Raw genomic sequence first — 288358 nt, 5'->3', positions numbered from 1 at the left:
AACCAGTACATGAAAAAGAGATAGACACACAATAAATAAATAAATAAAACATTACTAAAGGGAAAATATTCTGAATGATCAAGATAAATTATGGATAACACAACGTTACAAAAAAAATAAATAAAAATTGGCGCCTGGAAATTTTTTACTGATTTTGAGTATATTTGGTTTGTTGGATTCAAATATGAAAACAGTTTTTCCCTATCAGCTCTAATTTTTGAGATTCAACGTAGCTGAATTATGAAATATTTTGACGTTGAGTAGTATAGTTGAGAAGAGCATTTAAATTACTTGCTTCTAGATTAAATGATAAAAATCTATTTAATAGTGGAAAGAAAATTGCATTCTATCTTACAAGGGAAAAGGATGTGTTATCTTCTCTCATCAAACGGACTTCTGATAAAAATGGGTCTTCCTGAATATTTTCAAAGGATTGGTGGCTGTTTACCGCCAGCTGTAAGCGAGGCTTGAAGTGTGTACTTTTACACGATGACAACAAATAAGTACAGTGCTCGCCCAACCGAAATGAAAGGGGAATACGATGCTATATCGCTTTAGTCACGGAGATTAGGTTTCACAAACATAAATGAGTAATTTGTGTAGACCTAAAATTGGATAAGAAAAGGGTGGCCTTATACGAGAGAGAACATGGCTGTTGGAGGAAGAAATGTCGTTCGTGAACCCTTAGCCAGACACAGAATCATCTTGCCTCCGCTGCATATAAAGCTAGGGTTAATGAAAGTTCTTGATCTTTATAGCCCTTGCTATATATAATGTACATAGGACTAAAAAATGCATGGAATAAGCACAGAAAAGCTAAAATGTGGAATTTTTGATGGTCCTCAAATCAGACAGCTCATGAATGATCCTCATTTAGTAGATTCCGTGATAGACACGGCGTGGATCTCATTTGTCCTTGTTGACAAGAAATTTCTTGGCAACCACAAAACTGAAAACTATGTTGAACTAGTTAACCGAATGCTCAACAACTTTAGAGACCTTGGTTGTAATTATGAACACGAAGGTTCATTACTTGCATATCCACTTAGATATGGAACCAATGGTCTGGCATAGTTGTTAGATCGGTTACTGCTGCTACAATGGCAGGTTATCGAGATTTTAGTGAGTTTTAACGTGGTGTTATAGTCGGCGCACGAGAGATGGGACATAGCCTCTAGGAGGTAGCGATGATATTTGGATTTTCACGTACGATCATTTCACGAGTGTACCGTGAATATCGGGAATCCGGTAAAAAATTAAATCTACGACATCGCTGCGGCCGGAAAAAGATCATGCAAGAACGGGACCAACGACGACTGACGAGAATCATTAAACGTGACAGACCTGCAACCCTTCCGCAAATTGCCGCAGATTTCAATGCTGGGCCATCAACAAGTGTCAGCGTGCGAACCATTCAACGAAACATCATCGATATGGGCTTTCGGAGCCGAAGGCCCACTCGTGTACCCTTGATGACTGCACGACACAAAGCTTTACGCCTCGCCTGGGCCCGACAACACCGACATTGGACTGTTGAGGACTGGAAACACGTTGCCTCGTCTGACGAGTCTCGGTTCCAATTGCTTCGAGCTTGTGGACGTGCACGAGTATGGAGACAACCTCATGAATCCATGGACCCTACATGTCAACAGGGGACTGTTCAAGCTGGTGGAGGCTCTGTGATGGTATGGGACGTGTGCAGTTGGCGTGATATGGGACCCCTGATACGTCTAGATACGACTCTGACAGGTGACAGGTACGTAAGCATCCTGTCTGATCACCTGCACCCATTCATGTCCATTGTGCATTCCGACGGACTTGGGCAATTTCAGCAGGACAATGCGACACCCTACACGTCCAGAATTGCTACAAAGTGGCTCCAGGAACACTCTTCTGATTTTGGACACTTCCGCTGGCCACCAAAATCTCCAGACATGAACATTATTGAACATATCTGGGATGCCTTGCAACGTGCTGTTCAGAAGAGATCTCCACCACCCCCTCTTACTCCTACGGATTTATGGACAGCCCTTCAGGATTCATGGTGTCAATTACCTCCACCTCCACCGCACTACTTCAGACGTTAGTCGAGTCCATGGCAAGTCGTGTTGCGGCACTTCTGCGTGCTCGCGGGGGCCCTACACGATTAGGCAGGTGTACCAGTTTTTTTGTCCCTTCAGTGCATATGATTCATTCTATCCATCCCATTGAAAATTTTAAGCACTTCTATCGTATCCCCCCCCCCCTCCCGCCGATATCTGCGTTCATCCTATATAAACATATTCAAGAAAGGAAGTATTTTTTTTCATAGTTCAAGCCTTGTGTGCAAAGTATAGTTTACGAAGAAGCCGTCTAGAGGATTTGATAGTACTTGGAAACATGATAAAATAATTAATAGTACTATGAGATGAAATTGCATGTTGCTGAATATTATTTCAATCACTACAGTCCTTTGAAATTCCAGTTGCAGAAAATTTGATTTCCTCAATTTTTACATATTTTTAAGACTATGATATAACTGATACTTGATGTGAAATGAACATCTAGAAAAGAAAATGAGAAATATTTGACTCAATTAAAGAAGAGAAAAGACCTATTTTCAGAGGCACATAAATGGCTTTTATTTATATTATGCTATTTAAATCAAATTCATTGTACTGTACACTTCTGGAATTGTTTTAATGTGTGGCTATTGGTTGCAAATTTAATCACAAAACAAACTTCTCCATCCCATACCTTTTAGCGATTACTTTTCTACAATGAGCAGTCAACACATACAATTTTTACTTTTTTTTCTTTCTACGTTGGGTTCACTAAACTTCATTTGAAATTCCTGGGGGAATCTACCGTAGAAAATCTCAATGCTGTTGATTTCTTTTTGCAAGAAATCGAGCTTGAACTACGAATATATATCTATACAGCAGAAGAGATAAAGAAGAGTGAAAAAAAATCGGAATCTTTAGGCGCAAGCGAATTTAAACTAATAAGGGAGGGGAAAAAACCCTTAATTTTGCTAGACAAATATTTGTCTTAGCGACAATGGGTTAAAACCAATTAGAGAGAGAAATTGAAAGGAAAGAGGATAAGCGATCGAACTGTACGTAGTGAATTCTAAATTTCCGTTGTAAAAATTGATCTCTTAAACACTTTTACTTCAACTCGATAAATTATAATTTGAAGAGATAAAAAAAAAGCAAAGAAATGGGATACGTTTTATGAAAAGTTCCATCAAGGTTTCTCTAAATACCCTTTTTTATTGTTTATTCAAACACATTTCAAACAAAAGTATGTAAAATTAAAATTTCGGACAAAAGTACAAAAAATGCAGTGAACGTCAAAATACAAAACATCAATGGAGACAAGGAACGAAAAAGAGAAAAAATAAATAAATGAACACGCACTATGTGACCTTTTGGATTTTGAAATCCTGATATCAGGTCTAGATAAGATGCATAATTTCAAGTCATTACAATGCAACAGCGTTGATTACTATGGTATTTTAGTTAGTTATTTAGTATTGCGCTCAGAGCACACATAGTCTTAATACTGCTCGTTAATCTCATCTGAGGCTGAATCTTATCTTCAGGCTGAATAGTGAGAGATCATATATATATATATATATAACTACAATACAACTTTATTGGCTTTCGTTACATTGATGATCTAATAATTTTCAACAACTGCAATTATAACAGCATCTTCCCCAACATTTACCCTGAAGAGATTCTTCTTTTGTGGTTTCCTACCACAAAATAAATTTCCTGGATACAAAAATATATTAAAACAACAATAAATGGGACCTCAGAAACAGAATCTAACGAATCGCACCCAATGTATCACAGCATTTTGAAATACTGGGTTCATCATTCATTCATTCTTTTTTTAACTTCATTTTTTCATTTAAAAAGTCGTTTGCTGTGCAAATAAGTTTTTCAAACATTCATTTGGAATCCTCTTAGTAATTCGAAAACAGTATGTCATGGTTGTAAAATTACCGATCTATACTTGTTTGTAGGGTGCGCAAAATATACAGTGATTATACCTGGAGATACTTTTTATTATGAAAACGTAGTGTGGGTAGCCCAAAAAATGCAGTATACATTAGCGTATCCCAAGTCTTTTCTTACATGGTCCCGCCCATCTGGGCCGTGTTTTTTTTTTTTTCGCGTGGCAACCCTGTCTTATCGAAGACCCCAGCCGACCTATATCATTAACCTGAAGAATCAAACGCACCCACATTCCCATCACCTGCGCAATTTCGAACCTTCCCAAAGCAGGGATGCAACCTGTTGGTATTTTTGCTGGCGAGCCGTTGATCTTAGAGACATAGTTTCGGTTAGAAAAAGTATCCAAATGACGTGTAGTATCCAGAAATGACATTCATATTGCAAGGGGTCGTATAGTTATTAAAATAAACATGCTAACTTTTTATACGGACAACTTATACTTAATAACCCAATTACAAAATTCGCCTGTCTCTTCTGATGCCAAAAAAAGAAATTTCACGTTTCCAAGTGAAATATTCACTGAGATATTTGAATTCGAAAAACAGAGAAAAATTAGGAAAAGACAGCATTATTAATGCGGCCAAACTGTTTATCCGTATTTAACGCTGGTTTTTTTTCCCAAAAGGCAACAACAAGTTTACGCGAGTGAAAATATCAACAGATACAGTTTACAGACAGATCAGAGAAGCTTGTATTTGATTCATAAAAGAGGTTAGGAAACCGCCTGTCACAAGGATGCACCAAAAGTGGACAAGAAAGACTATTCCACCAAGGTGGTAGGAGAAGAGAGACTGGAATGGGCACGAAATCATGTTTTACGGAGACATAGCGCGAATGCAAGCCGGTCTCCAGTTAAAAAAGTCTCTCCGCAGAGACCAAGCAGACCTACAGCACGATACTGACAGACAGAACAGGAAAATTCAAACATTTCCATGTTTACTTCAGAAAATGGAAGACAGATGGCAGCATGAACACGAAACAAGCGCAACTCCACAACATAAATACCTTAGGGCCACACATACACTCAGAACACTCATGTGTCAATTCGTTACAAATTCCGTAGAGGGAGATGTTTACGAGGTGCATGTACGGTTAAAGGATATCCTCGAGAACAATTTGCTACTGATGAGAGAAGTTCTGGGAAGGCAAACTTGCCATTTCAACTTTATTACGCGTCTATTTAAAGATATGCTGCCACAAAAAAATCTCTCTGATTGCGAAAACGTATCGGTTTCAGAATGGCCATCGATGAGTCCTGACTTGAATCATATTAGGAATGCATGGGGCATACTTGAGATAAATATGTTTGCAAATGAAATACAGTATTCGACTGTTGATGAGTGAATGAAGAGCTCTGTCACGGAAGCATTTTACAGTTTTGATGTAAAACAATGAATATATTAATTAGATCCATGGAGGATAGTGTGTTTTAGGTTAGAAAAAAACGAAAAGTGTATTCAGCTATTAAAAACCTGTAATTTTTGTACATATGAATTTTTGAGACATTCATTTTTTGCATTTTAGGTACTATAAATATTCTAAATATCTATTCGTAGAATTTTTCTCTCTAAATGTAGAAACGCTTCAGGTATTACCCGCTAAATTTTCTAATTTTACTCGCCGTATTTTTCTTGTTATTTTAGAAAAGCGCATTATCTAAACCTTTCAGACGGACTGTACGTCTCAGGTGCAAGTACCAACTCGAGTTGGTTAATTACAAAGTCACAACAAACACCTTTGGCCTTTCCTAAAAGAGAGACCCCATCTCTCCGTGTATATTCTCTGGTGGAACCGTTCTCCACGTTTCTTATCTCTGCAGCAAAAGGATGCAATTGTCACCTTCACTGGCGAAAGACAATTACTGTCGTACCAACCGACCAACGAAATAGCAAACTAACACAATTAGCGCCTCGACTAATCACTGTTAATGAGCTAATGTAATCTAATTTTGAATGTGATCAGAAGATATGGTAATGCGATCCTGGCGACAGCCTACTAATGACATTTTAGTCGTCGTTAATCGGCGACTGTTTCAGCCTAAGGCTGGAGTTGAGTCACAGACGCGCGAAAAGACACGCATTATCTCTTAAATTTAGTTACTAAGGAATCTTGATGATCCTCGGATGGAGGAGAAAGAATCGGAAAATAAAATAGAGGTAAATAAGTAGGTAAATCAGTTCCGTGACTTTTAAGTTAACTGTCTTGGAATTCGAAAGAAATTCTGAGTTTTAGTCGACAAATCAACTCGAAATGGCAAGTAGTAACTGCATGATAAAAACTAGAATCAACTGCATATAGATAAGCCGGTTCAATTAATTCATGCTAGTGTACTAAGCAAATAATTCTTTGATTCAATCGAATGGTAGAGAATCGCATGAACATAAGGGACTGAATTCAAAGCGAAAATAATTTAGATTCTAAGCTTGAATAATTTCGTTTTAAAGATAAAATAATAAGATATAAGAATTTTGAAAATACGATATTTTTCACGATTTCCCAATATTCACTAAATTTCAACTGTTTATTATACATATAATTTTCATATCTGAAAGATATACTTATACATGTTAAACAATTTGAAAATAAAAGTTTCAATATATATTTTAGTTTTACGTCATTATTTTAACGGTAATAAGTTATTATACTTCGAAATAATGTGTCCTGTAAGCATTTAATACTCGTAGTACGTTTATGTTACGGTAAATGTTATGAATTGGTTATTATGCATAAAATACCCAAGCATCGGTGGTAAATTTGATATATACTAAAACACTAACACACGAACATACGAAGGTTTTTAACAGCTGGCTGATGCGAAGATATATTTAAGAAAGAGAGAAAATGTGATATGTGCACAACGCCGGTAAAAATGATGTTTTGGGAAATTTATCGAATTTACCAAAATGGTCGGCATCTATGCATAATAACAAGATATTATGCATAACTTGGAGGGCTCAGAAGTCAATAACTATTAAAAACTGAGATAAAAGGATCTTCCGAACTATGTTTTTATTCAGTGGTCAGTATAATCGGCGCTATTGCTGTTCCAATATAAAGATAGCAATCTTTAATGCTTCGGCAAGTGAAAGCTCTAAACAATGAAGAGGCACTCGCAATACAAATGTCATTTTCAGAAAATGGACTTACGCTGTTTAGCTTGTGAGACCTCTATTTAATAAGTTATTCCTTAGGGATTAATTGTTGTTGTAAATGTCTATATAAATGTCATTTATTGGAATAAAATTGCAAACAGCCGATATTTAAAAAAATATAAGAGAGAGAGAGAGTTTTCTATAATAATAAAACTATACACGAATAATCCAGAAAAATAAGTATTCAAATATTCTGGAGGGGGAAAAAAACAATGATATGAGTGCTTATTTGAGAATAATGAACTTGTATTACACTAAGGTATCATTAACTTTGATTGATTCGTTTCTAGTTTTATTTGGGTGGGTTTTTGTTTCGCCGAAAGATTTCCCGAATTGATCGATGGCAAAGAACTCGCTGTTTTTAGTTCGACCCCTCGGTTCAGCTGGAGGGTAGCAGCTGTGGTTTGTCGAAAAGCAAAAGTCAGTTAAGTAAGACCACAACTGAGGCAAGGATTTAAACAACACCGGAGGCTCTCAAATCAATGCTATGCAGGCGAGTTTCTTACTACTTCCACCTACTTTTCTCTTCTTCTTGTTCTTTGTCAGAGACAGAGAGTTTATTTATTAGTTCCTTTGCTCCTCCCTTCCCATTCCCAAAAACTCTTACATCAACTTTATTCGAAGACCAGTCTTGAACACACATCGTTCCAGAACTATTCCTCCCCTGGATCTTTTAACAAAAGACGATAATCGATTATCTGTTAATGATATGTATTACTGATCTCTAAATTTACAGTTGCTGGAATTATTCTATCGAAGAAAAGCAGATTAGCACCATCCATGGATAAATTCGGAATTCGTTTGGAAGCTACACCAATATAAGTGAAATGTGCATATAAAAAATATAACTTGTGGAATAGGAAAGCTGAAAAAAATTATCGAAACTGTGAAAAATTTCAAAATTAGTCTGAACTACTGAAAACTTTTGTTTTCGTAAAGAAAAATTACACAAATATCATAAATTCGAAATTTAATCTCTTCGATTGATATTCCTAATGCAATTGATATTATTCATGAATGTATCAGAATGTTTCTTGAATCTTCCATACGTCATTAAATGTCAATTTTCTTTTAATTCATCGATTCCATTCCTATTACCACCAATTTCTTTCAGTTACGTATATAGTTACACTTCGGCTAATGAAGATACAGTAAAACCTATTTTTTACGGACACCGGTGGGACAAAAAATTTCTTCCGTAAAAGAGGGGTGAGCGTTACCCAAGGATTTGAAAAACATGCTTTTATTATACACGGAAAAATTATTATTTGGCCGTAAAAGAGGGGTGACCGCCTCTGAGGGGTATCCGTTAAGAGGGGTTTTCATGTAATTCGTTGGATTCACGTAAGCCGAAACTCGATTTTCCTATAGGCTTCTACGGGAAACCGTTTAATTCCTCCCAAGTACAGGTCAAAATTTAAAGAGATATGTTTTTTGAAACACTGAGAAGTGCTATAAAACTGACTGAAGGCTAAAACGAGTAGCTTCAAAATTGTAATTGGGTTTTGTAAAGACACTGAAGGACTTTTCATTTCACTCGATGCACACAACCAGCAGCAGCTTTAGCAGACTGAAGCTGGTGTTGACTCAACCAGTTGAATTTGTAGGTGCCCCACGTATATATTTTATTTTGGTTAGCTCATTTCTGTGTCTGATACATGCAGATGGAGGAAAAATAATCTCCCAGAATGGCCAGACTGTTCAGTTTTTGTGCAAGAGTCTTGCACTCAAAGAATGCTTTCTCTAAAAAAATTAAAAGCTGATTTTTCTCTTCAATACATTTTCTATTAGTTGAATTTTTCATTTTACACGAAATGATTTAAAACGTTCGGAAAGAGAAGTGGAAGTAAACCTGTAAAGAGACTCCAAGGTGGGCATAAGTTGATTCATCTCAAGGGACAGTTATTCTTAGGATTTACGGTGCGAAAATTCACCTCACAACGTCGCTGCATTAGGTTAGCATGTGTATCCATACCAACGAAAATTTTCGTTAGCCAAATCCGTATTCGTTAGCCGAGGCAGAAAAATCACGAAGTTAATCTTCGTTAGCCAAAAAAATTTTTAAATCGAGGCGTTCGTTAGCCGATGCCTCATCCCGATTGGGACCCGGGTTCGAGCCCCACCGTCGCCACAGTGGTGGTGGGCTGAACTTGGTTTTCTGTGGTTCCCAACTTCGAGGCGCAAATGCGAGTCGATCTCCCCGTTGAAAAGTCTCGCCACAGAGAGCAACAGGCCTACAAACAGTACAAATATACAGTCACTACACATCACTCACTTCACTTCTGAGATATAGATGGCAGCACTGAAAAATCACACACAACACTAGATACTCACTCAGACCGTTAGGTACACACACTTACAATTCCGGCACAACTCGCTAGGTAGTAAATTGCCTATGGCGATAGACCTGAGTTGTGCTCGGTAAAAAAAAAAAATAGCCGATGCCTCACTGTATGTGTATTTCTTATTTTTTCCCTCAATCATTTGTACTTACATATACTGTGTAAGATGATTTTTTTTCGAGACTCATAAGCCAGCTTAGTCCTAAAATATTTTGTGTATAAATGCGTTTATTTAAAATATTTCGTTAAATTATTTTAAAATGCTGACTTTTTGGACCTAATACGATTTTATTTGGAGGAATGGGAGCTATTACCATCTATTTGTAAAGATTCAACAACTATCTGTATATTGGAAAGCTTAGCTTTTCCTGCTACATTATAAAAATTGAAATGAGAAGAAAGTGATAATGAATAAAAAAATATATAATGATAATGATAATAATCTTTTCAGACCCTGGTGCCACAGATGTTTGGGTCGCTTTTTTCACTGTACAATTTTTTTTTTAACCTCAGGGAGTTAAGCCCTGACATAAATGATTGTGTAAGTTTTGAGTTAGAAATATGAAGACGAAGTCTTTGGGAGCTTTCACACATGAGAGGGCAGCACTTTGTTGTACTTACGAACCCCCTGAAAGTTGAACTTTCAGGAGGGTTGTAAGAGGTTACCATGAGAAAATCATTCCGCCTAAGCGGAGGGTCAAATCCCGTGAGGCCTACATAAAATTTAACAATAAAATTCTGGAAAAAATTGTATGTGGAATGAATATACCCAGTATTATCTTGAATGAAAAAAATTTAATTGAAGTGAATTATTTCATCACAAAAAAATTGAATATTTGAAAAAAAAAGACTTTGTGACATTAGTTTTTTCTAATCCATTTTTTGAGTATCAAAAATGCAAAAACATTTAAAAAATTCCGAAAATGAATGTTGGAAAGGGTTAATAAACAATTATAGTGTAAATTACTTTGTCGGTCATTTTATTTTTAATTATAGACTAAAAAAAGTGAAAAATATATTTTTTTAAGCAATAGGTCACTACATAACAAATTATCTAACCTGGCAGTACCGTCAGTCGATAAAGGGTTGAAAAAATCTCTAAAGATGTATAAAATTTCAAAATTAGTCATATTAAAAGATTTTATGCAATTAATTCATGAAGAAAAATTATGAATAATTAAAATGCAAACTTCTGTATCTCTCTCTCTCTCTCTCTCTCTCTTATATGACTTTATTTGAAGGACTGCTTATCTTTTCCCATGCCATTTGAAAAGATTCGACAACTATTTGTGTATGATTAAGCATGATCTTGACTCATCTCTTGCGAATTTTTTCACAGCTTTTGATTCACTAAATCTTTTTCTTATAATTCATCCGTATCGTAATGACAAATATATTACCTTAAATACATTTCTAAAACACCAATTTACAATAGAAAATAAAATATTTCACTCTTCACCTTTTCAAAGAAACAGAAAATAGTATTTAGATTTTATATAGTATAAATCAATATTTTTTTTTCTCTATTCAATTTATAAGACACCATTTTCTTTTTTTTTAATTCTGCCATGAATATAATCGGATATAAGAAAAAAATGTTTTCCTCTCTCGATTAATCCTGTTCAGTATTTATCTGCTCAAGCATGATTTTCACTGATGCAAAAGTGATGAATATATAAAATAATGCAAATAATGAATTTTTAGAGGAGGGAAAAAAGCAAGTAAATGAAAATTTTTCATACTGCCTTGAAAAAAATTAGAATTAAGCTCTTTATAAGCCTATTAAACATGACCGACTTATTGACCTGAGAAGATTTAAAAATATGAACTTAATCCTTATGGAATTTTTTTAATCCAGTATTACACAAACGCACGTGTGTTTCTGTTAATTATTACTTGTGAATTCAAAGTTTGAAGTTTCATTGACTGATGAAGGGTAATGTCGCTATTCTTGTAAACTTCGAAATCTCAATGGTGACATTATATCTTTTGCAGATGACGCAGTTTTATATGTTGATGATGCAGAAATAGATACCGTAATTTCACACAACTATGGTCCAAACGCCCGTGCTCACTAAAGCATTGATAGTCGGAATTCTAACCACATCTAGTTGACTATTTAATTACTAAAGCAAAGATCATAGATAGTGTAATAGGAAGATGTGGTTAGGACGCCCTCTCTTCGATACTTTCCCGCGAATCAGCTGTTAGTTGGGGGGTTCTATTTTTCACGTTATCTTGTCAGCTGCAAACTTTCTCAGCTAAAAGTTACTACAAGCTGTTCTGTGCTATTGATGCTCTGTATTACCGGTAATATAGTATTTACATATGTTTAATAAACATTTTTATTGTTGCGTGCGTATAAAAATAATTATAGGAAAAGTAATAGAAAATTGTACTTTGCTCTCAACTATGGTCCAACCATTTTTACGGACTACAAGCTGTTACTCGCAGCTTCGCTCGTTTAGTTGATTTGTTAATCTTAAAATTATTCGTCAAAGACTCACTCATGTAACATTTGACCCCTCAGGACCCCCATGGGCGATGAATTTGCAGAAATCCCGTCTTATTGGGTATCTACATTATAAAATATAAGATTGACCAAATTTCATATTTATAGCTTCAGCGGTGTCGGCTTGGCCAAATTATCACAGAAACATTTATGTATTCAATATTAACTTTATACTCCCACTTACACGCAGTTGTATACCATCTTCATTATTCATTATAATGAAGTTTTATTTTATGTTTGATCAAGTTTCCAAAACTTTTATTTCCATCACCCAATTTTCCAGAATTTTTTTTTCTCTCATCACCCCCCGACTCAAGCAAACCCATAGGATCTATGTTATGATCATAGTTTCCATCGTCCCCGTGGACTATTCCATCGCAAAACCAGGGGGCGATATTGCCCACTTTGGGAAACACTGTTTTAGATGGTATGAGTTCAATGTCTATCAATTAAATAAAAATTCATATTCGTTTGACTACGTTTTACGAGAAATACCTAAATAGCAGTAGGAAACCAACATTTATCATGGCCTTTTTCAAATAATATTGGATGCTAAATCAAAATTTTTTTTCACCTGATTATATGTATATATACTGCATCATTTTCTACCATTTGTAAAGAAAATTGTTTGCCTCAATGTAAAAATTTGTTTTTTTAATTTTTAGCTAATATTAATTCCCCTGAAATCTCAGTAATGTGTCCATCGAGAAGTATAAATGAGTAAAATCCGAAGTATAAATGATTAAAAATAATTAAAAAAAAATAAATTACAACATGTCTGGGAGTAATTTTCAAACCAACGCAAATAAATAGCAAGATCAAATATAAATTTTGAAATAGTGTCTTGCTTCTTTAGGGAAAAAAATAACGAAAGCCTTGGGAATTCTTAACAAATATTGACAGACTCATTGGGATTCAAGAGAGAAAATCATTCCCACGTGTATAAAGCAGTTTTATGAAAAAGTGTTTATAATTTTTTTAGGGATGCGTTGGAATAACTCGGAACTTGCCTTGAAGCAAAGAATGCAATCGAAATCAAAACACGGAAATATACAATTTCTGATTTCTGAGTTTTCTTGATGAGTGATGATTAGTGAAAAAATCTCTGATGCAGTGCATGTCGGCCGCATAATGTGATCACATTTGGACTCGGGGTTTCTGATAACAATATTCGATCTATAACTTTATCCGAAAGAAAACCAATTTAATTACCATACGTTCTGTTTATTTAAATAAGGGACGTATTTTTTTTTCCTTCTCCACATAACTGGTTGCCGAATTTTCGATTGTGAAGAACGTTTCACAAATTGTTCCAAAGTAGGATATTTATTTTTTTAACCTAAAACTTTGGTTTTTTATTGAATCGGTAAGAACAGTGCAAATCCAAAAACCGCGCTTTTTTTGTTTTTTAATGAACCAGTTCGATAAATTTAAAATCTATACATTGCGTGTAAAAGTAGCGTGTACACTAGCCTTCCTTCAGTTCCAGGCATGTTTTAAATTTGAATTAATAAACGAAAAGTACCAGCTTTTCGAAACTTAAAACTTGATTATCTCAAACTGAGAATTTTCGACTGGTACTGTTCTTCTTCTCACCGATTCAGTTATTATTCACCCATTGTGAGGGGTTAGAACTGATCATGTCTGATGCGTAGGACTATATATAAGCGATAATATTTCAAACGTACGGTGAGTTCCTTAGATCCCATGAGGAAGGAATTCACATAACATTTTACATAACATAATTTATTTGTCCCCAGTCAATTACGATAATACTATACAAATTAGAATTTACAATTAAATTACATATTTTAAAATATTTGAAGAACAAAAATGCAGAGAAAGAAAAAACTTTGAATGAACACGGTCGAACAGTTAATTCATAATGTGATGAAGAAAGCTGGGACATGGAAGAGAGCAGTAGCTAAAAGCCAGTAAAATGCTCTTGACCCTATGGCATCTCTGTTCTTGCGATACACATAAATCTTCTTATTTCTTTAGACCTGGAAGAAAGATAAAAAGAACGAAGTATATCGGCCCAATAGGTGTAAATATATTTATGAATTAAATTAGAGAGTGAATTATGGCAACCAAATGCTGATATAAGAGAATTTCATGCTACGGTTTCTTTTCTCACTTTAATTCAATGGCGAATTTTTAATAATATAGAAGGGAGAGGAAAAAGCTAGACAAAAATAAAAATTAAAATAAATAGAATATACAGTTGATGTTAACTATCCACACAACCAAATCGAATTATTGTTAACACTTAAATTTACCTGTCGAATTATTTATTATTTGATATAGAAAATTTGATATCAGGTTAAATTAAATTTTTTATTGCGTAATATTTGTTTAAATTTCATTTATTGTCTTCCCGTTCATTAATTTGTTAATGTGACATTGCTATTGCAGTACTTTACTAACCACAGGTAATGAAACAGAAGGAAAGTTGCTTTTGCCAACAAAGGAGTTAATCTGAGTTCCTGTGAAAAGTTCATAGTTGGTTGTATAGTTAGTTCAGAAGAACAAATAAGCGAAAAGAATAATTTTTTTTAGAAGGACCAAGCAAGTCACTTCACAAGGCTCGTTGATGTGGGGGAAGATAAAAATTCATGGATAAAGTAGGGGTACTGATAAAGACACGAATGGAAGACCCCCATGCCGATTAGAAAATCCGGTAATTGAACAGGTTGGTTATGGAGAACAGGTATTGGAGGGAAAAAAACCAGAATGTATATATAAAGGGAGAAACATTTACAAAGGTAGGATTTAAAGAAAATAGTTTTTGGAGAGAGGAGGGGGCTGAAGGAAAAGAAAACCTCTTATCAGTAATAACAAGTGCTTATACTTATGTACGGACGAGCACGCGCGCACTGTTCATTCCAAGGGATTTTCAACCAGAAGATGGTTAAATACCGTCATTTTGTTCAGGATTTATTTCGTACACTCAATGGCAGAGAATTCCAAATGTGAATATCCCGGAAGAAAACCGTATTTTTCTTGAAATTAGTTCTCGCCGTAGGAGTCGGGATACAGTTTCTAGAAGAGAATCTTGTCGACTAAATGTGAACCTGGTCAACTCTAAAAAACTGACCAAGAACTGGAGGGGGGGAACTTTTCAATATTATAGACTTGCCTCCATTGTAGAAAGACAATTCAAAAGCAGCTGCACACGCATATAGGTCGTAGTGACTACTACGGCTGGATTAGGACATTGTAAACTGATTACTGAAATAAAGAGAGGGGTGTACATTCTCACCTCCTATGTAGTGTTGCAGGTTGATAACGATAACTTTTTGGAGGGGTGGCGAATAGCCCTGATACAACCGTAGAGTTTTAAAATGCTCGAAAAAACTTCGGACAGTTAGTTCGAAATTCACGTCGTCATAGTGTTAAATTCACGATTGCACCTCAGTATAATTCGTGTGTGTGTGAGAACTCCCACTTACAACCTTAACTGTAACTTAACTATAACCCACGATGATATATACTGGGTATTATGTATAATCACCGGTAAAAGTGATGATATTTTTTATCATTTATCAAATTTACCAACGACGCTCTCTTGGGTATTTTGCATAACCACCGGTAAAAATGATAAATTTATCAAACTCACGATTATTTATAATATCCGGTTACTCTGCATAATACCCAATTTATCACATTTACTGTAACATAAAAATTTGCAAATAAAAACAATTTGAATTTTCTGTTGTTGTTTATTGAATTGCCGTCCTCAAAGAAAATACAAAGAATAAAACGCAAAAACACATCATTCTGAATAAAGAAACATTAATGGCGTGGCTTTGCTTACCACGAGATGTTTGCATGTATGGATATTTTACGAAGCACCTTTGTCTCCTAACGCAATGGAGGATAAAATCTCATAATGAGAAGAGGAGAATTTCTTTCCATGCAATTTATTTTAATAAACTATCTCATCGCCAGTAAACACTCAAATCCGCACTCATATATTTTTATGCATTTCTGGAATATTCTATATTTCTTAATGTGTTTTACATTTTTTCTTCCTTCAAAAAATTTAATTCAGTTTGTCATTCGAGTATTTTTTTTTATTTTAAAAATAATTCCCTGTAAATAGTGTTGTTTTTTTTTATTATTAGCACTGTTTTTAGGGTTGAAATATTTAATCACGGTATTTTTCTCATTTTTCCTACCGAATATTGAACATCTCGGAACTCATTTGAGTTTCGCAAAAGAAACGGGGGGTTTCATTTTTTACCCTTTACTATATGGCCAGAGGGTTTCGAAACAATTGCATTCGTAACCATATGTTTACTTTAATTTTTTTTATTTTTTTATTGCATCGATTTTTTACTACTTTTTCTGTCTCATAAAATTGGTGCAACAAGGATAAAAATAAATTGAATACTTGTTAATGATTGATTTTTCTTTATATGCCGTGTTCCAACGCATTGTCCATCGCACCGGGAAGCAGTGAGGGAGACAAACATGTCAGGTATACCCGTGGTTTTCTAAATTCGAGTCAGTTTCCGGAAAATTCTTATAAACAGGGTGTTCTGTTAATGGACCAACAGACTCAGAGGGTTAATAGACATCAAGAGGAACAAAAATTGCAATGGAACATGGTGTCGCATACTACGTTGAGAGGGTGAAAATAACGAAAAACGAATGCAGGTTTCGACGTCACGGTGGAACCACAAAAAGTACAATAATAACTACAAAGAGATTTATTTGATTAATTATTACAAGAGTTGTTGGAAGTGGCAGCCATTGACGTCATTGCACAGTCTATCAGTCATATCAGCGTGTTCCTCGTTCGTGTAGTCAGCTATCACGATACTTATTGAAACACACAACTGCTACACCTGCTTACTACCGTAATAGTGCTAATTTACGTCGTCCGCAGTGCGTGATCCTACCCCAGCGCATGCGTTTCGCGACGTTGCTTACGTCAGATATGATGAGCGAACCTATGAACGCATTCAGCAATCAACTCACATCCACCTTTCGTCTCCTCCGGGCTCTTATTTTTCGCGATTTTTACCCTCCCAACGTGATTTGCGACACCATGTTCTATCGCAATTTTTGTTCCCCTTGATGCCTACTAATAACACCCTGACATTGTCAATCCATTAACGGAACACCCTGTATATGGACTCTAAAAAGCAGTTGAATTGGCTGATTCATCAACATCGCCCGTTTGAGAATCTTTTCTGGTTTACAAACTATGTTGTAGTTAGTTCGAATTTAAAGGTTTGTGGTTCAGCTACCATACATGTTGGTTTGTTAAAAGATTCGGATAATAAGCATATTCGTTCTCGTAGATTAGATGAGCTAAATAGAAACATTAGTGGACTACGAAGTATTTTTGTAGTCTTTGATCATATCTGCTCAAGCTTTGAATAACCATAACGAAAGATTGAAAATATTTTTACCAAAAATACTGCAAACTTCCATAACAAAACCTGCCAAACATGGTATTGCAATTCTGTACTTAAGCGACGACATATTTTTTCTATATTTGAACATGCAAAAAAAAAACCGCAAAACACAGTATCTGTACTTCGTACTAGGCTCACGTAATTGAGTAAAAGCAATAAGTGAATGCTCAATTTTTATTATTGCTTTCAAATTCTCGGACAAAACACGTTTTCTAAAGTGAAAACTATTATTTTATTCCGATTCATGTATTTTTTTTTCAATATTTAATATAAAATGATATCGATCTTCTCAATGTACCATATGATTCTCACTGTAACTCGCTTTTTCTGGAAAGCCGTATAATGCGGGGAATACGGTATATATTCTTCACTGCATAACAAATTAATTTAAACTTGAAATATAAGGTGTAAAATTTTTCGTAAGATTTTCAAAAATTTATTATTGTAGAAGTGTCACAAAATAGACTGAGGGGATATAGTCTAATAGTTTGTGGAAGCATGTCCACATTATTGAGTCACACGCCATGTATCTTGAAATTACATTATACAAAATGAAAGAGATCTTGAGTGTAGAGTAGCATTTAATATTCAACATCGTTACACACATGTATAAAATGCATAAAAAACTCTAATCGGCATCTCATGAATTTTACAAGAGAATCCAAAGTTCTATATGGCATGATAAGTTGTTGCTGGAAAATTGCCATTTATTGTTTATAACTTTTCATTATAATGCAGCTCGTATCACAACGATTTGAACGTTCAAACATTCTCTGAATAATTTAATTCCAAAGACTTGAACAAACTGCTAAAAATGAGGAGGGGGAAACCACAAAATAAAAATAAATATTTGAAAATATGTTTTTTTTTTTTTTAGATTTATTTTTTATTTTATAATACAGTAAAAGTTCGTTATAACGAGTTCAAAAATGTTGAAAGAGTGGGTAGAAATATGTCGTATTTTAATGCTATGACAGATTGTTTTCATTTACTCCAGCATCAACTTCAGAAATGGTTTTCTTTAATAGAAAACTGTTTCCATTCAAGGCCACTCATTTTGAAACAGAAGAAACAATCCCAACGCGTGCACTGGTTTACTACAGAATTCATTCCTTTTCACTGCATTAGTCAAAAAACTTTCCCGCACCCCCACAATTCATAGGAGAGCAACAATCCTTCCCTGAAACCGATTAGACGAACGATTTATTACGGGATAATTTTTGGAACGTTCTGTACCGTTTTGTTGACTAACAAAAATTTGTTTTTGAATTCGTTATAATGTATAATCGATTTCGTAATAGTGGAAATCGGAAATCGCAATACATCGTTCCTATGCAGACTCATTTAAAGATTATAAAAGTTTCAGTTGCAACGAGATTTTTTCTAAAACGGTATTCGTTAAAACGGGATCCAACTGTATTCGGTTATGGCGTGTTGAAAATTTGGAAGCAATCGCTGTAACGTAGAAAAATTCCCAAAAATGTCAGTTTTTCCTCCTCTTTCTTTAAGAATTAAGCATGGTGACTCTTACCGTGGAACATTTTCCTTGTAAAAATATCTCTGATGTACTTCGCACAAACAATGAACACAGAAAAGTCAAATTGTTTCAACCCCTTCTTACTATTTTTGGGCTTACCCACTTTACATATGGGTTATATGATGATGTAATTCAACTTCTGTTCTTTCCAGTAACTAAGAGACCAGAAAACTAGACACGCCTCCACGTTAATATTCCCAAAGAACTGCTAACATATTGGATTCACGTAGTGGCTAAGAGACCGCGAGACCAGAACTTGCAGTTTAATGTGGTTTCTGAATGACTGAAAAAATCGTGCTAAAAACTTTCTGATTAGAAAGAAAACGTGAACGAATCCATACAGCAATGATCAGTGATATAATAATTGAGAATTTTAATTGTTCAGTTGGTCGACTAAATCGCTTTGATAATGCGAAATCCTATGTAAAAATATTACAGCGAATTAGTTGCTGTGAGACCAAAAATAAATTTCATGACCTTCATAGATAGATAGAACCATTCACAACCCCGGACTGATACAAAGCACCCTACTTCCGTTACCACAAGAGACAGAGTTGTGTTGGAAAAGTTAGCAGAGACTTATAGTGGTGGCTCCCCTTGCCCCCTGCTCACAAGTATCGAATCACTCATGTCATTCTCCCCATGAAGACAGCCATCAACTCGATGCAACGCACAAGCCATTTGGTAAAAATTTATAGCTGAACCCAATGATTAGGGAGAAAAATCGCACGTGCGCCCAGTGACACATAAGGGACGAAGACCGCAGCCTGGAATTTCGAAAGAAATGCGGAAGATACTTGTGGGCAAGAAAGAAGAAGTTTGCATATTGAAGTGGGAGAGATTTGAGAATGGTCTGAATACACAATTGTATACAAAAAATATATACAGCACAGCACCTCCACTGTGACGGGAAACGAAGAAACAAAGCGTCCACAGTGCTCTGAACAGTTTTGTTTCCCTTTCCTTAAACGGAATATGCAATATACACACACATAATCAAACAGAGCCTCCGTCAGGGTTGGGCATTCACATTTGGATTACTCACATACATAATTTAAATTACTAAAATTTCCCTTTTTTATACTATTGGGAATGTACTTAAACATTACTATGAAGGTAATACATATTAGAAACAAATATCACCATGAGCTCATAGAAATATTTAAGGTTACAAAATTATTATCGTTTTATGAAAGTTCGACGGGAACAATCAAGCACAGCCCCCGTTCACAGAGCTGGGCGGCAGCGATCACATTTGAATTACTCACATATATTTGTAAATATATTTATACAATATACGCTATTTACATAATATAAATTTCTCCTTTTATGTAATTGGTGATGCACATAAACATTACTATTTACAATACATATTGGGAATAAATGCCATTATGAGCTCATACAAATATTCATAGTTAGAAAAGTATTATCATAGTATGAAAGTGTATAGGCCTATACAAAAACATTCATAAATTACAGTGTGTATTACTTAAATATTATTATATAGGAGCCTTCATGACCTTCATATGAGTTCTGGTCATTCATTAATAGTAGAACGAAACAATTTAAAATACCATAACATAGCAATTCATTTATAACGGGAAGTCCGTTATTTTCTGCACGTATTTTCTGCACGTTTGTGAACTATAGTTATTACGGACTTTTACTGTATTTATATGAACTGTATCTTTATATGAACTGTATCTTTATATGAACTGTATCTTTATACGAACATTAAATGTGCAGCATACATCTTTATCATGGTTTACATATTTACAGCTAAAACATAACCTATATACGGTATGTATATATTTTTTTGAAATAAATATATCACATTCCGGGCAAACCCCTCGAATATCATTATTGTGTTACGGAAAATGTAAATCTGGTTATTCTGCGTAATAACCAACCATTTTAGTAAGTTTGATAAATTTTCTGAATTTATCGCATTTACCGATGATTATGTATAATCCCCAGCTCTTATAGCTGAATATGATAAATCGTCAATAAATTACTCAATTTTATCCGACAATTTGATCAAACTTCAGTGTAGTATGATGGATTCGATTGGTGATGTTGATTATCTATGTTTAAAAACATTTATAAATGTGAACAAAATTTGCATTACCTAAGATTCATAATAATTTAAAGCACTTATTTTCTTTTAATTTAGTTTTTGTGGCCAAATATGTGTAGTGGAGCCACGTACGAAAGAAACAGGTAAGTGGTTAGTTTAAGTGATATGTCCGCATGATTTCTTCCGAATTTATCAAACTTACCAACTTCATTCGGGAATTATGCATTATCACCGGTAAAAGTAATAAATGTAGGAAAAAAATTATCAAACACTTCAAAACAATTGGCGATTATGCAAAAACATCCGTTATTATGAATAGCACTGGTTTATCACATTTACCGTAACGTATCTGTGGATTTACTTATTTTTTTTAACTTCATCTAAGAACAAAACGTCTGTGGCTATTGAGAAAAGCTAGATATTTCCACTTCGTAAAAGCCTTTATATTCACTAGCATGCCTTTTTTTTTCCTCATTCTCTCTTTCCCAGATCAGTTTTCTTCTCTATACATCTGCCTTTTCATTCGGAAAAACCTTTTTCACTCGATTGCATTGGCCTCCGTTAAAATGTTTTTCGGCAACACCATATTCTTCCACTTCTAAAGGGAAAAAAAAAACATTTTGCGGCTATTTTCCATCAAAACACTTCATAGAGAGAGGGGAAAAAACAGGAGAAACAAAAGGGCCAAGAGAAAGAAAGAGTTCAATTTTATCATAGAAAGCTTTTCTTGAAACGCGAAACAATAGGAGAGAAACCGCTTTTCTTTTAAGCGTTTAGGTCAGTTGATCTGTAAAAGTTCTCCGATAGCAACTTCCGAGTTCGTGAGAGTCAGGAATGTACGATTGGGACCCATCGCCCTGTGAGAACACAATAGAAGGTGAAAACCTTTTCGGAACTGAAACGACAGCCACTACTATCTCGGCCACAGGAAATAACTTCTAGATATACAGCTAACTGTTTACCTGATAACTCGGAGCTTTTCTAATCAGTGAAATGGAAATACATCTAAATATGAATGGAATTCCGGTTGTATGTGTGCCAATGAACTCTATAATGAATAGATAGCAATTAGATATAGCTCACTCGAAAGGGTTATTAAAAATAAACATAATGAGGGATACATAGAAATTCAGTTTTCATAAAAGTGAATTCCATGCATCATAAATAAATACGGCTTTTCATAAGAATAAAATTAGATCCACATAGTATTAATTCATAAAGAAAGGTATAAATAAATTGCCGAAATTCCCCGTTTTCCATATTGGATATGTTTCATCAGGTGCTAAAGCTATTCAAATGTAGCTTTTTATTTGTCAAGTTATTAATTACTTTTTATAGTTATTAATTACTTTTTATAGTTATTAATTACTTTTTATAGTTATTAATTACTTTTTATAGTTATTAATTACTTTTTATAGTTATTAATTACTTTTTAGCTAATAGTTGCGTTTCATTTATGGTGTTAATAATTACTTTTCATTTGTAAAGTTAATAATTACTTATATTTTGTATGTATACTTAGCCCATGAAAAGTGTTTAAAATCAATAAAATGTTTATTAACACTTTTTTTTATTAAAAAAAAACTGCTTTTTTCTTTTTACTATGAGTGAACTGCATGTGAAGGTTTTTCACCAACTGGCTGATGCGAAGATATACTGTATATATCATCTTTGCATCAGCTAGTTGTTGAAAAACTTTCGTATGAATAGCAAAGAGTGGCACCATCCTTGGATAAATCTGGATGTGTCCATAGGAATATAGGTTGCGATATCTAAGAATGAAAATTACATTTCAAAATTTTGAACTTTCAAAAATTCAATATTATTTAATATTATTCAGATTCAAAAAAAAAACCGCATTATTCGCAAAGGTTTAGAGCATAACTTGAGCGTTTTACGAGCTGAAAATGTCTCCCCTACAGTAGTTTTTTTATATTTTTATATGATATTTTATACTTGTTTTTCGAATTCCCATTAGACCTCCCCAGAAAATACTATTATACTATTGAATAATGATTTAAAAGTTGCATGCTTTGAAATATCGAAAGAGACCAGCATGCCGTAAAATTCTTAAATATTATCTTTAGAATAAAAAAATTCATTGAATTGGCTAAATGCATACTTGTGTGTGATCTTGATGATTATTAAAGTTCACTTTTCAAGGCGTTCCGGGAATGGACCAGACCCAACATTCCAAAATCAGATCTAAAGGCCCGTTTACACGAGGCAAGTGCTTTAGTTGGTAACTTAATTTTAACTTACCGATTCTTCTTGAAAGTGTCCACACGATAAGTGGTAAGTAGACGCTCATGGATAATTTTTACGGAGGTGAGCGCAGTTAGCGCATGCGCGCTTCAGTCTACTCAAATCCACGGAGAGAGAGAGACGCACAACGCGCGGGAGAATAATAGTAATAATTTTTTATTTATCTGGCATTTAGAAAGGTGCCTTTTTTAAAGCTCATAGCTTTCGTAACGATGGATGACGATGATCAGGTAGAACTTATTCAGGTAGGAACTTACGAATACTGCGATCAGAGCCACATTATATGATATTTCTGTTAAAGAAGAATATAAATTTATTCACTTTCACTTATATACGAGGAGAAAAAAGAATACACAACATATTATAAACTTATGTAAGTCATCGAGAAGAAATATAATATTTCTCTATTTCTCCTCTAAGTTGTAAATATCGATTATATGATATTTTAATCGAAGTTAAAGAGGAGATAAATTGAGGATAACTTAAATAAAGAGGAGATTGAATTATGTAAGCCGAAAGTACGGGAGAAGATTCTTGGCATTCGTAGGAAATTCTAAGGGTCAAAAATTAAATAATAAAAATTCTTTAAACAAAAATTATTTCCAAATTTTCGAAATTATTATTATTATTTTATTTAATCTATAGAGATGATAGCTTTATGTTAAATATTTGATCATGCATTTTTACAACAGATGGCAGCAAATTCGTTCTGGACGAGAGAAATGTTCTAAAACTCCCTCCAGTTTTTAATATATAAATCCTCCACACCGAATATATATTTTTGAATCTTCAATTTTTTTCAACTCTTGACATCACGTCGACAGAATATTCCATAGCTTTTTCCAACATCGAATAATTTTTAGCTTGTTTGTTAAGGTAATTTTCATTTCTACAGTTCAATAAATATTCATGGCGAAGATATTTCAACAAACTTGAAGGTTGTGTCCGCTGGCCACCTCACCATCCAATATTTCCGCGGAATTCTAGTGAAACTTCAGGAGACGACGGAGTATGAACAGGTTCACGCTTGAGATCAAAATAAACCCCTCCGTGAGAGAGCAAAAAGACCCCTCCAGCACGGCAGGTCACGCCCACTGGCGCATGCGCATAGGTCTACTTAACCGGAAAAAATAGAACCGTTCTTATCTCAATTACCAACTAAATCACTCGTGCACTTGCCAACTAAACCCGTGTAAACGGCCCTTATCGTCTGCATACATTGTATCATACTTGGCAACTTAAAATTAAGTTGCCAACTAAAGCACTTGCCTCGTGTAAACGGGCCTGAACCTCAAGTTTGGTGGCAGATGCGATCCTACTGTCATCCTCCAACTCAAGCGAACCCACAGGATCCACTGTTATAGCACTTAGCTTCCCCTTATCGCCCCCTGGACTATTCCATCGCCCATCAGGGAGCGATACTGCCCACTTTGGAAAACACCAATGTACACAAAGCTATTGATCACTTTTCTGATGCATCTCACCCAAAAATAAAAGTTAATTCTATAGAAAAATTATGTTTTAAAAAATACCCATGAAAAATGTTATTTAAAAATATTATTGCTCAAAAGATCAGATATATAAGCTTTTTTTATTAATTAGTTATTATAATAAAGTAAATAATTGATTTCATTAATTATTTTTTATTTCATAAAATTTTATTACTTATTGACATGGCCAGTTGTGAATACATAGTTGGACATGTAAGGCACACTTCACACTTAAGTTGCTTGCTGTAAAAATTTTAATATTTAAACCAAAATTTTTGTGGGTAGACATTGCTACGATTAATTAAAACACTTTCTATGGTAATAAAAGGGGGGGAAGTCATTTGTAATAAAAAAATTTATAAACAAAATTTCTGAATTTATATTTAACTACATATTTTCATGTACAACAAACTATCCATCAAACATTATTGAAATAAATGTTAGGGTGAAAAAAATTTAGAAATTTCAAGAATAACAGTTCAAAAAATATTCTATAGGAATATTAACATTTCAGGTACGGAAATAATCCATCTTACTTTTATAGCAACATCAGTAGAGTGCAAAATAAAATGTTTTATAGAAGGAAAGAAGCCAAAAACAGCAGATGCCATCACTAAACCTAATACGTTTTTTTCCTTCCAAAAAATAAGACATAAAACAAAAGAATGGAAAAGAACATTTGATTTAGTTATTTCTCTTTTTTCCTTCTGTTTCCTTTATACTATCTCTTACTTTCTTGTTTCTTTTTTTTGATGCGTGTGTATTCGGAACTGAAGACATCTCACCAAAGAGATTGGTCACAATTGTATTTCGCCTCTTTTTCTACTTTTCCAATGTCTCTTTTCTTCTGTTCTTATCTGCTCGTGACCGCCTTCCGATTGGTAGAAACATTGAGGGATGGCAGAAAAAAAAAAGATTAGAAAATAAAAGACAGGTAAAGTAAACACTTCGCACGTAATCAAGAGAAAAGTGAAGAGTGAAAGAGAAGAGACTTTCGAATCAGGTGGTAAATGTGCGATTCCAAATTCACAGAAGAAAATATATAAGGCAGAAAAGAAAAAAAAAATCAAATCACCTAGAAATTCTCAACAAGAAATTGAGGTGGAGTGAGAAATCGTTCAACGAAAATTTCGTTACTTTTTTTTAGGGTGCTTTATATAAAATATATATATATACAAGACTTTCCTTGAAATAATGGAGGCTCCATTAGATGTATAAGTTGTGTCTATCGATTTTATTTTCGTACGGGGTAAAAAAGATTTGAGGTTTATTTTTTCTTTGACTGGATTATATTGAATGGAAAATTCTGAAATTCCGCTGTTGTCTTTTTATCACACATAAGAACGTGACTTTCCATATGGATTTTTGTCTTGAATAAAGATTTGTCTATTTACTGCCGTCGTAAACAAAATAGTATTTTGTATAGAATAATTTTTAAATTTCTCAACGTATAAATTATATTATGATTTATGCATGTCTTCGATGTTTATGATTTTTCGGTATTTTGTGATGAAAGAAAGTTCTAATTTTTACTAGTGGTTTTAAATGGGTGACCCGCAAACCCTTGAGTGAGAGATTGCTGAAAATCTGCGGTATAAAAAAGTAAAAATTAGAGTAAAATAATCTGCTAAATATATGCTATAACATGCATACTCGACCATGATCCACGTAACAAATGTGGGCCTCGAGGTGATCTGATGTGGCCCGCGACCTCAAATCTAATTTTGTGAAAATTAGCTAAGGGGGCTAATAAACAGATCTCCTAACCTTTTCAGAGTCTGGTGTCACAAATGTATGGGTTACTCTTTCCTTACTGCAGATTTTTTTCGTTTGCCCTGACTTAAGGGTTGTGTAAGTTTTCACTTAGTAGAAGATTGAATATGAATTATAAGGGCTTTCATAAGAGGGCAGTACTTAACTTTTTAACGACTAAAAGTTTAACCTTTAGTTTAACTTTTAAAGTTTAGCCTTTTTAAGTTGAACTTTCAGGATGTTTGTAAGATGTCTTCCATGTGCGAAAATGTTTCTGGGAAAAATACGCTGCATCATCCTGGCACAAAAATTTGAATGAAGTGAATTATTTCTTCAAAAAAAAGTTGCTAATTGAAGGGAAAAAAATAAAAACAAAAATTTGCTGACATTATGTTTCTTATGCATTTTTTTGGGGGGTATCTAAAATGCAAGAACATTTTGAAAACCCCAAAAATGATGCTCGGGTCTGAAAGGGGTAAGTGACCCACGCTCTCCTAATGGTTGAGCATAACTGGGTTCATGAGGTTCATCCGTCAAGGGGTCCTCAGAGGAGTACTAACTCACAAACACTTTTCTATAGAACACTATCTATTGGAAATTGATATGATTTTCACTAATTGTGTGAAAATTTTATTAGGTACTTTTTCAAGCGGGGAAACTCACTATGGCTGTGTGTTTCTTCTACAAAGATATGTATCATGGTACGTAATATTATTTCTTGGGTTCTCTATCGGATCAAAATATATAAATATTTTGAGTCAGCTTTTTCTTTCCTCTTCGATATTGATTTAAACTTTTTTATTGTTTTGATTTTTTGGGGAAACTTTCACTTTGAATTCTTTCCGCGCATACGGATACTGTCTTTCTGAACGATTTTTGTTATTTTTTAAGTTCATTCTGTATTAGATCCTCATGTTTATTTTTTGTACTTATTTTTTAAATTTTTATCACAGAGATCAATTTATTGCATCCAGTCTTTATTGTATGTTTGTTATTTATCTTTATTAAGTTATAATTACCAACATTGTTACTTATGTCTTAAATCTATTTCAAGGAATACTATAACTTGAGTATTATTAAGTGGATGTATTCCACTTTCCTGTATTTGCATTTACCTTTATAATAATTTAACATCTGATAAGAGTTTAAAGGCATTCAAAATATTGTGTTAATCGGTTTTTTCTGTCATTCTTAATTTACGCACAATAAGCAAAATATTAAAATGTTTCTTAGATGTAAATAAATTGAAAAATAAGAGACGTATCATTATTCCACCAAAAAAATTTAACAAATAAAATTTCTTCATAAACACGATGTTTCAATGTAGTTAATTTTTCGCAGATATATTTATTTTTCATTCCACATCATTTTTTAAACATAAAATGTTTGGTCTGCGCTAGGGTTTTTCCCAGCTTCTTTCGAGTCACAAGTACCATCTACCAGGGTTGAACAATAAGGGCTGTCCCATCACCAGTAGGAGTTAGTACCAGTGGACGTCATCGCCCGCCCTGACAGAACCGATTATGTAATTGGTTATCCTAGTATTTCTATTGAGGTAACTTACCGAACAATTTTATTTCACACCCCTTCTTACGTAAAATAAATAAAACTCTCTTGAAATGGCATTTGACTACCCGTAAAAAAATTGAAATTACCAATATTGTTTAAGATATAGTCTTAAAACTTTCTGGTTCTTAATAAAAGTATCATTAAACAGTTCCGATGCCATCAAAGCTCCATTGAATGAGAGGATTCAGAAACTGAAATCATTCCAGACTCTACATCGGATGAAATCACTTTCAGAATAACGTATATTACAAGCGTTAAACCAATGAAAACGCATAAGACGTGTTTCTAACCAAAGTTAGAATTTTCACCAAGACAATAACAATGAAAATCCACTGCATCTGGTTGTAGCATTGCTTTCAACACGCATCGTGTAATTCTAATACAACTTAAGATTTTGACCGAAATCCATACGTCCATGAACACATATACACATATTCCAGCACGAGTACTTCTGAGCAGATTTCAGAAACCACATTCATGTCCTCGAAAACCACCACTAAGTGATGAATTATTGAAGACAAGAACATTGCTTCCAGCTACTGAACAGCAATAGCAATTGGTTGTATGTATGTGTGTGCGCGCTGGCCTTAGGGAAGAACTGAATTCTTAATTCACCTTGTGATATCTTCTGTAATGGTTGAAGTATCTAGGGTGGAGGGTTGAGAGAAAAGAGAGAGAGAGAGAGATAGTAAACCAATACTGCGCGGTTTATAGAATATTGACAAACGAAGCAAATGAAGACACAAGATGTGTTTGAGAAATTCCTGGATTCGGAATGGACTCGGGAAATGAGCTTACATTTAAACTCGAAACTATCCAAGGCGTACTAGAAAATGTAAAGCGTTTCCTTTCAGGACACTCCCTCGTTCGACTATGAGAGAGGCTGACAAGAGATATCTAACTGTCCCGGAGCGGGCTGCAGAGGCATTGTCTGAAGAAGTTAGAGGAAGGAGATGATGGCGATACGAGAATGAACTTGAACGACCACGAAATGTTTGATAGTGTTGTTGAGAACAACACCACGAGTGGCTGTTCCACCCGAATCGTTTTAATGATATTTCCTTCCTAGGGTTATAAAGTATTTTCTACGGCAGACAGTGAACAGAGCCGAGAGTTTGTTTCGGGGTAGGTGCGCTGGGAGTCAATTTACCAACACCCATAGTTGTTTCAGAGCAAACATCATCGGAATTCTATAAACATTCGTGAGTGGTTATTCGTAAGTAGTGAAAATCAACACCGTTACGCATAAAATGATATTGAAAATACTTTCCTTTCATTTTCCCGGTTCTATGATTATGTAACATCGGATCAGAATTTTAAGGCATTTAAACCATCACGTTAATCGATTCTTTCTTTGTTGTGTTTAATTTACGAACAATAAGTAAAACATTAAGATACGTAAATAAGTGGGAAAATCAGAGACGTCATTATTCCACCAAAAATTTAAATAAATAAAATTTCTTCAGAAACACGATATTTCGATGCAATTAATTTTTCGCAGAAATAGTTTTTTGTTATTTCGTTGGTTCGCAAATTATTATTTTGTATAGTCATTTAAATTTTCACTAGTCCACGAAGTATTTTAATATTTATATTTCGCCGGTCGACAAGTTATTTTTAGTATCAATTTTTATTGATGCGTTGCTTGCCCGAAAAAATAATTTCTAATATATATTTTTTACTGGACCGCACAAATTATTACTATTATTTATTTCTTTACATGTCCGCAAATTTTTTCTCCTGGTCTGAATTTGTTGAAAATTGATTTCATTGCTGGTCCTTAAATTATTACTTCCATATGTTTATTTCTTCCCGATACGAAAAAAAATTTTAATTATTTGTACTGGTCCCCACAGTTGTAAAAATGTTGAAGAACAATGTTTTACAGCACACTCCGTGGTATTTTAAAAGCAACTTCACTGCACGCTATATTAAGATTTTTAGCTAAAGATAGAAATCATTGTAATCGTTACAGTGACTAATATTACCATATTTTTAATATATTAACATATTTATATTAATCTTAGAGAGACCATTAATATTTTATTATTTTCATTATTATGTTACGGTTTGCATCATTAAAATATTTCTGATAAGTAATCTTGATAAATGTATATGCACACAGTATATGATAAATCTGTACAAAAAAATATTAATGCGAAAATAAATCAGCAGCCGGGTTAAGTTATTGGTCTGATGTTATCGTCCAATGTGTTCGTGATGTTGATTATATAATACTCAAAAATAATGACTATCCGAATTTGAATAGTAGTGTTCCTTCCTTTTGGTTTCACAAATGTTTTTTATTCATTGCAAACAAATGGATTATCACCATGTTAGAAAATGCCGTGAATTCACGCACGACGTCGTTGTTTGGAGGGTAACTAACACCTTTCCCAAGGTTAAAAGCTCCATTCTGTTTTTATTCCATATCCGAGTTTTGTTTTCGTGCTCAAGGGTCATTGATTCACTTTCGTTTCAAGGCCACGCAGTTTCCATCAACATGGAATCGTCACAAATGGAACATTTCCGCTAACATTTTTTAATTGGTGAGCGATGTTTGTGTCCAACATTTCCTGGCATTTTGTTATTGCGTACGAGAAGATAAGTTTGTCTTGTCACTCACAGGAAATGCTGGTAAAGGCCCAGTAGTTCTTTTTAGGCCTCTTTTGGGTCACGAACAGTAATAAAAGAACCGGCACGATATTCTACTTTGAATGTGTCGTTGAGCAAATAGTATTTCATTTTCCTGCATTACCTAAAAAAAGAGAGAAACCACTTAGAAACGAACAGAAAAGCAATATTGTATTGTCATTCAGAATTTTCAATAAAGACAATACATTCTAACCTGAAAAAATTGATTGTGAATGGATATGTTACGGACAATGACCTAAAGTGTAGGATATTTGTGATGTGATTGGTCAGACTTGTTAGTTTGGCTGTGACAATTATATATAAATAGTTGTTGCGATGATTACTATTAATATAGTCCTTTGAAAAGAAAGCATTTTGAAAAAAATAATTAAAGTTCAAATCTAGCGTGGCAGACTCGCAATACTCTGCATTCATTTATCTGGCCAGCATTTTTACCTCCCCCTCCTAACTAGATCATGGCCCGCAGCTCTCTCTCAATGAAGAGATATGAGCAGGAGATCGAAGAAGTCCTGGACCATGTTGTGAAATTAATGGATAATTGAACAAATTCGATATGTCTAGAAAGGTACTAAGAAACAGAATTTTTCTGATACAACCCTGCCTCTTTTGAGGTAACGGAAGTAAGTTACTGTGCATCTGTCCATGGTTGTGAGCGGTTCTATCTGTCTATCTACACAAGAAATAAGGAAAGGGTTAATAACGTTTTACATGCAACTGGACAATTATCACAAATTTTCTTTTGATTAATTTATTTTTTTTATTTGTAGTATTTTTACTTATTTATTATATTAATACTTATTTTAATGTACTTAAAATAAGTCATTTATATTATGTGCTTTCTTTCACCTGTACGACGACTTCGATTACTCGACGCTCAGTTTTTGTTGGAAAGTCATGTTTTTGTTCGTTTATTTGTTTATTTTTCATATCACTGCAAAGAAAAACTTTTCCCATATGTAACTGTAGTGTCTCTGGTTAAACTATACAACGTTAAATTCTGTAATATTTTCAGAAATTGATTATTGTTACGTTAAAAGATTCATGTTATGAGTATTTACGCCATGCAACGCAAGTGGAAGTTCCTGTCAATTGAAGACCATTGGTTGAATAGCAAAACGCTCTTGGGTAAAGAATTTCTGGGCACGTTGTATATCTGCAAAACAAATAAAACCAAATGTAAATTGGAATGAATTCCGGCGGGTGAAACCCTATATTTTAGAAGAAAATAGCATCCCAATGAACAATACTCCACTGCAAATAATAAAACAGTTCCATATTTTAGTAGTACAGTGGAATCTCGTTTATACAACGTTCAAGAGGCCGAGTGCATGCGTCGTATAATGAATATGTAAATCGAATAATTGAGAATTATATTTAAAACTTTCACATCCCCCTCCCCAGACATACAAAATAATATAAAATTAAATATGTTTAATTGCATCTTCAATCCTGTTATAAAATAAAAATATCATTTCAATTATACTTGGGGGGAGGGAATAAATTGCATTTCAAATCACTTCAAGAAATAAAATTGCAGGACATTGCTTTTGAGGCATTGGGTAAAAATTTACAACAAAATCTTCTCGACTTGGGAAAATTTCTATCTTGGATTCTCATTTTTTGACAATACATGATTTGCAACCAGTAGCTCGTTTTTTGATTTTGCTTTTCTGCTTTATAATCGTTTTCAAAGTTGACACAGGGATATTCAATTGTTTTGCAGGATCAACTTTCGTCATTAATTTAAAAAAAATTCTAGTTGAATTCTTCTAAAATTTCCTTTTTTTTAGAGAAAGCGTTTTTCGTTTTCTCGACATTAAGAACGGCGTATTTGCGAAGTTCACAACGAAAGATAATGCTACAGAAAATGATCGAAAGAACTTACTGTGTATGTGTACCGTATATGACTCTTATAGATAGACCTCTCACCCTCTAAATGCTTGCAATAGACTTTCTTACCGTCTGGGGGATAACGCTGTAAATATTGAGAGAAAAAAGTCTGAAAGGACATATGACCGTCAAAACAATTGAAATAAGTTTCTTATTTCAATTGTTTTGTGTGTGTCTGCTTATTCCCAGAAACAAGAAAGAAAAAAATCACTTATGTGTCCACTTTAAATATCCATCAGCCAGCTCACTCTTTATTTTCGTATATGTCAGCAATTATTCTCAAATTTCTGACTTTTTGCGGTGACAATATGCAAGATGAGCTGTTGCAGAAACGCGTTTTCACTGCATACAAAAATTGTGCTCATTTGATGGATATAAATGACGTTTTTTCTAGAAAGACTCGGAGTTCAAGTCGAAGTGAAAACGTCGAATAATTTAGGTTTTACGTCAAATAAATGAATTATTTTAATAATAAAATGTATAGGAACAAATTGCGACCGAATAAAAACGTCGTATAAATATGAAAGTCGTATAACTGAGTAACGTATAAACGAAGCTCCACTGTACTTATATTCAACTCGCGCGTTTTCATGCCGTATTATTTTTATTTCCCAATAACAAACGACATCGATTTGACCATCGTTTTACCCCGCGTTAACTACAGCGTAAACCATACCAAGTCTTAAATAATCGATATTCTCGTCATTTCCTGTCAGACATCACTTCGTGTTTTTTGCAAAATCGAACTGAATAAAAAAGAAAATCCGATGTTCAGAAGCATTGGATGAAATGTATATACATATTTCAGACTTTAATATTCCTCTAGAAAAAAAATTTATCGTTACTAATTCAAATACAGGTATTATATATTTCATTTCCTTTCCACTACCATTTTCATTTGAATTTCAAATCTTTTAAAATAACGATAGAATTTCTTTTTTTTTCGCTTGGAAACTAAGCATTCGTGTGTAATTCAAATCAGCGGCTATGTCTCTGAAGGATATTCGGGTTAGACGCACACACATTGCCATTTCCCTTTTATATCCCCTTCTCTTTCATGTATAGCTGTTTAATTTTGCATATTTTATTTTTTTCCATGACTGACTAGAACACTTCGGTTTTTAATCTTGTTTTTCTCACATTTGCTCGAACACATGGGTTTTATCCTTCTCATGTATATTCAAGCGGCGTTTGTTCATTTTTATGCGTCTTCTCAAGTTTCAACCATATAAGGTATTTGTGGTGATTTCTCTTGCCGAAAAAAAAAAGAAGAAAAACTTCATTTTTCAGTTGCACTGCCCTTTTTTATTGATTCTGAAATTTTTATATTCTATCCTTTCCCCCCCCCCCCCAAGAGATTTAAAATTCATATATACCAGATTGTCGTTTTATTCGAAATGCTGTAAATGTAGCACTGTTTTGGTACTACCGTATTCCGTGCATTAACCGGCATGCCGAGAAACAGCGAAGGAGACAAGCATTGTGGAAACCCATTTTTTCCGACATGCCGGGAAATTCGAGTCATAGATTCTGAAAAATTCTTGAACGTATTTATTCTAAAAATCCATTAAATTGGCTAAATGCACATTGTGATCCCGAATAAACCTCGCTTTCCCCGGCATGCCAGGAACGGACTACACTTTAGCATTTATAAAGGTGGTGTCCCTAGAGTTTTTCGGCATGCCGGCAAATCGGAGGAATACGGTTGACATAACATCAATAGATGCATTTCTTTCGGGTCGACATTTAAGCCGCAGTTTTACCCGATGCGATGTTTCTTTTTGGATGTGAATACGTCTAGTATATCATCTGATGATACATAGAAGCATTTGCAAAAAGTAGAGTGATGAAATTGTTTAAATGCTCATATTTCAGGAAGTACGCAACGCAAGTCAAAAACAATGGTACCGTTAGATGCACATTGCAAAGGTGCATTCAGTGATATCACGCCGGTTTCAATATATCTTCCCGTCTGGGCACTAAGCCCTGATTCGTAACAAATTGTTTTACGCTATATCTCGAGCAGTTCACAACGAAAATAGACAGTATTGGTATCGTTTGTTAGCTATTGCAAAGATAAAGTCGATGATAACTATATTATGTTATTACATACTACGTTCAAGGCACAAAAAGCGTATTCACGTCAAAACTTGTGGCCGTGCGTATGATACAGCCTAACCCAATTTTTTTTAAAGATTAGAACCTGACAATAAATAGAATGTCGTAACTACGCTTCTAGTTCCGTCGTAACAGTTTATTTTCAATTATTATTATACAAAAATACCCACATATAATACAGACAAACGCTTTGTGACCTCAAGATACTGTGTAAAGTCCTTCCGGCAGGCCTAAAGGAAATAGTTATTCAATATATTCCAATAAACATATTACATTTATTAGATATGCTTTACTGTATTGTATTGAGTTTATACATTTTTGAATAAAAAAGTTAAGTATTAAATTACTTAATGTATGTTGATGTCAATAAAATATATATTGCGTACATTGTTTCTTTTTTTTATTATTATTATTGTACTCTGTGCAATATTGTTTTTATATCTGCTTGAAATAAATTCATAAAAATGGTTCCGTACTAAAACAGTCAAAAATTATAAAGTTCTTACTTATGTTCTTGAAACACTCAGCTACTGGCACTACTTACGTCTTTTGCGAGATTTTTATCTAGTATTCTTGGTAATAATGATTCATGCCAATATATTGCTCCTTGTGCAATCCGTGTGTTTTACTACGTATTTTTTTCATATATATATAAACAGTCTCGGTCCCTGTTTATCGGATAACGGATACGCCGCTTAAACGGATAAAGTCATGTGGCGTCAAAATTTCTCCCATATATATAGGGAATATTCCCCACTCGAATAATTATGCATCACAAGTCATCTGCTAATACACAACAAACATAATTTATTTATTCAATGAACCATTTGAAATTAATGGAAAATATGTTACAAAGTTAACATTTAAAACAAATTCATTTGAGTAGGTACTGTCGTCCAAGGCTTCAAGTTGTTTTTAATACGTAGATTTAATTATCTTATTTTAGTTATCTGTTGAGCCAAAAGAGGCCGCTAACTTTCCTAACGAAAAGTGGAAATCTCAGATAAAATGTTCATTGTAATAAAATATAATTCTCATATAATTTTTGATGTATGATTTATTCAAGAAGATTTATTAATATTGATCTTTCATTAATTTTCAATACATAAACTAGCGTTATAAAATGACAATTCAATTGCTCTCCACATAATCGGATATTATGTACAGCAGTGATTGATATCGATTAAGCGGAACCGACTGTATCTCATTACTTCCTATGGCGGAGGCCCGTTGGCCTATTTTTTATTTATATTCATCAGAATCACTGACTTATTTATATTATTTAAAATATTTATATGTATTTTCTCAAATTTACTGGTTTTTTTATTTCCCCTCGAACGGCCGCGGAGCCCCTGAGGAGTGCACATGGAGCCCCAAGGGCTCCACGGAGCACCGGTTGAGAATTGCTAAAGTAGACTATACCATTACCTCATTTTAGAATTATTCACTATACTTAAGAGAATTGAAAACATTATTCTTCTGAAAAATACAATGGTTGTCTTGTAAGTGTGCGTTATGTCGACAACACACACTAAAATATGGCTTTTATATTCTTTGAGAGATCCCATTATAGCTTTTTTATCCAGTTGAGAGTTTTCGGTATTTCCTCACGATTCCACAGATATTTTCGTTACGTTATCATTGAGGAAGTTCGCTTTTGAATAACATTAGAGAAAAGGTCGGTCCATGACATTTCCCACAATAACCATTTCTCTCTGTTTCCTTTTTTTCTCCCTTTCCGAAAAACCCCAACTTTTATCGCAGCAATTTTCTCTTCCTCTTTTATTACTATATTACATTTTTTTTCTCCATCTCTCTCTCTCTTTCTCTATCTTTTAGTATTTATAAAGAGCCCAACACTCCGCAAATAACGTATCTCGGTGTATTGTTTGAGTCACGGCGGCGTTGCATAGTGTTGGTTGATCGCATCTGACGGCGCCAACGGGCGTCGTGTCGCTTTTGTGGTGTGGCCGTCCGTCCGTCGTTCGGTTTATGCTTGCGTCGCACGCGTGAGGTCGCGAGCGTGACCTTCCGCGTGAAGTGTCCCATACGATGTGTCACGTTTCCCTCATACCTCATTTTATACGGACCTTTCACTGTATGAGATAGATTTCGAGATAGGGCATGAAGTTTATTTCTCTCCCCGTTTCTTTGAACGAAAATAAATAAAAAAAACTTGTCCATTTTTAGTCCTTTTTTTGTCCGAAAAAATCCACGTTTTTTTTTGGTAGGTAAACAATTCATTTTATTAATTCAGTCAAATATATTTCAACTTTTTTAAGGGGGGGCCTAGTACTTTTTAACAATGTGGAAGGTTATGCTTTAGTAGAAATATTATTATAATACATTATATCACATTTAAAACCATTGATTTATTTCAAAATTTTCACACATATTTGTGATGAATATGAGTGTTGCATTGCGTGTGTAATTATATAAATATGATTGTATATTGTGAGTATAAACTTTTAAATATCTCTAATACATAGTTTTTCGCAAATTTTTCAAAATAATGCATTAAAAACTGATCAATTAAAAGATTTTGAATAAATACTTAAAAGTGCGTTTTAACACTATTTCCAGCAGAATATTTCCTTATTGTCCTATCTTAATAATTCTATGTTCATCATTATCGTTCCATTATAATCCTTAAGTGTGCAATTTTTTCAAGTTTTAGTTATTGTTTAAATTTGAAAGTTACAAAAAAACTTAAAATGAAAATTCTTTTTTTTTAAATATTAAAGTGTGTAAATGATGTCATGCCTAGTTTGACCCAACTGTTTGGAAAACAATACGCATAAAATTATAAATCTATATGCCTAATATCAGCCATTTGAATTTTGAAAAATGCATTATTATATAATTTAATATGCATTGCAGAGGAAAAAAATCTATGTATTTAAGGGTTGGTTACACTATTTCTATCATGGTCCCGCCCCATCATTTCATCTTAACTATTCTATTTTCATCGCAATCTGTCCATGTAATTCCATCTTAATTATTCTATTTTCATCGCAATCTGTCCATATAATTCCATCTTAATTATTCTATTTTCATCGCAATCTGTCCATATAATTCCATCTTAATTATTCTATTTTCATCGCAATCTGTCCATATAATTCCATCTTAATTACCATATTCCCATCATAGTCTCTCCCTCTTTCATCATTTCATCTCAATTAAACTTTTTGCTACATACTTTTCTATCTTCCCATCTAAATGATTCTATTTTCACCATTTGCATCTTAATTACTCTATTCTCGTTATAGTCCCTCTTTCTCTTTCATTATTCCCCTTTAATTATTTAATTCTCATCATAGTCTTCTAACTACTTCATTTTTCACATTTTTCCATCTTTCAGCATGGTCTTTTTCATTTTGTTCCATCTTTATATACCATTTTCAAGATAGTCGTTTATTTTTCCTTAATAATTCTATTTTCATCGGTCTGATCATCACCCCATCCTAATTTTTCTATTTACAACAAATTGTCTTAATCATTTTCTCTCCATCTCTTTCCTTCTAAATCTTTCACCACTTCCCTCAGATCACTATTTAACGTCACGCTCTCCCCGCGCGTCACCACTATCTCTAGCTCTTCAATATTCTTTCTTCATAGCTCTCATCTCATCAATTTTTTCGTGATTCTCTCTACCTTTTAACCTTTTTATCTTCCTTCATTTTCTTTCGCTCAAAACATTTTCTCCCGTGTTTTGCCTTTGTGTATGTCTCACTCTATGATCTCTAATATATATAAAAAGGTGATTTTTTCCCCACCTTTCTGCTCAGTTGATTTCTAACTACAACTACTTATTTTTTCTTGAAAGTCGGTGTTCGTTTCTTATGTTTCACCTTATTTTTCGCATGTGCATCTCGTTTGAGGTCAATTTTTGGCATTAGAACTTCCACCGATAACTTAAATCATCATTGAACTAAATTCTTAGACATTAATTTTCTACAAAAAAAATATTTTAAAAACACGAAAACGGCATTTAGACAAATCATTTTCGTTATGTCAAGAAATATTTGATTAATTAAACTTCCATCTATAAAACTTCCATCTGTAAGTCGCATGTATTTTTTGAACACATCTACTACACATTGGTGCATGTGAATACTGAAATAAATTCGCGAATATGATTTTTTAGTCTTCATCCAAACGATAATGAAAACTTCCAACACATTACAAAATAGGAACATTAGAACGTTAAATTCTCTTAAATTCATGATTCTTTTTTCTCGAGCAAATACACTTTTTTCATAGTTATTGACACGTATATAAAGCCATAAAAATCATTAAAAAAATCTTTTTCAAATTGTAAAGCTTATATAGGGCCTTAAAGAGGACTTACAGGCATCAAAAAGTGCATATAAAATAAATGTATTGAGGTAATATTGCTTAATATTACTTTCCAAATATATAACTACCTTCTTTGTGTGGTTCAAACTTTTGTAAGGAAAAAAATTCGCGTTACAAACTTTAAGGTAAGAAAAAGAAATGAACACATTTTAACAGATTAGAGAAATCTCAGCTACACATGCTCTGCAACAAACAAAAAGTTTTTGGTATGAATTGGGACATCTACCAGTGAATTCAAAATATAAAATGCGAAGAATATGACCTCAGCTTATGTGCAAAGGTGATTCTGAATTTTTATCTTCAAACTCGCTGCAGTGATGAACATTTAAAGGACCCTTTGCACATATTTTGCACATATGTGAAGCTGTGCATCTAGGGTTAAAAATCGGTAAAATTAATTAGAAATATATTAATGCTTCTGTCTGTTGAAAAAAATTATGTAAATGCAAATACACAAAGGCCACAATAGGTAAATTGCCGAACGAGGTGACTGAATAATTATTTCCGTACAAAATACGGATGTAAAAACTGAATCATATCAAAAAAATTATTCTTTTTCTCTAAGAAAAAGAAGAGACTTTACTAAACCATTTGGATATATTTCCTACAACTATGAAGAACTTCCTCGACCATTTCAACTATTTCTCATACCGAAATCCTCCGTTACTAAGAGACACACGGATATGTTCCAGTAAATCTGTAAAGGCTCATTTCTCAGTTCTGATTACAACGTAGCTCACAATGCTCCGAAATTCAACAAACATTTACACGAGTGACGGAAAAACTCGAGATGGAGTGCTTGTCGTGCATCGCGAATATTCAAGCACATTCGTGATATTATACTCGAAACAGATACAATCCATCCCTCTCTATTGTTCAAGTGATGATTATCAATACGTTTCCGTAAATATTCAAATGATTTTTAGCAGTTTCTGAAATCATATCTTAGTACTGAGATATTCTGTATGAAAATATTTCGAGTAGAGCTTTACTGACACGCTGATAAAAATGAGAAACTTATCATTACTACTGTGTACTCATCCATGTTTATTTATATGTATGCAGCACCATCATCATGGAAAGGATCGATATATTTCCTTTTCTGATCAGAAGAGCACGACACTCAAAACATACGAAATTGTGAAACTTTTACCTTGGCTAATACCTGGAAACAAGAATAGTTCATCATTTCAAAATGAAATCTTCTCCTCCAACGTTCCATCCTAACTTACGTACGATGCTTTTCCAGCTCAGAAGATAGGAAATGTATAAGTGTTATCACATTTTATCGCATTGGCTTCATATTTCCTCATAATATCAAGTCACCCTGAAATTTCTGAGTGTTTTTCTTGTAAGGTTTTTTTTTAGTAGCTCGAAACTTTGCATCTTGTCTTTTCCACATTGAACCATTTCATGGGTATCTATCTCCACAATACCACCCACGTAGAACTTATTTAGAGGTAAAGCTTTCGTCTATGTGACTTAAGAACTTACTTTCTAATAGCGATTTCCTCCTTAGAAATTCTAGATGGGAACGAGAAGTAAACTGAAATGAGACGGTGGGATGTTTGGTCAGTATCGCGCATGTCAGGGTGATCTACCCCCGGCCCGCGAATAGTTTTCCGATACAAAAGTATCAGTATTAATTCCTTCATAAAATTACGGCAAACCGGGATCGATATGGGGCATCGTCAATTATCGCTACAAAACTGTCAAAGGTAGGTAATAAAGTTGCCAATTTAGACAAGAGAATTGCCAAAGGTAAGTAAAGTTCCCAATTATCACTGAAATTGCTGAAAAATTGCTAATGGTGGTAAACAGAGGGGCTACTGTAAGTCACAAAATGTAATTCAACAATAAATCATATGTTTAACAAATCATATGTTTAACAAATCATATGTTTAACAAATCATATGTTTAACAAATCATATGTTTATCAAATCATATGTTTAACAAATCATATGTTTGCGCAAATCATATGTTTAGCAAATCATATGTTTAACAAATATGCTTAACAAATATGTTTAACAAATAAGTTATGGAAATAATTTCAATCCTTGATCTGAGTGAAGAATAAAAATTCAAGCTTCGTTGAAAATGCGGGAAAAACGGGACCGTTTAAAAAAAAACCAAAGCATGACGTAAATTTTCCGTAAAATAGGGCTCGTATGACCACCTTATTTGCTACCCTAGTTCTTGGCCGGTGAACAGCAGAAATGCCACACATCTGGCCGCGAACTGAAAATGTTTTCAACCCCCTGGTATATGTGATGAAACCTGCCAACCTATATTCATTCATTTTATTTTGTTGCCCATACTAATTTTATTAGCATTTACCAGCATGGATCAATGGTTTTTCATGACTGCTAGGTAAATTTTGTTTTCTCTTCTTTTCGGATTTTTGTATTTACATATAGCAACAAAAAACAATTTATTTACTATTACAATTTATTGACTTATTACCGTTAATTTGTATCAATAATTCCAATTACTATATGCTAATTTTGCCCAGAAAGAAATTTGACCTCACAAATGAGTGTTTTTCGCTGCATTGAAGAAGCAATTTGCAGGCAGAATGTAGAAAAAAAATCGAGTCATACAAGTTTTCTCAAACAAGTTTCACGCATTTGATAAGTTTCTTATTTGAATCGTCCTTTTCGGGATATCTGAAATCTCCGATACGTTTATAGAGGTCAATTTCTAGTTTTCTCTGATTTTAGCCTTCATGCCATCGTCATCCTCTCAAATCCTTATCTTCTACATCCAAATTTTTGAATACAAAATTCGTGAAACCGTTAAACAGTTAATTAAAATTTTTTACTTTCTCTATAAGTTTCACGAACGTTCATATCGTTAAGAAACATCACCTACATTAAAAAGTTATAATAAAATAAAATGAAGTGCCTATAAAATTCAACCTTTGAGAAAAACCTAAACACCCTCACGATAAGAATCAGACTATACATTTTAACACACTTTAAAATTCCCCATGATTCCACAAAATTTTTATTTGAACATGATAAAATGACAGCAGCAGCTGACATAAGAATGTATATACAAAAAAACATTGAAAACATTATGAACAATTTAATAAAAACGCTTTATTTCATCCCTGACTTTCTGATATAGAAACTTTGAAGAAAAAAAAATGTCCCACTATAGTAAATTTATCATAGGTTTAGTGTAAATAAAAATCTCCATCACGTTATATTTCACTTCAAAAAAAATCTTTGTCTACTTTCTGATAAAATTTAAACAAAAGTTTCTCACACTTCCCGAGAGCTATACTTAATAGAATAAACAAGACATATTTCGATATAATAAAATCTCTGTTGATTGGGATACATGCCAAATACACAAGAAAATTTTATTTATTCGGCAGGAATCTCGTCGATACATTCACAAGTATGAAATCTCCTTTACTTCTTGTCTGAATCAGCAGGTTGTCGAATATCAATGCCATGAAAATAAAATATGTTTCCTTTCCCTTAAATCCGTATAAAACATTAATATCTTTAAGTTATCCTTGTCGTGAGGGGAAAAAAACCTAAGTAAAAGATGGTTGAATATCCAACTTTTTCCTTTGGAAAAAAAAAAAGGAATTGAAATGATAAAAACGATTTTAAAAGATTATTTCTATATTTTTCACTTTTTTTTATTGGTTAAGATATTTAAAAAAAGAAAAACAATATTTTCTTATTTTTTAACGATTTTTATCGTTTCTTTTTGCACTTATATATAAAAAATAAATATATATATATATAGTTATATTTTCTTTTTGTCATTTTTTCCCCCATCTTTTGCTTTTCTATACCCCATACCATGTAACATGGGAATCTCGGCACAACAGATAATCCCTTATGATGACAGCTGGCTGAATTCCCAGATTTCTGTACTATGGATAGAGAGCGGGAAAAATAGTTGTATCTCGATACCAATGGGGGAAAAAATAAAATGAAAATATCTAGAAATGGTCTCTATATGTATTTCTCTTCTCTCGCCCTCTTTCTCTACAACTTTCTTATTCTATATATATATATTTTTTTTCATGCTGTTACTTCGATTTGTGTATTTTATTTTATGTTTTCTTTCATTATTGTAGAACTTGTGGCAATAGAATGAAACGGTAACCAAGGTATTGTGTGCCAAAACAACATGGACCAATTTTGCTATGCACCGAAAGAAATAATTTTTAAAAGATACATTTCCCCTGAGTGTGCATATAGATATCTGTTTTTGATTTGTTAGACGTCGCAAAAAAATTATAATAAATTTATAATAATTGTGTCCAGATTTATTCTTTTCAGTAAATATTGATAAATGCTGATTTTTGTTAAAAATGAAGAAATTTTCTACAAGAATTTTCTATAAAGAATTTTTTTTTTGCAACAGAATTTTTACAAGGGCGTAAAAATTCTTCATTCGTCAGTTCATTCACCACGTTATTATTTTTCTTTGAAATGTATTTCCATTTAGTGAATTCTCTATGCAATTATTTATTTTATTGGAAGATGTTACTTCAGAAGAGGACTCCACTGCATGTATGGAAATATTTTTTTTTTTAATTTAAATACTGAAGAGAGTTTGTTTTAATAAATTAATAATAATTTTCAATTTTTGAAACTATTTTGAGATTATAGTGTAATCCAGAGTTTAACTTCGGGAATATTCCTGATATTTGATAGTTTCCACAAGCTTCTCAAGGGATATTTTCAGAATTTTGTGGCTATTGGTGAATAGATCTATCTTGCAATTATAACAATTTCACATAATGTTGCAGCGAATCTATCCCACGTACTCCCTTCTGACATTCAAAAGACTCAGGCAATCAGGGAATTTCAAAATGCATGTCTGCATTTTCCGACAAAACGTTATTTCACTAACACTGCATTTACACATGAGTATGTCTCGTCAATGATCTAGATCAGGGTCCTTCAACATATGGCCCGTGGGCCGAATGTGCCTTGGTGCTCTACGCCGTGTCTTCCTGACTATTTTTAGGAAATATCTGAAACTTATTGAATGACGATTAAATGAAAAAAAGCTTGATCGATGAAGCCCGCATCTTTAATTTCGGAATCAGAGAAAGAAAGAAATAATTTCGGAATCAGTGCAGAAAAAAAAATTTCAGAATCAACAACGGAAAAAGAAACAATCAGCGAGAGAAATATTTTCAATATCAGTAAGAGGAAATAATTTTTCAGTATCAGTGACAGAAATAATTTTGGAATTAAGTAACAAATATAATCAAAAATTTATTTTCAGAGTGAACAAATAAAAATTTTCAATTTTGGGGACGGGACATGATTATTCCTACAATTATAAATACCACAGTATGACAGTGTGTTGGCCCGCGGGGTTCATGGGCAGTTCAAATTCGACCCACAATGTGTAAAAACTTGAAGACCTCTGATCTAGATCAATGTTACTTATAATCTATGTACGGCTAATGGAAATTTTATTGTCTAAAATTTTATAATTTTTTACTTGATGCACATAAATTCGCATTCACAAAGAGTATAATAAAAAAGCAGGCATTTCAACTTTTTCTTATTCTTCAGATTTTGGTTCGATATGTCATGCGTTTTACAAATACGAAGGCAAAATAATCAATGAAGCGGCTGAGAAAAAAATTAAACATATAAATGCCAAATACTGTGTTTCTAAAATCACAGCGATTCAAAATTAAAGCAATTATCACGAAAATTGTGGAGAAAAATTATGATGTGCTTCCGAGAAAAAAAAAGTTATGATTGCCTTATACTGTAATCGTTGATAATTCCAGCTATTTATTCAATAAAATATCAAAATTAATAATTTTAAATTATCCGAAAATTTATTCACTAGTGATAAGTATATCCCCATGATTAAATAAATTAAAATTCTGATATTTGCCAATTTTTACGTCGCAATTTAAAACAATTGTATACAGTACATATTTATTTTCGCATTTCCCCAAAATGAATATTTTTTCTTTAATAAAAGCACACTAGATATCACTTATAGTTTCATATTATAAGTTTTTTCAGGAATACACTTTATTTATCTTAAATATCAATCAATCACACAAGTGATTTTAATATAAATTATATATAAAAATATAAATACTGTAATTTTATAGTCATTGAAAATGCATCAATCTATCCCAGCATAGCTATTTTGTAAGTTTGTATAAAATTAAAGAAAAATTTTTAATTAATTTTTAAATACTTGTCATTATACTTCTTTTCTGTGACAACGATTGATATCCACCCGGAAAAAAAAAGATTTCGAGTGGAAAATGAAAAAAAAAAGTTTGTATTTCTAGAGAAGTAGCCAAAATTGGACGCCAACGCCGCCAAGCAACTTCGAGTCCAGTTGGGATGGATAGGTTTCATTTGTAGTGCGAAGAAGCATCTGTGCGTTAACAAATCTCGACCCTCATCTACAACGGGACTGTGACACACCACGGACAACGTGCTCACATTATACAAAATATATATTGTTCAGGTGACTCTGGGACCGATGTTTTCTTTAGTGTAAATATTTTTTTCTCTCGTCCAGAGACTTATAGACAGACATTACAATTAGTTCTCTGAAGGAATATACTTTCAATATATACTGTCATGTGCCACTTGTTCTTGTTTCTTCTACTTTTAGTTAAAAGTAAGTCCATATTCATCTCTTTCCTCTTTTTTTTTTTTTAAGTTTACATCTTATACAACATTTTTTTCCTCAACATTAACTTCTTGAATAACCTTTTATGCCAGAAATTTTTGGATGCATTCCCTTTTTTCAAACACCTATTACTCTGATAAACATTTGAATCCTCAATTACTCATTAAGAAATAAGATTTTATCGTTTAGAAGTTTAGTTACACCAGCTGTAACGGAAATATTTTATTGTTATATAGACTATCCGGTCATAATACAGGGGAATCTCACTACAACGATATTTTTTTTCAAGTCTTGTTTGAAATCGACAATAGTCTAAATGTCAAACTCCTCTCGTTACAACAATATCCTTTACTGCGATAAACCCGTCTATAATGGTATATTTTGGGGAGATTTTGAAACCCCTACAACGTAATTTTTTTATATTCTTCTCGAAATATCCTGGAATATATTTTCACACTCGTCACATATTTTAGTTCTTACGAGGACTTCTAATAATATCAGTAGTTGGTAATACACCTGATCATCGAAAGTGTTGGTGAAATTTTCGGTATCGCTACTTTTAGTGTGATATACCAACCTATATTGCAATAAGCTGCTTTATAGGGACAATACGTATATTTGTTGATAATTTTGAATTATCGACTAATCAATTAAAAGATTTTGAATAAATACTTAAAAGTGCATTTCTTTTGATGGTACTAACTAGCTGATTTAAGATGATAACAGCAGCAAAAATTTGATGGCACGTGATGCTAATGTTGTCTTCGGTATCCGGTAATCCTCTACAACGATATCTTCTCTTGGCGTGCAGAATATCACTATATCGAGTTTTCACTTCATTTTCATTCACTAAAATACCATATCGCGTTTTGATGAAACTAAATAAGGTGACCATTGTTAACTTTACGCTATTATTGAAGAAATTTCAAAAACGGAAAGATGCGTTTTTCATCTGTATTTAAAGTGAAAATCCTATGTAATGATATCCTCTATAACGGTAATCGCATTTATAATGATATAATTCACTGGTCCGGATGCATTTTTCATAATGTTAATATATTCCACCTACACTGGTAACTCCTTAAAACGATACGTTTCTCCGGTTTCGTGAGTATCGTTATATAGGCGTATCACTGTAAGTATTTCTATGAGTAAATATATCAATAATTATTGTCAAGATCAGCAAATAATTTTTATCCTAATTCACCTTAAATGATATCGAAAGGATTAGAGTGTTTAAATTTAGAAATTTAACTGAATTTCTAAATTTAAAAAAAAAGTGAATATACAGTACAACCGGAAAAAGATAAAGATAGATAAATGGTAAATAATGCCCCCCCCCCCATTATGCTATTCGTCACGTAGTACGTAATATATGAGTAATTTTAATGTCACGCATATTTTTCCCCATTTAAATCAATTTAAGTTTTCATCCGAATTGATTAATATTATGAGTAATTCTTTTTCAACCGAATTTTCACGGAGCAAATAATAACACTCATAATGTGAATTGAATAAAATTGTTGGCATTTAAGATTTCTTGATTACATTTAAATTTATCAAAGAATGATTAAATTCACATTTTCATATCGATAGTAATCATATAAAAACCCCTACAATTCAAAAGAAAATTTTCATTCTTTAAATTAATGTAGGAATTTATGAAAATGCGTTATTTACGCATTTACGTGGAGAATTTTAATTTTCGAAACTTGAATCGAAACCGACAATTAACTAAAATATTTAAGGATTTCATAATTATGTCGTATGTATGAAAGCAATTTGCACAAGTAGAAATTAGATTTGCGTTGAAGTAGCTCTAAATCAGGTGCTGATTTCTAAACTGAAGTCAACTTCAGTTGGTTATGAATGGTTTTAATAAACGTCCATGCGACAGCTCAGGTTAGAAGACATTAACGGATGCCATTTCGTTCCACGCCGGTCACGGTATTATATGCTTATAACCTCTTTGAATAACCCCTTTCACGTATCTTTTCCTTCAAGACAGAAAATTAACTTCTGCCGTAGATAGATCCTTCTCATACATACAGTTTATAAACTACAGGGCGAGAACACAAAGGAACTGCCTACTGGAATTTCAGCTCGAGGCGCATAAACACTAGCTTCCAAGTTAGTAATGGTTATTATGACCACGAGAAGCCTCTAGGTTTGCCATCTCTCCTCTCTCGTTCTCCGGTAAAGGGCAGTTACTTCACATTTATGAAGGAGAAGAGATTTGAGATATCTTTCATTTCACGATACCTTTAGAGCAATAACTTCCTGAAAAATGTTCTCGACAGTATAACGATACCGTTCACTTTACTTTCGCAAAATTTTCAGATATCACTAGATGTTTTCTCTTACATCCCAAGAGAGTTCCGAGCTTTTCCAGATGCCTTCTGATATGCACTTGAAATATTCTACTCTCTTCACACTTTCTGTAAAAAAAAAGTTTTTCACGCACCATTACTGAGAAATAAATTTTTTATAAGATAAGGAATTTCACAAAAACTGGAGTTTTCGTCGAATAATGTTGGATATATGCTTCATTTTAAACATCAAATGGATATAACGGTTAACTTGAAAGCTCGCGGGAAAACACGGAATATTTAAAAATTCGCGATTTATGTTGATTATCATAAATTAAATATATTATTCATTACATATTATTCATTCTTAATTTAATGTTCTTAAAAATGTTTTAAATTTTCCATAAAATATTACACAGTCTGATTGTAAAATAATAAGCATTGAGATGAATTTTACAGTTTGTTTATCACCCAAAAATCACTTTCCTAATGTAATTTAATTCAAAAATATCAAGTGATATATTTTTTAAATGTTTGAATATATTTTAGATGAGATTTTGAATATTGTTACAAGATGGTTCACATTTTCGAAATTTCGAGTCTTCTTCAAAATTTTCTTGTTGTCATCGCCCACAACTCAAATCTTCCCATAGGATCCTATAATAAACCACAGCCTCTACCGCCCCTCTGGGCCACTCCATCATCCCCGGGGGCGATATTTCCCACTTCGCGAAACACTGATATGTACTTTATTATTTCATGTACAGTTATTATTTTAAAATTTTTATTCTATTCATTATATATAAAGACACCGTTTCATTGCTCTTTTATTCTCATAATCGAATACATGGATGCGTTATTCATTAGTATTGCAGGTCATTCGTTAGATAATAATTAGGGTCATCTTAACAAGTTCGGCATGTCGGGTGCTCAAACATTTTTTGACCAAAAACTTTTGGAAACAAAGAATATCGTACGTATTATTAGTCTTCTGCAAATTTCTTTTCCCTTGAATTCTCGTTAATGTCTCATTGATTGCAACTAGGTATTATACAGTAAAACGATACGACGATACTCGGCGTACTCGACATAAAGAGATAAATCCCCCTACAACGATTTTTTTTCAAATCTTGTTTGGAATCACCTATAGTCTAATGTTACACTCCTCTCGATACAACAATTTCCTTTACTACGATAAACTCCTCTCTATAACGATATTTTTAGGAGATTTTGAAACCACTCTCTCTCTGCAACGACATTTTTTTTTAATATTTCTCTCAAAATATCCTAGTATATATTTTTGCACTTATTACATATTTTAGTTCTTTCTAGAGGACGTCTAATGATATGATATCGGTATTTGGTACCACCTCGTCACTGATAGTTTTGATGGAGTTTTTGGTATAGTTACTTTTCCTGCGATAATCCATCTAAAACGATATTTTTTCTGGGTCCGAAGAATAACGTTATAGCAAGGGGTTTCACTGTAAATACTGGTATGCTTTCCTCACATTATAATATGCAATATTTAAGCAAACGTTATTTATATTTTTAGTATGTTTTCTCTACACTACATGTTAATAATTGATTAATCAACTTACTTTCAGTTCTTAAATAGATTGTCATTTATGATGGTATGTCTCGATGTTCTTTTTTCTTCTTCTTTTCTGTTTTTATTTGTCGTATGACATAAATAGGACTATTACCCCAACAAAATCCCGCTTTTATGCATTTGATTCTTATTATTTACAGATACGAATTTCTTATCACTGAACTGGATTAATACGTCAACATTTGCAAAACATTTTCCCGAGTTTTTTGTCTGAAAACACGAAACTTAATTATTTGAATAACCCAATTCTATCAAATTACAACAAACCACACGGGCTCGTGAAATCATACATAAACTAGTGGTTTTATTTTAAAACTGGAATTAATCCACTAATTTACATACTTCTCTGGAAAATGAAAGTGTTCAATTAAATGTTTAATCACATTTTACTATATTTAGAGGAAGAAGAAAAAAAAGAACATCCACAATTAAAATCCATGGTAAACATCTCTCGACTCAGAAATTTTAAAATGTTACATTATAAATAATTTTAAATTAGTAGAAATTGAATAATTCAGTTCTTCGTCATTCAAAAATTATTATTAATTAAATTTCTATTTTCTCAAAGTTTATCGTTAGTATTTATGATGAATACTAGAATCCATTTAATTATTTTTTTTAATCCCCCGTTGAGAATTCTCCAAACAAATTTTTCTAATTTAAAACCTGTTTTATTGAATTAATAATGAATGTTTTGAAAAATATCGAAATCCAACGTTAGTTTTGCACTTTTGGAGGATGAAGAAATGAGCACGTTTTGGAAAAATAGTTATTATTTAGTATTTCAAATAATCAATAACGTCCACGATTATTTCATTATAATTGATTACAGTATATTTTTGCCACTCTCCAGCATGGCCCTACTCATCTGAGTAGGTGAGTTAGTTAGTTTGCTGAGTAAATGGTTAAAATCCCTAGCGGGACAGGGCCAGGGCCCGGCCTGGTTCTTCTGTATTGAAAATACTGTTTGAACCTAGTGTTCTCTAACCGATGGGGCGTTGAGCACGGTGTCCGTCCGTGAGAATTTTTCGCTAGTCCACCGAACATTTCACCCAATTCATGTATATCCACTACAAATTTTTAACTTATAGAATAGAATAGTCTTGATATATACTGCTTTTGTATTGTGTGTTTGGTCAGTCCGTAAATTATTTCTCCTGTATGTGAATTTTTTGCCAGTCCTCGAATTGTTTACCCTTCTTATGTATATTTTTTTTACCGGGGTGTGGGGGGGGGCGGAAATTATTTTCCCTATTTATGTTAATTTTTTATTGTTATTTTTTTTGCTAGTCCTCAGATTCTTTCTCCTGTCTATGTATTCTGCTGTTCCGCAAACTATTTCTTGTGTGTTTATGTATTTTTTGCTAGTCATAAAAAAAAATATTTCTCCCGTTCATATATTTTTTGCAGCGGTCTTAAAATTATTTCTTCTGTTTATGAATATTTCTCGCAGGCGGGGGAAGGGGTCTGCAGATTAAATCCCCTTATTTATGCATTTTTTACCACACACACACAATCTGCACATTATTTTCTCCTATTTAGACATTTTTCTCGAAAGTCCTCAAATTATTTCTTCTGTTTATGTATTTTTTGCCAATTATTTGAAAATTATTTCTTCTATTTGTGTATATTTTTCAATGGAGGAGAGGGGTTTCTGCAAACTATTTTTCCATATTATTTTTGCCAGCTATCAAATTATTTATCCTGTTTATGTACATTTTTTTTTTGCCAGTCTTCAGATTATTTGTTCTGTTTATACATGATGTCGTTCTATAAACTATTTCTTGTGTTTATGTTCTTTTTGATAGTCCAAAAATTAGTTCTTCCGTTTATGTATTTTTTTTCTCAGTTCAAAAATTATTTCTCCCATTTTTATATTTTTTTCCGAGAGGTCTTAAAGTTATTTCTCCTGTTTATGTGCATTTTTTGCTGGAAGGATGTCCACAAATTTTTCCCCATTTATACATTTTTTACCGGTCCTCAAATTATTTCTTCTGTTTATGTATTTTTTGTCAGTTCGAAAATTGTTTCCTTCTTTTTTGTTTTTTTCCCTTTCCGAAAATTATTGTTCCTATTGTTATTATTTATTATTGTTATTATTTTTATATTTTTTGCCAGTACGTAGATGCAGAAAGGTTGAAGAACATTGTTTTAATCCGTAATGTACGAACGGAAACAGAATTTGACACATTTTATTGATTTATGTGCTCAATTGCATAGTATTATATAAGTACATTCATTTAAAGGAAAAATTCTATGATAAAAAGTTAGCGAAAAAAAGTGAAGCACACAAAGAGTGGCGAATAAAAGAGAAGACCTTACGCTTAAGTCACGAAAAAAAAAAAATAATAATGATTACTGTAATGTGGAACGTCCACCCTTAGTCACATCACTAACGATCTGAGAGAAGAAGCCTTAATTGCCTGGAATTGAGAGAATCATCTTTCTAGGAATTAATAGCGCGGTAAAAGTGACACAGCTCTTCACTGTGACGCCCATTAGCCATGAAACGAACGCCCTCACGAAAAGACAGCTTTCCGACCATAAGAAGTTGGAAAAGTTTCTTTCGTGGTTCAAAAATTCACGATAACAATTGATATTGGAAAAAAAGAATAGACTATATATAGGACATTGTGTAATCTCCGATTTTCTAATTCATGCGTTTAAAAATTTGTGAAACAAACTCTAACAATTGATGTATAGGTTACGCACGGTATACGTGATAAATTCCGGCTTTTGTACATGATAAACCGTTTACTATTTATAATCGCTGACCATTTCGGTGAGTTTGATAGGTTTTCCTGAATTTATTGCTTTTACCGGAAATTATGCATAACAACCAAGTGTCGTTGGTAAATTTGTAAAATGCTAAAGAAATTATCACTTTTACCGGCGATTATGCATAACACTAAAGTTGTTCGTAAACATCATAGATTGTACTAAATTCATTACTTTGCCGGTTATTAAGCATAGTTTTAGAAATAGAAAATGCACAGTAATAGAAAATGCACAATTATTATTTAATTCATTCGTTTCGAAATAACTCCTCTAATTTCCTCTTATTTGGCGAATTCTGAAAGTGGGCCACGATATAACGAACTCTTATTTAACGTATTTTACGACCACACCCCAATATAACGAACGAATGGGGGACCTACTCCACTCCTTCTTCTTCAGTAAGTGTTAAAAAATTATGTCTGTTTTCAAAATGTAATATTACACCGATTCAATGAATCAAATATTATTATTCGTTAAATAGATAAAAATCATACAATCGGTGTTGCGATCGACACAACTATTCGCGCAGAAAAAAGATTCGGGGAAAAAAAGTTAAATCATAAAATTCATTGAATAAATAAATGAGACTTCGTTATATCTGGGTCCGACTATTTTTACCAAACATGCTAGGTCCAATTGGGAATTTATATTTTTTCATATTTACCGAATTCACCATCACACTAGGGCTGGGGTTCCCAAATTGTGCTCCGCCAAAGATTTCTTGGTGCTCCGTGAAGAGATTCAAAAATAAATAAAAAATCCTTTTTTCCAAGTATTTCAAAATTTTACATTTATATTAGTTTAAATATGACAGCTATGTTATTTTTGAATCAACGAAACCAAATGTTTTTAAATATGGAGAAAATGTAGCAGAGCAAAGATCGGGGATTTCGTTTTCGAATTGAACTTGATTTATTCAACGAGCGTATGAAAAATATGTGGAATTTTTTTCTTCCCGGATTAAGCCCATCTGCATCATGTCATGATGAACTTTCACGATTCCAATCTGGCGTGCCGGATAATATTTTTAACAGGCTCCATCGCATTTTCAGCAGCGCAACAGCCCTATATAGCGTAGTTCAAAATAGGGCTAGTCACACTTCATGCTATTTGTTCCTAATTTCTGATGATCAATTCACTGTGTATTCAAGCCAATGGCTCCTAGAAATGCCCATTTAAGCGCATTACTTTGACTTAGAAAAATGTTCAGTGCGATGACTTGCTTTCAGCAAAGGTGCCCTATGAGTTACCGGCTCCTGAAGCCAGGGGCGTCGGGAGTGTTTAGAACCTGTGGATGCTTGTTTTATGTAGGAGATTTTGGTTTCTGAATTATAGATTCATGAACTCTGGGGATGCCCGGTTCGTTCCACAAATTACCACCTACAGCACCCACTCTGACGCCACTGCCTGATGCTCATACGATAGAGTGTATGTTGCATTATCCACATATACAAATTATCCCCACTATATTTCTCATTCAGGTGGGTGCTAATCTCTGTGTTTTCAATATCTGAATTCCATATGAACGGGGGGCTTAAATGCGATTAAGGCTATATCGCCATCATACCCACATCATCCAAGGGTAACTGTGCTGCTCTGTGGTTTTCCCACTCGTTCCACTTGCCACTGTCGCACCCGAAAAACCCAGGTCTATCATACTAATTAGTAACTAAAACGTTTGGACATCACATGCTGAACTCTCATCGTGAGTATCCAGGTTCGGACCCCATTTGCCGCACAATGCTATTCTTCTCATATCGGTTGATCCCGTTGGCTCTCGCTGATGAGAGTAGAGCTTCAGAGCAAGGTTTGTAGAATATATAGCGGAGGTTCTTGGGCTGAAGTTACGAAGTTCCTATTGTTTGGATGGGTTTGAAGATCATGAAGGCGTTTTCTTTCCGTATAATGGTTCCTATTCGGGAGGTGACACTTCGTTCTTCAATGAAACGAAATAGAACTTTAAGAATGTAGGTGAATAATTCAATGGACAACTCTGCAATATGTATGGAATCTCAGATGTATCTGCGGGAGGAACGACGAAAACAGTTGCAGAAACCCTCAGATATGAAATAACTCCTTCTGAAATTATCTATCATTTCTACGATAAAAAAAAATGGCGCAAGAAAAATGTCGCCTGTTCAGGAGGCGAGAAATTTGGCAAAATAAATTCAGACTTGCCGAGATGATTGAGATTATGTACATAATATAAACCTATATATATATATATATATACAGTCGAATCCCGTTTTAACGAATACCGTTATAGCGAAAGTCTCGTTTTTAACGAAAGCTTTTCTAATTCCCCAAATAAGTTTACATAGGAAAAATGCAAACACCTGGAAATCCTTTATAACGAATTTTCATTGTAACGAAGTGATTTCTCCGGTGTTTTCGAGTTCGTTACAACGGGATTCGACTGCATTTATGTAATTGATCTTACGGATTTATTTTTAGTCATAATAAGCCAAAATATTTGAATATTACTTCAAAGTTCGTATCTTCGTTCTGTAATGAATCAGAAATTCTTCTTGGTTTTATAGCTGAAATCTATGAATTCTGCAACGATATTAGTTTACGGAAGAAAAAGTTAATCTTTCATTTTCATAATGTGTTTTCTCATCGTCGAAAAACAAACGAAGCCAAAAATTCGTAATCTTGATATTTTTTTAGAAAGCTCTCTTTGAGAAATTGCTTTTAGCATGGAAAAATTGCGAGAGAATTATGTTTCAAATATGAATAGAGAGACGTTGGATTTACATCAGTTTCATTGATGGCAATAAATACCGTCCGATGGAGGGATCGTGCTGAATATTAGGCGAATCAACAATGATTTGAAACCATTCTTTCCGCTTGAAAAATACAATAAATTATTCATTACAATAATTTTAATTTCTCTCCGAAAAATTACTTTTACGGATGTAGTATCTACACTGTATTTATACAACTCCTCTACTCTGTCTGTGTTTGCGTATGGTCTAGATATAAATCTACAATTTTTTTCTAAACTACCCGAAATTCCGTATGCAAACCAAGTAGAATCCGATAAGAAGATATGGTATTTCAATCCCCATACGGCATTCTTTTTCTCATATTTAAAAATAAATAAAATTCCCAACATATATGATGAGATGTAAGAAAACCACGACTTGGCCAGAACATTAAAAATCCCGTTTCAAACACAGAACCCCCTTCCCAATAACAAGAAGAGCTCATTTCCCGGAAAGGGAATTTTGATGAGAATTATGGTTGGATTCCTCCTGACCCCTCATAACTGTTCCAGACTCTGCCACGAAGCTGAGCTGGAAGGGATCTCGGCAACGGGATAAGTCCAGTGGCAAAGTTCTGGCGTTAATTTATTCATTGCTCCCCATAAGAGCGAGTTTGAGAGAGAAAGAGGGAATAAGGTTCTATCTGGCCAGTTAAAGAGCCGGTTGAAGTCTAATGACCACTTCAAAGATCTGAACGGGAGAATTATAATGTTCAAGATTGGGCAGTATTTAAAAATATACTTTATAATAAATACTCCCTAGCTATTTTATTCTGTGAATTTATCCCTTTATCCCTGAGAGAACTTCGTATTTACGCTACTTTGCCACAATTTCTTATACATTACTACTACTACGAAACAACACATGCAACTCGTTCACATTCCTCTGCGGGAGTTCTAACGAATTGATGCATGTTGGAATGTGCGAGTACATGTTATGAACCTAACGTGAAGTTCCTTTTCGTGTAATGATTGTTATGTCTATTACTGCCATCTGCCAAAGTTGTTTAATCTAACCATGAGCGATGTGTTGATAATTTTGATAATTGTACACTTGTAGGCCTGTAGCTCTCTGTCTCTCATCTCTCATATATACACTACTGTAGTAATTCGTCGGAATTTCTAATCCTCGACGTCCATATTTTGGTCTAGTTAGCAGGAAATTCCGAGAAAATTAATTGGAATTGTAAAATACTTGAACGGGTGAGCATTTAAGAGAGTAATTTCAAAGCATTTTGACTTGTCCAAACAACTTCCGCAGAAGAAAGTGCTTCATTGTGCAGGCAAAGGGATGTGTATATATTTAAATAAAACTAAAAATCAACTCTTTATACAGACAGTCTGTCCTCAAAAACCCAATTGCTGCACAAAAAAATGCGCAAAATGTGTTCAAGGATCACCCTGTATCAGTTTCGAGAGTGAAAATACGGTGTCATAGAATGAAAAAAATCTAAAATTTTACGCGGTCTGCTGGTTCTCCGACTAGAACGTAGGATAAGAACATTTTTGCCCAGTCTCTTCTCAGGCCAACACAAAAATTTTCACGTTTCCAAGTGGAAAGTTCTCTCCTTAAGTGGAAAATATATGAGCTCATAATCGAATAAAAGTTGGGAAAGAACAGCATGAATAAATTAAAGGAGCGTTGATAGTCAGTTCACGTGATTCGTTCAATACTTTTTCCCCAATTTCGAATTAAATATCTCAGCAAACATTGCACTTAGAAAAGTGGTATTTTTTTGCCTCAGGAGAGACTTTCTAATTGGTAGTATCAAAAGTTTTTATTTTTAATTTTAATAAGTACACAACTCCCTTGCAATATGCACTATGACCTATGTGAGGACCTTTACCAAATTTGGATACTTTTTCCAATTGGAAGTATGCCTCTAGTATTGACGGTTCGCCAGTAATTCGCTGTGAGAGCAGTTAGCTATACACCTTGTATATCTACGTTGTTTTTCTTCTATTTATTCAAATATGCGTTGGAAATAGTAGAAACCTTAATTTATGAATGTACAGTAAAACACCCCTCTTAATGGACACCGCTCAGATGAGATCACCCCTCTTTTACGGTAAAATAATAATTTTTTTTCCATGTACAACAAAAGTATGCTTTTCTAACCTTTTATTAACGGTCACCCCTCTTTTACGGACGTATTTTTTATGTCCCACCAATGTCCGCAAAAGAGACAGTCCATTACTGACAATAGTGTAAATAATTAATGTTATTTATTTCATCTTGAAAACAAAATACTGATGCACACGCACACTCATTTGCTAAAATTGCGATCACGTTGAAAAAAAAATTTTTTTTTTTTAACGAAAGAAATTTTTTCCATTGGAAAAAATTTTCATAAATGTAAATTTTCCAAGCAAAAACAAAATCAATATCCAACGTGAAATCAATATCAAAACACCGAATAGAAATGCTGATATGAGTACGTTTCTACTTAATATTTAGTTTGTTTTTTTTCGCATATCCTTAGGAAAGAGTCTGACAATTTATAATTTCAACAAACTAATCATAGAAATGTGTCGTATTCCAACGGAATACTTTCTCCATTTTTTTTTTTTTCACCAACTCTCTTGAACTTGTTTCATTTTCATTCTTTTCGGAATCCCAAAATGCATGATGAGTCGCTTAAAGCCAGTACGTCCGTTTTTTTATTCCTTTTTTTTTTTCTCACAGTAAACAAAAAAAAAGCATTTCGTATCGATTTACAGAATCCAAAACTTTTTTCACAGAGAAGTTTCACTTTTTTTCTTTTTTATACCATTTCTCGGAAGCGAACAATCTTTTTTTCCACAAACAATTTTTTTTCGAACGTATTTCTTCTCCATTTTGTACAGAATTCAGGGTTAGGAAAATCTTCCTTATACTAAAGCTTTCTTGGTATAAAGTACTTTTTTTTACAAGGGAAAAAAGACGATAAATAAATAAAAATATATATTGCCACAAAAAAACGGTTTTTTCAGCTAAAAGTTACATTTGTATTGTCTTTTTTTGTCTTTTGTAGAGAAAAAACAGTGAGACAATGTCTTTTCCTAATTTATTGAACGAGAAATAATTACTGTAAAATAAAAAATACATTCGAAAGAAATTAATGAGAGTATTTTTTGTCCCCCGTGACTGTGTGTATTATTGTCAATGCTTCTGTAAAATAAACACTAATTTTTAAAAATACAGTGATAGGCTACTACCTCGGCTTACGAATTTTTCAGCTAACGAAGATATTTTTTTTCGTGATTTCTTTGCCTCGGCTAACGAATACGGGTTCGGCTAACAAATATTTTCGTTGATGCGAATGCACACGCAAACATAAAAGAGCCGCGTCGTGAGCTGAATGTTTGCACTCATCATCATCATCATCAGATTTACTGTCGCTAGAGCCCAGTCAACTTATGGCCTGCTCGGAATTTTTTTCCAGATGAACCTACAGTTCTCTTTATGAAACTCTTTGAACGATTTCACGTAAAATGAAAGATTCAGCTAATAGAAAAAGCATTTTAAAAAAAAGAAGAAGAAGCCTATGTTTTCTTTCAGTGCAAGATTCTTACCTTAAAAATGTACTGTCCGGATTCTAGATAATCTAGAATTTATTATCTTTTCCCATCTGCATGTATCAGACATAGGAATGAGTTGGCCAAATCACAAATGGATGGGGACACCTGCAAACTTGATTGGGCTGCGTCAATACCAGCCCCCTTTAGCAGACTGAAGCTCGTGTTGGTTGTGCACATGCTGGAAAAAATGAAAAGATCTTCAAGTATTTCTCATCTACTTCTAGATTCTCGTTTATCCAGTTTTGAAACTTTTAGCCTTTAATCAGTTTTTGTCTTTTTTATATCATTCCTTTGATGTTTCAAAAACCCATCTCTAAATTTTGGGCAGAAGCTTTAACGAATCGAACGATTTCTCATAGAAACCTATGGGAAATCACGTTTCTGCTGACGAACGTGATTTTAGAACTAATCATCTTCATTAGCCGAGGTATCATTTTATTTAAATTTGCTGTTATGTTTCACAACATTTGTCAATATTTTTTTTAATTCTCAATGTAATTATAATTTCGAAACATACATGGATTCTCACGTGGATTATTCAAAGAACATCCATTCGTAGGATATAATCCACACAGTTTTATACACAGTTTTTATCCGTTTGTTAGGTATATAAATATAATACGTAGGATTACAGTAAAAATTTCTTGAAACTGTAAATTGTATCATAAAGCAGAATAATGTTATTAAAAGGTAAAAAAAAACTAATTTGGATCATCCAGACAGCAGGGAATCAAATACATTTTCTCATACAAATTAATGAGATAGTTTTAATTATACTTTAATGTTTTAACGGCATCGTATTATTCGTAACTGCGTAGTATGGAGTCAAAATTGCTAGATATTTTAAAACAGTATTCTCAGATTATATAGAATGAGAATTAACAGCTTTACGCAATCAGTGATTACTTGCAAATTTCGATTGGAATATAGATTTGTCCTACATAAATTATAAATCTGGCTCACTGTGATTATTGCTTGTTCCCTCTCTTCGAAGAGCCCTTTTATTTATAATAGCTATTTACTATAACAGTTGTCAAAATATGGCAGCAGTAACAGGAATGTGATTTTTTTTTCAAGTATATAATATAAGAAAGTTTACCATACGATCAGTGGAATGGAATGTCTAAATCATAAAATGTCTAAATCTACATGAGCAAGCCATACTACAATTACAGTATAAGTCAGAGTTCACAACTAGGAAAAATTTTCGTTATTATGGACGTCTCCTTATAAGCGAATTTCATTTTTTTTTTCATTTTTTTTTTTTTTTTTTTTGCTATCCCTAAGGTAATAAATTATAAAATTTTGCCTTGTATCTGTAATATATAATCTGTAATACTGCAATCGTTCTTTATATCAATTTGATCTGATATTAGCGGATGTAAAGGACTCTAGTCACGAAATCTGTTTTTTTGAGTTCACGCAACATTTGATTTTATAGAACGTCTTTGCATGCAATTTCCTATTTAAAAAATCATTTAGCCAATTAAATTTCTCAATTCTTATCGTATTGCTAAATCCCACGGCTTTATGAACTCGTTAACATCTTTCTACTAATCTGAAGGTTTTTCTTGGCATGATTTGGCCGTAGGTTCGATAACAAATTTCAGCAGTATGCCCCGGTCAAATACTCATGCACTGGCAGCGAATTATCACCATAGCCACTGAAAGTGATAAAAGTCGAATGAAGTCATTACATGTCCCATATGTGTGTTGGGGCAGCCTAAGAATGGGGGGAGGGCATGTTACTTTTTTAAGTCCTCCTTTGTTAGAATAATGTTACGAGGATCGTGTACAATGGTAATTAGTGATAACAATACATCCTTAGTTTAATTTTTGAAGAGATGAAAAAAGATAGTGGCGTTTTCAAAAATGTGATTAACGCTATTGCGAATGTTTAATGGTAATTTTCTATTCACTATGAACAAATGTTTTTTTGTATATTTAACAATATGTAACAATATGCTCCATAACAATCACCTGCAAATCACTCGTTATCGCAAAATTTTCTTTATAGGTCGTACTCGTTGTATCAGATCTTTATTGAGTATCAGATTGTTTTTAAACACTCGCGAGTTATCGTTTAACACTCACGCTCAAAAGTTCTGCAACAAACTGATAACTCTCCATCGTAACGGTATGGTGATCTGAATAGAAATTAGTATTGGTACCCGCATCGGCGTTCATGTCTTCACCAGAGGTTCAAAGACAGTAGTGTACTATCGGAATGACACCCCCTTGCACCATATGTTCGCACCATTTCTCTCTGCCTCGGGAATTGATACCATTATGGATGATAATGCAAAAGTCAGCACATTTTGGTGATGTCGAGCATTACGTTCAGTCTGAAAGGCTGACTCGTAGGAAATAGCTATCCATTTCTTTTGACTTGAACCCAATATAGAGTATATTACACATCCATGGTAAACATTCAACTGCTCTCCACGACCCTTCCCAAAACCTTGTTGAGCTGCGAACAAGGTTTTCGCTACAAAATGGGCCTTGATGCCGTAAAACATCATTGATAATCTAATCAGTGGTATGACTAGACGTTGTTGATCCTATGTATCCAGCAGAGGTGGTTATATCCAATATTGACAAACCGTCTCCTTTGAAAATTTTGAGGCGCAATATATGGTTGTTCTTTTCTACGCCAGTTATTCGATTTTGGATTTTCTATTTTCCTTGCAATTTCATCAGAGAGTGCCCTTTGCTTCACCCTATGAGCTGCGCAAAATCCAACAAAAAACAATTAAAACCTTTTCTTTTTAGGCATTTTTGATTTTGTTGCTTAACTTTTGAGCTTTAGTGAATGATTGTCACGGGTTACGTTTTTCCTTTAGATTTTTTTGACGGCGTTGTTAAAATTGAGATAAGAAATTAAAATAAACATTGCAAACCAATCACCAACAGCAGCTGAATCCCAAGTATACAAATTGTGATTAAGTTGACAAACGTTAACCGCAACCTCCAAAGATCGCTCATTTTTAAGCAACTTTTACCAAAAACCTCATCCCAGCAATAATATCCTCTCTAAGGATTGCACTTCTTTCATTACCTCTCATGTAATGAGTAAGTTACCCATAGGTCAAACACAAGGTTATAAATACTACAACGGATATACTGGCATAAAAAAGTTCATTGAAACTGACAAACACAAATAACATATGTATATTGAGAAGAGGAAAAACCTCGGATATACTAGCACATATATTTCATCTGGACATGGTAGAAATGTACTTGGGATGGTTAAAATGATATATAGGGGTAAGTAAAGAAACAGCATGGTATACAGGATAATGTATTTTCATGTTCAATAAACCCAACGTAGAAGTAAGCAAAGAATATCGATAGATATTTTTTTCTTTGTATTTCAGTACCTCTCTCAATAGAACTGATGGAAAATTTAGTGTGATGGGATGAATAAGAAAAAAGGAGATAGATATTGTTCGGGAAATAATAACTGAAAGGATTTGTTGTGATCGTAGATAATGCTTTTCCTATTTAATAAATATCATTTGTACAACTACGAAAATGAAACTCGTCGGATTTCTTCTGTCATAGCAGATTAGAAATAAATAACGAAAGCTACTTATCATCACGAATGGAAAGAATCGTCTGAGAGATTTCCGAAGTATGTGAAATTAAATTCATGAAGAAAGTCACATTCGAGAATTACACATTTTACTCCATGACTAAGGAGATTTATTTTCCAAAAATGCATTGAAACTGGAAACCGTTCTTTTCTTGTTTAATATTGTGCATTAATGAACTCGACTAAACTCGATCAATCTGATAAACGAACTCAACTTGGCCTTCAAGGAAAAGAGAACGACTTTTAGCATTGGCAAATTTGAATTTTAGAATTTATCATTGAAAATGCATTCATTGCATGCAAATGGAAATGTGAATTCATTTTTGATCACACATGCTAGAATTGACAAGCCTAGATATTATACAATATCCATTTATTAATGGTATATTTTTTCCTACACCGCTTAGTTTGCACTTTGTCTGTTGCACTAGAAGTCTGAAGAAAACCTTCTTCATTAAAAATGATATGGCATTTTGAAGGAAGTTTATTGATTTTTGCTGTTTTGCTGTGCGGCCTTAAAAATTTTAATATTTTCAGGTTTAAAAAATTATTTTCATTCGAACGTCGTTGAATCAATTAAAGAACTATCACTAGACTCTACAATGTATGTGGTAACTCATTTTAATTCATTAGAGTTGATCTAGAGCTCTTTGAAATGCCAGACTGGCTCATCAGTAATTTTTGAGAAAAAGTGTGAAGTCAATGTTATCGCTGTACCCGATCGCTGTTTCCTATTGTGTTTTTTAACGATTTCCGAGGAGTCACTTAAAGTCGCAAACTAGCTCTTTGCTCAAAGAAGGACGACGAGTTCACTCTACTTTGTAGACGCCTTAAAATGATCCAATGAAAAAGTAACAGTAGTTCCTGACTGTAATATATGCGGACTATAAAGAAATTTGTAAGACCTTCTCAAAGTAGACGTTTGAAGTGTCAGAGTAACTAATAAGTTATCTCGTGGTCGAAGCTAACCATCGTAAAATCACACATTACCTTTCAAAACATTGTACTTACACTCAATATTCCAGAACGTTAGTTCTTCGCAGCAGGATGCAGGCATGTCTTCCAACGTGCCTGGCTTTTAGTGACTTCATGTTCAAGAAGCATTGCCCGTATTTCGTCGACAGAGACCAAACACCGCTGCTAATAGAGTTTTATGGCCATCGAAGAATTGCTTTGTCTGAATCTGTGTCAGTGAACTGGATTGTTTCTTAGCAAAGACCTCTCTCCATATGCGTGATGCAATGCTCATGTAATGTGCACCTAATATCGAGAGATAATATTTCGTGGTAAGGTCCACCTTATTCTGATTTCGAAAAATGTAGTGATACCTTATCTATAACGAAGGAAATTTGTTCCGGAATCGCATTCATTAGCCGTAACGTGATTTGTCATATGTTTCTATGGAAAATTATTTAATTTGTTCTTTTGGTACTGCCAAAAATTTAAAGATAGGATCTTAAAAAACACCAAGGAACCCTATAAAATAAGACAAAAACTGACCAAAGGCAAAAACGATAGCTTCATAACTGGATAAACGAAAGTTTACCGGAAGATGTGTTCTTTTGCATTTTACACTATGTGTGTGTGTATACAACCAACATTAGCTTTAGTCTACTAAAAATATTCCTGATACGTATTTGACAGTTTCAACGTTTTTTTTTCCTCAATTTTTCATTGGTTTTAGCTGCAATTAGGGATTTTGCCTGACAACGTTTTTGAAGACAATTGGTGACGTCTCGTATTTTACCGTATTTAAGGTATAGGTTCCCCAATAATTTTTCTCAGTGAAATATGGTCATGTGTTCGTTTGAATGTTTTATCATTAAATACATTTTTGATTACTGCAATTTGTTTTGCAGTCCGTTATTTTTTTACCCTTCACCCATTTTTGTAGTAATTAGTAAATTTAGCATAAATTACATCTTTTGGCTACAATCAGCGATATTTAGGATCTTAATTTTTCCGCATTTTCCTTATTATTATTAAGTTATCAAATCTACCTGAGAACCACCTATGCCTTGCCGCGAACCAGAGCTAGCCCACGGACCATAGGTTGAAAAACACTGCATTATATCAACGGAAATCTTCGTTAGCCAAATCCATATTCGTTAGCCGAAGAAGAATAATCACGGTAAAAAAAGTTCATTAGTTCACAAAAATGCATAAACGTTCTTTAGCTTATGTATCACTCACTTTACTGCACATTTCTTCTGCAGACACCGTCACTTTATCATAACTAGTACATATTGTTATCGGTATATACTCCGGGATCGTCGTACACCATAGCAATATTGATTAGCAAGCGTTCACGAGCTGACCGTTTTAACAATTACATTTGATAGATCTTGACTCAACACGAGATTATTATCATTTCCCACAATGGTACTGCTGATGGGGGGATTCCGATGAAAATCATTAAGATTTTAATGCATTCATATCAGAATAATACAATAATAACGCAAGCGATTCCAATATAAGCTCCTTCTTTCATAATATGCGCTATAAAACCCATGTCAATATGTCTTCTATTAGTTTCTTGGTTCATAGTATCTACATATAAGACAAATATAGAGTAAAGCACGATTCTGTGGAAATATACTTTCAGCACGCGAACGCATTTGGTATCGTCTCAGTGGTAATAACAATAAAAAGAAATGAAAACAATTAGCGAAAGGAAATGAACGGAGTTATTGAGGGCACGTCTCCTGACTTTGGAACGGTGTAAAAATCCAATAGCTGATGTATTTACGTATACAAAAGACACGGTGGTCGGAGAAAATTGTGATGACGAAGCAGCAGGTCATTGATACCCGAGGGTAATATTCACATCGTTGTGCGTAAGCCACAAACTGAGCTTCCTGAAACAGAAAGCTGGCTCACTTGGAAAACAGCAATTTGCGTCTTGTAAATTACATTCTTTTATGTCGCCCCATAACGCACTAAAATGAACTCCTCCTTCTCCCCACTTTAATGATGTATACCTGGTTTCGTGTTGCCGTCTCTTTCTCTCTCTCTCTCTGCTTGATTACGCATTATCAAAATAACTTCTCTCTGTTTCAACCCTCCCAACAACTCTGTATCCCTCTATTTATATCGATTACTACTCTGCTGTCATTCACAGACACGCTTCAGTCATCGATTTCGTATGTTGTGCAAATTACCATTTCTGACTCCCAATCTCTCTCTCTCTCTCTCTCTCTCCTACTCTCAAAGTTGGAGTTATACTTTGTGGCTGAAGAGAACTGACGAATTTCACTCTCTTTTGATGTTTTAATACAAGAACCAATAGCCACACATGTAATGGTTTACTACATGTATCAGAATGTGTAGCGATTTTCGTTTTCATTGAATATGCCTGAAAAATTGAAGTATACATAATTGGAATAAAATCGAAAAATTATTTGGGGTTTATAGAAAATATATTTTCGATAAACCCATGGAGCCCTTGCATGGAGCGAAAAATTCGAGAACACTTTTTTTTTTCTTTTAAATTCGTTTATAGTCAGTACAAAGAAGAATTTTACATAAAAAATCAGGATGAATTTCTGAAAATTAAATTTCGAAAAATCATTTGTTAACAAATTTAAAAAAACAAAAAAAAAACAAAGACGTTCCTTCGACATTCTAATTTCCAGACGTGACCGTTTCTAACAAAATTTGTTCGAAAATTGCTTGAAAGAAAATTAAACAAAGTGCTGCGCAAACGCAACTTCAAGAGTCGGTTTATAGAAAATATATTTTCGATAAACATTCACGCGATTCTGATATAAACATTCACTTTTTTTAAATATAATTATAGGCCAGTTCCAGATACGAACAGGGTCGAATAGTTAGCATCAACGGAAATGCGTTGAATGAATTGAGTTTCGCGTTTTGAAATTTTAGCGTTACTCAAAAATGGTTAAAATATAAAGTGATAGAATGCATACACTTTTTGATTTAAAAAACATTTACTCAATCTATTGCTTTTTTCAAGCATAAATTGTAGTATTTTAAAATAATTAATTTCATGAGATTATGAGAAACTTCTCATATTTATAACCAAATTTACATTAATGTTTTGTCAAGGTCCTTAGTTGATGAAAGAGTCGGATGGCTGCTCAGATTGCCCTCTATCAAGTCCAATTTACCAATCAAAGTGCAAAATGATATGCCTCGTGCTTTTTCAACTATTTTTCAGGGTTGAGATTAAAACCCATTTTTGACCGCTCTTTTAATTCATTATCATTATTGTCTACAACTTTCATATTTCTTGTTATTTGAATAATATACTTGAGAAACAAAAAAATGGACGTTTATTTATGCGTTCTATTTTTAATTGAAGTTAATTTTTGATTGAACAAATTTTAATTAACACAAGTTAATTAACTTTATTCTATTGAAATAGTCTGTAATTTTTATGACGGGAAACTTCTTGCATGGAGTGAAAAATTCGATAATACTTTTTTACTTATAAATTCGTTTATAGTCAGGACAAAGAAGAATTTTACATAAAAAATCAGGATAAATTTCTGAAAACTAAATTTTGAAAAATCATTTGGTACCAAATTTTAAAAAAATGCAAAGGCGCTCCTTCGACATTCTAATTTTTAGACGTGACAATTTCTAACAAAAATTCGTTTCAAAATTGCTTAAAAAAAATTTAAACAAAGTGTTGCGCAAACGCAACTTCATTCAGAGGTGAGTAATGCACCTAACTTTTTGACATTGTCATCCTACTACTAAACCAGACATGTACCTCGTCTATATTCCTCTGCGGAACCTCTAACGAATTGGTGTATGTTGGAATGTGTGTATAGTGAACCACTTCCTTGAAGTTTGTTTCTTTGCAATGCTTGTTATGTGTAGTGCTGCCATCTGCAATCAGTTTTTTAAACTATGAGTTTTTTCCCCAACTCGGAGCGTGAAGTGTAATGAATGAATAATAATAGCTGTAGGCCTGTTGCTCCCTGCGGCGAGACTTTTTAACGGGGAGATCCGCTCATATTTGCACCTCGAAGTTGGGAATCGCAGAAAACCAACTTCTGCCGATCACCACTGCGGTGAAGATCCATCACTGATGACCACTCGACCACCACAGCGGCGACATCGTCAACCTGAAGTACGGCGCCACCATCGCAAAAGAGTCCATTGAAAAAACTATCTATGAAACTATTGTCATCAGCGCTTCAAGCGGCATTGACGAGATATCTCGCCTACTTTAAAGCGTCTTATTTTAGCTTTGACAAGTCCAATTATTTTGTAAAGTTGATTTTTGGACGAAACGCTTTTCCCTATTCCCTTAGCTTGCACCTGCTGAAAAATCGGAAGAAAGCCTACTTCATTGAAAATGTACGGCATTTGGAAGAGGGTTTAGAGATTTCTGCTACGCTCAAAAACAGTTGTTTTTTCCTTCATATACAGTTTAGCCCAGAATGCTTTTCATGATTTGAAAAACTAATTAAAAATATCTGTCAAAGGGTTGTAATACAATATATATATATATATATATATATATATATAACAAATTAATTATGTGAACTGGAATGAGGAAGCAAAATATATGAACAATGCAAATTTGAAAAAGAAATTAATCGAAGAATTCAAAAATGAAAAATGTCATAGCCAATGTCTATGGCTGTCATCGGGGGGAACGCCCTGACATTGGCTTAACACAGAACGTTTTTCATATATAAAAAAATGGAACTTTAATTATACATAAATCATATAAGGACTTCGGGACCATCATGTTGCTAAGATGCTTCATTTTTCACATAGTATTGGTATCGCTTATGCAGCCTGACGGAAACAACCCCAGATTATAACACTTTACCTCTAGACTTTCATGGTGGCCCAATGACTAAAATACGAACAAATATTTAGAACATCATTTAAAAGAACGGTAGTGCTTCCTAAAAAATTTTTAAGCCACTGGTATCCTTGTATATTTTAACTATGTTTTAAATCGGCTCCGATTTCTTCACCCACGTCATTTTATCATGGTCTTGTATTCGGTCTAATATCACTGAAAGTTAGAGACATATTAAAGTTATTCAACAAAAACAAAATGTCACTCCCTCATTAATAGCTATAAGACCTAACACGAACAAAACACGTATTATTTTGATTCGAGCCTTATAACATATGTTTTCGTGCGAAGCATTAAAATTAAAGTGTCTAGTTGACCAAAAATTTCTAGACATGGAAATGAGCATTCGACTCACGTTTTGATATCAAGGAAATGGCACTTCTTTTTAGTTTCTCCCCGTCTTATTTCTCTTCGTTTTCGTTTTCGCTATAAAACTAATACCTGTAACTCGCACGTCCAACATCCATTATTTATTCTCGTCGCATATTCAACTTAACGAAGTCTAGCTGTACCTCTAGTGTCATTGAGTGCATGTTATAATCACAGAAAAGGCATGAGGACATGGAATGGAAAGAAATCGATTAGTTGTGCGCAGAAAATGATGTTTTACATGTATATGTGTGAAGAAGAATTTTTATAAGTTGTTTGTCAGCATGAGCAACAGTGTTCATATCTTTCGATTCCAGTAAATAATTGAAAAATGACTCCAAAGGCTGTACCGTCTATTTCTTTACTATCCCTTCCAGACCCTGGTGCCGCAAATGTGAGGATGGCTTTTTCTCACCACACAATTTTTTCTCTTTACCTCAGGGAGTTAAGTCTTAACTTGAAGGATTGTGTGTCTTGAGTTAGAGACTCATTAAGATGGCCCTTATAATGTATCAAATACTCAGCGTTACTGGTAAATATATAAAGTATTTCACAGTTCTGAATATTGCAAGTATACAGTACCTCTCAGTGGTTTGAACACTTTAGCGTCTTTTAATCTCAAGTACCTATTTTCTTAAAATAAAATCATCGGTGAGTCACGGCAAAATCCTCCGTGCGACCATGTTGCCCGTGGGCCATGTGTGTTGAGAAGACCCTTGCTTCAGAACAATATTCATGGAACCACAGGCATATAGTAAGCCTGAGCGCCGTGGTGGTAAGATTGAACTGAACAAACTGAGCACGATGAGGCACTGCCGCATTAGTGATGTAAGCTCAGTGTCCCGGAAAGCGCGGTCGTGCCAGAAAAAAACTCCATTCGATAGTCTTGCCGGATTAATCAAGGCAACTGGGAAAAGGTGCTCACCTTCCACCACGAAAGTTGCCGTCTTAGTCCGTGGTTTCAAACCTAGAGTAGAGCATGGATAATAAGCTCTTTTCCTAAACTAAGGTAACCACGTACAAATGGCGCCTTGATTTCCAACCCAACCTCATCAATAGTAAAATGCCGTGAGGCTATATATGACAGCAGCTGGTTTTGCGGTGAAGTAGTAGATATATATAGTTAGATATATAGAGAATTTATTTAATGACTCCATTGAGGTACAGCCGGGCCTGCTTTTCGGATGATTCTAGCACACAATATTATTATTCGGTGAACGATTCACTTGGCATTTTAAAACGTTAGTACAGTTTGTATATTGAAAACTATTGAAGGATCAACGTTAATAAAGCTTCTCGAATAAATCAGACATTAAAAATGAAATGAAAATTATATTAAATGATCAATAATTTTTAATTATTGAATTTAATTAATTTAGTCATTAATAATTACAATGATCTCAATACGTAAGATGTTTACTTTACAAAGTTAGCGCCCTCTATTGGCTCAACAGAGAACAAAAACGAAATAATTAAATATACGTATTGAAGACAACTTAATACTTGGAGTCCAGTACCTACCCTCCAAATGTATTCATCTTGACACACTTGGTAACATATCTTCCATTAATTCCAAATGTTTCATTCAATAAAAACATTCATGTGCATTAACAGTGGACGTGTGAAGCGTAATATTCGATAGAGCGGAGAACTTCAAAAATTGTCTCTCTGGGAGGAATTTCTGTGCCTGAAGATTGTATCCGTTAAAGCGGAGTATCTGTTTATCCGTCATCCGATTAAGAGGCTTATCTGTTGTCAGATTAAGCAAGGGCCGACTGTAGTTGAAAGTGTTAAATATTATCTATTTTATCTCTTGAATGTGTAAAAATAATATCTCATTATGTCCTTCGATATTCATTATGTGTTTCATTACATCTTTATTAAAAAATCCAAAGAAGGATTTCGAAATAAATTTTCGTATTATACCTTTAAATATATATTGAAAAACCTTGAGGGAGATATTTCTAATAAGACCGGTTTTCTCCCCCAAAAATAAATTCCATACTCAATTCTATACTAATAAGATCTTTTCATTTCTCTCAACAAGAAATATTTCTATTTCACGAGAAGCCAGTTTTGAAGAAACTCAAAAACAGGAAATTGAATTGAAAACAATCTCTAATTTTGTATTTAAAAAAAAACAACACAAAACTGTTATATTCAAATTCCGAATTCTCAGAAATGAAACCTTTTAAGTGAAATAAAACTGAATGGTTCTTCTTTCTCTTTTCTCTTACACATGTTTTGCAAAAAATGGCAATATGCTGTGAAAAATCAATTTTAAAGATACGAGAAAAAAAAGATTTTTCCCGCTATGAATATGTCAATAACATTCATACTGATGTTGTAACTATTGAATTGTCGAATGAGGTTCTGCAGGAATAATATGAAGTTAATTCGGAATACTCATCGAATATTAGACTCATCGAATTATAATTATACTCATCGAAATATACTCTATATCGGTTTAAATTTAGTGAGATAACAATGAAAGATTAAAATTATAAATAAGTGATAAGTATTTATATTGCATTTTTGTGTAAATCATAAAACTTTTATCGAATTCTTTGGAATATAAAATTAAATAGAGAAAACCGAACTTCTCTTTACAATAAATTGGCCATCGCCAATTTAACTTTCATATCTTCCGGGGTACTACTATACACTTCAAATATATTGATAATATATAAGTAGAATTAAAAGTATGAATATATCATGAAATATTTAATTTGCAGGGGGTTTGCAAGGCGGTGTGATTTTTTTATTGTTCCATTGAACTTCTACTTCATATCTAAATTCCATAGATTATATTCAGTGACGAGCAAGTACATAAATTTAACTATTTATGTTCCGGTACATGTTTGATCAAACCAAATTGCCAATATAAGATGGATAATGGAGGCAGCAAAAGAACATCAAAAGAAGTTATACTTTTGTTTCATTGATTATACAAAGGTCTCTGATTGTGTTGATCATGAGAAGCTTTGAAATATTCGTAGAATAATGGGAGTGTCTAATCACCTTGCCTGCTTGATCAGAAATCTATATATTAACCAAGAGGCTCGTGAAAGTGTAGGAACAAAGTATGGCCTAACTGAATGATTTGGAATTGAAAAGGAGTTCAGCAAAGATGCATTCTTTCCCCAAGCTTATTTACTCTCTATGGAAAATATTTAATGAGAGCATCTTAGATTTAGAGGAATTGGAAGCTGGTGTTAAAATTGGAGGTAGAGTGATCAACAACCTTAGGTATGCTGATGACACAACTCTGATGGCAGAATCTTAAGAGGACTTGAAGAACAAAAATCATGACTACGACAGATATTGCCAGTTTTCAACTAGATGACGAAAGTTTTGAGATTGCGGACAGATTTAATTTCCTAGGATTAAGAATTGTAAAAGAGGGAACATGCACAGACGAATTAAAAAGACGAGTAGTTCTGGGTAAAACACCCATGAGAAAACTTAATGCAATAATAAAAGACAAAGATACCTCAATAAAAAAAAATAGGATTGTAAATGCATTGATCTTTCCTGTCATAATGAATGGATGTGAGAGCTACACACTACGGAAAGCAGATAGAAAAATTATTAATTCCTTTGAACTGGAATGAAGCTAGCACAACTGAGACATGCTGTGAATGGCAGACCAGCTTGGAGAGCCGTGATCTATAGAGTCACCAAGAGTCGGAATTGACTCGATGGTTCCTAACAACAGCAACTACATGTTTGATTATATATGGAAAATATAAACTATTGTACAGTTTTGAATGTACATAGTGAAACCAATCTTACATCTCAAGGTTTTTAGTATTGTGAAAAGTGCATCTGTTATAGTGCTATTTCAGTGAAAATTACGGCTATGTAATTGCAGTGCTTTTTTTTATCTAGAAAGCATTGATTCGTTGTTGGTGTCATTGTTCCAGAGCTGATAAAATTTTATATGTTCAGAGGTTTTTAAAATTGCATCAAATTGAGAGGATTGCAAATAAAATTCAAGGTAACAACTGTACAACTTTCCTGAGCAAGATTCTATCTGTTCATAAAATAAGAGTAAAATAAAGGCAAACTGTATATTTTACTTTAATTTAGCCATTTTGACCCATTTTTGAAAAAAACAAATGTTCTCTAAATAATAATTTCAATTAAAAATATGCTAACATTTGTATTTGTGAAAAAATACTTTTTATGGGTGTGAAACTATATATTATTAACTTTATTGACAATAACCATATTTTCTGTCACTAGAACGTTTCTACGTAAGTGTTAAATAAGAATTTATTGAGATATTGAAACTAGAAAAGAAAAATACACAATATATTGAGAGCACAATTGAGAGCAATATATATTTTGAGAGCACTTATTAAAACATTGAAGTTGAACTCATAATCACTTCCCCAAACACATATATATCATACTGAATAAATGTGTAGAACCAAATGTGTGAATAAATTGAGGAGACGTAATATTTTTCAAGCAATATAAACGAACACATTCATGTATTTTATTTTGTTACTAAGTGCAGTTGCATGAGCCTTCCACTTCAAAATTTTGTTTATGGTGACTGCTAAATATTTATATTCCTCAGTTTCTGAGACAATCGGGCAGAAACATTTAACATCCCAACTCATAGCATCGAATTATAAGTGTTTCAATATTTCTAATACATAATTTGAAATTTATGTATTTAGTTTTGTTGAGATTCACGGTAAAACTTATTATGCCTCAACCAAAAGTGTTAATTTTTGTTAAATCTTCTTCAGTATCAGATTCCAACATGGTATATGTTTGTTCGGACAAAACAATAGCTGTATCATCGGCATAGCTAATCAAATGTTCTCGTAAGTGTTAAAAGTTCTGATAAGGAAAAAAAAATAAAAAAATTGTTTCAACCTTCTCTGAATTTATAAGTACTTTTCTAACAGAAATTCTCAATTTCAGCAGAGAATCTCATTTCTTCTTTCACATAGTTAATTCATCCATTAATTCAAGAATGCGACTACCTTTCTTGTCACTTTGGTATGAAATGAGTATATGCACTTTACTACCAATTTTTGGATAGAAATCATCGCAAAATTGCGAAAACAATAATAAATTCTGGTCTGCTTATCTCATTTTCTATGAAAATGTATTTTATTTCAAATTTTAAGCAGAATTCATGTAGTATTAGCAAAACTATTGCCAAAAATTCTATGAATGAAATGGTTCTTTTTACATAGTAAATTTAGCTAGAGATGATGCAAGTTTGGTACAAAATTTAAAAGAGTTGTATGACATGCTCATTGATTATACTAAAATCTGTTGATTTACGTGTGAATGTCTTGAACATTCATTCAACCTATCGTGTCTGAAACACTGTAATTAAACAAATATATGTGATAGACCTTATATTTTGGTAAATATACTTATATTGTCATAACAATATTTGGCAAAATATCACATTAAAGTTTTGTTTTCATACAGTGAATAGATTTTTAGAAATCATGTTACAAACTCAAGTATTAGAAGTACAGTAAAATGGTGAAAATAGCATTCTTCGTAAAATGCATTTAAAGTTTTCATTCCCAGATTAAATCTGTTGTCAGATGGCAAAATGTCGCAAGTCACTTTTCCCAAAAAATTGAGTTGTTCGCATTTTGTAGTCTCGTTCGTCAAAATTTTGAAAACTGACAAAATTTCGCCCGTCTCTTTCGGTCTATGGGGTACCAACGGAGGCAAATTGCAATAAGTCAAAAAATCCACAGTATCACATTTTTGCAAAATATTTATTACAAATTTGCCCTTGTGAAATTTTGAAAAAGTGACTTGTCACATTTTGCCATGTGAGCACAGAAATGATGTGAAAACGCAACACTAAAGTGATCGTTACTTCGATTCTAATCGTCGTATGAACAAAACAAGGCCTTATTCGGTAATCAGAAGAGATGGAAGTTCATAAAAAATAAAAATTGAAATTTTCCTTACAAAATGATCGATTTAAACACGGAGGTCAGTATCTAATTCTTCGTAATATCGACAACCAGGACCAGTGTTTACGAGAACAGAAATGCAGTGAAAATTCAACACTTTTTGTTATTTTTCATCTGGAACAAAAGAATGAAACAAATTTTATAGCAAGAAACAAACTTCGGAGTTTTTAAAGCTTATAAAAACGAAGGGAAACTCCGAAATAAAAAGCGACATGTCAACTCCCAATGGGGTTAAAACCTTCCACCAATAACATGATACGTACCTATAGTACATATATAGATATATATATATATATATATATGCGTACATGCCATGCTAGGGAAGCTTTGGAAACGTGATAAGAAAACTCAATGAATCTATGCTGCTTGGAACAATCTAAACTTTGTTTACTTCTATTTTTTTCACTTTTTTGTGCTTATACGAAAAAAAAAACTTGCAACATGAAAATACTACAACCTTATTGCATTTGTTCTTTTCAACGGTATATCTTTGCGCTTGAATATTGCTGGAGGGAAATCCTATTCGGACTAGCTTGTGTTATTCTTATTTTTTCCTTTCCCCTTGCTTTTAAGAGAAAAAAAAAATTCCAGTTGGTGATCCGTACGGAACCAGTATTTCAATATACTGAAACAAAAAAAGTAAACAAATAAATTTGGCAACTGTATTCTTATTGCATACCGTATTTTCACAGACCACTAAGGCTTCCTTCCTCTAGGCACAATAATAACTATACATGCGTTTATATAGTAACACAAACTATTGAAGCGAAGTGCATAGTTTTATTGTGAATAACATCTATTTTCTTTCAGATTTCTACTTTTATTTAATGGACAAATATGTTTAGGCATGAACTTATTTTAAAATAACACGTCCATGCACATTAAAGAAAATTTAATTATTGAAAATTAGCTGACACATATATCCCAATTTTCATTCGGATTTATATCATGAAATTGTTAGGTGTGCATTTGAATGATTACGATAAATATACAGTAGACGCCGCTTATTGGGATAACGTCACGGTTACTGTTATTGGGTCTGCAAAGTACGGAACGGGTCGATGCTATTGCGTTAGAAAAACGTTCATAGTTATGAAGATTTCGATTTATGTTTTGAATATCTTTTTCCATCCAAAATTGTTCTTGCGCATTTTGAAGTGAAGTTAACTCTTAAATGCCTTTTTTCGAGCTAATTATTTTTTTTCTTAGTTAATGACATATTGAAAGCAGAAAAATCATTTAAAAAAGCTATTTTGAATTGTACTGCTTATACAGGGCATTATTTAAGACGTGCAAAGCCTTAAAAATCACACATAAAATGAACGGATTGAAATAATATTACTTTACAAATATATAACTATTTTCTTTGTGATTCAAACTATAGTATAAAAAAAATGGAGTTGCAAACTTCAATATGAAAAAAAAAATGCAAACAAAACTTTTTAACAAATTAACGAGGTCACAGCCACACATGCTCTGCGACAAATAATGAGTTGTCGTCATTAATTCTATCTACCAGCAAATTCAAAATATAAAATGGAAAGAATATGAACTCGCTTTATCACTTCACGTTGCAAAGGTGATTATGAATTTTTATCTTCAAACTGACTGAGGTAATGAACGTTTGAAAAATATTCTAACACATTATGTAAATCTGCGCATTTAAGGGTTGATCCAGACTTATTTTTTCTCCCCCTCCCCATAAGTTATCGTTATCAACCTGCAACACTGCAAGACTATGTAGGAAGCCAAAAGATTCCCCTCTATTGTTCACCAAAATGCCTCTACTGAATGAATGAACGCCAGAACTTTGCCACTGGACTTATCCCGTTGCCGAGATCTCTTCCAGCCAGCTTCGTGGCAGAGTCTGGAACACTTTATTTTGTGTCAAAAAGAAAAAAAAACATACAAACTTTTTTTACAACATATTTTCAAAAAATGCCTCTACTGAATTCATAATGCCCTAATCCAGCCGTAGTAGCTGCCATGAGTCACGTACGTGCACATTGCTTTTGCAATGATCTTCCAATAGTGGAAACAAATATAAGGCAAAAAAAAAACCCCTTCCCTCAGTTCCTAGTTCGTTTCTTCCAATATTGACCACATCTAAAGTTACTCGGCCACAAGACTTTCCCAAGATTATCTATGTATGCATTTAATAAAAATTCTACAATACACATTAACTAGTTGCATTTCCACTCCTCACAATTGTTGAATAATAAAACAACGTTGGGATTTCAGGTTGAAGGAAAAATATCCCGGTTTTAACGCTTCAAGTGGCAATTAGAAACCCCTAACTTCCCCCCCTCAAAATGTCATATCTTCTTTAATGAATTAGGGTTTCTTCCGATTTTTACCGGGCACAAATTAAAGGGTGTAGGGAAACGTTGAGGAATCATTTTTTGCAAAATATCTGGGCCGGTCAATGCTAAAATAACAGGCTTTTATGGAGGCGAGATATCTCGTCATTGCCGTTTAAAGTGTTAAATAATATAAAAAGTGAAACGGGCAAGATTGAACTTTCTGCAACCAGTTTTGTGGAGGAAAGAAAAATGGAGTTTGCTCGTTTCCATGCGTCCTGTTCGACAAACTGTGGGAGCGCGGTAGCCCAAGTCGATAAGATACTTATCTAAAAGTACCGAAGTAAGTTTAGAGGTGTCACGCTTTCGATACCGGACTCATCCTTGTCCTGACGCGGGAGTACAATAGAAACGGTGACATGACCACAGAAAAAGATTGCTACTGCAGGGAGTCCCACATCGACGTATTAGCGCACCAACCTCTCGGTGAGTATAAAAAAAATCTGCCGTTCAGAATCGGCAATAAATTGTTGGTCCCGGTCTAACTATCCCTCGCGTACAGAAAATGACTGTAGCGCAACAAAGATGATCAAATGAAAATGGTTAAGTCATGTGTCTAACGTGTTGTTTTTTTTTGTTTTTTTTGAAGTAATATATGTATAACCGTGGCTCTCAATCGATATTGGGATATTTTAGAGGGGGGGGGGGTTGAAAATAAAAGGAACGGGAAGCCATGACAGTTTGTTAAAGGAGCACAGAGAGCTTTGAAAAATATATTTTGATGTGAAAAATCCCGTTGTAATTAGCCCCCCTGCGCAGAAAAAGATCGTGGTGCGGCAAAAATGCTCAAAAATCATCATGATGATCAAACTGCGTATAATCATCAAACTTGAGAACGGGATTTTCACATTAACTTATATTTATAGACAATTTTAATACATTTATGTGTAGGGTACGTACCTGGTAAATGCAAATGTCAAAATAATCAATTTTATTCCTAGAGAGGTAAACAAATTTATTTGAAATGAGGAATTCAAACTATATATATATATATATATATATGTGTTGGTGATTTTCCATTTATCGCTCTCAATGTTGTATCTCAATTCAAAATAAGTCAAATAAATGTGAAAAATATAACGAGCTCGTGGTTATGCTGTAAATCATATTATTTGAAATTCCTTTTGAAGAATTGTTTTACCGTATAATTCTAAACATTATCCACGCAAACCCGATTACACGTAATGTCATAAATAAATAATAGACATATCAAATATATGAGGAAGGTAGATAATATTTATGTATTGGTTGTATTCAGAAACAGGAGAACCTCGTTTTTAGTTCGAGCTCGGAAATGTACTTAATTTTTTTATGGTTTCATGTTCGTGTCATATATAAAAATAATTTTGAGAATTAAGATCATTGATCATTTTTGGAGCATCACATCATTTTCTGCTCACGAGGGCTAATTATACTGAGACCTACATTTTATTGTCGAATGCGAACGGCAACCTTGTTTTTTATACTCATCGAGAGGTTGGTGCGCTAACCCTTTGATGGGGGCTCCCTGCGATAGCAATCTTTTTCTGTGGTCATGTCACATTGAGAATTCAGATTCAACATTCAGTGGATGTGCTTGACATCAATGTTAAATAAAATTTCAGAGTTTCTACATTGTTAGACATGAAGGAAAAAAAATATGATGTAAGAGATATTATTGCGTAGTAAACAAAATAGGATAATGATCAGCTTCAAAATAAATTTATCATCTTCATATGTAAAATTTTTTACATAAATTTATTAGAATACTCATACATAAATTTATGAAAATAGTCGCATATAAATTTATTAAAACTTAAAAATAAATTGATCGGAATACACATCCATAAATTCACTAAAATACACATATATAATTTATCAAAATACTTAAAAATAAAAAACGTATAAAACTTAATATTTATTTAAGTATTTTATATTTGAGTTCTATAAGTATTCTGATATAATTTTGATATTTTGTATTTCGTTGTAATTTTGATAAGGTATTTTGCACTTCGCAATGCTTTTGATATTTGCGAAAACCCCTCTTAACGGACAACTCTCAGATACTGTCATTTATCTTTTAGGGTCAAATAACAATTTCTTGTTGTAATAAAAGTATGCATTTCAAACCCCTGATTAATGGTCACTTCTCTTTTACGGCCGAACATTATTGTCCTGCCGGTGCCGGCGAAAGTGATAAAAATGCACGCAAATTATTCTTTTCTAATGTAAATCCTTTAGAACAGCTATCATAAGCAATTTCAGGAACATTTTGGATACAATATGTCTTCTAAATCATATTTCAAAACTTTTTATATTCAGAGACGAAATTTTGACTTTTTTTTTCAAATTTCAAAGATATTTTCAAGTGAAAGTTTCATACCATATCTATGAACTTGGCAAAATTCCTTCTAACGTCAACTGAAAATAAGTTGATGTAATGCAAAGAAATCTTGCCTTCACGATACATATATAAGCCATGGATGACGAGAAAATATCCTTCAAAATCTATATTTCGTAACTATATACGACTGTTTTATTTACTCTATTTCTTATTCTCATATAACTCGAACAAATACTCGAAACATGCTCTATAATCATAAGTCCTAAGCAAGAAGAAGCGCTACATTCAAATTCTCGACGCTTCGTGAGACTTCAAAGAAAATATTTTGAAATACTGAATTTCCTCAACGATAATATTTCAAAATATATTTTGTGTGATTCTCCCCCCCCCCTCCCCAACTATTTAGAATACAGTTTTATTATAGAAACATCCACACGTTCAGAAATATTTAGGGGAAATGTCAAAATGCATATATGTATATAATATTCAAAACAGTTTTGCTGTTTCAGTGAAAAAAACATCTCAGACATGAAACTCGAAAACTCAATTCATCTAACCGTATCAAAATAACGTGTGTACTGAATTTTTCAAAGAAACCTTATCCATAAGTTTTCCGAAGACATGTACTAGACATTTTTGTTCTCTTGAAATGCTGTGGACTATGAATACGTGGGAAAAAATATGCCTTTTCATCTAGACTAGACCGTATAGTACTCAAGTATGAAAAAAAAGGAAATCCTCAGGTAAAACTTGTATGTTCAAGCAAATATAGTAATAATAAAAATATTTACTTGCATTGGTTACACAGCCCATAGCAAAAGTAGGAACACAAATCAGGCATCGATTAATGATACAGGAAACATTAGCTCTTTAATTGGCAAGCATTAAAATATCCAAAGGAGAAAAATTTTGAGGGGTTATATTGAGCGAATGAGGGGGGGGGGGTACCCCAAATGCTATTACATGACAAGAAAATATTTATTGTCAATATCTAAAAAAGATATGGGATGTTGCACTTCAGGGAACACACTGTATCTATATCATTTACGTAGATTTGCACAATATAAAAATGACATTTATTGTTCACCAATTTACTTTTTTATCATTATTGAAGTATATGCGGCAATATGTCTGCTCCGCGCATGGTATTTCATACCATAATTCGAGTCAAAAATCGTTCTTTGCTTTGCTTGTCAAGAAATAGGAGACATGTAACTTTTATTCCTTCTGCGGGTAATTATAGAAACTTCATGAACATCTCACAAGCGAAAAAATCGAATGTTTAGAAGTTGCTTAGAAACATCAATGTCGAAACAAGCTCAAAATATAAAATGCAAAATATCAAAATTTAAAAAATACAAGAAACTCATGTTGCTTGAGAACACTGCCAAATAAAATGCAAAAGGTACATAATTGTTAGAAATAAAATTCAGAATTATATAGGTGAATATTATACATAAATATGAGCGAGCATTTGGGGTTCAAAATGAAACAATTAATGATTGCAACAAGACATATAACATTCCGATACAAATATAAAGACTGAAAATCATGAAGGTGATGCAAAAAAAAACCCCATTTGTTCGTGATCCATCATAATTCAAAGATGTCTAAATTTTTTAATGTCAAATATAAACCAATCGATTTTAAAAATGTTAGTTTAACAATGTTGAAGAGATTCTGAAACATTGATTAATATGTCAAGTTTTTGTCAAGGTATTTCATTCTATAATATCTGTAAGCATTACAGTGAACGAAGATATACGAACAGGTTTCGAGAGAATTTTTATTACTAAATTTAGTTAGTGAGTGGGTTAAGAAGAAACACATCTTTCCATTCACATAAAGCTTTCTTTTCCAAGTCTTATTTAAGTGAAAACTTGAATAACGGAAATTCGAAATGCGGAATTTTCTCTCAACGATAATATTTCAAACTACTTTTACATCACACTAATTTCCCCTCAACTAAGAATACAGTTTTAATATAGAGAAACATCCACACAATTCAAAAATATTTAGGGAGAGCGTCAAAATGCATATATGTATACGATTTCAACAATTTTGCTGTTTCAATAAGAAAAAAATGCAAGAATTCCAGACATGAAACTCGAAAACTCAATTCATGAAACAGTATCAAAATAATGTCTTTTCTGAATTTTTCAAAGAAACCTTATCCATAAGTTTTCTGAAGACATCTGCTAGACCTGTTTTTCTGTTCTCTTAAAATACTGTATACTATAAACACGTGGGAAAAAATACGTCTCTTCATCTAGGCTAGACCATATAGTACTCAAGTATAAAAAAGTTCATGCTCACTGAAGAAAATGAAATCTTCAGGTAGAATTTGTGTGTTCAAGCAAATAGCTGTACACATAAAAGAAATTTTCGAATAAGCACAAAAAAGATGAGCGTATATCATATAGTTTTTTTTTTATTTTTCAACTCCGAACTATAATGCGTCTGGTTGTTTCTAACTAAAGAATCGCAAGATGCAGAGCGAAGCATTTCTTTGACAGTGGGAAAGAAAAGGAGGGAGGGAGGGGGGGGATTGTATATGGTGCTCTTCTCTAAAATATATGAGACCACATTTATGCCCTGTTAAAATATGCTGAGAAATGTGCGCCAGTAAATGCAAGTGCTATTCTGTGTCATATACCTCAGGCAGCGGCGGAAATAGAATAAAGCTGCCATGGGGATTGCTGTATAAACCCCCAATACGGCAATAAAAGCACGAACGGCAAAGTTGCGCACAATCCCGCCTTTTCCCTCTTTTACCCATTCAAAATAAATATATGTATACCTATACACATACAGACATATACAATATGTGTATGTAAAAAGAAAAAAAATTTAAGGAAAAGATTTTTCCCCCTCAAAAGATTATGTCGTATTTTTTCACGAAATTCTCGGATTTCTATGCGTATATTTTCCTTTATTGATAAATTTTTGCAATCAGTATCACATATACAGGTGTATATATACGTTTTTTTTATATTTATTTATTTACATACGGTGGTGCCAAATGTGTTTCTTAAATTGCTTATTCTTTTGGAGAATCCTAAAACAAAAGGTGCTTTTTCGAAAAAGGATGGTTCGGAGGGTGGATAATCACGTACTTTGCATATATTTGCAGAACATTAATTTTATGATGTTTACTGGAATTGGAGTTTCTTTTCGTGATTCTTTCAGTAGAGTTGAACATTTTTAAAAGCTCCGACGAACTCAAGGATATTCCAAGAAATAAAAGATGCAAATTAAGTACGTACTTAAGATTATTCTAGTATTTATTACTGATTGTGAGCATTTGAATTCTAAAATGCTGTGTCAGTGCTTGTAGAAATATTCTAAAATCTCGGGCAAAGATTATTTAAGTCAAGAATATATACAGTTTGATTGGGTCTCATAAAGGTTGAATAATAAGTCAATATAAGTGGCATAAAATTATTTTTCGGCGAAAATGAAAATTAAAAACACTGCTAAAATCCATATGAACAGGTCCGTTTTTCATATTTATCTTTAACTCAAACACTTAACTTGATGTCTAATATGTACCTCAATATAAAATTACATAGTATCTGTATGTCGGTGGTAAAAGACACCATATGCCAAAAGGAAAATTTTACTGTAGAGCGCTTTGAAGATTTGTTTTAGCTTAGCTTTCTATGGAGCTAGCTCGCTTGTGTTATAATGTGGGTATCTCTGTTATTTATTGAAATAAGATTTGGTGTCCTATATCTACGTGTAGTGTAACGAAAGTACAGGAAATTATCAGCGTTATCCCAACACTGACAAAAATGGAAATTTTTTTTTCCTTACCTCCGACGTACAGATATGTAGCTTTTACAATTCTCTTAGGAGAGACATATTCTAAAATAGGCTAACTGTTTTTATGACTAGGACCACAGTGCACGCCGCTTAATGTGAACACATCGCAGAAACCACACTGTTGGTTTCTGCTAATAATAACAAGATGATAACTACGTCCGAAAAGCCCCGTATTCAAGTGCTGTGACCATACGTCTGGTCAAATACATGGGTGTATGGTAAAATGGAACTACTCTATTTTTCTTTCCGAATTGGTTGTAATACATCATATCTTTTTCCATTCAATCGTTTTTCATTTTAAATTGCTGATAACGATAATTCTGCAGGGGAAAAGATAACTCTGTTTGAACCTTATCTTCAGAATGAGCAAAAAAAATTTGTGACTGAAAAAAAAATTTGATAACACTATCGGAAAGTCCAGACTACTTTCAATTAATTCGTTCCATGCTATGATATTGGTCCGCTCCATTCTTTGCAAAAGTGATAGCAATGCCCGAATTATAACATTATCCATGATTATAATAAGCGGGTGTCAACTGTATGTTGACACCCACCGCTGTGGTGGTCGAGTGGTTATAGTGCCGGACTCGTGATGCGAGGATCCGGGTTCGAACCCCACAGTGGTGGTCGGCTGAAGTTGGTTTTCTGTGGTTCCCAACTTCAAGGTGCAAATGCGAGCCGATCTCCCCGTTAAAAAGTCTCGCCACAGAGAGCAACAGTCCTACAACGGTAAATCATTCAACCATAACACTTCACTCATAGTTAGTAAAACTGGGGGCAGATGACAGCACTACAAATAACAAGCATTACACAGAAACAAACTTTACGTCAGGTTGCACTACACGTACACGCACATTCCCGTATGTACCGATTCGTTGGGGGGTTCCACGGGGGGGGGGTGCATGTGTGGTGTAGCAGTAGTAGGTAGGGGCTCGGGGATCCATGATGTTCTTAAGTCAGCCACCTCGTTGGGCAATTTGCCTGTTGTGGCGTTGTATTTGTATAAAAAATACATACAAATACAATTGTATTTGTATGTATTTTTTTTTTATTCATTTTCATCAGAATTAAATTGGCATCGACTCATACTATGAAATCCGTTGCATCGTAACTAGATGCAGCATTTCTTGCAATGGTACCTAACAATTAGAAATACTTCACTTTGCACTTACAGTTCCGATGCATAATTAATTTATATTACATTATATACATTATATATATTACTGCACTGCATAATTAATTTTAGAACACCTCGAAGAACAAATAAATTTCTCAGAAAGGGCATAGTATAAATTCCTTGTTATAAAAGTACGTTTTAAAAAAAGGATATTTTTTAACTTTTTCTATGCAAAATTTTTTGAAGGAAAATAAATCACAAATTTTCATGGTTTTCATCAACTATTTTAAATTATAATAATATTAATTATTATTATTATAAATATTATTTTCTTTCGGACACGTTATTAGGTTTTATGCATTAAATCTCTCTCTCTCTCACATTTAAAAAACAAGGACATTTATGATGTAACATCAATATACAGAGTGATTATAATTGAAGTTCACATATTCTGAGTAGTTTTTCCTCAAATACTGCTAATCCAAGTACAACCAAATTTTGAAGATATCTTAATGAGACCATGGGAGAGAGATTTATGAAATAAAAAAAATACCTAAATTTTTACCACCGGGTGAAAAAGTGGAGCTTTTTATTACATTTTACATTTTTTCATGGTCCATATAGCATATATGCCAAGTATCAATGAAATACGTCTACCGGAACGGTCGTTACATAGGTCTGATTAGTTTTAGTATATTGACACTGCTCAGTTCAATGTGGCATCCGTCAGTATACTGACACTAGTCCGGCCTATTTGGCGCCCGTTCTGGAGGACGTATTTCATTGGAACTTGGTATATACGCTATATGGTCCATGCGAAATGAAGAAAATTGAATAAAAAAGCGCCAGTTTTTTAACCTGGTGGTCAAAATTGAACTTTTTTTATTATTTCACAAATCTCTTGCCCATGGTCTCATTAAAATATCCTCAAATTTTGGGTGTATTCGGATGAGCAGTTTTTGAGGAAAATTTACTCAGAGTACGGGAACTTTAATTATTACCACCCTGTACATATAAAGGATTTCATAAACAAAGCTGAAATTGTCACAAGGAGCTAAATTATTCAAATTTAAAAGTCTCATTAGTAAAACAGAATGTTTTTACAGTTGATTTCAATAATCTCTTTTAAGGAATCGTTTATTTTACTGAAAATCCGATTCAAATGGATCTGCCATTTAATTTCGGATATAAACTCATACATTAAGTTCACTGATTGGAAAAAAAGAGGAATAATTTTCCCTGATATGAAATAATTTGTGATTGCACGATACTTCAATGTCGATGCAATGATATTCGTAAACTAGAAAAGTCATTTCACTCTCCCAATTAGTTCGATTGAAATCGCTATTAGATATATTTCAAGACGAATTAGATTTATTCGTTCTCTTCTCAGGTTTTTTTCTTTTTTTTGCTTAATTAGTTCTGGCAGAATATTTTTACCACATTTTATTTTAGAACTCAGTTTTAATACTATTCGCATTGCTTCTAAAAGCATGTGATGTTTTAAGTTCAGAAAATCGTTCGTATTAGAATAAACGGCGTGTGTCGACGAAGGTGCTGGACTTAGGAATTTTATCTTGATCGGAATCTTTCGGAAATTCTGAATCGATTTTTATATCCTTAACATATCGGATTATGAACTTTACCGTATTCACAGTAGAACCTCTCGATAACGGACACCCATGGGACCAAAAATTTTGGCCGCTAACGGAGCGTCCGCTAATAAAGAGGTACGATATACAGGGAAACCTCGTTTATACGACTTTTTCGGTCGCAATTGGTTCTTATAAATTTTAATTACTGTGAAAGTGGTACACCGGTGGTTATGCATAATCACCGATCCTCTCGATAAAGAAAGTTTGGTTGAATTTTACTACATTTATCACTTTTACCGCTGACTATGCGTAATTCCTAAATGAAGTTGGAAAGCGTGATAAATATTGAAAAAATTTATAACCTTTCTTCGCTTCATTAAACCAATCAAATATTTTTACCCGTACATGATACGATCACTTCGTATATTTCGCAATGAAAAATAAATAAAAAAATTTAATTATAAAATAACAATTAAATAAAAATGAGAAAAAATTTAATAAAACTTTGTTGACTGAACAGGAAAAAAATAGGCAATAATTATATAAACTACATACATAAATCATCACAGAGCCTTTCGGTTTATAGTCCAAAATGATATCAGCAATGCGGAGGGACTCATGCGGGCACACGATAGGGGGGAAGAAGCTGTTACAAAGTCAATATCACCTTTGTAGTGCATGTCCTGCAAGGAGTCATATGTCAAGGGATCGGTATGAATTGTGCACTGGAATCCAGACATATCGAGTTCACGTGTGTTCAAAATACGTTGCTCACGAGAGCTCGCAAGGTATCTGCCGGCATCCCACTAACTGGACCACCAGGCCTGGCTGCACGGGTTTTGTCCCCATTCGCTTTCTCTGGTTCCATCCTATACTTCTACTCACATGCAGAACCTCCCGGATTCCATAATTCTGCTGCATGGATGCTGCTCCCATCACGAAGGCATCTTAGTCTGTTTATTGGGCCGTTGGCCTATTTTCTGTTAGGTGGGCCTTGTGCTTCTTTTTATTCTCACCAAGAGTTCTGTAAGATCCATCGGGATATATATGCATGGCATTTATAATGAACTACCGTATCCATTGAAAACATTGAATACCAAGGCTTTTTTTTTTACTTTTTTAAATGCATTTGCTTTTAGCTTAATCAATCATTTCTCATTAAATGGCACTGAAATCTTTCTGATATATAAAGAAAGGTGTAGGCTATCTGGAAAGCGATTCCGAGGCGGAAATAGATCAATCTTGCTCTGTTAACAGTAACTCATTGGATTCATTTTCATTAGCATGGACATTTAGCTCACGATGCGACTGTTTCATGTTAGCGCATGCATCCATGTCAACTAAAATGTTCGCTAGCTGAATCAATACTCGTTAGCTGAGGCAGTAAAATGTCGAAAAATATTTGTTAACCGCTATTCCGAAATTTGTTAAGTTGAAACATTCGTAGGCCATTCGTCAGCCGAGGTATCAGTGTATCTGAGCTTGCCAATGCTAAAATAAGATTCCTTAAAAGAGAGGTATCTCGTCAACTCTCCGCTTAGAAGGGGAAGATCATAGACACCCATTATTTCTCCAGCTAGGATATGAGTCTTCTCAAAGGAAACGTTGCCCTGGGGGGGACAGGTGATTTTTTGGAAGTGTTTTCAAATGAGTGTAACACGTAGTGACGGGTTGGGCGTTCCAGTACTTCTCAGTTGAATTTTATGCGAATATCGGTTGTTTGCCTGAACACATGTGAGCATCCGTCCATCATCGTTCAAAAATACAGCAACCGTTATCGCAGAAAATTTGTTTTCTGGATGTCACGACTGCCATGTCTCACAGTGCGCCTAATGGTTAACGATAGACTGAAGTGAGAGAGATCAGAATAAAATTGTATTTCACTGTCTACACCGAGACTTTCAAGTGGACTTAACAAAACAGTTTGAGAGGAACCCATCAAAAATAAAGTGTTTAGTGATTTTAGTGATTTGTTACGGTGTAGTGGTATACACAGGGGTGATTCCATAATTCCGCTTGCAGCATTTTACTGGCGAACCGTTGATCCGAGAGCAATACATCCAATTAAAAAACGTATTCAAATAACGCGTAGAGCTCACATATACCATGTTGACATCCATGTTGCAAGGGGTTGTATAGATTTAAAATCATGAAAATAACTTTTTATACGGATACTCTGTCCTTGAGTTGTCGCCTTGTCTCTCCTGAGCACAATAAAAGGTAACACCACGTTTCTAAGTGCAATATTCACTGAGATACTCGAATTAAAAAATCGAGAAAAAATTGGAAATGACATAAACTAACGGACAACACTTATTTTGTAAACTAGAAAACCCCTCTGCAAAAAATAAAAAATAAACTGTGTGTGCAGTGGTATATAATCGTGACTAAGAAATTCCGATGTAATTTTAACGTATACACGATTCATACGCAGAAAAGTACGGTACCTTGATTCATATACACCGTTTAAGTTGTTGGCACGAAAATATCCAGTGATTTATTTAATTCGTCTTCTACCATAAATATTGTCCATTAACGAATATCATCGTCAAATTTAATCACAAAACAAAAAAAAGAGCTACGTTTAAAATTCTTGAAGGGGATACCTATCGAATTTGCCATCCGCAAAAAAAAAGGGCAGTAAGAGAAGAATAGCGATAAGACATCAACGACGACGACGACGACAACAACAACATCAACCAGCTTCAGCTTTCATTGTATGTAAGACTTTGGATCTTCAAAGATCTCTAGTCTTGTGCTCAAGGCTACACACTCAATCAATGGCTGCCCGCCCGGGGGGAAAAAAGCAGCTAATTCCGACGTAATGAACTTAACTCTTGGTGTAGCGAAGGAATGTGTGCTCGTGGCAGGTTGTTGTGAGAGGAGAATCGGGCGACACAAGCTTAAACCAGGAAAGGGTTTTCCCTCGGTCCCTTGTTTTTCTTTGCAAGCACAAACTTTGGGGCAACGTTATAACAAATTTCTCCTCCTTTTAGTTAGTTTTGGTATGATTTTCTAACTAGCGATGTTTACCAATCAATAATTACTTAAAGATTCTATTTTTAAACCGAAGGTAAAAATCTATGGAGGGGAGAAAATTTGTGGTTAATCTCTCCTCGCTTATACTCTCTCGTGAACCTGCGATCGCTGGAAACATGGCCGATATAATCAAGTGTGCTTTTGGATCATCAGAAGAGAAACACTTGATGGAAAATTGACTTTTCCTCTTTACTACGCTTCCCTTTGAGACTTCAATCAACTTTTTTGATTGTTTGGTTCCATACCGTGCATAATTATAGATTTCTCTTTAGCTTCTTTTTTTCACCCTCTCCCAGTATTCTTGATCAAAGAGCTTGATTGGTGAATTAGACACATACGTACTATATAGCGCGAAACTAACATCTAGGCACTGTTAGTCTATGATTTTTCCTTTTGAAGATGAAACAAGCGCCTGCCAAAGAGTTTCAGAAACGCCGATATTCAAATAAGATCGAATATTACTCCCGCTTCTAGTAGTATTTTCACATCGACTTTACTATTTTTCGTCATTAACAGAATCAAATTTTACCTTGCGTTTGAATGTTTTCGTTTGCATCACCATATTTACGTGTCGTCCCCTTCATGCTACAAGCACAAATGTGCAAATTTTCTATTAGATGGTTGTGTATTTTATTTTGCTATCTGTTTCGCCTGAAACGCGCAAGTGTATGCCTAGGCTCTGTTAAAAGCTCCAAAACATCCCTCCTAATCTGAGGGAATAAAGAGCTGAAATTTCGTTAGCATGGGAGCTAATACTGCTCCTCAACGGTCTCAGCAACATAGTAGTACAGTAGCAGCAACATAGTAGTCAGCAACTGAGTAGCAGGGTGTTCCTAATTTTGTTTTTGCCACTGGGCGTATCTGCTGCCAAAGACCGAAGTACTGCCGATTCACGATGTGGCCGAGAGTTTCTGCCGATGTCCGATATTTAGAAATGATTCGGGCCTTGGCCTGTGAATTCGCAAATTGCCACGAGAACCCTGGCCAAAGTTCGATGTGCTGATGTAAGACGGTCCGGTAGGCGTGAAGTCCATTTGTTTTTCATCGTCAACGTGTGAGACATGGCAATATATATCAGCTGTATTGGATTACCTTCATGTGAGGAAAGAAAAAACCAGAGAAATTTGAGAGAAACGCTGTGTGAAAAAAGAATAATATAGATATATAGTTTCCTTGTGAAATTTTCAAGGAAATAAAATTATTACCGCATCGCGACTACGATTTGATTGGCTACTGCAACCAAACGGAGAGATAATTATCACGAAAAAATACGCAAACTTGGCGATCAACCCGAAACACATATTTTGTTATCGGACTTTGCCCAGGGGATCTCCAGTGATTTCGCAAACCGGCTAGTCAAAGCCCGAAATTCGGACATCGGCTTTTTTTGGCCTTTACAGTAACATATAGATTTCAGTCGCAGTAATTTCCGATGATATTTAGGACAAAAAACTACGTATTAATAAAATCTAATCCTAACATAAAACTGATAATAATGAATAGGCATTAATCACAGTAATAATTAATTCTAACGAAACCCCGAATTTTCTCCAACTCTCAACCTCATCTCGTCTAAAATCACCACAAAATTTGTTAATCGCGACAGTACCCAATTGTCCGGGCAAAATATGTTGTAAAACCTTTGTATGGTTTTTTCTTTATTTTTTCGACACAAAATAAAGTGTTCCGGACTCTTTCACGAAACTGGGCTGCAAGACATCTCTGGCAACGGGATAAGTCCGGCGGCAAAGTTCTGGCGTTCGCTCATTAAGTAATAATTAATTACTTTATAAAATATAAATAACGTACGTATACTTATACTTCCAATTTTAAAAACAATCAATAGCATAAGATCTTCCTGGAGCTTAGTCAAAACAGAGTGTGGATCAGAGATATCCCCATAATTCATAAAACAATTAGGAAGGAAAGAAAAAACGCGAGGATATTTCCTCGCAAATTTATAAAACATACTGTGATTTCGTCAAACAAAAATGTTTCAGATGATAAAACATGAATACGCTCCACGTGATGCACAAACGAAACAATTTAGAGGAAAATCCTCTAGTGAATGCCTGCGATTTTCAAAGTATGGGAAACGCGCATATGGCTTTCATCTTTATTTGAGTAAACTAATTAAAATACGAGGAGCAGAGCTTTATAAAAGGAAAAGAGGAAAAAAATCATATAACCAGAGAACATGAAAGAAGAGGAGAGAGAGAGAGAGAAGGTGGAAAAAAGAAAAAAAAAACATGAGGAATTCATCTCGGGCCATAACTTTTCAAATGAACGTTAAAACCACGTAATTAGAATTAGCGAAATTGTGAGAAAAATGCTTGGATTTTTTTACTATTATTATTAATTTTTTTCTTTTTATTACATCTTAAGTTACGTTGCCTTGAGTTTTCTGCATGTTTGAAAATATGTACGTTGTTGTGAATAATATTCCTTTCCTTCTTAAGATGAGGATGAGAAAAGAAAATTATTTTCTGGAATAAAAACATATTTTTTTTCAACGTACAGTACAACGCAATATTAAACTTCGTGGAATATGTGGTACAAATCTTTCTCTATTTAGAGAAAAACTTTTTAAATACCGTTTATATATGTGCTAGCCTTTTTAAATAAGATATAAAACAAAATTGCTAAACAGGATAAACATTTTTCTAGAAATTATGTCATTCTAGCTTGTATTATATGAATATACTTTATGAAGAAGTATTTTTCCGTCTATTATATTGTAATAAGAAGTATATGCACTCTATACCATCAAACTTCATGACTATACTTTTGAGGGATTATTAATTCAGTGAAATTTCATCAACTATTTTTTATCCTGAGTTTTCTGATTTCCAATCACTTATAGTTATGAGTTTTTGTATTGAATACTGTGAACCGATATTGATGATTAGCAGTTCTGAGAAATTATTCTTTTGTATGAATTTCATTGTGCTTGTAGGAATTTTTAAATATGTAAATTAGAATATTTCATTCAAATTTAATACAAATTTTCCTTATTTTCTTGAATACAGAACTTTTTAATTCAAAACAATAAATGCTTTGCCAGAAACCTCTATTTGTAAAGCAATTTTGGTTAAAAAAATTGTAAAACACACACGCATAAAATAATGTAAAATAAAAATGCAGAGAGAGTAAGTCTATATAAAATACTTTGAAATAGAAACGTTAAATAAACCCAATTGATAAAAATTGTTAAATAAATGTAATTGACTAAAAATGTGTAAAACAAATTAAATTAAATAGAAATTCACAATAAATTAAATAGAAATTCACAATAAATTAAATAGAAATTTACAATAAATTAAATTTAATTAATAAAATAAAAATCGATTTAGCATAAGCATTTATTTCTTCTACCTAATTATATCGGCATCAAGACGGTATAGATAAAGGAAAAATATTCACAAAAGTAAATCAAATGAATGTACATTTCTGAAAAACTTAAAAACTTAAAGGGGGTTGATACCTTTAATATGGTGAAAAACTACGCTCTAATCGAGATATAATTAAAAATACTATTTAACCATTGATTTATTTCAAATGTTTCAACACATTTTTGATTTTATGTGCTATCCTATGCTGATATAAAGTTTTAAATATCTCGTATACCTAAGTTTTTTGTAAATTTAAGAAAAAAAAACATTAAAAACAGCTTCCGCGCATGATAAAATACCATCACATTAATGTAATTGAATAAAAATTTATTCAAAATAAAGGAAACTAAAATTACTAAACGTCTGTGCTCATAAATTAAGAAAAAGTTTGAGAGTTCGGACTCAATTTAATTTTAAAATTAAAAAAATTGATTTTTTAATATTTTTTAATAAACTTTGATTTTTTTAAATTTAAATAAGATTAAGTCAATAAAATTTCATCATTCCAGGAACTGATCAGTTTCCTTTATTTTGAATCAATTTTTATTCAATTACATTGATACCACGGTATTTTATCATGCGCGCAAGCTGTTTTTAATGTGTTTTTTTTAATTCACAAAAAATTAGGTACTTAGGATATGTAAAACTTTATATCACATCAGTATAGAATAGTTCATACAATCAAGAACATGTGTAAAAATTTTTAAATAAACCAATGGTTAAATAGCATTTGCAATGATATTTCTATCACAGCATATAGTTTTCTCCCCGTGTTAAAAGAATGAACTGCCTTTAATTAAAGAAAACAGCTAGTAATTAATTGATAATTTCTGTGCAAAAAATCGATTATTAAAAAATAGAAAATGATTTGAAACAGATTACTGATGAAATTGTCTTTGTGAATTATGTATTTCAGTCAAGGTTTATTCTGTAAAATATTACATAGTCATCTTATTAAGAATCTAATTTTTACTCTTTCGACACAAATTCATAGTCGTTTTTTTTCTACAATTTATTCTCTTTTTTTTTCATGAAAAACTGGTTTTTTTTTTTTTTTGTAAAACATAAAATATTGAACAAAGAAAGTTGTCAAAGTTGGAAAATTGAAAACTGAAAAACACAAAGAGTAAGCTGTAAAGCATAATCATAAGCTGATAAAATAATAATGAATCAAAATCAAAATCTCAATTAAAGAGTGAAATTTCAAAAATAGTATTAAGATGTTATAAAACATCTCATAAATTCGTAAATAGATTAAAAATCCATTCAAATTTAAGAAATTGGTATATTTGAACACGGTTTATACGAAAACGTTATTCGAAAGGGTTTTTTTTTTGGTACAGAAAAAAATTAGATAAATTCTTTGTCGGTAGAGGCACTGCATGAAAGCATAAATTCTGGTCTGGTATTTAAAATCATAAAGTATGGTATGCATATACATTGTATATGCATACCAAAGTCCTATAAAATGCAAAACGTACGATTGATAGCTCATTTCTGAATTTCCCTGTTAGTGGCGCGTACATAAGGTTTTCATTGTAATGTTGACATAGCTGTATAAAACACTATTGATGAAATGGTTCTACCTTAATTATGAATAGCCGGCTGAACCTTTTTGAACGTTTGGACACGAATGAGATTGAAAAAGGTTCTGGGAAGAAATTCTATGGTTTGGTTTCGTGCATCATCCAATATCGACTAAAATTTGAGCTAAATTTTTTCCCGTACTAAAAAAAAATCCACTTTCGTGAGAATAACTTTTTCACACACTTCATTCGAAAAAAAAAAAGAATTTCCTTTAATTTTTATGAATTTTTAAACAATTTACGAATTTGCGGGACACATTATGCAACATGTATTTTTTACGCATTAATGTATGTGATGAAAGAAGCACAAGCATCGATGCGATGAAATTACAACAAAAAGAAAATTAACAAACATTAAATAACTTTTTTTTATCTAATGAAAGCACCATTTAATAAAAAAATATGGACCAAAGAATTGCTTCAATCTTATACGTATCCACATCCTTATAACGATAATTCTTTTTGGAAAAAAATAAAGCCTCGAATCCTGTCGACTTTTATATTAATTGAAGAGTTTTAAGTGAAACGTTTGAGAGGACGTGGAACGGCAACAGAGACATACAATCGAGAAGAAAGAGATGAAATAAAAACGAGTGAAAAAAGTAAGAGGTATCCCGGAATTTCCGGATTACTTCACAGCTGCGTAATTCAGCCACACTCCCTAAACCGGATGTAACCAAGAATCGAGCTATTTAGCTAATTGAGCGCCGCTGTTAGCTTGATTGCGGACGATTGTAATGAACTTTATACGTATCTTTCTCCATATATGCGGATATAACTCATGACTGGAGAGAGTGAGCTCGCAGTCTCTGGTATCCACTCTCCCTAGTGATGTATGTATCATGTATACTAGTTTAACTACACTCACCATTTGGCTTATGCATTCGGTTATGTACGTACATGTGTATAGTATGTACGAGTATGCAGGGCGTTCCATAAATAGTTTAAAATTTCAAAAAACTTGAAGGAATTTGTATATTTGAATGCGTTTTTCGAAAATTATTATTATTGTGGTTTTTTTTTTGTTTTTTTTTTGTTACAGAAAAAGCGCCTTTTGAAATTTTGTGAAAGGACAAAATTTTGATTGATTATTTAGTCAAAATCTTCATTTCCTGGAAATAAGCAAGTCAGAGTCCTATAAAATGCAGGGTATGCAGTTATCGGCTCACTTCTGAACTTTCCTGTTACTGCCGCTGATAACGAACCCTATTATAACGGAAGTCGCTTTAACACACTGTAAAATTTTTTATTAATAATAATAAAAGATGCATATTTTTACTTGACTAGTTTTAATTTCCAAGCAAGTGATTAAACATCGATCGTTGTGTTATTTTGCGTTTACATAGATGCGCTGCATGACTCATTCAGCTCGCCAACACGAAAAATTAGGATTAATACAGTGTATACGTATACCTCTTTTTCAATTCAAACTATGTTAAAGGCTGCTTTTTTTTTTTATCTGATATACAATAAACACTTTTATAGCTAACTAACTGTTCTTTCATTAATGTACATCTTGTTGCTTTTCACCCCCTACAAGAATTATTTCTTATAACCGGACTTTCATTAAAATCTTTTGACCACTATTATCCTATTATAATAAGGTTCTGGATCATTTACAAATTTATGGAGCATCCGGTACATACGACCAAACTAGAAAATTTATTATATCATAATTAAAATGATAATTTTTTTTTAATGTCACCTGGTGCAGCTTGCTTTAAATTACAGAGGAATCTTGTAACTTAAACTCTGATTTCCTTTTTTTTTTAATTCTACGGAAATGTAAAAATTTCATGGTCCTAACTGAAAATTTTCACTTTTGAAATAGCGTAGACGTGTATTAAAAAGCAAAATATATATAATTGTTAATCTTATTTAAAAATCAGCATGTATCAGATACTCAAATACGTTTAGTCTAGATATCAAGAAATAAGTACACGGTGTGCAAAAGTCTACAAGATTTGAAAGAAAAAAAAATTGCATTGAGTTGGACTGAATAGATATTGCTGTTCCGGAGAATTTTTAATTATATTTATTTTTACCGGAAATGTAATTTTAAAAATATAATTATCAAGTTAAAATTAGAATAGAATACTTTTTTTCTGTTTGAGACTGAAGCCCGTGGGCAAACACATAAATACACAGTAAATAAACAAAATAAAGAAAAAAAAGAGGAATAATTGAGACATAATGCCCGTTAAAGTTACTGGTATACAGAGATCTAAATATAAAATAAGTATTTTGCCCGTACGCATTACAAATGCGTGTTTTTACATCATTAATGATATCGCAAACCCGATCTAATTGAAAAAAATGATTAAATATTAAAGAGAATGATGGGAAAAATGAAAAAGTAATAGCGTAGGGAAATCAGCATCGAACAGGTACAAAAACAATAAAAAAATCCGTGGTATCGTCCGTCACAGAGAGGGCGGTGGTGGTTAAAGCGATTGAAACCCAACACAAAGTTAGAGAGAGCCTGCAAAGGGGCTGATTATCAAGTTTAAATGAAATTAAAACTGTAATTTTTAGTGAATAGCGTTTTAGTAAATTGCTGAGTGGAGACATTGCAGCCTCCCTTCACTACAGCTATTTTCGCCCCCGGTGGCATTGTATATGAAGAGATGGTATTTTTTCTGCCCGAATTATACAAAGAAATTGAATTTTCTGGATGTTATGGGGAAATGAATATTTAGAAAGAAAATGATTTGTCTCCTTCGGGAATCGAACCCAGATCTCCTTGCATACCAGGCAAGTGCACTAACCAATACACCAGAAACACAAATAACAAAGGAGCAATTGGTTTTGGAAAAGCGTTGTTTTGAGAAATCAACTTTTTAAAATATTCGGTCTTGCCAGTGCTAAAATAAGGCTTACAAGGAGGCAAGATGTTTCGTCAATGCCGCTTAAACAGTTAAGAAACTGATCGAGAATTATTATTAGTTTAGAATGTTTTGTTTTTTTAGTTTCTGGCCCTATGAAACATCCTAGAATAAACTTCCTGGTTAAAGTATGTAATGTGCCAAATACATATGCACAATATTTTACCAGCAATGAGAAAACAATCTAGATTGTGAATAGAAATCTTATTCCCAAAATATTATCTTATTTTATGAATAAATATTTGCCATATCAGAATTTGAGTTTTCTTCTTAACCTTCACAAAATTTCACTTCTGCTTCTAAAACCTGAATATTGCAGTATTTATTCGGAAAAATATCTAGTGTGTCAAAATACTAGACTTTCCTAAATAAACTCCACAAATTATCTTAAATACACGAGTTAATTCCATACAGTTCCTGATGGATAGATACGATACGAAATTCAAAGGGATTATATTACACATTTCTCGAGAGATGATGCGCTTATACCGCCGAATAATTCTGCAAAAACTGTCTTTCCAGGAATTTCTGTAAAATGTACAAAAAAGAGAATTAATTTTCCGCTTTGGTGTCTTCTCTGAAATTTAAAGCGCCCCGCGTTCCATTTACGTGCGGTCTCGAAGTCTAATTTACTTCTATTTAGGTTTATTTACAACTCAAAATTATGAAGGAAAAAAAAAGCATCGTCTTTTCTCTTCGAGCTCTATTTTCTTAAGTATGATTCATGAGCTGAAAGTCAGCAGCTGAATTGAGATGAAGTATTTTCTTTTTCTAGCATTTCGCTACCATGTGCGCGAAAATAAACTGTTAATTGTTTTGTTTGCTTTCGCGGTGGAATAAAACAATCCAATGTTTATTTGCTTACGTAATATATCCATTATTTACTTTCGGGAAATATACCGTATGACGTTAAATTAAAGGAAATGTATCTAATGTATATTGCTGTTATTTCACTTTTGAATTAGGAAGCTTCTCCAACTTGTGTAAGTTACGTAAAGTCACTATTATCCCTTTCAGACTCTTTCATTAAACCACACATAAAGGTGCGGTTGCTTTTTCTCACTACAGCATTTTTTTTTAACCTTAGTGAGTTAAGCCCTGTGTTAAGGATTGTGCATGCTTCGAGTTAGTCATATGTTGATGTGTACTTTGGGTCTTTCATCAAAGGGCAGCACTTAAAGTTGAACTTTATGTTTTTTCAAGATGGCTTCAAGAAGGTGCCTCCGGGGTAAATGCAATGCGTTACATAAAATTCAGCAATACAATTCTGGAAAAAAATTGCTTGTGAATATAAATATACCCTGCATATTCTTGGCTGAAAAAGAATTGGAATAAGATGAATTATTACTTCATCTATGAAGCTCCAAAATTTAACAACAAAAAAATTTTTAATTTAAAAAATATATATTTGCTGATATTTATGTATCATATTTTTTTTTTGTGCATCAAGAATGCAAAACATCTTGAAATTCCAAAAATGTCTGAAACATTTAAATATTACCAGCTATAACAAACGGCACTGCCCGGGTTTTCCTCTATATACTGGGTGTATTAAAGAAGTGACAAGCCATTGGAAAGAAATAAACATGTCTGAAAGAGGTGTTGTCTGGCAACTACGGTAACCAAAGTAATTCAATTATAGCATTCCAAAAGCCATTGTTGAGGCTTAAAATTGATTTTCGCCCTACAATTTTTGTGCCCATTTCTGGCATTTGTGCCCATTTCTCTCCATCCCTAGCGCTGACGAACTTTTAAGATTGTCTATATCGTTCAAGTCTGGTCCTGTTTGGTACATATGCGAAATTCGGTGAAAATCGGTTTAAAATTGTAGATTTGCATATAGAATACACACACACACACGAAGAAGACAGAAAATTAATTTATATAGGCCTCCAGGACGTTTATAATTCTGGGCTAAGATGGCGTGCGCGTTTGTTTTTATTAATTTCTGATAGAAATTATTTTCTCTCAAGATACAACACTTTTTTACAACAGTGAAGAGTGAAAGTTTAGTATATTCCGATATAAAAAATCTCCAATTAACTTTTAAGAATTTTTAATATTTCATCAAAAACAAGTTGTATTGATAAAATTCTAATTTTAATTTTATATCAATCTCTTTCCATAATATTTAACGACAGAGATTTTGTAAAATATTTCTCATTTCAGAAACAGTTTGTTTCCTTTCGCTACTGTTTATAATTGTATCACCTGTGCCTGATAACTTCATCAATGGAATAATAACTCAGCGTAATGTCTATGATCCGAGATTTCACAACTGAAACAAATTTGGAAACAAGCTCGGATTAACTGTAATTTCGAAAACGGGGAATATATTACCCATATTATGTTACCGGGGAATACAAGTTAAACATAATGTATAGTTCTATCGCGTGGAAATGGTTTTAAATAATGTGTCGAACTATTTATAAAACTTGAGTAAAAGTATTTTTTAAGTAACAGAAACCTTTTTTGTTATAAATTGTTTAATAGCTTTTGGATTCGTTCAATTTCACCCATATCGTGATTAATCATATAAAACTGCTGTACTCCATCTAACTCATTTAAATTGATATAGTGAATAGTGATATTATGAATAGTTTCATAAGTCCGACCATGTTATGTGGCATTTCTCTCATTTGAACTTGTTTAATTACTTATTACTGTAATTCAAGACTAGTAGAGATTGAGATATGTATGGTAATTTACTGCTCTGTATCTCGGTGGGAGACAATTTGGTCGCATTTATGCTTCCAAGGAATTACTGCGGAGAGAAGTTGATCGCCTCAAATCTAAACATCCTAAACACAAATCTCAGAAGTGTTTGTAATATATCCTGTGTTGTAGGAATGTTGTGTCATATCATTAGAACTGCACAGCGCAAGAAACAGAATCAAATTTTGTAAATTCACTAACCAGAAGGCAAATGGTTTGGTGACTGTTGATATTCATCATCACAAACATTGTATTGGAGATTTATTTCTTGGCTAGAAGTGAAAGATAGAGAGAGAATGATTTGCTATTTTGTACACCTTATGCCTCCCCGGCCCCCGAGTACAACGTGTGAGGAAAATTCACCGACAACCATTCTCCACCAGCAGTTGACTTAAAATAAAATTCACCTCCACGTAATTAACCGACATGATAATTCATCGGTAAACATTTCATCGTCAAAGTGACATAATAGGTGAATGGATGAGCAGGTGAGCCAGTGAGCAAATGACCGAGTGATTGGTTAACTGACTCAGAGAGTCAATGATTAAGCAAATGTCTGAGTGATTAAGCAGATGAGCAAAATATCAAGTGCGTGAGTCATTCATATACTGTCACTCACCCATTCACTTTGTCACATTCATCGGCTCACTCATATTGTCACTAAATCACTCACTTGTCCACTCACGTGAACACTCATACGGTCACTAAGCTGATTACTCACCCATTAGCCCATAATATACAGTTACTCACTAACGGGATCATTCCACCAATTAATTGATCACTCATGCGGTCACTCACTCAATCACTCACGTTGTCACTCATTTCCCCAATCACTCGGTCACTCATACGATTACCCACTCATCCATTTACTTGGTTACTTATGCAGTTACTCACTCGGTGACTCACTCATTCACTCACGCACATATTCACTGACTTGTCCAGTCACACGGTCAATCACTTAATGGTGACGAACAGTTGAACATGAATAGTTGGTCGGTTTTTTTTTCACAGTGGTGAGTTTTCCTATGGGTAAATGCGTGGTGTTAAATTGTCAACAGGGAATTTTCGGGCGGTGAATAGTTGAAATTGAATATTCCGTGAGTCCTTGCAATGGAATTCCGTGAATCTTTGCAGTGGATTTCCTTCCCCATTCACTTCTTTCCCCGTATACCTCGTTTAACTTTTTTGCACATAATATAGTTCATTGAGAAAGTGGATTGCCGTTCTAAATATTTCTATTTCCTTTGAAAACGTTCATAAGTCCGATACATCGCCTCTTGGTAATTTACCTGAGTTGTGTCTAAATACTTACTGAAGATTCACTTCTAAACCAATAGCTGTCGTCAATTTATCAGATGATAACGAAAGAACATTGTGTCATCCATCAAATGGAACGAGATTGCTGTGGAGGGAATGATTTGTTAGAGTAGATCACGATAAGGTTAGCACTTTTACTACCCATGGGGGTCCATTGGATCCCACTTAAGTATTCAATCTCAATTTGCGAGTAAACTATGCGTTTCCGAGAGCCAAGCTTCACTGACTTTTTTTGTTCTTTTTTTAATGGGCATTCATCCTTTTTTTTTTAAAAATTCGATTAAGCCTAACTTATTCAAACTTGTAGCTTTCTTCATCATTGGAGTCCATTTGACGCCTATGTGGATTTTATGAAAAAATGGAAAGTCAGATTTTTCATCACAGTTAGAGCACAGTTTTACGTCTCCCTTTCCTTCAAAACCTCATTTTCACTCTTGAATAGCAAGAATGTAGGTGACGCCACCGAAGCAAGTCTGGTAAACAAGGCTACGTTTGGTGCTTGTTTTTCCCTACGTTTAGTGAACAAGGTTTTTTTTTACATAGTAGTGAGTAAGAATGGAACAGAACTCTGTTCTGTTTTGCAGGGCACGTGGCGGTCTCTCCAATGAAAAAATCCGAGAAATTTCAACAAGTACGTAACGATGGACGACCAGTTGGTTACGTTCACAAAGGTAGCTTTCCTTTCAGGCAGTGTATATTCAGTAAACCAAAAATATATGGTATAAAATTCGGGGTATACTTGCGATAGCACAACAAGCTATGTACGCAACATGCAGACACATATTCGAAAGAGATCACAACAAGGTGATGAAACCAATCAAGGTGAACGAATAGTTCTTGAACTGACAGAGCATACACATAGATGCTGGTAGAAACATTACCGACGAGAAATTCTTCACCAACCTATTTCTAGTTCGTGAATTGGAGCAACTCATGTCGGACCTATCCGAAAAAAATGAGAGAGAGATAGAGATCGGAGCTGTTCCTGTAAAAGCACATTAATGAGGGGTAATAAACAGCAGTCTTTACGGATTCCAGAAGGATTTAATGGAAGTATGTTACTGTCCTAGGAAAAGTAAATCGGTCACTTTTCTCAATACAATCTACCCCAGGTGGATGATTCAACGCCAGCGGAAAAGCCACATATCACCCTGTATTACAACAAAATAAGATAAACAAACGCGCAGATAACATCGAATGACTCGATGCTATAGTGCAAATAGAAAGACAAAAATATGAGCAATGCCACATTTTTTACAACATAGACGATGTGAGTGCTTTCAACGCATACATCGTTTGGCTTTCGTTTCAAAGGGTAAAGGAAGTAATGCCAGAAGCGAAGAGAAGTTATCTGATTTCACTTGGAAAACAAGTGATGTTTTTCAAAGATGATTCATCAAACAGCCACGATGATGATGAACCACCTAAGAAAAAAGCTCGATGTGGAAGGTGTCCATCAAAGACGGCCGCGTACATATAATACATATCTACCATCTTTGGTGTAATAAATTCAGGGAAATGCATGAATATTTAGTGTCGGCGCATTGGACCCCATTGGTACAGAAAAATATAGAAATTTGCAGTTTAAGTGTTCGTATTCCTCATTTATTTCAAGGTAAAATTAGTACTAAATCACTGAGTCATATTGAAACTAAAAATACTGTTTTAATACTTATGTTAACCGGGAATTGGGAAATTTACAAGTTCAGGAAGTCTTCTTGCGATACTCAATTGTCACCGTCATGTAATGAAATTCTTTGAAGTGTGCATGAAAATGCATCGTCGATTCTGATTTTAAAAGTAATTTTTAAGATAATCCCGTTTCAAAACCTATTGTTGTGGGTCTTTCTTGAAAATTGATATCGTCTGAAGAGGTTTCGTGGAAGTCTACCGTGTTTCAATCTTTGTTGAAAATCTATCGCGTCCCAATTTAGAATAAAATCCATTAGTCTCTGGTCTTTGTTGTAAGTTCGTTATCACGGACATTATTTGAAAATTCTTAGATTCCAATTCTTGTTTCGAAATTCGTCGTTAATTCTCGTTAGAATTCAAGAAAAATTGAGATGCACCCAATTATTGCAATTTTTTTTAAAATAAGGATTTTTCCTTTCTTTAACGTCTTCCTCTCCGTTCTAGGGTCATTGAGGCAATTTACCGATTTTAGTGTAGACCAATAGAAGAGTACTGTTCAGCACCAATTAGATTTATTTCCATTGGAATTTTGAAACACTTAGATTTCTCTACGTCTAAATACATCCGATCCTTTGCATTACCTTTGATGAGTCCGTTAATGGACTAATTACCACATTTGATCTTATTCCTCAAATAATCTGATGATTTCTATTAAATTCTTATGAGCTTAACTTCTTTATTAATATATATTAATGGATAAACTCGTAAATAATTCATATAGCTGCTTCTTTTGGATAGGAACATGAATCATGGATGAAATAATTCAGAAGGGAGTAAAAAAATTACTCATCCACTATCAGCATTTTAAGCTAATCGGCTTTGTCATTGGTATGGATGCCCAACTATGGTTTCCTTTACTTTTTTTATTGTCACTATCATTTTAATTTTTGTGATACGTGCGTTCCCTTATGTCTTATAGGATTTTGATTAATTTGTGGGAAATCATTGCCAAAAACGATCTTAATATTCTTGAAATTATCTTCAGTGAGTTCTCAGCCTTTCTTCTTTCTATCTGCTTATCAGTTTACTGAATATGAATTTATTAGGAAGGAAAAAATTATTTTAATTCTGATCATTGATTTGATCTGAATGCGTAAATATTCTGAATACATTTATGATTTTAAAATATGGTAAAATAAGAAACAATGAGAAAATCTAAAACTTTTATTGTTTAAAAATAAGTTAGTCATGCGAATAACTTTTAACTGTTGGACTGATATAACACCACTTTTCTCAATACCGTATTCCCGCACATAATCCGTCATTTCGGAAAAGTTGAGGCACAGCCGTTTTTTAATTTGTAATGGTTCATTTACAGCATTCCGAAATTTTGACATTATTCAATTCATTAAATTATATTTGCTGAATTCAATTCAGCTTTTTTCGCAGTGCACGATTTTGACTTCCCATGCTTTCCTATGGGAAAAATTTCTTTCCTTTAAGGAACATTTATTCTCTTAATCTCTTTTCTATTCTATTTATTCTATTCCTCTATCTAAAATTTTCTATTCGCTTTAGGCTTTTAATTTTTTTTTTCTCAGATGCTATGGATATTTTTATTTAACAAGAGCTTTTAGGATTTTAATTTTTGGTTATTTTTTATCGAATTTTAACTTCGCCAAAATTTAACAAAAATCGCCAAAATTCACCCCCATTTTGTGTCATATAACTTTTTTTTTAATAATTTTAATAAAAAAATTCTCGTGTTAAAGTATGTAACACCATAATGTTGAGAGACACACTAAGTTTCAAGATATATCAATGAGTAGTGTTCCAAATAATGTTCCTTATCTAAAAACAACTTGGTTTTGAGAAAAGAACATTTTAGTGGAAAACAACGCATATAAAATACCTACCGGAAGTTTATTTAAAATATTTTAAAAATATTTCTGGTATAGATCGAACAAAAACTTGAACGCAGATAGACGCAGAAAATTTCATAGTACATACTTGAAAATGGAAAAAATTAAAAATGTAGTTTTTTTTTGGAAAATTTTCGTAAGCCAAACCCCTTTAAAAAATATTCCCTGGCTTAAAAGGGAATAAAATTCTTTTATGGTAAAATAGTTGAATTTTTAGCGCCCGATTGGCGTGGTGGTAAGATGCTCGTCTAATATCGTGAATGTCGTTGCCACGGTCCTGGGTTCGAACCCGAGGGGGAATATAAACAAGAGATATTTTTTCCCTCGCGAACTTGAGGCGAACACCGATAGACAGCGTCTTCATTTCCAACCAATCTCATTAATGGCAGTATATTGCGATATGCCCAGAGTTTGGTGAAATAGTAGTAGCTTGATGTTTTTTTGCCAAAAATATATGCCACAGGGAATAATATTCCACCAATGTATAATAACATAAATGCAAGGTTCAATATTTTTATAACATATCTGACATAATAAACCTCTATAGCCAGAAAAATGTACGTAGTGATTCTTATTGCTTTATACAATTCACATATTCACTTGGCATACTAGAAAAAAAAATCAGAAAATATCTTTCCAACCACGTATTTCTTTTATGTATATATATATTTAGTTCTCCAAGAACTCCTTATAAACTTATTTAGCGAAATCTCATTACGCTTATAGTAGAAACGAAATCTTTCTTCTCTCTTTAGACTTCTTTTTTCATTATCATTCCTTTACGCTTTCTTTTCTTTTCTTTTTTTTCTTGTTGCCAAAACGTGTCAGACAAATGTCGTGCCAGCAGTTTTTCCAATTGGAAAAGCCAGGTGCCATTATTATATAGATTTTTTTTTTCTATACATCTTTTTCTGTTTCACCTCACTCAACCCTTCTTCTCTCGTACCAGCTCCAGCACTCTCATTCCAGAGCAGTATAAGTCTAGTTCGATGCCTGGCAATACCACTAGTCCATTTCCTTCTGTGAAATACCGACCCGTTGATTAATGGCTTCTTAATCTGGACCCGAATTTTCTTTTCCCCTTCTACCACCAATTCTTCGGCAAAGGGATTTTACGTGGCTTTTGTTAGATCTACGCTTTTGTAACCCTGAGTCCCGATTGGTTTTGTGATGGAGAGGAAAACCAAAGAAAAATAATAATAATTCCAAAAAAAAATTGATGCCATGGGATATCATATCAAGATGAGAAAAAAAAATTATATATATGTCTAAACCTAATATTTGCTTTCATATCAAACTCGGTTATATGTTTCTTTTACTCTCTTTCATTATTTTGTTACCCATATTGCTTTCTTGTAGTTTTGGATGTTTGGTTCATCAAAGGACGTTCGCTTGAGGACACGCGAACAATGGAATTTTTGTAACAGTCGTATAAGATGAGCATTGCATTTTCTGAAGTAAAATGTGATCACAAGAAAAATGTAACATCCCTTCAACATAAGCAAGCAATTGCTGAATTCACTATTGAAAAAATATTTCTTATATCAAAGTGGCTAAATAATTATCTTAACGCTTTCTTTCAAAAAAAAATGTAAAAAAACACAGAAAAACAATCCCACACAGTAATACAAAACAAAAAATACAAAAGAAATACAATGGAACCTCGATATAACAATATTCTGTGGAACAATTTACCAAATTATTACCACCTTGGTGCAAATGGGGATTTACCTAAGTTGATGAAAAGCAATGACCATTTCGATAATCCATAAAATAATAATTCGGTATGGCTTAGCGAAATAAAATGGCCTCTCCTATTACATATAAGGAATTTTAATCTGAGTGTATGTTCTCCAGCAAAAAATAAGAGAGTTCTTTTATGGCATAACATTTTTATAGCTTTCGAAATAAAGAGTACTGAACCAGTATTCTAGTAATAGTTGGAATGCTAGTTCGAAAATTACTTTGAAAAAAACCTAAATAGACTTTCATTCCCCCCCCCCCCCCTTTCTTTAACTGTTCTTGCGTTTTTGGACCATTCTATACTCAACCAAGCAAAGACTCCAGTGTAATGTTTTGGACTGCCGAAAAACAAAGAGGGTTTACTGGCACGGTGAAAATCTTTCTTTTTTTTTAAATACCAAAAAACAAACCGAGACCAATGGTAATAAAACCACTTTTGTGGAAACCAAAACAAGAGTCAAACTTGTTTGAAAAATCACCAGTACGGAATTCAATGAGTCTGTCTCTCTCTCGCCATCTACTTTCTGCAACCCCCTAATTTTTTCCGGGCATCTGGTCCGTCTTGAAAAGTTCAACAGTTCGCCGAGAAACAGTAATATAAGGAAGAATAGATTTTTTTTATATATATTTTTTTTTTCGGAAGGGTAAAAAACACAACTTTCTAACATCGGAAACAAAAGAAAAATACATAGCGGTGAAACTAAGGGCACTGGAAGTAATCACTGCGCTATTAGTCCAAGTTTGCAGAGAACAAACATTGGGAATTGAACGGGATGAAGTCCCTTTCGTTAAGAGTAAAAATTTTCTTTCTGCTGTTTGTGTTTATGTTGTTTCGAAAAAGCAGTGGGAAAAAAACGGAACATTTCATTCCGCCTTTTTGGTTGGAACAAACAATTCGTTGTTGGATTGTGAATTTAACGCAACTTTCTAAATTCCTCTTTTTTGACTTCTCAATTTTCAAAGAAAAAAAAAAGGTTTTATTCTGATTGAATTTTTTTTTTTACAAAAGAAATTTCTGTATTCTCAATTGGATCTGTGTCGGTTTATGTAATAAATCTGGTTGTCAAGCATAATACCCGACCATTTCCATAAATTTGATAAATTTTCCTGAGTTTATCACTTTTGCTGACGATTATGCATAATACCCAAGTTTCGTTGGTAAGCATGATAAAATCGTACTAAATTCATCACATTTGCTGGTTATGCATAATCGTCATTTCGTATTGGTAAAATATGATAAATCGGTCCCATTCCTGTGATACGATTTATTATTTAGATGACTGTACCTGTGAGCCAGAGTGAACCATGAATATGATGAACTCTGATTTAAAGAATGTTTCGATTATCCCCAAAATAACTTCTATTTGACGAGAGAATTATAAAATCGCTACCCAATATAATGATCTCTCATCTAACAAGTTCTACGACACAACGAAGTTCTAAAAGTTTTATGCGTATACAATTGGGCCCCAATATAAAAACTCCTACTTAACGAATTCTGCAATTAGACATTCATATAAGGAATTCTTATTTAACAAATTTTACGATTGCACCGCGGTATTATGAACTTTCACTTAACAAATTTCACAAACGTACCCCGACATTACGTATCATTCTATTAAAATTACCATTACGTATAGTTTTTTAGCATCCATCAAATTTACTAACTGCGCTTGAGAATTATGCATAATTACAGGTGAAAGTGATAAATTTATCAAACTTACCGAGACGATTGGCGATTATATATAATAACTGATTTATCAAATTTATCGTAAGAGGTCTATATAGTACTGTATTTACTGCTTAAACAATAGATTTCTTGAATCCTGGGAGAAAAATAAGAGAAAAAGAATAAAATGAAGAAGAAAGTGATACATTTATTCTTTTTACGAAGTATAACATAACAAACATTTACACATTTATGTATTTTAATATTCCAAAAAATAACATTATAAGTTTCTCTTTTAACCCTTAAATTGAAAGAATGATAAACATGAAATGGAAACGTGAACATTTAAAGGTCATAGACTCCAGAAATGTCTAAAACTCCCAATTGTTACAGTTTATAAAATTTTTGGTTTTTTTCTTTTCTTACTCGAAATGCAATCAATCACATTAAACCATAAGGGACGACAAAAAAAAATTAAATGCATTGGTCTTTTGATCACATAAAATACTTTTTAGAACTTCTATTTACATTAGGTGGACATATTAGTATTCTCTTGAGCCGTAATAGTTGAATACTGCATTATTTCAGCGGTTACTCATTCATACACATAGTAAATACTCATATTTTCTTTTTCAATGACGGATATACATAGAACTGACATACAGAAATTGTTATTACAGAATGAAATGTTGAAGAGATGTTTGTTTGATACGATGTTCTTCCATCAGTTCTCCTTTCCCTTTCAAAAAAATATAAAACAAATACAAATTCGTGTTCCAAGTCATGCGAGAAACAATTATCACATATATTTTCGTGAGCGTGCTGTCCGATACTTTAGAAAAATCTCTCGAAAGTGGGGTGGAGGAATAAAGGCCCATAACACTTTACCTGGCGTTAACACAATAGGCGACTGTACCAGGACGCGTTCCGTACAACAAAAAGAGGTGTTTCCCAAACAAATTTTCGCTCTGTGGAAAGTCCTTTTTGCTCTCATCCATCAAGGAGCCTTGACGTTTCTGGCAGTGTTAGGGAGATCATGAAAACGAGGGACATGAATGAAAGGTCTATTGTTTGACAAAAGGGTGTGGAGGATGTGCTAAGATCTAAACATGCAATTTTTGTGATTAAATCAGGGAATGTGTTTGCTCTATTCATATGTACATACATGCGAGTAGTAATGAATAATCTCATCCGCTACGATGACGAAAGGAAAAAAGCAATTAGTAAATGGATGCTACTTAAATCTCTTTCTCTACTTTTTTCTCTTCTCCTTGTTCCCTTTTTTTTCACGTGCTTCTAATTATCGAACGTGTTGAAGGAATGAAATATTTACATACGTAATCAAGCTGAAGCGAAACACGTTAGCTGCTTAATCACCGGAATGGCACGCATGTCATTGCATGTACTTCGAGAGAAATGTGAATAATTCATATACTTGTTTTCTGAATTTCTGATTACTCTCAAGTTTTATAGCAGTGTTGTCTTCTTTAAATAAGTGATACGAGGAAAGATTATAATTTACAGCTTAACTTTTCCTGAAGACTGAGGAATATTTTTCCTAATGTTCGCATGATAATAATATCTTTTATCACTGTTGATGTTCTTAGACTTCCTTCGGTGAAAATGAAAAGTGAGCATCTCGAATGCGAATGAAATCAAAACTGTCCTGGGAATTAACCGAGGATATACTCATCTAAATGTTTCATTTCACTTTTTTTTACCGAGTGATTATATTCAAATTACTTTTATCGCAAAAGCAAGTATTAGCATCGTTACAATAGCTAATATGTTCCACAATATTTTCAGTTGCAATGGTAAATGAATATGATATCCCAGATATATCCCAGAAAATGAATGAATAATAACTTTCGAAACGGGATTCGAATTCTTTTGAATATTCAATTTCTCCCGTAGGAGGAAATGCATTTATATAAAATCCGTTTCAATATCATATTTTGCTTCTTTCTCAAACCATCGAAAGCCTGATAAGAAAACACAGGAGGAAAAAATCATAGCAACTTATGCCCGGCACTATAGCGTGAATTTGTCATGCTGCCAATCCATTTATCCGTTTTGTTGTTGGTATGTATGGAGATGGGGGAAAAAAATGGTCATTCCTACATTTTTTTTAAGAGGAAAATATATATAAAAAAATGAAGGAAGAAAAGAAGAAATAGCGGAGGAAATATTGTCAGACATCACGCACCAATCGTTTGTATCGAAAGAGAGAGCTTATCTTCAAAAACGATAAAAACAGACTCTATGAATTGTATTGTGTTACTTCAGGCAAACTCTTACGTGAGCTACTATAAGCCCTCTTCAGACATGCGTACCTGTCTAATGCTTTTATGGTTATCTGTACATCAAGAAGCAATTCATCAAATGGGGGTTTTTTTTTCATTAAATCTGCTGAAAAGATGACTAACAGCTGTGGTATTTTTGTATAAACATTAATTTTACTGGTAGAATTAGATTCAAAAATAATATAATTTTTATGATCGATTCATATAGAAAAAATAGATTTAATTGTCATCGATATAATTATCACATCCTATATCGTATTATTCATATTATAGTAAACGTTCTATAATCGAGCCGTACGATAGGTCTGCCTATCCAGTTATTAGGCGTTTTTAGGCTTACATACAAGTGTAGAAGAAGAACACATGTCATAGATGTCTTTGCGCGGAAGTTTACATTGTGTAAATGGGCTTTTCAACTATGTTCCAGTAATCTGGGAATTTCGGTAATATGACCCACTCCTGGTTCGATATGTGACAGAGCAGTAAGGGATAATTATTATCATTTTATTGTTAATATGGTATATACCAGTGGATATCTATATCCCCAAATCCAAAGTCTAGTGGCTTCGCGAAGTGGCCAGCCACTGTTGAAAGCACAGAAAACGTTGTACTGTGATCAGTCAAAGCCCTACGTTATTTACTCGCACAACTAACTCGAGTTGCTCAAATCATCGTAAATTTATTTCGATAATGTGATTATTTTATCGATAATGTGAGGTCCATAAAAATGTAATGAGTAGAGCCCCGATTGTATTCACGAAAAAAGTGGCGGAATATGCTCTAAAAATATGCAAATATGCACTTAGAAATACCAAATATGCACTTAGAAATACTAAAATATGCACTTAGAAATACTAAAATATGCACTTAGAAATACTAAAATATGCACTTAGAAATACTAAAATATGCACTTAAAATGCCAAAATATGCACTTAAAATGCCAAAATATTAATTAAAAAAACCCAAAATATACACTAAAATATTCTGAAAAAGTTAAAAATTACCAAAAATGAGAACATAAGCATTTAAAAAATCACCATGCAATAAAAGCAGATATGCTTTTAAAATGGATATTTTCCACATCTTAGTGCATATTGCAATTTACCAAAAAATATTCCCATATATGCGTACACTGCATATGTAAAAATACTTCTACATATTTTTAATTTCTAGTTTGTTGTAGCTGCTCAGTAACGAAATCCCAGTAACAAAAAATTTTCGACGCTATTTTTAAAAAAATTAAACACTTTTGACGTATCTCTAGAAATAGTCTTAAAAAAAAGAATACTTGATATTTGAAAAATACGAACTATACTATTAATTCATTAAATTGCACCTGCGGCAGAAAAACCGATGTTATAAAAATACGGTAAAACCCTCTTAACGGACACCCCTCAGATGCGGTCCCCCCTTCTTTTATGGTGAAATAATATTTTCCCCTTGTATAATAGAAGTATGCATTTCAAACTCTTGGTCAACGGTCACCCTTCTTTTACGAGCGATATTTTTGTCCCGTCGGTGACCGCAAAAGAGAGGTATTATTATTAAAGAGAGGACTGCATATTATTAGCAATATTTATTTGAAAAATTATAAAAAAGGGATTATAGATATATATATACGCTTAAATAAACCTTAAAAAATACGCACTTATTCTGAAAATTATTTGATTTTATGCATTTATATGCATTAATGCTGAAAAAGGTCAAAACATGCAAATGCATATGCACATTTGCATTTGCATATAATCCGGGCTCTAGTAATGAGCTTTCTTCAACTACGGTATAACACGGGGGTTCTCAAACTGTGTGCCACGGAACCTTGGTCAACCGCCTCCAACTTTTGTCAAGGGCGCCATGCAGCGATGACTTCTGATAAAGGTTTTTTTCGAAAATATTCTTTGTTATATAGCTCTGGGAAACCAGCGGAGATCGCGGATAAGCATTGAATAGGAAAACGGGGCACCGGGGGAGGAAAAGGTTTGAGAACCCCTGGTATAATACATCGTGCGTTTAGCCGCTATTTATGAACTGCGTATTCAGAGTCTGTTATTCTCGTCTAGTAGCATGTACTACGCACACCAAAACCAAAATTTTCGAAAAATAGAAAATTGGAATTGTTCAAGTTAATACATTGTATACCTAAGGTATTCCGTGATCATAAATCAAAATGTTAAACACATTTTTAAGCTAGTTATTGTATATTTATGTATAATTTATTTTTATTACTCTGTAATTTTAATTTTTTTTTAATGGCGTATATGCATAACAGAGGGGTACATAGAAGTTGTGTTTTGCCATGGAGAAAGTTCTGTTTATTTGAAATAGCATGTGATAATAGATAGAATCAGCTATGCAAGTTAGATAATGGTATATTGAAGTGGATACGCGCTATGTGACCAATGTGGAGAAATGATGGGACAGGCATGGCGATATAAAAACTAAAATTTGTATACTGCCCTCTCCCATTCCAAAGCATGCTACATAATAAAATTTTTGCCTGTTTCTAATATGCCGAATGAAATTTACCGTTTGGACAAAAAATTGCCAAGTAATTGGGGATTGTTACTTTTGCTTCTGGTCTTTTTTTAATTTTAAATCAATAAAATCGCAATCGGAATGCTAAAATGTGGGAAAAGTGTCAAAATGAAGCTTTTAATCATCAGTGTCTTGGTGAATTGCTATACGATTGTTACGGGGTAAATTTCTTTCTATATAACAGAGATAGTAAAGTACATTTCTAAACCTCACGCATTTTGTTTTTAGATCGTAGGAATTAGGTTATTAAATGTATAATATTTTCCTGCGTTATTTCTATTGGAACCTCTTAAACCCCAACTGATATTTTACGCGCTGCTGCTTGTTGCGCCTGATCGGGTGTAGTCACTTTGCTACATCGTTATTGCACAGTTGCAGCTCCGTCTCTTCGGAAGTTATTTCTGATGGAAAGGAATTGGCTATTCACCCTGCATATACGTTTGCATATGTGTATATTCGCCTAAACAAAGGCTGGTAAGTAACATGTTTCTACTCTTCAATTAACTCAAAATTGACTTTTCAAAAATTCACACCATCTTATATTTTTCTATGCGCATTTGAGTATTTTCTCCCTTTTCTAATAATAAATTGTTCATGCTTCTTCCTAAATAGCCATATGCACTTTTCATTTCCACGTGAAAATATTTCGTTTCGCGTTCATTTTCTAAACGCCAGAAATTTTCCTCTCTAAAGAGAACACATTGCGCAGTGAAAATAAATAAATACATGTATGTTCCGGAGCTGACATTCCGACGGAAATACTTCGGAATCTAAATTGATACGCAGTACGCACTTCATCTCCTGTTGCTCTCGAGCCGTATATTGACGCAGAAGAAACATTTCGCAAACGTCAACGATGTAAGTGTAAGCACTTATCCCCTCCTACTCCCTTTTCTAACTGATGACCAGAACATATGACGGTCAATTGAACGAGAACTACGTACGCCAAGGAAAAAATAAATAAAATAAATATAAGACCAAAAATATCTTATTTGCTCAGTTCTAAGAACCAGAGCATACAAGCCTAAGAAAAGAAGGAGGGGAAAAAAATAGAAAGACAGTTATTAAGGTGGAAAAATGGCTCTGTAAGTAGGTTTTATTTATTTTGTTATTTTTCCGCTGTCAGAAACGATGTTCAGAACAAAATACCAAGCATTTCCTTCAAAGCTCAGTTAGGGGTGAAACTTCCAATCGAGCTCAGATCCAGTGGCCAATTTTGTTTATTCTCTCTCAGAGCTAAAAGATTTACAAAATGAGGATATAGAGTCGGCGAAATGGACGAGTAACAGAAAAAACCTTCGAGAGAAACGCTCATTCCTTAACCCTGAGTATACTTTTAGATACAGTCTTTCATTGGAGGAAGACTATGTATTTTTAATACTATCTAGCCTATTTTTTCTGTTTATTCGTGAAAAGTCCGGATATGAAATCCTGCTCGATATATTTTTGTAGCTTTACTGTCTATATATACTGTCATTATATATATTACTTACTATCAATATATATATATATATCATTTGTTTTTCCGTAATGACAAAACGGCAAATGTTGGTCATTGCGGAAAAAAATATAGGCTTCATATGAAATATTAAATTGACTGTTCAGTTCAATATCTGGTATATTTCGATAAGAACCTTTCAATTTTTGAAAACAATATATCACACTATTAAAGCAAATGTAGAACTCAAACTATTGAACTGGTTCAACCCTATTCAATGGCAAGAGAAGAATTTAAGCGATAATAATAGATTTTTTGACGACTATAAGAGTCTGGTAGCTGAGAGGGTTAATAGTGATCTAAACACCAAAACACTCGTATGCTTGCTCGTTTTCATTTCACCATTTGTCTGAAAGGGACGAAATCCTTCACCCGAAAGTACTGTATAAATCGAGAAAATAATATTGACAGTGAATTAGTTTTACTGTACATTTTAGTTTTTGGGAATACAGCAGGAAAGTACAACAATAACAGTGATTGCACTCATTACTCATACAAACGACATCTATACTACGGAGTACGTATAAATCACACAATAGAACAGAATTTTTAAATGGTAAAATCATAAAAACTCTACTTTGAATATGCAGTTTTGAGGGAAAATATTATTTAATTTTATTAAATTTAGATATTTAATAAAAAATGTAATTATAATAAAATTATATATACACGTCATTTAATCTGTTATTGATTAAACTGGTGGCTGAAATTACATTTATCCTACTCAGAGCCCTCCGGAAAGGAGTGGGAAAATGGGTGGAACAAACTTTGATTTGTATCTGATCAATTTAAGGATATGAAAAACGGTATTAGAATGTGAACATAGGGAGTTAGTATTTCCGATTCTGGAAACCCGCGTCGTCTCCGATTGGTTATAAACTCGAATTTCAAGTTTAAAAAAGTTGAAATTCGGCTTTTTAACCAATCGGAGACGGCGGGAGTTTCCAGAATCGGAAATGAGGACGCACTATGTTCACACCCTTAGAACAGAAAACGGTAACAGAATTCAGATAACGATGAACTAATAGTTCCAGCAATAATCGACAGGGGCAAAAAATGGTCCTACGGAAAAGATCACATACAAAATTGTATATGGAAAACGATTAAAAAGGTCCGTTTCGTTGTTTGCAAAAGTGATAGCAATACCTTAATGATAAAATTATCCGTGATTCTAATAATAAGTGTTGTCGACTGTACCTTGAAACCATCCGGTATATGCAGTGATTCAAATTCATTTTTCAACCTTCACCAAGAAATTAAAAAATATATTTTCTTCCGATTTGAGGTGAGTATAATCAAATGTAGAAAATTAAATATTGCAAGACAATACAGCTATTGTTCGCTTGTGCATGCTCTTTTGGAATGTTAATTTTTTCAAATACGCTGCTTTAGCAGAAGAGTACAAACGAACAGGCAGCAATATAGTTATTCTTTTTTTTATTCGTTATAGTATTATTCATGTTCTGAAGAAAATTGTGGAAATCTCTTAAAAAAACGATTTTTTTATTTGATTATTAAAAATCATAAGCGAAAAGCGAATGAACTTCTTAAAGAAATTCTTATTCCCTAGCTTAGATCCTCAGAGTGGTAATTTGGAAAATGTCGCAATTTCACCGACGAATTTTTCTTACTGAGACAGCGCCGTTGGCTTGGAAAGGTGAAAGAACTTCCCAACGTAGATTGAAACGCGTAAAAAATTAGCGAATGTTCAGCAACGTGGCAGGAAAAATTAGACGTCTCGATGCCGAGTATTAATTATGATAGCGCCTGCAAATTCGGTTCCTTGTCCATTAATTGTGAGCGAATCGGGTGTTTCGCCTGAAGAAAGGTTGAGAAAAAACGTTCATTTAAGACTTATTAGCACAGTTCTGAAATCCAGAGAGTGGGGGGAAAAAATTCGATAAAATTTAGGGGAAATCACCGTCTCACATTAATCATCTGCTCAGTCGTAACCTAGTTTTGATCGGATTACTCGAACAATCTACTACATTCACGCGGCCCAGTCATTATTTTATCACTATATGGTCATTTGAGAATGTGAAATTATACGATAACTATAAACGCTGATGCACCTCGCAAACATTCTTGAAAAATAGGCTGATAAAACCTATAAATAGACTGACCATATTTTTTCGAGAAAAATACGGTAAGTTACAGGAAGTTGCCAATCATTGTCAAACATGATGCCAAAGGTACACAAATGGAATTTCCAATAATATCACTGAAAAATCACCAATCATTGCCAAAAACCGATGTCAAATGTAAATAAAATTGTCCGTTATTGATGAAATTTCCAAATGCTCGAAATGAAACTAGGGAAGCGAGAATTTGGGGGAGGGGGATCCCTCTTCATTTTAATATACAAAATAATGCTCTAAAATATAAAAAATTAGCCTAAAATTCTGAAAATCATGAAAAATCCCCCCAGATCATGAAAAAATGCCTTAAATTACTAAAAACCACGAAAAACCCTTTTATTGCGTAAAAGCACCGAAATACCCAAAATGCATAAAGAATATGAAATACACAGAAATCTTAGCCCTAGTAATCACTGGTTTCTAGTCTGCAAGTTATCAAACCCATTTGCCACCAATAAGGTGTTAAGCGAGATGACTCGCTCCGATGGATATATATTTTTTTATTTCACAATAAGATTCTCATTTCTTTTTCTTTTTGTATACTGTGTATATAATATGGCAAGTGTAAGATAACAAATGAGATGGCATGGTGAGCCCCCTCCAATTGCTTTTAAAATATACCTCCATCCTAATATGTGTACATTCATCCGTCTTAACGAAACCCCGAAACTTTCTCCAACTCCCAATCCCATCTCGTCTGTAATCACCACAAAATTTGTTAATCGCGACAGTACCCAATTGTCCGGGGAAAATATGTTCTAAACAGTTTGTATGTTTTTTTTTTTGACACAAAATGAAGTTTTCCAGACTCTGCCACGAAGCTGGCGTGGAAGAGATCTCGGCAATGGGATAAGTCCAGTGGCAAAGTTCTGGCGTTCATTCATTCAGCCCTAGTAATCACCTATGTAATTATTTATCACAATCAAACTATACATTAACGTGCATTCTGACTTTTACACATGGCGGAGATGCGGGGAGGCGTAGCCCCCCAGCGTCAAAGGTGGGGTCGACTGAGCTAATGTATATATGTAAATATGAATTGTCATCATCATCATCATCTTGCCCCCCCCCCCCAGCAGTAATGACTGAACCCCCCGGACTTCCAAGTCTATCTCCGCCTATGCTTTTACAATCTTCTTCCAGCTTTTGTTCACGTTTTAGAGAAAAGTTTTTATTCCAATCGATTCCAAAAAGCGTCTACATTTACTATTATAACCAATAATCTAGGATATTATCTTACGGGAAAAATATTTTTCGTACAATTTTCAGCATGAAAAACAAAGAAACATTTTCTATTCATAATAAAAAAAACCATTTTACATAGAGTACCAAACTCTCGTTTCAGTATATTTTATCGATGTAATGGGGAAAGAAATTATATCGATGATTTCTCAGAAATTTAAATCCGAAACTAAACCTCTGTCATCAAGGATTATAATTCGTATTTGCATTTTTATTTCCAGATTCTAAGTAATTTCATAGCGAGACAAAATTTTTTTTACATTTGAGAGGAATAAATAATATATTATAAATCTCTCTCTCTCTCGTATAAATAAAGTAAATAATGAACGCAATGGAGCAAATACAACATCACCAAATAGGAGAAAATTCGAGTTTCTTCCGGCCCTGACTATATTTTTTTGCCAACTTTCGTTAAATATACAAGATACTCAACCCTCCCAAAAAAAAAAACTAAGACAAAATAAGAAATAGTAGAAATATAAAAAAAGAAGCAGTGCAACACACGCCAGTATATTTCTTTTCGTTTATTTGAGCAATGTACCAACGAAGATATAAAACAAAAGAGGAGGAACATAATGTTGACTAAGGCTAGAGTAATAGCTACGGGGCACGACTCCCTAGACGAAGAACAATATCTCTTCTTCCTACTCCTATTTACACTCCTACAAAAAAGAAATCACAAAAAAAAAGATAAGAGATGCGCTGCCCTAAAAGCTATGGCATAACACACACCAAAAAAAATAAAAAATGAAAATAAAAATCTGGAACCAAATACAAAAAAAACCAAGAAAACGGAACCAGAGTGAATAATGACGGCAACATATCTCGAGGATTGGCGACACCAGTTAACATTAAATTCCTTTAGGTCCTTTCTCCCATCCAATAGTGACGGGACATGTCATTGTGTCTTAGGATTGTGACAGCGGAAACAGTGAACTTGAATTTGGTAAAAAAGAGAAGGAGAGACGGTCGAAAACAAATGTCTGAGATAAAATCAAATTTTTATTGTTTTTTTATTTCTTTTATTTTAACCCTCGCCGCGGGGCATCGAAATGTAATAAAATCGGTTTTGGAAATGAATTTCCTAGAGAAACATACATTTTCGATGTTTCTTGTTCTCTCTTTTTTTCTGTTGAGAATATAGCGATGAGGAATTTATGTAGAAATAGGGGCTTTTATTTTAATAAAAATTGGAATTTGTGAAATTCATCACTGTCAAAAAATACCGGATTTTCATGTACCAATACATTGCAAGATTTCTAAATGATGTAAATAGACGATATTCAGATCGTGCCGCTTTTATTAGAATGACGAAGAATGTTATCATTCGGGGCTGTTTGAGCTTTTGCAACGTACTCACCAGACGTATTGACATGGGAAACGTTATGGTTTACATGATTTCGGTTGATGTTATCAATTCCTTTTCTAGTTCCAAGCAATAACAAGCATGTCCTCCTTTTATCAGTGTTTCCTCCTAGTTTTATAATCATTACCTTCTTGTTTTTAAGCATTACTTCTCGTTTCTGAGCACTACTTCCTAATCTGTCAGCATTATTTCCTAGTTTGCAAACATTACCTCCTAGTTTGTGATCATTATTTCCAAGTTTGTGGCTATTTCCCACTAGTTTCTAAGCACTACTTCCTGGATTTTAAGCATTGCATTCTTGTTTGTGAGCATTGCATTACATTCTTGTTTGTGAGCATTGCATTACATTCTTGTTTGTGAGCATTGCATTACATTCTTGTTTGTGAGCATTGCATTACATTCTTGTTTGTGAGCATTGCATTACATTCTTGTTTGTGAGCATTGCATTACATTCTTGTTTGTGAGCATTGCATTACATTCTTGTTTGTGAGCATTATCTTCAGTTTATAATCATTACTTCCTAGTTTATAATCATTACTTCCTAGTTTATAATCATTACTTCCTAGTTTATAATCATTACTTCCTAGTTTATAATCATTACTTCCTAGTTTATAATCATTACTTCCTAGTTTATAATCATTACTTCCTAGTTTATAATCATTACTTCCTAGTTTATAATCATTACTTCCTAGTTTATAATCATTACTTCCTAGTTTATAATCATTACTTCCTAGTTTATAATCATTACTTCCTAGTTTATAATCATTACTTCCTAGTTTTCAAACATTACCTCCTGAGTTACAATGAACTCACTCTCACAATTACTTCCTAGTTTTCAAACATTACCTCCTGAGTTACAATGAACTCACTCTCACAATTACTTCTTAATTTTTACGCATTATCTCCTAGCTTGTACGCATAACATCCAAGTTTGCGAGCATTACCTCCTGATTTTTAAAAATTATCCCCCTTAGTTTGTAAGCATTAAGTATTATCTCCTAGGTTTTATGTCAGGTTTTTCAGGCCATACTTACAGCGGGACATTGACTTGGTTGAGGGGGGGGGGGGGTGCAGATAAGAGCCACGCGTGCTCTTGCTCACACGGGGCTTAAACTATGAAGAGAAACTTGATCTCTTGAATATGCTTGCATAGGAGGAACGCAAGTGCCGGGGATATGATCGAAGTAAGTTTTTAAAATTTTCAACGGGATGGATGAAATTGACAATGAATAATTTATACACCATCAATTTATTGCTTCGACAAGGGAACATCAGTATCAGTATTGATTGGTAAGGGATAATTCTAGGTTGTGTTGTGGCGGGGAATTTTTCTCTGATAGGGACGTGAATAAATGGAATAGCTTTCCTCCGGAGGCCGTGAATTCTAACACAATTGACACGTTTCAAATTCCCTGGACGGATCATGCTAATCCCTTGGGAATACGTGAAGATCAAGTTATTAAAAAAATATATATATGATAATCATATTTGGATAAATCTTGAAGCTATCCATACTTAGATAAGACAACCATAATTTTTCATTGGCAGTATATTTATATTTTATCATAATTCTTGGTTTTTAATTGCTCTTGTTGGGTTGCTGTATTTTGATATAATTTAGATGGCTTCTATATTCGGTATTCATATTTTTTATGGACATTTTTTTTTCAGCCACCTCGTTGGACATTTTGTCTGTTGTGGCCTTTGTATTTGTAAGCGTTATCTTCTATTTTGTGAGCATTAAGTATTATCTCCGAGTTTGTACGCATTATCTCCTCTACCTACCTCTCTACATCTCTTCCTCCACATTAATTATTGAGGTAATCACAAAAGAGTGGCGTGTATTGTATTACGGACATAATATTGCATACTATGACCAACCTTCGCAGTACGCATGATGGTCGATAAAATTAAAAGTTGATGAAAACCACCTTATAATAAAATATATTTCTCACTCGGTGCTACTCCCAGATGTTTATTCGTCATAGCACTATGCAGATGTCGCAACGCTCTACTGTTCGCCTGAATGTTGTCAGTAGCTTCCTTTTTGGGGAGCTCAACTTTTCAAATTAAATCTCTCATGTTAAACAAAAACTGAAATTAAATTTCATTCAATAGAGAGATCTGATCTATCGCCTCTTATTCGTATCAAAACGAGAAAATGGCTTTTCATGGAAATTCTACAGCGAATATATTACTTCACTAAATTATTATTATTTCATGCATTTCGTTTATATATTTCTTGCCTAGAACTTGTATCCGCTACGTAGGAAACTCCTACAGATCAGCATGAGTTGCGTGTAGGTATACGTATCTGTATACATACACACACACATGCAGGAAGCAGAGAGAAAGAGTTGGTTTTTGAAGCGAGCTGCACATTAATCTTGTTCATTGCATGTCTTCATCTTCTGCAGCTGTGGCCTCTACCTATTTATTAGGTTCGGTTCGCTCTGGGCATTAACGCGATATATATATATATATCGCAAGCCGAACAATTTCCCCATGTTCGGAAAAGCTCGTACGAAATACCCATTCGATAATATGTTGTCCTCCGACGAATCAGTGGAATATATTATTATTATCCTCCATTCAGAGCCCGCGAAATATGTAGAAAAGGGGAGTTTTATATCTATAATAACCCCTCGAGAACATCAGCTTTTCGAAAGTCTGAATCGAAGTTTATAGTCCCATGCGCCCTATTGTTTGTTCTTTGCTCTCTACAATAAACTCATTCGACAGAAATTAACGACAGATCAAAGGCTTTCCATCTGTCAGGTCGTTTTCCACAGTTTATTCCGAATGCTCTAAACTATTTGTACTTCGTGTTAGTACCAAGTACGTAGACTTAATTCTCTTTTCGTCATCAACGATAGATATAGGTAGGTGCCTACTCGTCGTCTTTAATGTGTGTGTGCTCGAGTGCGTACAACACCTTCGACAACTTCCACCACCCGACGACGACGATTGAAATTTAACGTTATAAAGGTCTGGTATCCGGACGAACGTCATCCTGGGAGCATTGGAGAATCGGAAATGCTGCCCGAGAATAATAATTAATTTTTCAAAAGAGTTTGGGAAGGAAAAATTGAATTTCGAATCATATTTCCCGTACTGATATCTGAAATCTCCGAATTTTCGATGCATTGGAAATGAGATGTTTGGATACTGATTTGTATTTCGGGAAAAGGGGGTTCCGACGATGAAGTATTATTATTATTTTTTGTAGTGAGAGTTACCAATTCTCTATATAAACTATAACACATATGAACTTTTAATAAATTCTGTACAAACTTCATTATATCAACTTAAATCAGCTTGTGATTCCCCATATGTGTTATTTTAATTTTGTGTAATAAGGAAAAATATTTTCTGATCACTAAAATTCATTTATTACGTTTTCTTTGCTTGCAAGTGAGTTCTTACAAGTAGAAGATTAAATACTGGATCATTTTAATACGTCACATTAACAAAATGTTTCGATAAGATGGCTGCATTTCGTGTATTTACTATTATAGAATTTGAGATCTTTTGCTAATTCTTTGCTGAATGTCGACAAAACAGTGATCACTGAAGTGATTGCCGTGAGATATTTCAGGAATGCATTTTTTTTCTTGGCGTACTAATGTAACTGTGGTTCCCAATCAGATCAACAGTATAACTACCTTACAGGGAGTCTGCTGAAGTCCTCAAAATTATTGGGCAGTTTGATGTGAGAAAATCACTCTTGTATATTCGCATACCGAGAGGGATATCCCTGGGTAACCTGTCAAGTGCAGGAATCTGCCCCGGCTTGTACGATGAATTAGACAGTTATATAAATAAGTTCTTTGTCTTATTTTTACTTTCCTTAGTTTAAGATGTAATACAGTGTTAACGTGAAATAAGTTCCTGACTTCAAAGAGCTCTGGAGTACGTTTTACTGCTACAAATGAGGCTAAATCTTACTTTAGATAATTAAAATGATGCGCTTGTCATTCATTGAATGAAAAAAATAATACAAAAATCACTGTCGATAGGCGGTGTCGAATTACACATATAAATATTGCATATACTTGCATAAAAAAATGTTTAATATATAGCCCTAAAACTGTTCAATATATCCTCCTCTTTCATTTTGAGCATTGTGCTCTAATCGCAAAATCGCATTTTCCAAAGCTGAATGTAATGAGCTTCCCCAAATGTCCAGAACATGGCAATGAATACTGCCCTGTGTGATTAGAGCACATTATTCAGCATGGAGGGAAACACGTTAAGCAGTTTTAGGGCTACATTTTAAAATATTTTATTTTAATCGTTAAGCGGATAAGCCGTCAATGCTCAAAAACTGTGAACGTAAGTAATCTAGTAGTGAATGCTCATTGGATAACACGAGGCTAAGCCCACTGGCGCATGCTCATATAAATGGAAAAAAAACAGATTATATATCTTGAACTTTCAGTCGTATATCGGGGTGCAGTAGATAAGACTATAACAGCCATAACCCCTCCATCATCGTTCGGTCAGTTAAATTATGTAGTGCATTGAAGCCGTGGTTGGTATAAAAGAATAGGGATGAAGACAATTTAAGAGCCATCTTACACCATCTCTATGATAGCGAATTTTTTAGAAAGAAATGAAATGCGACTGGAAGTACATCTTTACCACGGGAGTCACCTCCACAGGAACTTGTGGATATCATATACTGATGATTGCTGCTAAAAACGAAAGTTATCTATCTCGAGAACTAGAGCCAATCTGACAAAATGATTTTAAATCAGCACCCCAAAATCATCCTAAAAGCACCGTGTTCTTCTTATTTATCCTTATATCTATGTTCTTCCCCAGGATTGAACTCACTGGCCTGACGGCAACCTTCATGGTTCAAGACGAGCATCTTACGACTGTATCGTTATATTATCGTTATATCTATTATTACCCTATATCGTTATGTCTCTTATACACTGCTGGCCACCCAAATTGCAACACCAAGAAAGACAAGAGATATCGCAACAATATTTATTTTGTAGATAACATGTTGACCAAGCATCAAATGATTAAATTTATAGACTTCTGTGAAGTGTGGTTCCTGCCAAAATCAGTAGCCAGAGTAGCCGCCATTGTTGGAGATCACCGCTGCCACACGCCTCGGCATTGATTCAAAGAGACTTTGGATGTGTTCTTGGGGTACAGCAGACCAAGCAGCTTCCACGCGTTGCCAAAGTTGATCTGGTGTGGCAGCTGGGGATGTAATCTGGGTCAATCGTTGAGCAACCATGGACCACATGTTTTCTATCGGCGAAAGATCCGGAGAGCGAGCTGGCCAGGGAAGCAATTCAATCTGGCGATTGACGAAGAACCTTTGGACAATGCGTGCCACGTGTGGTCGCACATTATCCTGTTGAAATATGGCTGTGGGCAAGCCCTGAAGGTAAGGAAGGACAACTGGCTCCAACACCTCGGAGATGCAGCGCTGGCTTTTTAAAGTACCGGCAATGCGTACTAGAGGAGTGCGAGAGTGATATCCAATACCGAACCCATACCATAATACCCGGTGCAGGACCAGTGTGGCGGTGCATAACGCAGCTGTTCAGCATCCTCTCTCCACGGTGTCTCCAGACTCGAATTCGACCATCGTGGTGTTGCAGACAGAAGCGTGACTCGTCAGTAAAGACAATTTCATTCCATTGTGCCGTCCACATCCTTCGTTCATCGCACCATTGGCGGCGGAGACGTCTGTGGTTCTGCGTCAAGGGTAGACGAAGCAATGGAAATCTTGCGGACAGACCACTCTGCTGTAAACGGCGTCGAATGGTACGCGCAGACACTGGATGATGCGGTACAGACTGAATGTGCTGTGCTATGGTTCGTGATGTGGCTGAGCGATCCGTCACTGCCATACGCACAATACGCCTGTCATCACGTGAAGTGGTGCACTGAGGTGGATGCGATCGAACACGTCGGTCCGTCGTACCCACCTGCATCCAACGATCACATATCCGCATTACAGTTGTTTGGTTTCGTCCAACACGACTACCGATTTCCCTGAAAGATAATCCACAATCTCGGTAGGCCACTATCCTTCCTCTGTCGAACTCGGATACTTGATCAAAAGATGATCGCTGTTTTCTACGAGGCCTAATTGATCGTATTTTGAAAAAACCACAAGAAAAACACAATTGCCGTACTTCAAATCGTCCAAATCTCCAAGCCTTAAATAGCGCTTTGAAGTGGCGCCACAGGCGCGCGTGATGTGCGTCTGCGCTGAAATTCTAATCATTTGCATATCTCACCTCCGCTAATGCATGTTGTAAATTTCATATTATTTGCATGCTTCCTTCAGGGTGTTGCATTTACGGTGGCCAGCAGTGTATAATAGAGCTAAGGATTTAACAATATGGTGATATTCTCATCCCTTATGGTGAAATATAAATAAACTCATTACAATGAATTTACAAAGACTTCATGAAAATTTGATGAACAGTGTGATTGGCCAACAAATAATACTTGTTAACAAGATGCAATATGAATAAATGGTGACAGTCACCATATGATGTGCTTTACAAACATGATTTTGTAAGATGTTTAATTCCATGCTACTCTTCTACTTGACAACTAAACTACTTGATTTTAAAGTGTTTGATGACTTGAAATTTAGCTGACTACCAAATTTCTTGACGCGTGTAAATGCGATTTATGAATGGCCATTAGCTAGCAATACCACCTACTGGTAATTTTTTGTGCTAAAAACGGGATAGGTTCATGCACAAAGGCAGTGGAACAAACCTTTACGTCAAATATGTTTTTCAGAATTACTTTTGAATACGAGCATTTTAGTAAGAGTTGATTGATAAAATAATAATAAGTCACGTGTGTTTCCCCCCCCCCCTATTTCATGATTTCAAGATACCCTGTGTCTAACACTCAAAAGGGTACCAAAAATTATTAACTTCAGTCACCGATATCTCGGCTAATTTTCAATATAACTGGATAAAACAACAGTAAAGAGAGATGAAAATTTTACCAATATTACTAATTTTACTATAATTGATATTTTTTATTGGAGACGATATGAAATTTTTAATTCATATATTTCCCTTAATTATTATTCTATCGCAGCTGAATAGCCTCGTGGCATACTCCGTGGAACACGAGGAGTTGTCTGTAGGACCCAAATAGAAAAAATCACAGCTGAATTTCCTTTAATTTACCGATCATTTTTCATATTTCCTTTTGATCTTAATCAACCGAGTCCGTATCTAACGAAGTTGGACGGGAACGTGAATAATATTCGCCATATCCGATATTCGTTATACCTGATACACCACAAATACTCGAGTTAAATGAGAAAAAAATCCAACCGTTCAATCCACTTAAATCATGGTTTTTCCACCTATGGTCCACGATGAACGTGTGGGCCTCGGACAGAGTTGAAGATTTAATTATAATTCAAATAAAAACTATTCACGCATGTCACAAATCTTGACAATATTGACACATGTTTCAGACTATACAGACTTACTGTAAGTGACAGTGGTTCTAAACGATTGAGTCGTGGATACTCGGGGCGTCACCAACCTTTCCCAGAGGCCAGCTGTCGATAGGTGACTGCTCAGTATTTTCAAGAGTTTTTTATTAGAACATTTTGGGGAGAGCTGAGGTGGCAAAAATTTAAGAAACACGGATGTAAGTGGTCCGTTGAACTTTTGCTGACATTTTTTTAATGGTCCTGGGGAACACTAACAACGTTAAAAACGAAATTTCGGTCATGCTGATCCCTCTTAATTCCAGTCGTTCTGGGAATGAAGAGAACCATCGCTACCTATAGCTACAAAATAGATTTGGCAGGACACACTCATAGCCTTTCTTGTAATGGTGCAGCAGCACATAATTGAGATTCAGACTTCAATCTTCAGAGAGAACTTCTAATGTTATTAAACTTGATCCAATAAAGAAAGTTCTACTATTGCCCAAAATGCCATTATATACGATAATCATAAGCATGGTAAATCGTTATAAGTGGTATTTCAAACATTATTTTGATATTGTAGATTCACTTGGATGGAAAAAAAACCGTTATAAGTGATACTTAGCCGTATCCGATTTCTTTATAAGCTGACTCGACTGTAAATGTAAAATTTATGATATAGATTGCACAATCATATATTTTTATCAGGAAAACCTCCCAGTTTTACTACCTATTGTGAAACATTAGCTCTCACACCGCTGACTGTTTTCTCTCCCTGAGAAATGTCAAAATGAATGATAGTTATGGAGTTCGCATGTTGCGTTATATACCCGAAAACTCTAAAAATAATATTACTACTCCATTTCGTTACACTTTACCTTATATTTTGTGTATATATATATATATTTGTGTATAAGTATATTTTTTTTCTTCTTCTCCTCTCCTGTGAATTTTTGAAATACGACTGCCGCAATTTCATCTTTCGAAAAGATGGCATTACGGATGAGACAAAACAAAATTAACAAAAAAATAAAATAGAAAAAATTGGAGAGAGCGGGAGCCCCATGAAGAGCTATTCGCTCTTATACTCTCCATCCAACCTCTTTACAAATTCTATTCTCCAAAGAAAAAGAAAAATAATAATCATAAATCCGGAGGTCGTAGATCAAGAAACTGACGCCAAGGCCTACAGCAGTTAGAAGACTTTTCTCCTTACCTTTTTTTTTTTCTTCTTATTTTGTGGAGAAGAAAGTGGAAAGCACATATAGAGTTAGAGAGTTGGAGAGTAGGAGAAAACTAGAGAATTGAAGAGCTGGAAAGAGAGAGGTACGAAAATAGGTGGAATCCAACTAAAGGGTGCGTGGTGATGGTAGTGGTGGTATTAAAGAAAAAAAAATTGTAGAAAATCGCTTTTGGGGGGAAAAAAAACCGTAAGAACCGAAGAATAAGAAGAAAAAAAAGTCATAACCTGAATGGGAAGACCGCAAATTTCAGGATCCTGGATCAAATGGGCTTTTCCAGTTTCCTGTTCTGGTATTTTCGGGCTAAAATCGGAGAAGTTCGTCTTTTGCCTGACCTTTTTCCTCCCCAGTACTACATGTTTCTCTTTTTTTCAGTTCGAAATGGTTTGAGATTAAATTATTTACTTTCTTTACACTGAAAATTGATCACGGAAAAGATTCAAAGTGGAGTGGAAATTGTTCTTTTTCGGGCAAAACCTCACGAAAAAAAATACATCATTTTATGCTATAAAGTTGTTGTTTTTTCATGTAATTTGTGTGCATAAAAAGACTATGGTATTCTCAAACAATCAACCACCTACTTGGTTTTAGCTTTGAATGGATTTTCAAAGCTATGGAAGCAAATTTACATGGAATGTCTCAGCAAATGTAAAAGGTGGTAGCATAGTGTGCAATTTACATTCTCTTTTTGCATCCGTGTCTTTATCTTTCGTAAAAACTATGCTTCTTATGCTGCTTCCAATAACTGATCCATACTCATTCGATACACTATCTGATGAGTGACTTTGTGGCTGTTTCCCCTGCTTTGCAATTTACCATTTGGGGACCACTTTCTACACAGCGTCAATATTGTGATATCACGGACAACTCTGCTCTTTCTACAGCATGGAAACATTTAGACGAAGGCCCGCAGCTTTTTCAAGATGACCGAGTACCAGTCCACACGGCAGTGCGCAGCTGGTTTATTCAATGGGTGTTCAGAAATCGGAATGGCCTGCTCAAAGGTCCCACCTGTATCTTAATGAGCAAGAACCTTTGGGAAGGACTAGAACACGGGTGCACAACCTCCGGCCCGCGGGCCAAATGTAGCCTGGCAAGGGGTTTGATCCGGAACGCGGAAGGTGTTCCGATATAAAAAAAGTACCATTAGTAAAAAAAAAGGCTGATCATGTTTCCTTCATGGGAAAATTCGGTAAATCGGAATCCACACAGGATATCACCAATTATCGTCAAAAAAAATATATCAAAGGTAAGTTGACTTACCAATAAAAGTTTAAAAAGTTTTAAAATTGTCAAAGGGAAGTAAAATTGCTAATTATATCCCAAATAAGGAGTAAATCTCACTGCATCCTAGAGCAGGGGGTGTACAACCTATGTGATGTACCCGCTAAGTTGTTCCATCCGGCCCGCTAAAACATTACCAGTAGAAAAGTATCACTTATAAAAAAGGCTGCCATGTTTCCTTCATAAGAGTACGAGAGATCACGATTATCGCCAAAAAACTGTCAAAGATAATTAAAGTCGTCAATTACTGCCAGAAAATTTGCTAAAGGTAATTAAAGTTTCCGCCTATCATTAAAATTGCTCAAATATCGCCAATCGCGGGAAATAGAGGTCTACTGGGACTCACAATTGATTGAAATGCAATTTACTAAAAAAACATATACTTTTGACAACTATGTGAAATGAATGTATTCATCTGACTATAATTAGTAGTAATGATTAGATAAACGGGTAATTTTATAAAAATAGTAGGGACAGTCAAAATCAGAGCGATTGTCCCATAAAATACGGATATTGTATGGTCACCTCAAATATTCTAGTTTTTCGCTCACGAGTGGCAGAAATGCCACATATCTGGACAGCGGACTGAAAAAGATGTTCAGTGTGCACCCCTGGACTAGAACGTCAACTGCGAGTCAGGACACAACGGCATAAATCAGTGCCGAAAATGGTCTCTGCGCATTTAATGATAGCGTACTATTCCGTTCCGAACATCCCAAAGGTTGATAGACCTTATTGAGACAATGACAGCTGGTATCGCAGTTGAAGATGAATCCATGTTATTAATTTTCGTTGTACGTGCGGAAATTTGAAACATCGAGATGTGCGTTTACTTATGATCGGATAGTGTATTATTCTAGATTTTACGGCTAAATCTCTTACTGCAGATTTAGGAGTAACTCATCGTATTTCCATCTCTTACAAGTCAAGTAAAATAGCTCTATTAATAATATTATTGGGTTATTGCCGTCATTATATATAAATAGCATTGTTTTCAAATACCTAAATTTACTTCATAACCTTCAAATCCTGTAATTAATTAGCCGTATCCAAACATGGCATGTTTAAATTGTTCGTTGTTTTGAATTAGGGTGTATATACACCGAGAAGCTCCAAAGCCCAGGCGTATGAGACTGAGAATGCGGAGTTGAAAATAGTATTGCTTAATGTTGCCATTCGCTGGGCATGAATTATTACCGTAAAGAGGGATTACTAGAGAGAGAGCAAAGAGATTATTAGTGAGAGAGAGAGAATCCGTTTCCCATCCTCTTTTACCTCCTCTTAAAAGTATTTCCCAGACAAAACTAATCCGTCACCGGGTGTTCAACGAGCAAATAGCAGAAACACAGCACATACAACCAACTAATGACTGCACCGAATGACTTGCGAAGGAGTGAGCGCGTGTCTTTGGCCCCTTCCATTTTACTTTGATGAAGACGAATGCTATTGCATGACGCTGACTGTGGACTGACTGGCAAGCTGAATGGCCGGATGCGCTGGTTAATGGTGATGGTGGATGGATGCATTCTGAAAAGGACGAAATAGCGGAAAATCTTACTAGAGGTCGAAGATAATGATCAAAGAGGAGAGGAAACTTATCGCATTGTAGCATTTGATCTACAGATGAGGTCCCGAAACCTATTGATCTTCTCATGATGTTGTTGGTGACTGTGTTCATTTGAGAAGTACGAATCTCTGTCTCTCTCTTGATTTGTCTGGTGCTATATCGCATCAAAAACCGCATGAGTGGTAAAGAAAAACGTCGTGATTTCGTCAATACATGTTGTATACATATGTATTATATTTTTATTTTTTTTCCAGGTTTAATTATAGTTAGTGAATTATCTAATTTTTTTCAGACCTCATTTTTTTTCCATTTGTTAACTATCTAGATCATACATAAATTATTGACACAAGTGTAGCCACCACCGCTGCACAAAGGGGGGGGGGCACAAAAAATGGCAGCATCACCAGCGATATCCGTTTACCAGTATCGGCTGCTAAATCTAGACTATGGGATGACCTGATGATGACCAGGCAAATAGTCTGGGATGATCCTGAGGCTTTGGGAAGGTCCACGCATAAGATCCTGGGTCGAGTTAAAATCACAAACCGCAAGTGGTGCAGAGAACTGATTATGTTTATTACTAAACGCGACTCGTTCTCTGCTAATCTCAGAAGGTTCAAGTCTATTACCAACGATCGGTGTAGCTATGGTGAAAGTAGAACAAAATTTCAATACGTCACATCTTGTCGACATACGGGAGAATTCCATTTAAGAGCTTTCTCGGAAGCCATAGAAGCAACATGGATGGCCAATTTATTAAAAAGACCGGAACCGACAAGAAAACTAGTTTACCGAACACCAACTCCGGTCATGTATTGCCACACCGCAATTTCCAACCTGTAGAGTTGGGTGGGAAATGAAGGCGCCATCTATAGGTAGTTACCCCAGGCTCCGTAGGTAAAGAACTTGTTTTCACGTCTATGCGCTTCTGCCGTTTGGCTAAAAGTTTCCGAATGGCTGTGGGGAACCATTCCGTTGGTACGTCGTTGCACCATCTACGAACAATAGGCGTACAATTCCCCGTCACATAGCAGTCGTTGATGATTGTACGTTGTAGAGCAACAGGTCTATTACGTCTAACGTATACACGCATACACACGTGAACACGTATACACAGGCCTACAACGTATCATTACACTTCACTCACGGTTAGCAAAATTGATGACACCTCTACACATAAGAAGCAGTGCACAGAAACACGCTTCACGTTAGCTTCGCAACACGTACACGCACATTCAGACGTGTACCAATTCGTTAGAAATTCCGTAGAGGAATGTGTACGAGGTGCATGTACGGTTAAGTAGTAGTAGTCGTTGACCTCACGTGGCTTCCTTCATTTTGTCAAACAAGGCATATTCCATGGGAACAAATGTTAGTCCGCTCATAAAAAGTCAAGTGCCTTTTCACCAAATCAAACTCGACACGACATCTACATTTGTTGATGAACGCGATGTTGAAGGTCGTCCTGTGCTGACGTCTTTGGCTGTAGTTTCTTGTTTACCTTGCCAAACCAGCGGAATACAGTTTGCCTTGATGGTGCTTTGTCTCAGCACACTCACACCATACAACGACGAATATTAAATCTCGAAAATCCCTCCTTCCACAAAAGCCATACTATTCATCACTAGCTGCGATAATCACCTTCCATCTTTTTTTTAATGCTTGCTTGACGAGAAGAATAACAGCTCTCCTTAATTGTTTGCCAGCTGGTGGCATAATCTGAGCATTCCGCATGGCTGACGACCCCTGGTGTTCATTTTTCGTTGTTTCGCTATCGTGCGGAGTTTGTTTACGATATAAAAGGGCTTATGCCGATCATTTCTGTACGACTAAACTATACACAGCACACACTTTTTGAATATTAATATGGAATAAGCTGTAATAGCATCCTCACTGTTAGTACCGGTGACTTTTTTCAAAAAACTATCGAGTTTTTGACACTTTAATTGCATTTTCTAAGCTGACGCTAACAGTTTCTGTCCTGAGAAATTGAATTTTCTGGATGTTAATGCCCGGTATGCAAGGGGACCCGGGTTCGATTCCCGGAGGAGGCAAATCACTTTTCTTTCCAAATATCAGTTTCGGCATTAACATCCAGAAAATTCAATTTCTCAGTATATTTCATGCCGAAAAAATACCATCTCTTCAGTTTCTGTCCTCATTGAAAAGGACGACATACGACTTTCATATAAGAATAAGTGAGATGAGTTGGACTAATTTATTGGAAAAACCTAACAGTGTGACAGAGCATAGCCCACTAAACAATTGAATGTCTAGTCGGCCGTGGACAGAGACACTAGCACGAAGAAATTAAACGAGGTGGGGGGGGGGGGCGTACTGAAAATTGCTGATCGTCCCGTATATATGGAACTCACGCACGTACACAGAAGAGGGAAGGTGCATTGCATAGTTTTTCAGAAATTATTAGAAGGGGGCGCAGCTCAGCTCCCTTAAACAATATTGGGGAGGGGTGCTCAAATGGCCTCAGCCCTTAGATTCTGGTACCTGTGTGTGTGTGTGTGTCAGAGAGAGAGTAGCATGTTCGTCTAGTTTTGTAGTATGTATCGAATAGGAACTACCATCTACCTTCCATGTTAACAGTTAGAAATGCATCACTGTCTGAATTTGTGATGCATATGTTTTTGCAAAACGTGCACCTGTCGTCGCTGTGGAGAGACACTTTTGAACGGCAGCCGGCCCACTGAGAATAACTTAAAATTTCTTAAAGCTTAAATTTTTGCATCGCATTAATATAGTTCTGATATGTTATGGATTCTACTGATTTATTGACTTTTTCTCATTCCCGTTATTCTACTGATTGCAAATTGCTCAATATTTGCTAACGAAGAAATTAAAGAAGGTGCATAGCTAACAGCGCGCACCGCATTTTATTGGTGAACCGTTGATCCTAGAGGCATTTAATTAAGAAACTATCCAAGTAGCATATGGAATTCAGATAAGTCATCCATTTTTCAAGGGGCCATTTTGTTATTAAAATAAAAATAGTAACTTTTTATGCGGTCACCTTGTCCTTAAAAACCCAATTAGAAAGTTGTTGATTTTCCTTTTATGAGGCCAAAAAAATTTCCCGTTTGTAAGTGGAGATTAGATTATTTAATTTCATGATTCGCTGAGATATTTGATTCCAAAAAGCGAAGGAAAACAAAAACTAACGGACAACACTTCTTTCTCCATATTTGTGAAGTTACAGTATTTCCCAACATTCTTCGTATTTAGAATTGCTTTTTGTATCTCTATGAATATTGCACTTAGGAACGTGGAAATTGTTGTTTCTTATCCTCAGGAAAGGCAGGGCAACAACTTTCTAATTGGGTTTTAGGGCACAGGGTGTCAATATAAAAAGTTATTTTTTATTTTAACAACTATATTTCCATTTGTGACGTGAATGACGTATCCAAGTTCTACACGTAATTTTCATACTACTTTTTAATAGGAAATAACCCTCTAGGAACACAATATTCGACAGTAAAATGCCGCGCATGCTGTTACCTATGCACCCTATATGATACTGAAAATACTAGAGACTTGTAACTTGTTCTACAATCTAATAAGTGAGGATGTATGCTCCATATTTCAGCGATAACTCATAAATGCATCGTAAAGCTGATAAGCTACAATCAATCAATGACCGATTTCTCAATTTGATTGACATCAGAGAGATTGATTTATTGATATTTTATTTTTTTTATTTATTTTTATTTTTATGTTTTTTGACACCAACACCAAAAATAGAATAAAAAATGTTCAAGAGACCAGTAAAAAAATTACCACCGATCTTTCGAGAGGTCGATATAACTTTAAAAAAAGTTTAATATTCTCAATTATAATACAACAATTATAATATATTTTTCATACTATTTTATCAGTAGTGATTTTGGAACTAAAAAGAGTTTTCCTTCGTTTGTTCCAGTGATTGGTAAGTAAAAATATTTGGTGGATAGAAAATAACACATTCGTAAAAACGATTTTGAGTTAAACTAAAGCATCATTCTCCGGTATTTTTTCTCCCCTTTACTTCCCGGACAAAACAATTTTTCCCCTTCTATTTATCTGGCGATTTCTTTTTCCTTTGTGTCCTTTTCTTTTTCAATATATAAATGGTGCAGATTTCGCTACCGCCCCTTCGAGTGAATTATCAACTGTTTTGTTGCCGTAATGGGCCGAAACGTTTACTCCAATCGAGTCCAAATTATATCACAATTTGATATATTTGACCCCCCGCTGTTCACTTCATTGCAGCACACGACATAGCAATATATTTCATTCTTTAGTTGAAGAAAATAAAAATAAAGCAATGACAAAAATAAACTGGGTGGAAGGCAATTCGTGATTGGGTCCGTAAGTGACGTTTACATCTGGAATTCCCCCTTTTTGGTTTTTTTTAATGGTGTTTTATCCCAACAAAAGAAACAATGTGTCTATTTTTTTTCGGAAGAGAAAGTTTTTAATGGCATACTAATGGTCGGTAGCATTAAAAATACTATCTGAAGTCATTTTTATTATCACGCATGTACGCCATCGACATCAAATAAAACTTTGAATAACATACGGTGGAATCAAAAATAGTCGTAGTTGATTTTATGATCTGTTGTTTTTTGTAAGAAATGATGTATGTTATCGAAATTTTTCTTACACCGCATCAAGGAAAATCATTGTGACGTTACGACCCCTCCATTCCGACGATCTCTCACCAGAACGAGGGAGAAGAAAAACGGAAACGGAGGAAAGAAAAGACCCAAGGGGGGTGAAGAAAGGAGACGCTTGATTGGGGGGAGGAGAAAAAGAAAGTCAGACGGAAGAGAGCGACTTTCGGGACCGAAGGAGAAGGTCATGGACTTGGACAGTCCGAGGAAACTTAATCATTTTATTAATCGTCTCAATTTGTATATAGCGTTATAATTGTACCATGTCTTAAGGAATATAATACATTATCTTTGTTCTGAAACTTCGTCTCACTCGCGTGGCTTTTTTTGATTCAATTACTACGAAACCAACGAACCAGTGGGGTCAGCTGGCCTCACAACAAAATGGCGCGTGTCGACAGGATAAAAATGTGACGGAGTGAAGTTGGTGATATGCTATACTTTCCAGTGGTGTAGTGCCGAACTTTGCAATTGAGAGCATCCCGAACATTCAGCACACATGGTAGTGAACATTCAGCGCACATGGTAGTGAACATTCAGCGCACATGGTAGTGAACATTCAGCGCACATGGTATTGGACATGCTGTGGTCATAAGTGATAATGACGTGGTGGAAGTATTACGGCGTGATGGCTATGACAACGATGGAACTGGGTGAGTACCGCATGGTTTTTCTCCTTTCGTGAGCGTTTACTCGTGTTAGTGTTTGCCGAGAGCCTTTATCTGTAACGTTTAGTTTTTAAGTTTAGTTTTGGGAGTTATCATTTTATTTTGTTCTGTTGTTTTGGTTCTATAATTCTGGGAAACTTGCATAATGGCGGGTAAGAGAGGTAGGCGTCGTAAGTCAAGTAGAGTCGACGAAGATATGCAAGGGAACGTGATTCGGAAGCCCGAATCCTGGAGCTAAAAATTCGGTTACAAAGAGAGCAAAATGTGGGTCGGGAGATGGAAGTAGAGCTGGAAAAGATCAGGATGGAGCGATTGGGTAAAGAATCGTCCATGGAAAATCCATCTGGCTCAAGCACTAACAACGTAGAGAGAAAAGTTGATATGATGGGCCAATTTGTCAGACTAATTAAGGAATCATCGGGAAGGTGTCCCAAAAGTCCGATTGAGGTGATAGGATTTTTTGAAACCTTGGAAAGAAATTTTTTGACATTTTCTGTGCCGGAAGAGTTAAAGAGCAAAGTGTTACTCTGTTTATTGGAAGCAGGATTAGCGAATCATGTTTACAGAAAATTGGATAGTGAGGAGATAATGAATTTTAACTTAGTTAAAAATACGATTTTCGAAGAACTAAGAGTTTCTCCAGATAACCTAAGACAGGAATTTAATTCCTTAAGGAAACTAAATCATGAATCTTTTTTCCAGTTTGCCACGAAAATAGAACGATATTTGCGTTATTATATACAGAGTAGGCATGTCGAAACATTGGAAGACCTTACACAGTTGTTAACTGCTGACAAGTTGAAGGATTGTCTACAACCAGAGGTTAGGTCACACATATTACAACAGGAGGGGCAGGATACACTAACAGCCCATGAAATAGCGCAAAAGGCCGATATTTTCACTAATTCGATTTCGTACACAAACATTCACAACACGATTCCTAAACAACCATTTTCCAGTAACAAAAATTTCAAATCTACATCCACCCTCAAAAATCTATTAAAAAAATGCTATATTTGTAATTCCACAGCACATATTGCAAGATTTTGTTCTAAGAGAAAAACAGATGCAAAGGGGGGTACGGCAGAGGAAGAAGGGCATTCTAGAGATGACTTGGTTGCAAGGGTCAGTGTTGACTTGAGAACAATGGAGCTGCCGCTCAAGGCGGAAGATATTCCTTTGACGCTGAAGAATGTCGTTGTGGCTAGTGCCGAAGGGGAGGCAGAATTCAGGTTGGACTCGGGTGCCGACATCACTTGTATTCGTCAAGGACTGATGGGGGAAGAAAAGGAACCAGTGAAGGGTTTTGTCCGCTTATACGGTGCCTTCGGGGACAGTATACGAGTACCTTTGAAAGTTCTAAAGTTGAGAATAGCTGAGAGAGGGCTACAGTCCGGAGACAATGGGATAGAGACCACCTGTGCTATTGCCCCAAAGCTAAGTAGAGAGGGTCTTCTTTCTCTGGGGGATTTCAATGCATTAGCTATACGACACAAAGAAATTTTTCCGTCGTCCGAGGGGAACGTGCACGTTGGTCAAGTAACAACGCGTTCGCAAAGAAAGAAAGAGGTGGCGGTGACCAATTTAGAGGAAGTCGTTTTACCACCCACCGAAAAACAACAGGAAGAAGAGATGTCAATGAGGGGATCCGATTGTGACAGGGGACAGAGACAAGAGGGTTTAGGAGACATAAATGAGCAGGCGATTTCCGCGAAATCGGAGGGAGAACGCTTGAAAGAAGAACAACGGGAAGACGATAGTTTGAAGGGACCATTCCAGATGGCTGACAGAGGGAAAGAAGGTTTTGTGATCATGGATGGTTATCTTTACCATCGTGAATACGTACAGGATACTGTAATCTGTCAACTGGTTTTGCCGACGAATCGAAGAAAAAGGGTTTTAGAAATAGCACATAAAGCTGTTTTTGCTGGTCATTATGGTTTCCGAAAAACGTTGGAAAGAATAAAACTTTCTTTTTTTTGGCCTGGGATGAAGGCAGAAGTGAGAGAGTATTGTGATCGCTGTCAGGAGTGTCAATTGAGAAGAAAAATCACTAGATACGACCGTATACCCATAACAAAGGTGGAAAGACCCGAAAAGGTTTGGTCGGTAATTAATGTTGATTGTATAGGTGAAATTTCTCCTCCATCGTCAAGGGGGCATAAATATGTTCTTACGATTATTGATCAACATTCACGATACGCAGAAGCAGTGTGTTTACGATCTTTGTCTGCAAAGGCTACTTGTGACGCACTTTTAACTATTTTTCAGAAATATGGTATCCCTGATGTTATTGCCTCCGACCAAGGAACAAATTTCACTGGTGCACTCACAGTTAAATTCGAAGAGGTATTAGGTATATCTCCCAGATTTAGTACTCCAGGTTATCCTCAGAGTTCAGGATTGGTTGAGAGATATAACCAGACTCTGAAAAATATGATACATTTTGAATTGAGGAAGAACCCAAGGGATTGGGATAAATGCATTCCATTTTGTGTCTGGGCTTATAATGAGGTACCCAATAGCACTATTGGATACGCACCGTTCGAAATGATGTTTGGGCGAAAACCCAGAGGAGTGTTAAATTTGTTGAAAAATGTTATGACCAATGCATTACCTTTACCAACGGGAACTACTAAAAGTGCAAGTGAATATTTAATAGAACTTAAATCGAGATTGGAAGAAATAGCCGAAAATGCACATATTAATGCTGAGGTAAATCAACAAAAATATGTTAATTACCATAACAGAGGGACTAGACTCAAACAATTCAAGGAAGGGGACCAAGTAATAGTTTTGGCTCCGGATTCTACCAATAAACTTTTCGCCAGATGGCAAGGTCCTGTAACAATTTTGGGAAGAGTCAAACAGAACAGTTATATTGTTGAAATGCCAAATGGGGGTCAGAGAACTTTTCATGCCAATAAACTGAGAGAATTCAAGGTAACGTGTGATGTGGTTGGAGTAATTTTTCAGGAGGATACTGATTTTGGTGAAATTAAAGAAGCCCCAAGGGAGCAAATATCAGCTGACGAGTATGGGAAGGGGGTCTTAGAAAATGATAATTTATCAAAAACCCAGGAAGAACAATTAAGGAAACTACTGGGAGAATTTCCGGATTTCTTTTCAGGAAAAATTGGGAAAAGCAAAATAGGACAACATGAAATTAAATTGAAACCAGGTAGTCAACTTAAAACGTTACATCGCTATAAGGTTCCAATTCCAATGCAAGATAAGGTAGAGGGACAAATAGAAGAATTATTGCAACTGGATTTGATCGAACCGTGCGATGCAGAATTCAGCCATCCTATTGTATGCGTAGTTAAGAAGGATGGTGGGATGAGGTTGTGTTGCGATTATAGAATGATCAATGCCCATACACTACCAAGTGAATATCCAATGCAACACATCCCAAACTTGTTAGCAAAGGTTGGAAGGGCAAATTTTATTTCAACAATCGATTGTCAGAGAGGGTACTGGCAGTTACCCATGCACGTAAACAGTCGTAAATATACTTCTTTTTCGTCGCATAGTGGCCAATTTCAGTGGAAGGTTATGCCGTTCGGATTGTCAGGTGCAGGTGCTAGTTTCCAGAGAACAATGAACGTCATCCTAGCGAGACATAAAAAGTACGCTGACGCTTATCTAGATGATATTGCAGTGTATAGTCAGACATGGGAATCGCACCTTGTGCATTTAAGAGCAGTGCTGACTGAACTTGAAGGTAACGGCTGGACGGGTAATGCAGGAAAATGTAAATTTGGGAAACGTAAAGTTAAATTTTTAGGGCATATTGTAGGATCACAAACTCAAGCTCCTGATCCAGAAAAGTTAAGTGCAATTAAGGAACTAGATCGTCCGAAAACTAAATCCCAAGTTAAAAGCATGTTAGGGTTGTTTGGTTATTACAGAGAATTTGTGTCTAATTATGCCGAAATAGCGCGTCCTCTAACTGAATTAACTCAGAAAAAACAACCGGAAAAAGTTACTTGGGGAAACAAGGAGGAAAGTGCATTTCAGATGCTCAAGGAGAAATTGTGTAATTCTCCTATATTAATGGCTCCAGTTATTGGGAGAGGTTATTATTTAACCTGCGACGCAAGTCAACACAGCGTTGGTGTGTGTTTGAGCCAGATGGATGATAGCAATATTGAGAGACCAGTAGCATTTGCTAGTAAAAAATTAACGCACACTCAAAGCAAATGGCCTGCAATTCATAGGGAAGCGTACGCTATAATATATGGACTTAAAAAATTCGAAGAATGGATTTTCGGCGAGAGGATAACGGTAATATCGGATCACAATCCGTTGTCTTTCTTGTCCAATTGTTCTCCTCAAAACTCTAAGTTACAGAGATGGGTTTTAGCTTTACAAAATTATAATATAGTAATTGAACATAGAGCGGGAAGTCGCATACCGCATGTTGACGCTCTATCCAGACTTGAAAGGAGAGATAAACAATGGCTCTCTGGGAATGCTGAGGCGTAGAGATGCTTCACGGGGGGGATTGCCAAAGGTGCTTTCTCCGAAGCAAAGCTGTAGCAAAAAAAAAAAATTAAAAAAAAAAGGAAAGACGAAGAGAAGAAGGAGGAATTCGAACTGTATTGTGAAGCTGTGATGTCATGCTCAGAACTTTAGATGTGGTGGATTGTGAATGTCCATTGAAGATGAACATTCATCTAGGTGGGGAGGTGTGACGTTACGACCCCTCCATTCCGACGATCTCTCACCAGAACGAGGGAGAAGAAAAACGGAAACGGAGGAAAGAAAAGACCCAAGGGGGGTGAAGAAAGGAGACGCTTGATTGGGGGGAGGAGAAAAAGAAAGTCAGACGGAAGAGAGCGACTTTCGGGACCGAAGGAGAAGGTCATGGACTTGGACAGTCCGAGGAAACTTAATCATTTTATTAATCGTCTCAATTTGTATATAGCGTTATAATTGTACCATGTCTTAAGGAATATAATACATTATCTTTGTTCTGAAACTTCGTCTCACTCGCGTGGCTTTTTTTGATTCAATTACTACGAAACCAACGAACCAGTGGGGTCAGCTGGCCTCACAATCATTTTCTATTATACAGTGTGCATAAGTAATACCACGAACCGTCGAACCTAGAACAGGGGTCTTCAACCTTCCAGACGTTGCGGGCCAAATTAAACTTTCCACGAAGCCCGTGGTCCACTAAGTCATATCGCGGTATTCTCGCTTATTAAACGGGATTCTCCCGAATTACTGAAAACACTGTTATATTTACTCTGAATTTACTTCTTTCATTAAATTTAAATTTTTATTTATTTTCAAAAAAACTCTCTTTCATTAATTAATCATTCATTCATTGAAAAGAATTAATTAATCATTCATTCATTGAAAAGAATTAATTAATCATTCATTCATTGAAAAGAATTAATTAATTAATTCTTTTAATTGATTATTTATTTTACTAAATCTGAAATTCGCCCGACAAACCTGATATATTTTGTCATTAATTTCAAATCTCATTAATTATGAAATTATTTCTTTCAAAAATTCTGATTTCTTTCATGAATAATTATTTTAACAATTCTGAAATTACTCCCAGTAATCCTTCAATTATTTCTCTCAGTAATTCTACAACTATTTTTTATAATATTATAGATTTTCATAAGTTATTAAATTATTTTTTCAATAATTCTAAAATTATTTCTTTCATCAAGGTGTTTTTTAGCATTTCTCTGAATTCTATAACTATGTATATCTTTTTGGTTGCCGAATTTGGCCTCTCGAAAACTGTAGCCAAAATTAAAACACAGGCCTCAAAAGTGTTTTGACTCCGGGTCCCCTCGAAGTCGTTACAACGGCCCTTTTAATGTATCAAACGCACAAGCTTACTATTGAAACTAGAACATATCTCTTACTTCGAAATACACACACACAACAGTACAAATTTCAGTGGATCTACTCTTTAACGATATTCAATTAAGTTGTTTTTTATTTAAAGCATATATTTCCTAAAAATGGTCGACAGCCCATAGAAAAGAGCTCGGAGAGCCATATTTGGCCCACCAGCCATGAGTTGAAGTCCCCTGTCCTAGAGGTATACTTTTAGTTAGAGAAAGGACCGAAATAACGTGTAGAACTCAGATACATCATTCATCTTGCAAGGGGTTGCATAGTAATTAAAATAAAAATATTAACTTATAACGGACACCCAAATGCCCAAGAACCCAATTAAAAAGTTGTTGCCCCAAGAGAGAGGGCAGCAATCCTCTAATTGGAATCTGAGGTCATGGTGTCCATATAAAAAGTTAATCTTATTTTAATAAGTATACAACCCGTTGAATCATGAATGACATACCTGAGTACCAAACGTTATTCGGATACTTTTGTAATTGGAGGTATGCCTCTAGGATCAGCGATTTGCCAGTAAAATGTCGTGCGTGTACCTATGTATCTTGTATAATGTTGGCGCACATCGTGTAATTTCTTCTATTAGCGGATCAACACAATATATCTTAGCGATCCTCTGATCTTAGAAAATCTTTTAGTAAACAACTAAAATTTTCAAGACTGCTCAAACTATTCTTTTTCAAATGAAGAAATGAGTTTCGAATGGAGAGTTTCTTTTCAACGTTTCTCCAACACCTGCAGTCACCATCTGCAGACTAGATATTATATAAACTATTTTCCTGTCATTCAATCGCTCGATACACATCAGATCCGACGAAATTAGCCTTTCTAAATGTTTTCTCCATACTTTTACTTCATCTTTTTTTGCTCATGGAGAATAGGTTTTACAAGTAGTATAGGTTTTCCAAGCCTAGTGGCATATTTTCAATTAGAAAAAACATCCAAGTAGAATGTGGACCTCAGATGAGTCATTCAAATTGCAAGGGGTCGTATAGTTATTAAAATAAAAAAAAATAACTTTTTGTACGGCCACCGTGGCCTTAAAAACCCAAAAACCCAATTAGAAAGTTGTTGATTGCCTCTTTTGAGGTCAACAAAAATAATATCCCGTTTTTAAGTGCAACATTAACTGAGTTATTTTAATTCAAAAAATGCGGATGAAAAAAAAAAGATCTAATTCAAACACCATTCTTTCTCCCCTCGTTTTAAAAATATGGCACAGGATTCCACACTCGAGCAACATTCTGCAGCCTAAAGACTTCTCCGACACGGTCCCACCCCCTTCACAGGGTCAATGACTAAAATTGGCTAACACCGATACAGCCTGGGCCGTGTTCGGTTTGAAGAAAGAAAGAAAAGCCCGAAACCTGATGATCCGGTTGTTTCCAACTTTAGAACCTGAATGTGAGCGGATCACCCTGTTAAAATGTCTCGACAGATAGAACAACATACCTATAACGGTACAAATACTCAATAATTATACTTTACTCATAGTTTGGGAAATAGATGGCAGCACTAAGAATTCACTCAAAACTGCATACGCACTCAGACTGCTAGGTACACACACACCTTAGTGTCACAAACTAATTCTGCAGTAAATTGCCCGTGTCGATGGACTTTTTTTGCGATTTGTTAATGAAGAATTCAAACCTACGGTGGTATTTAATGAAGCATTCACACGTTAAAATTCACACGAATAAACATCTACTCTTTCAACCTGGGCGATGAAAATGCCAAGGTAAATCACTGAAATGTTTTTCGCAATGGGGAATAAAAAGTATTTTTTTAATTGAAACTGATGAATGATAAATATTGACTATTACCTTGTTTAGGTAAATTATGTTAGTCTATGTTATTGCTCCTATCAGATATTCATAACACTTTGAACCAAATTCAAAAATATTTAATCATTTCGCCATCCTATTCATACAATATCTTCATTTTTTACATTCCATACTTTTAATTTAACATCCATACGGCGGCGTCTGTATAAAGGGAAATATGGGTCGCTTTTGAATAGGAATAGAATACTGTTTACAGTATTGTGTGTGCAATCGAATTTGAATCCGAAGTGTTTGCTTGGGGGGTATATAAATACTAGGATCAAATTTAAAAATATATTTAATTCTAAATTCTCCACCGTGATATCCATTCAATCTGAATTCATGCCACTATAGAGGGGGATTACTAAATTCCCCTATAAACCTTCCCCTAACCAAAATTCCCCTAGACCTATTTAGTAATTCCTACTAAAATATATATATATATATATATATATATATATATAGAGAGAGAGAGAGAGAGCTTAAATGCGTTATTCATGTTGCAAGGGGTTGTACAGTTATTTTAAAAAAATCTTTTTACACGGTCACTCTGTCCTCTGCTTCCAATTAAAAAATTGCTCTGTCTCACCTGAGGCCAACAAAAAAAAAATCAACGTTTCCAAGTGCAATATTGGAAGAGATATTATATAGAATTCGAAAAGCGGAGGAAAGTTGGGAGAGAACAGCATAAATAAGGGAAAGCGTTGTCCGTTGGTTTTTGCTGTTAACTTCTTTAACTTCCCACCGATTTTTGAGATCTAATGTCTAAGTAAATCTTGCACATAGAATTGTGGGGAAAAAATTGTTGGGTCTCGGAAAATACAGGACCACTACATTCGAATTCGTTTTTTGGGAACAAAGTGTCAGTATAAAAACTTAATTTTTTTGTTTTAATTACTATACAACCCCTTGCAACATGAATAACGTATCTGAGTTCTACACGTTACTTGGAGTGTTTTATTTTTTTTTAAATATGGCTCTATGATAAACGTTTGATAAACTCTACGATAATGGTTTGCCACTAAAATGCGGCAAGGAGAATTAAGTAATCAACCTCTCTGTATATAAAATACATGGAGCTAAAAGAAATCAATGATTGTTTGAGCTTGAGCCCCATTTCAGAATGTAAATCAGCGGAGTAAATAAATGCAGGGTTTACATGTACGTTATATAACTTTCTGAGCTGTCAACAGGCATAACTATTGATGCGAAAGCAGCGAAATTTCTGAAATGTCTTAATAAAGGAATAAAAGAGAAATAAAAAGAGAGAAAAATAGCTCCTACATATATTCACCACTAGAGAGTGTTTTTGCATGCAAATTGCACGTGCCAATTTTTCGAAAACTTGTGGCCAAACTGGTTATGCTCCATGATATCTGAACACAGAGCCACCTTCATTGACTGCGACAGGTGCGGTCACACAGGGTAAACTTTCGCGGTAATAAAAGTGAAAAAAATATTGTTTCATTAAAAAAAATTCACTAAATTTTAAAACTTTTCCAACCACAATTATAGAAGGATCTGAGGAGGGATCAAAAAGGTTCTAGATATATTTCTTTCATTTACTCTAAATTTTCATTAACTCTGGAATTATTTCTTTTATAAATTCTGGAATTAGTTCTTTTATAAATTCTGGAATTAGTTCTTTTATAAATTCTGGAATTAGTTCTTTAATAAATTCTGGAATTAGTTCTTTTATAAATTCTGGAATTAGTTCTCTTATTAATGGCGGATTTATTTATGTCATTAATTCTGAATTCTCATCTGTTTTGAAATTATTTCGTTCATTAACACAGTATTGAACTTTCATCTCACAACTTTGGAAGAATATATTTTATTAATCCCTAATTTTTAACAATCCTGTAGTTATTTCTTTTATAATTTGGAATTTTCGTTAATACTGTATAATTTCAATATTTCTGAATTTTCATCATTCTGGGACTATTTATTTTACAAATTCTGAATTTTTATCAACACCGTAATTATTTCTTACATTATGTTTTAATTTTCGTTATATTTGGGATTATTGTTCTCATTAACTAAAAATTTTCTTCAGTTCTGGGATTTCATCAATTCTTGCGTAAATTTAAATTTGTGTATATCAGTGTGAGTTCATATTTTTTATATGACTATTTTTCAGCAGCTCTGTATATTCTGTAATAATGGATGGTTTTTGGAAGACGAACCCCATTATCATATTAGGGGATGAGGAACCCCGATCATTTTTGGAGCAATGTCAAGAAGCCCCTAGCTATTATTCACGCGTCTATTAAATGCATTCCTGTCTGAACATTTCAATACTACGAGTAAAAACTCACTCTAAGCTAATCCTTGATTAAATTTCATGCAAGTCAATAAAATTCATTACTCGTATATATATAACAAAAGAGAGCATATAGATTTCAAGATATTTTATCTTTATATTTATAAACACACGAATTTGAACTATCTTGAGTAGTAATTTAATTCCATTGAATTAGGATTGAATGATAAAAATACGCGAGATCTATCATAATATTTCATTTCGACCTAGTTTTTACTTTAATTCAATTTACTAAAAAAAAAACATTTTTTACCGTAAAATATAATATTTTATTGAAGCTTGAAGCTTTAAGCTTCCAAAGAAAATGTCGTGAAATCCCGTATGGGGCAGAAGGAAATGTGAAATTTTCTATCCTCACGATATCACGAAAGGTCGTGTTTCGCGTCCTTCCATTTTTCTTTTTCTTTACCTTAAGGTGCTTTTCTTACAAATATACTGCACATATTTTTTTTTTCTAAACCATTTTCAGTATTTTTCTCTTATTTTTTTTATTATTATATGGTAGTTTTATATTTTTTATTGCAGTTCTTCAAATCGTTTCAATTCAAGCGGAGAAGAGACTTGAAGAAACGAAAACTGCTCTCCGAGAATTGTAGTATATTTTGAAAAGTGCTGAAGATCCTTAGAGTTTATATTTCACCCGTAAATACTTCGAAGACGAAAGGGAAGAATATATAAGAAAAACTAAAAATAAAAATGTAGCAGACACACACAAATGCTGTAAAAGGACGTTTTGAGAAATGATGTATTTGGCTTGTTCAACGCAGCAAAAATATTTAGGAAAAAAAACGAAAGCACAAAATTCTGAACAATTTTCAACATTTGTCACAGAAAAATAAAATGAGTATAAAATATTTCAAAATAGCCGTGAAAAAGAAGATTTCTTTGAAAGAAAGAACAAGGAAAAAATACAAATAAATAAAACTATGTAAACTATTTTTTGGTTGTCGTGTTCCCGTCCTTATCTACAAGGAACAGTCTAAGCTTTCGTAAGGAACAAATGTGTGTACATACATTGCAATAACATTTATTATCAATTCAAACCAAAAACACTTCTAGTTTCGATTTTTTTCTTTATATATTGTCCAACAGCCAGAAATTTTCAGTTTAACATTGATTTTCGCTAATATTAATACTTTTCTTTCAACATCAAAATTATTTGAGATTTCAATGACAGTATTGAATAAATATGTGGATATTTTTGTTGCATGTATTTTCACGTATTTAGGGCAAAACATTAAAAGTGCATTGGCATTTGATCTTTTCATTTCCATGAAAATTATGATATTCAGCTACATGGGTAAATGACCGGATAGAAAATAAATAGGAACTATCAACATTATATTGACAATATTATATTATATCAACTTAACAACAACTATAGCATAATTAACATTATATACGTATCAGGGCTGGACAAATCTACTGCCTAACATGGCCAAGACATGCAAGAATTTGGACCAAGCTTTTATGTTTTTCGAACATATTCCGACGTAAGCATACAAAAAAATTAAAATGTTCAAATATGACAAGTTCACCTTTTTTAATTTTTTCATCGACGATGATTTAAATGTTTCGACACGCATGCGTGAAATTTTACAGAAATTGTTTCGTAGTCAACGCATTTTGATCCAATTTCGCGATCTTTACACACAGTCAGGTGAGGTAAAGAGCCTTCGTGTACTGCAACTGGCATCAAAATTGAATCATATAACTGCAACTACGATTTTCTGAAAAACGGAAAACCTCACTTCCAGCGAAGAAGGCCGTGGCATCCCTAATGGCCTAACGGAAGAAGACAGAATACTTCTTAGTTTGCATAAAAATATAGAAATATATTTCTCCAAAATATATATAGTGATATTTACCCTACGGACTTGACACTCAAGAGAACCAATCTTGACCTTCCCCTTTATGCGGATTTCCTTGGTCTCAATATTTGTCTAATAACATTGCTTACATAGGAATTTTTGATTTAAAAAAAATTAATTTAATTTTCTACACAATTTCAATTCTAATATTAGTATTAGAATTCTGAAATATATATTTTTTTTGGACAACTATCAAGAATTAAAAAAACACGCAATAATGTAAATGATTTTCCTAAAGCATTTTCTGACTTTTTAAATGTCTTGAATGGCAACGGTTATCCGTTTTCCTTCATGGGTTTCAAACTTTTTTGGGTCCCACGTGTTTGACTAGCTAGTTGACGCCTTGTGGATCACAATTTTGTGACATTACCATTAAAGAGTAGAATTTCAGGTAGAATTTTACATTTTTAATTTCCTATCATTACCAAGTTTTTGAACACACTTTTGTGGAAGTGTCCATTAAATATTGTGTGCTAGTATTTTTCGTGTCTTTCTAGTTTTTTCAATTGTTGTAGTTTCTCATATTTGCTTTTTTCGACTTCCACAGCTTGTTTTCGCAAAAATGTCGGGGTACTGACGGTAATGTTATGCCTTTGTTTGGCTTACCATGATTAGAAACATTTTCGCTTCTTCAGACAATGGGGGATCCCCCTTGAGAACGACTTTCTCATTGTTTCATTTATTTTATTGCATTTTTTCATTTTCTTCTTTTGTCTCTTTTGTTCTAATTGCATATATATAGCCATGATAATTGTAACACTCTTCATAATCTATACAAATTTCCTTCATTTTTGATTCCAGTAAAGATTGAAAATTAAAGCAAGAACGAGGCATTTCTATAAAAAAAATAGTCGGGAAAAGACAAAATACGAAATTGTTTCGTAAAGTTTTCATGTCAATGATCAAGTCGGAACGTCTAATATGCAATAAATCATTCTCTTTTCAGCGTTGTGCATTTGTGTATATATAAAACAGCAGATGAACATTTTCCCTGAATGTGATCAGCTCTAATCTTACAAAGGTAAGAAAATCTTACACAAGGTAATGTCTTCAAAAAGTTTTGAACAAAAAAAATTACTACTAATTCAACTCATTTAAGTATGCACAATAATAGGAAAAGTCCGTGGAATTATTACGGGTGCTCAAAAGATATGTAAATAATATTTTGAACGCCGATAGAGTTCAAGAATGACTTTAAAATCCCACAACCTTATACTGTTAGTGACGTCATTCGAACAACATAAAGCACAGCACAGATAAAGAAAGAGGGGGAATAAGTCACTGGTTTCTAGAACAGAGAAGCTGGAGGAAAGAAAGAAAAAAGGAAAAGAAGTTGCTTATATAGATATCGCCAAGAAGCGCAAGAGGCGATGAGTAACCAACCATTTTCATTTTCAATAACTTTTTTTTTACGGCTTTTATAATTGGATTCTGCCAATAATTTTTGAATTTTTTTGAGCTTGACAACTTGGTACACTTTCCTGTTTAGGAATTTCTTGGCAAAATTCGTTGATACATTATGCACAGGAAATAAAAGCGACGAAAAATCTGTCGTTATATCCGAGATGGTTGCTGTTCATCGACGTTATGATCAAGATCCATCAACATTAATCTTTAGGGAAATCATTCCGGACCATCAGTTATTGACGTGATATCCGAGGTGTCACTAAACACGAGGTCGTTACTACCAAGTATTAGTGTAGTGGAAATTTAGCTACCGGTTCACGTCCGTTAAACGTTTAGTATTGACTAAAATCCCTTAGAGGGAGAAAATTTCGTATCATACACATACCTTTCTTCTTGTTCCTCCTACTAGTCTCTGTCGCGCCATTAAGCAACGTGAGAGTGCCTTTACCTTTATTAGTATTCACGAGCCAAAGATGTAATCAGTGCTTGATTTGCGGCTACATAAGACGAAGGGGTAAACTCTTGTTCTCTCTTTTCCTCTACCTACCTCTTGCATAATACTCCATCTAAAATCCCATTGAGTTTCTCTCCCTCTCTATCTTGTAGATCGACCAAATCTCTCGGTCTAGCCGGTATCGTACATTAGTCATTTCGTAAATGACTCCATCACTTATGTAGTGGCAAAGAAGATTGGAGGGTTGGTGTGAGGAAATGATGGGTGGAATCTCATCTTTTGGAGAGATATTAGACTCATTGCCACCGATTCCTCGTCTCCTACTACACGTTTCTGTGGCCGCAGACGAAACATCGCAGACTTCCCTGAAGACACAACAACATTCATCAGAAACGCGGTAGTTAGTATTTTCGTGGTTTTGAGTAGATGGGAGGCGAAAATCAACGGACAATTATCAACTGGAACTTTCCTAGACCACAAATCAAAATCCTTCGCTTCACCTAGACAATAATCCCGTCTCTTATAATCGATTACATCGCTGACCCGAGAAGTTGCATTAATCATACATAGTGAACTAGAGAAAACATCAATAACGTCATGGATATTCAAAACTCAACACTGATTTCGAAACTCATTCTACATAAAATTGAGAATTAAACGTGTGATTTAATTATTTTCTATTTTGCGTTCGGAAGTCACACGCTTATCCTTAAAAATGTATCTTGTGAAGTTTATATTTTCTGTTTACTTTTTTTAATCTTGTGCCGATGCGCAAAATACAGTCCTTCTCAAAAGTTTATTCATTGCAATTTTCTCAAAATAGCAAGAAAAACATGAGTAAAGTTCGCACCTTTTAATGGATAATAAATGAAGCATTTCTTCATTCATAGAAAAGAAAAATTATACGAAAGAGCATTTTTAAAATATTCATGGTATGGAAAATACAAAGTATAGCTGTTTCAAAAGTTTAGAGGAAATTCAAATTTATAAAAATTACAGACTTTCAATAGCTAATAGAATTTTGACTTTTTTTCTAACAATCTTATACGCACTGTCCTCCAGGGACATAATTTAATTCTGTCAGGTTTCAGCATCAAAACTATGCCATGTTTTCACGATAGAGCTGTTCAAGTTATCACCAGGCGAATACTCTATTTCCTTTGCATACACATTTATAGTAAGTATGCCCCATACATTCCTAATAGCATTTAAGTCAGGACATCGATGACCAATCTAAAACTGATACATGACATGATGTCGCTCTCCAGTTGTTAATCCAAAATATACAGAAAACTGGATGTTGTGAAGATACTTATTATTATTTTTTTTTTTTTGACATGTAGATTGGAAGAAAAAACTCATCTCCCGAGAGAGGCAGAGATGAGTTTTTTCAAAAAATCAACATCTCAAAAAATAAATATCTTCACAACATCCAGTTTTCTATATATCTTGCATAAAACTGATACATTTTTGCGATTAAAGAGATTTTTTGTGGCAGCAGATCTTTGCATAGACACGTTATAATGTTGAAATGTCAAGTTTGTTCCCCCCCTAAATCTTCTCCAATCAGTAGAGAATGGTTCTCAAACATCTCCTTTAAAAGCATCACAGTTTTCACAACCAATTTCAAAAGTTAAAGGAGCCTGGCCATTAGAAGTAAATGCTGTCCATCCCATTATCGGAGCTCCTTACTGTCAGCTGAAAACATCCATCTAGAACAGTGATTCCCAACGTGGGCGTTAACGCCCCCTTGGGGGCGATGAAAAGTTCCAGGAGGGCAGTAGAAGCTACGGGTATGACATAGGATCCTATGGGTTCGATTGCGTTGGGGCGATGGCGATGGGGGGGGGAGAAATAATTTCTGAAGAAGGGGGTGATGGGACAAAAAAGGTTAGGAAACTTTTCTAGAACATGCGATTTCCATATATATATATACCTTGTTTGAATCCTTGTTTGAATGGCCATAGTGACGGACATTTATCGCGAGGACCCGGGTTCGAACTCACCGGTTCCATCACCGGTTCAAGTTCCTTCCACTTGAAGGCTCGAATACGAGCCGATCTCCTCGTTAGAAACTCTCGCCACAGAGAGGAACAGACCTACAACGGTACAATTATTCAATCATTGCAATTCTCTCATAATTAGAAAAATGACAGATAGAAGCACTCCACTTAACTAGGATTACGCTGAAACAAACTTCACGGAAGGTTCACTATACGTACACACACACATTCCAACATGTACCAATTCGTTAGAAATTCCGCAGAGGAATACGGACGATATGCATGTGTGGTTTAGTAGTAGTTGCATTAGTCTCTCTTCTCCACCTCCTTTTGGTGCTTTTTTGTAACAAGCTATTTCCTAATCAATCTTTTGTGAATCAAATAATATACGAGCTCTTCTGATCTGTCTGTGAACTCTGTATCTGTCGATATTTTCACTCCAGGATGGTTTCACGTAAGGTCATTTTTTGCGGTGAAGCCAATTTTCCAACGATTCTGCTTCCGTATAAACTTGTACTGCGTTGCCTATCACAACCAGGTTTTGGCTTTTGGGACACATGTTGGGTCAAGTCAGGCACTTCATGTCGACCTGCTCAAAGCAATAGCAATGCCTTTCACAGCCTTCCTTTTTCACTTTCAATGAAGTACTCGAAGGATTTCATCGTACAAAATATGTTATGACCACGGCTATCTTTTTTTGAATGGAAACCATTCCGATAGCTTCCCACTTTTTATTACCACGTCTCTGATACACCATATAGACTAAATCTTTGAAATTTGAATATAAAAGTTTTTTAAACTTTTAAGACAGATATTTTTCAAAATTTTTAAATCCAAAACTTGACCTTAAAACCTCGACATTGACCGAAGTTTAAATTAGGTTTTTGCATTCTGATCACAAGCAAAAAAAATTAAATCAAAATTTGAAACGGTATCCATGGCGCAGTTAAAAATCTATAGTGTCTAAACTTTTGAGATGGATTGTAGATCTATCTGTCAACAAGAACTGTGTGGATTATGCTCAATAATTTCCTATCTGTCACTTTCTGAACTGCCGCAATTTCACGAAATGTTCATATTAACATGAAGACTCATCAGAAAAAAATTTAGTAAAGAAATTACAGTAAAAGTTGTCTTCAACGGAATCGCAAAGGATCACGATTTTTTCCGTTGTGGACACTGGTTTCCACTTAATAAAGGTGCAATTGATATAATATGTAATATTGTGTTTTCACACCATCTGTTGTCTAATTGACGACATTTAAGTTCTTTACGACTTCCTCTAAAATTTCCAATGAGTGTGTGATAATCTGTCGTGTCAGATTCGGTTTGTACATTGTCGTCTATGTTTCTATAATTATCTGGTCCAGTACGGATTTTATGGGTGAGAAGGCAACATGATTTTAGTGCTCTTACCAGTGCAAAATTCAATGATTTTACAATGGTGTTTTTGTTCCTACCTAAACTTTTCCGCTCCAAATTTAGGCAGTTCCCCCTTCGCCTCCCTCTAATTCCGGCCCTACTCAGCTCTGCTATTGCGCAAAAGAGCTTGTATTCAATTTTGTAACTCTTGCATATCATGTGGAAATCCAACCATAGCACTGATTTCTCCCGTAGAAAAACTCGCTTTTCCGAAAGATTTTGTTACAATTTTTTTTTAGAAAGCTTCACCACATACGGCTTATTAAAACTACAATATCAGATACGGACACTTTTTTTGCAAATCTAAGGGTGGATGATGTAGAACTCACATTAGCAAGCAGACGATCGCACAAAAAAACTTCGTTAGAGCCCTTCAAGATTTTGTATGACCCCTTGATTTATTCGTCACAAAACACTCGAAGTATTTGTGTGAAATCTTCCGTGAAGAGGGTACAATTATCCTTGCCGTTTCTGCATTAGACCGGTTCCATTTAATCCAGGTTTTTTAATATGTATTTTGGCATTGGGGGAGAGAATCACGTAACCAAGATTTTTTTGCCGTTGAAAACAGGTTCCACTTAATTCAGGTTCCGTTAAAGATTAAAGTTTCACTGTATCATTGTTCAATCAATCACTAATTAAGGTACATGAGCCGTAAGGACAATATGGCTTTGATTAATTTCAATACATTTCCTTGAAGCAAGTTTTAGATATTACAGAAATTACTTAAATTTAAAATACATCTTGATGCTTTCAGATGACGAAAAGAAAAACTAAGATCTTTCTCAACTAAAAACATTGTAAAAATTTTCAAAATGTCATTTTTGATTAAAGTAAATTTCAGTAAAATTAAAAAAAAGGACAATAATGGTCAATCCAGTAAGAAGTTTCCTTAGATTACTGAATTATGACAAGTACAGTATATGGGCTTTTTAACTGCAACTCTTTAGTGAAAATAAATATCGAATTCAGTAAATTGATGCAAAAAACTTACTTCTTTTTTAAGTCAAAACTAAAATTAAAACTGGGAAAAAAAACAAAAAATTCTAAATATTGAGAAAAATGATATTCTTCTTGGAGTAAATGTATATTAACTTTATTACATAAGTGCTCAATAATACAAGTAAATTTCTTCAAAAAAATAAGAGCGTAAGATATGCGCACTTGTGCAGCAGTAGTAGCTAACACATGTCCATTAAACCAACCTATAGGATACGCAAAAAACTGATACTATGGACTGACTTTGATATCGAGCTAAACTACGAAGAATGCAGTCGAAGAATGCGACTACGAAGAATAAAGTGAAAAAAAACGGCATTTGCAGTGAATATTAGGAATTAAACTTCAGACCCGTAAAAATATGCTTTAACTTAAGGAAATAACAAGATCAGTTTTTTTAAAAGAATTTAAATTTTTAAAAAATGAATTCAAATAAAAATTTAATTTCTATAATTTAAAATTCAAAAAGAAATTCAGAAGCATGATTTTTTTTAAAAGAAAATAACGTGAGTTTCATAACGACACTTCAGTACAATACGCGCACACATTGGCCAATCTAAACATCCCCACCCAACAAGAATTATTCCACGTTTTCAAGCGACGAGTTTAGCGCCCTCCTTCCACGTGTAATATAGAAGGTGCAGTTATAAAGGGTAAGGTCGCTAACTCCTCTAGTTCAGCAGCCGGAGCACTAGACCACACTGCTCCCCCGCCCCCCCCCCCAATTAACAGTTGTGGCACTGGTGTCAAGCTATGAGCAACTTCTCTTTGATAAATACGAAAACTTCAAACCATTTACCACCAGGCACATATTTTATCTTTTTAAAAGTTACATCGGTCAACTTTCACTCCTAAAGGAAAATCAATCACTCAAATCAAAGATAATTATAAGACACCCCTTAACACTACCCCCCAGTTGACATCGAAACTTCATTCAAGTCCCATATTTTTATTAACCAATGTGGAAGTCAATCAGCAACATGATATATCACGTTATAACAGCAATGAAGAAAAAAAAAATATCGAAGTATATCCCAGTTCCGGTTTTAGGTAGAAGATCTCCCGCAAAGGCAATAAGTTTCAGTACAATGATATTCAATTAAAGATATTAAATAATTGTATGCACGTTTTGTCCCTTGTGGATTTTCAGTACGTTCTAGTAGCCCGTGGCTAACCTGGCGTTGTGGAATAGAATAGACAACGAACATAATCAGGGAAGTAGTAAATTTTTAACGCCCTATTGGTAACATGCCAGGAATGCTGAATGAAAGTGAAAGAGGAAAACTTTTGAATTGCTTCGAGCGAAGAATGAAATGCCGTTCCACCGAGAAAAGCACAGCATCTTAACTTTTAATTTTCTCTCTCTCTGTATGTGTCTCCATTGAGAAATATTCGTGAAAAACAGCTCCTAAGGGCGTTACCGAGATTAATATGACAATTGAATTGAATAAAATGCGTATTTGCTTGAGAAACTTGTCCCTGAATGGGTAATAGCTATAAATTAGTTTAATATCATCACTCGGTGTATTCCACGATTGGTTGCATGAATATTTTATCGAATACGGTTTCCCTGGCTTCGGATATTCAACTGAAATATTAAATTTATTTCAAATTATTATTATTGAATAATAATAGGTACGTTTGTGATGGAAAAAACAAATATATGCTTTTATTTCACCCATTGTTTTTTTTTTTTTTTTGATTAAAAACAACAAATTGCTATCCGTGAATCGTATGAGTTGAATGAAAATTGAAAGATGATATACTTACGTTAATGAAGATTAGCGCCGGGATTTTTATGACCTAAAAATATAAAAAAACATGCAAGCATTTATGATCTCAAAAACGTAAAAATTTAAAGGCATGTTACATTAAAATTTAAAAATATGACCATATAATTTTCTCATCACATTACACTCTCGCTAATCCGGCACATATCAGACTAGCTGTGCCGGATTATCAGAATTGTAAGTCAATTGAAAAAGCCCATTTAAATAATATAAACTTCTGCGCGCAGGATTACTGGATGGGCCGAATTAACGCACGGCCGGATTATCGAGGGGTCTACTGTATTTCATCACTTTTTCAGTTTGTTTCTTATGTTATTAAATTAAAAAATAGAAAAAAAAAACATTAGTTCACCATTTTCATTACAATTTTTTCACCAAATTCAAATGAAACCAAGCCTACCTAAGGCACAATAACTGTTCTTTAGTATGTTCTAGAATCAGAGAAATATTTGAACAATGACTTGTCAGAGATGTCTAGTTTTTACAATCTCGTTGATTGTTTCCTCACTGAATGCCACAATTTTGCTACATTGCACATTGAATCGATTTTGTGCTGGGAATTTAACACATTTACACCAAAATACAATAAAGTTGTACCATCGGTCCTTCTTTTAAACCGAGCGTTACTTCGGGCTACCGTCATTGGGCAATTTACTACCGTTTTACCCCCTTTCAGAGATAAGCGTTTATGCCAAAAAAGTGTGTGTGTATGTACATGCCTGATCACATAATATACGTAACTTCCTGCGTGCGTATCTAATGTTGCGTGTGAAGTTAGTGCTGCCACACCAATATTTCGAATTTTGAGTGAAGTGTAATGCTTGAATATTTGTACAGTTACAGTTGCATGAGGCCGAAAGTAGGGAGGGCAGGTGACCCGAGAGTTAACTGGACCAGCAGGAAGCTAAGTTTGTTTTATGTTTTTTTCGTTAAAAATTACGAGGGAGGGAGCTCAAAAATTAGAACTTGCCCCGGCAACATTGTCAATTTTTGTTGCGTTTACACGTGATAAAAACGAACTGAACGCGAAGATTTCAAGTATCCAAAAAAATAAAATAATAAAATCAGTCTCCCTTCAAAAAAATAGCTCCGAGACGGAAATGCAAATTTTTTTTCCAGATAAAAAAAAAGAGAAAAGGGAAAGGGACAAGAATTCATTGTAAGAGAGAATACATACGTATATTAATCTCTGTAGAAAATAACTATAAATTAAAATTTCTATTGACAAATGACCAAAATATGATCTGTTGGTTGAAATTTCTAAAATAAGACCGATCGCTCGAAAATGCTTAAAATATGACCAATAGGTAAAAAAATTCCTCAAATATGACTAGTCATAAAAAAATATTGCGCATATCATAAAAATTCGAGCCCAAGTGATTATATATATAGTCTTTGTGTGTGTGTGTGTGTGTGTGTGTGTGTGTGTGCAAATGGAAATAGAATTTCACTAACGAATGAAAAAAAAATGTTATTTAAGCATTCTATACCGTTCCGCAAAATGTTAATTTCATTTCAATGAGCAGCATGAATCTAATTAATGTTTCCTCACATTCACACCCAAGCAAAAAAACCAATCTACCGCATTTACTTAAGTAAAACCCTTGGATAATACGGTGAAAAACATTCGAATTCCTTGTTATGGGTTATACAGGGTGTCCTGTAAGTGCTAGCACGTCCTTTCTCATCAACCGTCCGTCGTACAGGTACGATTTCAATTTTTTAAATGTTCAACAGGCGTTCAAAAATTACCCTGTACCAGTTTTGAGAACTAAACTAAAGTTTTGTAACAAAATAAAAAATCCAAATTTTTATATGGTCTTCCTCTGCTCTTATTTCCAAGTAGAAAGTCTCCCCGATGCCAACAAAAAAAACCCATGTTTCTAAGTGTTTCTTCACAAAGATATTCGGGAATTCGGGAAAGAACAGCGTTAAATGCAGATAAAACTATCTTTCCGCATTTGACACTGTTCTTTCCCAAATTTCCTCCGTTTTTCGAATTCCAATATCTCCGTGAATATCGCACTTAGCAAGATGGGAGTTTTTTGGCACCAGGAGAAATATGACAACCGCTTTTTAACTGGAAGTTAGAGCACGGGGAAACGGTATAAAAATTTAGGTATCTATAGAAAAAAATCTCTACTCTTCAAAACACTTTCTGTAGTGATTCCTCGGATCCGAAAAAATAAAAATGATTCTTTTTTTTTAATTTAAAGATCGTGAATGATAGATTTTCCAATTCCCATATTTTCCGCACAATATTCGTACTGATGTTTCACATTCTAACTTTTTTCAAACGTGAAACTTTCACACGTATACATAATTCATCTTGTTTCCGTTTGTAGCTTGTACCCCGACACTTTACTTGCCGTTTTCAGCATGTTCGGAAATCCACTTAGATAATCACAGAAAACCGCTGAATGAGTTTCAGAACACCAAAGATAACTGTTCAGTGCTGGAAAATGAGAAATGGAGGAAAAAATATTATTTTTTTTATAAAAATTATAATTTATAAAAAGTTTTGAAAAAAATGCATATAAATTGCGAAAATGTGAGAAAAAGACAAAAATTTCGGGAGAAAAAAAGAAATGTCGGCAAACAACACTTTGTTTTTCAACAAAATCAGCTGGCAAACAACCTTTTAAATTCCTTAAAATTTCTGTATTCATGAATGACATTTCCACACGTGGATTATATGCTGCCACGTATCATACTATCGTATTTTTTTCGAGGAAATGTAACTTACATTTTCGGATTGGGGCCGTTCAAGTATTACGTAAGCAAATTTTTAGACATTTTCGATCCCCTCCCCTCCCCCTTTCTAAGTGTTTCTTCACAAAGATATTCGAAAAAGGAAGGGAATTCGGGAAAGAACAGCGTTAAATGCAGATAAAACGATCTTTTCGCATTTGACACTGTTTCGTATTCAGCTCTGCCCCTCTGAATCCTAACTCATATTTTCATAAAGGGTGGTTGATGACGTAAGCATTATCCAAACCCCCCCCCCCCTGTCATCAAAAGTCAGCAAATTGGAAAACCCCTGCCCCTGCCCCTGCCCCTAACGATGATGACGTAATACTTGAACGGCCCCTTATGAGCAGAAAATAACGCCAAACAAAATGTAATACACGATTCCGGTAGCCTTTAGAAATGTAATTACGCTAATCCTTACGGAAATAATCTTTCATAATAATAATTAATTACTACCCCATACCTCATTTACTATAACTGTTTATTCGGAAGCTTCCAGTCACTGAATATTAGAATCAAATGACGATATATTATACCTGAATCCTCGATTTTTTTTCCACTCATTTCTATTTTCAATGTCTTATTAATGTCTGTATTGCCACCACATAATACAGCTGGATATCTATTGAAAATTTCCGTGAAATTAATAGCCTATTAATGGTACATCCTGTATAATTATGTTTCTGGAAATCACTTAGAAGATGTTATCAATGTTGGAATTGAATTGGATCCCATGAGTCCATTCAAATGTTATTATGTGAATAACAGTATTATTATCATACAGTATATTCGTTAGTATTATTTACAGCTTGTAATCATTTATCAAGGTTGTGGAAAAATTATCCGGGAGATGTTAGAGAAAAAAATGTATAAAAATGAGTAGGCTATGTCGTTACATGCTATGATAATGAGTATATAAGCTCACTGTGCATTAAAATATCCGACTACCTTTCTTAGCACTCTTCTATAAAATGATACTGGAGTGAACTTTAATCACATTTTTGTCATAGAAAGTGTTTCAAAATGGTGAAAACAATAATAAACCTCAGACTACGTCATTTTCTATGAAAAAGGCATTTTTATGTCAAATTTCATTCAAAATATATGTAATATTCGAAAAGCAATTGCAAAAAACCCTATGAATGAAGTATGTTGGTATTTCCGCAGTATACTCAGCTAGTGATGATGCCGGTTATTGATCAAAATTCAAAGAAATGTTTGGTGTGCTAATAAGTTACAAGAAATTCTGTTGATGTACCTGTGAATTTTTTTAAATTTCATTTAACGTATCGTGTATAAAATACTTAAATTAGACAGATACATGTGATAGATCTTTTATTTTTGTCCATAAACTTTTTAATATGGCGGAATATTATATTAAAATTTTGTAATGTTGAAACTGATACATTTTTCATTTTTAGAAATCATGCTTTATTTCATGATTTACTATCGCTATGGATTTTTTTATCGTCGCAGTTCCACGGTATCATCATTTGTTAACGTTGAATGAGAAAATTTTCTTCAGAAACTTTTTTATCTGATATAATAGTCAAAAAAAAACTCGGATATAAAAATAATCAAAACACCGTCAACTCATTCATTTGATACTGAGGTTTTCGTTCAAAGCCCTTCATATGAAATATATAATCAGATCTTTTATATGTGTAAATCATGAAATTATTATTTTCCCTGATGTGAATTATTTATAGATTAACAAAGCTTCCAATACCTGCAGTTGAGGGTAACACAATATACTGCTTTGAAATTCGCATTTATAATAAAAAAGGTTAGTTTATATATATTCACCCTGACGTATTTCTCAAAGAAAGGTCTGAAATGAATCCCAGAATTTTCTTCAAACAGAAGATGAAGCTTTACGAATGTTGGGATTAAACATAACTAAGTATCCCGATTCCCGGAGCGATAGTCTTGCTATGGGATACTTAAAAGAAAAGCCAAACATAGCACTGATTCGCGTATCTCGAAACTCCTCCAATGATTTTATCTGAAACAGATGGAAATCCACAATCCAATGCAATAAGTCCTGGTTTTTATCACCCCAGTTATCAAGAGAAAAGAAATGCGAAATCAAGAATTTGAGCTAAGCTCGAATTCTAATAATTTATTGCAAAATTACCATGAAAGTGAAAGCAAAAAAGACCGTTAAAGCGTATAATTCAGTTATTTTATAGAATAACTGAATATGTCATGAAATAACTGATCAAGTCAGTTAAAGTCAGCGATAGAACAATACTTGCACACTTCAGTCATCCTATTAAATAACTAGTTATTTTATAAAATAAGTAATGATAGACAGTTGAAGTGGAAAATAAACAGTTTGGCAGAGCATACGAAATATTAATTTAGGTATTGAGTTGAACCCTATGCCGAAAGATCAATGTAAATGTGCTTCTTTTAAATTTTAACCGAGTGTTGATCATTATAGAGAATATCATTACGGAGAATATCATTATTCTAACTTGAAATAAAGTAAGGGCTAGACTCTGCCACGAAGCTGGGCTGGGTGAGATCTCGGCCACTGGATAAGTCCAGTGGCAAAGCGCTAGTGTTCATTCATTCATTCATTCAGTCGGAATAATTCGTCATCAACGCAAGTGAAATTTGTATTCCACTCGTGTTTTTCCTTGTGCAGCTTATCAAAGAATTCTTCTAAGAACTCAAAAAGAGTCACCAATCTTTTTGCTGCATTCTTGTGTTTGATCATGTTTTTCCTCCAAAGCTTGGGTTGCTTAGGTTGCTGTATTTCCGATATAGTTTAGATATGTATTTGCCATACATATTTTTTATGGGCCTTTTTTTCAGCCACCTTGTTGGGCATTTTGTCTGGTATGACCTTTGTGTTAGCATTTGTATTATTTGTAAAGCTGTAAATTATTTGCACTTGCAGTACGTTTCAGTAATGCAAGTACGAAGTCGACGCTGTAGTTGTTGACTGAAGTTGGTTTTCTGTCGTTTCAAACTTCAAGGCGCGAATGCGAGCCGATCTCCCCGTTATAAAGTCTCGCCACAGAGAACAACAGTCCTACAACGTTACATATCTTCAATGATACATAACTAGCATTACACAGTAACAATCTTCACGTTAGGTTCACAATATGTTACACGCACATTCAAGCACGTACCAATTCGTTAAAAATTCCGCAAGGTAATGTGAACAAGGTACATGTATGGTTTAGTGGTATCAGTAGTACTGGAATGGGGTTTTTTTTTTGGGTGTACTTGCACGATATTTGCATAATGATAGGAATCTCCTGTCATTCCGCATTCACACAGTTGGTTATGAGATCTTAAATCTATGCAAGCACGTTGGAATCAACCCATGTTCTGTTAGGAATAGGACATATCCCCTTGACCCTTTCGTTCCACTGCGCCTTCTGTTCACTTTGTGTAGAATTTGGTGTATTTTTCTGTGCGGTTTTTTCCATATCGTTCCATTCTTCTTGCCACTTCGCTTCTATTGACTTTCATATGTCTTTTGGCTGTAGAAATATGGAATGGGGATTCTTTAATTGCCTATTTTTGCCAAAAAGTCAGGTCTTTCCTTGCCTTTGATTCATGCATGTGTTATAGACCATATTAATGGAATATTATGTCCAGAGTTGCTTTTGACTAAAAATCTAGTTGGAATTATTTTTTTACTCGTGGTAACACTGGTTATTGTAACCAAGCTTGACTGTTATACGTAAAAATCCATAGCAGCTGAATTCATTTGATTTCTAGCATTTAACGTATCACTACTTAATTTTTTCTTAGAAAGTATCGGTAAGCACTTTTGCACTGGATCAACACTCTCTATAGGTAATAATATCTTGATTATACATTGAAAAAGGGAGTTGAAAAAAACACCAACATAAAAATCGTTCACATGTTCCAGAAAATCCCCCAATTTCTTTTCCCGTCCTTGATCTAATTGGAACAAAGAAGTAGGCTCTTGATCTCACGAAGGAAAAACAGTGAAAACGGGATTTGGAGGGAAAAAAAAGAATCGCTGTCACATTTTCAAGCCTTTTTGATACACTGCCAGATTCTAAAAATGAGAAAGAAGGGAAATTTATCATCCGGTAATATCATGACGTTACACATACATACAAAAGAAAATACGTTCACGTAGAAATGACGAAAAACTCTCAAATCGATTTATTTTTTCCTCTAAAAACTGATTCGTTTTTTCCCCGAAAATATATATATATAAAAAAAAGCATTAGATTTTTTCCCCCATTTTTGTGCTGTTTGTTAAGTTTTTTTTCCCCCTCTACGCGATTTTATTATATTTTCCTCAAAATGTTCTTCCGTAAATTCATGCAATTTATTTTCTTTTTTTTCCCATCCCCTTCTCTTCGAATTTAAATTTATATTTTTCTTCCCTCCTTAATAGAGTTATTTTCCCTTTATTTATTGGTGTTTTAAATCGAATTTGACGGAAATTGAAGGTCATTTGTAAATAAGTGGAAGATGTTGTACGTGTCATGCGTAATTTCCTCCAATCATAGTCTGGTGTCTGTGGCAGCGTCTTTATATTTAAGACGGTTTTATTTTTTTTAGTAGTATTATATTTTCCAGTATCATCTTACGGGTCCGTTTTATCGTTTAAACAGAGAACTGAAATCAAAACAGTCGAAAGTTTCAATAAATTAAATCAACGACAACTGCTGTAGGGTGGTAATATAACAGGATTAAAGATGTCATAAGTAATTCAGTTTCATGATCATTTCGGTTTCCATACTATTCTTGAAATGTCAAGATATTTTATAAGTAGTATGTTCTTCGATATTTCTTAAAATTCGCATTGAGTTTAAATAATTGTTCTCGAATACGTGAAAGAGGTTTCGGAAACGTATTTTGGAAAATAACTGTTATCGAGTGGAGGCTTTATCTTTACTTTTTTGATACTTTTGCAAAACGCAAAATGACTAAAATCATTTAAAGTGAGAATTAAAAAGAAGCATTAAATTTATTAGCATAAAAAAGTGAATATAGATACGTATGCATTATAAAAATATAATTTATGTTTAACAGATATTATTTAGTTTGAATATAGCTATATTCAATAAAATTTTGTGAATCTAAGCATATGTTTATTTCAAAGAAACTATATTTGATTCGAATAATTATTAAGTAATGTTTTTATAAAGTATAGTAGAGTTTGAAAGAAGAAATAGCACTCATTGAGGTTAGGAAAAAGAAATTTTCTATCAAATAACTTGAATCATGGAAAAAAAATTATCATACTCTTTTATTTGTGATTTATTTACTCAGTAATTACAATTACTAATAATATCGATTTACATATAAATTAATCGTTAATTTTTCTCCACCGTTACTCTCTCCCTCACCGTTACACAGCATATTCATAAACCCGAAAATTCTGTAATGAATCTCTTACTCATGTTTGTCAGTAAACCCAAAATTTTTGTCCCTCATCGTTTTAATCAGTAGATTAATCTAAGCACTATTTGGGAATAACTCAAATCTAGCTATCAAATATATGCAATTTTACACCGTATTAGTGAACACTTTTGCTTTGTTTCCAAAACAAATCTCAAAAATAATTGTAATATATATCGAATCTGAACTGTATTGTTTTCGATTCAAAAATTTATTAGGACTGACTTTAGTGTTTACATCTGTGAGCATGCTAAACAGTTCAAACTTTTGAAAACTGAAATAGAGAAATCCTATTTGCGTATACGCGTATCCACTCTAACAGACGTGATAGAATCAATATATAGAATCATTGATATAAAACCGGGATAAAATCAATCTCTATATATCAATGTGTACTCTTTCTACAGTGATTACGACGTCTGTATGGTTGATGTTTACACCACCCGTACGCTGAATGTTTGGCTCACCAAATTCTGATTTGGAAAAAATATGTAAGTAAATCGAGGGACCCGGGTTCGACTCCCGGTAGAGGCAGAGATGAGTTTTTCCTTCCTTAAAAAAATTAACATCTCAAATAATAAATATCTTCACAACATACAGTCTTCCGTATATCTTATACATAAAAATTAAATTAAATTGAAACTAATGTCGAAAAGATGGAAACATGAAAATTATTGTAAATCTTGTAATGTGGAATTTCTTAAATTTTTTGCTTTAATAAATCTTCATGATTTGAATCTCGTTCCAGTAAAATCGTTCAAAATCAGTTCTTTATAGGAGCTCCAGGTTTTGCCAATCCAACAAAGTTCATTTTTATTCCTTTTTTTTTAAACATGAGAAAACTCGGTCATAAAACCATTTTTAACAAAAGAAAAATCTTTACTATATACTTGAGAATACGCTGCTATATAATCAAAAATTATAAAGCTTAACTATTCTTTACCCATCGAAACAAAAGAGTGATAATCTACTTCCGAAACGGATCAATATGACCTACGTACATACATACTTTTATGAAAGATTAAGTTGACCAAATCAATCAAACAATTACACCGACGTGTCGTGTATAAGCTTAGAAACAAAAATTAAAAAAAAAAGACTATTCGAGATTCATATTATCGTGGACCAACTTAAGATCCTTGATACATTGTCTTGATGATGGCAAAAATAAGAATAAGAAAGGAAAAAAAAAATAGTTCACTTTCTAGCAGGCTGGAAGAAAAATTGCTTTTCTTACCATAATGATAGGGATACTACTGTCCAGAGATTAGAGGCTAGGGATCTATTAAAGGGAGCTGATTACAAAAACGTGCCATGATTACGTCGCGTCGAAAACATTGGATACTCCCTTTTGAAGTTTATGCGTAATTTTTAAAACTTTTCTCTCCTCTCTCTCTCTCTCTCTTTCCTCTATTTTCTCTTCTTCTTTTTTTCATTATTATTCCTTAATCTGTGGGAAAAGTTTTTATTTTTATCTTGCCTAGTATTATTTCTGAATTTTTACACCTTTTCTACGTTGTCCGGGGTTTTATTTTTGTCTCTACTTTTCCTCGATCGTTAATGTTAGGAAGAAAGAACAGAAAGAAAAAAATAGAATGTTTTTAAACAAGCCGAGCATAGAGGCGAGAAAATATCTCAGCCTCAAAAAGTGATGCGCATAAATTTTAATTTACTGTAGATGTAGCAATTGACTAAAATATACTTTTTTTTTAGCCTGTTTTTTTTTTCCTTTTTTTTGAATATTTTTTGTTCAAACTTTTTTTTGTGTGTGTGTGTTGAGCTCGACAATGATTATTGATCTTTTAAGAATAAAAATTGCGTGATTGTAGAGAATGGGGGATTTTTCAGGCAGAGTTTACTTGATTTTTATTTCCCCCCACTTCTCTTTTGTGCTCGGGTCATAATCTCCTAAACTCATTTGGGTTATCAAAATGTTCAAGCCAAGATTGTTTTTTATGGGGGGAAAAACTCGATCTTTTCTGAACACAGTAGATGCTGTTCATTAGAATCACTGATAATGTTATAATTCAAGTATTGTTAGTACAGAATAGACCAGTATCATAACATAGGAAAAATCGTTTATAGTTATCAGGATTCTGGTTTATAACATCAATTTTTTTACGTCCAAAGTGAAGTAAGGTGGAAAAAGAATTATATTTTGAGGTAGAACGTGTTCCCACCCCTCCCTTGTTTATAAACATTCCCGTACTGCATTCACAATGCCCTATTTGAGCAGTATTAACCACTATAATTCATGTACGCATAAAGCTACTTGTGCAATGGCCTACATTTAGTGTAGAGATATGTAATAAAAAGAAATGTCTCCTCCCGTCAGTTCTTGGTTAGTTTCTATTAGATGACCAGATTCACAATTACTCGGCGGAAAGGCTTTCTCAGGGGATCTATGAAAAGTACCATGTATTAAAAAAATTACCGTAATTCGTAAAACACATTTGACAGTTCCATTCAAACTCCTCATAATGGCTAAGTAATAATAATAATAAAAGCAATGTTTTGCTTAAAGCAAAAATACCCCGTTTTAGAACAATATGAAGAAACCAATGAAGTTGAACCTTTTTGCAACCAGTAACGTGGAAAAGTAAAACTGTGTCGCTCCGTTTTCAAACGTTCTGTATAAATAAGTAAATTCAGAGTTACTGAAAGAGGTAATTTTAGATTTAGTGAAAGAAATAATTACAGAATCAATCACTGAGAGATGTAATTTTAGAATGACTGAAAGAAATTATTTTTTAATTTTTAAAGCAAATATTATCAGAATTAGTGAATGAATTGACTAAAGAACCAATGAAATAAATAATTTTGAAATGAGTTATAGAAAGTGTTTCATAATTGAAAAGAAAATCATTTTAAGATTGTATTTATTGAAAGAAGAAATTTGTAGGGATATTCAATCAAATCATTTCAGGATCACCGAAATAAATAATTACAGAATCATTTTGTATAATTTCAGAATTATTAAAAGAAGTAATTAATAAAAATGTATTTAAGACGATGTGAAATGTGATTTTTCAGAACTACTCAAAATTCATAATGGAACAAATAATTACAGAACAAATGAAGTCTTCAGTTATTTTGAGTCCCCATTCGACTAGGGGGGGGGGGCGCTTTTTGGTCCATAAAGATGTTACTGTAGACCACATCTAGTCCGTATAAATTTAGTTCCTATCTTAAAATTCTAAAAAGAATGTACGTAATAAGCTTTCAAAATTCCGTAGAAACGTGGAGTATGTGGGTCCGTAGAAACTTTAAACATTCATAAAAACCGGAAAATTAACCGAAATAAAAAACGGTTTGCAATGTTAGCATCAGTAGGTCACAGGAATTTTTTAAGAAGGAGAAAAAAATAACTAAAAAAACACACGATAAGTGGTGCTGTGGTATGAGCGATTTCCGTGGTATGCAAATGAGACGGTTATGAGAACTTGTTGCGCGCTCCTAACCCACGAGCAGTTCACCGTTGTAAACCGTGTATGTGGACCTGCTGCACTCTGCCGTTGCCGGATTTGTGACTCGCCTGCAATGTGTTATTCCCTGTGGTGATGGTCATGTGGAACACATATTGCTATAATAAACGATTTGGAGGCATTCTGTTCGGTATTTGCGTATCTTTTCTTTGACTTGTTTACGTCAGCGCCACCTATTGGCTATTTTTGAGTTTTTTCGCCCATCTTAAAAAATTCCCGTCACCTAACGATGCTAACCCTGCAAACCGTTTTTTATTTCAGTTGATTTTCCGGTTTTTATGAATTTTTAAAGTTTCTACGGACTTTTCGCCCACCCTGTACCTCGGTATAAGGCGCTCTTTGCGTGTTCGAAAAGTTGAAGAACCCTGATTTAATGGTTAAAAATCCATAATTGACATAGAACCACAAAACGATAAGATTAATTACGATAAGATAATATTGAACTTTTTCTTTTGGAGTGCTCTCTTTCTGAAATTTCCAAAAAAAATTATTTAAATTTTAAATTATACTGTGTGTACTCGTGATTTCCGCAAATGCATGTAATGATGGAACATGAATACCTTTGTTTCTCTTAAAATATCGTGATTTATCTTCCATTTCTATTACTAAATAATTCTAGAGGAAAAACGGATTATATGATATTCATATTGATGTAAGAAACCCTGAGCGTTCTTAATTCAAACATTTCAAACATTATAAGTCTGTGTGGAAATTATTCACTTCTCAGAAATCCATTGACTATGTCAGAATTATTATGTAAATTCATCACTCCGAATGGTAGCGTGAAAATTTCCGGGATTGATTTTCCGTAGGTTCATATTGATAAATGATGGTTGTTCTGAAGGAATTTCCATGACAAGAACCGTTCTTCGCACGATGTCAGTTGTCTGATATCAATAGGAAGATCCTATGAAATAATTGGGTCACGTAATTTACGCAGAAATTCATAAGGTTTCGTTCCAGACACTTTTGAGACTTCTTCAAACTATATAGAAGCTCTGAGACTATTTTATATTAATATATACATAAACATATACTTGATTCCACCAGTGAAGAAATTCGATTAAAATAATTGAAAAAGTTTTAAAGTTTCAATAAAACGCAAAATTTTGAGAAATGTTCATAATTTAACAGCGTAATTAAAACATGCTTTACATAAATTTTCATGATTTATATGTTATTCACCGTAAATGTGATAAATCTGGTTATTATGTATACTTAGCATTTTTGTTGAATTTGATAAATTTCCCAAAATTAATCACTTTTACTGGTGATTATGAATAGTAGACAAGCACCGTTATTTAGTTTAACAAGTACTAAATTTCGAAAATTCCTCATTATTATATCAGTATAATTTGTCACCATTATATCGGGGCCCGACTATATTCGGTGAGTTCATAGTTTGACATCGTACACTCATTTGTAATTTTATTCATATTTATCAAATTCACGAATTACAGTATACATAATCACAGATAAAAGCGATAAATTGCAAGTATTTATCAAATTTACCAACGACACTTGGTTATTATGAATATTCATCGGTAATGGTGATAAATTTACCAAACTTACCAAGACAATGACAAGAAAGGTAAATACGCATAATAACCATAATTACCAATTTATAACATTTACCGTAACATATATATATATATTAAAAATGATGACGTGTGTGAGTGAAACTATGGCATTTGAAGACATCATCATTCATAGTTTGAGTACTTAATTAGGAATTAATGTAAATAATGTTAAATTAGAGCAAAATAAGTGTGATTTCTATATAATGACGCCGTTAGTTTCAACATACCCTCCGTATTTTTTTTGCGTGCATTGAAAAATACAATTTCTTTTAGTGCGGATTATATACTGCTGCGTCTTACCTATCTTACCTACATTTACTTTACTATACACCACCTCGTAAACATCTTTCTGCGGAATTTCGAACGAATTGGTACGTGCCGGAATGTGTGTTCTGATTGCATGTGAGGCCACTTACATATTTATGTTGTCGGAGTTGTACTTGTTTCGAGTTCTTGCTAGTGCTGGCACCATCTTCCATATTTTAAAGTCAATATGGTTAATCCATTAATCTTCATATTACGTAAGTATCGTATTGAAGGTCTTCGTGGTGCATTTTATATCTCCTTTTTTTTTTTTTTGGATTTAGTATAGATGTGAGTAGACAAAAATCCACATTTTCACTACATAAACGTGACCATCGTGACCAATATTTTGTATTCCTTTCTTGATGAATGGATTTTTTGTATGCACATTGCATGAAGGTCTTTCTTCTGAATGTAGCAAGATTCGGAACTGCGGATTATACTCGGAGGGAATTCGCAGTAAGTTACTGTACATAGATACATTTTTGTAATTATTTTATCGTCTCTAATATATATTACGGGAACGTTGGAACATATAAATGTTTTCTAGGACTCTGTTTTCATATCAGTCATATTTTTTTCAAAATCGGAAAAGAGGTTTATTAAAAAGCCCTAATGCAACTATGAAAGCTTTAAATACCTGCAAACAGAGAGTTTTATTTCACTACATTTATATCTGACTGCGATTTCAGCCAATAAATGCCAATGAAAACTGACTCATATCGCACACCAAACCAGACACGCACGCGCTGCTAGGTTTCTGCAACAAAATATAAACTCTTTCCCTCTTCGGGAGTAAAACATCAAAGAGGTTTTACACTAGAACTACCGGAATTTTCATACCCCCCTAGGACTACCCCCTAACACATTAAACGGCAGAAAAGGGTGTGGGGTAAGTTGAGAAATATACACGTTAAGGGAATTGGTGCGAAGAAACATCAAATCATCAAATATATACAATTAAAAGAACAAAACAACCATAATTTACATATGAGAGTTGCCAATGCGAATTTTTACAGAATTGATAAAATCGTAAGGATCATATGAACAAGGATTGTCTCATGAGGCGCTAGAGTCGGTACCAATTTTCACCAGCGACGTCATTCCCCTGCAGAACCGAGTGAGCCCCCTTTGCTACCTTGTTAATTACGGTATTTTGCGCAATAGCTGTACTGACAATTTTACCGAATTCTTTCCTAAATTATCTTTTTTGGTATTTTTCCATTAGGGTCTGTTAATTTGCTGGCTTGATTCGTTTAGTCATTTAAACTTTTAAAATAAGAAATTTTTCATTTGCTTATGAGGTGACTTGCGCTGAGGAAATTCTTCTCGGATCATTTCAGTTCAGTCACGTACGTCGACTTTCATTGGGTTGATTGAAAGCCAACTCCAGACAGATAATTTTAATTATCTTCTGAACTTTCCAATCATTTTTAGTTACTTTTTTGTTTTCATTTGAATTAGGTGTACCTTTTAAAAGCTTTGGACTTTGTTATTACTAATACAACTGCAAACTGCAACATAAAAACATGGGCAGCAAAAAAAAGGCATAACATAAAATGTTTGATGTCATTATTATTATTCCTATTTTGAATGCTAATATCATACCATTTTTTTTAATAATAATAATAATACTTTCATTCCTGCTTTAGGCCGAAGCCCGTGAGCAAACAAACATACAAAGTACATTAAACGGCAGTGAAGGGGGGGGGGGAGTGACTTGAGAAATATAAACTTTAAGGCCATTGGTGAGAAGAAACATCAAATCATCAAATATGTACAATTAAAAGAACAAATAAAGCATAATTTACATATGAGACTTGCCAATAAAAATACGCTTTGGCAACAAAAATACTGCATTTTTATTGATAAAATCGCAAACCCGATCTTGCTGGGTATTCAAGAAACTCATTGAATCGGAAAAGGAAGGGTGAAAAGTATCAAAAATGTAATCACGTACGAAGATCAGCATAGGGCAGGTGCGAAAGAAAGGTAAAAAATCTGTCGGACTTCGCCCGTCACAAAGAAGGCAGTAGTGATTGAATAGGCAGCAACCTAGTACAAAATTACATCGGGCCTGCAAAATGGCTGATATGTGAGTCTCGTTATTATAATGGTTAACATACGGTTCAGGGTAGAAGGAGGAATCAAGATATCTGTAGGGAGGTTAGGAGTTGCTAACGGAAATTTTATTGGTGAAATTCTTCACATGAATATCAATTATTGATTCCACAAGCAGTCCAGAAGAAGAAAGTACACCAATGAGTACCAAGTTACGCAATTCACTGGGAAAATATTCTGACAAAAAGTTACAAAACCGGTTGCCCGAGCCCTGTTCGGTATGGAGACACCAATTTATACTCATTTTAAGAATAAGATTGTGCGAATGATTTACTCTATCTAACCTCTTGAGAGTACGTTTAAACATATTGAAAGAAACTGAAAGCCTTCTCAATTCCATGCATATTATATGGGAAGCGGTTTGCATCGAGATATCGTAACTTCTTTTAATGAAAAGAGTTAAAAAGGGTCAATACATCTGATCCGACGACCTAAATTTCTGAACCGAAGAAAAAGGATGGGAGAATAGTAGAATCGAAAAATTTTGATTTCGTCTCTGAAATTTAGCAAATGTCGCAGTGGGGGAAGAGCACATGAGTTTATTGATGCGCAGTTTGGAAAAGGAGTAGGCTTAGTCATATACCTTGTGAAAGATCCGTTGTAGTAGAAATCAATCCCCAAATACTAATGATTGACCAACTCTACCTCCTCGCCAAGAAAAGACCACCTGAAAGTGTCAGGGAGCCTGAATACTCTCCTAAAAACCAAAATCTTGGATTCCAAGATTTTGCAAGATTGATCTTGGATCCTAAATCCAAAGGATTTAGATCCAAAGGAAAGGAAGATAGGATTCACGCACAAAAGTCTCGAGTTTGTTTATCAGCCTCTGCAGTCCACTCTTGGAATCTGTCATCAGAACAATATCATCGGCAAAAGCTAGGACATTCACCGTTCCGTTGAAAAGTGAGACACCCGACCCTTCCGAAGAAAGGTCTACAAGAAAATCGTTGATGAAGATATTAAAAAGAAGAGGACTAAGGCCGCATCCCTGTTTTACCCCTTTTAGAATATGAAACTTCTCTGATAGGCCAGCATGAGTGAGAACTGTGCCATGGTTTGAATTATACAAACCAACTATTGTGTTAATGAATTTGTAGCTCAAACCAAGACGAAAAAGTTCCGTAAAGAGTAAATTTCTGTTTATTGAGTCAAATGCGGACCTGAAAACCACAAAGAAAGCATGAAGTTTCTGATGTCTACGTGAGAGGGACTTTTACACAAGAATCACTAAAATATTATTAATACTATCCGCGCATATCAGTGACACTAAAACAACACCATGAACCACAGATCACTCAAAAACAGCAAAATACGACACCAGAATTTAAAATATTTAATCCAGTTCATAAAACATACTGTATTGAACAGAGGTTGTCTGCGAGAATAAAGTAGCAGGGCCGTGACGTTTCACAGAGCTCCGAGAGCACGCCCACTGATTCAAGGCTGCAAGCGCAAGATCAAAGAGGATGAAACAGCCCTTAATATACAGGCCTGCCTGGAACTACTGGATTGTTTTTTTGTTACCGCTGTTGAAAAAATACCTGATAGAGCTGTAAAGGTGGATTTATTTTGGATTAAGACAAGTGCCGTACAACTAGGGTTGTCTGTTTTGAAATACTGTCTTCTGGGGGATTTAGGGGACACAGAGGACCCCAACTCCGTAAAAAAATCCTTCACGACCTTGACTTTACCCTCGAGGGCATTCTGGCCTTTTCTTAAAAAATTCTAAAGATTATTCTAATGCATTCCACCACCTTTTAGAAATCAGCCCATCTTTTTTTAAACACCCTGTATGCTTCCGTACGCCTGAAAAGAAACGTGGACGATTCCGTACCCTAGTTTTAAAAGAGAGAAGGTAAGTTATTTTGTTTCCTAAAAAATTCATTCATAGTAATCTGGTCAAGTAACGAAATTCCCAACATTGGCCAAAATGACAGGTCGATAATTCTAGGTAGAAGTAGTTTTTAAAAATCAATGGAATGAATTTTCATTTCTCTCCGAAAGTTTTATTTCGACAAATTAGGAAAAGCCACTGAAGAAAATTTCTAATTTTGAAGAATAGAGTTGCAAATATAGATCAAAGTTTGAAAATGGGTCAGAATGACCACGCTGTAGTTCTCGTGTTAATAGCGATCAAAATGAGCATTCGTGTATAAACACTCATCGAAAGAAGGTTTGAAGTAAGGTTGTGTGTGTGTGTGTGATCCAAACACTAAATGTTTCCTCAAATTTATGTACAAACATCAAAAATATTTCAAACGATTTTGAAATGAATAAAATAAACGTTTCTGATTTAATAACTTATATTGTCGTATAAAGCAACTGTTCATGGAGATACGAAAAATACCAAATCTTTCTCAATTCATATGAGTACATGGAACGGCATTTCACAAAACCCGATTTTCGATCATAATTTTTCGTTCCCAAAAAAACAGCAAAGTTTCTCTCTCAAAATACATCCGTAACATAATCCAGTTTCAACCTCGAATGTTCGAAAAACAGAATATTTAATATTCGAAGAAATATTATTTATTCAAACTCTTCTTGGAAAGAGACTGGGAAACTAGTTACGTGTCGTGTTTCAATGGGAAACACGATGCATTTATTGGTGGTGAAACTTTTAAATATGTATATCTTCATCTCTCTCCACCTACAACGAATTTGAATAATGCGAAGCCGTTAAAAGGATGCATTTCCCTGTTCTATCTTCAGAAATTTTTATCTCGTTTAATTTTTTTTTTAATCGTAAAAATCCTTTGTACACTTTTCTGTTATTTCGTACAATACAAAATGGTCGCAACATGGATGAGTTAAAAATAAAGTACAAAAAAGTGGAAAATTTGTAAAAAAAAAATTATCTAATTTAAGATAAAATTTAGGACGAAAAAATGATTTATTTTAATTCATTTAGAATATAATTTATATATATTTTTTGACCTATATAGAACATTGCTAAATTATTTATTCGTATAATTAATGTAAGATAAAATCTGATATAAATTTTTATGTTGATATATGTTAACTTTATCCATAAATAAATTGGAAAATGTTTAGTCTACACCACTTCAATACTATACGGGTATATATTCTCCCGTATGCTTTAATACTAAACGGACTGTCCCAAATTGTTTCCACAGAAGATATCTCTGGCAAACGTTTACTGTAACTGTTTACTTTGAAATCATACTTTCAATTAAAAAAAGTTGGTGATGAAAATAAATATTTCGTTTATTTTGTTATATTTTTGTAACATCACGATCAACCCTTTATTTGCTTCAAAAACCCAGATTAAGTGTAGTTTTTTTACTTCTCCTATCCAAATACAAATACAAGGCCAAAACAGGGGAAATGCTCAATGAGATGGCTGACAAAAAAGATGCTCATGACAAATTTTGATACGTCATGTGTTTTTGAAATACAGCTACCCAGTTAGTTTGGCTTTTTGGTTTTCTGTGGTTCCCAACTTCGAGGCGCAAATGCGAGCCGATCTCCCCGTTAAAAAGTCTCGCCACAGAGAGCAACAGGCCTACAAGCAGTACAAATATTCAGTCACTACACTTCACTCACTTTACTTCTGAAACATAGATGGGAGCACTGAAAAATTATACACAACACTAGATACGCACTCAGACTGTTAGGTACACACACACTTACACTTCCGGCACAACTCGCTAGGTAGTAAATTGCCCATGGCGATAGACCTGAGTTGTGCTCGGTTTGAAAAAAAAAAAAAAGCTACCCAGTTAAAAACGCAATTGTAAGCTATTTCTTTTGTTAACAACCCTATTATAGAAAAATTACCTACGACACCACAATCCAGAATTGCCCCTTATCAATTGATACTGGTGTCCTCTTGTCAAAGCAGTCGATTGACGATGTATTATTAATTCACGGTCCATTCTATCCATCCCATTGAAAATTTTGAACGCCTTGATCATATCCCCACCGACACCTTCGTTCTTCTAATGTAAACATTTTCAAAAAATCAAGTTTCTTTTTATAGCTTAAGCCTCGTATACCAACAAGGGCATGCGTAGCTCTTCTCTGCAGCCCCTTCAACCAAGTCTATGTCTCTCTGTAAATATGATTTCCAAAATCATGTACCATATAATTTTTTCGTTCACGTCGAGTACAGGAAGAACTAAGTCTCGGAAAATCGGAAGAACGACTTTAAGAGAACGTGAACGGATTTTTCAAACCAAAATAAGCAACCATGCACTTGTCAACGCTAAAAGGCATGCTTCATTCATTTGCCCACGCTGCAGTCCTGTTTAGGTCGTTCTGAAGCAACTCCCTGTTGATTTGATTCCTGTCTACCCCATTAGCTTCACGTCATCTGCGAATTCGCTAACGATTCCATCGATACTCTTATCGAGTTTATCGATGAAAAGTGAAAAAAGTTGGGGCCAAGAACACTTCCTTGAGGGACTCCACTTGCGACACCTATCCAATCAGAGAATTTCCCGTTCAACTCAACCCGTTGTGACCTATCTATTATCCACGATTCTATCCAATTCTGTAAGTTGCGCCCGCTCCCAATTTCATGTAAATGTTTCAAGAATTTACCATGTTGGATGCAATTGAATGCCTTCTGGAAATCAACATAAACAACATCTACATTTTTTCCCTTAACCAAAGCCATAGTCACGTGATCATAGAAGCAAAGGAGGTTGGTAACACATGAGTTCCGTGTACATTACTCTCGTCTATCCAGTTCACTGATTGCTTTTTGAAAACAATTTCGAAAATTAATCGTATGTGCATCTCGTACACATTCTTCTACGGAATTTCTAGCGAATTGGCACATGCTGAAATGCGTGTGTACTTGTTGTGCACCGAACGTAAAGTTTGTTTTGTGTAATACTTGTTATGTTAGTGCTGCCCTGTTCCATCGTCGCCACCGTGGTGCACGGATGAAGTTGGCTTTATCTGGTTCACAACTTCGAGGTGCGAATGCGAGCCGATCTTTCCCTTTTAAAAGTCTCTCCACAGAGAGCAACAGGCCTACAACGGTACAATTATCCGATCATTACACTTCACTCGTAGTTAGAAAAAAATTGGTGGCAGATGCCAACACACAAACACACACACTGCACATAACAAGCATTACACAGTAACAAACTTCACGTCAGGTTCACAACACCTACACGCACATTCAAACAAGCAGCAATTCGTTAGAAATTCCGCAAAGGAATGTGGGCAAAGTGCATGTATGGTTAAATAGTAGTAGTAGTAGCAGTTCTGCCACATCTGCTCTCTCTCTCTCTATCAGAGACACATTTACATTTCACTAACTGGAGGTTATAGCACAAAAGGTATCACATGCCAAAAATTTAATTTTTTTCTATTTTTTCCATGCATACGACCCCTCAACCAAAGTTGGATATTGTAAGTAACTGCACCTCATTTAAAAACTTTCTGTAATCGAAAGTATGTTTCTAAAGTCAACGAGATTGAGATAGATATACAAAAATTGAGACACCCTGTATAAGTCAATGTATAGAAAATCGTATTGATTAATTTAATTCTATGGAAAAAAACTATTGTAGTAGATACAGAAAAAAAAATATTTTATTAATATGCAAATTGAATACATCAAGAAATGTGACTTTTCTCAGTATACGAAATTAGCAACTTAAATTACTTATTTTAATTCCCTGTATCGTGGAAGAAATTTATTATTTGTGCTTTTTAAATGAGAAATCCCGAGTTTAAATTGAAAATGCACTAATTAACATGATCATAAATATGAATTCAGTGAGAACAAGTTCAATAATGTGAAACCGTTAATAGGATGCGTTTTCTGTTCCATCTCTTTTGAAATTAGTGTCTCCTTTTTCAAAACTTTCAATTTTTAACCTGAAAAATAGATTACGTGCTCTCTTGAACGATATCTTTCCACGAACAAACACAACATGAAATAATTTCTCTTTGAAGTATTGCATTTTTATCATTTTATGATCATTATGTGTTGATTAGAATTTTCTTCATAAATTATGTATTCAATAGAGTTATATCCTTTTTTTTTATAAATTTCTAGTTATTATTTTACTCATAATATGAAGTGAATGAATTATGAAAATTATACGTGAAATATGAAACATGCTTAGATTCATGTAAAACATGTAAATTTGAGAGGTTCTAATACTTTCTGCTAATTTATAATCTAAATTTCTCTTTGATTGTTAAGTTAAAAATATGATTTTTGATGGAATATGGTTGTCCAATGTTTCTCAACGTATGGTTCGCGGAACAGAGGTAGTCAGTGACGATTAGATAGGTGGTCGGCAGGCAGATTTAGTAATTTAATTGTGATTGGATGGGAAATTATTGAATTTTTGAAACAGATATAAATAATAGCCTTCTGGGCAACCATATTTCATCAATAAAAGATCGGACATTGTTAACTGTGACCAAATAATGTCATTTCAAAAATTAGTCATTCAAATTTGCTAATTATTGCCAAAATTGCTGAAGGATGGAGAAAAAAAATGGCTATTAAAAATTACGGCAAGAAACAAAAATTTATTTCATAAAAAATATGTCCATAATGACTGAGGAAGTAACAATATTTCATCGACAAAATTACAAAAATTGGGATCTTAAATACGGAAAAACCCTGAACTTCGCCAATTGCCACCCAAAAACATTTCCCAAAATCGGCAAAATCACCATTTGTTGCTAAAATTAGCAGTTAGCGGGTAATGAAGGGGCTTTCAAAAATTACAGTGAACAAAAATGTAGTTTACGAAGATTAACATTGAACATGGAAAATTATGTGAGGAAAAGTTATTTATTGTTATAGCGATAATAAATAAGTTATGAAAATTATCTTCATTACCGATTTTCAGTAAAGATTACAAATTTAAATAATATTCGTTGAAACAACTGGACAATTGTATAAAACTGTCGAAATGGCCGTAGTTACAATAATTTCTGTAAAATATGGTTAATATGATCACCTGGCAATGGTAGATAGTTGGCGGTTCATCAACTTGTTGCAAAGATGTTTTACTTGCCCTTGGGTTCAGAAAGTTTGAGAGAAGCACACTGTTTATATGAACTTTTCATCAAACCCTTGTTATATCATAAAACTTTCAAGTGTGATGATCAAAAAATCTAAACCATTCTAAAATACAGGGTGGACGAAAAGTATTGGACATATTTAAAAAAAAATTAACAAATCAACCGATTCAATAAATTTGCACCAAATTACTTATCATGGACTAGAGGTTTTTGTTCTTTTTTTATTTTCTGGTATTGTAAGCAAAACTTAAAATTCTACTCACAAGTGGCGCGAAAAACTAACAGAACACATAAAATGCAATACAAATAATGCATAATTAATGTCTACGACAATTTACGTTAGAAAAAACTACCGTATTTCAAAATGAGCACCCTTTCACCCGTTTAGAGGTAGCCCGAGCTAAAGAGGGCGCTCATATTGAAATATGACAGTTTAATACAACGCAAATTATCATGAACATTAATTATACACCGTTTGTATTGCATTCTGTGTGTTATTTCGAATTTTTCGTTTTACAGCACCACCTGTGAGGAAAATTTGAACTTTTTTTTTTCAATCCATCAAAAAATATATATATTTCTAGGCCATGGCAAGTATTTAATGTAAACCGTACCTTCTTATGTCAATTTGTTGATTTGTTATTAATTTCTAAATTGTGTCCTCGACTTCTCATCCCCCCCCCCCCCCCGTATAACCTTCTCTAAACAAATATTATATTTTGCGATATATGAGATGAACATTTACAAAAGACGTGATTTAAATTTTTTTTTAAAAATCAAAATCTTTTTTAATGATTAATTATAACTACCAAGTCCGACTTTATTGTAATTCCCAGTTTCAAGAACCAAATCAAGGTGTTTGTAAAGAAAGAAAAACATTTATAATCCACATAGAGCCGGTAATTTAAAAGAAAATCCACAAGAACGGCATAGACAAAAGCCATCTCATCACCTCAGTCGTAGCACCAGAATTGTTAGAACGGAATGAAGTGCATGCCATAATTCAACTTTAAGAACCCACTTATGTCTTTCGTTTTTCTATTTTTTATTTGTTATTGTTATTATCCGGGATTATTGATCCCTATGGAGAGTAGTTGCATTCCATTTTCATTTGTGTGGTAAGAGTTAAAGGAAACTAAACGTATCTTTAATGAGTCTGAACAAAAAATAAAATCCACAGAATGAGAGGAGGGGGTGGCTTTGTCCTATTGCTGTGTTTGTCAGGAATCCCATTTACTTTCCAGGCTCTCGGGCAAACACTGGAAAAATCTTTACACTCGAGATCATCTAAGACGGTTAGACGGTTATTGTATTCAGACAAAACTCAACCAGTCGTGAATGTATGTATATACTTGAATGTATGCACACACACACACAAACACACTTTGTTTGCAGACTTTACATTTATGTATGAAAAAATCATGATAAATATGTAGTACTTAAAAAAAAAAAAAAGAACATTTAAAACAGTTGAAAATAACCCAGAGTCATTTTTAAAGGAAATGATCCTTGAGGATTTTCGAGGACGCATTTTTAAGCGTTTTAATGTGTTTGGTTTTATTTACCTCATCAACCATGATTAGATACTTGAGATCCTATTTTTTTTATTGGTATTATTATTATTATCCAGAGTATAATTTCTTTTTTCTCTCCATGAAATTCTTTATGTTTTCGCTGAAAAATTGTTCTCATTAGATAGGGGGAATTTAAAGCCATGCATTTAATCCCTAAGGCTACTCATGATACCTCCCCCTATGCATATTAATCAAAGGTTATTTTGAAATCTCTTTGTCTCTCACCATTTTTCGAAGAAATACATGCTATGAGTTTAGGGGGAAAAAAATTAAATGGAGTTGAATTTTTCTTTCTTTTATTTTTAACTGTTTTTTTTTAATTTTTTCTACTCCATCAGCGACGCATTTTTTCCGTTTGCAAAGAAAGAGTAGTAAAATTATTGTATTGTGTAAGATTTGTTTAATTTAAAGGTGTTTCGCATCAAATATTCCAAGCAATACAGTTTTTGGCACAAAATTGTATCAACACGATTCTTTTTATTTATCTTAATTTTAATTGCTAAGTATTTACTTTTATTTAATTTACTTTTGTATTTACTTTTATTTAATTTACTTTTGTATTTACTTTTATTTAATTTACTTTTGTATTTACTTTTATTTAATTTACTTTTGTATTTACTTTTATTTAATTTACTTTTGTATTTACTTTTATTTAATTTACTTTTGTATTTACTTTTATTTAATTTACTTTTGTATTTACTTTTATTTAATTTACTTTTGTATTTACTTTTGTATTTACTTTTGTATTTACTTTTGTATTTACTTTTGTATTTACTTTTGTATTTACTTTTGTATTTACTTTTGTATTTACTTTTATTTAATTTACTTTTATATTTATATTTATATTTCATATCAATTAAAAAGAAGTCTGTATTTCAGTACCAGTAAAGAAGTTAGGTTAGTATGGATATATGCCATAATATTTACAAATTTCATTACATAGGATCAAAAAATATCAAAATACAGTGATACCTCGACTAACGAAGAACATTCATTGCGGAATCATCCGAATTTCCCATAAGTTTCTATGGGAAATCTTTTGATTCGTTCCAGTTTCTGCTCAAAATTTAAGGATAAGCAAATAAATAAGCATATAAATTTATGAAACACCAAGGAATACTATAAAAAACACAAAAAACTGAGTAATGGCTAAAATGAATAGCTTCAAAATTGGATAAACTAGACTCTACCAGAAGATAAGAGATAGTGAAAAAAAATCTTTTAATTTCCCATTATGTATTCAACCAACAGCAGCTTTAGTCTGCTAAAGCTCATTCTGACACAACCCAATCGAGTTCATAAGTATCCCCATCCATTTATGATTTGGTCAGCTTATTTCTGTGTCTGATACATTCAGCTGGAAAAGATAAGCTCTTAGAATGTCCAGACTGTTCAGTTTGTTGCTAAGAGGCTTGCACTTAAAGAACTCGTGTTCTGAAAACATAGGATCCCTTTTTGTTCAATGAGATACAAATACAAATACAACGCCACAACAGGCAAATTGCCCAACGAGGTGGCTGACTTAAGAACATCATGGATTCCCGAGCCATTTTTTTGAGGCCCTACCACTACACCATACATGCACCCCCCCCCCCGCGGAACCCCCCAACGAATCGGTACATGCGGGAATGTGCGTGTACGTGTAGTGAAACCTGACGTGAAGTTTTTGTTGTTTCTCTGTAATGCTTGTTATGTGTAGTGCTGCCATCTGCCACTAGTTTTCTAACTATGAGTGAAGTGTTATGATTGAATGATTTATCGTTGTAGGACTGTTGCTCTCCGTGGCGAGACTTTTTAACGGGGAGATCGGCTCGCATTTGCGCCTTGAAGTTGGGAACCACAGAAAACCAACTTCAGCCGACCACCACTGTGGGGTTCGAACCCGGATCCTCACATCGCGAGTCCGTCACTATAACCACTCGACCACCACAGCGGCAATGCATTTTCTATTAACTGAATCTTTCATTTTATATGAAATGGTACAAAGAATTTCGGAAAGAGAAGTGTGGGTACATCTAGAAAAAAGATTCTAAGGTAGGCATGAGTAAATCGGGCTCTAGTGACAATAATTCCGATTATGATTGGCGTGAAAATTCAGCTCATAACGCGGCTATTTTATGTTAGCTCGTGCATTCATATCAACGAAAACATTCTTTAGCCGGATCCGTATTCGTTATCCAAGGTACCACTGTATTAACAATAGCCTCAATATCAATGCTCATTGCAAGTCTCAATATCAATGCTCATTGCAAGTCTCAATGGCAATGTTCATTGAAGTTAGTACCAATGTACAATACTACCCGAGTATTCATTACCTAATAATGTCTCAGTGTCAACTGCGTCTTACAGATTGTGTCTCAGGAAAAGTCTTATTGCCACAATTGTCTATTGTCATTTCTCAGGGACATTGATCATTAGTGCTGCGAAAGGTCGTCACATCATTGTTAAGGAATATCATTCCTTTTCTGTGAATATCTCAATGCCTCCAGTTGGTTTCAATGTCTTCAATGATATCTTTTGCACTTTCGACTGTGTTTTAGAGTTACGTTTTAGTTATATAACAATAGCAACATTCAACTGTGCCTAACGCTTACTCTCACAAACTCTGAGTGACTCCAAAAATGTCTTAATGTCATTGTTAAGCAGCGTCTATCTTAGGGTTTTGAGATAGCAATGTCTCAACAACCTTGTCTAACAATGTTTAGGACAAGACTGACAATGTCTCACTATTTACAACTCGGCTAATAATTGTAACATCCCATTATTAATATTAAAAAAAAATGCTGTAACGTCTTTGTTTGAGAATATCAAATTAAGATTGCTGAATAATATATTAGTTTCAATGTCTCCTACACACAATTTATTAGTTTAAGTAATACTTTAAAGTTAATGGCAATAGTCTCTTGACTGTCACTACGACTGACTCGCGAAGACTCCGACTTCCCCAGACAATGTTTACTCTCATTGTCTAACAATGTCTTATTATCATTTTCTTTCAATATCTTGCTATCATTGTCTTTCAATGTCTTACTATCATTGTATAACAATGTCTTGGAATCATCGTTCACCAATGTCTATTTTCGTATTACTGATGGTGATAATATCTATTCATCGGTATGCAAAAAAGACAGCATCGATGTCTAAGAATATGGAACTGCAATCCTTCAACAGTATTTTCAGATTTCAACGCCTTTAACAAAATCTTGATTTGAATGCTCTCAATATATATGTCTCATTCGCACAGTACTTGAATACGTGTCTTAAAAATGAAATATGTCGGTATCCCCCCGTGGAAGTAAAAGTTTTCCATTTGAGCGTCAATAACGCTCTCCAAGTATGAATTGAATTTTAGGGAGAAATAAATCGCAAGTTTTGTGTCTACGAAAATTTAAGCAATCATAAAAGCAATCTCAAATACTCATAATTCTTTATTAAAACTTTATTCTGTGTGTCTTTGATTTTAAATTTCATCCTCCTAATTTATCTGAAAATTGATTATGGTTATGAACTGATAGCTTCAGCTATTTGAAATTTAAAATACAAAAAAGTTATATTCATCATAAATTACAAAATTTTGATGATAAGATAACGCTTCAAAATGGAAAATTTGAAATTTAAAGATAATTTTTGCAAAATCTGAAACATCAAAAACTTTTATGTTAATTTGCTATAATTGTGGTCTGTTAAAGATCAAAATAATCCAAGACGAAAACTAATGCACAATAAAAATGAAAATTAGACATATTGGTGATGCTACATCATTAGAATGTTCTAAAGATGAATATAACCTCCATCTCTCTCTCTCGCTCTTATAATTGAAAAAAAAAATAGACGCATTTGTTGCGCTGAATTTATAGAAGTGATTAGAAGCGCGAACGAAGTTGTTTTCTTCAATATGCATCCTGGTACGTGCTTGAAAATCTGTTCCCGTTTTCTTTGAGCGAAATATATATTTTTATCGGCTTATCTTCAGTCGTTGTTGTTGTTCTCGAGCATACACGGGTAGAAACGAAGCGAAAAATTCAATCTCCCTCTTTCTTTCTGCAACTCACGTACACGAGCCCAAATTGCGAAACGTCCTGTAATTATGCTAATAATTTTCAAAACAAAATTAACTAAGATTCGGAGGGGAAGGGAAGGGTTCCTTATCGCCTTTTCATCTATATATCAAAAAAGAAACTTACGATGCTTAATTTTTAACACAGCCATTATTCGCCCCAACACCTTTCCATGGATGGATCCGTCGAAAAATAATTCGATTTCTGATCATTTCGGAGCAGCATATCTTATATTGAACTGTTCGTTACATGGATGAGATGTCCCGACGGGGTGTGCGAGTACCGCAGTGTACCATAAGGTACCCTTCTATTTCCCCCCCCCCCCATCTCTCCCGTAACAATGAATGTTAAAACCGACAATAACTGGCAGCAAAAGAATTATGAACTTCGCTGCTTTTGAGATAATTTAATTTAATGGCTTGTGAGGCGATCTTCTTTGATGTGAGTTCAGAAATTTACATTCGGTATTCGATGATTTGCATACCACGTTTCTTACATGACTTAGAAGAGGGTGGACGTATTCATCCCTCGCCTTACATTTTTTTCTGCACGTATATGTGCGAATATACAGGAAGAATCACTGTGTGGAGATATGTTACAGAAAAATGAAGTTCGTACTGAAATTTCCGTTTGTTGTTTCCCGAATAAGATGAAGTAATGAAATTTTATTATTCTTTTCTCTCTCCCTTCTAATTAATTAGGCAAATGAACATTTTCTTGCGTGATACATGCCTTCGTCCTTATGAGTGTAAATGATGCATGCAACAGAATAGACTAGATTGCATTAATTTCATTTTCATTCAATCGATGATATGCAGATCAGAAAAAAATTTCAGAGGGAATAAGATAATGTGGTTGTGATCGTAATGATATTTATGCGAGGGTCGTTTGATAAGTAAATTTCTAGGAGATAGCAGCACGATCGCTTTCAGATCATTATAATTATAAGTGTCACTTTTCAGAAACTATCACAAGTTTGAGCACAAAGAGATTTGTTTTTCATTTTTTGGCATTGTTCTGAGCTCAAATCATAGCAGTTACTTTTTAAAAGAATAATAGTTATCATAAGTGTCTTGCAGTAAAAAAAACATACTATTCAAATAAGTGGAAAGCTTCCCAGATCAAAGCTGAATTGGAATGAGTTCATGGGAACTGTGCACCATCATTAAAAACCATTCATTTTTGGATCATTGTGTTTAAACGGGTCGCACATCCACCGAAGAAGATAAGTACCCTAGGCACCTGATTGAGGCTCCCACCGTGTAAATCATTGAAAAAGTTCATGATATCATAATGAAAGATCGCAAATTGATGCATGAGATAGTTGATGTTGTGGGCATATCAATAGATCATAGAATGGGTTCACAATAGTTACGAGCTATTGGAAATGAAAAAGCTTTGAGCAAGGTGAGTGCCACAATTGCTGACGACTGATCAATGCAAAAGACATGCAATTTTAAAAAAGTTTGTACGTAACACTGAAAACTTTCAGCGTTTATTTTTTTTTTATTTTTATTTTTTTTATTTTTTTGCAAAAACAAACACAAAATACATTTCAAATACAAAACATAAACCACATAGAAAGGACAAGACATTAACACATAATAATCGTATTGGGCGCCAAGGGACACAACGTCCTTCCAGGCAGGATGGATTACTTGGATTAAATTCTGACCGTGGTTGAAACAGGGATTCACCAACACTTACATCGGACTCAGATTAGCAGTCAAAGCAGTAAGCAGTAGTAATGCGTGGTGAAACGGCACCGAACAAAGAAAAGGCTATTTTGTCCGATAGACTTCTTCCAGAGATAATGAAATTGGAGATCTTCATTTCACACACACTTCGGGGAAATTTGAAAGAGCAGCTGCAGATGAAACAACCAAATTGGCACGCAAGAAAATACCCATCTCATAGCTAACACCATTGCAATGGCCAAATGACATAAATTAGGCTTTGCATCTCCCGCTCCTCCACCAAATTCTACGGATTTGGCCCCCATATGACTTTTTCTTGCACCCAATATTGAAAGTTGGACCAAAAAACGTTCATCAGTGCAACCGTAAAAATGACTACTTTGAAAACTTAGTGAAAACGTAACTTTCTGAAGGGATGAAGAGATTTCAACATCATTGGAGAAAAGATACGTGCGTATGGCACAGTTTATTTATGTAAGGTCTAAAAACTTCTGGGTTGTTTTGATAGTAGTTTTTTGAAGAAGTTTAGAACAGAACATCTCAACTCGACGTTGTTTGGTGTTCCACGAAATCCCTGGGACAAAAACATGAAAGCCACGAACCGTTTACAAAATAATATTCAACATAAAATTACGTAATACAATGATCTGATTGTTTTCTATCCAAGCTCATGGGCCTCTCGTAACCTCACCAAGGATTCCCAGTGACTCCGTAGACCAAAGGTTAAGAACCAACTGGACAAGGCGTAAAAGTTGTTGCAGTAGATGGTGTGTCTTGAAAGCCGAGATGAAAAAAAAATGAACAATTGACCACTCTAGAATTAGCAGATTCTAAGCGTTCTTAAAAGTACAGTTCATGGAAATTTCGTTAAATCAGTCAGAGAAAATCTTTTTGGATGACTATTTATAGTTTGTGACCTCGTTCTTAAACGTCATAAAAAAAAAAAACATATTTAGACTCCATTTTTCTCCGGTCACTTTAAACAAATTCTGTGTGATGGGCTAGGAGGCTTTTACATATCTACCATACTCACTTTCACTTGAGTTGATCCCTTCAAATGCTTCTTCCGAAAAACCAATTGCCCATATGTTCTGTAAAATTTCACATAGGTGAATTTTCACCTTAAAAACAGCTAAATTCTTTAATCACGAAATTTCGAAAATGTCAGAAAAATGTGAAAAAAATACTGAAAATACCTCAAAAAATTTAGTAAAAAAATTGAATTTTTAACTCAAATTTAAAGAGGAAAAAAAACGTGTCAAAATTTTCGAGACAACGAACGTAATGGTTTCTCCTAAAAATAGAAATCCGTGATCTTTTCGCATCACGTTTGGTCATTCTCCGTAGATCTGCCATAGACAACCACGGTACTCTTCATAAATAAAATACTAAAATTAACTATGTTAGAGACTCGTAATATTTCAATAAATTAATTTCAGCTCCTATGAAATATAATATGTATCAAAAAGGAAAATCCCATAAACAAAAAAAGATAGCAGTAATGAGTTCAAAGTACCGTTCCTAATTGAATTACGTTGCTTCATGCTCGACATATCGGCAAACACCTCACTCATTAAATAAAAAATAACGATAACCGTTTTCATGAACTCATAAAAAATATAATATGTAAAAAAAAAAAAAAATAATAATAATAAGAGGCTTTAGCGAGAGGTCATCTCAAACCCATTGAACGTTCAACCACCATCTTATAGTACATAATAAAAAAAAAATAGTAATAATATCGCGAAAAGAAAATTGACTTGGAGGAGAAAAGAAGCTGCAGCTTATACAAGTTTAACGGCTGAATAAAAAGAAAATTATAAGAAAGTAGAGAGAGGAAATACTTACATATATATATTATTTATTCGCAGCCCATTTGCTTCTTCGTGCGGCTGTAAAATGGGTACGGTTAATGTACCGTAAAGTATAAGAAAATTCTGGAGGTGGATTGAATAGAAGAAAAGCGTAAGCCTTTTATAGACTTACTCTTTTCTCTATTTTTATTATTTTCTTTTTTCATGTCCAACGTTGTTTTTTTTGTTTTTCTTAAGCGAAATGTTGGAATCGATATTTTTATGTCTGGTAAGTGATTACAACTGACATTATGAGTTTTTAGGTCTATGCGTATTATCTTCTAGTGAAGACTGGGGATATGCACGTATCACCGGGAGGTTTTCAGTCTTCAATGGACTTTATGGTCGCACGCGTATGTTATTAGAAATGAGAAATTTAATACGTTTTTGTGAATAGCGTTAAATATTGTAATGCTCTTGAAATTATCGCTTGAGAAATAACAAATTTTACTCCTTATTACATTCTGTGAGTTTTAAAAACAACCATTTAGTCGATGTTATTTTTATGTCGTAGTCAAATCGCGTTATAAAGAATAATAGGTGTTGTGATGTCCTTTTATTGAAGTCTTAAATTGCTTTTATGTTTCTCATATCTGGCACGTATTCGTGTATCCGTGTTCTGTAATGAAAAGGATGTTGAATTTGAAATAAGATTTTACGTGAATTTTCTTCTTTGTATATAAATTTAATATTGATTATTTTCAAAACACTTGCGAGCTTATTTGTTAACAAAAAAAAAACGCATTCCCGAATACAAAACGAGTGCAGAGATTCAGAATGTATAACAACATAAGCAAACTAATGCAATTATTAAATGGAATTTTACTGAACTGTAAAAAAAAAATTTCATTCACATTTTTGAGTGTTTCACAAAGAAAAAAATGCTTATGGTATGTATATGTATGTATAACAAAATATTATATATATCATAACCAAATATATATATATATATATATATATATATATATTATATCACTTTAGTTTACTACACTATTTGTTTTGTTTATACGTGATGCTTTGTGTCTCCCTATTCAGGTGTCATCGGCTTACGTATGGTATCCTTACAAGTGCCCAGATATGCCGTAATAGGAGACACGCTGAAGCTTTTATGTCGTTACGACCTGGAAGACGATACGTTGTACTCAATCAAATGGTACCGTGACGATGTTGAGTTTTACCGGTTTGTGCCAAGGGACCGACCTCCTGGACAGTTTTTCCCATTGCCCGGAGTAAATGTAGATGTAAGTACGAAAATAACTGATCTTTTGATATATTACATCCACATCAGATCTATTTACATTTAAAATCCACTCAGTCGTTATATATATGGAATATGAGGAGAGACGTGGGGATTCACACATGACTTAATTTATTTATTCATTTTAATTTGATGTTTCATCATTTTGGCCATAAATGTCTTCAAAACGTTTTCCCTCTATGATTCAAACACCGTCAGTGGAGTGAGGGGAGGAGGTGGTCCTTCAAAAAAATTCTCGGACACTGATTCTCGACGTACACTCATCTGAAGAGAGCCTGGTACTCGATACCATCCCTCCCACATCAGGGAAAGGACCACTATGGTGGTGGAGGTGTCATGGTTTGGGCAGGCATCATGTTGGACGGCCGCACACCCCTCCATGTGTTTGGCAGAGGGTGCGTGACTGCTAGGAGGTATAGAGAGGAGATCTTAGAGCACTATGTTCGAATTTTCAGAGGCGCCTGGTCAACGATTATCTGGAAAATGAGGATATTCGGCGTACGCATTTACCAGCCAGATCTCCTGACCTAAACCCTATAGAACATATCTGGGACACTCTTGGGAAGGCAATTGCATCTTGCCATCCCCCTCCGAGAACCAACCCGGAACTGAAAGTTGTTGCTGCAGAAGTTGGACCGATTGTCACAGGGACTCTTCAACTGCCTCGTGTCTAGTATGACGTCGCGCTGTGCGACCAGTCTGGCTGTGAGAGGGGGCCATACCCCATATTAGATTCATTTTCGGTTCGATCTTGCAAAGTGGATTTTGGACATTCCTGCAATGATGAGCTTTACTGACAATCATGAGTGCTTACGATAGCTTTTGTATTGAATATCTCTTCCTCTGTTACAACTGTGTATTCGTACCGAATTTCATTAAAATCTGTGCACTACGTATTCAGAAATTCGACGTAATATGTTAATTCTCTTACTTTTGCACACCAGTGTGTTTTTAAATTCCTAACCCGTATTCGTTCTTTCCAAAGTGTTTAATAGCACGGTATGTTACACTATATACCCTGTGAAAGTGTGAATGAGTTGCTGTGAAGCTGCTTTTTGTGTAGTACATAAAAGTGTTTTGTGGTAAACCCTTTTATAATGTGGAACAACTACAGTCGAGTCTTTATTTTACGAAGTCTCATCGTCCCACATAAAAATTTCGTTATAAAGAAAATTCGTTACATAGGTTTTTTTACATATAACAAAGCACAAAAACATGCACAGACACAATCATATACATAGATACAAACGTATAAACGTAAAAAACATATACTTTGATAAAGGGATTTGAAGGTCTTTCCAGCAGGTCTACAGGGTCAGAATTTCGAACACAATTCAAGAAACAGCTTATACTTACACTAGACACGTCATATTGCATATTTGTTCATGTATTTACAATTTCAGTATACTTTATATACAGTAAAACCTCTCTTTTACGGACACCGGTGGGACAAAAAAATTCTTCCGTAAAAGAGAGGTGACCGTTAATCAGAGGTTTGAAAAGCATACTTTTATTATACAAGAGGATATTATTATTCGGCCGTAAAAGAGGGGTGACCGCATCTGAGGGGTGGGTGTTAAGATGTGTTTTACTGTGTTTAAATTACTCATTTTGAAGGTCATATAGTTATATAATTAAATTGCCTATTTTGAAGATCAGTGGAATAGAAAATAAACGAAACACATATATTTACAGACACATATATATCTATACGTATCCTACGTAATTCATACACGTATATACATTCATTAAAAACTGTACGATTTTTTTGCACTTTTTTATATCTAATTGCAATAAATTTTTCATAACGTATATGTTTAAAATTAAATGGTTTTTTTTGTATTATTAAACTGATTTTCATTTTAGAATGAATTTATTATCTTAGAGCAGTAGTTTTCAAACTTTGGTCACCCGTGGCTCCCTTGTCCAATTCATGGTTCTTTTGAGGGTCCCCAGAATAGTTCAGCAGATATTTTTCCATATAACAGAACTACTTCAAAGCATAAAGAGACACACAAATCAATATTTCCAGCTCGACGCAACGCCCCCGGGGTGGGGGACAATGGCTTAGGGACAATGTAGTAGAATCTCTTTTTGTACAGTGTTTTATTAAGTTTTGGCATTTGGATACTCGATTGTATCTTGTTGTAAATCTTTTTTTTTTTTTTTTGTAATATTTTTCATTTATTTTTGAAAATTTGTTAATTCGGATTGTAAAATTCGTAAATCAATTTACATAAATGAGCCAGAAGCGATGATTGAAACCTACCCCTATACACTTTAATTTACTTTTAACACACTTCCTTGACCTCAACAAAAGAAGAAGTCTGTTTTCCTGTTTTGTTTATTACTTCATAACAGGCAAAAATTCGCATTAGATAGCGATCTTAAAAATTGCTAGACAGAAAACTTTACAGCATTTCGAAGTTGTTTTCTTCGACCAACACAGAATATTTATTAAAAAGAGAAATTTATCAGGGGACTTCCCCTATCCCCCTTTCAGCATTCCATGAATAAATTAGCTGGTTATTCGCTCCTGCTCTTGACTGTTGATTTTATTGAAACTTCGACAAATGAGAAGTCGTTGAACATTGCGAAAAAACAAAAATTTTCAAAAATATATATATATAGTCGGAAAATTTTCATTATATAGAAATTACCTTTCGAAATATGGAAATGTCATTCAAATTCAAGGATCTGTAGATAGATAGATAGAACCGCTCACAGCCCCGGACTGATGCAAAGCACCTTACTTCCGTTACCTCAGAAGAGGCAGAGTTGTGTCGGAAAAGTTAGCAAAGATTTATAGTGGTGGCTCCCCTTGCCCCGTGCTCGCAAGTTTCGAATTACTCGCGTCGTTCTCCCCATGAAGACAGCCATCAACTCGATGCAACGTACAAGCATTTGACTAAAATGTATAGCTGAATCCAATGGCTAGGGAGAAAAATTGCACGTGCGCCCAGTGGCACATAAGGGCCGGAGACCGCAGCCTGGGATTTCAAAAGAAGGGTGGAAAAGACTTGTGGACAAGAAAGAAGAAAAAGAAGCTGGCATGTTGAAGTGGGAGAGATTTGAGAATGGTCTAAATACACAATGCATACAAATTACATATATACAGCACCTCGACTGTGACGGGAAACGAAGAAACAAAGCCTCCGTCCACAGCGCTGAACAGTGTGTTCTGCTCGCTCTTCCCCTTACAGAACATGCAATATATACACACAGAGAATACACACATAGCCCACACTGCGACGGGAACAATCAAACAGAGCCTCCGTTGACAGTGCTGGGCATTCACATTTGAATTACATGTATACATTATTTACTTTACAAAAATTTCCCTTTTTTATACTATTGGGAATGCACATAAACATTATTATGAAGGTAGTATTAGGTACAAATATCACCCTGAGCTCATACAAATATATATTCAAGGTTACAAAATTACTATCATACTATAAAAGTGCGGCGGGAACAATCAAACACAACCCCCGTTCACAGTGCTGGGTGGCAGCGATCACATTTGAATTTCCCATACATATATTTACATAATATATTTATATAATATACACTATTTACATAATATAAATTTCCATTTTTATATAATTGTTGATACACATAAACATTACTATGCACGACACATATATTGGAAAAAATGCCATAATGAGCTCATACAAATATTCAATTACTAAACCACCATCATACTATGAAATTGTATATACAAAAACATTCATAATTTATACAGGGTGTATTACTAAAATATTATAGTTTAGCAGCGTATATAAGTGCGTCCCTCTATGTTGAATCTGCATCTGTTTCAGATTCTACTTCCGAATCATTAGTGGATTGTTCCCTGCTTTCAGTTATTATCAAAATAGTTTCTTTATTATTCATCAAATAGCCCAAGACTTGTTGTAGTTTTCTCGTTGCAGATCTTTGCAAAATAATTTTCCGTTTCCACAAGATCTCTCTTCCGCTCGGCGGCGCCTCCAAATGGTATCCCTTTGTGTACTCACACTGTGTCACATAGTGTATCACGCTTCCCGGATGGCCGCATCTACACGTGCTGGTCTGGCTGATTTTGAACCTTTGCATGTATTCACCGAATGGACCGTGTTCTGTGAGGAACATTATTATTTCTCTCGGCATGACTTCTTTCATTTTACCCACTTTTGGTATAACGTCGAAGACCTTTCTTCCAGTTGTGCATATTTGCCAATGGTGTTGCCATTTCTCTGACGCTTCTTTCGAGAGCAGATTTTTAATATAGGATGCCGGCAATTTCATTAGGTGGTTTTCAAGTTGATGTTTTGTTGCCTCTTTCGCGAATTTATCCGCCATTTCATTCCCCTCAATGCCTACATGAGCTTTTACCCACCGTATTGTAATCTTCCTGTTGTCCATCAGTATTTTTCTAATGTCATGCACTAGGCTATGAGGGGATTCTACGTCTCGTATTGCCTGTATACATGACATGCTGTCTGTGTTTATAGTTGATTTCTCTGCAAAATATTTTGCATAATTGACCGCCATCCAGATTGCGTATAACTCTGCTTGGAATACAGTGTTGTTATTGAGCAATCGGCAGTTCCATTTGTCCGTTACTTCACCCATGTATATACTGACGTAGGCGGCCCCTACACCGTCCACGGTCTTTGAACCATCTGTGAAAATAATTCGATTTGTTGATTCTTCTGCATCTGTGGTCAAGACCTGTGTCGGCAAAATATCTTTCACCGGGTGATACGTCCATGGTGGATGTTTATGCTCTACATCTGTAGGAAGATATGTTACATTGTTTATTTTAATCTCACGCTTTAGCCTTAAATTTGCTTTCTGTACTTCGTTGTCCAAAAGTACATGTAGTGGGGGATTGTTAGTTAATACTTGTAAAGCACTGTTTGGTGTTGTGGAAAAGGCTCCAGTGATGAATAGCAGGAATTTTCTTTGAAGAGAGTCTACTTTTGTTCTTAACTGTTGTTTGGGATCACCGAACCATGCGATGGCACCATATGCTATAATGCGGATGGCGACAACTTTATAAAGCGTATTTCTAATTCTTGTATTAATGCCCCATGCAGGACCAGCCATTCTTTTAAAATTTTGTAAGCATTTCTGTGTTTTCGTGATCAGATAATTCACATGTTTGAACCATGTCAGGTTTCTATCAAACATTATTCCTAAATATCTGATGTTCATATTGTGTCTTATTGGATTGTTTCGCAGTCTAATGGTTGGTCTTCCCTTTTTGTGAGAAATCCACAAGTAATTTGATTTGGAGAATTCGATCTCTAAATTATTTTTCGTGAGCCAAGTATCCAATAATACCATTGCTGCTTTTGCGTGCTCAGTGACCTTGCGGATTGTAGAATCACCAATTACCATAGCAATATCATCCGCATACACTTGAATTTTTATATTTTCAGGCCAGTTTTTTGTGAGTAAGTCATTTATGACAAGGTTCCACAGCATCGGCCCACTACAGGAACCTTGAGGGCACCCTTTCGTTTGAACTATAGTGGCCTCGCCCTCATCTGTAAAAAGGGATATATGTCTTTCCCTGATTGCATCAATCATTGTTCTTCTCACATTGTCCGGCATTGAGATGTTGAGAAGTTGTTTTACTATTGTTTTATGTGAAATGTTATTGAAGGCTCCCTTAATATCTACTGATATTAGGGCAACATCTTGTTTTTGGCTCTTAAATGTTTGTATGCTGTCATGAATCTTTGAGAGTGCTGTCTCAGTCGAGAATCCTCTTCTAAATCCATGCTGTTTATCACTGATCCACTTCGTTTTCTCGATGTAGTAGTTGATCCTTTGTGTCAGCAACTTTTCGAGAATTTTGCCCACTGTGTTTAGAAGAACTATTGGACGGTATGAGTTGATATTGTTCGGATCTTTTCCTGGTTTTAGAAATAGTATCAGTTGCCCTTTCTTGAATGCTGTAGGGAAAATATTGAAGCTGAGGCATTTATTGAATAGAGTCAGGAAAAAGAATTTGTGGAAAGCATGTATACTTTTAATCAATGCGTTTGTTATTCCATCAGGACCGGGAGCTTTTTTCACATTTAGTTTATCAATTGATCTATTAATTTCTTGAATTGAGAAAGGTGGATCTTTTCTAGTATCAGTATTCTGTGTATTTCTTGACTGCCATACAGTATTTTCGTTTCCCCCATTATTTTGGGGGAAAATTTCTTCTAAAATGTTTTGGGCAGCTTGCAAAGATGTTGTTGGATGATCAGGATTTACGAGGAATGTTTGTGGAGGAAATGAACTTGTATTTGTGACAGTCTTGTACGCTTTCCCAAAAGGCTCCGTCGCTTTTTCACAAAACTTCATCCAGCCTTCTTTTTTTGCACTGTTGACTTTCTTTTTGTATAATGCAATTTCTTTTCGATATAATTGCTTTAACCTTATTTGATTGTCCGAATCCTTTTCTCTTTCACACCTCCTCTTTAGTGCTCTCAGACGTTTCCTTTCTAACGTTAGTTCATCATTCCACCATGCGAGGTTTTGAATTGGTGAAGGTTTTACTTTTGGAAATGTCTGCTCACACATGTTAGTAATATATGCCATTAGTTCCTGGCATATTCGTTGGAGGGTTGTCTTGTCTTGACATTTCCTTAAATTGTATTGTATTGTTTTAATTACGCTTCTTGTTTTCAAGTTGAAAACCTTTAGCTTCCTCACTGTTATTTTATATCGTCGTTGTGGCTTTTGGCAAATAGTCGCATTTGTTTGTATATAAATGTATTTATGTCCGCTGAGCGTCACTTTCTCGTCCACTTTCCAAGATGTATTCAGAAGTGTTGCATGCGAGTTCGTAATAGTCACATCCGGCCATCCTTTCCCATAATCCGTCTCGAAGGTGGGAGGAGAATTACTATGGTTGAGGAAATATAAATTGTTCCTATTAGAATAATCAATGAGCTTATTTCCTCTAGTATCTGTTCTATGGTCTCCCCAAAGCGGGTGATGACTATTGAGGTCGCCGCACAACAATAGGTTCGCTTGTGTGGCCAGTTTCAATAGTTGGTCCATTTCTTTGAGAACATTCTCAACACAATCTTTCGGTGAAGAGTACGCACTAGCTAATATTAGATCATGTTGAGGCTGTGAAATTCTAATCGATGTGATGTTGTTGCTCGTATGATATGTCATAGGGTGAATGTCTGGATTGAGTACCAGGATTGCCGCCTTTCCATCTCTGGACATCCATCTTTTCCATCTTTTCGGAAATCCAAGCAGTGGCTTCCCTGGTATTCCTGGCTCCTGTAAAGCAATTATGTCAATCTTGTCCTTGATTGCTGTCTCTATGAGCAAGTTTATTGCCGCTCTAGTTCGATCTACATTTATTTGTAGTATTTTGATATTGCCCATTGAAGATGGTGTCGTTGAATAACATTGAATTTGCTCTTTTCGACTTAATCTTGGGTGCTTTTCCCGTCTGTTATTTTCACATGTTATCCGGGAGTTGGCTATTGCATCCTTAAGGTTATCTTGAGGCATTGTATATCAAAAATGAAATATTAAAATAGTTATCTATTATACCTGACTTATATGAGTAGGAAAACGATATGTTGTCTTGTTATCAATTTTTCAAGTGTAACTTCAACTTGAAATTGTTCGCGACTGCCGAACTTATGACCTTTGCAGCCGACGAGTCTGTACATATCAAAGTAATTTGACCTTTATGTTCATCTATACTAGCAATGAACTCCTGTAGATTGCTATATTTTAACTGTTCTTCTAAGTCATTCATTACTTGTTTAATCTCCTTTTGGTCAATAGCGTTGAATGTCAGTTTAGATTCATTGTTATCAGCATCCTTATACACGGTATTACAAGCTCTTGTGGTTAGATTTTTCTGGTTAGCACAAGAGATTCCTGCATATGTAGTATGGCTGCTTCGAATTTCACTATGATTCTTATGATGGCAACGATTGTAGAAGACCAAGCCGGATCCAAATCTGAATGTCGAAGAGGCCTCTCCCTTACAGCTCTGTTCCTCGGATTCATAGACAATATCACCCAAGAGGTTTGAATTTTTCTGATACATTGCTGTTGTTTTGTTATTGAAAGTACATCCAAAGTTCTTGTTATTTGAAGTTTTAACCCCTTCATATGTTTGCGGTTGAAGTCGGTGCTGTTTAAAAGCATCGGCCCCTGGGCACACAACATATATGTACTGCCGGAGGCTTCGGTTGTTGAGTATAAATCTTTGGATGTTTTTACAGTCTTCTTTAGTGTAACAATCAACTGCCGTACCATTTCTAATGTGTCTGATGTTGTGAATTTTTTTCTCAAATTTTTTGATAATAATTTGGTTGTTACTGTTAGTTCGATGTGATTGAGCCAATCTGTTCTTGTATAACAGCACTGAATAGATTTGCCGATTCTTGTTTTTCCTCTGCTGCTTCTTCCTGTAGCTGACTTCTTGGAAAGGATTTTCTGTATTGGAAGAGAGCTCGTCAACTATGATATAGGAAGATGAACTGTCATTTAATTCATCTACATGATTTGATATTATAGAGTTCTTTTGTTGAGGAGGGGAAGATATGGGAATTGATATCTGTGTGATTTTTTCAGAATTAGTCACAACGGGCAAATTCTTCTCTGCCGATTTTCTCGCAGTTCCATGTTGTTTTTCAAGGCGTTGTCCTTGTAGTGATGGGGAGTCTGTTTGTGTCAAACCACTGAGTTCTTGTTTTACAGTCTCTTCAATCCATTCCACAATAGAATCTATCATAGAGTTGGTTTTTTCCAGTGACGCTGCAGGGGGGTTGTAATTGTTGCTTAACCACTGTTCAAGTCTTGTGCGAGTTTCAACTCCAGAGATGCAGGTGTTGACAGCTTTAATACTAGTTGCAGTTTTAATTGATGTGGTTGCAGATGGAGAAAATATAACCTTCTCTGATTGTCGCAGATCATGCGATACTTCTGGAATGTTGGTGTTGACTCCAGCCTCTCTGTGAGTTTTTTTAGCGACATCTCTTTGTGGTTTCGGAGGTTGTTGTGGTGCTCTGTTGCACATCTCACCCATTTTGCTAATCTGCTGTTGGAGAATTGTTTCGATCTGTGGTTGAGCTGAGAGAAGGTCTTGATGCGACTGAGTAAAAGAATGTTGTGTAGTCGAAGTGAGTGTTAGTTCCTGAGGAGAAGATATTTCTGTTTGGCAGAAGTTTAGAAATTTTCATTAAATAGAGAACTTCGTTAATTGGAAATTTGTTCAATGAAGGCTCGACTGTAACTGGATTTCATTAATCAACTAATCAATTATAATTTTTTGTGGTGAATAAATACTTACAAATGAATTTTATGGTGGTACTAACAACACATCAATTCAAAACACATACTAATAACGACATAAATTTGGTGATGACTGATGATAATGCAACCTCTGGATATGAGGATAACGTCTCTACCACGATATCGTTTTTTGGTCAGCACAGCATCGTTATATAGAGAGTTTACTGTGTAATAAATGAAGCATTAACTATCGGAATGTTAAATATATGAACTTCCTCCTACAGAGCAAAATTTTGATTTTTTTAAAATTAAAAATTCAAATAAAAGACCAAAAAAAACGAAAGTATAAACTTCAGTGAGTAATTGTCTCTAAACTATTACAATAAAATACATGATTTCGTAGTTAATAGGTAATAATTAGTGGCAGACAAGCTTGAGATGGAGTTTGAGAATCAGATATACGAGGTGTTATTTTACAGTGTGTCTTCTGCAGAAAAGTTTTAATCAATTTTATGAAGAATTTATTTTATTTGTATGGCACATATTTAACTAGCTTCAGCAGCAACTCCGTTTCCCAGCAAATGGTTACGTCAAAACATGAAACTGTAGCTCAAGGTTAGCATGCAACTTTCAAAATACACGAGGTGAGGTGAAATAAATTATCTGAAAACTTCGTTACCGGATCTGTAACGATCCCAATTAGTTTGGAAAATCAATTACCTTCATTCAATTTTTGTATGAATTATCAATATATATAGGGAATATATACTAGACGAGAATGTCTCGTCTAGGGACAATTACAGCAGTTTTCGAAGATATATTATATATTGTTAAATACAATAATAATAATTGGGCACAAATAAAATGTAAATTTAACATGTATAGCATTAAATGCGGGTAAAACGTTTTTTTCTGAATTTATGTCCTTTATCAAATTTTCTCCGTTTTCCGAATTCGAATATCTCTGTGAATATTACACTTATATACATGGATTTTTTTTTCGGCATCAGGAGAGACAGCAACTTTCCAACTGGAAATTAGAGCACAGGAGAAACCGTATAAAAATGTCGATTTTTTTTACTTGGTTACACACTGTATTTTCTTATTTTCACTCCCATAACCGGTAAAGGGGAATATTTGAACGGCTGTTGATTATATATATATACACACACACATTAAGTAATAAGATACTATTGAACCTTCGGGCCATTTTCTGAAGTGGAGAGAGGCTACTAATGCATCTATTTCAGCAAGAGAACAGTGGTTCGAGTCCCGGTGGAGAAAAGATGGCTTTTCTTTTCAAGTTCATGTCAGCATAATATCCAGAAAATATATGTTTCTTTTTTAATATTAAGTAATAGTACTCTATGTCTTCGACGATGATCTATGAAAATTTTTGAATATAAAAACGGATTACATTGCTTCAAAATTAGTGTTACAGTGTTGCGGTTTTCCAACTTCTAGGAGCGAAAATGTGTGCCATTCTCCTATTTGAAAAAGTCTCGACGTTGAGAGAGAGCTGTAAAAACTTCAATACAATACTTACACAACGTAAAAATTCAGGCATTTCAAATCTTTATATCAAAACATAAAAGAAAGGCGGCAACATCGGTTTAACATAAAACAAGTATAACTCTCACAACATGAATACGTTAGGACTGCGGATATATGTATACACACGTTAACAACACGTTCCTGCATGTAACAGATTCGTTTGAAATTCCCCAGAGGGATTTTTACGACCTGCGTGTACGATTAAGAAGTAGTATACAGTAAATTTTTTCCCTGGGGAAAAATTAATATTTCAAAACATAAATCTTGATATTATAAAACATAAATTTTTCAAGCACCCAGATTTGACTAAAAGCAGAAAAGCAGCGTTTTTAATGAATCTAAACACGGAAATACAAGTTAAAACAATATCAACGCTGGGCTGAATATGAATACTAAATTTTCAAAATCCAAACATTTTAATTTTTGAGATAATATACGACACAAGAGCCAACAGGGAATCTTTATCATTCTCTTGTAACAAATAGACGTAAATTATAAGGTGGCAATTCCTCTTAAATAACGGCAACGGGATGTAAGAGAGAAGCTATAAGGAAAGTTCTGAAACTTTAATTCGCATTCATTATAATTATTGCATAACTGAAAACTGTTTCGAAACAACGAAATACAGTTATTGTGAGCCTTAAAAATTCGTATACGTCGGTTCCTTGTGAGGAAAGCCCCCCAAAGGAAAGTGCATCGCATCATTCTTGTACCTTCATTGGTTATTGGCCAGAGAGAGAATTTTGGGGAAAGGGGCAAATTCCTTTCACCCCCACACCACGTTGCACACGTATACAACTTCAAAAGGCAGCAACAGTATTAGAAGAGACACACCACGATTCTGCTTTATTTGTCATATTTTGCTCACAGGAAACAAGTTATTTAAGTATTCAGAGTGCGTTAAAGGCAAAACGACGGATCCAATCTCGGTGTTTCACGAAAATTAAGCATCACAAAAGCTTTCGAAAGCTTGTAACTCTCCCAAAAGACCTACCATTTCCCCTCGAATTCTCCCTCTTTTAGATATAAAAGATTTCAGTTAGATAAATCTTTTACCAAAGTACCTACCTCTCTCTCTCTCTCTCTCTTTCTGTTTCCCTGAAGAATTGCATGCAGTATTGTGAGTATTTCTCTGTGGGAGGTTACTTGTGGTATGTACGCATTCGTATGTTGTACGCAATCGGCATGTCGAAAGAATGGTCGCTTCGAAATGCCGCTTCCAATATAGAAACTTGGAAGAAATATATCATCGTGATTGCTTCAAGTTTTAACTTAGACCTCTCTCTCTCTTATCTCTCGTGGCTACCGAAGATGGTTCATGTGGATTTCGTCAGACAATCGGGTGTTGCTTTACAAAATATTGTTACCTCAAACGATGGTGCTTTTTTTTTTCATTATTATTATCAGTTCGAAACATAAGTGTTAAAATGTTCATTAATGCAATCTCACACGAACGGTATGCTCAAGTGTGATTTTATATGAATAAATTTAGTACCTCTGTAGAGTTTATGGATAGCTCACCGCGGAAACGCATATTTCATGCAAATTGAATAAATACTGAGTTTAAAATGTTTGCTTCGTAATTTTAAATCTGCTGATTCTTCCTTGTCATCTTTGATTTTCCATTGGCTTTGGAGAAGTTACGTTGAACGTATTGGAAAAGTTTGAGTTCATCGCGATCGCATTTCCTATGGGAATTTTCTATATTTATCTGGTATAAAATGCTATCCAATAAATTTAAATACAAAATTGAGTTCCGAATTTCTTCTTTGAATATTTACTCCAAACACTGTTATTTCTTAAATAATGCAACAGCTCAAGACAGTTTATACAGGGTAACTCCGAAATCTGTGCTCTCAGCCAACAACTCTTCACACTCTCCTTGCGCCAATAAGACTAAAAAAAGTTTTCATAATATCCATGATATGATAATATATTATGTACATGATGTGAAAATGTTTTTACTAAAAGTTTTACTAAATCTTTTTACTAAAAAGATCACAGAACCAGAACAAATAAAATTAATTTAAGACATCAAGAAATAAAGATGGAAGGAAAAAAAAAGAGGCAACAGCGCTGATCTGAGCGGGATTCGAACCCTCTTACGTTAACCACTGCACCAATTGCGGTTCTGCGTTTTACGTATAAAGTTAAGTAAATATATTATTAAACGTAGCCACAGGTAATATGTTGGCGCCAACCAACAGTCGCCCAAACAAAATATCTCTCACTCTTCGCCAATGCTAAGCGCCAATTTTAAAGCAACCTCGTTCATTTGATCATTTTTGTCGCACCACGGTCATTTTCTGCACACGAGGGCTAATTAGACCGGGACCTACAATTTATTGCCGATTCCGAACGGCAGGCTTGTTTTTCATACTCATCGAGAGGTTGGCGCGCTAACCCCTCGATGGGGGACTCCCTGCGGTAGCAATTTTTGCTGCGGTCAAGTCGCCGTTTTTTGTTGTACCCCTGTGTCAGGAAAGTTTTCTGACAAGGACTAACCGGGTATCGAACTCGCGACACCTCTAAACATCCTTTGGTACTTTAGGCGAGCATCTTATCGACCGGGCTACCGCGCCCAACCTCGTTCATGCATTGCGCTGTCGGGAGAAACAAACAGATCTTACAAACAATAATAATAAATAGAATAATAATAATAAGCAGTTGAGAAAGGGGTCGCTACACACTTGCGCCTGTTCTTCATAACGAAACTCGACATTTGCTGACAGGGTCGCAACTAGAGCGAGCTGACGTGTCTCGTACCCAGGGCGCTGGACCCTAGGGGGGCGCAAATTTCATTCTGAAACCTCTCCTTCAACATTACAAGGGGGCGTCAAAATACACGTTTGCCCCGGGTGATCAAGCATCTAGTTGCGGCCCTGTTTGCTGATGTAAGCGATGTTGAAAGTTGTTTTGTGCTCATATATTTGGCTGCACTTCCTTGAACTTCGCCAACGTACGGTATACAGTTCTCCTTGACGGTGCTTTCTCTCTACACAACGAAACCCAATGCAATGAAAATGGATATTTATACTCCTCAAAACCCCCGCTTTCCACAAAAACCATAATTTTCATTGCTGGCCGTAATAATCACCTTCCATCTTAGCTGTCTATGCTTTCAATGTTGGCGACGGGAAGAATGATCACTCTCCTTAATTGGTCGCCAGCTGGTATCGCCATTTGAACGTTCCGCATTCGTCACAACCCCTGATGTCTATTTTTCGGTACTTTTCTGTCTTGCAGAATTTGTATATGACTGGAGAGGACTTGTGTCAATCATTTCTGTACGACCCAAAGTATTTTCTCATCTAGCAGATCTCCGTAAAATTTTCTCAAGGATCACCAGAACCCTCCTGTAATAAAAGGTGATAGAGCACACTAAAAATGTGAAAAACATTTTTGTTTTTTGTCAAAAAAAATGCATTCCGTAAGCGACATGTTCTTTCTGTAACGGCCTATTTAGGCACTATTAATAAGAATGATATTGAGTGATAACAAAGCAAGAACCACAATGAATTGCTTAGAATCAAAGTATCTATCAAAGTTCTTGCTTTATAATGCCTTATTCAATATGCTACTACTACTTAACCGTATATGCACCTCGTACACATTCCTCTACGGAATTTCTAATGAATTGGTACATGCCCGAATGTGGATGTACGTGTTGTGAACATAATGTGAAGTTTATTTATGTGTAATGCTTATTATGTGTAGTGTGTTGCCATGAATTTTTCTAAAAATGAGTGAAGTGTAATGATTGAACAATTGTACGATGTACGCTTGTTGCTCTGTACGTGGTGAAACTTTTTAAAGCGGAGATTGCCCTCATTGCCGATCTTTTTATTGATGCTAGCCGTTTAATATGCTGGTGTTTTTCACAGGTTCGTTGTTGTTTTCTTTTTTTGTTTTTTTGTGGGGGGGGGAGGGGTTTTTTTTGGATTTCATGTACATTGAAAATAAGTTTGATGAAAAATATAAACTTTTATGAAAAATATATTTTACGAAAAATTAGGGTGATGATCATTTACGATCTGCTTAAGAATTCCGAAAAATAATCATGTCTTTCCCTTTCTGACAAGTTTTTTTGGACAATTAAAAACATTTCTATGAATTTTTTTTGGACAGTTCGGAAACAAATATTCTCTTTATGTAATTTTACATTCAATCATATAATTTATGTGTATGGTTCTCTGACCACATGAGACATGAAAATCAATATTGATATCATGAAAATATCCAATTTATACCAGCAATAACTTTAAAAAAATGTCCCAGACAGTCAGAAATCCGAATGGCAATGTGCATATCAATAAGTAGAATGAAGTGGGAGTCACACAACTGATCGCGATGGAACAGTAAACCAATGAAATCCATTGGCAAAGAATGGAACTCCATAATGCTAGTTGGTGAAACATTCCCCACGAAAAATTATTGGACTGTGAAAGGGGCAAAAACATCAGTGATTGGAATAATTAGGGCAGAAAGAATAAAGCATGCCAAACAAAACAACGCCCTTTTTTTCAGTGAAATATTACATATTGCAAAAAAAAGAGACGTTTTTATACCAAAACTTTAAAGAATACAGTAAGTAAAAAATTTCCACTCGAATACACAAATTTAAGTAACATCACCAGAATAGGCTGTTATAGCCTAAACACGTCACTTGCACTCATGCTTGATGAAATATTTTTAGTGTGCTGTATCACCCCAGGGCTATTATAACAAGGACTGTGTCTCATGGCGCGCCGGGGTCGGTACCAACTGACGTCATTGCCCTGCCAAAACCAAGTATGCCCTCTTTGCTACCTAGTTAATTATGATAGTTTGCACAACCGCTGTACTGCCCATTTTACTGAATTATTTCCAAAATGATCTTTTCCGTTATTGTCACTAGTATTTGCATATTTATTGCCATGCTTCGTTCAACCATTTAAACATTTTAAAATAAGAAATTTTGCATTTGCTTATGAGATAACGTACTTAAGAATATTTTTCTCGGATCTATTTCGGTCCACGTACGTTACCTCTTTTTGGGTTGATTGAATACCAATTCGAGACAGATAATTGCAATTACCTACTGAACTTTCTAGAATTTTAATTATCTTTCCGTTTTCACATTTCAATTAGGTATAGCTTTTAAATTTGTTGACTTGGTTATTACCCAATACAACTGCAACATAAAAATATGGGGAACCATTGGCATCGGAGTCGGGCGTGCACATGATAATTTATAGTACGGAGTCTGAGCACCCACTGAATTGATTCAGCAATCTAAATTTCCTATGCAAGACAAGCACCCACCAGTTCCAAATACTTCCGACACCCTATGGGAAGCAAATACATTCTTGTGTACAATGTTCGAAATTATTATTCAGAATGATATTAAAAGACACATTTTTACTCATCAACTATTGCTTGGATTTTATCCATTGCTTAGCTTAAACATTATAAAAAGATTGTAAAAGTACTACAAGCGCATATCTGTGAGACTAAAACAATATCATGAACAAGAAATCTCTAACTTGAAACAATGAAGTATGCTACTGAAATGTAAAATAAGCTATATCAATGACGTACGTTTTTCTAAAAAAAAAAGAATCGGAGTGAGCCCTTTCACAGCAACTCCGAGACCACACCCACTGAGCCAAGGCGGCAAGCGTAACTTCAGAGGGATGAGACAACCCTTAATATATAGCTCTGCTGTCACCCATCAAACTTTGTAGTATGAGTTCACAGAATTGGATTGTATCTTATATATACAATAATATAAATTTTATTTATTGATAAAAAATAATTGTTTCGTCATGATTCCTTCGTAGATATTCTTCTAATAAAACTATGAAGACGGAGTTGAACAAAACAAATGCCTGCCAAGATTTAAAACTGAAATCTTTGATTCGCGAGTAAACAACTATATAAGAATGTTTAATAAGCTGTAATAAGTTTTCTAAAGATATTTTCGTGCATTTCTCAGAAAGAAATTCCAAATGAATTTCCATGAGATTACAATTTTGAACTTTCATTTTTGGATGAATAAAACAAGTATTTGAATGAAAATTATAAAATTCTGATAACGTTTGATACAGTAGTATCATTAAAATAATATTTCGCATGCTCCGAAAGATCAGCTAACATTTTTTAGTGTGTAATACCCGTCAAAATTCTTTTTATTTTCTACTAAAGTCTAAATGACTTGAAACGTATTATGAGTTCACATATGGGTATATCAAAGATGAGACTCGAGACTTGAAAAATTTATAAGACTTGATACTAAACTGAGATCTCATAAAAGAAAATCAAAGAAATTTATTTCGAAAACCCTATCTTTTATAGATTTTTTCCCCTTTCACAACTGATTTTCTCGCTCTATGAATGTTTTCATTCACACGCAATATTCCAGCGTTTTTAGTATATTTCATCATCATCATCATCACAACTTACAACCATTTTCAATCCACTGCTGGATGAAGGTCTCCTCTAAATTTTTCCATTTTGCTCTATCTGATGCTCTAGCGTTCCAGTTGACTCCAGCCACTTTTCTGATCTCGTCGATCCATCTTGCGTGGAGACGCCTTCTAGGACGTTTAACACCACGGGGGTACCAATCTAGAATACTTGTGGTCCACCTATTGCCCTGTCTTCTTGCAATATGTCTACCCCATTTTCATCTTAGACATTTAATTCTTCCCATGATATCATACACCTTTGTGTGGTTCCTTATCCAAGTGATTCGTTTTCAATCTCTCCTTGTGATGCCTAACATACATCTTTCCATTCTACTTTGTGTTATCTGCAGCCTTTGTATCGTCTTGCTTGTGAGTGTCTATGTTTCAACTCCATAAGTCATTGCTGATAGCACACACTGGTTAAGCACTTTTATTTTCAGGCATAATGGCATGTGACTCTTCAGAATTACACAGTTTTTGCCAAACGTGCTCTATCCAATCCTGATCCTTCTGTTTATTTCATTAATGATTCCGTTGTTCAGGAATAATTTCTTGTCCCAGGTATACGTAACTTTCTACTTCTATCTCTGTGTTGTTGAGCAAGATCGTCTTCTTCAACGTAAAGGAGTTGAACATAACTTTTGTCTTTTGCAGATTCATTTTTATAAACCCACCTGAATACTTGTAGTGTATCCTAGTAGTTGTGGTCCGCCTTCACAAGTTCTTGTATCATTTCTTGTAGTATATTTATCTGTTATTATGTGATATGCAGGGTGTGAATAACTGAATGCCCTTTGTACAGAGTTTCTACAGTTTTAACCGCCGTCAGAAAATTATGAAACTTTAGGACAGTCTTATTGAAGGGATGAGAGGAATTTTTTTTTGAAAAAAAAAGAGAAAAAGATCTTTATATATAAAGACCAAAAATCTATGCATAGCGTTATAAATGAGGAATCACCATGTTCGTAAATGAATTTCACCAGCAAAGCATGTTCTTTCCGAATCAAAGCAATGCTCTTTAGTTGAGAAATGACAATGTAAATCATTCACTTATTGAGTTGTTTAGATATCCTGCCATAAAGATTGAGCAGTTTGGTCTCATGACTGCAACAAACAATCATAACTTGCACCAGTCACCGCTAGAGGGGTGACTGATGCAAATTATGATTCTTGGGGAGTGGTCCACATAAGTGACCGAATGAGTGACCAAGTGGGTGTGTGAGTGACCATATGGGAGACTAAGTAAGTGGGTGAGGGAAATAATTAATGAGTTACCATATATCAGTAACCAAGTTAGTTGGTGAGTGATCCCAAGAGTAACTAAATGAGTCGGTGAATGACCGTATGAGTGACTAAGTGAGTATGTGAGTGAATTGGTAAGCGAACGAGTTAGTCTTTCATACCGACATTCACTCAATTGCTCACTCGGTCGGTTATTTATGCAGTCATGGACACACTCTTCCACTCACCTGGTCTTCCACTCCTACTGTCACTCTTTTACACTCACTTATTCATTCGTATGAACACTCACTTTATTACTCATACTGTCACTCAACCATTCACTTGGCCCCGTCTCGGGAAAAATGCATGAGGTAAAATGTCAGGGGTGAAATGTCGGGGACTGTTTCCGAAAACCCGTTTGTATTTAGTGGTGACTCCACCTTTCTCTTTCCTTCATTCGCAAAAAGCTCTGGTCTATCGCCGCAGAGGAAATGTCACTTTACCTCCGAATGGTGCTTTGCCAAGATACTATTTACCGCAGAACCCCTAACTGTGTCTTTATGGAAGTTTCATGCAGGCATTTGTTGAGGTAATGAAATCTATCTTCCAAGGGCTAAACGGCAATAAATAAATATTTTTGTTATTTGTTATTTAAATTTTTCAAAGTCTGTTACTTGCTTGCTGTGACGAGAATTTTTCAAAGGGGAGACCGGCTCGGATTGGTGTCCCAAATTAGGAAGCCACAGAAAAACAGCATCAGCCGACCAACACTGTAACTCCTGCGGTACCTCACGAGGCGAGTCTCTCACTTCGACCACACAACCTTACAGCAGTGCTACCTTAAATTTCAAATCTCTTCTTGTGAAGAATGCTAGTTTATGGCAGAATGTTTTCCGATTTCGAGGTGGGAATGCGATCCGGTCTCCTATTTGAAAAGTTTCTCTGCAGACAGCTAACGGACCTTCATCACGATACTTACATAACATCAAAATTCGGTCATTTTGACTTCAAAATATGGAAGGCCGTTGTCAGGACGACGAAACAAGCATAACTCCGCACATAAATATGTTAGGGTCATTCATATACACAAAGAGAGCGCATTCTAGCATGTACCGATTCGTTAGAGATTTCCCCATAGTAATGTTTACTAGGTGCATCTACATAGTTTCCCAAACTTTTTGTTCTATCGCACTCTTCGTCAGAATTTTTTTTGTCCTCTCATCGCCCCCATTTCAAGCAACCAATAAGATCTTATGTTAAATCCGTAGCTTCTATCGCCCCTCGGACCATTAAATCGCCCACCAGGGGGCAATATTGTCCACTGTGGGAAACTGGTTTAAGTAGTAGTAGTTATGACGGAATAATACTCACTGAAAATGTGTCTACTAATGACCGAATTGAATATCCAAATATCGAGCAAGTGCGAAACGAGAAAGAGAAAATCAACTTATGTGAACACGTCAAAGACAACAGAAATCGTTGTATTCATGTTGCAGACCGCGGGCCAAATATGACCCTCGGAGTCATCTATGGGACCCGTGTAACGTCCCTGTTAATTTTGTAAAAATGAGCAAAACGGCACGTTATCACATCATTTAAGTGACCAGAGGTGCAGTTCCACATCTCTTAAATGGTCAGCCGCACATTTCCAGACCACTATGGTGACCCACGGCTCAGTTCCGAATAACTCAATCGGCCCCCGGCACATTTACAGATCAATGAAATGACTCGTGGTCCAGTTTCACATTATTTAGGTGTCGCAACTCACCACCTGGAAGTGACCCGTGAAACAGCTCAAGGTCACTCAAATGGCCCGCGACGCATTTCCAGATCACTGAAGTGACCCGTGGCACATTTGCATACCCCTGAAGAGACCCGTGTTGCAGTGTCACATTCTCTTAGGTGGCCCATGGTCCTCTCCCATATAACTTGAATGACCCTCGACACATTTCCAGGGCACTTGAGCGGTCCGCGACCCCGTTCCATATCATTGAGTGACCTGCGACTACTCTGTTCCAGATTAGTGTTCCGTGACACTTTTTCCAAGTGTCTCGCACGTTCCAAAACGTTGAGCACCAGTGTTGTGGACTTGACGCCCGAGTATCGTGGTTTTAAGATGCTCGTCTCACCCATCTAGTTGATTTTCACGGTCCTAGTTTGAAACCCGAGGAATCATAGATATTTTTCCTTAACGCGACCATCGATATAGACAGCGCCTTCAATTCCAATCCAACGCATTAATGGCAGTAAATTGCAATAAAGCGATATGGCCAGAGCTGGTGTTTGGCGAAGTAGTGTTGAAGACTGTATTTTTTTCTTAATATTTTGAATTAAACACACTGTATTTCAGAATTTTAATCGATTTCGATATGGACTGACGGTCATATGAAACGAATTAATTTTTGGGGAACTTACATTTTTATGATGCAAGTAGCAGATTAATGTTATAAAAAAGGAGGGGTACTCTTGTACTAAATTATAATATTCTTTACGCATATTGTGCTTCTTTCTGATACAGAAACGTGCGGAAAATATAAATATTGAATAACGTTACCCTATGTTTTAGTGTTATTGAATTTCCCAGGATGTCGAAACAGTGACAAAAAATTTATCTCGAAAAAATATTGTTTGAATTTCACAACATAAAATTTATATCTGAAAAAAAAAATTATCTACATCCTAATATTTTCTCGAAGAAAGCACTATGCGGAATTTTAACAAGATGTCTTGTTTGCTGGAAATATACTTTAACAATATTATTATACTTTTTTTTTGCATCTAATCTTTCAAATATTTGCTTGGATTCTTCGGAATATGCGCTGATTAAAATTTCGGTGAAATTTCCTTATTAGTCCTTAGAAAAGACTAGAAATTTTAAAACAGGAATCATAGTAAAAATAATGAAGATTAAAAAAAATGTTAGGAAAGCAATTCTCGTACTTATCTTGATGTAACAAGTTTCTTAAGGCGGCTTCGATATTTATTTTGGCATCTTTTTGAGGGGAAAAGGTTTCGTTATTTGCTTTTAATAAAATCTAAAATATCAGATAATAGGGTTTTTTCCCCGGTTGTGGGATTCAGTATGGGAAATCAATGATATATAATTTATCCTAAATTAGTTTCACTTATATCTAGGTCAGGGGTTCTTAACCTATGGGCGCGACTCAAATTTGATTCGCAAGGGCTTCCATGAAGTTTGACGCTTCCCAGGATGTTACACCGCGCTTCCCATGTTAGAGAGATATCGAAGCATCCCCGAAGGATTGGTGTATACGGGAAATTTTATTATAAACAACAAAACATTGTCGCCTCGGACAAACACAACAAAAATAAATATATATAAAAGGCTTCTCTCCAAGTAACTTTCGTACGAATCCAATTACAGCAAGGGTTTCCTTGAGCCCGGCTCAAACTTTATTCGCAGGGGCTTCAGATATGCATCGTACAAATGCACTTACATGCAAGGACTCTTGAGCAATGGGTCACGTCCACAACTTGATTCCCAGGGGGCTTCCGAGATTTATCATGCAAATCCACTTATAGTCACAGGGTTTTGAGCTATGTTCCCTCACCCAAATTTATTTCGCAGGAGCTTCAGAGATCGGTCGTACAAGTTCCCTTACAGTCTGGGATCTTGAGCTATGAGTTACGGCCCAAACTATGTATATTGACAGGAGCTTGTGAGATGGTCGTACAAATTCACTCACAGCCATCGGCTTTTCAGCTGTAGGTCACGACACAGACGTGATTCACAGGGACATCCAAGATGTGACGTGAAAATCCACTTATAGCCAGAGACTCTTGGGCTATGGATCACCGACCCGACTTTAATTCCCAGGGGCTTTGCAAATGGGTCGTACAAATCCTCTTGAGCTATTGGCCACGATCGTAACTTGATTCGCAGTCGGCTTCCGAGATGGATCGTACGAATCCATATATTACTATAAATGGACTCATTCCTTCACTGGTTTCACTAATTTCGAAGAACAAACAGTTCCATGGGTCGCAAAGCTTATCTTATTGTTGATTTTGGGTCGCAGCTTAAAACGTTTATGGAACCCTGATCTAGGTAAATGGTATGTCCCTCCAATAGAGCAAAAGTGGACCAAGATATTTCACTTTACTTTAGGTCGAAAAATTTGATTTATGGGAAACGACCCTTTATAGTCCAGTGTATATTAAGGAGTATCGCACCTTTTAACATGGTGAAAAACTCGGCTTTAATAGAAATGTAATTAAAAATACTATTTAACCACTGATTTATTTCGAATTTTTACATATATTTTCAACAACATATGCTTCCCTATGCCAGTATACCTATCTCTAATACTAAATTTTTTGTAAGTTTTCAAAAAAGCATTAAAAACAGCTTTTGCGCATGATAAAATAGTATGACATCAATGAAGAGTCAAATGTCGATAAGTCGCACGTACAACGGCCGGCAAAAAACTTTGAAAATCTGACGAAAACTGACGAGTTTTCGTCAGATCAACTTGTCGGTTATTTCTAATTTCAGAGTGGAAAATTTTTTTTATTAAAATAACAGCGAGAGATATTTCTCCAAATTTCGTAATAGTAAAACGTGTCAAACTACTGGAAATGAAGAAATTTGAAAAGATAAGTTGGTCTCTCTTATTGAATGAGAATATTAAGAAATAAACTAGATGTACATATTGTATCATGGAAACGAACGCATACATGTCACTCTACAGGGTGATTCAGAAAAGATGAGGACAAACTTTCAGAGGTGATAGTACACACCAATCCAAACAATTGTCATAAAATAATGCGTGGTCTAACATGAAACACAAACGCGCTAGTGCGTTTCGAAACGGCCGCTCCGCAAACCTGAAAAAGGTATTCCTGTTTACATTTATCGGGAGAAAAAGAACACCATGCATGCAAATGTAGCCTGGGGAAGAAGAAGAAACCTTATGCAAATCTGCGTCACATTGAATAAAAGGCGCGGACGCCAGTCCAGTGAAGTTATTCCAGCGTGCAACCGTTCTAACAAAGTAACGTACAGGATAATTTCACACTCTAGTAATGCTGAAAAAGCAGACATGCATTTCATTTACGGAGCTGCAAACGGAAGTACCACAGAGGCAGCGCGAATATACGGTGAGCATTTTCCCCACAGGTGGTTGCCCAATCCGAAAACATTTGCGCGCTTGCATCGGAAACTGTGCGAAACGGGATGCTTTCCTGCTTCCCGGTCTGATGCATGTCCGAGATTTTTTTTTCCTCTGCGACGCAGATTTGCACACGGTTTCTTCTTCTTTCCCAGGTTACTATTCGCATGCATGGTGTTTCCCCCCCCCCCCCCGATAAATTTCAACAGGAATGGCGTTTTAACGTTTGAGGGGCGGCCGTTTCGAAACGTGCGAGCGCGTTTGCGTGTCATGTTAGACCATGCATTCTTTGATGACAATTGTTTGTATTGGTGTGTACTATCACCTCTGAAAGTTTTTCCCATATTTTCTGAATCACCTTGTATAAATGAAACGAATTATAAATAGAGTGTATAAAATATTATTTTCTGCCAAAAAAATGTAGCTTTTTTTTTACTGAGTTTTTCTATCCTTCTTTCGTCTACAAAGAAGACTGACTGATAGCACAAGACCAGTATAATGTCATGGAAATCATTTGTGATCTCGCAATTGATTTTATACTTAGATTATGTTTTTACACTTAGATTATGATTTTACACTTAGATTATGATTTTACACTTCGATTATGATTTTACACTTAGATTATGATTTTACACTTAGATTATGATTTTACACTTAGATTATGATTTTACACTTAGATTATGATTTTATAGTTGTTATGATTGTAATGTATATTTTGTAATGTATGCTTTTTTATGAATAAATTGCCAGAGGTATCCAGTCCGTGTGGACAATGAGCCGATATTGCCATATGGCGATGTGGCCTGGGAATCCTTCGGTTTGACGGTAGGGAACCATAGAATGACAGGGATTTATGAATGACATTTTTCCACGAATTAGCTAAATTCTTACGTACGGATTATACACAGAAAATTGCTTTAATTAAAATTAAATCATCCTATCTTAATCCACCATAAATTTCACGTGAAACTGAAATTTTCTGGTTTTTACCACGATTCACATTTTTGACAAAATGTTTAGTTCAATGTTTTACCATAGTGCTGGGTTAATACGCACATTTTCTTATTACCCTATGATTATGAACTTTCTATTTGGGAATGAGGATCAAGCGTCTAATACCATATTCAAAGGATTAGCCATTTAATCGTATTACACACTAAGCTGCTCTCTCTCCCGAAAGTATAACTACCGGTATTTGCTCATCTCGTTAAACGAGAAGTAATGGAGCAAATTGATCATTGGCTTTTATGAAACTGATCAGGAGATGATGATTATACTACTTAGACAACAAGGCACGTGATCGGGATTTACTACTGCAGCCTGGATGAAAGTGGATGGTATCTACTTGCGTGACCACTCAAGTCCTATGCAAACAATTTAGTATATCCGATATATGCTTGGATTAAAGTATCTTTTAAAGTAACGATCAATTATTTGATCGCAGAAATATTTTGTAACATTTGATAATACTTCCCATAGGCATTGAATTAATGCCTCATAGAGTTTCAAAGTCGTATCTATATATCCACTTCAAGCATCATTTGCATTTTCCATATTCCTGGAGTTTACTTTAATCCAGTTAAAAGTTAGTGACCAAATTTGAATTTCCATATTTACCTAAAATTTCAGATTGTCAACGTATTGAAACGTATAAACTCGAATGTGCATCTACTTCTTCCGGATTACATTGGTATACTTGGTATTTATTTGTTTTATTTATAAAATTTCAATACTTCAATATTTAAATTCTGAATATTTTATTGATGAATATATTATTCAGCTTTTTTTTTTTTCAAATTATATTTTCCCACGAATAATTTTTGCCCGTAGAGCAGTAAAAAAACCGCTATCCTTGACGTGACAGGTTCATCAGATCATTAATAATACAGGTCTACAAAAAATGGTCTACTTTTTGCTACTTTTGATAACTGATTTTTATATTATTTGTTTTATCAGTTTCAATGTGATTTCTGTGCCACTTATGTATTACCATTAAAATTTAATTTTAGCTTTATCTCAAAAACTAGAACCAATCTGATAAAACCAATGCCAGATCCGGAACCTGCGCCCCAAAATCGCCCAAAAGTCACCGAAATATATTTGCAATGATTTATTATATTAATGTATAACGCACAGTTTCAATGTGATTTGTACGCTGCCTATGCATTTCTATTGAAATTTGACTTTCACTTTATCTTAAAAACTGTACATGATGGAATTTTTTTGATTAGTTTTCAATTAATTAGAACCTAAAAAACTAAAAAAAAATGCTAATTATTTTTCAAGGAAGCTTTTTCATCGCAGACCTGAGCACAACTGATATCCCTCTTTCCCTTTTAAACCCTTACCTGCGTCACCCGAACTGGATTCGAGCAACTGAAAAGAAGAATGTTTGTGATTATATGCGATTTTTTTTTTTGTGACGAGAAAAATTTGCTTTCTTTCCATCTTGAGGGCTTGTTTATATTTGTTTATCTTTTTCATTCTTATAATATACGAAATTATGCAAGGGAAAAAAGACTCAATTTTTTGCATTTTTCAGAAACATATTTCACAGTTAAGAGGTTTAAACAAGCTTAGTGTGTACTTGCAGGCAAAACTACTTCTTACAAAGTACAAAAGACTGGAAACGGAACAGAGATGAAGATCGGAAAGAAAATCCACATGTCTCCACAACCCCGTGTGTATGTACACGTGAGGCCCTAACGTATTTACGTTGTCATAGTTTTGCTTGTTACTCTGGTGCTGCCATCTCGTGTTGTCGTGGCCCCAAGTGTTGTGCCCCTGTCTTAATACATTTCTGAATCATATCATGCTTGACTGGTGAGGGAGGACTCGTTCCGCTGAGTTACCGGCTGGAACTTTTTCGCGACACAACCACGTTCTTACAGAAACTCTGCTGAAATCACTTCGGTGACAGAGCCTTGATGTGCCTTGATGATACCGCAAATTTACATATTTTGCGGAGATGATTTTTTGGAACGAAACTTCTCTGGAGGATTGCTCTCCGCAAAGCTTCAACTTGATAAAGTAATAAATAAAATAACTTGAGTGTCAATAGCAATACGTAGAGATTTCATTATTTTCAGTCGGAATTTATTGGCCTATGGTCCGCGACGATGGCATTGTAGTCCGCAAGCAGACTTCATAATTCGATTCTAACTGAATGAAAGATTATTCACCTGTTGTAAATCCATTTCGGTTGAAATAAAAATTATACCTTCATACTAAGGTTCACTCATCTCATTCAGAAAAATGTAAGAAATTGCGATCCTAAATACGGGATGTTTAAAATACGCGTTACGACAAATTTTCTAAATACTGCTAAAATTAATGAAAGGCGGAGGAATAAAGCTGCTGCAAATAGCAAACCACAATTAATTTCAGTAAAAAAGGCATTCAAATGACTAGGTGACCATATTTCATTCAGAAAAATACATATAACTGGGATCTAAGTATGGTAAAATACAGAACATCAACTCAAAAACGTTGCCTTAAGTCGGCACAATCATCAGTTATCGTTGAAATTTCTGAAAAATTAGCAATGAGAAGCTTGGATCCATGAATGCACGAATATTATTCTTTCCTTCGTGGATGGAAGGGCTGCTGGAAATTGCAGTGGATTGGAATGTGTATTGAAAAATTGTTTAACCTGACAAATATGCGAGATGAATATTCATATTCATAGCCTTGATAATCATAATACAATTAGTATAGGTCAGAAAAACTCTTTATTCACGATTTTAATAAATATTACTAATTGACATTGGCATCGTTAAAAAACATCATTATATAAAAAATCAGAACAACCACAAATACAGGAATGTCCTGCATTACGGGACATAAGTGGTCGCTAAAAGAAACGCTGACCTAAATTAATCATTCATTTTTCCACATAGATAAGTATCAGCGAAAATTGCATACCACATTGTAAGTTTCTAAGTCTATAAGTGATAATTCTCGAGCCTTCAGGACCGTCTTTCACAGCGATCTATTGACCGATTACAAAATTACTGCACTAATTAAGTGTGAAATCGAAAGACGCAATTATCCGATGAGATTATCATCATCTGTTAAGATAAGCTATTAAGAAGTCTATAATGTTCCAAGGTTAGGATCGACTAAAACTACAAGCTTGCGGATCTATTGATTAGCATCGTTAAATAATTAGGGTTTCGGTTCAAAAAGGCGATGAAATATTTGGCTAATTCTCATTAAATCAATTAGAAATCGATCGATTCTCGATGCTAATTGACAAGTGTGCATACTTTATGTAAGCCATTATCACGCGCGAAATAAGTAATACATAAATCTTTACCAATTTGAGTAGGTACTGCACTGTAGTACCATGAATAAACATTTTTTCATGAAAGTTATTCGAATTATGAAAAACTCATGTCCAAAAATAATATTCATTATTATTCATTCAATATTTCATTATTATTATTATGAAAAAGTGTCAAATTTAATCGTTTCATGTCCTGACATTACCAATAGCAATATAAAAATTGTCTACTGAATAAAAATAGTTTTTATTAAAGACAGATACTGAACACCAAACGGTATAATAATCGACGTCGGCTTCGACAGGTTCCAATATTCCGAGTATTCGTTTGTCTAACGCATATTTTTCCAACTGGTTTTCCGTGGAACTCAGGAAAGGATTGTTTGGGATTTCACGGTACCAGACATCATATACGGAACCCTTAAAAATTCAGGAACTAGAAGCGCTTTTAATGAAAATATTTTCTTGTTACTATATTATTCGTATACCGGGTATCCCTAATGCAGCCGTCTCATCAACCATTCGTCGTGAAGATATGGTTCCACGATATAAAAAAATGCTCAAAATGAGTTGAAAAATCACCCTGTACCAGTTTTGGGAGTGAAAACACACACAGCGTATCACAAAATAAAAATCCAAATTTTTATACAGTGTCCCTGTTTACTAACTTCCAATTAGGGTTTCATGGGCTGAGAAGCCCTGTTTCTTCTCAGCCCATCAAAAACAGTCCCATGTTTTTAACTGAAATATTCGCTGAGATATTGGAATGAAAAAAAAAATCGGGAAGAGTTGGGAATCTCTCTCTTTACTTTCGTAAGTTTTTTCTTGCACGTTTTGGATTGAAACATTTGTTCGCAAATCAGAACCTCTTTGGCTAATATATTCGTTGCTTATATATTAGGTTATTTGTGAATCATGACACACGTAACTCGACAAATATATGGATTTACCCACCGGTAGTATGGGTGATTCGGTGTATCATCATCCGATTTGTCATACCGAAAATGTTCAACACCCACATATGTTTGACTAAAATCGTTAAACCAACCCATAACTGGGCAAAGAAAAGCGAACTAATGCTAGAAACGTTTATTATTTCAATGGGAAAATATTCGCAAAATAATAATAATTACAGAAATGGCTTTATGGCGTTACTAATTGCGGATAAATACGTCCCCGTTCGGAAGAATAACGGCGCCATGACTGATTTGTTTCCAACATCAGTAATTCATATTATATAGATGTATCGAGCGCTTCTTCGAAAAAATACGCCTAGTAATATGTCTTTTCTTCCTCCATTACAATGTATTCCCCCTAAATAAGAGTATTACGACAACTAGAAAATGAATGTAGGAGTTTCTCGAAACAGAATAAAAAAAGATGGGGATTAAAGTGCAAAGGGATAATATACAATAAAAGAAAAAACTGGAATGACCATTTGGTAGCATTACGTGACGTCACGCTAGCCCGCAATTATTTTTATTTTTTATATACGCTTTTTTTTTTTTTGCGTTTTGCCACCCGACTATTGTCTACAGAATAAGAAGAAAAGAACGAAATAAATAAAAAAAAAGGGTCACTAAAGAGAAAAATGAAGTGACTGGACTTATACAAAGAAAAAGATTCAAAAGAAATAGGAGTAGGTGGGCAAAATGAAATGAAAGGAATCGGAGCGCTCTCGAGGAAAAGAAAAATAGTAAAATACCACAAAGTAAAAATATTAAAAAAAAAACAATAGAAAAAATGCGCTCATAGGACTAGGTTACGATTTAGGTTGGGAGGTGACGGTTGAATCACGATATGAAGCGTGCCGTTTTCATCTCTCTCTGCAAAAGGAGTCGTTTCCTAATATCATAACGCGCGCGCGTGCCACGTGAGTGAGCGAGTGTCTTACGTGTGTGTGTGTGTGTGCGCGCGCGAGAGAGAGAGAGAGCGCTGTTGCGTGATGTGGATCGTGTAAACGGTCGTAATCGCTCCCGCTGTGACTAAGTGTCGAACATGAGCGTTCCTGCAATTTATTCTTGTAGACATGGGTCGAAGCATTAATAGGTATTGCTGGGAAAAAAGGAAACGAAATAATTACGAAGAAGATTGAGTGTCATTTTCTTTTTTTCAGTTTTAACAGTTATTTTTTATGGTTTCGACGGGGGGAAAAAACGTTGTGAGTAAAGAAAAAGTATAAACGGGAACAAAAACAAAAACCCATTGTTTTCTTTGCTTCAAAAAAAGTAAAATATTCTGATGATTATATTATATTAAATAATGCAAATAGATTTTCTACGTTTTTAAAATTATTTTCGATTGCAATCGATATGTATTAAGAATTTATAAAAAAATAAATTAGAAAACCACATTTGCTAATGTTTTTTTGAAAATAAACGTGGATTGTTTTACTTGATTCTACATACCAACTGCTACGATAGAAAAATTAATTTTTATGATTTGTTTATGAATTATATTTCCTTATACTAACGTCTCGGGGAAAATAGCTTTAAATCAGTGTTTGAAAAATTGGGTGGACGATGGAATGGTCCGGGGGGGGGGGTGATAAAGGCTAGGGATTTAACATAGCATCCTATGGGTTCATTTAAGTTGGGGGGAGGGCGGGGTGTTGAGAAAGAAATTCTGATGAAGAGGCCGATGGAATAAAAAGTTTGAGAAACTATGCTGTAGATAATATGCAGCAGTCGCATACCCACGCGCAGTAAGGAATAAAGACGTTGTTTTTCTTTAATCCGCAGATTATACGCAAAAAAAATACTGTACTATGAAATTCACAATTAAATGTAAATCAATAACGGAGAGACGATATGAAAACTAAATTTAAATTCACATTAATCACAAATCATGAAAATATTTGTGAACAAAATTGCCGACCCTTTCAAAGTTCCATAAAAATACCTGGAAATACCTTCCATGGGAAAAAGAACTTAATAAATTGACCACTTTCACATTTAATGGTAAACGTCCAATTTAAAGCAGAACTTTGTCACCATAGTCTAGTCCACAATGCTCTGTGATTGTCTCGTAACTAAAACATCTGAGTACCAAAGTACAAGCGGGGGGGGGGGGAGACAAAGAGAGAGAGAGAGAGAGAAATGAACCAATAAGCCGAAGAAACGAGGAAAATCAAAATGGTCATTTGAAGAGAGTACGTGAGATAGAGGGAGTATAAAGTGGAAATCCTGGATATAAGGCTAATTTTTTCGGTTGTAAGGAAAAACACATAGGGATATTTACTACAGAGAAACAGTTTCCACAGTTTGTTTTTATTTTTCCTATACAAAAAGAAGGCCGAGGTAAGTGCGAAATAACATTCTTTTTTCCCACTGATACATACGTAGCCGATTTTAAAACCAGCGGCTTAAATGTTGTGTAAAACAGATGCTGCTGTGTGGCAAAATAAAAATAAAAAATCGTATTTCTCCCTATTTGAAATTTTTTCTAAGGAATAGGATTTTTTTCACTTCTCTTTTCCTTCTATAACGTGTATAAACCAGATGGGACCATTTCCGTTCTCAAACATATATATATACACATTGCAGAAATACAAAAACGAAGAAAAACTTGAAAGTAGAAGAAAAATAAAATAAAAAATTGTTTGTTTGTTTCACAATTTTTATTATTTTCCACCACTCCCTAAAAAAAATAATATAATTTTTTTTTTATTGTGTATAAAAAAATAAAATTGTGACACTTTTCTTTTTCCTACCCTTGAAATAATGGCTTTATAACGTAAAGAGTTTCTTTTCTTAAGATGTTTTTCAACGTTACACATTTCCCTTGTAAGATTTTTATTTTCCATTTATTTCTTCGACTTGCCACAGGGAATCTCTAGTGATATTTCCTTGAGATGATGAGCTTCTTTTTAGAACGGAAAATGTGATTTTGAAACGAAATATATTTAATAGGGTTCTTGAGACACATATATATAGATGTATGTGTATTGAGGAATTGCGCTTTTTACAATACGTATAAAAATATGAAGAGAACTTGATAACGTTTCCATATATGATGTGTACGGAGTCTTCCATGAAGGATGTCCGAAAGGAATAAATATACTATGGTTCTTGTAAAATGAAAGTGAAATATGAAAAAATATCACCGAATTGAGAAAAAATGACTGTTATAAAACTTTCACTGGTGTAAAATAATAACTTGAAAGAATATAAAAAAATTATAAAATTTTCCAATCATCAAAATTGGCGGTTTTTGTCTTTAAACGGAATCAAATTAACACCGTGAAATTTGAATGAATTCGCGTTGAAGTAGTCCGATTGATATTCTTGATTTTTGCCACTTTTGCGAGCCAAATGGCCGTATTCACGGAGCGACTGAAAAAATGATCATGTTCCCAAAGAAATATGGAGATAGTCGTAGAAAGTGGCGACTATCAAGAATCTCATTTTTTCATTTGGTGTGAATTTCTTCCGATATAATACAATCTCACAAATTTCACTAATTTTTTTATTTTCCTATGAAAGTCAAATTTTTTTTTTTGATTTCCTTATTTGCTCTATAATTAGCTTTTTATCCAATGAAAATATTATAGCTGAGTTTCTCTATTTTTATTGTTTTTACTTACATATTTCACTTCAGATACAAATACAAAATTAGAAACCACAACAGGCAAATTGCCCAACAAGGTGGCTAGAAAAAACTAAAAAAAGAAATAAAAATGTCTAAAAATAAATAGTATTAGAAAAAAGTCCCATAAAATTATGGTTGTCGTAGTCTAAAATACAGCTACCCAAAATCATATGCTAGAAAAAGTAACTAGCCAGCTAAAATATCTGCTGATAGAAACATGGTTGTCATCCTTTATATATGGATAGCTTCTCGATTACTCCCACCCATCTTATCATATTTCCAGTCTATCGTGGGGGAATTAATAACATCAGAAGATAAGCTATTCCATGCATTTACAACCCTGTTGGAGAAAAACTCCCGGCGACATAACAACCTAGAATTATCCTTAACTAATCGAAACTGGGATCCCCGAATCGACGCATTTAAAAGATGGCGTAACAATATTTCATGATCCATCATATCGATCCCCTTGAAAATCTTAACTGTTTCAATCATATTTCCACGACACGTACGTTGTTCCAAAAAACATATTCAATGAATCAAGTCTTTTTTCATACCTCAAGCCTTGCATACCCGACAGTGCTCTAGTTGCGCTAGTTCTCTAGTTGATTCAATTTTAGAATCAAATGCAAAATTTTTATTATTTTCCGACAATCTTTGAAAATATCTAAATCATTTCAGAGAACTTTTTCTAACTTTATTATAAAACAAGAAATTATGTTTTCATAACAATCATATGAGTGTCAAATAGCAATCTTTCTTTCTCTATGACAACGGAATCTCTAAAAATTTGGATGGATATATCACCGGTGTCAGCACATCATGACTCCTATACAGAACTGTCAGTCAAGTATTCAGGTAGAATGGCTTGAATGACTTGATACATATTTTCGATTTTATATGCTCTGATATGCTAACACAATGCTCCACATGTTTCTGCTTTACCTATTTTTTGCAAACTTTCAAAGGCAAAAAAAAAAGAAATGCATTATAAACATCTTCCCGCATGATAAAAACAGTATGATATCAATATAATTAAACAGAAATTTATTCAAAACAAACAAAACTGTTTAGTTCATAAAAGGAGGCGAAAATTGAGATTTTTGACTCAATCTTATTCGAAATAAAATTCAAAATTCAAGTTTGAAAAAAAAATGAAGTGATTTTTATACAAATCAAGCATTTTTTTCAATACAAATCAATACATATCAATACAAATCAAGCGTGAATGGATTTCAAATCTTTTGCCTCATTTAATAAGCTAAACTGGTTATTTTTTCATTCTGAATCAATTTTTATCTGATTATTTTGATGTAATGGTACTTCCTAATGCGCGCAAGGTGTTAACAATTTTTTTTTCTTAATGTGCGAAGATTTTCTAAAATGAATAAGTATTGGAGATATGGAGACCATATTGTGCTGGCATTGCATAGCAAATACGAGAAAAAATATGTTTCAAATTACAAATATGGCAATGGTTAAATTATATTTTATTGATATTCCTACTGGAGCATATTTTTTTAGCTTTTTTGACCACATTAAAAGGTATGAGCATATGTGCGATGCAGATGGAGGGATACCAATGTCAATGTACCACAGGAAGAACAAAATCTAACAAAGTGTTCAAAAATATATTAAAGGCCATATATTTTGAATAGTTATAAAAAAAATATCGCTGCAGTCATCTCAAAATGTCTTAAAATATATCATTATAGAGAGATTTAGCGCAGTAATGTATATCATTCCATTCAGAAGAGCTTCACCTAAGAGAGTGAGAAAACAAGATTTGAAAAAAGTAAATAACGTTGTAAAGAGATTTGTCTCTACAGAGATGTTTCACTGATTTTAAACTGAAAATATATAAAACAGCAGAAAAACATATACTTATAATAGGAAAAAATTAACGTACATTTCTTTTTCTGTTTGTGTTGCAATAATCATATATTTCTCCAAATATATCTTCTCTACCAATAACATGTGTTCAGAAAATCGAGTTATTGATTCATTTTCACCTTTCCTCATCAGCGTTTCTCGCTTTCTACTCCGAGTGACGTATACCGAATAGAATCGGTGTTATGTCCTCTGAAGCATTTTTATGCGATTCAGGCCCACATACAAAAGCTCTAGAGAGAGGGAGACAAGACATACGAGGAGGTTGAGAAGAAGAATCACTAAAAATGCTTATCCGAGATTGGTAAGAGAAGATCTGCTGATGGATCGGAGCTTCTGAGCAATTATCCAAGATCCCTGAGCAAACTCCGGGGGATTAGGTAACATATATCTTCTGCCATAGATGAGGCGGGAGCTTGTTTTGGATCAGGTGCTAGAGAGATGAGATAGTTTAGTTTGGGTGCAGGGGAAAGGGACCTTTTCGGATATTGAAACAGTCGCATACGGAAAACTAGATTCGACCTAAAAAAAATGATAATAAAAAAGAAAAGATAAATTGATATCTACGTAAAACCACCCACAAAAAGCAATTTATCCCTCATGATCCTTCCGAAATAGAAAATTAAATGAAACATGAAAAGCGTCCATGTTGTTTTTTTTTTTCGTACTGGAATTATGTTTTTTTCTTCTTTTCCGAGCTTTATAACTTCACGATCCTGAAATGAAATAATATTCTGGTAGTGATTATAATTACTGCTACCACAGGGTATTTTTATCGTTAGATGGAACATTGTAGACGGGATTAACTATAGGGAAAAACAAGAAATTTAGTAGAGTATTGGATCCAGCGACAGCTATTATTTAAACAATGTAGTATATAAAATTATTCCTAATAATCTTTGCGTGTTATCACACAAAGATCCATGTTTGTGTGATAACACACAAAGATCATCAGCAATTTCACGAGCCAAATTATCGTTCTCAATTTGTAACTAAATGCAAAAAAAAATTTTATCTTCACTTCGGAATTGTTTCGAAATTGCTAATCAGTAATCATCAATGAAGTTAAAGTTTTTACGTCTATACTTGGTGTTTTCCCGAAATTCTGTTCACGAGTATCATGAAACGAAGTATTTGCATTATAATTGGCTGCTTAATTCATGCATCATTTAATACAATAAAAATATTTCATCATATTTAGTTAATACACTCCGATAAGGAAAATGCCATGTTGCTTTCTTTATGTCAATGGTAATGCAGCAGTGAACCCAATGATCAGGTGTAAACATTTAAAAAAATATGTCGAAATATGTAACTATCGAAAAAATATGAAAAGATATGAAATCTTATAAATTTTACTCAATTACGATTTTCCTTCCAAAATACAAATACAAAGGCTACAACAGGCAGAATGAAGTGGATGAAAAGAGATGCCCATAAAAAATATGGATGTCAAATATATTTAAACTATACAAGGTTTGTAACAGTTAACAAGATTTGTCAGTGCACGCGAGCTGCCGCTGTGGTGGTCGAGTGGTCATAGTGACAGACTCGCATCGCGAGGACCTGGATTCAAACCCAACCGGTGCCGCAGTGGTGGTCGGATGAAGTTGGTTTTCTGTGGTTCCCAACAATGTTTTCATCACCACCATCTCTCAATAGAATTGATAAAACAAAATACCTCTGGTATTCAAAACACAAAAGTCGGCCGCCCACCAGGATAAATAATAGACCTATCAAACGGTTAGACCACTTGAAATATCTAGGTGTCGATATCCCTGTTAAAAAGTCTCGCCACGCAGAGCAACAAGTCTACAAATTGTACAAATATTCAATCATAACACTTCATGCACTTCACTTCGTAAATATAGATGACACTGAAAAATCGGACACAACGCCTGGTACGTGCACACATTCACACTTTGGGCTCAACTCGTTCGGTAGTAAATTGCCCATGGCGATAGACCGGAGTTGGGTTTGAAAGAAAGAAATTGCAAAGAGCTCTAAGAAAAGATTGATTCGTTGCCTTTGTAGTTTAAGGCGCTCACCCGGCAAGAGACAGGACATAGGTTCGATTCCCCGCAAGGACAGTTGAATTGTCTTACTTCCCTAAATTCATCTTTGCATCAGTCAGCCGTTAAAAAGCTTGTATGAATAGTAGAAAGTGGCATCATCTTCTGATAAGTCGTCATCTGGTCAGCAATTGTGAGTTACCTCCGACCATCCATATGTCAGGCCCGTCATTTGGGGGGGCAGGGGGAAGTTGCCCCCCCCGGCTTTTGAAATACACTAAAAATGGTATATATATACATGCAAACATATATATATATACATACATACATTGAGTACATGTGCTTTGCCCCCCCCCCCTCCTGGAAAAAGTTGAAATGACGGCGGTGCCATATGTGGTCTCGTTCATTGCACACGAGCTCTTAGGAAAGATTGAGATCCATTGCCTGTGTAGTCTAGGAAGCTCACCAGGCAAGTGAAGGGACGTGTGTTAGATTCCTCGCGAGAGCAGCTTTTAACAATTTTCCCAAGTATCGTGAAAGAGAAAGAGATTCATGGAAATGGAATGAGGATAATATTTCAAATTTAAATTTCGCGTAATTTTGTATATAGGTGTGTATGCATCTGTTTTATTTGTTTTTGATCGACGGTATCAGTGTTTCAAAGTTTCACGTCTGTATAGGGTAGAACTACTACTTAACCGGACATGCACCTCGTACACATTTCTCTTCGGAATTTCTAACGAATCGGTACATGGTGGAATGTGTGTTCTGAGTGAATGGGTGGCCCTAACGTGCCCATTCCATTGGACTAATGTGTCCGTCTTCCATTTTCTGAAGTAAAGATGAAAATGCTTGAATTTTTCATGTTATGTCAGTATCATGCTGTAGGTTTGCCTGCTCTCTTTTTAAATGGGTGACTGGCTCGCATTTGCACCTCTAAGCTGGAAAACCGCAGAAAACCAACTTCAGCCGACCACCACCGTGCCGTCAACGGGGTTCGAACATGGATCCAGCACGATACCCACAGGACCGCACAGCGTCTGTATAGGCTTCAAAAGTCTGTAGTATATGCATAATTACATAATTATAGGGTGGGGCAAAAAATCCGTAGAAACTTTAAAAATTTATAAAAACCGGGAAAATAAGCGAAATAAAAAATGGTTTGCAGTGTTAGCATCGCTAGGTGGAATTTTTTTGACAGGAAAAAAAATAACTAAAAAAACGCAGCCGATAGGTGGCGCTGACGTACCCAAGTCAACGAAAAAATACGCAAATAAAGAACAGAATGCCTCCAAATCATTTATTACAGAAGTAATAACTGTCATGTTCCACATGACCACCACCACAGGGGATAACACACTGCAGGCGAGTCACAAATCCAGCAACGGCAGAGTGCAGCAGGTCCACATACGTGGTTTACAACGGTGAACTGGTTGTGGATTAGAAGATCAAGTTCTTATAACCGTCTCATTTGCATATTTCCATTGAAGTCGCTCGTACCAGTGCCACCTATCAGCTGTTTTTTAAGTAATTGTTTTTCCTGTCAAAAAAATTCCCGTGGCCTAGCGATGCTAACCCTGCAAACCGTTTTTTATTTCGGGTATTATTTTTCCGCGATTTTTATTCATTTTTAAAGTTTCTACGGACTTTTTGCCCACCTTATAGCCATATATTTATGCATATGTATTGGAGGCTATTTCACTATTCATAAAGTCTGTACTTCGGTACTCTTAATATGTTTAATAGTCATGTGAAAGCTTTTCATCAGAAAAACCACTTTTAAACTAAATATTTTTGTTTGCGCACGAAATAACTTGCAATGAATTTTTTTTTTCGAAAACATTTTAGATACTTTATTTTAAAATACGAAGTATAAAGTAAAATGAAATGAACGACACCAGCAGAGATACGGGATTTTTCTAATATATTTTTCGAGTTTTTTTTTTTCTTTCTATTTCATTCGTATTTGCAAACTTTTTTTTTAATGCTCCAACTGCAAAATCTTTCTCTAAGTTAATTAGACTGTTGAATTGGGAATTCTCTTTTTTCAGACCATTCGATCTTATTTCTGTAATGAAAAAAAATATTCAGAAACATATGAGACTTAATTATTTATTAAATAATTCAGTTCTCTTTTGACAACGGCTTAAACTTTTGCATTACATGGATATACTAGACACAAATCACTCACATTACACGATATGCGTGTGTGCACTGCATTATTTTTATTAAAATTTTGTATCTCTTAATGAAGTCGTCCATTCTGAATGTATGTTTGGGTCTTGATTGATCTGTTAAGAGTATATCGCGATTTTTTTCGTTTGAGGATGAAAAACTTGACTTACGAATATAAATTGTATCAGTCACTTCAATGATTTTCATTATATTATACGCATTATTCTCTTCCTCAATTTGAAAAGAATATTATCAAATTTAACTCCTTCGCTTACATGTTATTAGCAGTAAATGCAGATGATTTCTCACTTCAGTGAATCGGCGATAAATATGGTAACCTTGTCCTAACCTAACCGAACGTTAGGAAAAAGGAAAGAAGGAGAAGTGAAGTAGAGAATTAAAAGTTAGTAGAAGAGAACAAAAGCGAATGAAAGGAAAACACTATGTAATAGATAAGTTGATTAGGGAGTACGCACGAAGTATATATATCTGTCTTTTCACCATCACCCAACCTTTTCCTTTTCGCTCTTGTATGTATATAGTAGAAGCATGCATCGCATGTTTAAAAAAATCACTAATAACAGCATAGAAGTAAACGAATGTAAAAAGAACAATTTTTTCCATAGGGTTATAACAAAACTTCGTGATGGTGAGGAGAGAGGAAAGAAAACAGACAGAACTTGTTTGAATTTATTCCCCTGGCGTTTAGATGCAATATTGCGTCCATGATCGTAAAGTTGTTGATTCAATACAGTATGCCACGGAATTGTCAAAATGTATGAATATTACAGACACGCTCCATTCATTCCGATGGATATTGAAAAACTGCCTGATAAAATTTCCTAACTGTAAAGTAACATTGTATACTACAAATAAAAAAGAAGTGATTCAATCTTTTTCGAAGCCCTAAGCCCTTAAGTCAATTTTTTTTACAGGACATGCAGCATTATATATATGTTGCATTTAATGAATAATCTGAATCCAAATCATTGGGTTACCTTTCATTAATTATTTGAATAGGATTCTTTAGATAAATTATATAGATACAGAGGGTCCTACAAGTTCTGATTCGGACTTTATCTCATAAATGCTCAAAATGTGTTCACTGACCACTCTGTACCAGTTTCGAGAATGACAATAAAGTGTATTATAAAATAAAATAAAAATCTAAATTTTTATACGGTCCTTGTGTTCTCCAACATCCAATTAGAAAGTTGTTGCTCTGTCTGGCCTGAAGCCATTAGAAAAAGCTCCATGTTTCAAGTACAACATTTGCTAAGATATTTGAATTAAAAAGTTGGGAAAGAACAGCATAAATAATGCAAAGAAGCGTTGTCTGCTAGTTTGTCTGCTTGCTCTTCCTCAACGTTTTTCCGATTTTTGAATTTGAATATCCCAGCGAATGTTCCACTTAGAAACATGGGTTGTTTTTTTTGTTTTTTTTTTTGCTTCGGGGGAGAGAGGGCAACAATTTTCTAATTGGAAGCTAGAGAACTGGGGACCGTATAAATTTTTAGCTTTTTTATTTTATGACACACATTTCTTTCTTTCCCTCAAACCCAACGCAGCCTAGGCTCTATTGGCTTTAACCAATTTTAGCCATGGCCCGTATCAAAGGACTGGACCGCATCGGTCAAAACTTTATTATAACACACTATATTTTCACTCTTGAAACTGGTACAGAGTGATTTTTCAATACATTTTAAGTGTTCTTTAAAGTAGAACAATAGCGTTACGACGAACGCTTCATGAGGTAAAAACCGAATTAGGACAACCTATATATTAAATATGCTCTACTGCTTTTAGATGTGTATAACAATCTATATTTCACGAATTTAACTACCTACACTATTGTCTTATCATGATAACGTATTCTAATATTCATGTCATTCGTATGCAGGGTAACGAAATGAATAAATACTCTGTGGTTGATCCTAAAATTGAAATAATGTATAAATAAAATATCAACAATGAGAAGCAAAGTTAAGCTGTGGGATAGTTCTGGTCCTGTACAATTATAATTACGAGAAATACAAAAATATTAGTTTTTGTATAGCATCGCAATGAATAAAATCTGCAATTCTACTCATGACCCACTAAAATTTGAATAAAAATTAGTCGAGATATCAATTACTGAAATTTCTAATTTTTGTCACTATTTTATGAGTTCCCCGTACTTTTTTATTTTTACACATAAAAAATGGCAAAAATGAAAGAATTTAAAATGTTGAATAAATGGAGGATTTTTTATTAAATTTTTCCAGGGCATTTTTTAAATTTTATAAAAAGAATTGCAAATTTTATTATTTACTCTAATTTACATATGTTTTAATATAAAACAGTATAAAAAATTTAATTTTGGTTTTTTTCCTGAATTTGTTTCTTTTCAGCCATTCTTTTTCGTCAAATTTTGTGATTTAAATTCTTAAACCACTCTACAAGAATAATTTGCATTTTTAATGATAACCAAAACTCGTTTTATTCAAAAAATATGTTATAAATTACTAAAGCTAATAATGAATTAGAATATATTTATGCATAGAAAAACAACCACTACGTAATACTTGTCTGATAAAAACAGATATTATACAATAAATAATTAGATTTTGAGATATTAAGAATGTAAAGCATCAGTATTATTTATAGAAGAATCAATATTATTTATATTATACGCAATTTATTGTTTTATATAGAATTCGGCGAAAGCAACGCTCAAATTTAATGTACAGAAAATTTATTCTACCAAAAATTCATTTATTTTATGAGCACGTAATTATACAGCAAGGTTCAAATTGAAGATAAAAAAAAACATTTTTGTTTCGAACAGCAAAAATTGACAATGTGTGAAATTCGGTTTATAGGAATTCTCAGAAAGAAATCGCTTCACCGGCTCTTGAAGAATTTTTTTTTTTTGAGAATCTTTTGACAGAATGAAAAGACAAGAAAAAGAAAAGGTGATGAGAGACGCCAGGTCCTTACAAATGAATCCAACGCCATATCTTTTGTTGCTGATAAAGCAGAAAAAGGCCAAAACTAATTTATTACAAAAAGCGTGTAAACGATAAGATCTGAGCCCTCGTAGAAAACCTTTCTTTTCCACATTTTCCTTTTTTCTTTCTAACTTTGTGTACTTCATTTGCTCGATTTTTTTCCCCATGGATTCCACTGTGCTACTTACTAAGAAAGTTTTGTGAAAAAAGAAATGAGAAAGTGACACAGGAAAAAATAACAACCCAAATGAGTAGAATACAAATTTGAATTTCAAAACATTGCATCAAATCTTTTTTTTAAATAAGCAATAGAAATCTTTATGATTTTTTTGACAATTTCTTATTATTTGTGAATTTGTATGAAGGCAGCTTTATTTATTCAAGAATTTTCAAGTTGACCTCAAGTGTGATTTTTTTAAATATTTATAAATTAAATAAGAACAAGAATATCTCAAAAATAACGTCTCCTTGGTCTATTCATTTCATTTTTTAACTTTAATCTCCAACTTTATAATTAGCTTTTAGTTTTTATCATTAAATTTATTTCTCTAATACTTTTTTCCACTGTTCATCATTAATTTATCTCCAATTTTTATCATTAAAAATATAACATTTTTATCATTAGTGTATTTGTAATTTTTATCTGATTAAATTATCTATAGTATTATCATTGATTATCTAAATTTTTCTGTATTAATTTATCTTTAAAAATACATAGTTTGTCTATTTTAATTGCTTTGGATTTTAAAGGCATTCATGTGTATTGTGATTAACAAAATGTTATTTATTACTGTATTTGTGAAGGAGCATGTGTTCAAAATACTTGAATATGAGAAAGAATTTTTCTAAATACATGATTTTTAGAAATTTTATGTATATTCTTGGTATATGTAGTATAAACTGAATATATGTCGGTGTAGCTAAAATTTCTGCGTATCCGCTTCTTTAAATGTGTCTGTTCTGAACGATCTAGTAAAATATTTTGATACAGAATACATTCGTACATATCAATATGTACATAATTTATTTTCCTTAGGCTTATAATGTCGTCTCCATCGGCTTCAAAACACCTGATTCCTAATAATGAATAAATTTCAAACTTCTATAACAACCATTTGCCTATCATACTATATCTATGTATTTTATTATCTTGAAACAATGATATAACTTCGATATCTTAAAAACAATGGAAGACTATTTCGTCTTCCATTAAAACGCTTCTTAGTAGTATAGTATCTGAATCGTCATTGAAAATAAAATATGAACCTATTTGAGTAAAATTTTCGTTCAGAGAATTACCCGTCTTCATTTTATCCCTAAGAATTTAAGGAAAATGACTTTCGCTAGCCGCTAAGTAAATCCGTTGACCGCAAAAAGGAGAATCCATTTCTTGAAATTGCGCCTAAATATCTTTCGCTCATTCTTTTTCCTCATAAATGTACTCGCATTCATGTGCGTACGTAGATGTATGAATTCTTTTCTTAATGTCCTCCGAAACCCTAAGTGCGTTCCTTGATGATATGAATCCGGATGGAAGATTATGATGAATGACATCGTGATTAGAGGGCGATAAACACAAAGATTTCCGAAGAGCTGGAATAAGTCAAATTACTAAAAAGCTTCATAGATCAATCATTCTTTAAGAGACAGAGAAAAGAGCCGAAATTATGCGTATTCCGAACGGATAAACGAATCTTACCATACTTTCTTTTCTGGTTCTGCTCTTTAAATTACTGCAGCCATTGCCCCTCCGTATATATTCCTTCTCCTCTCGAATCATCATTACGTTTGAGCGGTGAATCGGATCATTAATTTGTCCTTCACGATTATGAATTCATTATACGTGGCTTTTAAATGACAGTATGATGTGAAAAGAAAAAAGGAATGAACCTCAAAGTGTAATAGTTAATTAATTTCGACAAACATATTATTAATGAGATTTAAAAGAGCTATATATATTCGAATCTATATATATATATATGCATTGCATCCTCCGCGTCGCTATCTTTTGCCTCGTTCAATCAAGACAAACTTCATTATTGAAGAAGCACAAAAGCACATAATTAAGAATATGTTTTATTTTTATGTTGAATTCTCCCAGTGAGGATGATGATGATATATAAATTTCTTTACTCTTTTGTGGGTTGATAAGGTGTTTCATAGGTGAATGAGGGCCTTAATTGCGATTTAATGATTATAATACACATATATATTTCGCAACAATTCCCTCTTGAGAAAAGTTTTAACAAAATGTCCCATCACATAGTAATCAAAAAATCAGCCTTGTTCGATCCAATGCAATATAATAACTATAATAAATTTTGAAAATACGTGCTCCAAATTTGAATCATTTCATTAAAAATTACATAAATGCATGAATGCGTACATTTTTCTATGCATATAATGTGTTGATTCGGTACATCTATTTCTTTACTTTAATGCGACTGCCTGCCTTCGGGATATTGTTGTGGTTGTTGTTTTTTATGTCATTTTGGATAAAACGAATGTGGTTTTAGTTTAGGTATGGTATAAAATTTAACGCTAATTTAAAAGTTAATCAGAGTTGGGCAAATGCCCGAAATGGCCGAAAATCCATCGGGGCAGAGAAATGTGAGGGTTTAATTAGTATGCTGAAAGTGTCAATATTAAAAAACCCATGGAGGATTTTGAAAAGAAAAGTTAAACGAGACATAAGTCTAAGAGAGAAAAGCGGTTGGATATTGAGTTGGCACTTCAGCTCCGATATGGAGACAAAGACCAACAGTACTTTCAAACAGCTGGTTGGATATCTTGATTTGCTATCCAAGTTTTTCTTGAAACGCGCATGTGCATCCCTATTGAAACACGTTACAAAACATTTTAGAAAAATAACAGAGTAACATGGGTAGAGTAAACGTTCATACGACATTTCTTACTTTTTTTGCCCCAAGGAGATTGCACATTCATGCTTCTGGCATATGAGAGGGATGATATGGCATGAAATAACAATTAGTGGAAGTGTGAAATTAAAATCTTCCTATGTGGCCCCAATCAAAATAATGTCGATGATGATAAAAAAATTTGTGTCCCTTTCCATTATATCAGAAAAAAAATTCTCCCCGTAAGATTTGAATGGAAATTCTTTTAGATATCAGTAGTTCAAGTTCTTTATGTATGTCATTTGTTCATGACTTTTTTCGGATTTTATTTTGGACTCGGTCGTATTAACACGTAATTGTAACAAAATGCAACAAGAATCTCAAAACTGCAAATATCCCAAGGAAATTTCATTCAAATACAACGGAGCAGACATTTTTTTCTGTGTAATATGAAGAAAAAAGTAAATTTAACAAATGAATACTTTTTAGTTTAAATCATAGTTTCCCAACTTTCTCGGCAACGGGATAAATCCAGTATCGGAGCCCCTGGCGTTCATTCAGTTCCAGCTCCTCTTTCTTCCGAAATTTTTTCCCCCATCGCCCCCAACGCAATCTAAGCCATAGGATCCTATGTTATACCCGTAGCTTCTACCGCCCCCAAGGAGGCGTTAACGCCCACGTTGGGAATCACTGGTTTAAATCAACGTAAAACTTTTAGTTCTGTATTACTATTATGAAATTTCTCACATAATTATTATGAAACTATCGCAACTCAATTTTCCTGTTTCACTTTAAAATTAAACTCTTTATCTACCAAAGGTGCTTAAAAGTACCAATTCAGATAATTTGTTATGAATTAACCAATTTTTTGAAAAACAGTATTTGCTTTATTTTTTATCTTTTATTAGAACTGAAATGACCTGAAAATTAATTTAAGTGAGTGTTGTTTGTTATTATCAATGGATTTAAATTTTATTATATTAATTTATTAACGCTCTTCTTATTCTACTTTTCATAATATAGTAAATAAAGGATTAACTATAGCATTTTTATTCGTTCATTCATTATTCATTAAAGAATTCATTATTATTTTTCGTGAAGCACGCGTATATTGTATACTTCTTCGATGATTCACTTTTTCGCTGTTGACATACCAAAATAATGATCAGTAAAATGAATAAAGTTAAAATCAACCCCTCACACTAAAACAAATAATCTGTATAAGATGAATAATGAGTATGAGAATAACGAGCTTAGTTCGCTTTTTCGTCCTTATATAAGACGAAATTCGATTATAACTTTTTCACCACATTTCCACCAACATTTTCTGTCATGAATGAGTGGCAAACTTTTAGTCTCTAAAAATTCATGAAGAACATAAAAACTACTGCTAAAATTTCAAAACTCGATGCTTTTATTATTTCTTTCAGGTAATCACCAAATAGAAAATCTAATAACATTTCTTGAAAGAAATTATCCAAAAATACGCTGCGAAATATTTCGTCGAAAAACATATTAAATGCTTTAAAGACTTGGTTAGGTTTTTGATTGAGTGGGAATATGTGTCTCAATGATTAACCTCCCGCAGGACTCGAACCAATTAGGAAACGACGATATTTACCATCATTATGACATTTCGTTACATCACAGTCATTATGAACTCTGATGGGGTAATTAGATAAGGATATTCAGTTCACAGCCAATTCAATGGCTAGACAAATAGTTCCAACCAATATTTGTTCTCAACTCAATGAGCGTTGTTATGCCTTTTAAAATTGAATTGCAGCCGTTGCAATTGAGGATGGTGGTTTTAAAATGTATTAGCACCGCGATTGGTAACTATCGAAATCGTACAATATCGACAATTTAAATGTGCTCCACATTTTCTTGAATCAATATTCAAGAAATTTGCTAAATATAATCGTGTTTTGTCCGGATCTTGGTGAAATAGAATCTACTCATAAATCTTGTGAACCAGATTCTTGTATTTGATCACCCTATATCATTGGATATCAGATAATTAATCAACTCTTTTAATGGAAACAGATGAACATATAGCAGCAAGAATGAAATTTGTGTATCAAAGACAAATGATCATGCCTAAGGAAAGAAAAATTATATTAGTTTTTCTTTTCTTGTACGGCACGCTCAAAACTTCGAAAACACGTCCTGCCGTGGTTATAGCCCACAATAACTTATGGTGCCTGATACTGATACTGACTTAAGAGTCATAGTTACTCCCGCCGTTTACCCGCATTTGGATGAATTTCTTCACTTTGACATTCAGAGCACTGGGCTGAAATCACATCGCGTCAACACCGCTCACCGGCCGTCGCGATGCTTTGTTTTAATTAGACAGTCGGATTCCCTCGGTCCGTGCCAGTTCTGAGTCGGCCGTTGGCCGCCCGCCGAAGTCTCGGGGGGGCTCCCTTTGCGGAAAGTGCCCTCCCGGTGCAGCTGCGGCATTCCACGGGATATCACTGACGCTGGTCCGGGCTCGACTCGCATCCGCCGGAGCGGACTGATACTGACCCAAAGAGAAACTCTTTTCATTATTTCATCATAGGTATGAAGTTTGAACCATCAACACTGCTGAGCATATCAATTAAGTCAACTAAATCTATCAGCTCATTTACTCTCTTATAAATCTCTTATAATAAGCGCATTCCATGGTTATAAAATGTTCATAAACGAGAAACTTACACCGAATTTTTAATTTCGAAATTTCACAATTTCAGTTACGTCTAAACGATTGGGGCAAACGGGATCCGATCCCATGGACCCGAGTCAAACGAGGCAATTGGACTCAGCGGTTTTACTACTTAGTCATTGTATGATGTTGAAAAGATCCCCCAAAAAAACAAATTAAAAACCCCGAGCTTTGAAAAGACGGCTCTGCAATATACGTTTCCAAGCGCTTAATATATATAGATTCTGGCCAAATTTTCCCACAACTTGAGCAGTAACATGAACTTCGCCTATTCTTAATATAAACGGCCTTGTTTTAAGTACAATAAACCTCCCACATGGACAAGAAAAAAAAACAAGTTTTTACAGATAGCCCGCATATCCAATGAGGAATGCAAGATGAGATGCAGAATAAATAGTTTGTCGGATTAATGTCATTAGAGATTCGTGTAAAACTGTATAAATGAAACAAATTTCTATACAATATTTAGCTCTTTATTAACTTTAAAGCTCTACTGAGATTTTGAGTCACATACCAAATGGTTTTAGTTCCATTTATTTCAAATGTGATAAATTCTAGCGCATTTGAATTATTCCGGTAAGCAAATAATTGTTCATAAATATGCCAATATCCATATATTCAATTAACGTTCCACCTATATGTAAATTTCAACTTTGTGCTTCATTGATCATTTGATCATTTTTGTCGCACCACGGTCATTTTTTGACCGGGACCTACAATTTATTGCCGATGAGGTTAGTGCGCTAACCCCTCGATGGGGGACTCCTTGCGGTAGCAATCTTTTTCTGTGATCACGTCACCGTTTCTGTTGTACCCCTGTGTCAGGAAAGTTTTTTGACAATGACCAAATGGGTATCAAACTAGCAATACCTCTAACTCTCTCTAAACATCCTTTGGCACTTTAGGCGAGTTTCTTATCGACCTGGGCTACCGCACCCAAAATATTTCTGTCAGCTTTGGATATGTTGCATATCGTAATAAACTGTCACAGTTTATCGCCATCTAATTCGCAACATATGTATGCCGATAACTCAGTGCATTATTTCTTTCCTCGTCAATGCCAGATGCTCACGAAGTTTCAAACTGATTATATAAAATCCAATACTGAAAAATTTACTTCTCAAAGTTCAATATATATTTAAAAAAAATTCTAGTGTATACAGCACTTAGCGAGGAACCGTACGGTAGTAGGTAGTATCCCCCGAGATTCAAAAAAGCTTCGAAAGACATACTTTGACAGCTTCCAAAGAAATGGTCGATTATGAATTTAGGAACGGGAACTCAACAAAAGAAACTCCTAGAAACGAAACTTTTTCCCGTTGATGTGAGATCGGGAGGTGGGATAAAAAAAAAGGGGGTAGGAAACAGGAGTAGAGAAAACTAGGATAGAAACTTAACCGTCAGTAAAGAAGAGGAAAAGAGTAACAAAAAAGAAGGGTGCTCCCCAAAATGGTGGATGTTAGAAGAGTTTTTAAGCTCCCTCTCTCGCCCTCGGCTGAAAGCTTTCTAGGCCTATTCCACCGTGAACATAGAGTTTAGGAGAAGACAGCGAAAAGGTTTTAGGCGTTAGCCTTTAGAAAATTGAGTGGAGTAGATCCGCTCGCTCTCTCTCTCTCCCTTTCGACATTTTTTTTTCCTTATCCGCTACAAAAGTCTAATGCTTACCTTCCCTGCAATACACCGGGAAAAAAAATTGAAAAATAAAAAGAGACGGACTTCTTCTCTCTGTGTTCAGTTTGACAAGAAAGTTTACTTTATGTTCCTTTTTCTTGCCGTTGTTGCTACCATCCTTGCCCATTAGTCGAGACTCCGGTAAAGCCGATGAATTAGGATACGAAATGAAAAATTGGATAAATTTACTTTCGGAAAGCACGAGAAATGAACGACCTGTTTTGGAACTCGAGACGACGATTTATTTATACGCAACTTTTCTCTCCGTCTCTCTTTCTCGGGCCCTTTAGATTTATCTATATGTTTGGTATCTTTAACGTTACTTCCCTAAACTCAACTTTACTTCTCTGAGTCTAATGACTCAAGTAGAGAGAGAGTTTACTCTAATAGATGTGCTGTTAGCAGATCCACTGCCGTTGAAAGTTCCAGAGAGTATAACGATGTCTAAATATTCCCCCACCCGCTATGTTTACTTCTCTGTATTTTAGTTTGGAACTCTAATCGGTGCTCACGTCCCCTTAGTGGAATCGATTGCTTGCTAATCGATAATTAATGAATTACTATTCATGTTGATAACAAAGTTAATTAGTGTCAATAGTTATGTCACATGTTAAAATTATATGGAAAAAGAAACTGAACTGGACTATGATCGTTAATTATCAATTTAGGAGAAGATTTGTTTCACAGTCAACGAAGTATGAGTTACTAGAACTTTCCTCATGGAAATCGTCCCTATCTTTGTTATGGAGGAAAGAGTTTGAGTCACGACTGGGATGTGATTGTCTTTGTTCAGTCATTCGAAATTAAATCCAAAAGACCTACTTCAATCGTCAGTTTTAATAAGGGAATGAAAAAGACAAAAATGGAAAAATTACTTTTTGTACTTATGCTTTCCTCTACACGTGACTGGTAAGAAAAACAAAAACCAGTCCCTGGAGAACCTTGAAAAAGCGTAAGGTTCATAAAGTTGACTTATTTGTACCCCACCTTTTACTTATTTGAGTACAGCGAGGATTTGGCTTTGTATAATTTTTTAGCTTTGCCAAATATTGTGTATTGTAGCACGTTTAGATGACAACTCTACTCAGAGAATGGCATCGGAAAAATTCTTGAGAATCCATTTCTGGTTTAGGAATGAACTCTTAAAGTTGGTGTATTTTATTATCTCGTGGGGGAGTTTTATTACAATTATTGACATTATATTGTTATTGCCATGCAAATTATTCCTCTGTAGTCGATTATTTAGATTACAGTTTAATATACTAAATGACTAACACAATTCACTTTCGTTAGTTTCATTTCAACTTTTTTTTTCAAATATGTTCTCATATTTTTCTGTCCTCAATTGAGGGCACTTGTCGTCCAGTATCATACTTTCTGTTTATGTATTTAAAAAATCTCTTGAAGTATTTTTAATTAGTGCAATTTCAACAAAATATCCGAAATGGAATTCAAACCACTTCAAGGTGCGGGCACAAACGTTAATGCGTTAATTTAAAGAGTTTTTCTATTTCTCTCAAAAAAAATTATTTTTTGACTTACTCCCTTCTTACCCCCCTCCCCAACGAATCGGTACATGCGGGAATGTGCGCGTACGTGTAGTGCAACCTGACGTAAAGTTTGTTTCTGTGTAATGTTTGTTATGTGTAGTGCTGCCATCTGCCACCAGTTTTTTTTCTAACTATGAGTGAAGTGAGATTTAGATGGCTTTTTTCTCAGCCAGAGATATCAAGGAAACAGTTATTTTCCGGATATTATGCTGAGGTGAGCTCGGAAAGAAAAGTCATCACGTCTCCGCCGGGACTCGAACCCAGGCCCTCTTGCATACCGCAAGCTTGCCCGGTATGCAAGAGAGCCTGGGTTCGAGTCCCGGCGGAGACGTGATGACTTTTCTTTCCGAGCTCACCTCAGCATAATATCCGGAAAATAACTGTTTCCTTGATATGAGTGAAGTGTTATGATTGAATGATTTATCGTTGTAGGACTGTTGCTCTCTGTGGCGAGACTTTTTAACAGGGGAAATCGGCTCGCATTTGCGCCTCGAAGTTGGGAACCACAGAAAACCAACTTCAGCCTACCACCACTGTGGGGTTCGATCCTCGCATCGCGAGTCCGTCACTATAACCACTCGACCACCACAGCGGCTTACGTATTCGTATGGGTTCACATACAGTATAATTTCTCGTACTCGTGTATCTTTCACTGGTTCTCAAATAAATTATATTTTTATTATTATTTTTATTTTATTATTATTTTTATTTTATTATTATTTTTATTTTTTTATTTTTTTTATTTTTTTATTTTTTTTATTTTTTTATTATTTTTATTTTTTAATTATTTTTATTTTATTTTTATTTTATTACTATTTTTATTTTATTACTATTTTTATTTTATTTTATTATTATTTTTATTTTATTTTTGCGGAATCTCAAATCAGTTCTTCTATTTATATATTTTATTGTGGACTCTGCAAATTATTTCTAACTATTTCCAATAAAAAAATGTTCAAAAATTAGGTCAATCTATAACATTAATGCTTAGGAAATGCCACATGCATAAGCACAATGATCAATACTTCATAACAAAAATATGATTGGTGATTTGAATATAAACATTATCTACTATCTCATATGTGAAAACAATGATTTAAAACTTGTCTAATTCTGACAATTGATAAGTTTAAATGCATTAATTGGAGCTCAGATCTCTCAATGGCGTGTACTATTCGATACTGCAGTATCCCCGTACCACACGTAGAAGTCGATTGAAGAAAAGTAGCTTAATGCAATTGATATTAGTGTGCAAATCGTTTAATTTGTTTACTTCAATCGTTAAATTACATTTAAAAAGAGAAATGTATTCTTCGAATGAAAGAGAACAAGAAAAGAAATTTGCAAAATTTTTCTATACCATTAGTACGGAACATTCGACAATGACTTATTGCACGCTAATTAACGTTCTTTTGTTAAATTGCGCTTCTCTTCCTTTTTTTTAATATTGTTTCTCAAATTAGCTCTTTTTTTGTTTGAATTCTCAGTAGGAAGTGTCTTTTGCATCAACACTAATTAACTTAATGACCGGACGGACTGAGCGAGTTTAAATTTCCTTAATTTGGATGCGACTGTCGCAAAACATTGGCGTAACAATTGAAAATGGAACAAACGTTGTTGCATCGAGGAAAGTCATTACATTAACGCTCGTCTTTTATCTCGGAGTTGCTTTGGACGAACATTTAAATATCACTTTGTCATTTCCCCCCACAAAATTTCTGAATCCGTATCATAATGATTCCGGGAACCATTCAAACCGATTAACTCCGCTCATTCCAGTTCTGCATCAATTATAAGACAGAAATTTTTTATTATGCACAGTTTTTTTTGCGTATGATACTGTTTGCGAAAATACTCATAATATTGCATCCATGTCACTACATTGTGAAGCATATTAATTTCAAATTATGTAAAAATAATCGGGTTGTTATTTGTCATATCAGAAGATAATTATGAAGATAATTAAGTCGGGCATTTTATTCATCAATTAATCTAAAACAGGATTTTCCCCCTTTTTGCAAAAATTTTTTTTTATTCAAAAATTCTGAATTTTGTCTTTCGAAATTTTAGTAGTTGTTATTTGTGTGTTGTAAAATAACGTTAGTACATAAAATGTAGTTTTTTTTTAAGACTATAAATTCGGTACGCCCTGGGAAAACGCATCCACCTTAGTCAGTCCTCAGCTTTTTGCAATTCTGATCAAAAAAAACTAGAAACGACTTTTTTTTTTCGATTACAATTTCAAAAACTTTGATAATTAAACTAACGTTATTGGTTATAAAATATTTAAAATCTCATAACATATTCTTTTGGCGTATGTATCAAAAATCTGTCACTACTTTTAATCGAAAAGTTCTAACAGTTGTGTTTTTTTTATACGTAGGTGTCAACAGAAGATCTAGTTCAACGATGCTTCTTACATGTTATGCGATCTTTATAATACTATAGTGCAGTGCTATCTGAAAAAATAATTTTGAATAATTTTAAAATTACTCCTCTCTGAAATTTTAAGCGTTAGTTTTGTAAAAGAGCGTCATTTTGTAAAGAGCGATAAAGAAGGGCTTAAGCGATAAAGAAAAATTTTCTCTTGATAGAAAATCCTAAACTTTGAAGGATTATTTTCGCTCTTCAATGAAATTTGGAAGAGTAAAATAAAATTTTGATGCGTGAATCACTCCTATAGATGGCGTATCTACGAACACTACTACACTGTATAGTTATTTTCAATATTTCCTAGAAGGCAATTTTTTGTTGATAAAATTTTATTTTTAATCGTTTATTAGTTATGGACAAATGTAACTAAGGAAGGTATCATTTTTTCATGGTGAATAAGTTTACTGAGTCTGAGAATACTTCCGTGCATACAGAACTGTTGTCTGTGCAGAAAATAATAATTCCCATATTGAATACCGAAATTCTGTGCGCAGAGAAGCAACAGTTTATGCAAGTGAAATAAAAGAGAATGTGCCTTACTGGGGACAAAAAAGGATCCTTGGTACCTGTGTTTGTCAATACGTATCCTGTTAGATGCGTGATTCGCATCAAAATTCAGTTTTACTTCTCCAAAGATTGTTGAGGAGTGAAAATAGTCCTTCGAATTCTGGTAAAGTTGTATAAACGAGGTTCCACTATAAATCACACCTCCCCGTAAGGGGACACTCCCCGTTTGCGAACAAAATTATTGGTCCATGGGAGTCCGTTATTGAGAGGTTCTACTGTATGATGGTTCCCATATATACATTACACACTTCTCATTTGTTCTCCTATATCATATACACGGATGCCGATGTTTCGACGGATGTTAAATAATGTCATACGTGAATGATACAAAAAATAAAAAATAAGTTCCCCCCATACTCGTGGATCGATGCATTTTTGGAGAAAAAATCGATTCAGTGATGAAAATAGCAAATCCAAAGTAAATTTACGAGAGATAAAAAAAAAATCGCGTTGTGTTAGACATCTCTGGAATTTCACGTTTCAGCATCGACTTTTCTCTAAACAAAAAAGCAAGTGAGAGAAATAGGGGGGTAAGAAGTGATGTCAAAGGCTCTCAAAAGCAATCACTATCAATCCAAAATACAAAAACAACAGAGAGAGACGCACTTCCCTCCTCCTCTTACTTGTTAAATGATTCGAAAAGATTCATCGATAAAACACTCTGTGTCGTATCTCTGTTTTTCTAAAAAGGTAGCAGAAAAGGACGGTCTTCTTCTTGAGTCGCGCTCTGTTGCCGATGATAAATGTGTGCTGTATTCCAGTATCCCGAATGCATCGTGTGTGTGTATATATATATGTATACAAAGAAATAAGAAAATAAAGAAACATAATAAAAAAAAGTACCGTCGCTACACAAATTTATTTCGGAATGAAAAGACATCAGAGACGTTTTGAAATCACAACATTAAGCTTCTCCTTCTTTAAAGATGGCAACGAAACTTTTATTTCATGTTTGTTTCGTTCATTCGAGGTTTTATTTTCCTTTGGTTTTTTTTATTCTGGAAATTGTGGTCGCGTGGTTATCTTGATAGCTTTGCAACTCCGGTGGGGGTTAGCTTCCTGCGGTTTCTCCAGCCTGAGATCGGGAATTCTGGTTGGTTTTCTAAAAAAACGTCTCGCCATATCGGTTGTCTCGTGATATCCTGAAAATACACATACTTTTATTCTAACATTACGTACTCACCATTGATTTGTAAAAAAAGGATGCACGTACATGTATCATGCACACATCTCAAAACTTTATACACCCACAAAGCACAAAGGCAATACCATCAACACGAGGCGAAGATATATTTCAACTTAAGGGTAAAGGTAGTGGTGTTTTCGCGGAATTTATGCAGAGGCGTGCAGATATGGTTACTTTTTAAAAAAAAATGCATGTTATTTACTAGTATCTGAATTACACGGCACTGCCCGGGTTTTCTTCATATACTGGGAGAATTGAACAAATGACAAACCATTACAAAGGAATAAACATGTCTGAAACTTATTGTATAGGAACCAGGCAAACCAGAGAAAACATTCGAAAAAATTATTGTTGAGGCTCAAAAATCATAGTTGTCCGACAGTTTTCGCCCGTTTCAAGCATTTGCTCAGTTCTGACGAACTTTTAAAGAACCCTATCGTTTTAGTCGGGTCCTGTTTGGTCATGCGAAATTTGTTGATGATCGATCTAAAATTGTAGATTTGTCTAGAGAAAACACACACAGACATACCAACACAGAGAAAATCCACTATATATATTTACTATATAGATTGAAGGGATATTAACATGCATCGGATTACATCGACATACTAGTATACGAGATTTTGACTCATCGTTATCCAACTGCGAATTCTTCAACTGATAGTCTTAGAGGTAGCTTGGAATTAAAAAAAATGTTTCGAATGGTTTTATTAACTATTTTAGAAGCCATTTGAAGCAAAAAAATTACCAAATTTAGATAATTCTTATACGTTCTCAATATGCACCGAAATATTGAATGAAAAATCATGTTCTCTAATTATCGAAATTGAGTTATAAATCACATATATTTTCCATTTAACAATGCATTATTCCAGCCAAGCTGTTAAAGAGCCGTATAAAAACTTATACATCTACTAGCCAATATAATTTCCCTCGTTAAATTAAATAGCGTTAAAAACTTTATACATAGATGCTTCTCATGAATAAAGTCAAAATTATATCATTTTATAAAATAATTGAAAAAATATATGCTTCGACTTCGATTATCTCTAACTCGGCCTGCCTTATTCGTAAAAAATAGAAGAATGTTTTATTTCATCTTTTTTTTTTTCTTTTAAAAATCTTAGTGAATGAACATTTTTAACTATGAGAAATTATTAACTCAGGATTGTACAAAATAACCGAATGAAACATTAAATTTCGTAATTTTTGCAGAAATTATTATTTTTACTTAAATGGCTTCTAAAGTTATTTATGTCAACATCTTTTTGACCCAAGTAGTCGCTTTTAAGATGAGCGATCAACAATCGTATATGAATAAAGTGTGTCTCACTTGGAATTTTTTTAAGAAATTCCATATATTTTTTATTTCGTCTGAGAACAAAAAATTCTTACAATAAACTTTTTTTTATTTCACTTTTAGATTCCAAGATCGCTGAATGGAACCCTTCTACTTCTAGAGTCGGATATTTCGACAACCGGCACCTACAAGTGTGAAGTATCTGCGGATGCACCATCTTTCCAGACCGTCTCAGCACAGAAGGTCCTTCTTGTACATGGTATATAAAATACTATATATAAATTTTTTATAAAATACCATGAATTGGGCTCGGATTTTTTTTAATGACCTAAAATCTTAGAAATATGACTCTGTGTATATATAATTTTCTTCGTTATTTCATATTCTGTTCGATTCTTTTCAATTATTAATTCTGATCTTGTTAAAATAAAATAGATACGGCAAATGCATTGATTTACGAGATTAAAAATTCTACAATGATTGAAAAAGTTTGGAAAAAAATCACATTTTGCAAAGGCGTTTCGAAAATTCAGAAAGATTACCAGAATCAACAATATCTGTAGAAGCTTTGTCACAAATTAATTTCTGCAGTGTGGTTGATTCTGCCTTTTAGCTGAACAGCAATATTGCAACTCATCAAGTCGGTTTTGGGCGAAACTTTAACATATTTTACAAAATGAGAGGAATGCAGTACTACCATCGGTACTGAAAATATTTTCACCGACGCATACTGGGGTACTTGACCGAAAACCTGGTCAAAATCATTCTTATAATTTCAATGCACTATTCTGTGCTGAAATATCGACAAATTTATAGTTAAAATACTAGATAAATAGTTTTGCGGGGTAAATTATATAAAATATGAACATGTGGCAATATATTTCGACATGTTTATTTAGATATTTTCCTCAACGATGACGTAAATTCCTCAATAAAGAAGAAAAAATCCAATTGATGTAAGAGAAGTTCGCGTATATTGTTGAACTCTCGAACGTTGTGGAGAATAATCTTTTATGTTTATTGGCTTATTCATTTGAATTAGATATAGTTCGCTATGATCATTTATTTGTTAATATTTTAAAATGGCAATATATTTTTCTTCGCTTACATTTTTCAGAATTTCTTTTGAATGTATCATTATTCTCGGAATAGTTTGTGTTTTCTTATCTTGCAAGTCTATTTCCGCGAATGCGATATTACTATATAAAGAGATGGAATACACTCTTTGTTAGAGCTGCTTGTCAAATTGTGTTACAGGAATGAGTTTTTTTTATGTGTAGCTCTTTGATGATTTTCAGATAATGCGGCTTCAACAAACATCAAGAAAGCTTCTAATGGGTGTCAGTTGGGGTGTTTTTTGTTTTAAACTACCTTGTTGAGTATTGATATGTTCCGTTGCTCATCTCTATCTTATCTGTAACTACATCTTTCAATGATTTTGAAGCTTTATTTTTACTATCTGCTCACGACGTTGTTTCCTTATATAGCAAAACATGCTTTCATGTTTTTTGAATTTTTTGTAAGGTTTCTAAGCTGCTCAGTTTTCATTTTCGGGTGCATTCGCTTGATTCAATGACGTGTTTGGACGTCCGATCGAGCTGTTACTATAAGCTTTTAAAGATTCCTTAGAGTCACCGAATTTTATAATTTTCTTACACATGAGTTTTTTTGTTTTATTAATTACAACAATCTTACTTTCACACTCTATATCTACTTTCGATCAGTATTATTTTTATTGCGTTTAAGTTTACTCAATGTTCTTTACCTGATGTTTTCTGGAAAATGGCCAAATTAAAAGGAAGATGTCATAAATAATGCACCATATTATTAATATGTCTTTGTAATAATGCAAGGTAATATAAAGTCTCTATTCAATCAACATTTTGGCTTCCAATTAGCTTTCAGAAACTGAAAGTGAAAATAGTTATAAAATGAGAATAATAAATTTGGAGGTAGACGCATTTTTGATTTTTTTTTATTTAAAAATGGTGCATGAATGCGCTGCGAATTCTTGTATTTATGGAAGTTCAAGTCAACAGAAGAAATTTTGCCGGAAACAGGCCGAGTTGCAACAAAATGCTTCGTTTTCCAAAAAAAAGTCCTGTTAGAAATTTTTTGTCAATATAATAAACATTGCCGTATTCGCGCATATTTTCTCAGGGTTTCTCAATCACGGCACACTGGATGGTTTGTCTCGAAAATTCAGGAAAAAAGGCTAATAAGTACGAGAACCGACGTGTGTGCGATTTCTAATCACCGATTTCAGACCAACAGAACTAGCCAAAACATGTTTCCTTGTGCCCAAACTCCGACGGATGGGAAGGGGGGGGGGGGGGGAGACAAAGATTGTCCCAAAAAATGCACTAATCGGCTATACAAAAAACTATTTTTTTTTCGTACTTGAGCCTGTAGCCAGTAAATTAAGGCCTAAAACAGGGTCGATATGACACAAATTCATAACTAGCTGAAATTTTCACGATTTCAGCTTCTACGTCTGTGTAGAATGGATCCTGAAAAGTCCCCTACTTTTCCACCACGTGAGTTTCCATCGAAAATGGCGGATCAAAAATGGCTGCCAAGCACTTTTGGCGTCTTCAGTAATTTTTTCCCACATATCCCAATCAAAAACCCATCATTTCTCAATTCTGGAAAAACCTGTGTACCCAATAAAAAAATTATAAATGAGCTGAAAATTGATTTATTTGACGTCAAGATGCGAAATTTTTTGTGGTTAAAAATTTAATGTTTGTTTGTTTTCGCCTCGTAACTTTGAAACTATCGACAAATCGTAAAAGATGACTGGAATGTTTTGTTTTTTTTTGTCCTAAGTGGGAGGACTGTTTTAAAATAAATTAAAGATCCGTTGAAAAATGGTTGAGATATTTCTCTTTTTTTTTAAAAAAAAAAAGGGTCGTTGTGGTTTCAAAGTTGAATTTTTCTTGCCCAGTTAGGTAATTGATAGGTAATGCATATGTTTCTATGCTCACATAGAAAATTAGGGGACTTTTCACAGGATCCATTCTACACATATCTAGGAGCTAATCTTGCAAGCTGACAAAAATCCGAATTACGGCCCTAACCTAAAGCACGATAACAAAGCGTTCAATTAGAAAATTCCACGTTTACGAATGAATAAGATCTTTCACAAGTGTTTGCTAGACTGAAATGTAAGTTTTGTACATGTTGTAACTCAAACGACAATATTGCAGATTAAAAATTTGATTGATGAAATGACCGAAATATATGATCGATTGTTTTAATATCCTTAAAATATGACTGATTGCTCAAAAATGTTCAAAATATGACCATATAGCTTAAAAATGACGTCATTAAAAGTAGAGCCCCAATCATGAGTATCAATTCATTCATTCATGAATTCAAAAGTGCTCTTTTCAGTCAAAGTGATATCCTTTATAGTTGGCAGCATATACGTTATATTTACTTTAACTGCAATATAAACCTGATTTCTCATTTTCAAAAAAAAATTGAAAGATATTAAAAACAATATTCACTTAAATTTCTCTAACTCCGCAAATATATACTGTAAATGCAGCTTTACTGCCTATTACAACGTATAGTGTTAATATTGAGTTTACTGTTTGTTTAACCGACAATAAAATCCCAAGCTGCAAGTAAAATTGGATAATATATAGATAAGTTTTCAAAATCAAGTTTGTTTGGTTATAAAGTGTAGTAATGATAAATGGAAGTGAACTTTATTTTAAAGTAATGCACTTTTGATGAAACGTTTGTGGGCGCAAATCTTAATCCACAGCATTTGAAATCAAACCTTTTTTATTAGTACCTACATTTCTCTTAAATATTTTGGATCCAAGTCTAATTTTAAATCTATTTTCGTATAAGGAAATATTTTTGAAGTCTTATGAGTTCATTCTTATACTGATATACAATGAGAGGAACAAGTTTTCTTCTAACTGTTTAAGCGTTTCAGCAGAAATCAGTGAACATTTCTTCTAAGTACCACTTTTTTTTTTATGAAGTAGGCTTTGTTCTGATCTTCAACAGGTGCAAACTTAGGGGTGTAGGGTGAAAAAGGGTCTCACTAAGAAATCAACTTGACAAAATATCTGGACTTGTCAATGCTAAAATAAGAGGCTTTTAAGGAGGCAAGATATCTCGCCAATGTCGCTAAATTAGTTAATCGAATGAAATAGACAATAAAAATTGAATCATAGAAGTCTTCTAGCTATATTCATTGCGTGATAATAACCATTATTTTTAAAATTATCTTTTTAATATTAAATATGTATAACCCGATTTCACACTTCGAATCTTCAGTGTTGGCTTCACCTCATGTAGAGTATTGATGCAATGAAGACAGGTAGCGGGCTCTTTTTTTAGATTTAATTACTGTAATTTAAAAAAAATAAATTCATAACTTTTAAAATATTTTGATTATAATTCCCTTACGTATTAAATATACTATTTCTCAAAACATCTCAAAAACATAGAACAGCCAATTATTGCCATCTATTTCATTTGAATGTTAAATGTACAGTGGCTTTTACTTTTCACACGAGCATCAAATTACTTGAGGTATATGCAGTTATTAATTCTATTAAGCATACGCATATGAGTAGCTTATTTTCAAAAAGCAGCATTCCAACTTTTTTTTTCGAAATGCACATTTTAATAGTTTCTGAATATTTGGAATGAACTCTTAAGATTATCCAACGGTTTCATTTAAACAGGAATATTTTTTTTATCGAAATTAAAATATAAAGTGATATGTTCCTGCCAAAAGGGGGACATATCATCTGGTTCATTCATTTAGATATTTTTCATTCAGAAGGGAATATAACAAAGTGGTTGCCCTACTGACTAGAAGGAAGTTTTCTCAAAAACGACACAATTTTCAGAAGCACTTTCAATGTCACATTCTAGAGTAGAGCCTCTTTACAACGTTGGGACACTGTTGGGAACAAAAAGTTTGTCTGCTAACGTGGAGTATCCATTAATAGATATCAAAATAATGTCTCCGTTAGTGAAGGTGTTCACTTATGGGAGTATCCGTTATGGAAGGTTCCCATGAATGATATTGTTTTTTATTTTATTTACGAGATAGAAGTAAGGGCATCACACTTGTCTAGGTGGAAACGTTCTGGAATCAACGGGAGGCGTAGAAATTGAAAATTTTACAATTATTGAACTATCTCCGATTTCGATTAAAAGGTAACATTTCCCCTAATTTTCATTCAAAATGGAACATTTCCAATATTTAAATGTAGAACTTAATTGAACGTTGATCAAGAAATATAATAATTAAATATTCTTATACCACTTTCTCACTTTACCTGTTGGAATATTTTCTACTTTTGTAAAGCAGTCCACTCCGGAGAAAACATTTTTTTTTACTTCCACTGTAAATTCAGCAAAAGTGGAAATCTTCCCTTTTGAAAATAATTCATATAAATAATATAATAACAATAATTAATATAAATTCATATAAATATTTAATAAATAGTACTTCTCTTTTGAATAATTGATTTGAATGATAGTTATCCGAAAAATGCATTGATTATTTCATTGAGGGACAAAACTTTTTCACAGTCAGTCAGTGAAACTCAAAATCCTGAGCATACTTTTTTTCATCGATTCAAAACATCCTCAGAGGAAAAGGTTTCAAAGCATTCTCGTGAATACTAAATTGAATCTTTATAATCAATATTCCAATTCCATTCAGCAAAAAAATGCATTTATTTATGGCTGATAAATATAAGAAAATTCAGATAAAACGCTTATCTACAGCGACTTTTGTACCGTATTGACGTTGGCTGTAACAGAAATCGGTGTATTTTCAGCTGAAAAGGACAAACTGTCCATCGCAATAAGACAAGATGAATACCCAGGAGGGGTCAGAGCGGCTTATGGTCAACAAAAACAGTTTTTGTCTCAGGGAAGGAAAAAAAACAAGATCGTTGTGCTTGATTTGTAACGAATAACGCTAACTTCTCCCATACCCATTTTCTCATCGATCACACATATATCTCTCTACCTCCCTCTCTTTTTTTCTCGTTTTTCCTCTCTATGACCAAATATCTATCTAATCGAAAAGTCTTTTCCGTGGAAACCCCGAAACCTATGTGTTAACGTTTGTGTTTCTATGAACAACGAGTAATACACACAAGCACGCATACGTGTATACGTACATACATGCTCAAAGACTTCTCACATTCATCCAAGTATACGTTACGGGCCTTATATCACCCCCCCCCCCCTATTTTTCTCTCTCACTCTCTCTCTCTCGATAACTCGACGATTGCGTGACCGATTCCCGATGAACGGATCGCGGCACTCGGTGAAAACACCGTTTCTCCGCTCATACCTATTATTACATGCAGAATGGTAGAAGGATTTGCTCGAAGAAGGAGCATTGACTTTTGAAGGGGGGGAGTCCGCCTCAGAACATGAGCTCAGTTAGAATAGTAGGTAGTGGGCCGTCCACTCTTTTTACCAGCCTGTATCCCGCAGACTTACAATCTCACCGTTCGATATTACCTTTATGTTTTTTTCAGAGATCTTCGATAAAGTTTTCGCGTCTTTCATATGTCCTGTTTATTCCCAATGGTGATGATTGGGATACAGCTTTTGTTTATTCACTGTACATAAATAATGTAAACAATCATCCATGTAAGCTTTACAAAATAGGACGGCATATTATTGTATCTTCAAAAGTGATTATGGATTTTTGAAGGTGCGGATCATCTATCACAGTAGTTTCCTCACCTGTTCCCGATTTTATTTTGCAATAGCCGGTCAATACTGGTTGCTTCATCTACTCGAAATGTCGAATTTATTCCATGCGTAATGCATAATACAAATACAAATACAAATACAACGCCACAACAGGCAAAATGCCCAACGAGGTGGCTGATAAAAAGATGCCCATAAAAATATGGATGTCATATGTTTCAAAAATACAGCAACCCAATTAAAAATGCAATTAACACAAATTACAAACAATATATACACATGATAAAATATTATACAATGCCCATAAAGAATACTTATGGTTGTCTTATTCTAAGAATGGATAGCTTCTCGATTTACCCCAACATGTTTATCGTATTTCTTTTTAAACGTGTCAATTGTGTTACAATTTACTACCTCCGGGGGTAAGCTATTCCATTTATTAACAACCCTATTCGAGAAAAATTCCCTGCGACACCATAACCTTGCATTGTCCCTCACCAATCGATACTGGTGTCCCCTTGTAAAAGCAGTCGATTGGCGGTGTACTAAAAGTTCATGGTCCATCCTATCCATCCCATTGAAAATTTTGAACACTTCGATCATATCTCCTCGACACCTGCGTTCATCCAATGTAAACATATTCAAAAAATGAAGTCTTTCTTCATAACTCAAGCCCTGTGTGCCAATAAGGACACGCGTAGCTCTTCTCTGTACCCCTTCAACCAAGTCTATGTCCCTCTGTAGGTATGGTCTCCAAAACCTTACAGCATACTCCAGTCCAGGACGAACTAAGCCTCGAAAAAGCGGAAGAATGACTTTAGGAGAACGCGAAGAGACCTTTTTGAAAATGAGACCAAGCATTCTATTCGCTTTTTTGACAACCGCTGAACAATGTTCAGAAAACTTAAGTCGCTCGTCAATGAGAATTCCCAAATCGGTGACTCTAGTTGCATCCGGGATAGTGACACCATTCAACTCGTAAGAGAACCGTGGGTTGTTCGAACCAAAATGAGCGACCATGCACTTATCTACGCTAAACGTCATGCTCCATTCATTTGCCCATGCTGCAATCTTGTTTAAGTTGGTCTGGAGCAACCTCCTATCGCTTTCATTTCCAATTACCCCCATTAGCTTCACATCATCTGCGAATTTGCTAGTAATTCCATCGATACCCTGATCGAGTTTGTCGATAAAAAGTGAAAAAAGTATGGGGGCCAAGGACACTTCCCTGAGGAACTCCACTTGTGACGTCTGTCCAACCAGAGAATTCCCCGTTCACCATAACTCGTTGCGACCTATCTCTTAACCACGATTCTATCCAATTCAGCAAGTTGCCCCCTATTCCAATCTCGTGTAAACGCTTCAAGAGTTTGCCATGTTGGACCCGATCGAATGCCTTCTGGAAATCAAGGTAAACGATAATCAAGGTAAAAGATAATGCATATGACTAGGGCCAAAATTTGTGAGAACAGACAAAAATAGGGGGAGTGAGACGGCTTTCTCTCAACATAGCCATCGAGAAAATAGACCTTTTCCCCGCATCTCTCTCTTCCGTCCTACGGTGGGGAGGGAGTCATTTCATGAAGTTAAATGGAGACTACTAATGCCTCTACTTCAGTGTCTCGCGCCATAGTGCTTTAAATAAGGAATGCACAGTCGTGTCTACTGTGGTGTATACAGTAGCGCATTTGCTTGGTTTGTAAGAGGATCTGTGGGTTCTATTTCTGAGGGAGAGTATCTGACTTTACTTTCTGAGTTTCCCTTTCGGCATAATATCTATAATAAATCGATTTCTTTGATGTATAAGACCAAGTTGTTCTAAATTCAAAGTCTATGAGTACGGAAATACACCATCTCTACAAAAAGTTCCATGGAAAATCTATAAAAAATTTTCAACTATCCGTCACATTATGACAATAAACCCTCCTCTTCTCATGAAAGTTTAGGAGCTCACTGAACACCCCAGAGGATTCATTTTTTAGGACACTATATTGTGTGTCTGTTACCAAGGACTTTATGCTCAGCCCAAATTGTCTTGCCTGCTCTCATTATCAATTTCTGAAGGAAAAGGAAAAGATGACGAGTCTGATGATTAAGGTGCGTTGAGTATCACTAAGGCTTTATGTACGACGAGAAACTGCATAAGTATCAATGGATGTTCGCATACTAGCCTCATTTCAAGCCATCAATTTCTGTCTTGCTTTCTTTCTAGCAAAAACATCGGTAGTTGTGTGCAGTGAGCAAGTATCGATATCCAGAATGTCGCCAAATTACATATCGCTGGAATTCAATTATCTCTTAAGAATACCGATTCAACGTTTTCTGGTGGCTTCTCAGGCCCGTCATTTAAGGGGGCGCAGTGGGGGGGGGGGGCGACGGCCCCGGGCTTTCGAAAATACACTAAAAATGGTGTATATATATATATACAAATATATATATATATATATATACATACATTGAGTACATGTGCTTTGCCCCCCCCCCTGGAAAAAGTTCCCCCCCCCAAAAGGGAAAAGTTGAAATGACGGCCCTGTGTGGCTTCTCCCGTGTTTACAGGACGTCACTGCCTGTTTCTTTTCCATATCTCAATGTGTGTGTCTTTAAGATGAAACATAATATGAAACAGATTGTGAATAATCCGATCAGCCATCTGAACTGGCATCTATGACCATTCCATTGCAATTCCATATAATGTGCGTAACATGGAACAGTGCCCCAAGTTTAGACAGAATTGACTTTTTTTAATGTAGCTGGGTTGTGATTAATGATAATGGCGATAAAAAAAGTTATCCGGCATTTTATAGGAAAAACTTTACCTAACGTTGTCTTAAATCAGACTCCTATATCAGTTCTAATCGAAACTTCTGTTAGTCTAAATAAAAACCCTTATGTCTAAACGTAACGGTGGTGCAAACTTAGTACTTCATTAAACATTAAAAAAAAATAACCGATATCCAGGAAAACGCATGAAAAAAACTTTTTCTCAACCGAAACACGTTCTACACTACTGAAACTAATCACGAAATGTTAACGCAGTAACAAACAAACGTGATGAGCTGCTTTAAATATAATTTGCAACAACCGTCAGGGCTACCAACATATAAAAACAAATAGCTCCATAACAGTTCCAAGTTAGGCCGCTATCTCAAGTATGAACACTTGACTGTGTTATAAAATCATAATAATAATAATAACGCTCGAAATAAAAAAAAATTGAAGAATTTTATGAGGCATGAAATAATTAGCGATTGTCATTCAAATTTCAAAATGAAGTCATTTATTATTACTTTTTTTAGGCAGACATTTTTCTATTTTGCTGATACGCACGAGTATTGGATTACTGTTAGAAAAATCTGGCAGATTGTAACATGCAAATATAATTTCGTGGATGATTCATGGACATTACAATCGGTGGGAAAAAATATTTTTTCTCACCGATTTTAAATTTATTTACGTATAAAAGAAGATATTTGACGGTTTACGAGTTAACTCGTATATTGTCTACAATGAACGAAAAAATGCGTTTTCAAGATTTGTGTCTTCCATCTATTAGAATGGGATAAAATGGACAATAAAAATTAAATCATTATAGTTTTCCAGCTATATGCATTGCATGATAGAAACCAATTTTATTTGTTTTTAAAACGGTATTTTAAAAATTAAGTAGGTATAATATCGCTATTTTACAGTTTCTATCTTCACCTTAAGCTTTTCCTCAAGCTTACTATTGATGCAGTGAAGACTGTGCGACAAGCGAAGTGATCTTGTTTTAATTTAAATAATTTTTATTTCATAATTATTAGCTAACTTTGATTAATTAATTTACATTCTAAAAATGATAAGTCCGTAAAAAAAATGTAGAATAGCCACGTGCCCAGCCGCTTCTTTTTTCATTGATCATCATTATCTTTTAGTGACTATTAGTCATCTTTCAAGATAGCTCGGCTGAAATTGGATTTTTGCAAGTTTCCTATTTTAAGGTGCGATAGCGAGGTGGTCTCTCATTTTGAAAGAGGTCTTTCCGCACGGAGCAGGCATAAATTCAACATAATACTCACATAGCCGGAATATTCAAGCATCATCTTCTAGATATGGAAGACAGGTAGCAGCATTACTTCAATAGGAGAAACGCAAAACTTTAACAACATAAATACGTTAATGTCACATGTATACGCTGAACACAAGTTCCGGCAATTCAAGCCATTGAATTGTCGATATCGTTCAAAAAAAACTCTGCGAGCTATACAGTTATTTTCATAAGCTCTTTGTATTAGCCCAAAAGTTCTTTTGAAATAAAATTTGATGACGGCCCCTTTCTCTGCTCAAAAGAAAAATAAGAAAAAAGTCAAAACAGAGAAATAAATGGTAATAACTCATCATGCAATGCAAACAAAATAACACGCAGGACGTAAGAAATGGGAGATGGTCGTATATGACTTTCCATAGAACTCATCGGCATCTATGTTTGAAATATGACATCACAAACATATCCCGAAATACTCGTTTCCTAGACGGTGAATATCATTCAATAAACTTCTTTTTTTCTGAAAAGCTTTCATAGAAAATATTATGCAATGAATAAACTTCCCAAAGAACTCTTGATTTCACCAAAATCCACGAATAAAACGACTCTGGGTGAAAAAATTTCCATCAAGAACCATTACACGCTCATAAAAAACTTCAAACATGAATTTATATCCAGGAATAAAAAAATCTGTGTAATAAAAGAAGTAGGGTTAAGTAGATGATGATGATGATGAAGGAGAAGATATTTTCATTGAGATCAGAGCAGAACTTTATTGTTTTGGTGCATTGTATTATAGTAAGGGTCTCCTCACTGGAGATAGAGTCAGAAATCCTGGTGGCAGCTGAAGTTGATTTGGAGAAGAACTGCTCCCTCTTATACCCAATCTCTAATGGAAATAAAATAGCGTTAGGCAGAGTAGACAAGAGCAAAATAAAGAGAAAGAGAGACAAATAGAGGCTCTGGAGAAGAGCAAAAAAAAACGAGAGGAAAAGACATAAAACTGACACGCCCATCATTTAATGTCCGCGTGATCTCTCTTTGTCTCACCCAAAACAGATGGTTTTGAGTTTTCTCCCACTCTCTTTATCTCTATCTCTGTTCTCCTTCCTCATCTCTTTCTTTCTCTCTCTCTCTAGTACATCCATTTCATTTCTCTCTCGTTCAGTAAATTCCCATCTCCATATTTTTTTCCCACCGATTGTAATGTCCATGAATCATCCACGAAATTATATTTGAATGTTACAATCTGCCAGATTTTTCTAACAGTAATCCAATACTCGTGCGTATCAGCAAAATAGAAAAATGTCTGCCTAAAAAAAGTAATAATGAATGACTTCATTTTGAAATTTGAATGACAATCGCTACTTATTTCATGCCTCATAAAATTCTTCAATTTTTTTTTTATTTCGAACATTATTATTATGATTTTATAACACAGTCAAGTGTTCATACTTGAGATAGCGGCCTAACGTGGAACTGTTTTGGAGCTATTTGTTTTAATATGTTGGTAGCCCTGACGGTTGTTGCAAATTATATTTAAAGCAGCTCATCACGTTTGTTTGTTACTGCGTTAACATTTCATGATTAGTTTCAGTAGTGTAGAACGTGTTTCGGTTGAGAAAAAGTTTTTTTCATGCGTTTTCCAGGATATCGTTTATTTTTTTTTATGTTTAATGAAGTACTAAGTTTGCACCACCGTTACGTTTAGACATAAGGGTTTTTATTTAGACTAACAGAAGTTTCGATTAGAACTGATATAGGAGTCTGATTTAAGACAACGTTAGGTAAAGTTTTTCCTATAAAATGCCGGATAACTTTTTTATCGCCATTATCATTATTCACAACCCAGCTTCAGTAAAAAAAAGTCAAGTGTGTCTAAACTTGGGGCACTGTTCCATGTTACGCACATTACATGGAATTGCAAAGAAATGGTCATAGATGCTAGTTCAGATGGCGGATTATTCATAATCCGTTTCATATTAACTTTCATCGGGTAAAGCCGACGTGTTCTCATTTCCTGATGTTGATGACATTGATGAAGTTTCAATAATTTATATAAAGAGAATTGTGCAATTTCTTAGCGTTCGCTAAGATTGCTACACTTTTCTTCTCTAGCTTTCCAAAATGTTTCAATGTTTTGTTCTTTGTTCGTTCGTGTCAGCGAACACTGCTACACATATTAGCCTTTTTTCGAGTTTGTTTAAGTTTTTCTAATTCAAGTTGTTCTAGTTGGTTTTAATAGTTTTTTTCAAGTTTTTCTACTTCCTAAATTCATTTGTTCTTTTTTTTTAATGTGTGGTGTGGTGTGATATTTTCTTACCCGAGAACTTACTCTGTGATTTTGTGATAAAAGTTGCGATGTTATTTTTGATGAATAAAATGATTCCTGAACTATTTTTACAATTTGTTATTGCCTTAGGACTTCTTCCTAAAAATTTTTAATCGGTCCCAAGTTAAAACTAAGGCACTTCCACATGAAATAATGCACAAAAGCTATACTGTTCCAAGTAAGGGTACACTCGCCTAACTTGGGACAAACGCCATTTTATTTTTTTAGGTACTAAATGTATACCTTGAATTTTCTAACTGTCAGTACAAAAGGCTTAGACACCCTTCAAAGTGTGGGTATTTGTTTTTAAATTTTAACGTTTCACTGACGGATTGTGATTTTTCAGTGTGAATTCAAAATTGTCCCAAGTATGGGAACTTGAGTGTATCTATTAAGATAAACCTTTTTTTTTTATTCGATGCTTATTTTTTCTAGTTTATGTCGAATTTCAGACAGGTAAAATTATTTCAGGGCAATCACCACGGTGCTCATCAAAGCACCCCTATTTTTAATTGCAAAAGTTATTCGTCAACTCATCAAGTAAATACCGTGTTTGAATCTTATTCAAGAATCTGCATTATTGTGCAGATTTTCCACTCGTTCGTCTTTAGATAATAGGCATAACCCGGTTCTTGTGAAAATATACAAATACAAATACAAAAACAATGCCACAACAGGCAAAATGCCCAACGAGGTGGCTGATAAAAAGATGCCCATAAAAATATGGTTGTCATATGTTTCAAAAATACAGCAACCCAATTAAAAATGCAATTAACACAAATTACAAACAATATATACACATGATAAAATATTATACAATGCCCATAAAGAATACTTATGGTTGTCTTATTCTAAGAATGGATAGCTTCTCGATTTACCCCAACATGTTTATCGTATTTCTTTTTAAACGTGTCAATTGTGTTACAATTTACTACCTCCAAGGGTAAGCTATTCCATTTATTAACAACCCTATTGGAGAAAAATTCCCTGCGACACCATAACCTTGCATTGTCCCTCACCAATCGATACTGGTGTCCCCATGTGTATTTTTCTGTAGGTGGGTGGGTTTGAACCCATGTACCCTGAACCCTTCCCATCTGTAACTCCGCATCTTATCAACCCACCACACAGAAAGTTGAGGAAACATGGATTACACATGATTTTTTTCTTTTACGAGGAATTATTATTTGATTTGTTTGTTTACTCGAAAACTATGGGTCGAAGGGCCGCCGTAACAAGCTTTGGGGGTACTGAGCTCAGATATATTTTGTAGAGATCTTTGAGTAATATATTTACAGATTTTAGAGTAAGGGTTCTTAACATTTTGTGTTTCCCGGACCCTTTCTGCTGATGAGGCAAAAGTCAAGGACACTTAATAATCAGCATATAATAATGGAAAAAAATATAAAGTTAATTGTATTCTCAATCAATATTCATGGACCCCCTCTGAAAGTTCTCCAAGGACGCTGAAGTGTTTCCGTGTACTCCTGGTAAAAAACCACTGCTCTAGAGCGGAGAAGTCGATATCCCAAAAAGAAAATAAATGCGGAATGTATATATATATATAAAGTTGTTAAAAAATTTCAACACAAAAATATGCGAAAATCAATAATGAAAATTTGAAAAATTTGGAACAAATAATTTCAAAATTAATGAAAGAAAAATTATGAAATTAGTAAAAGAAAAATTATAAAATTAAGGGAAGAAAAATTATAAAATTAAGGGAAGAAAAATTATAAAATTAGTCAAAGAAAAATTATGAAATTAAGGGAAGAACAATTTCGAAATTAATGAAAAAATAATTTCGAAATTAATGGAAGAAAAGTTTGAGAATTAATGAATTTGAAACAGCTTTGAATTTATATTTTTAGTTTCATAATTAATGAAATGTTTCAGCAATTCCAGGGCCTATTCCATATGGGATTCCAACCCCATTGAGTCCTCTGTTAATGCACCACTCATGAATCGTAGAAGTATAGTGTCTTTTTCGTACACTTCTCATCTATTCCAGAGAGCTTTGTCTATCTATTGAGAGCTTTATTGGGCACACTATATTTTGCATTTTAACTTCTCGAGTAACCTTACAGTTAGGATTAGCAGAAAAGGCTAAACACACAAATGTCTTCTAATAGAAAAGCTTGTATTATACAAGCGTGGTGTTACGAGACGTGAAATATTTTAGTTGACACAGTGATTTTTCGCAGCATTAATTAAATTAGCCTTAATCTTTTAAGGAAGTAAATCACCGTGAGTTATATGTTACGGAAAGCAATGAAAACTCTACTTAAGTCACAATTACTGTAATATCTGGATGCTCTATGATACCAATGGAACGTTCGCCTGGGTCTTCAATTTTTCAGACATGGCGCCGGCGAGTCAAATTAAAACTTCCCATGAAGCCATCGGGATACTAACTCCTGTAACTTAATGACACCTTAATATAATAATTGGCCCCGATTCAAAAACTGGACTTAAATAATTGAAGACTTTTATTTATTCTGAAATTATTATTTTTATTAACTATCAATATTGATTATTTCTGAAATAATTTTTTTTACTAATTCTGGAAAAGTTTTTGATCATTTACTGATTGAACTATTTAATTCTGAGATTAATTTTAACCTGGAATTTTTTAATGATTCTTTAATTATTTTTTCACTAATTCTGAAATAATTTATTTCAAGAAATAATTCTTCCATTAATTCTGAATCTTCATGTATTTGTTTCGGAATTATTTCTTTCATTTCTTATAGAATTATTTCTTTCATTTCTTCTAGAATTATTTCTTTCATTAATTCCAAAATTATTTCTTTCATTAATTCCAAAATTATTTCTTTCATTAATTCCAAAATTATTTCTTTCATTAATTCCAAAATTATTTCTTTCATTAATTCCGAAATTATTTCTTTCATTATTTCTATAATTGTTTTCGTTAATCGTTTTTCAATGTTTTCAACCATTTCGTGAAAACTGTCGGCAGGCCGTGAAAAAAAAGCTATGAGGGCAAAATGTGTCCCACGCGCCATGTGTTGAAGACCTCTGGTATACCGTCTCCAAAGCGGAAAAGTTTATTTTATAATTTATATTTCCATTCATCACGATCAAGAAAAAAACCCGAAATTCCGATCAAGAATTTCAGTGACTCATAACGATAAATAATATACAAGTAATTAATCTAAATACTTTCGCAGAAATCGAATAAGAAACTCAAAGCATAACAATGCATTTGTTTTAATTAATGTATTAGTAATTTTTTACTACTAAAAATAATTGAAAGAACGTCAAATAGTTTTCAATGTAAATAAAATGAACCGCGATTCTTTTAAGAAATGTCTCCTTCAGTAATAGAAAAAGTGAAGAGGAGCGAAACAAAAAAATAAAGAAATGAAGAGGAACGTGAAAATTTCGTCCGCCCATCTCTCGTCTAAACACTCGGAAGTGATTTATGTGCGGAACTTATCGAGTGTGACGTCATGCCCGCGTGTGAATCTCATCTCGCACGCACTCGGAATCAATCTCGAGATCGCCCGAACTTATCTTCTTTTATATCGGCTAGCATTAAAATGATTGATTCTAAGATATTCTATTCTAGTGTGCTGTTTAAATACTGAGTGTCCACAACTAAATATTTTCTGTCCTGTAACTATCTATCTGGAAGCAATTATTGTCTTAATGAAAAGATAGGACAAAAATTTAATGCAAGAAATATTATTTTTTGTATCATATCTGCCGTGGCACTTACGTTTTCAAAGCAAATTTCATAGGCTTGCTGCGCTAATGAGGTGTATACGTGTATTTAGTGACCTGTGGCTCAAGAACGTATCAATTCTGAATTTTGTAACTTTTTTTTTTGAACTATTGATTGTGTAAAACTGCAAAATTTGTGGAATGAACTTGATTATAGATTAGATGTTTGTCGTGTTGCAAAATATTCACACATCGAACATTTGTAACTGAAAAAAAAAAAACTTTAAACACTTTTTTTTATTTTCATTATTTCATATATCAATTTTGAAAATGTGAACTTTTAAAATCATGTCATTCATTTATTCTAATAATATATTCCCAATGCTTCGTAGTGTATTCTGATGAATAGTTTCAGCTGTAGAGAACACGGGAACTTCAATTTTTAGATATCTCTGCATACATATCTAGCTGTCAATATGAATTTTTATATAGACTTAATAATTGCATAAAATATAATTTTTTTTTATTTTCCAGAGTTTCCTTTCTCCGGTGAAGGAAGAAGTTGTTCGCAAAGTGGAATCCTCTTCTTGGCAACATTAGCTTTCCTGCTACGTTTCCTCCAATTGACGATATGCTGATAACTCATCCTTCAGATAAAAATTAAAAAAAAAAATCCCTCGATCTCACAGTAGACTTCGAGAGAGAAAAAAAATAATATGGCTCAAATACCAGTGAAGGCTCTAAAATGTCATCAGGCCGTGCTGCTTCCAACATGGGAACCAGTTTGCCGCAATCTCTCTGGACCCCCGGCGCTTTTAGCGAATATCCCTAATGACTTTCTTTACAACCATGACTGTGATAGTCATCCGTTCCTAAATACACATACTCGAACATATATGCATACCTACACATATATATCTATATATAATGTGGTAAATATGTGTATGAGAGTGCATATATCTATGTATGAGTTAATGTGAAATTTGCATGTAAATTATGCACGTATACGAAGTCAGATCTTTGTGTACATCGTAGGAACGGTGACAAGCACTTGATTACATGTTACTATATAACGCGAATGTTAATATATTGTGAGTTCTCTCTCTATTATATGCTGAATTATAGACGGAATTCGGCATATTTGTGAGTTTATCAACGTTAAGAAGGAAAAGAAAGGAACTTTATGGTCATTATAAGCTGCTTTATGTCGGTCAGTATTGAAACTGAAACTAGCAAGTCATTACAAAACATTTAAAAAAAAAGATGCTTTGTATGGAAATCTTCCAGAGAGAAAGTTCCGAATTCTTCATTCTGGATATAAAATGTTAACACATAAAAAAATATGTATACCATGCCTGATAATTTTTTTCAGTTGATTGTGGCCCAAATATGCCCGGGATAATTTATACGAAGTTACTCTCAACTTTTATTGATTTTTTTAATTTTTTTTAACTTATGTGTGCGTGTGATGATATTCTGTGAGCTTAACAGAGCCAGTTGAAATGGACTTCGAAATAACCCAATGGAAAGACATGTTTTCACGCTTAAAATAAGTTTTTTTTTTTTTTATAAAGACTATTAAATCACTCCTGACTAATACGATATTTCACACTCTGTCTGATCAGCATATAAGTATTCAAATAAAAATGACGATATAATGAATTTAAAATATATATATAAATAAGAGCGCTGTGGAATGTGCACTTACTTAAATGTTTCATGTGTGACACATTATGCATTAAAAGATTTCAATTTATGAATAATATGAGTTGTGTGTGTGTTTGTTTAATCTCTCGTTGAACTATATTCCCGATTCCATACCTGAGCTGATTTTAAATTTGATAAATGACTATCTTACGAGGAAGGGGGCTCACAAAAAAGTGATTGAAAAGAGTATAAGATATATAGTTCATTTTGAATTCAAATAAATTACTTTGCAGCAAGAAGAGGGAAAACATTTGAGATTATGATTAGAGAGCATGTTTAGAACTTATACGACCCCAATCAAGAAAATATCGGGTTTTTTTTAAATTTAGTATCTTCCCAATGCGCTGGAAAAAAACTCATCCCATAACATTTGAAGAAAAATTCCCCAACATCCATAACTGAAATTCTTGCTTTTTTTTATCCACTTTTTACGTCCATCGTAATTCAATTTAGGCTTGGTTTTTTTAGCACGTGAGTTTATTAAGAATTAAGAAATTCAATCATAGATATTTGTACGAATTTTTTCAAATCTTACGGAGTATATTTCTTTTAGTAAAAGGGGAAAAAAGCTTCAATTTCATGGATTGGAGAACCCATATAGGAGATTTAATTTCTGCACATTTCATTCAATAACACTGTTCAACAAATTTTGGAAAAGTTTCTGCGTCCGAAACAAAGTTAGTCTCCCCATGTTATTCGATGTGCTGAGCACGAATTTGACCATGAAAAAGTTGAATTGTCTGCAGTTTTCTCTGAATTTTCACATTGAATACGTATATATTAACACAATTTATTGGGACACGACATAAGTACGTGAAGTAAGGAAACAAAATAAATGAACAGAAAAAACAACACAAATATATAGAAGCTTCACTAATGTACAAGGTGCATAGCTAACTCCCCTTGCCGTAAAATATAGGCGAACCGTTGATCCTAGGGGCATACTTCAAATCAGGAAAAGTATATAAATAACGAGTAGACCTCAGATATACGCCATTCAAACATATTCATACAAATTACATACATGTTTCGTCAATCATACATACAATACATTTTGCACGGGCCTGTGTGGTTATTAAAATAAGAAAACTAATTTGTCATACATATACCCTATGCTCAAAAATCAAATTAAGAAGTTGTGGCCTTATCTCTCCTGAGGCCAACAAAAAAAAGTTCTACGTTTTCAAGTGCAATATTCGTTGAAATATTTGAATTCAGAAAACGGGGAAAAGTTGGGAAAGAACAGCATAAAGTAATGGACAACGCTTCTTTCCCTCATTTATGCTGTTCTTTCCCAACTTTCCTCCGATTTTGAATTCAAATATCCTAGCAAATACTGCACTTGGAAACGTGTTCTTTTTTCTTTTTTTGCTTCGGGGAGTCAGGGCAACGTTTTAATTGGAAGGTAGACGAAAGACTGTTCGTATAAAAAGTATTTTTTTTATAACTATACAACCTCTTGCAACATGGATGAACTTATCTGAGGTTCTACATTATTTGGATACTTTTTCTAATTGGAAGTATGCCTATAGGTTTGACGGTTTGTCAGTAATTTGCGGTAAGGAGAGTTGTTATGCACCCTATATAAAGACACAACATTAATATATATACACAAACAGCACAACAAAAATACATGGTAACGCAACTTTTTATCACAGCACAATAGTTCATTTAGCTGGGTCTGACACGTTATTTTGTCCTGCATTACGCTTGTACTTGACGTAAGAAGCATTTCTCACAATTTCCCAACAGTAATCAACCAGCATCAAGGTTGACCATTTTCCCCGAAAACATATTATGGGGTCCTTACTTATACCATACAACAACACTCGTCATGTATTTGTCAACGTTTAAAATGGTGATTTTTCAAAAAAGATTCAATAAACCAATAAACCTTCTTTATGGTTATATTCATGTTCAGCAGGTCAAAACCATTCGGAATTGCATATATTCATGTCGGACGCAATATCGTTGTTGTCCAGTGTCAGTTTTTACTTCACAGACAAAAACTTATATCACTTCTTGCTGATCATTTTACTAATTTTACTAGAATTCTAGAATTCTGCATGGGATTTTCATGGGATTATTTTCGACAATCGTAATGACACAACCGACGTATAAAAATAATTTTCTTTCACACCGGTGCATTAACTAATTTATAATATCACTAATTATATTATATGCTATTTAACCTCATCAAAAACCCATTTAAACATTGTTTCGCAATTAAAACTAAATTCTAATTTCTATTAAGAAATGGAAATATCCCATGTCTTTTTTAACTTTGAATTTAGAGATCTTTACAATAGATTCTAAAATTTTAACATGCTATTTTTTAAATCACAGCGGAAATCGTATTATAGCTAGTGATATAGACGATAAGGTAATGCATATATCTATGAATTTGCAAAATGTTCAAATTTTAATGAGATTTCGAAACAAATACGCATTCGATGATTCCCGGAGGGATATGAAGCAGTTCTAAAATGATTCGATTCTAAAGATTGGGTTTCTTTTACTCCATTCAAAAAAATAGGGATTTCGAAAGATAAAATATTTTTTTGTCGAAGAAATACACATATGTAAAAATTATATATAAAAATATTATTTCTTAAAATACGTATATTTATGAAAAATATGAACGAAATTGAGAAAATGCAGCTTTACAACAAATCCAATGTTCAGCACTAGCTAATCAACCACTTTCATTAGTTTCGTTATGATTATATTTTTTTAATGAACTCCTCCTATAATATTTCTGTAATAAGCTATGAAATATCTTATTTTTCTGGTTGATCTTGAATAATATAAACATAAATGTATATCCATCTTTACTAATTCAATTTTTGCGATTGGAATAATTGAGAAGATTTTTTTCTTTTATGATATATTATGAATTTCATTTCAAATATACTGTGTGGAATTAATTTAAAAGATTTCTCTATTAACAAGTGATCAATAATTTATCTACTAGTTCATCTGCAGTAATTTTTTCATGAATGTAGATATCTCAAAAAATATCAATACATTTTTTGTTTAAAAGATTTGTAATTAATTTTCTACTTTTATGGAACATAATTTTAATCACTCTCAAGAAATGATATTAGCTCTTTTAGGACACGATAATCATTATGTGATGTTTAGAGGGGAAAAGAAAAAATTAGTAAATAATTACTAAGACTAGATGCAATACGCAATATCAACGAAATTCTCAAAAACGTGAAAACAATATTTCAAGCATTTTCCCAAATAAAATCTCAATGTACTGGAAAAATTAGATTCGTCAATTCTATGTTTATCGTACACTGAAGAGCCAAAAAAACTGGTACACCTGCCTAATATCGTGTAGGGCCCCCGCGAGCCCGCAGAAGTGCCGCAACACGACGTGGCATGCACTCGACTAATGTCTGAAGTAGTGCTGGAGGTAATTCACACCATGAATCCTGCAGGGCTGTCCATAAATCGTAGGAGTCAGAGGGGGTGGAGATCTCTTCTGAACAGCACGTTGCAAGGCATCCCAGATATGTTCAATAATGTTCATGTCTGGGGATTTAGGTAGCCAGCGGAAGTGTCTAAAGTCAGAAGAGTGTTCCTGGAGCCACTTTGTAGCAATTCTGGACGTGTGGGGTGTCGCATTGTCCTGCTGAAATTGTCCAAGTCCGTCGGAATGCACAATGGACATGAATAGGTGCAGGTGATCAGACAGGATGCTTATGTACCTGTCACCTGTCAGAATCGTATCTAGAAGTATCAGGGGTGCCATATCACCATATCACGCCAACTGCACACGCCCCATACCATCACAGAGCCTCCACCAGCTTGAACAGTCCCCTGTTGACATGTAGGGTCCATGGATTCATGGGGTTGTCTCCATACCCGTACACGTCCATCAGCTCGAAGCAATTGGAACCGAGACTCGTCAGACTAGGCAACGTGTTTCCAGTCCCCAACAGTCCAATGTCGGTGTTGTCGGGCCCAGGCGAGGCGTAAAGCTTTGTGTCATGCAGTCATCAAGGGTACACGAGTGGGCCTTCGGCTCCGAAAGCCCATATAGCTGATGTTTTGTTGAATGGTTCGCACGCTGACACTTGTTGATGGCCCAGCATTGAAATCTGCAGCAATTTGCGGAAGGGTTGCACGTCTGTCATGATTAATGATTCTCGTCAGTCGTCGTTGGTCCCGTTCTTGCATGATCTTTTTCCGGCCGCAGCGATGTCGTAGATTTAATTTTTTACTGGATTCCCGATATTCACGGTACATTCGTAAAATGGTCGTACGTGAAAATCCAAATTTCATCGTTACCTCGGAGATGCTATGTCCCATCTCTCGTGCGCCGACTATAACACCACGTTCAAACTCACTTAAATCTCGATAACCTGCCATTGTAGCAGCAGTAACCGATCTAACAACTATACCAGACACTTGTTGTGTTATATAGGCATTGCCGATCTCAGAATCGTACTCTGATTGGTTCCATATCTCTTTATTTGCATAAGCATGCCTGAACCAGTTTTTTTGGCTCTTCAGTTTATATTATATATATAGGAGAGATTTTTCTACCCCTATAGGCACATTTTTTTCTCTCTTTTTTTTCTCAGTTTTTACCGTGAAATTTCACTAAATTCGCATTTCCAGCAACTCTGTATTGTATGAAACGTCATATAAACTTTAAATTAACTTTTTTTTTTCTTACTGTAATCATGAAATACGGATTTTTCAAAAGGCAAAAATGTTCCAAGGTACAACAAGGTTCCTTGTAGCACGAAGCATACACCGTTCCATCTTTAAACAGAGAAAAATTACAAAGATAAAAAAAATGCAAATGTTACAAAAAGTAACAATAATAAATTTATCAAGTTATAACTCGAAATATAACTAAGCTTTTCATATCATTTTGAAAGCGAAATTACCAATTAGTCTAATTATTTGTGAAATTAAATTATTGTCAATGAGTTAGAAATTCTGTTATTACTAAATTAATAATTAATCCGTAAAAAATATTTAATGGAAGGCACTAGATGGTAAAAAATATTCAATGGAAAGCACAGTGAATCCTCGGTTTATAATAACGATAGTCTGCGGACCAAGAAAAAATATCTTGTAGTGAGTTTGTTGTATGGATAGGTAGCATATTATCAACAATCACCATCAAAATTACTTCTGTTGTTGGCATTTCTTCATAATTTTCATTATTAGTAGCACCATAAAATGTATTTGTAGGTATTCGCAACAAAAAAGTTATAATTAATTAGTTGATTAATAAAGTTCAGTTGGTTCAACCCCATTGTAAAATAGTTTACCTCAAAACACTTTTGTGTACTACACAGAAAGTAGCTTTACGGCAACTTCATTAGCATTTACGGAAAGTTGATAGTGCAAAATACCAATATTATTAACCTTTTAAGTGCTTTTTACATTTATCCTGATCCGCATTATAAGTGCCACAATAGAAATCACTAAACCTTCCAGAAATCACCACCTATTTTCAAGAAGTATATATATTTTTTCTATTGGCATGAGCTGATAAATGCTTTCCTTTCCCCCCAACACCGAAAATATTAATAAAAATAAAACAAAGAGGAAAAACTATTGTTTTCTGTTATTTTCACTGTAAGCAATAATCCTATACTACCTCGAAAGCAAAAGAAAAATTCAATTTTTCAATTCTCCCCCCTATCGTTATCAGACTTTGAATAAAAGCTGACTCCACCCACTGGTAGTTGACTGAATAGACGAGGGGGTGCGGTACACGTTTTCAGGATAAGAAAACCCACAACGGCATCTGGCTCTGGGTTGCCGATATGTGACAGTTTTAAGAATCCGAAATATTTCGGGATTGCCAGAATAATGCGGTTCCAGCTAGACAAAATAACTCGGGATTGCCGCTGTAAGGGTTAAACACCCTCAAAATTAAAACACCTGGTGAGGAGTTTGAAAATATATTGAAGGTTTTTTTGAGTGAAACATTTATAAAAGAATGTGTTCTTGGAGCAATTTCAAAATCTCCTCAAAAAAATATCGAGAGAGAGAGAGAGATTAATCATAGTAAAGGATATCCTTTGCATCGAGAGGAACTTAACATTAGACTATAGGCGATTCCAAACAAGATTTGAAAAAATAATCATTAAAGAGAGATTTATTGTTATATAGGATATTGTTTTAGCGAGATGTCACTGCATTATATTGCAATTTAACTAAATTACAAATATTTTCATAGGTATTTTATGAAATGTAACAAAAAAGTGTATGTGTTTTGAGAAGAAAATGAATCGTATTGAAACAGAAAGATCTGCAATATGTATAATACGTGCATGTATGTATGTATTTCAAATGAGTACTATATACTACTTTGTTTCAATACCATCGCTCAACATGTGAAATCGTTCGGAGCAACATCTTTCTCTTCTGAGTCCCAAGGATATCGCTCACTACGACACTCTGATGAATGAGATAAGGAACGAGAACATAAATCTTCTCTGTGCCAGTGCATCCAACCTTTTCTACCAACGAAACAAAGAGGCACAAAATTGTGGCGAAAAGTAAAAAAAAAAATTAAATAAATAATATATATATATATATATATATATATATATATATATATATATATATATATATATATATATATATATATATATCACCTATATCGCTGAAAAATACTGTCCTTATATTTTTTTGTTTACCCTTTACTTTAAGAACATTAATCTCTCATCTCGTTACTTTCCTTTTTTTCTTTTTCCTACTCACAAGCAGTATTCCATTGTCTTGGTGATCTTGATTAATTTTCCTTGAGGTAGACAGCGAAAGAAAAGAAAAATCTCCTCATTTCCCGTGTTATTCAGAGCTTAATTTAATCAAATTTTATTCCTTTGACGCTCGTAACCAATACTTTCATATCAAACCCATAATTAAACATCAAAATTTCGTCAGCGTTCCCAGAATTATTTTCGTAGTGATTTAGTGAGATTAGCCATATTTTCACAGAGTAATATTAGAGTTTCGGAAAATCTGGTGAATGTATGTATGTAATACTATATATTATGATATTCATGAATAATCCTTGCTGCTTAGAGTTAGGAAAAGTACAATTTTTTGCACATTGAAAGTTCTCTTGAAATCAGCTTATTGCTCGCAGAACTTCCGACTTCCGAGTTACACAGGCTGTCCAAAATCGTTTGCACAGCAGATATGTATGCAATCGCTTGACTCTAGAAACATATTTTTAACTACAAAAAGTTTTGAAACTCCGTGCAGTTACTTAAAATATTGAAATATGTTTGAGGAGTCGTATGCATAAAAAAAATTAAGAAATTAACTTTTTATATAGTTCTCGTGTACTAGAACTTCTGATTATTGAAATGTGCACCCCGCTCTGAAAAATTATTTGCAAAAAAAAATTAATATTTTCAAACTAAATGTTGATCGAGATGTTAAATATATAAAATCACCCTATTTTGGCGAATTACTACTGGGTTTCCAGTTTTCATTTCATTTTCTCAAAAGTTTTCAATTTCAGGGACAATACCCAAAAAGAATGAACTCAACCATTTTAATTGTTTTTATTCACAGTAATAACAATTCAATTTTTTCCCAATTACTCTGACAAGTACAGAATTTTCGCAAATTTGAATTTATATGAAGTTTCGCAACTTGTAAACCCCGCTCTCAATCATTGATGACAAATGGTGGAAACTTCGAAGTCAAATACGCGTTATCCCCGTTAATATTGCATTTAGAAATATGCGTGACTTCTCAGAGCCGCATTTATATTTTAGTAATTAGAAATTTTATCACTCAGAATATACATAAAAATTGGATTTTTCTATTTTTCTTATTTATGTGACCCCTAGCAAAATTCAAGACGTTTAGAGTAACCGCACGTCATTTAAAACCTTTCTGTGATTGAAAGTGTGTTTCTAAAGTCAACGGTTGCAGAGATATACGCTGTGCAAACAATTTGGGACAACCTGTATTTGGTCCAGGATTGTTTTGGCCTGTATAAGGTGGGCAAATTATTTCTTCGAAGGTCAACTATAAATCAAAATGCAGATGAAATAGAAGTAGGAAAACAAATTTTTTCCTATGTTATTGTATTGGTATTGCCCGTTCCGTATTTTGCAAAAGTGATAACATTTTCCGTGGGTGGGGGTGTCATATTGTGTACTTATTGTTCAGGGTTCTGCCACCCCTTTGAAAAAGGTTTAATATATCTTAATAAAAAGATATTTAATGGTTTTCTGCTGTTTTTTAACTTTGAGAAATGATGCGAGGCGGTTACCATTTGAAAAGGTCTCTCCTCAGAGAGCATGCTACCTTCAACACTATATTTACAGAACATGAAAATTCAGACATTTGAACTAATCTTCACTTGAACTAATCAAGCAATTGACAAGAAAAAAGTATGTGGATTTCACTAAAATACTTATCATATAGCCTAGAGTTTCAATAAATTTAAAAAAATCAAATTTCAATTACCCTCTGTGTGAGTAAAATTTTACTTTTTTTTAAATTTATCAAAAAACATTTTAAGCCATCCTTAGTAATTTATTGCAAACCACACTTTTTACTGGAACAGTTCGATATGTTATTAATTTTGAAATGCGTCCAAGACTTCTCGTCCACCATGTATTTTAATAATTGAGAAAAAAAAAGTTCTGTAGAGTCCTACTAATTTCCCAGCACATGGTTCGAATTCATGAAGAATATATCTAAAGATCAATACAGTTGAACTTAGTTGATTCGAAGTCCAAAGTCCCTGGAAAAAAGTTCGAATTGTCCATTTAATATATCCTGGATCTTTAAAATGACTGACTACAAATAACAACTTGATCATCAACATTCACATAGGATAATAATTATCAGTAATTAAATTTTTATCATAAGTTCCAAAACTGTTTCCCAAATTTTATCAATTTATAATTATAGTAATTGATCTTAGCTGCTACACTATATTCCACTGCTCTGGAATCACCATCACTTGCAGAACTTCTAGCTAATGCTCAAAGCCAGATTTACAGAAAAAAATCTATGGTCACCCATTGTGGAACCGTTATCAAATTTTGCTTATCATTCTTATGCTATCGAGGAAATATACTTTTATTAGCGTTTTATGTGGGGGTTTTTTTTTCAATCTGAACTGTCCGATACTTTTCATACTCTTAATTACGACAAAAACATTCAGATTTTGAATGTTACGTTTTGATCTATAGGTTGAAAAGCATAATCGGTGTTAAGTGGTACACATTCTTGATGCACTACAGACAGACAGACAGACAGACATGACCACTGACTGCCCAGAGAGACCATCTTGGGATGGTTTGCGCTCTCTCCCAAAGGGATGAATGGTTTCGGAGAGTCGATGCACTACAGTTGAACGATATTAAAATGCTCATTAAATTATTATCAAGCGAAGAGTGGAGAAAAGCAGATCATTTAAACTCATTAGTATTTAAAATTTTGTTGTTTAACAACTTGATCGAGAAAAGAAGAGTCTGGCTGCTTGTAAAATTTTGCCAAACTGAATTTGCTCAAACGAAAATCATTATATTTTCCTCCAACTTTGAATTATCCAAGACAAGAAGTTTTAGCACTAAATTAGATAGGCAAACTCAAGAAGAATTCGTAAAAGTTCCAATTATCAAAAATTCGAACTAACCAAGTTCTACTGAATCTACTAACAAACAGCGCACTCTATATTTTTACAATATTGTGTAATATTATTCATTTCAATTTCTTACACTACAAATATACATTTTGCGTACTACAAAGATTTTTATTCTTTGTAGTATTTCTGATTCTAAAAGCTTTTATTTATTTCGAAATATATCACTAATAAAATCCAGTATGATGGAAACTGAATCATTTTACTTGAAAAAATATAAAACTCGCATTTTTATAATCAAAGTACAACGAAAGAACATAAAGGAAAAATGTTTAATCATACACACAGATCACATTTACATATACGCTAGAAGAAATGGTGTTTTTTATAAAAGAAAAAAGAAAGAGAAATTCTTTCTCTCCATCTAAAAAAAATAATTCATTTGTATCATTATATCCTTGAGTTTCACTTTTCTTGGATTTTTTCCCCCAGAAATAATTTCTCATTAAATTTCTTTCAAATAATTTCAAAGTATAAACGAGAAATCCACTGATTTTTTTTATTTTATTATATGAATTCCCTGTACATCAAAAAAAGGGAGAAAAAATTCAACTAATGCTTTCAAATTAGAAAATTGTGTAAAAAGTCAAAAACACAACGTTTTTTTTTTCTTTTTAAATCAAGCTGATTGGATTAGCTACAAATTTAGAAATGACAAATTTAAAAGAAAAAAATAGTTTTGTTTTTTTTTTTCAAAAAAACTAAATACAAAAATTTTATTCTTTTTTTAATTTATTCAAATGTTTTATCCTCTTACAGAATTGCCAGGATTACTGAAAAAAAACTCCAATTCATATTGGTATTGAAAATCCAGGATACCAAAAAAAAATAGATTTTTGTTTCGGCAGCCAATTTTCCTTCTAATTTAATATACTTTGGTTCAAAGAGGAACCGATAAAGTTCCAAATTCAAACAAAAGAGCAATTATTATACAGCAGAAAAAGAGAGAATTTTCCTTCCTTTTTTTTTCAATAAACTAATTTGGGTTTAAATAGTATGTAGATTAAAATAAAAGGCAAAAAGTAAGGCAGAAAAGAAAAACTATTCAAGAATTTTTTTTTCCACCCAAACTGACGCAATAATGTCAAATAAATGAATGCAAAGTCCACCAACGGAACATTACTAGTTAAATGAGTCTCTTAATTGTATTAAACGAATGACAGGTAGGGAGACTTGGCTTTCAATATACGATCATTAGAAAAGAAGAATACATTACTGCTTTCTATGTATTTAAAAGAAATTTTCTTAGTAGGAGCTAAATGATAATTTCTCAAGGATTAATTATAAATGATTTTTAAAGTTTCCTAGATTTATGCTTTATTTATGATCGTAAGAAAATGGATATTGACGTGATTCTATTTCCTCTGTTTTAATATTGACATCCTAAAATCTGAAGAATCTACTTAAAATGACAATAAAAATGCATGAAGTAGTGCGTATGAAATCATGAAATTTGACGGATAGAGTAACATGTTGGTAATGAAGTATGTGATTTAAATTTTGACGCGTCGAAAGTGATATATATGTGTGAGTAAGAGACCACCACATGACCCTACAGTGCATGCCGCTGCAAAAATTGGCAACATATATTTTTCGTATATTTCCTCTTTTTATATTTCTTTGCCAATCGGTAACTTCATGCTTGAGATTTTTATTAATCCTGTTTCTCATTTTCGTTCATAGATAACAGTAGGACCTCAATTAACAAAATAAAAGCAAATCTTATAATTATAACCTGTCAAAATAAACTTGTGATTCTCCTAATGTCACTCGTCCGCTTTTCGAAGACTTGTCCGTCCTGGACTGGAGTATGCCGTAAGATTTTGGTGGCCGTACCAACAGAGGGACATAGACTTGGTTGAGGGGGTGTACAGAAGATTGATTGATTGATGACCGCTCACGCCCAGAGCTGTTTTGCAAGGCAACTTCCTCTCTTTACCTCCTGGGAGGCTGGGTCGGAGAGCACCTTCTATCTATTCAACAAATAAAATAATCATATGCATTCTATGGAAACAATCCATCAGAAACAGGTGCACAGAAGAGCTACGCGTGCTCTTATGGGCACAAAAAGCTCAAGCTATGAGGAAAAACTTGATCTCTTGAATATGCTCACATAGGAGTAACGCAGGTGTTGGTCGAAGTGTTTAAAATTTACAACGGGATTGATAGGATGGACCATAAGTTATTAATAACCGTCATTCTGTTTCTTCGACATTAGAACACGAGTATTATTTAGTAAGGGACAACTCCAGGTTGCGGTGTGCCAGTGAGTTTTACTCTAATGGGGTTGTTAATAAATGGAATAGCTTTCCTCCGGGTGTCGTGAATTCTAACACAATTGGTACGTTCAAGAAGAAGTACGATGAGAAGCCATCCATACTTAGGTAAGACAACCATAATGTTTTTATGGGCAGTATATTATTAATTATTGGTTTGTTTTCTCTGTGATACAATTGGTTGCCATTTTAACGAACTATTGATCAGCTTAAGAAAACCTTCCAGACTGTTTATTTGGGCACGCGTTTACTTTAAAGGAATTTGTTGTTTCCCTCGATTTCCACAATAATCGTACGAAAAACAAATTACGGATAATTTGCCTCAAAATGTAAGTAAAACTTGTGCAAAAAAGTTCAATGAATAATTTGAGTCGCTTTGTGTTGTTTCTAACCTTTTGTGGTCAGGAAAAACGATAATTTCACCTTGTTATAACGCCCCCTCACTATCACAGGAAGGCTCTGTGAATTCGGTTTCCTCAGAAAACTTTATGAGCTACTCAAAAAAACGCGAGAATCAGCATACACGGGCTTTCCTTATTAAGGGAAGGGGCACTTCAAAGTACGAATTGTACCACCGAAGTACCAAAAAAACCTTTTGGACCACCAAGTGTTGAAATTTAACTTCATTCTTTTCATTACCTAGGACGTAAGTGAGCAATTTTTTCCTCAGAATCGAATTCCCCTACAGCGAAATCTTTTTAGCGAATGTTAAGTTTCTTAAAATTTTTAATTCTTTCATAACGACATTTCGTTATAATGAAGTGATTTCTTCAGTCTCTTGGAGTTCGTTATAACGGAAGTCGTGTAATATATGCTTTTATATCTTAGTTATATTTGACACCAATATTTTTTTATGGGCATCTTTTTTCAGCCACTCGTTGGGCAATTCACCTCTTTTGTCCTTTGTGTTTATTTTTAATTTGTATTGCAAAAAAGAGCGTTTCATCCTGATGTTGAAGTTCAGCTGACGATATGATGCTAATGTAAATTGGCCGCTCATAATGACATAATATCGTCCATAATTCATGAAGAAATTATTTTTTAAGAACAGGGAAAGGACGTTTATGCGATGTCCGATTGTATTCCATAGATTCTCGGAGAAAAGAGTCTGGGGGTTTTGTTGGCTAGAAGAAAGAAGAACCTATGAACCTAAGAAATAACCTATCTGTTACAGAGATGGAATGTTCATGTTTCATATATAGAGGGTCGTGCCATGTAGTTGAAAACAGCCTTCTGCCCGTTCTGAAAATACGCTGGTGTGACAAGTGGTAGAATGTCAAAACCGCCCGATATGATGTTATTCTGACCGTTATTCAAACCAGAAGAAATATACTATTGAATCAGAAGGCAATTTAAACCATAATGCAGACTTGACGAATTGTACGGCATTCAACAGTTGGAAAAGAACCAGCCCGACTTTCTCGTTGGGAAAGACTTCAGGCCAGCTTCCAGAAGCTAATGCCCCCTTCATACTGTGTTAACAGTGATTATCAACGATTCAAATTATGTTGATGTCGCTGGAACCGAGCAGATCCAATCACAGTAATGCTGAAACGTTGTGACATAATACGCTCCTCTATACAGCTAACATCAGCAGGTAGTCTCTGTAAAGCAGGGGTGCGCAACCTTCGGCCCACGAAAAGTCTTCCGGTAGAAAAGTATCAATATATACTACACTATAAATACATTGGATGACCATATTTCCGTAAAAATATTACATTCACTCGTAATATCATCAATTATAGAAAAAAAAATGGTCAAAATCACGTAAAGCTGGGAATTAGAGCCAAAAAAAATGTAAAAGGCAAGTGACATTGCCAATTTTAGCCAAATATTTTCAAAGGCAAGTAATTTACAAAAAACGTTTATGTTTGACAAATATTTGAAAGGAATATATTTATATGGCTATAATTAATTATGATGAGTTATGTCCCTCTGTAGGTATGGTCTTTGACCACATGGTCAACAGTATCTCAACATCATGTTAGAACGCCCTTTCAGTCATTACCACGCATGGCTGCTGAATTCATGGCTCGTTATGGTGGTCTACCTGTATATTCAACAACTCAGCAAATGGGATTTATGAATAAAGATCACACGCTCCAGAGCATCTAATGGTGCTCCAAATTGCGTCATATTTCACACATTTCATCAGTGTTAAATTTTTTTCCCATCAGTTAGTGCATTTATCTTTTATAGATACCGACTTTTGCGAAGTCCAATCTGTATAGGAACATCAATGTACAGAAAACTGCTATGATAGTTATTGTGATAAATAGCTTGTGACAAAAATTGTTACAATTTTGTAACAAGAATTGTTAGAAGCTAGAATGTAAAAACTTGTATTTGAAAGTTTCTTTTCTATTTTTGAGGTGTTGATATAATTATATATAATTGTTCATGTTACTCATTGGGTAGCGGCGATCTTAATGCATTTACAAAGACAAACCTTCTCATTTTGCTTACACTTTCATCGAAATTTGTTTAGGTAATTATTCGGCGGCACCGACATGATTCCTCTTTAGGGCAAATGCTTCTTTTATCTGTGGTAAAAGTGACGCGTCTATTTCCTTCGGTAACTGTACCCAACTTCCCTTTTGGGAACGGGAAATTCATGGTTATTCGCATCAGAGTAGCTCTTTCCTTGCACATAAGCCTTCAAGACTCCATTCGCGGGGAAATCGTGTCACTCTGGTCGACAGGCAATTAAAGTGCTTCCTCGCCTTCTGTCTTTCAGAAAATTGCCCACACAAAAGCACCCCCCTCCCCCCCTCATTTTACAAGTTCAGTGTCAAAATATTGCCATTCAAGTAGAGAACCTTCCCCTTATTTTCCCACATAAGTCCGCATTCAGCTTCTTCATCTATAAATTTTAGATTTACTTCCGCTATCTGAGCACATTCTTAGCATTATATTTTCCCCTATAATACTCTCTCTCTCTCTCTCTTTCGTTAGAATGATCTCGACCATGTTCCCTGTCAATGGTGTGGCAGCCCCTCTCCCCCCCCCTTATTTAACATTCAGCAGCTGACTCCTTCCTCTTCATAAATTTGGTTCCTGCCATCTTCCCCTATTCACACGCACCTGAATTCAATGTCGATATAGGTAACTTCACACCTGAATTGTTTGAAATTCAACGACAAGATTTTAAATAATTATATTATAATAAAATAACCATGAATGCACTCAACTTATATAGGCCTACATATACGAATTTAAAAATATTAAGAAATCATTGCAAATAAACATCTATATCCACTAATTTATGGAAAAATTCTATCATTTCATGAATTTGCAATAAAGGCATTGACTTTTTTGAACTGAATAGAAATAATCATTTTGCAATAATCATTTTTTTTCAATTATTTTTTACAATATTCAATAGTTGTTTATACATGAAGCAAGTGAGTGAATCAATAATATTGCTGTAATTCGAGTAGATTAATGAATAAAATTTGTATTCTTATAGAATCTAAAAATTGAAGGAATTGGGATATTTGAATGTAGTTTGAGAAAAAATATTCCCATGAAAGAGGATTTTCTTTTGTGCAGAGAAGAAAAAGTCCAAATTTTTGTTGATAGACAGCGCTGGTTGAATGTCAATCGCTGCAAATCAGAGTCCTATGCTTTGCAGGGCGTGGAATTAACAGAGCTCATTTCTGAATTTTCCTGTTAGGGGCCGTTCAAGTATTACGTCATCATCGATGGGGGGGGGGGGTTCCGATTTGCTGACTTTTGATGACAAGGGGGGAGGGGGGTTTGGATAATGGTTACGTCATCAACCCCCCCCCCCTTATGGAAAATACCAGTTAGGATTCAGGGGGCAGAACTGATGACGGAATTTTGCTGACAGGGGGGGGGGGGGGGGAGGTCAAAAAAAACTAAAAATTTGCTTACGTAATACTTGAACGGCCCCTTAGTGGCACTTACAGAAAGTTTCCATAGTGATGTTGGCATTTGTGGATAAAGTGCTATTTGTGAAGTTGTTTTACCAAAGATTCAGGTCTAGAGTTCCGTGTTTCGCTTTCATGCAGTGCCCTCCATCGACAAAAATTTGAAATAGTTTTTTTTCGGTATCAAAAAAAAATTCCCCCTTTGAGGATAACTTTCTTTTTGCAAACTTCATTTATATATATACATACTATCGCTCTTAACCCAGAACCAGTTCACCATTGTGAACCGTGTCCGTGGACCTGCTACACTCTGTCATTGCTGGATTTGTGACTCGCCTGCAATGTGTTATTCCCTGTGGTGGTGGTGGTGGTGATGTGGAACATGATAAACGATTTGGAAGCATTCTGTTCGTTATTTGCGGATCTTTTCTTTGAGTTGTGTACGTCAGCGTCACCTATCGGCTGTTTTTGAGCGTTTCCCTTTCTGCTGTCGAAAAAAAATTCCCGTGACCTGGTGACGCTAACCCTGCAAACCGTTTTTTATTTTGGTTATTTTTCCGTTTTTTATGAATTTTTAAGAGTTTTAAGGACTTTGTCTACCCTGTATATATAATCAAACATATGTATAAAATTTAAAATAATTTTTAAGTAATATTTTTACTAGTATTTCCATTAATAAAAAACAAATGCGTTTTGACCATCGCTTTGTCTCCCTCGTTGAATGCGGCCTATTTTTTTACCGCCGTAAGGAAGCTTCAGGTAGTGACAGCGACACAGTTTCAGAGCATATTGTGATTGTTCCGCGGCACATTTACAGACAGGCAGAATTTCTTTTTTCTCGTCTCTGCCCAGTCCAAAGGGGTTGAATGGCGACTTACAGACTGCTCTTGCTAGCTATGAAGGGGGTTATAGACAAGTTTGTGTAGATGTGAAGTGCTTGTAAGTTAATAGAGAAAAAAAAAACATACAGTCCGATAAATGCTACCATCAGAATAGTAAAATGCACAAAGATCAGCCAAACTTCAACAAAATGTTACTCTATGCAATAGAGCAGTTGATCAGTAAAATTAATAGTAGTAAAAAAATATATATACATATATATATTATGCGATAAATACAAGTATTATAATGGACACAAAAATGAAATCACTAATGAGAAAATAATAATAAAAAATAAATCTAACATACACAAGAAGTCATAGAAAAACAAGTGTGTTAGCCGAAATTATACAAATTGGTGCAGTGCAAGATCAGTCATGTACATCAAACCACGATGCCACTCTATGCAATAGAGTTGATCGATTATTTCGATAGCAAATTAAAAGTACAAAAATATTATGATAGATAGACTAAGATTATACAGCTCAGTAGTTCAGACCCTAACGCACCGACCATGGCACGTGCAGCACGTTTTGAGGCCTGAGAAATTTTAGTCTTTGACGTGGGTTGTAATCGACCAGCTCTCTCAGGTGCTCGTATTCTGAGTTCCTCATCCTTTCAAAGTGATCCTCTGAGATTTGTTGGATGTAGCTGAGGATAGTTGGAATCTTCAGGTCTTTTCTAATGTCAGCCCCTCTGATGTACTTTGGTGCACGCACAAGAGTTCTCAGTATTTTATTCTGTTGACTTTGCAGACGTTGCATGTTGGTTTTTGAAACATGAGCCCATACTGGGGCGGCCCATACCGAAGCTCGAAAACTTCGTCAACATCTAGCAGATCCCTGAATTTATTCCAGTCAGTGGCAAGGCAGAAAGGAACATCTTGAGGCCTTGCTAGATCAATCGTGAATATTATTGGATTATGTGTTGAGTTGAGGCCAGTGAACGATTCTAAGTCAACATTATTCCGAAAGTTTTTAGAAAGACTAGTCAAGTACATCCGGTGTACCCCGCCCTCCAGGGTAGTGGTTGGTGTGGAACTGGAGTGTATTTATAGGCATTTGTTTCTACACCATATTTCCAGAATTATACCTTTGACCTTTGAAGACCGGATACACCCCGCTTCCCATCTCAGAGAGATATCGAAGCGTTCCCGAAGGATGGGTGTATCCGGAAAGTTTTATTAAAAACAACGTAACATGACCACCTCAGACGAAGGCAGCAAAATAAAATAATTTACATAAAAATTGATCGCCAACTTCTGAAGTCATATAACAAATAAATAAAATCTAAACAATCAATGCCAATGGGCAATCAAAATTATAAACGGGATTATAAGATGCTGGTGTATAGCCGTCCATCCCATAAGAATCCAGTAATCGTCAATTGATCGAATGATTGGTATATAAAAATTGAATCTTGGTATATAAAATTTCGAATCACTGTGAATTAGCCGCAGATCATCATCGTCTAAGCCGCCAGTCGTTTCCCGAATCGTCACCGGGTGAACTGAGATCAGCACAATTCACTATATAGCCGAGTAAATAACACTTAATTCGTCCTTGCCATCGATGACTTGATTCGTCTCCTTGCAGGTGAACTTGCTTCTGTTTTCCATTTATCGGTTACTTTTGTTGACGCCGACGTGGTCGAAGATCATATTTCCTCTTAAGATCAATCGCTGGGGCTCTTGCCGGTTTGAACTCGTCATCGCTCCCACCGCTCAGACGCGCACTTCCAGTCTTCTTAGTATGTATGCGATGTAAGTTGCTATCGAGGAACAATATAATCCACCGCACCCGAGCAAGGCCCATAGGGCTCTTCAAAACTCTTTTTTTGAAACACAGTCGACCGTTTTCGGGAATAGCACCAAAATGAAATTTTTTTGTATATGGGCAAGATGTCAGGTAATGCCATAAAGATCCAATCTCACTACAAGCACACATGGCGTTGTCCGACTTCTTGAAACGTTCAAGATACGTCGGTAATGGGCCGTGCTCAGTTATCATGATCACTTTCTCTCTAGACCAAATGGAACTATTCCAACGGACGTGTTTCTGTATCTTATAGGCATCTTTATGTGCATTCTTGTCCCATAGCTGTTGCCACTTTTGTAACAGGTCACTTTTTAGCACGTGTTTGATGTGACTGCGTGGTAGCAAGAGTTGTTCTTCCGTTGGGAGATTAAGAGCATCTTTGGCCAATCTGTCCGCAATTTCATTCCCAGCTATTCCTGCATGGCCTTTGACCCATTTGATACTGATAGACGGATGGTCGTATAAATGCTTGCGTATTCGCCGAGTATTTTCATGTGGAGTGCGTTGATCACGAATCGCATTAATACTAGACGCGCTGTCAGTATATATCGTCGTCTGCTGATTTTGCTTAATCGCCCATTCTACTGCAGCTAGTATGGCCAGAACCTCCGCCTGAAAGATACTGTTCCCTTGACGCAACCGTCGACTCCAAGCCTCTTCAACAGATCCTTCTGCATTCATAACTACGTATGCGCAGGCCGTGGATGTCTCTGTTTTTGAGCCGTCCGTGAATATACTAATAGCTTCATCCGATGAGCATTGTTCCGTACCAGGCAGCGGAACTTGATTCTGGAACAAGTCCACACTGGGATGATGAAGCCAACTCCTATTGTTCCCTTCGTAGGCATCAGGTGTTATAAGAATTCCGTCCATCCAGACCTCCTTACCCAAATGCAGGATTGTAGATCGACGAGCGTCATATTCAACATATAGGCTGAGCGGAGGGTTTCCCGTAGCAGTATGCAGAACATCATTGGCCGTAGTTCTGTATGCACCAGTTACATACAATAAGAACGGGCGTTGGGCAACATCTAGTAATTTACGGAGTCTCTGTGTCGGGTTTTGATACCAGATGGCGCTTGCGTATGAAATTTGCCGTTGTACAACCGATCTGTACAAAATGTTCCTAAATTTTTGGCGTATACCCCACTTTGGACCTGCTATGCGTCTCAATTTTTGCATGGTGTCTTGAGCCTTATCAATTTGTTTCGCCACATGCGTCGTGAATTTGAACTGATGGTCAATATGCACTCCAAGATATTTCATGCATTTAGATATTTGCAGTCGAACACCATTGATTCTTATGCAGGGACGTTTTTTCTTGGGGTGTGGCCATAGTAATTTAGTTTTAGTCACCTCCATGCTGAGACGATTATCTTCTAGCCATTTTGACAGTTCGTCAAACGCGGCATCCGCAGTGCTGCCAATGTCGTTGGGAGTTCTCGCCGAGATCACAAACACTAGATCATCGGCGAAAGCTTGGACATAGACATCCGGTCCCCAATTCTTTTTCAGCAGTGAGTCAAGCACGATAGACCATAGTAGCGGACCGCTGCATGAGCCTTGAGGACAGCCCATGGCCTGATGCTTTTCCGCGTCTCCTCCATCAGTTGGCATCACAACCGTTCGATCTTTTAGCATGTTCTCCACTATACAAATGAGATTGTAAGGAATTGGTAATTTTCGTACAGTATTGATTATTATCTCATGGCGGACCGAATCAAAAGCACCGCGAATGTCTATGGATACTATGGCCGTTACTTGACCTCGTCGATGTCTAGTCGTGATCTCTTCCATCAGTGATGCTATTGCTTTTTCTGCCGAGCCACCTGTACGAAATCCGAACTGTCTTGGGCTAAGCCAGTCTGCCTTCTCTAGATAGTAGGTGATCCGTTGCACCACCAATTTTTCTAGGACTTTACCCATTGTAGAGAGTAAACAGATGGGGCGATACGACTGCAGCACCCCTGGATCCCTATCTTTCTTCAGGAAAAGCAAGACCTTACCACGTTTGAAACACTTTGGGAACACCGACAACTTGACTAAACTATTGAAGATATCTGAGATAACATGACCATGGGCTGCGACTAGGGTTTTCAAAAGAGGAATATTTATGTTATCAATACCTGGAGCTCGTTTATTGTTCAGTCTTCAGACTATTTGATTGATCTCCGTATGAGTGAATGGTGGGTCCGTCATAATCATAGATGGCGTGTATGGAGTCAAATTTATAGTATCCGGGAGGTTCGGAAAAATCTCCTCCAATTGTGCTTGGGCCGCTTCCAGCATCGTGGCACCAGTATGTGGACCGTTGGACATCATTACCTGTGGTGGTAGACGCTTCGTTTTGAACATAGATTTGTATGCTTGTCCAAATGGGCGGCTTTCCTCTGTGCAAAAGGCAATCCAACTAGTCGTTTTTGCCTTGTTTACGGCCTTAATATGCCCTGCTCTGAATTTTCTAAACTCCATCCTCGCCTGTACTCTATCATCACCCTTGGCCTTAATGAAACGACGCTCTAGTTTACGAAGTTGCCTGCGTGAAGCTGCTAACTCATCAGTTCACCATTTCAAAGAAGCGGTAAGACGCGGTTGTGCATAGCCCAACACCTGGATACATCGTTCTTTCAGCCGCTGCATTGAGGCGTCAAAGCATGCATTAACCTGATCCTCGTCCAAAACCATATGAAGTTGTTCTTGGAGGTCCATGAAGATCTGCTCTGTAGCAGGCCTGATCTTTGCTAATCGTCTTGCGGTAGTTCTATACTTCGTAGGTTTTTGATATCTAGGCGTAATATTGAGTTGTAGATGGATATATTTGTGCGCACTATATGAATCTTCCGTACCTACTGACCAATCGGAACGCCTGTAAATATTTTCTGACGTTGTAAAAGTAAGATCTGGCCATCCTTTTGCGTCATAAAATTCGTAGGTAGGTCTTGTCCGTCTAGAATTAAACAGAAACAAGTTCCTGCTGGTGAGAAATTCCTGCATCGCGCGCCCTCTTGGATCCGTCTCTCGATAGCCCCACCACGAAGAATGACAATTTGCGTCCGCACAGAAGATAATGTCGATACCTGGTGCTGACTCGCAAAGATCATCCATCTCCTCTATGGCTTCGTCTACTTCTTCGTACGGAGAAATGTATACACTAGCAATTATAAGTTCACGTCCCGGCAGACTTATCTGAACAGCTACCAGGTGGCGGCCGATCTTGTACGTGGCCGGTCTAATATGAGTCGATGGGACCAATATAGCACTTTTGCATAGTTGCGCCGTCCACGACTGCCATGATTGTGGAATACCACGTAAAAGACCTCTATTTTGCCATGGTTCTTGAAGTAGAACCACATCTACTGACTGTGCTCTTACGAAAGCCTCCATATGTTCGATACAGATTTTAGCTTTGTCTGCATTTAATTGGAGGAGACGAAGTCCGTGTCTTACTTGGTTGTTTTTTGCCGAATGTGACGTCATCAGTTTCGTGTTAATTCACTGCCTAGATTCAGGCCCATAGTTAGTAACTTACTGTTACACCTTTCTTTTCGACCATCACGCCTTACCAATCTCTGCGTCGCTGATTAAATAACTGGCGAGTCGACTGCAGACCTATTGTGAGGAGAAAACTGGGACATTCTCTGCTCCTCGACCTGTGGTCCGTGTTAAAGCGGAGGTCTTGCGCCATGTTCATGAGCACACAGTCAACACATCTGCCCGTTCTGTCCATATGAGTGTTGATCGGTTGAGTATACCCGGTCATCTGCATTCGTCTCGTCGATACGCCTCGTATATTTTGCCAGTTTCGATGGCGATGGCGTCCGAGTTCACGTGTGTCAACATATACCCGCCTTTCCTCACGTACTACTCCTTGTGAGAGATGGTATTTTCTTCGTCGTTGGTCTTGTCGAAAGTGTTCTCTCGCTGTACCCAGTGTGCTGCCCCTATAGTCGGAAGTATAATGGTCAGACGTAATGTGTTTCCGTCGGTGTGGTGGATAACAGTCACGCCCATGAGGATCATAATCAGACCACCTGACATTTCTTTCAGCATCATTTCTCAGCAGTTGACGGCTGAGCCAACTGCTCTTCTGCGTGTTGTACCTGACTACGTCTATATACCTTGAAAGAGTCTAATTTCGCCGCACCGCTGCTAGTGTTGGTTAGGTAGCTCATTCGCTGGTGACGAGCCTGGGGGGTTTCTGTTGCGTGTTTTTGCCATGCCGACTATTTTTACTGCCCTGAAGTTCTTCTCTCAGTTGCTTACGGCTATGTGTTGTTGTTACGGTATCAGTCCCTTTTATAGTTCGGTCATAGTCTTCACATCGTTCAGCCCAGGAGAGTGGGTTAGATTGTCTCTTTTCGTTCACGTCATGCGATGAAATTACCTCGGCTTGTACATCTGATTCCACTGGGTTTGACAAGTGTAGCGAGGAGATGTCCACGCCCTTAGTCCTTTCAGGTGCAAGCCGCCTGCCCGATAATATTTGATATTTGGACCACTTTTGGCCACTGTCCCTCATTTTTACAACTTCTGCCCACGTTCTCTTTAATCCGAGGGAGGAAGGTGACAACACTTTTTCTGCTGGAAGCGCAGTGCTATTCTTCAGTTGTTTATTCGAATGCAGTTGTGGCCAGGCGTCCACCTTTTCAATTTCTATCGAAGGACTGTTCGTTTGCCTAGACCTGTCAATTTTGACTTTACGTTGTCTCTGAGGTTTGGGAGGTTCCCAAGGTAAAGTGGTTTCGTTGTTCCAGCTATCCTCAACGTAAAATATCGAGGTTGGCAGTTGAGAGGATACTGTCGTCGTTGGGCTAACACAGGCGTTCCTCTCTCGTGGGGCGTCTGGTCCCGTACCATTATATTCTGTATCACTTTGGGAAGCTACTACAAATTGAAAGTTCTGTTGCCGCTCGTCGGTGAGACAATCTTCCCGACCTGGTAAGTCCACGTCCGGAGCATGATCCAAGATCGTCTGAGTTTCTTTGTCAATAAGTGGACCAGTTTCACTCCGACACACTGACAGATGATCAGTTTGAGTGTCTCTACTAATAAATATGTTATGTTCTCGCTGATTCACTCTCTTGACTACTGACTGCTTACTTTCGTAACACGAAGCGACCGTTAGAACACCATCCGACCGAAGTTCATTCGTACATGATACGATTGGAGAACGTTGTGTGCTAGTTTGGCCCATTACACGATCGCTGACTTTTTGGGTCATTTTGCTCCGTAATCCAGGGAAGGTCACTTTGTTTGATTTACTTTTGACGTTAGAATTCTTCGTAGGCGAGGGTTGAGTTTCTGACTGCTCAACTATCTCCATGACCAGGTCGACTAATAGACGACGAACACTGTGTTGATCATTTAATGACACCTTGCGCCACACCTTTCCCGAGGAGAGTTTTCGGGTGTCTCGAACGAGATTCCAAGTCGATTTAATTGCATCTATGGTGCCTTTTAGCAGACACTGTAGACTTTCATGATCACTGACAGGCAGGCGGTGATGGGATCTGCCCAACGAATCTCTTCGGGGATCAGTTAAAAGTGTCCAGATGTTCCACGCAGCATCATACGTATAGAAGTCATCAGCATCGAGAGTTTCATTCGTTTCGTGGTCACCTAAGATCGTTTTTACCACAGAAGTTGGCACAATGTTCTTTTGGGTCTGGGGATGCAAAGCCGGAGTCACGACATCTGAAGCACGAACTGTTGATTTCAGGAAGTTCCTCTTGGGAACTAATCCGTAGAGGGGAGTAGCAGTCTTCATTGAACATTGGCAGCTTCGTGTTGCGTAGGAAGGTGTCCCAGGTCCACCGGATAAGTCCAAAGCATTCAAAAGTTGCGAGCTGCGGATACTGGTGACATCGATATGGTCGTCCGATGACGTGGTGTTATTCATGGCCAAGTGGTGTCGCAATTGTTCAAATTTCATGTTGATCAAAGATTTTGTTCAGTAATGTGACTTTGTATTATCCTTGCTGTTGTTTGTGTTAATTTTATTTATTATACCTTATTCTAGGCAACTTTACTTATAATAATTATTCTCGGCCTTTGAAGGAACAGTAGTGCATCTTAAAGTAATCTGCTCTCGAGGCCAGCCGAAAATAGAATTCAAGAATAAGAACTCCTTTATATTACAAATAATAAGATTGGCCTTGTTACACATGTTACGGAGCCATAGAAGAATAATACAGCCTCTACAATAATGATAAATCTATAGGCTTGTATTAAGATGGCGGGTTTCATAGAATTTACTTTGAAATCGATCAAATTTTAATTAAAAACGATTTTCGATGATAAATTTGAACCGAACATTTATGTCACACATAAAGTACACAAAAATTATTCAATCAGCCGACATTTGATGAATTTGAAGTCCAATGGGAGGGCTAACGCTGTAGACAATGGCCGACCGATCCGCAATTCACTCGGCGCGATGTAAGTGAAGATAACTTTTCATCTCGACGCCGTAGAGGCTTGCTTCGAAGTTCTAAAGAGTCCTTTCGATGTCCCCCAACTCACAGCACACCAGGATCCGTCAGCTTACAAATGGTTACGCCGGGATATGATGTAATTCCGGAGCTCCGTCAAAAGACGTCTTAACACTGTAGAAGCCATTGTCGTAATAATCCCAGAATTATACCACAGGAATTTGATCTGTTACTGCAGAAGGCAGGACTTTTGCAATTCCAGTCCCCAGCCAGTAGAATTGGATTGTTGGTGTTGATCAGAAAGTTAAGTAGATTCAGGTCAAGTCTGTT

At 34.6% G+C, this 288358-nt stretch overlaps 2 protein-coding genes across 2 annotated transcripts; one reads left to right on the top strand and one right to left on the bottom strand.

Moving 5' to 3' along the window:
- The first annotated feature begins 45528 nt into the window (after positions 1-45528).
- LOC149076086 (uncharacterized) lies at positions 45529-263125 on the top strand. The gene is made up of 4 exons (XM_089243615.1): positions 45529-45799; positions 188560-188765; positions 244734-244869; positions 261902-263125. Exons 1-4 carry the CDS (start codon positions 45760-45762, stop codon positions 262003-262005), a joined length of 486 nt encoding a protein of 161 aa, XP_089099741.1. The 5' UTR covers positions 45529-45759; the 3' UTR covers positions 262006-263125.
- Positions 263126-284159: 21034 nt separating this feature from the next.
- Positions 284160-285074, bottom strand: LOC149076085 (uncharacterized). The gene has a single exon (XM_089242178.1). The coding sequence runs from the start codon at positions 285072-285074 to the stop codon at positions 284160-284162; it is 915 nt and encodes a 304-aa protein (XP_089098304.1).
- Positions 285075-288358: the final 3284 nt, after the last annotated feature.

The sequence above is a fragment of the Pholcus phalangioides genome, unplaced genomic scaffold (assembly GCF_987345545.1).
Source record: "Pholcus phalangioides strain wild (caught in Gottingen) unplaced genomic scaffold, Ppha-v1.0 ptg000015l_1, whole genome shotgun sequence".
Lineage (NCBI taxonomy): Eukaryota > Metazoa > Arthropoda > Arachnida > Araneae > Pholcidae > Pholcus > Pholcus phalangioides.
This window is presented reverse-complemented; position numbering and strand designations above follow the sequence as displayed.

Coding starts and splice junctions, on each gene's coding strand:
- LOC149076086 (XM_089243615.1), top strand. CDS start 45,760: ATGTGCCACTTGTTCTTGTTTCTTCTACTTTTAGTTAAAA. Junction 188,766..244,733: donor TGCCCGGAGTAAATGTAGAT/GTAAGTACGAAA, acceptor TTTCACTTTTAG/ATTCCAAGATCGCTGAATGG. Junction 244,870..261,901: donor GAAGGTCCTTCTTGTACATG/GTATATAAAATA, acceptor TTTATTTTCCAG/AGTTTCCTTTCTCCGGTGAA.
- LOC149076085 (XM_089242178.1), bottom strand. CDS start 285,074: ATGACGTCACATTCGGCAAAAAACAACCAAGTAAGACACGGACTTCGT.